We start from the raw sequence: 288,358 nt of genomic DNA on the forward strand, positions 1-288,358 counted from the left end.
TAGGTTTTTCATCTTTAAAATGATGAAAACAACATTTTTCTAAGGTGACTTGTAGGTTTAAATTCTATTAATATTATCCAGCCCTGGCTGGTTGGCTCAGCGGTAGAGCATCGGCCTGGTGTGCAGGAGTCCCGGGTTCAATTCCCGGCCAGGGCACACAGGAGAGGCGCCCATCTGCTTCTCCACCCCTCCCCCTTCTCTTCCTCTCTGTCTCTCTCTTCCCCTCCCACAGCCAAGGCTCCATTGGAGCAAAGTTGGCCCAGGCGCTGGGGATGGCTCTGTGGATGGCTCTGTGGCCTCTGCCTCGGGCGCTAGGATGGCTCTGGACGCAACAGAGCAACGCCCCAGAGGGGCAAAGCATCGCCCCCTGGTGGGCATGCCGAGTGGATCCCGGTCGGGTGCATGCGGGAGTCTGTCTGACTGCCTCCCTGTTTCCAGCTTCGGGAAAAAAAAAAAATCTATTATCCTTCCATGGACCTACTTTCTTCTTTAAGTTGATGTTGGAAGTGTTTTTAAAGGTTTAAGGATGGTAAATATTTTTCAATTTCAGGGCTTTGGTTCAGGAAAGAAAGTTACATAAAATAAAAAGTAATATAACTGTATTGGTTCAGAACTAGTCATTTTTTCTTGAGCATAAAGCTTTGATATATTCACTTTTCAGAATAACTCGGGCGTCCAACCTACTGCTGATTACACAGTTTTCATTCAGTAAAATGTATTTAAAATATGGGGAAATAGTGTTTATCCAGGAACAATGTGATATTATGAGTGAATAAATAATATCTGTTGAAATAGGATGGGCTGTTGTCTTCTGATTTTTGCAAGGCACAGTGATTGATATCTATATTTTAGTTTTATGTGCTAAGAAGTCAACAAGTCAAAGTTCTCAAAGTTCTAGGATCACCAAACTTGCTCCTAGGAGTTTTTGGGGACCAAGGATGTAGTATTTCCAGAACACATTTTACATATTTTGGATCCAAAACTTAGTTCTTTTTCTAAGGCTATCTTTCTTTCTTTTCTCTTTGGAACAAAATTCAGCTCAACTCTTGAGTACCCAAGGTCTGGCAGAGGCTTTGCGGTCTTAAGCACATGGTTCCAAATCACTGTCTTCTCCTTTACCAGTTATGGGACCATGCACCTTCTCTGAGCATCAGGATTTACTTATAAAGTTCTTGCTCGCCTGGCTGTGGAACAAAGATATCTAATATTTAATGTGTCTCTAGTATAGTATGAGGAATATGGTGAGTATGAAACAAATGTCAGAACTTTTCTCATTTCGTGATTCCATCTTTTTAAGAATCTTTGTCTATAGCTCTTTGGCTTGTAACATTTACTTTGGTACTTTATAATGTTCTCAAATGATTCATATAACTTATCTACTAAATCTCTTAGATTTAGGATCTCAGCCACAGGATATACACCTATTGAACATGCTAGAACCCTGGTTGGCAAACTGCGGCTCGCAAGCCACACGCAGCTCTTTGGCCCCTTGAGTGTGGTTCTTCCACAAAATACCACGTGCGAGCGCTACCTCGATAAGGAATGTATCTACCTATATATATAGTTTAAGTTTAAAATATTTGGCTCTCAAAAGAAATTTTAATTGTTGTACTGTAGATATTTGGCTCTGTTGACTAATGAGTTTGCCAACCACTGTGCTAGAAGGTTGGGGAAAATTCTAGTAACATCATCCATTATGAAAAACCCCAAAATAGAACTAATATTTATTGAGTGGTTCTACATAACAGGGACAGTACTGGGGACCTTGGATACATTATCTCCTTTAATCCTTACAAAAAAATCCCATGTGGTAGGTGATATTACTGCCTCTCTACTAAAGAAGAAATGAAATTCAGAAAGGCTATTTAACATGACCCAGATACACAGATAGAAATGACAGCTGCCACAGGGAAGACAGGTAGAAACTGAAGAGAGGCAGGTACAAGCCAAGAAACACAAAAGATTGATAACTACTACCAGAAACGAGGAAGAGGCAAGAAAACATTTTCCCCTACAGGTTTCAAAGGGTGTGTTGCACTGCCAACACCTTCATTTTGCATTTCTAGTCTCTAGAACTATGGGACAATAATTCTGGTGTTTTAAGTCACCCGATTTGTGAGACTTTGTTACAGCAGCCATAGGAAACTAAGACAGTGGTCAAGGTATGGATTTTTAAATAGAAAAGTTTATGTGCTATTGGAAATGACCCAGAGAATGAGGCCCCTATGAGGAAAGAGAGCTGGGGTAACAGCCAGACTGGAGTATTGGGGAGGAGACAGAGGAGGACAACCAGTGCCCTGGCAACTGGAGGGTTTCATTGGAAAAAAAAAAGAAGAAAAAAGAAAAAAAATGACAGCTGAGTTCTGAAACTCACACCCATTTGAATATAAATTCTTCTTAAAAAATGATTTCACTATCAACAACCAACATTTGTCGAGTTGCTACTGAGTACTGAGGGCCCATTATTCAGTGCCAGATTTGTAGATGAAGTGACTTTTTGACTAATGACTGATAAAAACTGGCTCTGAAGCAGTGTTCTAGATCTGATATCACTAATGAGCTCAAATTTCTGCTCCACCAGCGGCAGGGCTAGACAGAAAGGAAAGGAGGGATTGTTGGCTCTTTAACAAAGGTGTTCTCTATGAACCTGCCTAGAAGAAAAGCAAATACCTCCAAGCTTCATCTCCATTCAGACTTTTCTCTAATGATATAATTGTTATTTCCTTTAATTGACTCTCACAAAATTTGATTCTGCTCAAAGATAGATAGATCTCTTTTAAATGTATTGGTTCGAAATGACAAAATTAATTGCTTTGGGAAAGAAACTCAATGACTCATATTGAGTTTTAAAGCTATTTAATAGACATTGGGGTTGTGGGTAGGTGTGGGTAGCATACTTTCATTGGTTTCCAGGAACTCCACCAGGTTCTCATGGTGAAGAGCTAAGGAAAAACCTTAGTACAATAGTAACAATTTTGAAATACTCCCAGTGCATTCAAAAGTGTACTCTACAGGGGAAAGATTTTACCAAACATTATTGACCTGGGAAGAAGAGCAATTACCCAACTCTAACCCATCTATTCTTTCCACCTCACCTAAAGAGGAAAAAATAAAAAAACAAAAACAAAATAAAACAAATTTGTGAATATCACAGCTAAGGGACAAAGGCCCATGAAAAGACTAATATTTAATCATGAGATTACAGACTGCCTTCCTTCCCCAGTATTTACCACCACAACAACGGGGCTCTAATATTATATCAGTGGATTGAGGTCGCAGAAGCTGCAGGATAGTCGACTTAAGAAGGTATTCTTTATAAATTTTGGTTCCCACTTTTAGGAATATACCCCAAGGACACCATAGAACGGCTCGAAAAGGAGAAATGCACCCCCATGTTTGTGGCAGCATTGTTCACAATAGCGAAGATCTGGAAACAGCCCAAGTGTCCGTCAGAGGACGAGTGGATTAAAAAGCTTTGGTACATATATACTATGGAATACTACTCAGCCATAAGAAATGATGACATCAGATCATTTACAATAACATGAATGGACCTTGATAACATTATACGGAGTGAAATAAGTAAATCAGAAAAAAAACTAAGAACTATATGAATCCATACATAGAAGGGACATAAAAATAAGACTCAGAGACATGAACAAGATTGTGATGGCAACAGGGGTGGGGGGTGGGGGGGATGGGGTGAAGAAGAAGAGAGGGGTTGGGGGAGGGGAGGGGCACAAAGAAAACCAGATAGAAGGTGACAGAAGACAATTTACCTTTGGGGGAGTGGTATACAGCACAATCAAATGTCAAAATAATCTAGAGATGTTTTCTCTCAACATATGTACCCTGATTTATCAATGTCACTGCATTAAATTTAATATAAAAAAAAGGTATTCTTAGGGAAACCTAAAGACTACAGATCAAACGAAAACAAGGAGACTAAAGGAAAGTGAAGCTACAGGGACCCACAGCTCCAACAAACAATAAACACAAATTAACTCCCCCACAGAAATATAAACTCTTACACTGAAATGCCTATTTACCTGTTACTATTATCTACTACACCATGTCTAGCTTTCAATAAAAAATTATAAGGTCTATTAAAAGGCAAGAAAAGGTGGTCTGAAGAAACAAAATAAACATTTAGAATCAGACTCAGATACAACACAGATTCTAGAATGATGACACAGGGAATTTATAAAAGCTATGGTTAATATTTAAGGACTCTAATGGAAAAAGTAGAAACATTTAAGAACAGACGGGTAATGTAAGCAGGAAGATGGGGAAAAAAATCAAAAGGAAATTTTAGAAACTGAAATCTTTTAACAGGAATGAAGGAAGCTTCTGATGGGTTCATCAGTAGAATAGATACAGCCAAAGAAAGAATCTGAGCATTATGATATGTACATAGAAACTTCTCACACTGAAATGCAAGTAGAAAAAATAACAAAGAAAACTCCCCAGAATAGACTACCCAAGAACTGTGAGATAGATTTAAAAAGTGTAGCTTCTGAGTAATTGGAATACCAGGAGGAGAAGAAAGAATGGAACAAACAAAATATTTGAAACAAAATGGATGAGGTTTTCTAAAATGAATTATGAAATCCAAAGAACAGGTCTAGGAAACTGAGAAAACACCAAGAAGGATAAATACCAAAATATTTACATGTAAGCATATCACAATCAAACAGAAAATCATCTCAGCTAAATGAAAACCAATCTAATGCCAGAACACAATGACCTTGAAGATGTGTGCCAATATCAGATTATACCATACCCCATATACCATAAATTATTGCTTTAATATCATAAGATCATTTGGTACTCACTTTTTGCTTTGTCTTTTAAACACCTTTACCAAAAATAGTACTTTAACCTAAGTTCTGGGGGAAATGTTTATTACTTGTTGAAGTGTGTGTAAAAGAAAGTTAGATTCTAAAGAAATGATCTTCTAGCATTATCTTTGTAAAGCCAAGTGACAAAACTGTTGATTTTTAAATTCATAGTTAACTAATGATTTTTAAACTGATTTATTGCCAGTCTGTTGTGTAGGGTTTTTCTTTGAATATGTTCATATATTTAAACCACAAAGAGGCAAGATGGTGCCATATCACTTGCGGAAAAGATATGCATACCTAGAGCCTTATGAGAAACATGACAACTCTTAAAACAGTTTTCTGCAACTAACATGCCATCATCACACGCTACTAGCTTTGTTATTACTGGAAAAAGCTTTTCTATTTTATTTTTTAATATAAAATAGTTTTTTGACACTTTTTACACTCAAGCAGCTGTATTTAGTTATTTTGTTATGTGAATCTTTATTATAATCTGATTTTAGCACATATTTTCAAGGTCATTGAGTTCTGGCATTAGATTGGTCTTGATAATTGTGATGGTCTAATGAGTCAGACCCACTTACAAAACACATAATGGAGCCTGACCAGGTGATGGTACAGTGAATAGAGTGTTGACCTGGTGAGGACCCAGGTTCAAAACCCCAAGGTCGCCCGCTTGAGCCCTAGGTCACTGGCTCAGCTGTAGCCCCCCATCCGTCCCCAATCAAGGGACGTGAGAAAGCACTCAATGAACAACTGAAGTGCCGCAACTACAAGTTGATGATTCTCATTTCTCTTTCTCTCTTTCTCTCTCCCTTCCCCCCCCCTCTCTCTCTCAAACAGCAAAAACCCATGAAGGATCCACTAGAGGGCAGCAAAGCACAAACCAAATTTAAATCCCGCCCCCCCTCCAAAGGCTGATGTTATCACAAATAATTTTTATGTTACAAATAAAATGTCTTAAATGCAAAAAATTCAAATTAGTTCAGTGATGTAAAATAACTTATGTGAAAATGTTTCTCCCTTTATGGAACTAGTGGTCCAAGGTTGAAGAGCAAAATGAGATAGAATTGGTTGTAGCCGCAGCTCTTTTACTAATTGTGATTTTGGACAATCTACAATTTGCCTCTCTGATCCTTTTCTATGATACACAGAATTGTACAAAATAGTTCTCACTGTTCTTACAACTTTAAAATTCCATGGTTTTTTGACTTAGATTCTATTTTAGTCATTTTAAAATTATGTTGATTAGGCTTTTGACCAACCATAACAACGGTACTGGGAATGTTTGGAAATACCCACCATTATTTCATGAAATACTTAGGTCCCTGAAGTGCAGTGATTTACCTTAATAAAATGACACTTCTTCTGCCTCCAAACTAGTACTTGTATATAACCTAGTGATAATAGTGATTGCAATGTTTTCTGGAGTAAGAATTTACTATTTAAGCCATCAAAATAATTTGTTTTTATTTGGGAAGAAAAATCAGTAAAATAAAACCCTGCAATAATCCTGTATTGAGCCAAGTGGTTTTCACTCTCCATTTATTTTCCTTTTAAAGTATTATATATGTGAAGTCAGTATTAGTTACTCTACCAAAGTTCTAAAACCAAGAAGGTTAATCATTTAAAAAAAATAATTATTGGCCCTGGCTGGTTGGCTCGGTGGTAGAGCGTCGGCCTGGCGTGCGGAGGTCCCGGGTTCGATTCCCAGCCAGGGCACACAGGAGAAGCGCCCATCTGCTTCTCCACCCCTCCCCCTCTCCTTCCTCTCGGTCTCTCTCTTCCCCTCCCGCAGCCAAGGTTCCATTGGAGCAAAGATGGCCCGGGCACTGGGGATGGCTCCTTGGCCTCTGCCCCAGGCACTAGAGTGGCTCTAGTCGCAACAGAGCGACGCCCCGGATGGGCAGAGCATCGCCCCCTGGTGGGTGGGCCGGGTGGATCCCGGTCGGGTGCATGCGGGAGTCTGTCTGACTGCCTCCCCGTTTCCAGCTTCAGAAAAATACAAATAATAATAATAATAATTATAATAATAATAATTATTATTATTGCCTTGAAGGCCAAAAATTGATGACTTAGAATAGATAGAAGAGCACATGATAGATCTGAACTACTATTATGTCATCACTAATTTGGTCAACCACTTCTAGCTTCTGGATGTGGTTGATTTTGACAGTTAATGACTTCAGTTGTTCTTCACATTTATTCAATGACTGTCATTGTAAATACTTATCATAATAAGCCATTTTCAGTTTATACCTGAATTGTTACTGAAACTTACAACTCCTTTTTCTTTAGCATTTTTTCATGAGCTCCAATGGATAAAACTGTCAACATTTTAATGAAAGCAGAAATTATTTCTGAGTCAAGACTGATAATATAGTCATATTTAACACCACATCAAATATTTAAATATTCTCTCTTTCTCTCTCTCTCTTTTTTTAAGAGATGGGGGTGGTGAGTAGCGGGAAGCATCAACTTGTAGTAGTTGCTTCTCATATGTGCCTTGACCAGGCAATCCCAGGGTTTCAAACTGGCGACGTCAGCATTCCAGGTCGACACTTTACACTTTATCCACTGCGCCACCAGAGGCCAGGCAATATTTAAGTATTTTCGACCCTCACTTAGGACACATATGTGTAAGAAAGAAAGAAATATGCCTGGCTGGTAGTCAATGTGATGAAGGAAAATCATCCTTTGAAGCATAGTAAACCTGTTATTGTCATCAACAGTCAGAGGTAGAACAATGTTATAGGTAGACTCTTGCCTCTCTTCCCTGGCACATTTGCATACATAGTGCCAACATGACTGGCACCCCTTTCTCTTAGGAGGTCTGTTAGCTTTCTCTTCAGAACCTTAGTCCCAGCTCTTCTCAATGCCTGAAGTCATTAACATGAGATAAATTACTCATTTAACTGATTTGCTTTTCCACTAGAGGGTGAGGAATGTGAGGAGTCCTCAACCTCAGAGTCCTCAATTTTAGATATAAGCTGCATTCTTATAACACTAGGGAGATGAGCCCTTGGGACACGATGGTATTAATCAGAGAGAGTAATGAGTACACAACACAGATCACCTAGGTGCAAATCCTGACACCGCTCTTTATTCTGCTTCAATATCCTCATCTGTAAAATGACGTTGCAATGCCAACTTCTTTAGGGTGGGTGTAAGAATTACAATACTTGTAAAACTATTATATTAAGTTAAACTTAGAATACAAAAATGGTTTTAATTGCTTCAATGCTTTTCCAACAAGATATAGCCAAGAATATCAGCTTGGAATTCCTACTAATAATTCTCTGTTGACCTTGGACAAGTTACTTCACCTTTCTTGGCCTCATTTTTTTAAATACAGGATCTTAAACAATGCTTCCAAAGTAATAAACCTTTTCAAATGGTTTCAGTGGATGCTGTGGAATGAACAAACCACAAAACGAGGAGCCTGGAGCAAATAGATTACCAACATACTTTCAAGTTTTACTACTTCATGTAATTCATTGTCTCCCAGTATGACTGTGGGGGAACAAATGAAATGCAATTAAACGGCTATCTGCATTGGAAACCCCTACTGCAGAACATCATACCATTTGCTAAAAAGAATTTTTAAGGTATCTACACAAAACATCACATCCTTAACTGTGATAATTAATCCAGTATCATCTCTGCCAATATTGGACTGAAACAAAGGCTTCAGTAGAATAAATACGTTTATTTTGTACAAAGCGGCTGTCAGGGTTCGAGAGTCACCCTCAGGCAGAAAGCGCCCGCGGGCAGGGCCTTGCCCTGGGCCCTGGGCGCGCTCAGAGCAGCAGCAAGGAGCCCAGCAGCAGTTCGCCCTGGCCCAGCAGGCGGCCCCGCTCCAGGCCACGGCCCCTGTCCCTGTTCTCGGCCTTGACGCGCACGGCCAGGCGGCGCACCTCGTCCTCCGACAGCCCGTCGAAGCAGAAGTCCTGGTCGAAGAGGGCCTTGCGAGGGCCCCGCCGGACAACTGTGCTGCGCTGCTGGCGCGTCTTGCCGGGCGGCTGCAGGACGAGGCTGACGCGGCAGCCGATGGCGCGGGGCTCGGCTGCCCCTCCGGCCGGGCCCTCGGGGCGGAGCAGCCGGATGCGGAGGCGCCCGCTGGCCGGACTGTACTCGGCGGCCAGGCGCAGGGCGCCGCCGGCGCGACCCAGACTCACGGTGCCCTCGGCCTCCAGGCGCTCAGGCCAGGGGCCGAGGGGCAACGGAGGGGACGCGGAGAATGTCCGAGCCGGGGACCCCAAGCCACCGCCGTGCTCCTCGTTTTCGTCCCCGCTGGACACAGAGCGGGCGCGGGTGAGGCCGCGACTCCTCCGGGCCCGCAGCGCGCGGTTCAGTAGCCCTTCGGGGACACGCAGGAGACGGTGGCCGCGGGGCCGCGGGGCGAGCGTGTTCCGGAGAGGGCAGGGGCCGCCGGGGACCGCGGGAGCTAGGGCGAGGGCTCCGCCATGGGACCCGGGGGTGGCGTCTTTTCCTCCGCTGCCACCGTAGGTGTGAGCCCGCGGGCGGAGCGCGATGGCTCCGGGGTCCCCGAGGAAGAGCGACTCCTTGCGGCGGGTGTGCGGACTCTCGAGCAGCGCGCAGAAGCCGTAGGCAGTGCGCGCGCGGGGCAGGTGCGGCAGCGAGAGCGCCGCCTGCGAGCGGGGGTCCCAGTCCGTGCGCCCCGCGCCGTCGTCATTCCCTGCTTTTCTGACCGAGGAGTTACGGAGTGCAGCCAGAACCGGGCAGGGCGCTAGTCGCGGGGGTATGCAGAACTCTGGGATGCGGTCTGGGGTGAGCACGTTCAAGCACGGAGCGGGTTTGACTGCAGTAGTTCGGCGGACGCGACCCTGGAGACACCCGTTCCCGCTCCACGGGAGGCGCTCGGGACCCAAGCTGAGCCGCTCCAGGCACCACATCCGGAGGCAGGTGCCGGATCTGGGCAACGCTGTGTTAGACCTGCTCAGCCTGCAATGCACAAGCGCACACGGGTCATCAGAATGAGCCCCACAGGGCACAGCAATTCATGCCTCTTTTCTTCTACTTTTGGGGTGCTTTCTCCTGCTTCCCTTGGGACCATGCAAACTAACCCTCCCCTCACGCTGCTATTGCAAACTATGTTTCGGTGACTGAAAAACATTTGTTCTTTTGTCCTGTCTCCATTCTGTCGTCGTGTACATTTCGGGGCTTTAATCTCGATCGGCCCCAGCTGGCCTAAGGCGGAGGTTCTCAAAATGTTGGCCTCGCGCTGTACTCGATGACAGGAAGTACTTTGCTTGTGCAATCCTTTCCTGAATCCTTGGATTATTGCGCTAGTCCTCAAGGCGAAATAAATACCCCTCCAGGACATTCAGCTTACTCTCCCTTTTTAGGCGCCTCTGAGGAGTCCCGGAGGAGACGCGTACATTGGGTCCCACCTACTGTACCTGAGGTCCAGCGTCAGAGGGATCTCTCACCGTTCTGCCGGGAGCAATGGCCAGGAGGGGCGCGCAGCCTCTGGGAAATTCAAAGGGCGTGCGGCAGGGTTCCAGTACAGCAGTCCAAGGACAGCCAAGGTAGCCTTTATACCTGAGGCCTGGAACGCCCGCAGATGGGCGGGCAAGAGAGAAGCTGCTTAGTAACCTGACTCCAGGCCTCTTTCCACCCGCATTGCCTCTGCCACGTGGCCGAGTCCGCTACGCAAATTCAAAAGATCCAGTTCCCTTTCTCTTCTGCTTTGGGTAAATATGTTATCCTCAGAAACCTTGAACAAGTTTCTATTTCCTCACGTGCAAAAGAGGGTTAAATCTTTATACTGTGTCGCAAAGTCATTGTGAGAATAAAGGGACACAATAAATGTGAGTGAATAGAACTCTACACCCACCGTTAAAGAAGATAAAAGTTGGTTTGTCTTATTCTTACTTAATACCTTATTCCAAATTTGGCTTTCCCGTTCCCAGCTTTTGAAGTTTCTTAACTTGCTTTCTGGTTTGCTTGTTTTTTGTTCTGGTTTTAAGTACATTTATTTATTGTTGTTGATTGTAAAATCACTCTGGTTACAAGGAACCTTACAGAGGGTTGGAAATATTCAACATCTTGATCTGGTTGGGGTTACAGGGGTGTACCGGTATGTAAAAAAATCATCTAGCAGGCATACATTAATGATTACATATAAGATTGTATATATCTTATACCTCCATTTAAAAAACATTACAACCCATCTTTTAAGTGCTGATTTTTGATTGGGAAAATAGATTCCTGACTCCCACTGAGCTATTGGAGCCATCCTTTGGAGGCACTTGGACCACATCTGGCGTTCCTAGGCTGTGTTTACTTAAGAGACACTTTCCCTTCCTTTTGAAACTTACATGTGTTAATTCTCTAAGAAAGATGGCTTAGGTTAAAAGAGAGCTCAGGCACTTTGCACAGTGTTTGTGTGTATGCCAGCTAGTTCTGCCTGAGATACTACCTTGCAAATTAATTGTTTTTCCAAATAATTTTTAATAGATTAAATTGAATTTATGCAAAGGTGATTTCAGGATGGGACATGTACATTTTAATTACAGGGTATACACCCACAGGTACTGTGTTTGTTGATTTACATAAGTCTCTAGAACTGTCACATAAACTTGCTAATTATGATTAGTCATAGTAACTTATTCAAGTTCACAATAGTAATGGGAAACGGAGAAAATAATACACACTAACAGGCAAAAATGAGTTGTTTTGGAACATAAATGAACCTAATAATGTGAAATACTTAACACTGTGCTTGCTTTGGACATGGTAAATGCCAATACATAGAAGCAGTGATCATTATTATTAATAAAAATAGAAGGGAGGTTGTAGACTATAGTGATTAAGAAAACTGTTCTGAAATCAGATCTGGTTTGATTCTAGAATGGTGGCTCTCTATGTGACCTTGAGCAAGTTACTTAGTCTTTCTAAGCCACAGTATCAAAGTTAAAATTAGGAGGTGGAGTCTTTGGGAGGTAATGGGATTAGTGACTTTATAAGAGAGACCCATCATAATAATCATAGTATGTACCTATATCAGGGGTAGTCAACCTTTTTATACCTACTGCCCACTTTTGTATCTCTGTTAGTAGTAAAATTTTCTAACTGCCCACCCGTTCCACAGTAATGGTGATTTATAAAGTAGGGAAGTAACTTTATAAAATTTATAAAGCAGAGTTACAGCAAGTTAAAGCATATAATAATAATTACTTACTAAGTACTTTATGTCAGATTTTCACTAAATTTGGCAGAATAAATCTTTATAAAACAACTTACTATAGTTAAATCTATCTTTTTATTTATACTTTGGTTGCTCCACTACCACCCACCATGAAAGCTGGAACGCCCACTAGTGGGCGGTAGGGACCAGGTTGATTAACACTGACCTATAGAGTTTTGTGAGTATATAATAAGACAATGTATTTTTTTTTTAATTTTAGAGAGAGAGAGAGATAGGCACAGACAGACAGGAAGGGAGAGAGATAAGCATCAACTCATAGTTGTGGCACTTTAGTTGTTCATTGATTGCTTTCTCATATGCGCCTGACTGGAGGGCTTCAGCTGAGATAGTGACCCCTTGCTCAAGCCAGCGACCATGGGGTCATATCTGTGATCCCACGCTCAAGCCAGTGACTCCACGCTCAAGCTGGTGAGCCCATGCCCAAGCCGGATGAGCCCACACTTAAGCCAGCGACCTCGGGGTTTCGAACCTGGGTCCTCAGTGTCCCAGGTTGACGCTCTATTCACTGTGCCACCTAGTCAGGCTATATAAAACAATGTTTATAAAGAGTTTAGCATAGAGCCTGATATACACAGAGTCTGATATTATATTTAGTATTGTTATGGAAGAGAGCAAATTGTTTATTAATTCATCTATTCAATCAAAGCAATATTTACTGACTGCTCCCTGGGTTCCAGCCATCATGCTAGGTAGGTGGATCCATGCTATAAAAGATCATATCAGCTACGTACATCTGTAAGAAGAGGAATGAAACGATGAGGATGAAATATTTTAATTCCATATGGCAAAGACAGGAATGAGAAGAGACTATTGAACATTATTTATGTATATATTTAGTCTGGGGACAGGGCTGGCAGGTCTCTGGGTTTACCATGACCTTGGCTAGCTAGCTACTTCAGATCTTTATATCTCTCCACTCTTGGTCAAAATTCTGGAGTCAGTGCTAAATCTATGGGAGGATAATTACCAAACTATATAGTTGTGGGTCACATGCATGTATTTTGACTTAACTTTTCTCAGGAGACAGATACTGTTAGCTCTGCAAGTGAGAGCCCAGACAGCCTTGGTTAAAATGATGAGACACACAGTCTGAGAAGCTGGCTGAGATGTTGTTAAGAGCTCTATGTCATGGTGGGAGAAAGGAAAAAAGCACCAAGCCATGAGAAATAATGTAGGGGTGAAGAAAAATGTATTTTGGAGTGAATCTGTCCTAGGTTCAAATCTATTATGCAGCTTTTTAGCTCTAGGACTGTGGGCAAGAGCTACAGTCTTTGAGCCCACAATGAATAATGGAGGTAATAATGCTTATCACATAAGATTGTTGTGAGGATTAAAAATGCATGAAATGTCACTCACATAGTGAGTGCTAGCTAACAGTTCCTATTTATTATTATGAAGGTTTGCTTGGCCAGGGATTAGCTGATTCACACATAGGTTCCTTTAAAAACAATTTTCTTTTTGGCCAAACAAAACAGATTTGCTTTGTTTTTGTTAACAATGCACCTTCTTCAATAATACTTTCAGACCGTTTCCTGTATAAGATTTCTTGAAAACAGCGGAGATGTGCCCTTGCATGGCTGGTTCCCTGTGACCACATTAAACCTTATGTTTAACTTTGGAAGCATGAGCTATGTAGTACTTGGGAGGATGGTGTAACAGGATTAGACCCTGCGCCTGGAACACACAAGTCTACTCCAAGGAAGACAGTGGTCATTCTGATCTCACAGCTGTAGTCACGGGGACCTCTGGTAATGGAGATGGCAAACAATTCTGTGAAGTGAACATAAATAGATCACCAACCATGGAGGCCAAAGGTGTTCTTGGAATAGAAGGAAACAGAACAATTTAAAGCAGACTTTAATATGTAGGAGGTTGGATGCCAAGGAAAGCAAGAAGAGAGTTTACAACCAAATAATAATATACTGGTATTCTGATTTATCCATCTCATTCAACAGAACTAGAGTATGGAGTAATGGAGAGCATGCAGACCAGAAGTCAGGACACTTGGGTTTTAGCTCTGACAGTCACTAACTTGTGAGACTTTGGCAAGTCCCTTAATTCTATCTTGCACTGTTTTCCATGTGTCAAGTAAGAGTTGGATTAACAAGACGATATTTGTTTTCCCCTGGGTCTAACACTTGAAATCTATTCCCATACTTTCTCCCACTTAACCTTTTCACTTTTCTGACAGTCCATGGTATTAATGCTTATTTTCTAGCTTTCTCCCATATTTCCTTTTTTTCCCCAAATCCCTTTTGCTTTTTCTCAACAAACTCCAGGGTTAGGGAATGGGGTGTGGATTAGAGGTAGTGTGAAGCTAGAATTTCCTACTTTTCTATTTTTAAGCAAGAGCTGATATTTTTTAAAGTGTCACTAATTTTGACTTTTAATTTTATTTTTTTAATATTTAAAAAAAATTCTTATTTATTTATTTATTCATTTTAGAGAGGAGAGGGGGGGAGTGAGAGAGAGAGAAAAAGAGAGAGAGAGAAGGGGGAGGAACAGGAAGCATCAACTCCCATATGTGCCTTGACCAGGCAAGCCAGGGTTTTGAACCGGCAACCTCAGTGTTTCCAGGTTGATGCTTTATCCACTGCGCCACCACAGGTCAGGCTTGACTTTTATTTTTAACAGAAAAATATTTTGCTTGTTTGTGTTTATTGTTTAATCTCTCATTGCAGTTTCGTTTTTGCAATTGCCTTTTTTGTCCTCATTGTTCTTAGCCAGAATTAATCTGAGAACTATAATTACTAGAATGTTTCTTTTCTTTAGATAACTTCTGTATCCAAATTCCTTTGGTTACTGGGCTCTACATTAGAGTACTAGTGGTGTTTCTTGACATTATAGTTTGTTTTGGATAAGGACTGTAAATTTATTCTTTAAGAAGTATGGGAGATTTGGGGCATTAAACAATCCCTCAAAACATACTTAAAAGTTTTTAATACTATATGGTAATAGCATTATTTATACTGACAATTTTGCGCTGCATTTTCCACCCTGAGATTTTTCTCTTCTGTTATTAACCTTTCAAAGTAAGATCTCCAAGAAGTCCTACTAGCCTAGTGGTGATTGAACTGTAATTATTGAAAGAGAAAAGGATGACAGTGCTCAGGGAATGGGAGAAAATTAATATATTGCTCACAAAAGTTAGGGAATATTTCAAAATGACTATGAAGCGATAAAATATCCCCTAATTTTTATGAGCAGCATACTTGCTGTATAATTCTGGATAAATCACTTAATATTTCTGAACTTAATTTTCCTGTAAAATGGGGACAGTACTACTACCTGCATTACTTACCTCTCAGCTCTTTTGTGAGGATTACACGGAAGTGCACACCTTGGCATACAATGGCATAATAGCTCATGAGGTATAACTGAAGAAATATTAATAAAATGGAATAATGCATATAAAAGTACCCATATGCATTATTCTTTCAAAAGTATAAAGTATCATAGAAGTGTAAGGAATTATTATTAGTATTGTCTTCTTTTCCAACCAGATCCTACCTCTGTTCCATTCACTTGACCTTGCTATTCTGCCTGTGGCATCTTTTATTTCATCTTTGTTATTAATACATTGTTTCTAAACTTTTTATGATGAGCCTGATTAAGTCCCAATCATTACTTAATATTTTTGTTTTGCATTCCCCTCAGTGCATAGTTGGTGGGAGTGTATAGGAGAGAGGGACTGTTGGAAGAGGGGGTTGGATCAGGAACAGCTTGAGGACAGATTGAGGAGGGCTTTCTGAACACTGTGAAGTTACTGGATATTTTTGATCAAGTGAGTAACTTGAGCTCACCAGTGCTTTGGGAGGACAGCTCCAGTGGCAATGTGCAGATGGAGGGAGAAGGGAAAAACTGAAGGCCAGGAAGCCAATAGAAAGTGATTCCATGATCCAGGTGAGATATAAAGAGAATTTAGGAAATATGGTAAAAGCAAAATGGACAGGTTTAGCTGTTAATTGGTTGTGGATGGTGAAGGAAAGACTTGCAAAGTGCCTTGTAGGTATTTTGTCCAGGGTGACTGAGCTAGAAAACGCGAATGGTTAAGAATTCATTTTCTGTCTGACCAGGAAGTGGCACAGTGGATAGAACACTGGCCTGGGATGCGGAGGACCCAGGTTAGAAACCTCTAAGTCGCCAGCTTGAATGCAGGCTCATACAGCTTGAACATAGGATTACCAGCTTGAGCGTGGGATCATAGACATGACTGCATGGTTGCTGGCTTGAGCCTGGAGGTCACTGGTTTGAAGCCTAAGGTCACTGGCTTGAGCAAGGGGTCACTGGTTCAGCTGAAACTACGCCCCCTATCCTGTCAAGGCACCTATGAGAGAGCAATCAATGAACAACTAAGATGTGGCAATGAAGAACTGATGCTTCTCATCTTTCTCCCTTCCTGTCTGTCCCTCTCTTTCTCTCTCTCTCTAAAAAAAAAAATCCTTTTCTGTGTGTAGGAGTGAGGATAAAGGTGAGTATTGATACTACTGGTTAATATTGGTTCTTTTATTTCCATAACAGCAATTACATAAATTTAACTTTCTTGTTTCTTTTCCAGTAGATTTTGAATTTAATATATTTTTTTTCTTTTTGATCCTGTCTTAGTCCTTTCAGGCTTCTATAACAAAGTATGATAGACTGGGAGATTTAAAAACAATGCAGATTTATCTCTCCCAGTTCTGGAGGCTGGAAGGACCAAGGTCAAGGTGCCAGCCAGTTCAGTCAGGTGAGGCCCTACTTCCTGGTTCATAGATTGTGGTCTTTTTGCTATCTCTTCATATGGCAGACAGGAGAAGGACCTCTCTGGAGTCTCTTTTATTAGGGTATCTTCCCTTTACCAGGGCTCTGCCTAGTTACCCAATTTCCTCCTAATGACCCCATCTCCTAATACCATCATATTGGGGGTAAGGATTTCAACATATACATTTTGGGAGGCCACACTCAGTCTTACAGTGGTTGTTTAAGAACAATTAACATAATTTTTCAGCGGTTGTATAGCAAAGCAGTTACTAAATGCTAAGGACTACAAATAACCTATTATGTCTGATATTTACTTGTTTACTGTATCTCCACAGCCTTTTAAAATATATTTTAGAAAAAAAAGTCCAGATCTTTAAAAAGAATTGGTTTGTCAATGGGTAAGTTTCAATAACATTGACAGCCCTTGAATGAATGAAATACCAGTTTTGTTCTTTGTTTTCTTAGTGAGGTAGATAACTAAGGTTGTTGGCTTGAGCAAGAGGTCACTAGCTTAGCTGGACCCCCGCCCCAGGCATATATGAGAAGCAATCATTGAATAAAGTGCTGCAGATTTCAATTGATGCTTCTCATCTTTCGCCCTTCCTGTCTCTCAAAAAAAAAACAAAACAAAAAAAAACCAAACAAACCCCCTCCCAAAAAAACCTGAGTTAATTAAAAGCAAATCAAACAAACACAGAAGGTTGTAAAAGAATGAGTTAAGAAATGCATATTCAGTTCCCACTTTATTTGCCATTTTATGATACACCTCTCACTTTTAAATTATTAAAGAGTATTTTCAGGAAGCAAAAAAGGGGAGACCTTGCCCCTGCCGGCCTTGGTATGTAGTGGAACAAAGGTGCAGAGCCTCCTATTTCCCACCTGAAGGGGTGGTGGCTTAGGAGGTGTTCAGCATGGACACCAGGTCTGGGAAGCGCCGCGCCCGTCGGGTGGCATCAGGCCGGTCGCAGCTGCTTCTCCCCTACAGAGTTGAGCTCTCCGCAGACTCGAAGTCAATGGAAGGCGAAGGCGGCCAAGCGGGGCTGCCACATAGATGTGCCTGTGCTCAGTAACTCTTGCCCCGCCTTTAATTAATATCCTTCTCCTCCGGTGCAGCCGCCGGGGATCGCTGCCTAGGCAGACTGAAGGCCAGCTTCCCCTCCGCTCCTCCGCCCGCCCTCCGCTGGCAGGAGGTGCAACTGCACCAGGCGGTGTGAGATTGGGGCGGGGTCCACGCACCTCGGGTCCCAGCGGCGGCGGCGGCGGCGGCGGCGGCGGCGGCGCGCCTGCGCACAGTCAGGGTCACGCGCAGCGCGGGGGCGGGCCGGCGCCCGAGGGGCTGTCATTCGTCGTGCGGGTCACCGCCCTCCGCTGCGCCCTGCCGTTCCGGCTCCGCCTTCTCCCGCCGCCTGAGTCCCACCATGGTGCTGGAGTCGGTGGTCGCGGACCTGCTGAACCGCTTCCTGGGGGACTATGTGGAGAACCTGAACAAGTCCCAGCTGAAGCTGGGGATCTGGGGCGGTAAGCGAGAGGGCGCGGCCGGGGGGCTGAGGGCCCACGCTGCGGGCTCCTGGCCCCAGCTGCAGCCCCGGCCCTGCTCCCTGAGCCGCCCGAGACCCCGCCTCCCGCCAGCTTGCCGGCGGGGCTCCCCCTCCCCGGCGGCAGGTGCGCGGCGCCCGGAGGCCTGTGCCCACCTCTGCCTCCCTTAGGTCCTGGCGGACCAGCCCGGATAGGGAGATGCGCGCGGTTGCGCTCGCGCAGCCGGGTCCCTGAGGCCCAGGCCCCTGCTCTGTCCCGCCCTGCATACCCTGGGAGGCCCCTGCTCAGCCCTCGGCGCGCCCTGTTTGGTTCCACAGCTCCGGCACCTCGTGGAGTGAGGATGGTTGCGTGGTCGCACACGCTCAAATAAAGTGACATCAATGAAAAGAAGGAAAATTGCCTTTCGCAGTTAATCCCGGCATTTAATAGCGACCAGGAGCTGGTTTCGTTCCATAGGATTGCAGGCTTTGGGAAGGGATGGCCAGGGAAGAGCATTGCGAAAGGCGGGTTCAGAGGGCTTCTTACCCAATATTGTCAGATTCGGAGACAGCGATTTCTTTTTTACGTTTTTGCATTTCCCTTAACAAGAAGAGTTTCAGTTTTGTTTTGGAGCAATAGGAAGGAATTCAAGCCACGACCAGCATCCTCATTAATTAGGTGCAAGCCCAAGAATTTACACCAGCTTTTCTTTTTAGGCGTTAAGTGTATTGAAGTGGACAGAAAGGAGTATGCTTATATCCTCTTTAAAAAGCATAATTTTTGCACTAATTACGCGTCAAGCTTTGGAAACATTGACGATACTTTCTAATTCTACAAAAGACTTGGCGATTTTTGTCAGCTTTGGAGGAAAATCAAAGAATTTCTTTTAATTCAGTGAGCAAATCGACTGTGGCCTTTGAGCACTTGAAATATGTTTAGTGCGAATGGAGACATGCTATAAGTATAAAATACACAACAAGTTTTGAAAATAAGAATGTAGTATATAAGTTTTTATGTTGATTACATGTTGAAATAATAGTATTTTATTATATTGGATTAAATACGTTATATTTATTCTCCGTGTTTCTTTTTATGTTAAACTTTTTATGTTAAACTGGCTCCTAAAATTGATACAGTTGAATCTTGAATGTGTTTGAACTTTGTGGGTCCCCTTATACTCGGATTTTTTTTTTTTTTTGTGATAGAGACAGGGAAAGACAGGAAGGGAGAGAGATGAGAAGCATCAATTCTTCGTTATAGCACCATAACTTTTCATTGATTGCTTTCTCATATCTGCTTTGACCCCGGGGGGGGGGGCAGGCTACAGCAGACCGAGTGACCCCTTGTTCAAGCCAGCGACCTTCGCTTCAACCGGGTGAGCTGTGCTCAAACCAGATGAGCCAAAGCTCAATCCGTTGACTTTGGGTTTCGAGTCTGGGTTCTCTGCGTCCCAGTCCTACACTCCATCCCAGGGGTCGGGAACCTATGGCTTGCGAGCCAGATGTGGCTCTTTTGATGGCTGCATCTGGTTCGTAGACAAATCTTTAATAAAAAAATAATGTTAAAAATATAAAACATTGTCATGTAGTACAATCCATTCATTTCCTACTGTTCAAGTTCATGGTTGTGGGTGGCTGGAGCCAATCACAGCTGTCCTCTGGGATAACAACAAATTTTTATTGGATAATTCATAACGTACACGGGTCGTTGTATGGCTCTCACGGAATTACATTTTAAAATATGTGGTGTTCATGGCTCTCTCAGCCAAAAAGTTTCCTGACCCCTGCTCTATCCACTGTGCCACCACCTGGTCAGGCTATACTCGGAGTTTATAAATCCTGCCTTTTTCAAGGGTCAGCTGTAATTACATATGTGAACCATATTGGGCAATGTTGTTAATAGGATCATTTACTGAGTGCTGCCTTAAGTGTGGAGCAGCCTGCTTTTAATAGTTCCTGATCATTTGATTGGTTTGTATGGCTTGCTCAACAGTAGTGTTTGGTTCACATGTCCTAATAAGTAAAGAAGGAGACACTTAAGGAATTATACATCCAATGCCTTCTGCAGGGACAAAGTGTTTCTTAAGAATACTGTCTAATACAAATTATTCCTTCTAGTTTGTGTATGTTATTTGAAATCTGAAAAGGCACTGGGCTAGCATTTAGTAAACCTGGATTCTAGGTGGTTGTGTTGGACAAGCCATTTATATACTTTACTTGGCCTTCGTTTCTTCATCTTAAAACTTTAATAGACAAAAATCATGCCAGATAATGTAATACTCAAAATTACTTCCACAATATTGTGCCCTGTTTACCTCAGACAATATTTTTAAAGCAATAAAGTTTTTGGATACATTAGAAGATTGCTTCCCTACCAAATCTTGTTTTCCTTTTTTTTTTTTTTTTTCTTTAAAATTAGAGATTGAAATAGGTAACATCTAAGGGTCCTTCCAGAGCCAATATTCTGTAATTCTAATGTAAATGTTTTTCCTGTGGAAATTTGCCATAGGATTTTGAACTTTTTCACAATTAAAATGAAAATGCCATAATTTTATTTCATTTACTCCTTTTTGGTGAAATATAGGAAAAGCGACTTTCCTTTCATCTCATTTTCTTCTATTTAGAATACGGTATTCTGCTAGTGGCCAACATCAACTTTATAAAGGCCTGAGCCCCCCCCTTTTTTTTCTTTGAGGAATTGCATCCAGTGGAAGTCCATTCAGGGATTCCCTCAGCTTTATCAGCCCACTTCTGTAATGTTTTGTTGCTTTTTTATTTTTATGGTCGTTATAAAGGAAGCTAGAAGTCATGAGCTTTTACAGTTATTGCTCAGACTATTTTATTTATAACACTAATTCTCCCATTAAAATAGAAGGGCAGAATATGTGAGTTGGCTATTTCTGGTCTTTGAGATATTATTGAAATTTATCTTAAGCTTTTTATGGTAAATAAGGGGGAATATTAAGTCAATTTAATAAAATAGCTGATCTTTATACATCCAAACTGAAGTTTTTATATAGTTGTCCCAGTAGAGCCCAAGCTCCACGTTGGTCAGGCGTCCCTGATTCGACTTCCCAGTGCAGTGGGATACTCCTGCTTATCAGCAGGGCTGCAGCCTCTTCGAGACTACTCTTGAGGCGGCTATGAGGATGCTACTGATAGTGACAACACCAACTGCCACCGGAGGAAAAACAACTGACACACAAGTTAGTTGCAAGAATCACATGGCAATTTATTACAAATCCTTTTGGTGTGCCTGGGTACAGCTTAAGGGGGCCCATCAGCGTGTTCTGCGTGTTCCTCTCGGCTGTCTTTAGTCAGAGCTCAGAGTGGTGTGGAGACAGTTCATGTTCACGTTGGAGTCTGGGTGACTACAGCAGCAGGGGTCCCTCAGCTTTAGTACATTTTTTGGCCAACGCCTTCTAACGGGTGTCAATCTGCAGGATTATCACCTCAAACCACTTTTTTGGGAGTTCCTCTCAGGGAGCCCTTTTTATGTTAATCTACTGAAATGTTACATCAAACCACTTTTAAGATGTTCCTAGGGAAGCTTCTTATTTATGTTAATTTACAAAGTTACGACATCAAGCCACCTCTTTTTTTAATTTATTTTAATTTATTTTTATTCATTTTTAGAGAGGAGAGAAAGAGGGAGAGAGAAAGAGAGAGCAAGGAGCGAGAGATAGAGAAGGGGGGAGGAGCTGGAAGCATCAACTCCCATATGTGCCTTGACCAGGCAAGCCCAGGGTTTCGAACCGGTGACCTCAGCATTTCCAGGTCAATGCTTTATCCACTGCGCCACCACAGGTCAGGCAAGCCACTTCTTATCTATGTATACCTTCACACATGCTAACTGGGCCCTGCTTGAAAGTTAGAGTCTGTTTATCACATCTGCACACACTATGTTTATTCCTATCCAGATGGCATAACTTTGTTTAATTTCCTTAATTTTAATATTATATCTTAATTAATTTTTATATATCTTCCATATTTTTTATATTTCTATATATTTAATTACTATAACATTACTACAACAATCTTATTTGAGAACTGTTTGCTTTAGCAAATAAGGTTTATATGTCACAAAATTAGGCTTTTTCAGTTTTTTTTTAATGTTAGATTTTAACATCTTGAATAAAGGAAGAATTCAACCTGGAAAACTTCATACAGTTGATATTAATATTCTTTGGATACCAAAACTAAGTTGATACTTCTTCAGTGGAGTATTTGACTAGGAAGGCCAAGGCAGTGATTTTCAGCCAGGGATGGCTTTGCCCCAAGAATAAATTAGGCAATGTCTGAGACATTTTTGGTTGTCACAATAAGGGGCAAAAGTGTGCTACTGGTATCTAGGGGGTAGGTCCCAGGACAAAGAATTACTCAGCGGAAAATGTCCTTTGAGAAACCACAGTCTAAGGAAAATATTGAGGTTGTCTTCTGCATTTATAGAAGACCTCAGGATGCTGAACAAGTTGTAGAAAGAAGTAAAAAAGAACTTAGAGGCATTATATGTCTCATGAAATTTATAAGAAAGAAAGAAATGTCTTAAGAAATGACTGAATGATAATCATGTTTAAAAGGCATAATCTTTGCTTGGATGATACCAGAAAGTAATTTTAAGAATAAAAATGTTAACATAATTTGAAAAAGATTGTGCTGTGTCCGTGATAGCGAACCTTTTTATAAACACCACCCACTTTTGCAGTGCTGGTCAACCTGGTCCCTCCTGCCCACTAGTGGGCTTTCCAGCTTTCAAGGCGAGCCAGTCGCAGTGCTATCACTGTGCTATGTATATACAGTCATACAGGCATGTGGATAAAAAGTTGTAGAGTGAGAAGGATGGAGATAATTATTTGAATGTCTAGAATCAGGAAGTATTATACAGATGTTGCCTTTAAATTGGAGAAGCATTCTTTACATTTCAGTTTTCTTATCTGTGAAATGGAGAAATAACTTTGTGAGATAAAGAATTTGAAAATCTTTTGTATATGATTATAGTTATTAAACTGTTAATACTGATGATAAACCTAGCTGAGTGATGGAAGACAGCGTGCATTTTTTTACTTTTTTGTGTGTGTGTGACAAGTAACAGAAAGAGAGAGACGGGGACAGGTAGGGACAGACAGGAAGGGAGAAAGATGAGAAGCATCAATTCTTCATTGTGGTACCTTAGTTGTTCATTGATTGCTTTCTCATATGTTTTGACTGGGGGCCTACAGGAGACTGAGTGACCCTGTGCTCAAGCCAGCGACCTTGGGCTCAAGCTGGTGAGCCTTGCTCAAACCAGATGAGCCCACGCTCCAGCCAGCAACTTTGGGGTTTTGAACCTGGGTCCTCCGGGTCCCAGTCTGATGCTCTATCCACTGCGCCACCTCCTGGTCAGGCAGCAGTGTTTGACTTTATTTTTGTATGTTTCTTCTAGACTTCAGATTTTAGGGTTTTCATATATATTTTTTAAGACTTTATTTTATAGAGAGAGAGAGAGGGAGAGAGAGAGAGAGAGAGAGAAAAGGAGGGAGAACGGGGGGAGGAGCAAGAAGCATCAAATTCCATATGTGACTTGACTGGGCAAGCCCAGAGTCTTGACCTAGTCCTCAATGTTCCAGGTCACAGCTTTATCCACTGTGCCACCACAGGTCAGGTGGGTATTCATATTCTATAGTGTGGTAATTTTGTGTAAAGCTAACACTACATAGGTAAACATTTCTCATTTTCCAAACAAATTTCTTAAAAGAAACAAAACCTATTTGCATTTGAGTTTACACTCAGAATACTTACATTACCTGCTAGTTAGTTTGTTAGTCAGGTTTTTCAAAGGTTCAGAAAAGTACCTGGTGGGCATAGTGCTGCCTTGGCAGGTAGGAAGGTTTATCTAGGTTTTTGTTCTCCACAAAGTGCTACCAGGAAATAAATTGCATAGCCTTTGGCCATTTGAGGTGTTTCCAGGATATAACTGTTTTAAGAGTAACAACCTTTTGACAAGGTATGTTGAAATGCTAGATCTTTTGCAATTTGGTTTAAGTAGTAGTGTTTGATATGAAGAACCTTTGTTAATTTGGTTTTTCAAAGTGATTGACTGGAAAGGCAGGAAAATCCTCCATTCAGAATTCTGCTACTCTTGTTTCCATTTGCCAAGTAGAATATACTGCACTGAGAGGCTGTGATGTGTTGGATGTAAGGTGACCAGGAGTAGGAGCCAGGTGGAATACCCTCAGTTTGTAGTTCGGCAAACCAGGCTGAGCCGGTGCTGATTACTGTTACTGTCCCTTCACCTCAGCACCCCTGACACTTTTCCATCAGCTGCCAGATTTTGTTGGAGCAGAGCAGCATAAGGAGGGAGGAAACCTGGGATCTAATTCTGTCTGTGATTACTGCTTAGGTGTGTGGCTTTCGGAAAATTACTTGATAGTGACAACTTGTTTCTTACCTGTAAATGAGAGGATTATTCAGTCATCTTTTCTGGCTTTAAACTTGTGTGATTTGAACACGGCCAGAGCAGCTTGTGCTCCTTCCATAGATAAGTCGTACTGCTACTTGCTCTGCCTTTATGATAAAAATGATCCTTTTTGTTCTTCACTCAATTCTGGCGAGCAAAGGCCACAGTCATGAAATATATATGATAACATAAATGAAACCAGTCTTTTGCTGATGTTTGTGAATCCAAATCTGATTCATTACATTGTCTTAATAGGTAGTTGTAGGGATCTTGAGAATGCAAGCAAATGCAGACCTTTTTGCTTCTTTTTACCTTGACACATAAAACAGCATATCTAGGTATTTCTAAACTTGTAGAGAAATATTTTTTAATTCTTTCCTCCCAGCCAACATTTGGTGTAGTGAAAACCACATTTCATATTAGCTAGTCTAGATGTAAAATACAAAATAAAAATTTTAATATTGTAATATGTTTAGGTTTAGCTATCATTAATTAAAGCAATGCTTAAAAATTTAAATTGAAGACCTTTCTGTCCTGGCTGGTTGGCTCAGTGGTAGAGCACTGGCTTGGCATTTGGATGTCCTGGTTCAATTATCAGTCAGGGCACCCAGGAGAAGCACCCACCTGCTTCTCCACCCCTCCCTTTCCCCCTTCTCTCTCTTTTTCTCTTCTCCTCCCGCAGCTATGTCTCGATTGGTTTGAGCTTATTGCCTCAGACGCTGAGGCTGCCTCACCGGAGCCTTCTCCTCAGGTACCAAAATTAGCTAGCTTGTGATAATGGCCCCAGTTGGGCACAGCATCAACCCCAGACTAGGGTTGCGGAGTGGATCCCCATCAGGGCACATGTGGGAGTCTGCCTCTCTATCTCCTCTCCTCTTACTTGGAAAAGAAGGAAAAAAAAAAAAGAAAAAAAAAAGAAAACACCTTTCTACATCTTTAAATAGCATCAAAAATTTAAAATTAACCTCTTTTCTAGAAATAAAACTGGAAGTTGGTACTGTGGTAATCATTCTGCTAGGAAGCTCTGCCACATTACTCACTACTATGGGATCCCTGAAGTGTACTGGAAAGGGAGATAGTGGTAATATGGCAGATTTCCAGCTTTCTTTGCCAAGACTTCCTGTTTCAGTAGGGAAGTGGAAAGAGTAAGAGTTTATTGTTTCCTCTCCCTCCTGCTTTTCCCTCCCAAGACAAAGTCACTGTGAACTCATATTAAAAGGCGTCCAGATTGATTCATTTAAGTTGAGGAGCTATATTCAATTGAAATGAATCACTTTATATTTTCTTCACTATTTGCTAAAACATTAGTTATTAAAGTAACTTGATTTATGCTCAAAAAAACGACCATTCATTTACTTTAGCTCACTTCTTTGAAAATGAGTGCCTGAGTATTTTGCTATACTTTTAAATAAATGAGTGCTTACGTTATAGATACGTAAAGTAAATCTTAAATAAAGAATAAATACAAACATTTTTATTATTTTACAATATACAAAGCTTGTTTAATGGCCTGGGGCATAGCATTTTTGTTTCTTGGTTCATTTTTTTTTTTTAACCCTTTGAATTGTGAGTTTTTTTATGCTTGCTGACCCCAGGAGTGAGTTTTTTTCAAAAAACGAAATTAGTTCCAGTTAGTTTTATTAACTTAAAATAATGTTTGTTTGATAACCAGTTTATGGAAACAAGAACATATATTTGCCTTTTTTTTTTAATGTTGCCTTACACATTTTTAAAATAAATTGATCATACTCGATTTATTTTAAATGATGGTCAGGAGGCATGAGGACTTACATACTCAAAGGTTTAATCACAGCTTTGGATTAATTTCTGTGTTTTATATTAGGAACATTGCTCAGGGAATCAGGAAACATAGGTTCTGATTCTTAGAGGTGGATTTAATGGCGGGTGCAGTGGGCGAGTGCCCTGGGTCCCGACTTCTGAAGGGCCCCGCAAAACCCCAACTTTACACTTTTTTCTAATGACACCAAGTTTGGTTTTATATGTACAATTTTAACATTAATAGTACATAATATTTTTTATTTATTTAAAAATACGGTTAATGTATTTTTATTTTTCCTCTTTTTTTCTCAAAATTATTTTTAAAAATTTTAATTTATGATTTTAATTCATTGTGTTTACATAGATTCAGGTGTCCCACCGAATATATCTTTCCCCATGCCCGAGTTCCCCTTAGCCCCCCCCCCCCCTTTGTCCCCTTCTCTCTCTTAAGGGGCCCAATATTTTCTGTGCCCAGGGCCTCAACCAACCTTAATCCACCTCTGCTCTCAGCACTGCCACAAGTTAATTGTATAATTTTGGATGAGACATCTAATTTATTTCCTTCCCTCTCTCCCCTTCTCCCTCCCCCTTCCTCCCTATTCCCTCTCTCTCCCTCTTATCCCCCCTCTCTCCCCCTCCTTCTCCCTCCCTTCCTTTTTTTTCTTAAAGATTTTATTTATTGATTTTACAGAGAGGGGGGAGAGAGAGAGAGAGAGAGAGAAAGGTGGTGGATTGAAGGGGAGCATCAGCTCATAATAGTTGCTTCTTGTATGTGCTTTGACCAGGCAAGCCCAGGGTTTTGACCTGGTGACCTCATCATTTCTAGGTTAATGCTTTATCCATTTTGCCACCACAGGTATAAACACCTAATTTCTTTAGGCTTTAATTTCTTCATATATTAGTGAGGAGAGATTAGGTTTTATAGATCTTTATGGTCTTAAATAATTATAAATCATAACATGAATTTCTATCTTTTGTTTTTGGAAAAATGTAGATTTTACTTTTAATTATTTTTATTTTTCAATTTCAGTTGACATACAATATTATATTGTATCAGTTTCAGGTGTACAACCCAGTGATTAGACATTATATAACTTACTAAGTGATTATCCTGATAAGTCTTATACCAATGTATGTAGTTATTGAAATGTTATTGTTATTTTTTAAAGATTTTATTTATTGATTTTTAGAAAGAGGACATAGAGGAACTGGGGAGGAACAGGGAGCATCAACTCATAGTAGTTGCTTCTCATATGTGCCTTGACCAGGCAAGCCTGGGGTTTTGAACTGGCGACCTCAGCATTCCAGGTCAATGCTTTACCAGCTGCGCCACCACAGGTCAGGCTATTGGAATATTATTGATTATATTCCCTATGTTGTACTTTATATCCCCATGACTCTTATGTAACTACCAATTTGTACTTTTTATTTTTTTTTAAGGGAGAAAGAGACAGGAAGAGAAAGAGAGGGGGAGGAGAAGCATCAACTTGAAGTTGCTGCACTTAGTTGTTTATTGATTGCTTCTCATACATGGCTTGAGCGGAGCCAGTGACCACCTATTTAAGCCATTGACATTGGGCTTCAGCCAGAAACCTTTTGGTTTCAAGCTAGCAACCTTTTGGCTTAAAACCAGTGACTTTGGGAACATGTTGATGATCCTGTCCTCAAGTTGACGACCCTACACTATGCTGGCAAGCCCACGTTCTAGCTGGTGACCTCAGGGTTTTGAACGGGAACCCTCAGTGTCTTGAGCCAATGCTTAATCCACTGTACTGCCACTGGTCAGGCCAATTTGTATTTCTTAATCCATTCACCTTGTTCACCTGTCTCCCCAACCAGTGGTGGGATTCAGTCAGTTTGCATTGGTTTGGCAGAACCGATACCTAATTTTTAGTTGAGTTCTGTGAACTGATTGTTAAAATAGCACTTGTAATCAGGGTTCTTTCTAAAGTGGGCAGCTGCCCAATGTGGAAATCACAAATTTACATTCCTTACTTTTTTTAATGTTCATCTGTGCAACAGCATATTCTAAGCACCCATAGTAATATTCATTCCATCCATAGGAGAAAATGTTTGATGGAACTATGCTTGTAATAATTTGTTTATTCATTTCATAAAACTCATTATACCTTTGAACCTAGTCAAACCAGTCTTATTTATAGGGGTTTAATTACCTATGCCTTAACATTTACATGAGTTAACACATTAGGATCCTAAAAAGATTTTATAAAGCAATATGGAAATATCTTAAATAACAGTTTTATTGTTCTTTGTCAGGTTTTGTTAACTATTTTTTATTGAAATTTTAAAGCTCATATACTCTAGTTTTGTGTACCTCTTTTATTCTTATTTAAGTATTAAATGCATGAAATAATAAACTACCTTTTAGTATATCTTTTTTTTTATACTTAAAACGGTCATTATGGCAGAGAACCAGTTTTTAAATTATTTGAATCCCACCACTGCCCCCAACCCCGCTCCCATCTGGTGACCCTCAAAAGGGACAACACCAAATTTTTATTGGATAATGTGTAACGTACACGGGTTGTTGTATGGCTCTCATCGAATTACATTTTAAAATATGTGGCATTCATGGCTCTCTCAGCCAAAAAGGTTCCCGACCCCTGGTATAGATAGTGTTATTTTCTGAACACAGCATTGAGAAACAGAAGATTTGAGCCCTTGCTCTACCACTTACTAGGTTGACATAGCATCTTAGATCAGTTGCTTAACCTTCCTAAGCCTCAGTTTCTTTTGCTTTGTGTACATGTCCTTGCCTCCTTCACCAAGAGGCTGTGAGGATCAAGTAATATAATGGATCTGAAGTGTTTCATAAAATATAAAGGTTTTTATTTTTTATAGTTGTTTCTATCCCAGTATAATATGCATTCTAAATCAATTAAGTCAGTATTTATTGAGCATGTAGTATGAGGAGAATTGGGAGTTTATAAATTGAGAATTACAGGTTGAGAATTTATATAAATATATATATATATATAGTTTTGTGTTCAGTGCCATGAGAAAGGTGTAGCTAAAACTCTGAAAGTGCAGAAAGATTATTTCTGAATGAACATATTTAACATCAACACAAATTTATTTTAGCGATTTTCAATCTTTTTCATCTCATGGCACACATAAACTAATTACTAAAATTCTGCGGCACACCAAAAAATTTATTTTTTGCCTACTGACAAATAGGTATAACTTGAATTCATTCTCACTGGACAGCTCTTGTTGTGTTGTCTGTTGTCATTTTTTAATTTGATAATCTAAGGGAAAAGAGGTTAGTGCCCCTGACTAAATAGTCAGGTATTTAAAAATTCTTGTAACATACCAGTTGAAAACCACTGATTTATTTTTTAGACTATTAAGTGTTTTTTGTTTTTTTGTTTTCTTAGCGAGAGAGAGACAAAGAGTGGGACGCACAGGGACAGACAGACAGGAAGGAGAGATGAGAAGCTTCAGTTCTTCATTGAAGCACTTTTGTTGTTCATTGATTGCTTTCTCTTATGTACCTTGACCTGGAGGGCTCCAGCCAAGCCAGCGGCCCCACGCTCAAGCTGGTAAGCCTGCACTCCAGCTGGTGACCTCGGGGTTTCGAACCTGGGTCCTTTGCATCCTAGGTCGACACTCTATCCACTGCGCCACCGCCTGGTCAAGCTTGACTGTTAAATGTTTTAAAAGCCATTCTTGGACCTAGGTAGGCTTGTTCCATATTATTCCAGTACCATTTGATTTTTATTCATAAGTAAACTAACTTGGTTGTTTTCTATAATTTAGGAAACATTTCTTTTTCTATTTTTTGAGATGACTCCAACTCTGTTTACCTTGGTGTTATTAGCTAATTTAATGGATTTACATTTATTTCCATCTTTTGGTTCTTTAGTAAAGATTGTTAGATAAATTTTGATCTAGTATTTACCCTTCTGAGGTACATAAAATATTCTTCAAGAATAGTTTTGAATCTTGATGTTTGACTCTCTAGCCATGGGTGCTCATCCAAAAATGTTTCTAGTTTACTACTGAGAATCATCTAGGGTCAAATTCGGAAGTCTTCTCTTCTGAAACACAGACTACACTTAATTGTTAACTCTCATCCTTTAGGCCTTTTCAGCCCCTCACAGAAGGAAATTACTTCGTGGAACTTTGTTGTTACCTTGGTCTCTTATGAACATTATGTGATTAGACACACTTGACTGTTTGGTTTTAAGTACCTTCCTTACTGGCAGAATTAAGTTTATCCATCTCTAATTAGTAGTCATTCTCCCCTACCCCTCATTTTTTTTTTAAAGATTAGATACAAATATTTACCCTTTCTCCAGGTTTTCAGGAACTTCCCAGGGCCTTTGTATGTTTTTAGGTAATCTGACTATAGCAGTAAAGTTAGTTGCGTGTATATGAAATTATTGTGTATATGAAATTATTATGTTCTCTTGATATAGAAATGGAAAACTAAATCTTTACCTTTCCCTCAGTATTCAGTTAGATGTAAAATGGTGATATTTAGGAAGGATATTTAATTTTAGGCTTATAAATTATTTTTATTTTAACTGATATTCATAGGATAAGTAGTGAGATTTCTACAAATGTATCTGCAGAAAAAGCATGTATTTTAGTGGAAGAATACTTGTTAGTGCAGTGCCTCACCTAGATAAGGCACACATCTAATGGTTTAATGAATGAATGCACTTTTACCCTGCTGTTAATCTGAAGAAACATGCTGCTATTCCTCCCCTTTTCTTTGTATTAGGACTAGTGGCTCCTCCTTCAGTGCAAATAAGTTTTCAAACTTATCGTTCTTATTTCATTGTTATATTTACTGTGTGTTAGATAACATTCACATTTGTCAGAGGGGAAGTATACATTTGTTTGCTAGATGCTAAGTAGGAGAAATAGATGTTTTTAAATATGTCTGTTGATAAGGTAAATATTAGATATAGAAGCAATTTATATAAAACATATTGAGGTCATATTGATATTAGAATTTACCTTTGTTTTGTTTTCCCATTATAATTTGTATAATAATTTTAACATAAATATAATATCTGATTATTATAAAAACTAGAAAATACTGAAAAACATTAAAAAATTCTTAAATCCTACCTTCTAGCAATATTATCATTTTGATTGTCTTTCTAAATATACTTGTTTAACTGTTAGACACATTGGTAGTTTTCAGTATTCCACATCTTAAATGCCATATAGTCATTAAAGAATCAAAGTGCTACCTTAGTAGAAACAGCCCACTTCATTTGTATTTTTATACAAATTATGTTAGTGCCCTAACAGTTGTTAAATGAAATACTTCATATGTGATGCAGATTGGAAACCTCCGTGCACTCGCAGTGACATCTGACCCCCTGGTTGAATATCACTGGGGAGCGAAGTCAAAATTTATGAGCAAGTTTGCAAGTCTCTATATGGGTAGAAGATCTTGTTAAACTACTATAGTTTGGATTGCTTCAAATATGTACTAACATCTGTGTAGAACCCTTCTTTTGATTTGAATAGAGTTCCTAATTGTAATTTTTTATAATTGATTGGTTGAGAGAATTAAATCCAGAAATATTTTTCTACTCTATATAGTTTTTGTACATAGGATACTTCTTAAAGATTATTTTCCCCAATTCCCAAACACATGTTCGTTTTCCATGACTACTTTATTATCCCTGCATTTGATCAGTGATTACATCTTAGTCAGTTCTTCCAAAAAAACATTTTACTTGACTCTACCTTTTCGACGTGAAGTTAATGCCTATTCAGGTTTTAATTTCTCTTCAGTGTGTTATAGTAGCTACCTGACTGCCTGTATTCTTTTCCTTTCCTCTTATTATAATGCTGTAGTATTTTCGTATTCTCTCCTTTTATTGCAGTTTTCAACAATTTATTTTAGAAAAATTTAAATATGTATACACAGAAAACAAACCTTATTGTATGGAAATAAACACTGTGATTATTATGTTGTATAGTCTTGCAGTTGTTTGTTTTCTGTGTATGTGTACACGTATGATTTTTAAAGTGGATTTATGTGGGCATTCTTTAACCTTTTTAAAAAAAGTGTTTTGTGAATGTTTTTCCATGTCTTGTCTATTTTTTTTCTCTTATAGATTTATTATAATTTAAACCTTCCTACACATTTAGTTCTTTAGGCCCTCCCTTCCTCCCTTCCTTCCTGCTATTTTTTTTTTTTTTTTTTTTTTTTTTTGTATTTTTCTGAAGCTGGAAACGGGGATAGACAGTCAGACAGACTTCCGCATGCACCCGACCGGGATCCACCCGGCACGCCCACCAGGGGGCGATGCTCTGCCCACCAGGGGGCGATGCTCTGCCCCTCCGGGGCATCGCTATGTCGCGACCAGAGCCACTTTAGCGCCTGGGGCAGAGGCCAAGGAGCCATCCCCAGTGCCCGGGCCATCTTTGCTCCAGTGGAGCCTCGCTGCTGCGGGAGGGGAAGAGAGAGACAGAGAGGAAGGAGAGGGGGAGGGGTGGAGAAGCAGATGGGCGCTTCTCCTGTGTGCCCTGGCCGGCACTCTACCACTGAGCAAACCGGCCAGGGCCCCTGCTATTATAATCAATATTGCAATATCCTGGTAGCTAAATTATTTGGACAGTTTATGCTTATTTCTGAGGATACTAGAGCAATGGTTCTAAAACAGTTCTGATTTTGTCATCTCAGTTTTACATGTTTCATCTTTCTGTTGTGACCAGTCTGAACTTTTCATCCTAAAAACTGTTCGTCTGTTCTCTGCTAGCCTTTCTGACTTTATCTCTTATTTTTTTCTTCTATCCTCCAGCTATATCAAACCACTTGTGATTTCTAAAATGTGTCTTACTCATGGATGTCTGTTTGCCCTCTTTTCTTATCCACCTGGTAAATATTTCTTTAGCTTTCTAGTCTAAACTTTTGTGTGAAGTTTTTAATCTCACTAGGCAGAGCACAGTGGTTCCTCCTTTGCATCCTGTAAACTCTTCTTTTGTAATGTCAATAGAATATTTACAGGATTTTAGAAAATAAGTCTCTTTTGCTAGGCTTTGAGCTCCTCAATAGAAGGGATGTTGTTCTAGTCATTACTCTCTAGCACCTAACTCAGTAGGTGCTTAATAAATGTTTGTTTGAATAAACCTGTAGTCTGGCAAAAAACAAATTTTTAACAATGCAATAAATAAAATTAAATACCCTTTTAATTCACTATAAAATATGAGGAAAAAATTACTTAATTGAAAAATATTTATGTGAAAACTTTAAGTAGTGGCATGTTATGAACTATTTTGGTTGTTTCTGTCTTTCCCTAATTAAAAGTGTGCTTCAGTAAACATTCTGCATAAAAAATATTTTTGGAGAACATAGGAAGAATACTATTTTTTCAAAAATGTGTCATGAGTGAGTGAGAAAATGTATAACTGAAGAATTTATGATTGCATTTAATGTTGAAACTATAGTTTTATTAATCTTTAGAGATTTAAGCGAAATGAAAACTTTATTTTGCTTAAGTTTTTATAAAAGCAAGAATATTTAAGTATCAATATCAACAAATAGAGGTGCAGTGTTTAAAGTTTGAGTCATGTGACAGTATCGCTATCGCTTTAATTTTTATTACTTAACACCTGAATAGATAACAAGAAAAGTTGGGTTCAAGAATGTTAGAACCATAAACACTAATCACTGGGAAGGTAAGATATTTGGAGTTTTAAAAGATTAAAATCATACTCCTATAGAAAATATTCATTGGCAACATAATAGAGGAAAGAACCCTAAATTACAGGGTAATTGATCTGTTCTAGTCGTCTCTTTATGTCCTTGTTTTGAGATTTTGACTTAACCATTCCAAATTTTCTAAAAGTTCTTTAGTCTAAAAGTCTCCAAGTTCTTTCTCATTGTATATTTAAAGGTTAGGCAGTTTAAATATTTTGTAATTTCTTCTGCATTGGGCTAATCTAAAGTATGCTACAACCAGTAATTCTTGTTCATATATAGCAAATCTTTTGTGCCAAAAGCTTTTTTATTTTTTAATGGGAAACAGAGACATAGAGAGGGACAGATAAGGACAGACAGGAAGGGAGAGGGATGAGAAGCATCAATTCTTTTTTGTGGCACCTTGGTTGTTCATTGATTGCTTTCTCATATATGCCTTGATGGAGGGGTGGGGTGGCGTCTCCAGCCGTGCCAGTGACCCCATGCTTAAGCCGGTGACTTGATGGTTTCCAGCTTGGGTCCTCTGCGTCCCAGGCTGATCCTCTTATCTACTGCACCACCGCCTGGTCAGGCTATGCCACTAGCTTTTCAGGTTCTTGATATTTGCTTTGCTCACTGATGCCTTCTTAGCACTTAGCATAGTGTTCAGTGTTGTAATATGACAGGTTTTACTTACTGGTATATTAAATTTATATTTTTCTTTTTTTTTTTTAAAGGTAATGTGGCTTTAGATAATCTGCAGATAAAAGAGAATGCTCTGGTAAGTTTTTTAAACTATGTTGATTACTCATTTAATTGGGGAAGTTCTTAGAAACCCATGGTTAGTATGTATCTGGTACTAGGTACCAGATAAAGGGTTTGAGTCACTCAAAGAAGGATTACTTGTTTAACTATTTGCTGTAAAAAAATCTGAGATTAAAGGTTTAGAATTTTTTTCCTGATGTTATCTCTTAGAAATAAAATGTTTTTCTTGACCTAATTTAACTGTATAGCCTTGCAGCAGGCATTTATCTTACTGAAAAAGTTTTCTTTAGAATTATCTTTACATATTTTTCAGATAAGGGTTGATTTTAACAATTTATCTGATGAATAATCGTATTTTTGGAACTATATTGAAAGTCCAGCCTTATAATATTATGATAATATTAAGAGGTAAAAGAGATTTTTTCTTATTCTAGTTCTAGAAAGTAGTTTGTGTCATTTACAAAACAACACTGTTCTCATTCTCTCAATCCTTCATCCCCTGTTAAGCTTTCGCCAATGTACTAGACTTAATTTGAGTTTATAACGTCACTTAAGAAAGCCCTGGGCAGATAGCTTGTTGATTGGAGAGTTGTTCCAGAGCACAGAGGTTGCTGGTTAGATTCCTCAGTCAGGGCACATATAGGAGCAGCTCCATGTTCCTGTCTCTCTCAAAAACAAAAAACAAAACAAAACATCACTTAAGAATGATTTTAGCCTGACCTGTGGTGGCACAGTGGATAAAGCGTCCACTTGGAAATGCTGAGGTTGCCGGTTCGAAACCCTGGGCTTGCCTAGTCAAGGCACATATGGGAGTTGATGCTTCCAGCTCCTCCCCTCATCTCTCTCTGTCTCTCCTCTCTCTCTCTCTGTCTCTCCCTCTCCTCTCTAAAATGAATAAATAAAAAATTAAAAAAAAAAGAATGATTTTATTCTTTAATTAATAGGATATATCTCGAATTAACCTATCGTATGTTTTAAAACCCTATCCTTGACTTCTGGTTGAATTTCTCCTTGAACTGTGTTATTAGGGAGAGCATTATATATGAAATGCTCCCATGACTGGTCTTGGAAGCCATTTTTTTTTTTTAAAGATCCTAGGAGTAGAACTTTGTCACAAGGAATGACATTTGATTTTGTTAAAAAGTAACATTTGATTTTGTTTGACGTGGTGGAAAGGGCATGGACCTTGTAGTCTGGAAGAACTGGGTTTGAGTGCTGGCTCTGCCTTTTACCAGCTGTGTGTCTTTTGGCAAGTTTCTCAGTTTTTTTGAGCACTGGTTTAATCATCTTTTAAGTGGAATTAATAATACAAGCAATATAATATCTCTCTGCCTTTGTGGCTTAGATAAGATGGAAAGTAGAGCCTGGCAAGTATTGGGCATTCAGAATATTAAATTTTCTTTCCCTCTGTTTATGTAGTTGCTTCAGCTTTTTATAATTTATCCCAAAATTTATTTTTTTTTAAATTTAATTTAATTTTATTTATTCATTTTTAGAGAAGAGAGAGAGAGGGAGAGAGAGAGAAAGAGAGGGAGAGAGAAGAGAGAGAGAGAGACAGAGAGAGAGAAGGGGAGGAGCTGGAAGCATCAACTCCCATTTGTGCCTTGACCAGGCAAGCCCAGGGTTTTGAACCGGCGACCTCAGCATTTCCAGGTCGACGCTTTATCCACTGTGCCACCACAGGTCAGGCCTATCCCAAAATTAGATTTAAGATTCTATTGCTAGAGACTGGAATAAAGCTAATTTTCTGTATTTATTTTAGAAGGAAATAAGTATAAATAGAGTTGTGACAGTATATATATCTAACATACATAGAATTTTTATGAACTCTGTTAGCCCAATTTGAATTTTGATTTTAATTAAATATAAAAAGGATTTTCTAAATTATAGCTTCCATTAATTTAAATTGTAATTAAATCAGGTTAGTGAGGTTTTCCTTTAATATGGGTTCTTTTCACTCATTTTGTGTGAGGAATTATTTCAGGAAGATCAAATATGAACTTATCCCCTCTACTCCCTGAGGGTAGAGCCGTTCTTTTATCATCAGTGAGGATTTCTTTTTTTTGGTAAAAAATAAAAAAGACTTTATTGAAAGCTATTTGTATTTTCTTCCATTCCTGTTCACCTAAAATTCTTAAGTAATCAGAGATCAGGTAAATTGATTATTTTAGTTAATTGTTATCTAAAGTACTATATTTTATTGCCAGATTTGGGTAGTGTTAATATATACATTCTGAAGCTTACCTATCAGAAAGGCTACTCTTATTGGTTCAATTTGTAATTCTAAAGACTTAAGTGATCATTGTGAATATCAGTTATTGTTTAGTACTCTGCTTAAAAAAAGTTATTTGTACGTTCTAGTGATTTGGAATCTAGAAAGTGAAAGTTTATTATTGATTGGTAATTGTCAGTAATTTAAAGTAGATGCTAATTTGGTAAATATTTTGTTGGGAATCTGCCTTTTATTATTTATTTTTATTTTTTTTATTTTTCCAAAGTGAGAAGTGGGGAAGCAGTCAGATAGACTCCTGCATGCACCCAACTGGGATCCACTGGGCATCCCCATCAGGGGGTGATGCTCTGCCCATCTGGGGCATTGCTCTGTTGCAACCGGAGCCATTCTAGCACCTGAGGTGGAGGCCATGGAGCCATCCCCAGCGCCCGGGCCATCTTCGCTCCAATGGAGCCCCAGCTGCAGGAGGGGAAGAGAGAGACAGAGAGGAAGGAGAGGGGGGTGGAGAAGCAGATGGGCGCTTCTCCTGTGTGCCCTGGCCGGGAATTGAACCCGGGACTTCCACACGCCAGGTCAATGCTCTACCGCTGAGCCAGCCAGCTAGGATGGGAACCTGCCTTTTTAAAGAATTTTTTTTTAATTGGGGTGACACTGGTTAACATAATTATATATATACTGCTCACAAAAACTAGGGGATATTTTATCACTTTATATTCACTTTGAAATATCCCCGCCCTGGCCAGTTGGCTCAGTGGTAGAGCGTCGGCCTGGCGTGCAGAAGTCCCGGGTTCGATTCCCGGCCAGGGCACACAGGAGAGGCGCCCATTTGCTTCTCCACCCCTCTCCTTCTCCTTCCTCTCTGTCTCTCTCTTCCCTTCCCGCAGCCGAGGCTCCATTGGAGCAAAAGATGGCCCGGGCGCTGGGGATGGCTCCTTGGCCTCTGCCCCAGGCGCTAGAGTGGCTCTGGTCGTGACAGAGCGACGACCCGAATGGGCAGAGCATCGCCCCCTGGTGGGAGTGCCGGGTGGATCCTGGTCGGGCGCATGCGGGAGTCTGTCTGACTGCCTCCCCATTTCCAGCTTCAGGAAAAAAAAAAAAAAAAAAGAAATATCCCCTAATTTTTGTGAGCAGTATAGATTTCAGGTGCCCAATTCTACAACACATCTATGTATACCATGTTGTGTGTTCACTCCCCCCAAGTTAAGTCTTTGTCTATCACCATTTATCACTCCTATGCATTCTTCCACCTTCTCCTCTCGCTTTTATCTCTAAACTGTTTTCTGTGTCCATGAGTTGTTTTCTTTTTGCTCTATCCTTTCACACCCCTTCTTCCCCACCCCCCACAGCTGTCAGCCTGTTCTCTAAGTATAAGTCTGTTTCTGTTATGCTTGTTAGTTCATTTTGATCATTAAATTCCACAAATGAGTGAAATCAAGTGGTACTTCTCTTTCTCTGACTGGCTTATTTCACTTGTCTATTCATATACCAGATTTGTTACTTGAGAGAGAATTGTTTAGTTATTATCTTCAGCTTATTTACCTGAAAGAACTCTTTTTTTCTCCCTTATTCTAATATTTTTAACAGTGTTCATCTATTACATTAAAAGTTTATTGAATTTTCATCTCGCCTGGTTTGGTTTATTAAAACAGCTGGTTTTACCCAATTACTTTCTTTGACTACAAACTTCTTTTCTGTTGTTTCTATATATAATTATGCTTTTCTCATGAATTCTTTTTTAAGCTCAAAGTTTAATAAGAACTCTTTGTTTCAGCCAAAAAAAATCCTTTATGACTTATTTTTTGCTTGTTTTACATAATTTCTTTTTTCTTTTTCTTTTTTTGACACAGAGAGAGAGTCAGAGAGAAGGTGGATAGGGACAGACAGACAGGAAAGGAGAGAGAAGAGAATTATCAATTTCATTGTGGCACTTTAGTTGTTCATTGATTGCTTTCTCATATGTAGCCCCCCTTGACCGTGGGGCTACAGCAGACCGAGTAACCCCTTGTTTGAGCCAGCGACCTTGGGTCCAAGCTGGTGAGCTTTGCTCAAACCAGATGAGCCTGTGCTCAAGCTGGCGACGTCAGGGTTTCAAACCTGGGTCCTCTGCATCCCAGTCCGATGCTCTATCCGCTGCGCCACCACCTGGCCAGGCTACATAATTTCTTTTTATTCAATATACTTGCCTTGTCCAGACTGTTTATCCCCAGCTAAGAAATTTAATCTTTACTACATCAATCTTCAAGTCCACCCCTTTCTATTCTTTCTATTGGCATTTCTTTTTTTTCATTTTTATTGAATTGATTGGGGTGACATTAAGTAATAAAATCACATAGGTTTCAGGTGTATAATTGTATAATATTTCATGTGTATATTGTATTGCATGTTCACCACCGGAAATCCTCTCTCTTCCCATCACCAGTACCCTCTTCTACATCCCCCCACCTCTATGAGTTATTTAATTATGGAAAATTTATTTCATATTTTTCCTTAGAGATGATTGTGTATGTAAGTTGATGATACAGGGGTGATATTTTGGAGGGAACTTAATTTAAGATGTCTTTTAAATTGTTTTCTTCCTTCTGTAGAGTGAACTGGATGTTCCTTTTAAAGTCAAGGCTGGCCAAATTGGTAAGTACTTAACTCTTCATTTGAGTTATTTTTAGTCCTTTTAGTTTTTATATTTTCTGTTATTTAATCTAAAATATCATACTAATTTGAATAAAAATGTGAGAGGCTTCTGTTGATTAGAGCTTCTGTAGTTCTGAACCTAATGTGTATTATGTATAATACAAATATACTTCAAAGTTTTTGACAATAGGCTAGAGGATTACCCTGTAAAATGGTTGAATATTTGAACTGCAATGATATTTTTCAGGTTTTGGTTCCACCACACAAATAATTTTCAAAATTGGTATCCAGATTTTGTGCTTTTTCTTTATATGTGAAAGTAGTATAATTTGCATATTGTAGTAAACAGAACTTAATTGTAGCCTGACCAGGCGGTGGTGCAATGGATAGAGTGTCGGGCTGGGGATACAGAGGACCCCAGGTTCGAGACCCAGTGGTCACCAGCTTCAGCGCGAGCTCATTTGGTTTGAGCATAAAAAAAGCTCACCAGCTTGGACCCAAGGTCGCTGACTCAAGCAAGGGGTTACCTGGTCTGCTGAAGGCCCACGGTCAAGGCACATATGAGAAAGCAATCAGTGAACAACTAAGGTGTTGCAACGAAAAACTGATTGATGCTTCTCATCTCTCTCCTTTCCTGTCTGTCTGTCCCTATCTGTCCCTCTCTCTGACTCTCTCTGTCTCTGTAAAAACAAAACAAAACAAAAAAACACCAAATTTAATTGTAGCTTATTTCCCTCATGTTTTGTTCAACCATTTCACTTGATATATTCTGCAGCAGTGTGGTATGGAGGATATGTCTTGTTAAGCAGAAAGTTTCTCTTTGCAGCTAAACTCTTATACTGAGATCATCCATAACTAAGTTAACATCTTTCTTTTAATTTAATAAATTGTATTTACATAGATTCTAGGGTTGCCCCGAATGCATCCCCCCACCCCCTTATTCCCCTCAACATCTCCCTAGCCCCCTCCCTACAGCGCCCTCCCCCCTTCCCTTCAGGTTTATCCCATCTGCTAACATCTTTGTTGAACAAAATTTTCAATTTTATGAAGTTTTCTCAACCTGTCCATATGACCTGATTTTTACTTTTTAAAAAATATAAATTACAACCCTAGATGATGTTCTCTTCAGAATTGTCACTTACGCCACGATCCTTTCTATCTTGAACATCCTGCTGCTTCACATCATTTTCCTTCATTTGTTATTTTGTATTCAAGGAAATTACTTTGAATATTTCCATTAGAGTTCATTTTATATCACTTTTCTGCTTTCATTTTAATATAAAGTAACATTTTCATGCCTTTCTCTCTTGAAACAGGAGACACTCCCTTAGACTGAAAGCATCCCTAAGGCACACATCTCTCTTTTTTAAAAATTTCTATACAGAGCCTTGTGCTATGTGAGATGGTGATGTTTAGCAGTGTTTCAGAAGTATTGTTGTGGCTCTACATACTTAATTGAAATCCTGGAGTGATTATAGGTATTCATTCATTCTTTTCCCTTAGCGATATTTATGCACACCTGCTATGTATGAGGCTATGCAAGTAGCTGTGGAAAGGCAAGGATAAATATAGCTTTGTCCTCAAGGAAGTTACAGTGATCTAAAATTAGGATTCAGTATTAAAATCCCAATTTCAGGGTATTGGATGAGTTATATTTGACTAAAGAATTTTAAAATTATTCTTTCTATATTACAATTAGATTTATATTTTGGGAGAAGTTTCCTAATGTTTTAAAATTTGTCCTTTTTGCTTTTAAAGTATTGTAAGAACTTAATGACTTTCTTCAGGGTTACTCATTGAATTATGAGAGATCCTTTGCATATAAGGATGGAAACACACTTTCTTTGTAATTTATTTTTAGTTTACATAGCATTTATATTAACTATTAAATTTCCGTTAGATTAGGATATTGCACCTAACCTTGCAGCGTCAGTGTGGCTGTAAGCTCAAGAATGTTTTGTTTTTTTAAAAAGTAGACATATTTTTGAGTATTCCTGGATTATCCTCTTAAAAATTAAAAAAATTTCCTGATTTAGAAAAGGGAAGTTGTAATATAACTAGCTGAATTCCAGTGGAATTCAGGATAATGAAGGATGGGAGGATGGTGGATTCAGATAAATGGAGTGAAGAATGGGGAACAGATAATCTCTTTTTAGTTAAAGGGGCATTTTTAATTTTTTCAGTCTCATGCTCAGCTAGAAGGTAATCAAACCAATTTTTCGGAGTTCATGAGATAAAAATGATCAGACTTAGAAATGATTCATAAATACGTATGTGGATCATAGAGATAACTGGCATTACCTGTAGACTCCTTGACCTGGGAGCCAGTTAAGGTACTCAGCAGGTTTATAAGCTGAAGAAAAATGAAATTTAAATGGAGAAGTAATTTGAGATTTTAACCCTGAGTATAGATTCCCAGGTAAAACTGGCTTGCCTACATAGCCATTCAGGTGAATCAAAATATTCTCCCTTACAGGGCATTGTTTCCCCTTCAGCTTTTTATACTGTTTAACAGTTCTTTGAACTTTGAGCATCTTTTTTTTTTTTTTTTTTTTTTTTTTGAAGTTGGAAACGGGAAGGCAGTCAGACAGACTCCCACACGCGCCCGACCGGGATCCACCTGGCATGCCCACCAGGGGGCAATGCTCTGCCCATCTGGGGCGTCGCTCTGTCGCAACCAGAGCCATTCTAGTGCCTGAGGCAAAGGCCACAGAGCCATCCTCAGCGCCCGGGCAAACTTTGCTCCAATGGAGCCTTGGCTGCGGGAGGGGAAGAGAGAGACAGAGAGGAAGGAGAGGGGGAAGGGTGGAGAAGCAGACGGGCGCTTCTCCTGTGTGCCCTGGCCGGGCGTTGAACCCGGGACTCCCGCACGCCAGGCCGACGCTCTACTACTGAGCCAACCGTCCAGGGCCTGAGCATCTTATTTATAAGTGCCAGTGATTCTGGTGGTGTAAGTGCTTAGTCATTCTCATACTAGCCTGATTTAGTTGAATCAGATTCCTATCTCTGAAGAGTCTTGATCAGCGACACTAAGCGAATTATATTCTTTAGGCTTTTTTTAGAAATTGTGATTAGAATAGGTAATTTGTTTTGGAACATGGAAAACTTTGGGGATTAGAAAAGGTTTGGATCGAATTGTTCTAGTATTGTCGAGGGGACATAGGCTGCCTGGAGACCTAGAGAGAGGGTATACTAGAGATTGGGAAAAGAATAAAGAAAGAAATATGGAAAGAAACCCAAGATAGATTCTGCTCATTTTAAAATTGAGGTGAGAGTATGCCCTTGTATTCTCTCTTCTGCTCTGCAAAACCTTTTCCCATAAAACCCCAAACTTGGCTTACTGTCCAATTAGGGCCATAGTTCATTTATGAGTGAAAAAATTTTTTCAAACTAGTCTCTGAAGGACCTGATAATAATACCATTGGTTCCAAGAAGGAAAGTGTGTTCTTTCTAGTGCTTTGTAAGTAGAAATTTGGAATATAAATTGTCTGAGCTGCCTGTAACTCATAATACTAATCATCAAACAGCACACCTTGCCTTTAGAGCTGGCCTCCTTCAATTGTAGCCATGGGCATCCTTTCAAAGTTTTTTTCCTTTGGTACTCTTCTTCTCTTTGTTGCTGCTTCAGTTTCTGGGATCATGTACAGATATTACTTTATAATTGAGCTGTAGAGATGTACATAGTTGTTAGTGTGTATCGACCAGCATGTATAACATTCAGACCGTCAGCTAACTGTTGAATGAGGAAGAATACCCATTTCTGGTTCCAGCATCCTCACTGATGATTTGGGTGGTCTTAGGCAATTAATTTAACCTCTCTGTGACTGAGCTTCCTTTTTTAAGAATTGAAGCAATAGCTGCCTTATTCTTCTTACAAGTTGGGACTATTGAATAAAATAATAGTTATCAAAAAGATTGAAAAGTGTAAAGCACAATGTGAATAGTCACTTCTAATAATATAATATGGAAAAGATCTTTGTAAATGTTAGTGTTGAATTTTAAAAAACTTTTTCTGGGCCTGACCTGTGGTGGCGCAGTGGATAAAGCATCGACCTGGAACACTGAGGTCACCGGTTCAAAACCCTGGGCTTGCCTGGTCAAGGCACACATGGGAGTTGATGCTTCCTGCTCCTCCCTCCCCCTTCTCTCTCTCTCTCTCTCTCTCTCATTCTCTCTCCTCTCTAAAAAAACAAAAAAACAACAAAACTTTTTCTGAGCTGTATACTTACTACATGCATGAACAATTTTGTTATACTTTTTTCTCTCCATAGAAAGAGGGAAATACATGTTTTTGAGCAACCAACTAAGAATTTAATGTTGAAATTATGTTTCTTCAGATAAATTAACTTTGAAGATTCCTTGGAAGAACCTTTATGGAGAAGCAGTTGTTGCAACCCTAGAGGGATTATACCTGCTTGTTGTTCCCGGAGCAAGTATGTTATTTTAATCTGCAACCATTCAGTAACATCACAGTGAAATTGAATGTTACATGGGTTAACAATATGTTTAGTAAAATAAAATATACTTTTAATTAGTTATATACATATATGTATGCATATATCTGCATACATTTTACATATATACTCATATACATATCACTACGTTTGTATATCAAATATTTTTATGTTGGAAAAAATTAATTTTAGCCATTTGTTAAATTTATTCTGTATGAATAATTTTACAATTAAGGCTTCCTATTAGGCAGATTTATTTTAGGGGAATGGAATAAAGTAAGGCTTAAAAAATTTACTGATGTGTTAATTTATAGATTTTAAAATTGGAAACTTTCTCTCCAGTTTGGTGCTTCTGATTTTATGTCAATATTCTCTCAAAGATATATGTAAAATAAGTAATTTTAAAATTATGAATTATAATATTTTAACTTTTAGTCAGTGTTTTAAAGTAGTGATGTTTATTTAAGGAATACCTTTTATTACTAATGTTTTTTCAGTTATAAGAACAATATAATGTTAAGGGAAGTTTGGATGTTTTAGGGAAAATTACTGTATTTTTTTGGTCATAAACAGAATTTTTCTTTTTCTTTTTTGCTTTCTAGTCTTTACCATGTACTTAACTTAATTTGATACAGCATTTATCACAAATATACAACATGGATCTGCCTTTTTTTACTTTATATATTTTGATATGTTTCCGTTTCATGGTGATATGGCAATTTTGAAAGGCTATATATGATATCCCATTTTAGGATGCCTATTGTTTTTGTTGTAACAGTAAATATTGTAACTGCCTCCTTCTTATATATAGATATCTTTTTTATTCTTTGGTGTTATTTCTTAGGATATATTATCAGAAATGAAATTACTAGATAAAAAGAATATGATTGTTTGAACATATTCTTTTTTTTTTTTTTTTTTTTTTTTTTTTTTTGCATTTTTCTGAAGCTGGAAACGGGGAGAGACAGTCAGACAGACTCCCGCATGCGCCCGACCGGGATCCACCCGGCACGCCCACCAGGGGCCACGCTCTGCCCACCAGGGGGCGATGCTCTGCCCATCCTGGGCGTCGCCATGTTGCGACCAGAGCCACTCTAGCGCCTGAGGCAGAGGCCACAGAGCCATGCCCAGCGCCCGGGCCATCTTTGCTCCAATGGAGCCTTGGCTGCGGGAGGGGAAGAGAGAGACAGAGAGGAAGGCGCGATGGAGGGGTGGAGAAGCAAATGGGCGCTTCTCCTTTGTGCCCTGGCCGGGAATCGAACCGGGGTCCTCCGCACGCTAGGCCGACGCTCTACCGCTGAGCCAACCGGCCAGGGCTTGTTTGAACATATTCTTAAATTACTTTCTAAAAGTCTTTTTGTCAATCTGTACTGATATTAGCTGATACTGGATGTTACATGTTTTTTGTGGTTACTCAAAATTTTACCACTCAGATATAATAACTGGACATGTTCTGGTGTATTATTTGCCCTCCCTCTATTTTTCCCTTTTTCTTTTCTACCCACCTTTTTCCTTACTTACTCTTTTTCATACTGTTTTTTTAGCCTTTTAATTACTTTCCCCCTTCTTTCCTTTTTGATATAAGCTTTGCAAATAAATGGAAATCAGTTATGCTTAAACTTTTTTGTAAAATCTAGTCTAAAGAATGCAGCTGTTTTTTGACTGACAAAAAAAATGACACATCACACACAATCATGAGGCTAAACTTTTCCTACTTACTAATGCATTTCTTTATTTGTGATTTAACTGTATATTTTAGGTATTAAGTATGATGCTGAAAAAGAAGAAAAGTCGTTGCAAGATATTAAACAGAAAGAGCTGTCTCGAATTGAAGAAGCCCTTCAAAAAGCAGCAGAGAAAGGTACAATAAATTTATGTTTAGGTAAACTTATAAATAGATATACAGTACCTACATTTAGGAATCATTGCCTTTTCCCGTGATTGTTTTATCTCACTGCAAAGACATTTCTCTTTGGTCTCTTTTAAGAGGGCTGACAACTGTTGACTTATAAATGGCAGAAATACTTAGATATAATATGATTTCTTTTTCTAACTTAAGCTGCTGACATGTAATTGAATCAATAAGGAATCTGTTTAAAATAGCTTTCTCATTAAAATTTTTTATCAATGATTCTAATTCTTTTTGCCTCAAGGATTTTCTCTTATATAGAATTACTGATTCTTTTACACAAGATTACTAAAATACTTAAAATATTTAGAGGCAGTTTTTTGTTTTTTATTTTTGTTTTTGTTTTTTTAGAGAGAGAGAGAGAGAACAGATAGGCTGGAATGGAAAGACATGAGAAGCATCATTCCTCTTTGCAGCATCTTAGTAGTTCATTGATTGCTTTCATGTGTGCCCTGACTGGGAGGCTCCAGCAGAGCAAGTGAGCCCTTTCTCAAGCCAGTGATCATGATCAAGCCGGCAACTGTGCATTCAAGCCAGTGAGCCCGTGCTTAAGCTGGTGGCCCTGCGTTCAAGCTGGTGACCTTGGGGTTTGAACCTGGGTCCTCAGCATCCCAAGCTAACAACCTACCCACTGCACCACCAGCTGGTCAGGCTAGAGGCAGTCTTAATGTAAGAAGTAAAAAAGCATAATTTTTTTCCCTTCTTTTTTATACTTAAGCATAGTTTGTATTTCTGCTAAGCTTATAACCTATATTGTTATAAAAAATTTTCTTTATTCTATATAGCAGATAAAGCAAGGTGGGAATGGTTTTGTTTTATGATAGTTCAGTGTGATTTTAATTCACTTTTAGTTAATTAGTGCATATGGAAATAATACTATAAAGATGAGAAAGACTTGAAGAACACTAGATTTTCATTTTTTTTTTCTTGATACAGTTCAGATTAAATACATTTTCTGGATGCATATGTACTTCAATAGGTACATTGACATATACTCAGATATACTGATATAACACAATTTATAATATATTTTTAGTTAAATTATCTCCTTTGAGAAACAAAACCCAACATTCTCTTTCTCTCTCTCTCTTATTTTTTGAAAGGAAATCAGAGATTGCTTAGAAGATATTTAGTGTTTCCAATGATCTGCAAGAAAAAGCATGGGATAGTAGTATCTTCCGTTTTAGTAGTTGATGGCTTAATTGACAATGTATACCTGCTATATCTTTTGTATTGAGTGTCTATGAGATTTTTACTCCTGGGTCTTCAGTGCTTAGGAAATGTATATGTGTGGGTTTGGAAAAGAGACTGTTAAAGATGATTTGATATTACTATAGGGAATGAACATCTTTAGTATTAAGTTTGTGTAAATAGGTCTCTGAGGCTTATGTAATATAAAATAATTACATTGTAGCTTCTTAGATGATAAAATTTAGGTTTTGTTGGGATAGAACTAAAATTCAGAAAGTGAAACTCAGTTTTAACATTATTAGATTTTTCAAAAAAATATTTTCAGATAAAAGAGATGAATTTAGAATTGGGGAAATGTATTGATAGAGATTATTTTTCCTTCATTGTCAAGAAATATATTATCTTGACTGCATGTAAATATTTTTCTAGTTTGTATGAATATGGGTCACCTCTTTATATAATATTCAAGTGAATAATAAAAGACAACCTTGGCCCTTGAGGTGCTTTGCATTTCACCATTATTAGTTAATAGTAATAGTTATATGTAATTACCATACTTTATTTTTTAGACTTATTACATCTTGATTTTAAAAGCGCAAAAGCAGCATCATGTATATTTAGAGACTCAGGTGAGAAGAGGAAGTGATTCAGTTCTGAACAGCAAATGATAAAAATGAAAAAATGCTCATGCTGATCCGCTCTAAAAATATATTTTTACTTAATTTTTTTCCTGTGGCGAAATAGAATGCTGCCTACTATCATGTGGGCAAAAGGAAAATTAAAATGTAACTATGAATTTATTTCTAGAATATTTGTAAAATTGTAAAAATAAACTTCTTGACACTTTTATTTTAGTGAGTTTATTTTCTCTGAAAGGCTATTACAAAGTAAAGGAAAAGATTAAATTCTTAATGAGGCCAAAAGATTCTCAAATATTATAGATTCTGTAAACTGTTAAATTTATCAAAGAATATATATATACTTTATAACCAAATAGTTTTGTCAGAAAGACTTCTGATGAAAAATGTCAATTCTCTGTTTCATCCTTCTCTAGACACTCTTCTTAGAAGTGACTATTATTTTAGAAAGGTTAACATCCTATCATAATCTGGTTTATTTCTATTAAGTCAGTGGTTCTCAAAGTGTGCGCCAGGGTGCACTGATGCACTGATGCACCCTAGAAGATTTCCAGGTGCGCTCTATAGTATTCTAGAGAAATATGTGCCTGTTGGGGACCAAAAAGCCAACAGGGTTTTTGGAATTTTGGTTTTTTGGGGAACAGAGGTGTGGGGAATTGGCTGTAAGCTGAGAGTCTGCCCAACCCCCCACCTCACTTGCCTGATTAGGTTGCAAAAGGCTGTTAAGCTGTGGTGCTGGATTGTTTACACTACCCCCCATGTATGTTACCTGGAAAAGCTGGAGGCAAGTTTCTTCTATCCTTTGTTTGGTCTAAAGTTAAGGTGATATGTATGGTTGGGGTTTTCTGCACTCAACACAATTAAGGGTAAAAAGGAGAGGAGTTCTTCAATGTATTGATGAGGAAATGAGAGTTTGCCTTTCAGATATATGCCCAAACATTGAAGAAATGGCTAGGGCACATCAGGCTCATGTTTCTCATAAACACAAGAATGAAAAAACTTAACACATTTGTGCTGGGACCTGCCGACTTTACTAAATCTTACTAAGAATGTATCTATATATATAAAAAGATAACTTTTAGATTTTTTATTTTTTAACTCCTCTTTTTTACGAATTCTAAAAAGCATAACAAAAAATGTGACAAAATGTTTTTTAATGTCAGAATAAATTTAATTTTGTTGTATTTATTTTGTTTAATTACCATAAAAGCACCCTTGAACTTTATATATTTTTCTTTAATATTTGACTTAATTATTATAACATATTTCTCAGAAATTTGTATATAGTACCCCTACAATTATTTGTAGGGTTTTAAATGCACCCCGACTTCAAAAAGTTTGAGAACCACTGCTCTAAGGAATTACCTAGAATTTCCTGTTATGGTAGTCAAAGAGTTTAGCTCTCTTGCCATCTCCTTTTGCCCTAAATTTCTCTCCCTAATTCTTTGTAATAAGGTTATATCATAATTTTTGGCTAATTACTAGTAGAAATTTACATTACGATGACATTGTAATTATTGTTCATTGCATAGGTCAAATGATGTACTGTGATTACCTTTCTTATGCATCCTTTTGTTTTTTCTTGAATTTGTAAGTACTCCTTTTTTTATTTGCTTAGTCTTCTATTGAAACTTAAGCTTAATTCTTTTTACATGCTGTTTGAAATCTGTTTTATGACTATGGTTATTTCCAATTGCCCAAGGCCATCTATTGGTTCCCTCCCCTGCTCCCATTTTTCTCATGGAGATCTTCAGTTGAACTGGTTGTTTCTTTAGTTCTGCTACACACTTGTCATCCTAGGACTGGTCTTCATTGCTCTTTTGAGTTTAATCCATTATTTCCTGGTGTCTTGCCTTTTGTTCTTTTGTATTTGTGTTTCTTTGTTTTGTTGGAACATATCTAAAACAGCTTTTAAGAAAGGATGCACTGGATGTAATTTTTAAAATCCTTTCAAGTCTGAAAGTCTTTCTTTTTTACTTCCACACTTGTTTGATTTGGCTGGAGATAGAATGCTAAGTTTAAAATTGGAATTTTAAAAGTGGTATTTTTTTAGATTTTCATAACATTTTTTAAAAATTAATTGAGAGGCAGGGAGGCGGACAGACAGGCTCCCATATGTGCCCTGACCAGGATCCACTCTGCAAGCCCCCTACAGGGTGATACTCTGCCCATCTGGGGCCACTGCTCTCTTGCTCGGGCAACCAAGCTATTTTAACACCTGGCCATGGAACCATCCTCAGCACCCTGGCCAACTTGCTCAAACCATTTGAGCCATGGCTCTGGGAGGGGAAGGGGGTGGTGGAAGAAGGGGTGGGAGAAAGGGAGGGGTGGTGAAGTAGATGGTCACTTCTCCTGTGTGTCCTGACCAGGAATTGAACCCAGGACTTCCATACTCTGGGCTGACTTTCTACCAAGGCCTGAAAGTAGTATTTTTTTTTAGTTTACAGGTACTTTTGAGAAGGCTGATATTAATCTGCTTGACACATTGTTAGAAACACAAAAATTAGAAAATCCCTGGATCCTACTATTCATAACATTACATTTTAGCTGGGAAAATAAGACCTGTGCATAATAATAAACAGGAGAAAGTGTTGAGTTCCATCAAAGAAATACGAATGGGATGTTATGGACATACACATATTTAGCCAAAGAGATCAGGACAGGCACTGAAGGTACGTATTTCAGCTGTGTCTAAAGGATGAGTGTGCTGAGAGAGGACATTGTAAGTAGAGTGGACAGTGATGGTGGTAAGAATTGGGGGGTTTGATAGAGTGTAGTTAGAGGTAAGTTAGAAAGCTGTGTTTAGGTAAATTTTAAGGTACTTGAATGCTATGATGATGATAATGACAATAAATACTGTTTGCCAATCTTTAAAGTGCTTTATAGGAATTGACTCAATAGTCATAATTCTATGATATAAAGGCTGTTATTATTCCCATTTAATATTTGAAAAAGCTGAAAGTTAAATAACTTGTCCTATGGCACACAGCTAGAAAATGATAGAGCTAGAATTTGAATCCAGTCTGGCTCTAACTCCTCTATGTTTAACTATGAATAACGGATGCTCATCTAGCCAGTGAGTGAGTCAGTAACTCTTTTTTCATTTTCTTTCTTAAAAATCTAGGGAATGATGTTATCAGAGCTGTGTTAGGAAGGTTAAACTTGCTGTGTCTAGGCTGGATTTGGGGAGAGAAATGGAAGATGGTACTATTTAGCTATCATTAAACAGAATGTATAGAAAGGATTCAGGCAGTATATCTAAAGGGAACGGATCAGACTAAATAAGGTGAGTTCATTTCAGCTGACTCTAAAATTAGTATAAATATGAAGGTAATATTTCATTCTGAAAATGGACAAAGTGGTAGTCAAAAATGGAATCGAAATAGCAGAATTGCTCTGTTTGAAAATGTATCAAAGCCCTTGCTGGTTGACTCAGTGGTAGAGCATTGGGATGTCCTGGGTTCAATTCCCAGTCAGGGCACACAGGAGAAGCGCCCTTCTGCTTCTCTTCTCTACCTCCCCCCATCGCTTCTCTCTCTCTTTCTCTCTCTTCCCTTCCTGCAGCCATGGCGCTCTCAATTGGAGTGAGTTGGCCCTGGGTGCTGAGAATGGCTTCATGAACTTGGTTGCTGAGCAATGGAGCAACACCCCAGATGGGCAGAGAATTGCCCCTCAGTGGGCTTCCTGGGTGAATCCCAGTTGCAGTGTATGCGGGAGTCTGTCTCTGCCTCCCCTCTTGTCACTGAGTAAAAAAAAAAAAATCAAATAATTTAATGAGGCATTAGCTGTAATTGATATTTCTCTGCTGTGCTTAATTTGAAATTATTGTTATAAATTTAATTATTAAGAACTTTTGTTTTACTATTATAAACTAGTTTGTATGTTGAAATAATGAAAGTGATGTCATTTAATGTTAACTTAGAATAATGGTTTTGGTGTCACTGAATTTTACTTGTTCTATGATTTCTAATTCTTTGAATTAAGGTTAGACATATTTTACATGTGAAATTAAAGGTATCTTTTAAATCTTTGTGTTTGGTTTCTGCTGCCATGTGGATGCAGGCGCACACTCAGGGGAGTTCATTTATGGCTTGGAAAATTTTGTTTACAAGGACATCAAGCCTGGTGGGTATGCGTGGTTAATTATATTCAGCTCCATATGCATGGTTAATTATATTCAGTTCAATAAAAATTATATTCTTATCCATGCTTGTGCTTTTAATGGAGTCCATTTGATGACAGGCCACCCTTTTAGAAAATATGGAAATGTAATTCATGTTTTTCCCATTTACCATCATTTTCTTTTCCCTACCTTCTGTAGTCTTCATTTATTCATTCACTATATATTTAGTGTGTTCTTGTGACAAGCACTATGATGGATGCTGGATGTTCATGGGGTAAAATAAACACAATTCACTGCTCTTGAGAAGCTTGCAATTTGATCTATAGATAACTTTCTTTTTAAAAAAATTTGACTTATTGAAGTATAATTGACATACAACATTCTGTTAATTTCAGGTATATAACATAATGGTTAGACATTTGTGTACACTGCAAAGTTATCACCATAAGAAATTCAGCCACCATCTGTTGCCATATGAAGTCACAAAACTTGTATTTTCCTTGTGAAGAGAAATTTTAAGATTTGCTTTTTTAACAAGTTTTAGTTTGCTTATATAGCATTATTGACTGTAGTCACCATGCCATACATGTCATCCTCATCACTTATTTCATATCTGGAAGTTTGTACCCTTGATTCATTCACCCATTTCATCCCCCAAATCCCCTTCCTTGTGGCAACCACCAGTGTGTTCTCTTTATCTGTGAGAGGTTTGTTCTCTTTTTGAGATTCCACATATAAGCGAAATCATATTGTATTTGTCTTTCTTTGTCTGAATTCTTTCATATAGCAGAATACCGTCAAGGTCCATCCCTATTATTGCAAATGACAAGATTTTATTCTTTTTTTTGGTTGAGTAGTATCCCATTGTGTAAATATACCATATCTTTTCTATATTTACCCTTGATGGACATTGTTCCCATATCTTGGCTATTGTAAATAATGCTGCAGTGAACATAGGAGTGCACTTTTTTCTTAAATTAGTGTTTTTGGGTTTTTTTAAGATAAATACCCAGAAGTAGAATTGCTGAGTCTTATGGTAGTTCTATTTCCTTTCTCAAGTAACCTTTATACTGTTCTCCGCAGTGCCTGCCCAGTGTACATTCCCAGCGATTGTGCACCAGGTTTCCCTCTTTCCCACACCTTTGCCAACACTTGTTATTTCTTGTCCTTTTCATAATAGCTATTCTGACATGTATGAGATGACACCTCATTGGGTGTTTTTTTATTTAGAAATTAAATTTAATGGGATGACATTGGTCCATAGGAACACGTAGGCTTCAGTTATATATCCCCATTAGCATGTGAACTGTTCATTGCATTGTGTGTCCATCACCCAAATCAAAACACTTTCGTTCACTGTATATTTGGCCCCTTCTCCCAACCCCCTCCTTTTGGTAACCACTTCACTTTTGTCTATGTCCACTGTGGTTTTGCTTTGCATTTTTCTGTTGATTAGTGATGAACATTTTTGCATATGTGTATTGGCCATCTATATGTCTTTTTTGGAAAAATGTCTATTCAGATTCTCTCTCCATTTTTAAATTGAATTTAAATTGGATTTTTTTTTTGTTATTGAGCTTCCTTATATATTTTGGATATTAGCCCCTTATCAACTTTTTGATTTGCCAATGCCTTTTTTCTTTTAATAGGTTGCCTTTTTATTTTGTTAATATGTTCTTTAACCCTGTAGAAGCTTTGAAATTTGATATACTTCCATTTGTTTAATTTTACTTTGTTGCCATTGCATTTGGAGTCAGATCCAAAAGACATTACCAAGAACTATATCAAGGAACTAACCACCTACATTTTCTTCTGTTTTTTGGTGTCTGTCTTACATTTCAGTCATTAATTCATTTTGAGATAATGTTTGTATACAGTGTAAGGTAGTCATGTAGTTTCATTTTTTTTTTTTTTGTACTTTTCTGAAGCTGGAAACGGGGAGAGACAGTCAGACAGACTCCCGCATGCGCCCGACCGGGATTCACCCGGCACGCCCACCAGGGGCGACGCTCTGTCCACCAGGGGGCGATGCTCTGCCCCTCCGGGGCGTTGCTCTGCCGCGACCAGAGCCACTCTAGCGCCTGGGGCAGAGGCCAAGGAGCCATCCCCAGCGCCCGGGCCATCTTTGCTCCAATGGAGCCTTGGCTGCGGGAGGGGAAGAGAGAGACAGAGAGGAAGAAGGGGGTGGGGGTGGAGAAGCAAATGGGCGCTTCTCATATGTGCCCTGGCCGGGAATCGAACCCGGGTCCCCCGCACGCCAAGCTGACGCTCTACCGCTGAGCCGACCGGCCAGGGCCTGTAGTTTCATTTTTATGTCTGTGACTGTCCAGTTTTTCCAGCAACATTTATTGAAGAGACTGTTCTTCCCATTATATATTCTTACCTTCTTTGTCATAAATTGATTGATCATATATGTGTGGGTTATTTTTGAGTTCTCTCTTCTGTTCCATTTATCTGTGTATCTGTTTTTATGTCAGTACCATATTTTTTTTTTATTATTATAGCTTTGTGATATGTTTAGATTTGAATTGAGATTAAGGAGCATGATATCTTCAGCGTTGTTTTCCTTTCTCAAGGTTGTTTTGACTGGGATTCTCTTGGTTTTATACAAATTTTATTATTTGTTTTATTTCTGTGAAAAATGACATTGAGTTTTGATAGGGATTACATGGAATATATAGATTGTTTTGAGTAATATGGCAGTTTTATAATACTGATTTTTCCAATCCATGATCACGGAATAGTGTCCATTATTTGTGTCTTCAGTTTCTTTCATCAGTTTCTTACAGTTTTCAGTGCACAAGTCTTTCACCTCTTGGATTAAATTTTATTTCTAAGTATTATATTCTTTTTGATGTAATTGTAAATGAGATTATTTTCTTAATTTTTGTTTCTGGTAGTTCATTGTTAGTGTATAAAAATATAATGGATTTTTGCATGTCGATTTTGTATTCTGTAACTTTACTGAATTTATTAGCTCTAACAGTTTTTGGTGGGGTCTTTACATGTTTTTTATATATAAAAACATGTTATCAGCAATTACTCAGCAATTACTGAGTTTTACTTTTCTTTTTATAAAATTTAATTTAAAGTAATTTAATTTTTTATTGACTTTATTGGGTTGCCATTGGTTAATAAAGTTGGATAAATTTCAGGTATTCAGTTTGTAATACATCAACTATATATTGTATTGTATATTTATCACTCTAAGTCAAGTCTCCTTCTATCACCATTTATCTCTTCTAAGCTCTCTTCTACCTCCCTCCATACTTCCTTCCCCTCTAGTAATTACCATGTTGTTCTCTATGTCTTTGAGGTTATTTTTCTTCTTCTTTTTCTTTTTTGCTTAGACCCTTCACTGTTTTCATCCAGCCCTGCAGTTCCCTCCCTTCTGACAGCTGATTTGTGAATGTTGAACCTAAATTGTATGCTTGTATAAATCCCACTCAGTAATGGTATATCTTTTTAATGTATTACTGAATTTGGTTTGTTAATGTTCTATTGAAGATTTTTGTATCTGTGTTCATCAGGGATATTGGTCTGTAATTTTCTTTTTGTGGTGTCTTTGGTTTTGGTATCTGGGTAATGCTGGCTTTGTAAAATTAGTTTGGGAGCATATTGTTCTTTTACATTTTTAAAAATTCAAAACAATTTATTTATTTATTCATTTTTAAATTATGAGAGAGAGAGAGAGAGAGAGAGAAGAGGGGAGGAGAAGGAAGCATCAACTCCCATATGTGCCTTGGCTAGGCAAGCTTGGGATTTTAAACTGGTGACCTTACATTTTTTTTTCTTTTTATTCAGACAATTAAATTTAATGGGAATATTGGTCAACTAGAGTACATAGATTTTGGGCAAACATCTCTACATCATGTGGACAGTTGGTTATGTTGTATACCCATCACCCAAAGAAATCATCCTCCATCACCTTATATTTGTCCCTCTTTGTGTCCCTCCCCCCCTCCCCCTTTCCCTTAGTAACCATAGTAAACTCCTATTTATGTCTAGAGTCTCAGTTTTGTGTCCCACCTATGTATGGAATCATACAGTTCTTAACTTTTTAAAATTTACTTATTTCACTCAGTATAATGTTATCAAGGTCCATCCATGTTGTCGTAAATGACACTATGCCATCGTTTTTTATGGCTGAGTAGTATTCCATAGTATATATGTACCACATCTTTTTTTTTTTTTTTTTGTATTTTTCTGAAGCTGGAAATGGGGAGGCAGTCAGACAGACTCCTACATGCGCCCAACCGGGATCCACCCGGCACGCCCACCAGGAGGGGATGCTCTGCCCATCTGGGGGTCGCTCTGTTGTGACCAGAACCACTCTAGCGCCTGGGGCAGAGGCCAAGGAGCCATCCCCAGTGCCCAGGCCATCTTTTGCTCCAATGGAACCTCGGTTGCAGGAGGGGAAGAGAGAGACAGAGAGGAAGGAGCGGGGGAGGGGTGGAGAAGCAGATGGGTGCCTCTCCTGTGTGCCCTGGCTGGGAATCGAACCGGGGACTTCCACACGCCAGGCCGACGCTCTACCACTGAGCCAACCGGCCAGGTCCCTGTACCACATCTTCTTTATCCAATCATCTATTGAAGGGCACTTTGGTTGTTTCCATGTCTTGGCCATTGTGAATAATGCTGCGATGAACATGGGGTGAATATGTCTTTATGTACCAATGTTTTCAAGTTTGGGGGTATAACCCAGTAGAGGGATTGCTGGGTCATATAGTAATTCTATTCTTAATTTTTTTAGGAACTACCATACTTTCTTCCATAGTGGTTGTACTAATTTGCATTCCCACCAACAGTGAATGAGGGTTCCTTTTTATCCACAGCCTCTCTAATACTTATTACATGTCTTCTTGATAATAGCTATGGTATCTCATTGTAGTTTTGATTTGCATTTCTCTAATAGCTAATGAAGATGAGCATCTTTTCATATATCTATTGGCCATTTGTATTTCTTCTTGGGAAAGGTGTCTGTTCATGTCCTCTCACCGTTTTTTTTATTGGATTGTTTGCTTTTTGTTGCTGATTTTTCTGAGTTCTTTATATGTATATTTGTATATTAACCCCTTATCTGAGCTGTTATTTGCAAATATCTCCCATTTAGTTGGCTGTCTGTTTTGTTGTTGGTTTCTTTTGCTGTGCAGAAGCTTCTTAGTTTGATGTAGTCCCATTCATTTATCTTTGCCTTTACTTCCCTTGCCTTTGGGGTCAAATTCATAAAATGTTCTCTATGGCCAAGGTCCATGAGTTTAATACTTATGTTCTCTTCTATGTAATTTATTGCTTCAGGTCTTATGTTTAGGTCTTTGATCCATTTTGAATTAATTTTTGTGCAAAAGGACAAACTGTAGTCAAGTTTCACTCTTTTGCGTGTGACTTTACAATTTTCCTAGCACCATTTATTGAAGAGGCTTTCTTTTTTCCATTGTGTGTTTTTGGCTCCTTTACCAAAGGTGATTTGCCCATATATATGTGGTTTTATTTCTGGGCTCTCCATTCTGTTCCATTGTTCTATGTGTCTGTTTTTCTGCCAATACTATGCTGTTTTGATTATCGTGGCTCTATAGTAGGGGTCCCCAAACTTTTTACACAGAGGGCCAGTTCACTGTCCCTCAGACCATTGGAGGGCCAGACTATAAAAAAAAACTATGAACAAATCCCTATGCACTTTGCACATATCTTATTTTAAAGAAGAAAAACAAAATGAGAACAAATACAATATTCAAAATAAAGAACAAGTAAATTTAAATCAACAAACTGACCAGTATTTCAATGGGAACCATGGGCCTGCTCTTGGCTAATGAGATGGTCAATGTCCGGTTTTATATTTGTCACTGCTAGCTGTAACGTGATATGATGTGCTTCCGGAGCCCTGATGCATGTGTACCATGTTATCGGAAGTAGTACTGAACGTGAGCGATGCTGCACTTTGCAGCCCCGACACATTCAGTACTCCTCTCACTGACCACCAATGAAAGAGGTGCCCCTTCCGGAAGTGTGGCGGGGGCCAGATAAATGGCCTCGTGGCCGCATGCGGCCTGCAGGCCGTAGTTTGGGGACCCCTGCTTTATAGTATAATTTGAAGTCAGGTATTGTAATGCCTCAAGCTTTGTTTTTTTCCCCTTCAGGATTACTTTGGTTATTTGGAGTTTTTGATGGTTCCATATAAACCTTATGATTTTTTGTTTTATTTCTTTAAAAAATGACATTGGAATTTTGATGGAAATTGCATTAAATTTGTATATTGTTTTCAGTAATATGGACACTTTAACTATATTTATTCTTCCTATCCAAGAGCATGTGATATTTTCCATTTCATTGTGTCTTTTTAGATTTCTTTTAATAATGCTTTGTAGTTTTCAGTATATAGATCCTTTATATCCTTTGTTATGTTTATTACTAGGTATTTCATTTTTTTTGTTGCAACTGTAAAAGAGATTATTTTTTTTAGTTCATTTTTTCAAATTTTGTTGGCATATAAGAAAGCAATAGATTTTTGTATATTAATTTTGTATCCTGAGACCTTACTGTATTGGTTTATTGTTTCTAATAGTCTTTCTGTGGAGCCTTTGGGATTTTCTATATACAGGATCATGTCATCTGCAAAACCTAAAACCTTTATTTCTTCTTTCCCAATATGAATGCCTTTTATTTCTTTCTCTTGTCTGATTATCTGGCTAGAACTTTCAGCACCATGTTGAATAGGAGTGGAGAGAGTGGGAAGTCTTGTCCTGTTCCTGATTTTAGAGGAAAAGTTTTCAGTTTTTTATCATTTAGTATAATGTTAGCTGATGATTTGTTATATATGGCCTTTATTACATTGAGGTATTTTCCTTCTATACCCATTTTATTGAGTGTTTAAAATAAACATAAAAGGATGTTGTATTTTATTGAATGCTTTTTCTGCACCTATTGATAGGACCATATGATTTTGTTCTTTGTTTTGTTGATATGGTGTATTACATTAATCATTTTATGTATGTTGAACCATCCGTTGAACCATCCTTGTGCTTCTGGGATGAATCCCACTTGATGGTGATGTATTATTTGAATGTGTTGTTCTTATATTTTTAAAAAATTTGAGCAAGATAGGTATTAAATCTTTGAATATTTGGCAGGCTTCACCAGTGAAGCTGTCTGTTCATGGACTTTTGTTTGTTGGAAGTTTTTGATTACTGATTCATTTTCTTTACTATCAATAGTTTTATTCAGATTTTCTATTTCTTCATGATTTAGTCTTAGAAGATTTTATGTTTTAGCATGGAGATACTTATGCCTTATTGTCCAATTTTGTTGGATATTATTGAACGTTTCTTTCTGTAGTCTGCCATGGGCAGTGTTATCTAATCCTACTATGATAACCTACCTTTAAGATACAACTGAATTCCCATGGTCCATTTAAATATATAACAAAATCATTGGATAGCATTGTTAAGAAAACAGACAAAGCCGGCCAGGGCACACAGGAGAAGCGCCCATTTGCTTCTCCACCCCTCCGCCGCACCTTCCTCTCTGTCTCTCTCTTCCCCTCCCGCAGCCAAGGCTCCATTGGAGCAAAGATGGCCCGGGCGCTGGGGATGGCTCCTTGGCCTCTGCCTCAGGCGCTAGAGTGGCTCTGGTTGCAACATGGAACGCCCAGGATGGGCAGAGCATCGCCCCCTGGTGGGCAGAGCGTCGCCCCATGGTGGGCGTGCCGGGTGAATCCCGGTCGGGCGCATGCGGGAGTCTGTCTGACTGTCTCTCCCTGTTTCCAGCTTCAGAAAAATGCAAAAAAAAAAAAAAAAAAAAGAAAACAGACAAAGGTTGCTATAAGGGAAAATCTAATTTTCAGAATTTCCTGTTTTTCGAGAAATGTACATTTGCCTGGGTAAAAAAAATGAGACCTGGAATATTGATGATTCTGAAATGACAGTTGTGGATGATCTCTTCACTCAGTTGTCTAGAATTTAATGTGTACTTTATGATCCTTTCATCTTTTTACTTTATGTATTTGTTCTTATTTGATGTCATTTTTAAAATTCTAGAACCATGGTTCTCAAAATGTCAAAACTATTTTCATAATAATAAGGCATCATTTCATTTTTTTTCAAATATACTGTGTTGACTTGGGCGCTGATGATGCAAAGGGAATGTTAGTAAAATTGCTGGCTGCCTTACCATGAATCAGGGCAGTGGCTCCAAACAGTACTGGTGGCCATGGTATTGTTGACTCCCATGCACTCACAAATAAAAACAAAATAAAACTAAACAATAACAAAAACTAATTTTACTTACGAATAACCTTGAAGAAGTAGGAAAATTTTTATAAACTTCAGCTCTTGAGGACGTATGTCTTTAATATTTCATGTCACAAAAGAGGAAGTATGCATAAAGTACTTACACACACTGAAGTACCATAATTGTCTCAAGGAAGAATTGTACTGCCAGCTGAAGTGTACAGTAGGTGCTTTTTTCATTGAAAACCATTTTATTTGGAATGACTGACATACTATTCAGATTTGAGTGTTTGGTAGATGCTTTAGTAAAACAAATGTAAGGAAAACAACTGACAATATTTGTTGTCGTATTAAGATTTGAATTTTTAAGCAAAGATTAGAACTTGCCGCCTTAAGCTTGGCAGCTTCCTAGTACTTAAAGACTTTTCTGATGAGATTGTTAGTGATGTTAACAATTGTGATTTTCTGATGAAATGACTCAACATTTGGACAATCTGCATCGTTTAATGAAGTAATATTTCCATATTACCAATGCATGATGAAGAATTAGGCATGTGTAAAAGTCAATTAAAAGTACAAAATAGACCAATTTATTTTCATTTGGATGAAATATTTATTGATAGAGTTTCATGTTCTAAGATGAAATTAACCTTTAAGAAGCTACCATATGTTGAGTTTGGGTGGCTATGACAAGATGTTTCTCCCTGTCTTACGTATCTGTCATTAGATCAGATTTTCTTCATATGCTTCAATCTAAACAGCTTATCTCAGCAGATCAAAGGCAGAAGCATATATACAAATCCAGTTGTTTTCTACTAAGCCAGATAGTAAAGAGATCTGGAAGACTGTTAAAACTTGTCATTTTCCTGACTACAACTTTTTGTTTGAAAAATATAGTTACTTTTCATAAAAATATGTTACCTATACTTTCATGTGATGGTTTTTAAAAATAAATTAATAAATATTAAAAAAATTTCTCAGTTTTTATTTCCAATATGGAAATATCAATATTTGTAATCCATACCAATTAAAATATCTTTAAGGTTCTCAAATTTTATGTGTGTTAAGGGGGCCCTGAGACCAAAATATTTGAGATCTCCTTTAGAGAGTGATTGAGAATCATAAATTTGCCTGACCTGTGATGGCACAGTGGGTAAGTTGTCGACCTGAAACTCTGAGGTTGCCAGTTTGAAACCCCAGGCTTGGCCGGTCAAGGCACATTTGGAAGTTGATGCTTCCTGCTTGCTTCCCCCTTCTCTCTCTCTCTTCCTCTCCCCTCTCTAGAACGAAGAAATAAAATCTTAAAAAAAAAATCATAAGTTTAATATTTATCATATTAAATAGAATCTTTAAAGAACTATGTAGCACTCAGATTAAGTTTTGAAACTATTTGGAGAAATTTAAACGTGGTGCATTTAACATTGAGATTAAAGGCGGAAGATGATGCTAGAACAAATGTGAAGTCAGAAGTATACTAGGGAGGTCAGGTGAGAAGAAGGAGTTACGAGAGAATTTAAACCCAGGCGGAGGAACCTCTCTCTCTGAGAGCAGTGCTAGCCACGAGGCATGATTTTCAGGCTACTCCGGCTTTCCTTCTTCTTTCTTTTCAAATGGCAGTATTTCTTTGAGAACTCAGTCTTTTTCTAAATGCTTTATTTATGAATGAAGAAGATTTAGGGAAGAAGAAATACTGGTAATAGCGAAGTCCAGATTCTGTTCTATATTTATTAAATGTTTCTTCTGGAAACTAAGGGTTTTATTCTGTAATACAGAATTTGGTTCTTAGTTTTTGTATTGGAAGGACAATTTGCTTTCAAATGTCGAGGAAGAACAAATTTAAAATTTCAAACTAAATATTATGTACATTCTCTCAACTCTATATATAACATTATGTGGGCTTATATATTTTATAGTAATGTTCAGATGTGCTTTTTTTGATTCATTTAATTTTTATTTTATTTTTTATTTTATTTCTATTTTTTGTATTTTTCTGAAGCTGGAAACGGGGAGGCAGTCAGACAGACTCCCGCATGCGCCTGACCGGGAGAGGGGGAGGGGTGGAGAAGCAGATGGGCGCTTCTCCTGTGTGCTCTGGCTGGGAATCGAACCCAGGACTCCTGCACACCAGGCCGATGCTCTACCACTGAGCCAACAGGCCAGGGCCATTTAAACAGTTATATGTTCTGTGCCCAGATATTAGGATAATTTCTGTCCTAATGAAGTCTGATGGCAAGACAGTTGTGCAGACACTTCAAATATGATGTGATCTAGTGTTGGAAGTCTGGTGTAGGGGTAGGTGGCCTGGAGATGCTTAGAAGTGTTAAAGAAAGCTGCACTTAGGCAGTAGTACTGGATCTGAGATCTGGAAGCCTCCTGAGAGTTTGCCTAGTGAAGATCATCAGGGAAGGCACAGGGAATAACACATGTAGAGGCATTAGGCATTGAAAACTTTTGTCTTGGCAGTGGCCAGGTAGCTCAGTTGGTTAGAGCATTGTCCCAAAATAGCAATGTTGGGGTTTCAATCCCTGGTCAAGAAACAATCAAGGAATGCATAAATAAGTAGAACAACAAGTCAGTGTTTTCTTCTCACTCTCTTTTTCTCTCTTCTCTCTAACATCAGTAGATGAAGTAAAAAACGTTTTGCCTTGTCTTGGAAAGTATGAATAGTATTTCTGAAGTATCCAGTGCAAGGATGAGTGGCAGGAGATAGAACAGGACAGGGAGATGGATGGGGTCAGGTCATGACAGGACTTTTGTGTCATTCAAACACTTGATTTTATTTGGAAGGCTGCAGAGAGCCTTTAAAAGAATTTTGAGCAGGGTATTTGCAAGCTGTGAATAGTGTTTTAGAAGGTAACAGTTTGGTAGTAGTATAGAACAATGTTTAGTAGAAGTGCAGGGAAAACTGGAGGTTGGGGAGACCATACCGAGTCTGCCTCTAGAGGACAGAGGAGAGTTGATGTCTAGTTGAATGTAGAGATTTATAATTCAGATAAGAAATCTCATAATGGGTAATGCCGTAAAGTGAAGTAGTGCCAAATAAAAGAAGATTAAGTTTTAAAGAAATTAACCCAGTTTCAGTGTACAATTCAGTGTAAATTTTTTGCCCTTTTTGTATTTATATCATTGTCATTAAAGGATTTTTCTTTTGAAGTATATAGCATTTGGAAAAAGTCATCATCGACAACCTACCCATTCATTACATTTGTATCTCTTTGTTCCCATCACGTTTTTCAAAACTTTTATCTGAAAGTTTTCTATCCTGCCATTGTTACATTTCCGATATTTTGGTAACATTGAAATTAAACTTAAACTTGAGGTTGTCAAGATACATAAATATTATAAAGTGTATTGTGTATGGATATTTTATCCAATTTTCCTATAATTGTACCTGCCAAGTAGTTTTCTAGATTAAAGAAGGTTATTCTAGACTAAAGGTTTGTAAATCTGAAATAATAGGTCAGCTTAGAATAAAATAAGTTGAATTGTACCAAAAATTGCTGTTAGGAAGAATTCTCTTGTTTTCTGTCCTCTAGTCTGCTAACTTGAATTTTATCCTTTTCTCACTAAAATGCTTCCACTGAGAAGGACGTAAGCGTAAAAAGCACAAAAAACATTTTAAGAAACCTTTTAAAGGTCTTGATCGCTCAAAAGGTAGGTAAAAATAGTTTTTATGCCATGTGTTATTTATACACATTGCCACTTAATTTCTGTCTTCGAAGGTAAAATGAATGTTAGATTACAGTATAACTTCAAAAATAAATTTTATGTTGAAAATGCACATTAAAATCTAAAATAAATCTGTAATAAAACAAGGACTCTAGAAAAGGCTGTGATTGTCCTTGAGTAGTACCTTAGCTATTCTTTGGCACTTGAGTATGAGGTTTAAGAGAATTTCAACCCTTGAGCTTGTATTTTTCTATTTTTTTGTAGATAAACCAAAAGAAGCCAAAAAGGATACATTTTTGGAGAAATTGGCAACTCAAGTAATTAAAAATGTACAAGTAAAAATCACAGACATTCACATTAAATATGAAGATGATGTAAGTAATTTTAGGTTCCTTGGGTTAAGTTAGTAACTAAATGTATTTTATGTTAATTTTGACATGTCCTATCCAGTTTTATTTTTTTATTTATTTGTACCGTTTTAAATCTAAGATTGATTTTTTTTTTCTGATGAGTACACTACCATTTATCCTTTCCTGTGTTATTTTTCATGGGACATTTATGAATATAAACATATAATAAAACCACAATATGTTCCTTTTTAAAGCCAATATAAGAGATTTTCACATTGTCTTCTGTATTTTTTTTGAATTTGTTTAATGCCTTAACACTTATACTACTGTAACTTTATGGAACTAATTTTTTTATACTGACAAGAATATTATTCCAAGATGTAATGACATATCAATTATAATTGTAATTAGTAGAGAGAGGACTAAAACTGAGGTCACTTGCTTGCTAGTTTAGTTCCATCCTCTTTATGTTCCATGAAGTTGGAATGAACAGCCACAGCTAACCAAACGTTTAATACAGATTAAGAATTGTTTTACTGACTTTATTAATTGATTTATTGGTTTTATTAATTTTAGTTAAAGTATAACATATTTCTTTGTTTTAAAGTTTGAAACATATGTAAGAAACCTTGAATTTTTTTATTTACCTAGGAAACTTGAAATGTTTATTTTCTCTAAAATTGAGTTTGCATTCTTTTTTCTGTTTTTAATTTGGATTGAATTAAAGCAATACTGACATATATAGAATTTATTTTCCTTTTCTGATAAATTTATTATGTAACTTAATGTTCAGTAAGACACACTTGGAATTTTTCAAGCTATACTATCTTGAACTTATATTGACTATCTTTTGGCTTTAGTGTAGTAATTAAACTGAATTTTGTTTTCAAATAAATGTTTTTTAAAAACTCTAACTACTCATCAGTGCCCTTGCTTAAAAGAAATTTAGGAAAATAAAATCTAGTCAACACATGGAAGTGAGAGAATTCTTTTTTTTTTTTTTTTGTATTTTTGCATTTTTCTGAAGCTGGAAACGGGGAGAGACAGTCAGACTCCCGCATGCGCCTGACCGGGATCCACCTGGCACGCCCACCAGGGGCGACGCTCTGGTGGGGTGATGCTCTGCTCCTCCGGGGCGTTGCTCTGCCGCGACCAGAGCCACTCGAGCGCCTGGGGCAGAGGCCAAGGAGCCATCCCCAGCGCCCGGGCCATCTTTGCTCCAATGGAGCCTTGGCTGAGGGAGGGGAAGAGAGAGACAGAGAGGAAGGAGTGGGGGGTGGAGAAGCAAATGGGCGCTTCTCCTATGTGTCCTGGCCGGGAATCGAACCGGGTTCCCCGCACGCCAGGCCGACGCTCTACCGCTGAGCCAACGGGCCAGGGCGGAAGTGAGAGAATTCTTAAAATTAATGGCATATTGATGATTTAGAACTTCAGTTTGAACTCAAACTAAGCTTTTTTACTGAGCAAGTACAATTGGAAAAGTATATTTTGCTCTCTTTGATGAAAAGAAATCAAAGATGCATAAGAGTGGGATAAATAACATGTTTAAATTGATGTCAGTGACAAAATATATTAAAATAATATAAAAGGAAAATAATTAAAAAATACAAAGGAATTTTCATTGTAGCATTTGTCTTTTAATGTGGTTACCTTAATTGTATCTAGAAAGATAATGAAAAATATAAGAAGTGTGGGAGGGAAAGTATAATTTATCATAAAGATGCTCACTAGATGATAATAATTTATGGGTTGTACATTGGCAGCTGAGGAGTTGTGTTTTTTTTAAGGTCTTTCTGATTAGTTGCAAGTTATTTTGAGGTAGTTATGGGTGTAAAGATGAGTGTGGGAGTAGAGGAAAATATGTTGTCACAATCACAATATCTCTGATATTAAAAAACAAAGCTCTAAAAGGTATTTGTGCTTTTCAGCTATACCAGATCCTGCATATTTCCTATTTGAGAAGGGTTTATTTGTCTAAAGTCATTGTTGGATGATTTAGAACATAATGTTTTTTCTCCTCTCTAGTTCCCCTAGTTTCTGTCACAACCAAAAACTATGACTTCTGGACATCTTTAAGATGTCTAAAACATGACATTGTACATATTGTGGTACAGTTTAAACACATTGCATTCTTTCTTCTTATTTTAATTTGCTTTAAGTTTGGATTGAATGCTACAGTGAAAATTCCTTTGTATTTTAAAATTATTTTCCTTTTATATTATTTTAAAACATTTTGTCACTGGCATCAATTTAAACATATACATGTTATTTATCCCACTCTTATGCATCTTTGATTTCTTTTCATTAAAGAGAGCGAAATACTATTCTTTTTCAATTGTACTTGCTCAGTAAAAAGGCTTAGTTTAAGTTCAAACTGAAGTTCTCATTCATTAATATGCCGTTAATTTTAAGAATAATTCTCTCATTTCCATGATGTGTTGACTAGATTTTATTTTCTTAAATTTCTTTTAAACAAGGGCACTGATGAGTAGTTAGATTTTTTTTTTTTTTTTTGTATTTTTCTGAAGCTGGAAACGGGGAGAGACAGACAGACAGACTCCTGCATGCGCCCGACCGGGATCCACCCGTACGCCCACCAGGGGCAACGCTCTGCCCACCAGGGGGTGATGCTCTGCCCCTCCGGGGTGTCGCTCTGCCGCGACCAGAGCCACTCTAGCGCCTGGGGCAGAGGCCAAGGAGCCATCCCCAGCGCCCGGGCCATCTTTGCTCCAATGGAGCCTTGGCTGTGGGAAGGGAAGAGAGAGACAGAGAGGAAGGAGGGGGGGCGGGGGTGGAGAAGCAAATGGGCGCCTCTCCTATGTGCCCTGGCCGGGAATCGAACCCGGGTCCCCTGCACGCCAGGCCGATGCTCTACTGCTGAGCCAACCGGCCAGGGCCAGATTTTTTAAAAAACATTTATTTGAAAACAACATTCAGTTTAATTACTGCTAATTATCAGGAAAGGAAAATTTAATTTAGGCAGATTTGGGATTAAGAGCCAAGGGAAATTGAATATTAAGAATCTTGGGCATTTCCTTACAAAGGACAGTTTTGAAGTATGAAGGAAATTAAAGCTTAAAGACACAGTTCACATTTCTAAGTGTGAAAATCTTAAATATTTCAAAAATATTTAGTGGTGGTGTTTTTATCTGTGAAACTTTGTTTTACTTATCTATGCAGAACATCTTTCATGTTATACACAAAGAGACTCCCTTTTTAACTGTCTAGACAGGAATTATTTTAGTTGTGGTATGGAGTCTTCTCACTTCCATTAAGAAAAGAGTTTCATTGGGAAGAAAGTATATTAGGGTCATGCCTACAAAATATGGATAATCCTAGCCATATTATTACCTTTCTCTTCTTTTTTTCCCCACAAATCTACTTGGTTTGTGAGACTTATTTATAAACTAATTGCCCTGTGTTGCCTATTGTAAAGAGTTGAGCATAGATTCACCCTTACTGTCAGTGTATTTTAATGCCACCTTTTCTTCTTTGATAGGTTACTGATCCAAAGCGGCCTCTTTCGTTTGGTGTCACACTGGGAGAACTTAGTCTTTTGGTAATGTTGGACATACTTTAAAAATATGGACATGTAAAATAATATCCCAAGGCAGGGTGTGAATTGCCAAGATCAGCTGTTGCTACAAATAGCTATTTATTTTTATGTATAATTTTTCAACAATTTTTGTAGAAGTTCAAAATTTTTTTTTTTTTTACAGAGGCAGAGATAGACAGGGACAGACAGACAGGAACAGAGAGAGATGAGAAGCATCAATCATTAGTTTCTCGTTGTGCGTTGCGACTTCTTAGTTGTTCATTGATTGCTTTCTCACATGTGCCTTGACCGTGGGCCTTCAGCAGACCGAGTAACCCCTTGCTGGAGCCAGCGACCTTGGGTCCAAGCTGGCGAGCTCTTTGCTCAAGCCAGATGAGCCCGCGCGGGACCTCGGAGTCTCGAACCTGGGTACTTCCGCATCCCAGTCCGATGCTCTATCCACTGCGCCACCGCCTGGTCAGGCAGAAGTTCAAAATTTTTAATGATATTATATTCTCTATTTTGATTTGTCTTTGAATTCAACAAATAATTCAAATATCAATATGAAACATTCTGCAAGAATTAAAAGCTGTCTCTTAAACATGTGGGAAAGTAGGGGAAGATAAATTTCTATAGAGTCATGTTCTCATTCTTGGTTAGGTAAATGGAATTTCCAAATTATATGTGTGCATATGTTTATATGTACATGTATATGTATTATACTGAGATGTATATAAGTAATTTATTTTGGTTAAATATTTTAAAATGCAGTTTGGTTTTTCTCTTAAAGGTCTTTAAGGATAGAGAGTGTATATATCCAGGTTAGACATTTTTTCCCCCTGTAATGGACATCTAAGTGGTAGGAAACATTTTAAAGTTAAGGACAGTGAACAGTAAATCATACTGGGTACATGTTTGCCTGATGATTAGTTATATCATAGGACCTTAGTAGAGAAAGAAGAGGAAAAAAATGAAAGAGAAGTGGATTGCCAGAGAAACAGAAAAAGGACATGTTTATATGGAGGCCTTAGGAGGGACACATTCATTACAGAGAAGTAGAGATATATACTGAGTTGAAGACCAAAGCAGAAACATAAAAGAAAAAGAACTAGAGAAATGACAAAGGAGTCAGGAAGCTAGTGTTTAATGATACTTTGTCCTCTGCATGTTCCCAAAATGAATTTGAAGTAGCTTTTGATAAAGAATAATACTTTTAAAGAGACTAGAATCTGGATTCTGAAAGATAGATGTTTGTCCCAGAAATTTTAGACCAACATTAGTCATAAGTGAGCATAGTATTAAACATTGAGCTTCTAGCAGACAAAACAAAAAATACAAAATAGCCAAATACCTGCTATTGACTGACTACAGACATACTGCTGCATAAGAATGATGCCTAATTTTCTTTGTGTGTGCTGTTGTTGGATTCTCTGTATCTTTGCTCAGACTCTTTATACTGTTCTTGTTGTCTGTATGATGCTCTTCTCTTTGCCTGGCAATTCTATTCAGGTTTCAATACTAGTATGAGATACTACCTTGTCTTCTTTTTCATCCCTTTTTTACTTTCCTGTTAGAATTTATCATTCCTTCTTTTATGCTCCTTGTTATGCTTTATCAAAGCACCTATAACATTACTGTACTGGTTACCATGTTGGTATTCTGTTATAACATTCATTCATTCACTGATGCAATATAAAATACAGCACTACTAGAATATATTATAGTATCTACATTTTAGAGTTTTTTGTGATGATTAAATGAGATCGTTTGTGTAAAACACTTTGCCATGTTCAGTTGTTTCCTGTTTCAACTACTACAGTGACTGTTGTAACAGCAGCAAACTTATCCCCTTTCGTATCCATACCATTCCTTTCTATTGTCTTTTCAATTATAATTGAACTCTCTAAGGTAATCTTCCCACCTTTGATCTAGATCCTTTTTTCCCCCTGTGTCCTCTGGAGCCTCTCCCATCCCCCTTCCTTCCTTCTTTCCATCAATTTCTTCTCTTTCCTAAATCTTCAACTCCCCACTCCGTCCTTCCACCCAGCCCCTTTTTGTAAGCCTTTAAATACATTCAAATCTCTCCTTTACAACAAAATTAAAAAACCTGTTCTTAACCGTCTCCCACTCTACCTAGGCCCCATCTAAACTACCTGTGTTCCCTTACTCCTCTTTCTAAGGAAACTTTTAGAGGTAATTATCTGCCTTTGCTGCCTTTCTTTCCTTGCTTTCCACTGTACATACTCTGCCTCTTCTACTCCCCTAAAACTGTTCTTAATAAATTCATCAATAACACCCTGACTGCTAAATAAGTTTAATTAATTAATTAAAAATATTTTCCAAGGTTTATCCATGTTGTTTCTTTTAAGTTTTAATTATTTATTCATTTTAGAGAGAGGAGAAAGAGAGAAACAGAGAGAGAAGGGGGAAGAATAGGAAGCATCAACTCCCATTCGTGCCTTGACCGGGCAAGCCCAGGGTTTCAAACCGGTGACCTCATCATTCCAGGTCGACTCTATCCAGTGCACCACCACAGATCAAATAAATTTAATTTAGTTTATTTTATGGCAACATTTGGCATTGTTGACCATGCTGACTTTCTGAAAACATGGTCATGCTATGATTTCCATATTCACCTGCTTTTCTTCCTACTTTGCCATAATTAATTTTTTAAAAATGTGGACCTTTTTTAGTAGCTTCTAGGCAAGCTCTGTTTTATTCATACCCAATTCAGTCTATACTTCAAACACATAGTAGCTCAATAAATATTTTCTGGGTGAAGTAACTCATTTAATTTAGTACCTCCTCAATTTTATTTTCACTATTATTCCTTTGGTTTTTGTTATAAAGATCTGTAAGGAAACAGATTACTAACAGTAATGAACATTTCTTCCTAAGTTTACAATGTTACAGTTTACAAATAGAGTACTATTTTGAGATCTATATACTTCATTTCACATTTAATTCTCTTTTTCTTTTAGACTGCAAATGAACACTGGACTCCATGCATATTAAATGAAGCAGAAAAAATTATATACAAGGTATTAGACTAGGTTAAATTTTTTTGATTTTTCTAGGTACAAACACTTATTTTCTTAAAGAAACCTGATGGAACAGAATGTAGCATTGCAGCATGAGTTAAATGTGTAGGATCCGGTTTTGGCAATGTTATTTATTATGAAAATACCTATTTTGAGCTGTAGGTTCTTCACCTAGCATACCAAAAACCTGGATGAAATGAACCTAGCCCTGATTTTATTTTCTGCAGCATTAGATAATTGAGATCTTACTAGATTTGTAGAAAAATATTCGCTGGTCAAGTGAAACTACTGAATAAAGTATTAAGCTGTACATAGTTGAGCAGGTGTGTTTCATTTTGTTTTAAACTATAGAACTTCACAATACTTTAAATATGATAATAAACATTGTGATTATTTAAGAGGGTTATTTAGCATGTAGCTTTCCTCACCTTGTTGATTATAGAATCCTTTTCCCTCACTCCTTTTTCAAAACAGCCATTTGTATCCAACTGGAGGAATCATATCTTTTTTGTTCAGCAGAACCCATGCAGGATCTGTGTATTGAATACTAAATTCTCAAAACATATTTTATAATTGAATAAATGAATTCACTGAGAAATAGTGTTTCCAAAAGCACAATTTAGCTTCTGTTAGAAGCTAGATTGATAATAAAGACTATGAATAACATGCATATATTCCCCCCCATTTTTATTTATTTATTTATATTTCTCTGAAGTTGGAAACGGGGAGGCAGTCAGACAGACTCCCGCATGCGCCTGACCGGGATCCACCCGGCACGCCCACCAGGGGGCAATGCTCTGCCCATCTGGGGTGTTGCTCTGTTGCAACCAGAGCCATTCTAGCACCTGAGGCAGAGGCCATGGAACCATCCTCAGCGCCCGGGCCAACTTTGCTCCAGTGGAGCCTTGGCTGCAGGAGGGGAAGAGAGAGACAGAGAGGAAGGAGATGGGGAGGGTTGGAGAAGCAGATGGGTGCCTCTCCTGTGTGCCTTGTCTGGGAATCGAACCCAGGACTCCACGCCAGGCCGAGGCTCTACCACTGAGCCAACCAGCCCCCCCCCCATTTTTACACTTGATCTTAGCCAAATGGCTGAGAAGCAATTATTTTCCCCATTTTTGCATTATTTCTCTTCCTTTATAAGTTCAAAATGGCAATTGGATAATTTTGGAATTCTGAACATGAGAATATTCTTTTAATAATTGATTATAATTTCAGTGTGTCAATTGCTTGATCTCTTTCAATATTTCTCTTATAGCTTATCCGACTTGCTAGCCTCAGTGCCTACTGGAATGTAAACTGCAGCATGTCTTACCAGGGGTCCAGGGAACAGATCTTGGTAATTTCTGTTTTCTTGGATGAGCTAACTGCACTCACTAAATTTAACATCAGGGATTCTTAATGAGGACAGCGTATCAGTCTTTTGCTAAAGTTGTATATAATTAAATCAAAAGTTGTGAAACACAAGTTTTGGTTTCCAGTCTGTCTTTTTAAAAAACACTTTTGTGTTTGAAGATCTTTGTGAAATCCTTCACTAGATAGTGTTATGAGAACCTATACTGTTAAATGAAAACTGCACTTCTGGTTTTTTACACTCTCATTTTGATGCCGTCCGGTTACATTGTGGGGTTTCATAAGAGAATGATTATTTGAGTATTGTAAAGAAAGATACCTTTCAGATCTAGAGAGTATATTCATAGCAGTGTTTTATGCATTTGTGATAATAATTTCCTAAATAGTGAAAGAGTAATTTAACGTCAGCGTGCCAAATCAGTCTTAGTCATGTTTATTTATTTTGGGAAGAAAAGAATAGTTGAATTTTGAAGCTGAATTAATTATAAGATTTTATCTCTATTTCTTAGATACTATAATAGAAATAATTTGATTTTGTCTAGAAATTGTTTGAGATCTGAGTTCCTGGAGGATTAGATAGATAATATGTTTTTGAAGTCATAGTGTTACGTTTTTGAAGTCACAGTGTTACAGTGTTTCTATATACTTAGAATTAAAATTTTTTTTGTTTTAAAGAAATGTATCTATAAATAATATTTAGTGTTTAAGTGGGTTACTAATGGGAACACAATGTTATAATGCTTCTAGATATTTAGAAATTTAAAAATTATCTACTTCTATATTTTATTCTAAAGAAATATACCAGTAAATAATGTTCAGTTTTTTAAAATGGAATTCTAGTTAAAAAGAGGGAAATAAAGGTAGTGATATAAGAGGACCAAGTTTTATTTTGTTTTATTTTTTGGTATGTGTGTCTGAATATTATTTAAGATTTTTATGTAATTCAAGTATTTTGTTTAGGATAATCTGAAAAGTGAAATTCTTACAAGTAATGATATGCCCCCAAACCATCAATACAGTAAGTAATGGTAAAAGTTTATTTCATGTTGTAGGAAGCCTGCAATTAAATATTTTAATACGCTTTTTCTGATAAACTTACTTTGACACAGAGGAAGTGTTAATTTTATAACTTAATTTTATGATATAGCATTTTGGATTATAACTAATTAGGAATAGGATATAACACATACACTGCTAGAGAGTAAGAGAGAGGACAATGTGGCTATAGCGCACTCCCAAACAACTAACCCCCCTTGACCTCCATATTTCCTTCTTACCTGGTTATCATCTTCTTTGTTTTAAGAATTAGGTTTCCTTTGCTTTGCTTAATAACGAATTCTCTGAGATCTTGGTATTCAGGTCACCCCTAGCATATTGCTTTTGCAGTATTAAGTCAAATCAACCATGTTAGAGATTTTTTTTTTAATTCAGTGAGATGAGGGGAGGCAGAAAAAACTCCCACATGTGCCTGTACCGGGATCCACCTGACAAGTTCAATAGGGGGCGAAGCCCTGCTCATCTGGAGTGTTGCTCTGTTGCTTAGCGTCTGAGCTTTTCTTAGTGCCTGAGGTGGCGACCATAGAGCCATCCTAAATGCCTGGGCCAACTTGCTTCAATCGGGCCATGGCTGCAGGAGGGTGAGAAGGAGAAAGAGAAGTGGAGAGGGGGAGGGCTGGAGAAGCAGATGGGAGCTTCTCCTTTGTGCCCTGACTGGGAATCGAACCCAGAACATCTACATGCCGGGTTGATGCTCTACCACTGAGCCAACCAGCTAGGGCCATGTTAGAGATTTTTTCATTTTAGAGAAGAGAGGGAAAGACAGAAAGAGAGAAGGAGGGGAGGAGCTGGAAGCATCAACTCCCATATGTGCCTTGACCAGGCAAGCCCAGGGTTTCGAACCATGTTAGAGATTTTTTTTAAGTGAGCTTTTCTAGGCAGCCTTGCCTCTTTTTATTTTTAACTAGACCTCTAACAAATCTGTCTGCTTTTTTGTCTCATCTGTTTTCTCCTTTCTGTTTATTCTAAAGAAACTGTTGTTTTGCTTATATTTAGTATACCCCTTTATGTTCATTCTCAAATTTTATACCCATGTTCTTTTGTATTCCATATTACTCTGTTTCATTATTTTTTCTTCATACTCTTTTATAGCTGATGGCCATTATGTGAGAGTTGGCACTTTTTCCTACCTTAAGTTTATTGTCGTTTCTATTTAATGACAGATTTCACATGCTGCTAGTTTGGGAGAGCATTTTTACTTTTGAATGAACTAGTTCAGAATATTCTACAACTTTATTCTTAGACATCTTTCACTTATAAATAGCCCTGAAATTAGTTAGTTTTATGCTAGCATACAGACTGTAAATGCCATAGAAGGTATCACAATTTACATAATTTTAATACTATTTAAGTTAAAATTGATCACTTTACTTTATCTTCCCTCATACACCTTTCATACTATGTCTCAACTCCAAGTATATTATTTTTTAGTTTAAGTATATATACAATGATCGTTTTGAAAATTGTAAAGTAGCAAACAATTTTTTTTCTGGATAATATGAATTTTATTCTTCCTAAATTCTGCTGGTGATTAAATAAGACAGAAATTAGTCAAATTTTGTTTCCTGCTTTTTATTAGTATTTTAAATAAATAGTAAAATTATTATGTGTCTTGTAGCAAGGAAGAGAAGCCTAATTTTACACAGTGTGAATTACCAAAAGTAGGTTGTATTTTGTACATTTCTTAGAAGCATGGGACCCCATTTCCTTTTTGGGGATTCTACTTTAATCATTGAGCTTGACATCTGGTATTACACAGATAAATAGATACTTAAAATTTTTTTGGTAGTAATTTATTTTTTATTTTATTTTATTTTTTATTTTTTTGAAGTGAGAAGCAGGGAGGCAGACAGATTCCCACATGCGCCCAACCAGGATCCACCTGGCATGCCCACTAGGGGGTGATGCTCTGCCCATCTGGGGTGTTGCTTCTTTGCAACCAGAGCCATTCTAGCACCTGAGGCAGAGGCCATGGAGCTGTCCTCAGCGCCTGGGCCAACTTTGCTCCAGTAGAGCCTTGCTGAGGGAGGGGAAGAGAGAGATAGAAAGGAGAGGGGAAGGGTGGAGAAGCAGTTGGGTGCTTCTTCTATGTGCCCTGACCGGGAATCAAACCTAGGACTTCCACACGGCTGGTTGACGCTCTACCACTGAGCCAGCTGACCAGGGCCTGGTAGTTATTTTTTTAAACATATTTTTGATTATTTTTTTTAAGAGTAACAGTGTTCTTATAATTATTTACAGTTGTTCATATGTAAGAGCATATAAAGGTGTCTTACTTTTAATGTGTTACCAGTTTTCCAGCCAATATCAGCCTCTGCAAAACTCTACATGAATCCATATGCAGAAACAGAACTCAAGACTCCCAAACTTGATTGGAACATAGAAGTACAAAATATTGCTATTCAACTGACCAAACCTCAGGTATGACTCAGTTGGATATTTCTAACTTTGATTAGCCTTGAATCTTGACTGCTTTTGTTCTTTGTGATTATTCCTTCTCCAATGTTCTGATGGTTCTTTTGGTTTGTTATGTTGAGATTTTGCTCCTTATAAAGATATACTATACAGATTTTTAAAAAGAATGTATGTATCAAATTTTATCAATAGTATTATTTTATCAAATATTTTCCTTATTGGCAGAGAACTTACCAAAATTATAATGATTGACATTATTTCCATTTAATTTCCAATTGCAGATTGAGATTTTATGTTCTTCCTCAGATTTTTAGTAGGCACTCTTATGTTAAATATTATCTACTTAGTTTTTAGAACAGCTATGTTGGCAGCATTTTTTTCCCCATTTGTTTCTCAGGTTTGGTTCTATGTCTGGGGAGTTTGGATAACAGACCTCGGGAGCTAGAAGTGAAAGGAGGACAGGGATTTAACTAGTTGTGCTTGTAGCCCAGTACAATGAAAATATAAGTTATATATATGTAACTTTAAATTTTCTGGCATCTACATTAGCAAATTAAAAAGAAATGGTGAAATTAATTAATAATAATAAAATCATTAGCAATTTACTTGTCTAGAACAGGGGTTCCCAAACTACGGCCACGGCGGCCATTTATCCGGCCCCTGCCACACTTCCGGAAGGGGCACCTCTTTCATTGGTGGTCAGTGAGAGGAGCACAGGATGCAACCTGTGCAGTACTACTTCCGGTGACACGGGACATACACCTCACAGCTCCAGAAGTGCGTCATCACTTGTTACGGCTAGCAGTGACAAATATGGAATCAGACATTGACCATCTCATTAGCCAAAACAGACCCATAGTTCCCATTGAAATACTGGTCAGTTTGGTGATTTAAATTTACTTGTTCTTTATTTTAAATATTGTATTTGTTCCCGTTTTGTTTTTTTTACTTTAAAATAAGATATGTGCAGTGTGCATAGGGATTTGTTCATAGTTTTTTTTATAGTCCGGCCCTCCAATGGTCTGAGGGACAGTGAACTGGCCCCCTGTGTAAAAAGTTTGGGGACCCCTGGTCTAGAATATTACCATTTTAACATGTAATTAATATAAAAATTAAGATATTTTATATCCTTTCTTTTACTTGTCTTTGAAATCTGAGGTATATCTTACATGTAGAATACATTTAAGTTCAGACTATTCACATGTTAAGTGCTGAATAGTCATATGGTAACAACCCTTAGGTAGAAATGCATTATAAAAAAATAGAAGCTAGACTTCCTCTTTCTTTATCTTACAGTCATGTTACGTGTGTGTGTTTTCCTTTATTTGAGGTATTTACTAGGTATTTACCGACTTGTCGTATTGGTGGTTGGATGTGAGCTTCAGTAGCTTTATATTGCTTTAATATTTATGTGTGCAATTTCTTTTTGTTTTAATAGTACTTAAGTATGATTGACCTTTTGGAGTCAGTGGATTACATGGTTAGAAATGTCCCTTACAGGAAATATAAACCTTATTTACCACTTCATACCAATGGTCGACAATGGTAAGTTAGAATTTTTTTTTTTAATAAGAAACATATAATCATAGAGTTAGAAACTCTCAGATTCAAGTTACTTTAAAGCCTTATAATGAAGCCACTTTTTTCTTTTTCATAAACATGAGAGTGGTATCTTTTATATTCTCTCCTTGTTACTATTTTTCATAAACATTTATTTATACTTCTGCTCCCAGATTATTTCTAAATTCTTAGTATTCAAGACTTTTTAAGTTTTTGGTCTTACATTTGTCATCCATGTGGTCTCAATGTTATAACCATATTGGATATTACTAATTTTGCACAGCATGTCATTTAGTGTCTTTATGATTTTGCTTTGATCAACACTCTTCCTGCAGTGATTTGTTCATTTCATAATCTATTTAAGTCAGAGAATTGTACTGTGGAATTGAAATCTTATTGCTGTGCTCTAATAGGAAGGCACCTAACAAAAAGTATTACAGGGTAGGTCTAACAAATCAAAGCTATTTTCTGCCTCTTCTTAAACCTTTATGTTCAGATGAGCATTAAAAAATTTGATTTGCAGGTGGAAATATGCAATTGATTCTGTTCTTGAAGTTCATATAAGAAGGTACACACAGATGTGGTCATGGAGTAACATAAAAAAGCACAGGCAGTTGCTCAAGAGTTATAAAAGTGCCTACAAAAACAAGTTAACCCAGGCTAAAGTCCCAGAAGAAATACAGAAACAAATTCAGGTATATCTTGCATATATCAGTAAAAGGTATTATTTGTTAAATTATCTTTTAATGTTTATTCTTTTACATTTAATTTAAATTAAAATATAATTTTAGAAAGAATAGGGCTGATCTCTTTTTGAGAGAATTTTATGGGAAAATGCACAGTATTTTTTCCAATTTTTTTTCTCCTTTAAAAGAAACCTTTTCCCACCTATCCTAATACCAGATAAAATGAGGTTACTATAAACTATTTGGAGAAATATGTTTGGTATTTTTAATAATGTTTAGAAAATCATTATCAGAGCTATTATTAGCCAGATATATATTTAAGGTTTGTTAGTGGCTTTTAAAAAAGAGTTCAAAGTATCATTTATAAAAAACAGCTCTTATTCTCAAGATAAGAGAAGTCCTATTTACCCCCTTTTGAAATACAGAAAAACACCACACTGAATATGTAATTTGCTTGATATTATCTGATCCTGATTATATAACTTTCTGCCACAAATTCATAATGCAGATAATTGAATTCCTGATATAATGAAGTATATGACAGTCACTAGTATTATATATTAGAAAAGGCATCAAGTTTCTTACAGCTCAGGTCTCATGTTCTCTTGTATAAAATGGAAACAGTATCTGTTTTACAGAGTTGTGAGATATGTGTGAGAGAAAACAGAGCACCTGACATGCAGGTCACTAGAATATGTTAGAGTCCTCTTACATACTTTCATGTAGATCCCCCAAATCAATTTCTACTTTAGATTACTTGCAATTTGCAGAGTATTACATTTTAAAATTTGATGATTTATAATGGTGCCTTTAGTACAATATATCAATACAATGGAGTCAGAAGTAAGAACCACAGGATAATACTTAAAACAAGCTCCTCTTCGAAATATTCTTATTTTCATTTGCATAAATGGTTATCTGTATATTGTAATGGTCTCATTACATTTTTTTGTTTTTCCAGAAGTTAGAAGCAGGGAAGCAGAGAGACAAACTCCTGCATGTGCCTGACCGTGATCCACCCGGCATGCCCACCAGGGAGTGATACTCTACCCATCTGGGGCATTGCTCCATTCCACCTGGAGCCATTCTAGTGCCTGAGGCATAGGCCATGGAGCTGCCATGGAGCCATTCTCAGCGCCTGGGCCAACTTTGCTCCAATGGAGCCTTGGCTGTGGAAGGGGAAGAGAAAGACAGAGAGGAAGGAGAGGGAGAAGGGTGGAGAAGCAGATGGGCACTTCTCCTTTGTGCCCTGGCTGGGAATCAAACCTGGGACTTCCACACGCCGGGCTAACACTCTACCATTGAACCAACCGGCCAGGGCCTGGTGTCATTAAATTTTTATTTCCATATTCATTAAGGAAAATTAGTTTCTTGAAAATTGACTTCTTGCCCTGGTCAGTTTTCTCAGTGGTAGAGCATTGGCCTGGCATGTGGAAGTCCCAGTTTTGATTCCTGGTCAGGGCACACAGGAGAAGTACCTATCTGCTTCTCCACTCCACCCCTTCTTGCTTCTCTTTTGTTTTCTTACAGCCATGGCCCAATTGGAGCAAGTTGGCCCAGGCTCTGAGAATGGCTCGATAGCCTCCACCTCAGATGTTAAGAAGAGCTTGGTTGCTGAACAATGTAGCAACACTTTGCCCCCTAGTGCACTTATTGGGTGGATCCCAGTTGGGGCGCATGCAGCAGTTTATCCTTCTTTCACTAAAATTAAAACAAAAAAGAAAGGAAGCTAATTTCTTACATTGCAAAAGTTAAAAAGGTAAAAGCCAAGTGCTTGTTCAAATTTATACTTATACTTTCATTCGATCACAAACCCTATTTGTTCATGGACTAGTTTAGTTATCAGCCTAGATATCATAGAAGAAAAAAATATTCTATCTAATAATCGTGTTTCTTGTTTACAAGTGTCTCTTTATTTTATAGGATTTAGAAAAGTCTCTAGATGTTTTTAACATAGTTTTAGCAAGGCAACAAGCTCAAGTTGAGGTAAGTATTTTTATTAACTGATTTTTTTTAAACATGTTAATATTATTCCTTTAAACCTGGATTAAGAAATCTTAAGTTTCATGAGATGATGTTGAGATTTGCTTAATTGAGAATAAAGGTTGAGTTTTCACAGCTTAATTTTGTCTTAGGAAAAAATTAAAATATTGAAGCAAAAAAGGTGATATTAAGGGGAAGGATTTTAAATTCTATTAAAAAATTTTAACTCACCTCCTAAAAGAAAGTCACCCATAATTTTAGCAACACAGAATGCTAACCTGTTAACTTTTGACATACAGACTCTTAGTGTTTTTCCATGTGTGTGTACCTACTTATGCTTCTTACCCTCCATTTTTTCCACTTCATTGCTTTCTTTTATCTTCTCTGTTTCTTCCTTCCCTTCACTGATCTATTTTCTGTCCTTGCTCCATTTTCCCCCCTCCCTTTCTTTCTCTTCTCTTTCTTCCTTTTTCCTTCTTTTTTTTCAAAATTGGAATCAATCTGTTTATAATGTTTTGTAATTGCTAATTTATCCCACTTGGCACCTTCTCTCCATTGTTCCATGTTTTCTCTGTTATTCTGTAACATGTTTTTTTGTATTTAAAATATAAATTAGAAGTTCAATACAGTTCATTATAGAAAAGTTATAAAATATAGAGCCACACACACACAAAAAGAAACACCCATTATATCACACACCAATAACTGTTGTTAATACATTTCTGTATATTCTTTTATTCTTTTTTACATTGATAGATCTCCATACACATGCTTATGTTTTTTAATGGGATTAAAAGCAAATATACTTGTTCATTCCTTTACTAGCAAATATTCATTGAGAGGTTGTTGTACTAGCACAGCGATTTTCAACCTTTTTCATCTCATGGCACCCAGAAACCAATTACTAAAATTCTGAGACAAAAAAATAGGTATAATTTTGGTTTATTCACACTGGATGGTGGTTGTTGTATTAGCTGTTATCATTTTTTACTTGACAGTCTAAGGGTAAAGAGGTCAGTGCCCTTGACTAAATAGTTATTACATGTTTTTTAAATTCTTTTGCAACACTGGTTGAAAAATTGCTGTCTTGGCATTATGGTTAGGAGTGTGGACTTGGGATTCAGATGGTCTGGATTATAATCCCAGTTTTGCCAGCTAATACTTGTGTAACCTTGGGCTGGCTGTTTAACATCTCTGTCTCTCATTTTTCTCATTTATAAAATAGGATTAATTCATAGTACCTGCATCATAGAGCTGTTATGAGGAGTAGGTGATAATTGATATAAACCACTCTATTATGTGCCTGGCATATAGTAATCACCAAAGAAGTGACCTTTTTTCTTTATCATCATTATGATTTGCATTAGCATTCAGAACTGAACCAGACAAAAATCCCTTAAGTTATAATGGGAAGAATGATAAAAACAAATGAAAATAAAGTAGAAAGTGATTAAAATAGTGCTGAGGCTGGGCAGTGATGATAATGGGGTTGCAGTTTTAAATAAGGTGGTCAGGGAAAGCTTCACTGAGGATGCATTTGAGCAAAGAGCTGAAGAAGGTGGGGGAGCTGATCAGAAAGATACCTGAGGAAAAGTGTACCAGTCAGGAAGAACATAGCAAGTTGAAAGGTTTTGGGGTGAGTTTAACTGGCTCACTGAAGGAACTAAGCAGAGTGATGAGAGAGGAGACTGGTGATTAATGCAGTCAGAGAAGGAAGGCAGGAGAAGTGAGGGGGTGTTGGAGTTGGGGAGGATGCTAGATTGTGTAGAGTCTTAAAAGCAATTGTGTGGATTTTGGCCTTTACACTGAATTAGGGAACCTTTTTACAAACATAATTTTATAATCTAACTTAAGTTTTGAAAATTCCTCTAACTGCTATTTTGAAGACAAGTGTAGGAGGGAGCACAATACTGAAAACACAGAGATTAGTTAGAATGCTGTTGAAGTACTTGAGAAATAACAGTAGCATGGTTGGGAATGATTGTACTGGAGTGATGCCTAAGAGTCAAATTCTGGATATGTTTTGAAGATAGAGTCACTATTTCCCAACTGATGAGAGAGAGAAATGGAGCAGTTGGGAAGACAGAGTTGCCTTGAAATGAGATGGTGAAGACTAGATGGAACAAGTTTGGATGAGATGGGAGAAGATGAGTTCAGCTTGTGACCTATTAAGTTTTAGCTGTCTTTTAGACATTAATGTGGATAGTATATGAAGTATGCAATTGAATATATGAATGTGAAGTTAGAAGAGGAGCCTGTGTTGGAGATAGAAATTTAGTGGGAGTCAGCACACAGATAGCATTTCAAGCTATGACATTGGATGAAATCACCTAAGGAGTTAGAGTAGCTAGAGAAGGGGTGGTCTTGAAAGACCCACAGCATTCTATTGTTTATAGGTCAGAGGACAAAGGTGACCACAGAGGAGTTGCTAGAGATGTAGGAGGGAAGTCCTATGACTATAATTTCCTCAAAGTCAAGTGAAGAAAGAATATCAAGGAAGAGGGAGTGATCAACTGTGACAGATGCATCTAAGCTGAGGACTGAGAATTGACCATTATCTTTCTCAAATATGAGATGTTTTAGATCTTATATCTTAAAATGACTTTATGAACATACTCATACATATGTACACATATACATATGTATATATGACCCTTTGATAGTATATCACAAGTTCCTGAGGCTTTGTTCATTTTTTTACTAATTTTTTTTCTCTCTGGTCTTTAGATTGGAAAATTTCTATAGCTCTGTCTTCAAGTTTACTCTTTCCTCTTGTTTCTGTTTTACTATAGAGCCCATACTCAGAGTTTTCTACTTCAGATATTGTGTTTCTCAGGTCTTAAAATTCCTATTGTTTCTATAAAGTGTTCATTTCTCTTGTCAAAAATTTTCGTCATTTTAATACCTTTAAGTGTATTTTCCTTTATCTCATGTAATATAGGTTACAGAGTCTCTGATAGTTTCAACATCTAGGTTTTCTGATTATTGGCATCTGTTGTTTGTTTTTTTTCCCTTTAGAGCTGGTCATATTTTCTTGGGTTTTTGTTTGTTTTGTTTTCATATGTCAAGTAATTTTGTATTGTATCCTGGACATCGTGAATATTGTGTAGTCCCTGAGTCCTGTTATCCTCTGGAAACAATTGACATTTTTGTCTTAGTACACTATCTGCTTAGGGTTTGATCTTTGTTTGTCTTCTGTGGATAATGTTTCAAATCTCAATTCAGTTTTTCAATCCTTTGTATTTTGGTTTATGTCTTTTGCACATGAACACTATAGAAATTTGAGACTTGTGCATATTGTTCATATCTCAGTTCAGGTCTTTGAACCTGTGCTGTTTCCATTTTAGTCAGTTTCATACATAGGAAGTTTAATTAGACTGAAATTTGTGCATATTTATAAGGTCTACCAGAAAGTTCTGTTCATTTTTATCACAACAAGTTTCGACACGTAAGCACATGTTTATTTGGCGCATGTGTGCCTCTCTATTTTTATCACTTAATGTATATATACTGACGTAGCAAATTAATTAAAAGTTTAGAAAAGAGGCAGGCGATGTTCAATAGGAAGAACATCATACTGCATCATGATAATGCCAGGCCACATGCTGCTTTGGGGACTCGTCAAAAAATTGCAGAACTAGGCTGGGAAATTTTGTTGTATCCACCATATTCCCCGGACTTAGCACCCTCCGACTATCACTTGTTTTTGTCTTTACAAAATTTTTTGAAGGGCAAAAATTCAAAAGTGAAGAAGATATCAAACAAGCACTGGTTCTATTTTTCGCATCAAAAGATAAAACATTTTTGAAAAATGGGATATACAAACTGCCCTCACACTGGGAAGAAATCATTAATAATAATGGCAATTATATTATTATTATTATTATTATTATTATTTTCTTTTTTTTGTATTTTTCTGAAGCTGGAAACGGGGAGAGACAGACAGACTCCCACATGCACCGGACCGGGATCCACCCAGCATGCCCACCAGGGGGCGATGCTCTGCCCCTCCGGGGCGTCTCTCTGTTGCGACCAGAGCCACTCCAGCGCCTGGGGCAGAGGCCAAGGAGCCATCCCCAGTGCCCGGGCCATCTTTGCTCCAATGGAGCCTCGCTGCGGGAGGGGAAGAGAGAGACAGAGAGGAAGGAGAGGGGGAGGGGTGGAGTAGCAAATGGGCGCTTCTCCTGTGTGCCCTGGCCGGGAATCGAACCCGGGACTTCTGCATGCCAGGCTGACGCTCTACCACTGAGCCAACTGGCCAGGGCCGCAATGATATTATTTAATAAAGTTTATTGACGGCAAGAAAAATTTGTATTTTGTTCCGGTAGACCTTAGATATACAGATATTGTGTTCTCTGATTCTTCCCCCTCCCAAGAGTTTTCTCTGTACACTCGGGCTTTCATGGATTCCATTTGCTCGTTCTGTGACCAGACTATGGTGTTTCAGGGCTTTAAAAACTGTCTTTACCTCTGTGTTGCTCCATGATTGAGGTGTTCCCTCAGGGCAGAGTGATGTGAAGTAGTTTTCTATGGCTGCATACCAAACTTTGTGGCTTAGCACACATTTGTTATTTCAGAGCTTTTGTGGGTCAGGATTCTAGGTGTGGCTTACCTGAGTCCTTTGCTTAAGGTAAGGGCTCAAAATATTGCAATCAAGATGTTGTCTGGGACTTCTGTTTATCTGAGGCATAACTGATTAAGGACCTGCTTTTGTTGGCAGAATTTAGCTTCTTGTGACTGTGTAATGGAGGACTTCAGTTCTTGCCAGATACTGGTTAGAGGCTGCCCTCAGCTCATAAATATCACTTCAGTTCCTTACAAAATGGGCCTCCCAACATAGACAGCCTGCAACATGACAGCTTGTTTCTTCAAAGGGCGAAACTGCAGCAAGACAGTTGCTGTAATTTTATATACATAATCAGTGCATCTTGTCACTTTTGTCATATTATATTGGTTAGAAGCAAGAGGAGGACCCAAGGACAAAAATCCAGAATGGAGAAATTATGGGGTAGGGCATAATATATGGGGAAAAATGGAAACTCACTCTTTTCAACGTACTCCTCAAAGTTTTGACTCTCCTACACTGTCTGCTACTTTGCGTTTTCAGTCTGTGGTAGATGTATTTTATGTCTCATTCAGATTTTTTAGTTATAATTAGCATGAAGGATGGGTTGTGGAGGGTTTATGCCACTATGGATCTGAAAATTGATCATTGAATGACAAAAAAGAAGTCAAAGAGCAATTTTTGTAGAATAGTGTGGGTTGAAATTTGATAGGCATGAGAGAGAAGAAGACTAGGAATTGGGGCAGTAAGTATAGACAGTATGAGTCTTTACCGTAAGGGGGAGTAAAGAGATAAATGTGAGTGGTAATGGGTAGGGAACATGGAGTCAAGAAAAGATTTTATAACTTTTCTTTCTTTAAAAAAATTATTATAGTGTTCCATAGGATTATTTAACCCAACATCATTTTGAATAGCTGAATAGTATTTCATTCTCTATACCAGAATTTGCTTCATTATTTTCTATACTTCATTATTATATTTAATTATAAGTGACACTATAATGCATAGCCTTGTCTATATATTTTCTTAAATATCTCTTATTTACTAAGGACAAATTCTCCAAGGTACAATTGTTGGGTCAGAGAGTATGATTTTCTTAAAAGGTATTTGTTGCTGCTGTGGATTAGTCCTATAAATTAGCCAGCAGTGTATATTAATTCGGAAATAGGATTGTTTTAAACAATGTGGAAACGTTATTCTTTCTGTCTCAGTGGCTCTTTACTTAAAAATTTGGAAGATGGTATTGCTTAGAAATATGTGGTCCTAGCTGCTCCGTAACTTAAATATTTGGAAGACTGAGTGTTCAGAAAAATTTCACTTGAACTCTTGACTATATTCCTAACAAAATGCTGTTAGTAGGTATGTAAAGTAAATTAATAGACTACATTAACTGCATATTGAACATGATTTTGGAGAGAACTGTCTTCATTGACTTTTTAACCTAATATAGTGTTTAAAACAATTAATCATTGTTCTTACCTGGCTACACCTGAAAATGAAGAGGACATTTACTCTTTAATTACATATTGTTATTTTTTTTAGGTGATTAGATCTGGACAAAAATTAAGGAAAAAGTCTACTGACACAGGCGAGAAACGTGGAGGCTGGTTTAGTGGGTTTTGGGGTAAGAAGGAATCTAAGAAAAAAGATGAAGAATCTTTGATTCCTGAAAGTAAGTTTTAGGTCAAGTAATTTACTGTATACTGATAAGACAGAACTATATATTATATTTTAGCCAGTTAGTTGAATTTTATTTCATAATACTTTTGAAATAAAAGTAGTTCAATGCAATAAACATAAAAGCAAATACATCAGACTGGCAATTTCTATACTTATTAAATTTAAACAAAACTTTGATTTTTTTGAAAAAAATTATTTGTGTGAAATTTAAAAAGTTGAAATTAGAAATAAAGACATTTAACTTTTCTAATTACTTTTAATATGGATATTTATTTATAATTAGAAGTTTCACTTAACTTTTAAAATACTTAAGGAATTCTAAAATCCTTATAGGAGACCTGAATTCCCTAAATGACATATCTTTGCTTTTTCTTTTTCTAAAAATAGCAAAGACATGATTTATTTTTTTAACTAGTCAAAGTCATATATTAGAGGAAATTACCTGGCTCCTTTTGCTTTAGGTTTTTCTATTGACTTTAAGGCACTTGTGTTTTTTTGTACTTATGAAACTGAAGCAATTGATTTCTTAAAATAATTATCTTTTCTTTTAGCTATTGATGACCTTATGACTCCAGATGAAAAAGATAAGCTCTTTACGGCTATTGGTTATAGTGAGAGCACCCACAACCTAACTTTACCTAAGCAGGTAATTATTTAGGTGATCTAAGAGGTTTTTTGTTTCATTTCACTGTATTACCTTGTATAAATTACTTGTATTATCAAATTAATTTTTGTGAGTGGTGTAAGGTAGGGTTTCAGTTTAATATCCAGTTTTTCTGCAGCCATTTATTAAAGATACTGTCTTTTCTCCATGAGTGTTCTTGGCTCCTTTGTGAAATATTGGTTGACTGTATATGCATGTTGTTTATTTCCGGATTCCTGATTCTGTTTCATTGGTCTGTGTTAGTGATTTTCAACCTTTTTCATCTCGTGGCACACATAAATTCTGCAGCACACCAAAAAATATATTTTGCCAGTCTGAAAAAAAATACAGATATAATTTTGATTCATTCATACCAGATTGCTAATGTTGTGTTAGCTATTGTCATTTTTTTTATTTGACATCTAAGGGAAAAGAGGTTAGTGCCCCTGACTGAATAGTCAGTTAGTGTATGTTTTAAATATTCACGTGGCACACCTGTTGAAAATTGATGGTCTGTGTGTCTGTTTTTACGCCAGGACTATACTCTTTAAATTATTATAATATAGCTTTGTAATGTAGTTAGAAATCAGGAAGTGTGATGCTTTGTTCTTCTCACTTAAAATTGCTTTGGCAATTGGGGTCTTTTGTGGTTCCATATAAATTTTAGGATTTTTTTTCATAAAAAATACCATTGGAGTTTTGATAGGAACTGCACTGAATCTATAGATTACTTTTGGTTGTATTGACATTTTAGCAATATTAATTCTTCCAATTCATAGCTTTACATTTATTTGTCTTCAACTTTTTTCATGAGGTTTTTGTGTGTGTGTGTGTGTGTGACAGAGACAGAGAGACAGAGAGAGGGACAGATAGAGACAGACAGGAAGGGAGAGAGATGAGAAGCATCAATTCATTGGGGCACATCTTAGTTGTTTGTTAATTGCTTTCTGATATGTGCCTGGACCAGGGGGCTACAGCAGAGCGAGTGACTTTTTGCTCAAGCCAGTGACCTTGGCTCAAGCTGGCAACCCTGCACTCAAGCTGGTGACCCCACGCTCAAACTGGCGACCTTGTGGTTTCGAACCTGGGTCCTCTGCGTACCAGTTCGATGCTCTATCCACTGTGCCTTTGCCTTGCCAGGCCTCATGAGTGTTTAATAATTTTTAGTGTACAGATCTTTTACCTCCTTGGTTAATTTATTTTTAAGTATTTTATTATTTTTGATACTACTGTAAATGGATTATTTTCTTCATTTTCCTGATAATTCATTTTTAGTGTATAGAAGCAATTTTTGTATATTGATTTTGTATTCTGTAACTTTACTGAATTTGTTCATTATTCCTAACATTTTTTTGGTGGAGTCTCTTATTTTCTACACATAAGGTTGTATTGTCTGCAAGCAGAGGAATTTTTACATTCTTTTTTTTTGAATGCCTTATTGCTCTGGTTAGAACTTCTTATACTATATTGAATAGAAGTGTTGAGAGTGGGCACCCTGGTCTCATTCCTGATCTTAGAGGCAGAGATTTCAGCCTTTTGCCATTGAGTTTAAGATGATATCTGTGGGCTTGTTAGATATGGCAGTTATTATCTGAGGTAGATTCCTTCTATACTCAATTTACTGAGAGAGTTTTTATCATGAATGGATATTGTATATATTTAGTCAAATGTTTTTTTTCAGCATCTATTGAGATGATCATGTGAATTTTATCTTTTATTCTGTTCATGTGATGTATCACATTTATTGATTTGCATACATTGAACTATCCTTGCATCCCAGAGATGAATCCCACTTAATTATGGTGTATGACCCTTTTAATGTGCTGCTAAATTCAGTTTGCTAGTATTTTGCTGAGAGATTTTACATCTGTATTCATCAGTGATACTGGTTTTTGTTTCTGCTACTATTCTTTTCTGGTTTTAGTGTCAGGGTGATGCTGGCCTTGTAAAATGAGTTTAGGAGTGTTCCCTTCAATTACATTTTTTAGAAGAGTGTGACAAGAATTAGAATAAATTCTTGAAATGTATGGTAGAATTCACCAGTGAATGCATCTGGTGGTGGGCTTTCCTTTGTTGGGAGGTTTTTGATTATTTGAATCTCCTTATTTATTAGTCTGTTCAGAATTTCTATTTCTTCATGATTCAGTCTTGGTAGAATATATGTTGCTAGGATTTATGTCTTTCTAAGTTTTCAAATTTGTTGGTGGATAGCTGTTCATAGTATTCTCTTGTAGTATCAGTTCTAATGTCTCCTCTTTCATTTTTAAGTTTTTTTTTTTCATTTTTCCGAAGCTGGAAATGGGGAGGCAGTCAGATAGACTCCCGCATGCGCCCGACCAGGATCCACTCGGCATGCCCACCAGGGGGCGATGCTCTGCCTCTCTGGGGCGTCGCTCTGTTGCATCCAGAGCCATTCTAGCACCTGAGGCAGAGGCCACAGAGCCATCCTCAGTGCCCGGGCCATCTTTGCTCCAATGGAGCCTTGGCTGTGGGAGGGGAAGAGAGAGAGAGGAAGGAGAGGGGGAGGGGTGGAGAAGCAGATGGGTGCTTCTCCTGTGTGCCCTGGCCGGGAATCGAACCTGGGACTCCTGCATGCCATGCTGACGCTCTACCGCTGAGCCAACCGGTTAGGGCCACATTTTTAAGTTTTATTTATATGTGTTTTCTCTTTTTATCTTAGTGTAGTCTCAATTTTGTTTACCTTTTCAAAGAACTAACTCTTGGTTTTGTTAATTTTTTTCTATTGTTTTCCTATTTTCTATTTCATTTATATCTTCTCTAATCTTTTTTATTACCTTTTTTCTTCTAACTGTAGTCTAAGTTTATTCTTTTACTAGTTTCCTGAGGTGTAAATTTAGGTTGTTTGTTTAAGATTTTTTTTTTCTTTTCTTTTTTTTTTTTTTTTTTCTTTTTTTTTTTATTCATTTTAAAGAGTGGGGAGAGAGAGAGAGAGAGAGAGAGAGAGAGAGAGAGAGAAGGGGGAGGAGCAGGAAGTATCAACTCCCATATGTGCCTTGACCAGGCAAGCCAGGGTTTTGAACCGGCAACCTCAGTGTTTCCAGGTTGACGCTTTATCCACTGCGCCACCACAGGTCAGGCAAGATTTTTTTTTTTCTTGATGTAGGTGTTTATTCCTATAAACCTCCCTGTTAGTACTGCTTTTGCTGTATCCCTTAAATTTTTGGTATGTTGTGTTTTCATTTTTGTTTGTCTTATATATTTTTTTTCTTTCTTGGTTTCTTTGATCCATTGGTTATTTGGGAGAGGATTGTTTAATTTCCATGTACTTGTGAACTTTGTAGCTTTCCTTCTGTTAGGATTTCTAGTTTCATTTTGTTGTAACTGGAGATAGATACTCAATGTAATTTATATTTTCTTGAATTTTCTGAGACTTGTTTCATGGCCTAATATGTGATATATTCTAGGAAATGTTCTGTGTGAGCTTGAGAAGAATGTTTATTCTGTTGATGTTGCATGGAATGTCCTGTGTATGTCTGTTAGGTACCTTTGGCCTACTATGCCATTGTTCAAATCTGCTGTTTCCTTATTGCTTCTCTGTCTGAATGATCTACTGGTTGTTTAGAGTGGGCTATGGAAGTCCCCAACTAATATTGTATTGCTATTTGTTTCTCCTTTTATTTTTTTGATTCTTACTTAAAATTTTTAAAATTTATTAGGGTGACATTGGTTAATAAAATCATGTAGGTTTCAGGTGTACAATTCTATGATACATCATCTGTAAATTGTATTGTGTGTTTACCACCTGAAATCAAGTCTCCTTCTGTCACCATTTATCCCCCATTTTCCCTCTTCTATCTGCCCCACCCCCCTTTCCCTCTGTTAATCACCTGTTAATCACCATACTGTTGTCTATGTCTATGATTTTTTTTGCTCAATTTCTTTTTCATCTAGCTTCCCAACCTCCTGCCCCGCCAACAGCTGTTAGTCTGTTCTCTGTATCTATGAGTCTGTTTCTATTTTGTTAGTTCATTTTGATCAGTAGATTCCACATAGAAGTGAAATCATATGGTATTTGTCTTTCTCTGACTAGCTTATTTTACTTAACTCTGCAGGTCCATTCATGCCGTCAAAATGTAAGATTTTCTTTTTGATGGCTGAGTAGTATTCCATTGTGTAAATGTACCACTGATTATTTTATCCACTCTTCTGCTAATATATACTTGTGCTGCTTCCAAATCCTAGCTGTTGTAAATAATGCTGGAATTAACATGGGGGTGCCTATATTCTTTCAAATCAGTGTTTCAGGTTTCTTTGGATATATTCCCAGAAGCTGGGTCATAGGCAGTTCCATTTTTAATTTTTTGAGGAAACACCATGCTGTTTTCCACAGTGGCTACGTCAGTCTGCATTTCCACTAATGGTGCATGAAGTTTCCCTTTTCTCCAAATCCTCACCAGTACTTGTTTTGTGATTTATTGATGATAGCCATTCAGACAGGTGTGAAGTGATATCATTGTGGTTTTAATTTGCTTCGCTGATGATTAGAGATGTTGAGCATCTTTTTATATGTCCAGTGACTATCTGTATTTCCTCTTTGGAGAGATGTCTGGTCCTTTGCCCACATTTGTTCTTTTGGTGTTGAGTTGAATAAATTCCTTATAAATTTTGAATATTAACTCCTTATCAGTTGTGTCATTGGCAAATATGTTCTCCCATTCAATGATGGTTTCCTTTGCTGTGCAAACACGTTTTAGTTTGATGTAGTCTGATTTATTTTTTCTCATTTCCATTGTCTGACGACGTATAGCAGAAAAAATATTGCTATGGAAAATTTCTGAGATTTTCCAGCCAATGTTTTCTTATAAGATTTTTATAGTTTTGAGTTTTACACTGAAGCCTTTAATTCATTTTAAGTTTATTCCTGTGTACTGCTTAGTTTTGTTAGTACCGGGGTCAGGAACCTATGGCTTGCGAGGCAGATGTGGCTCTTTTGATGGCTGCATCTGGCTCGCAGACAAATCTTTAATAAAAAAAATAATGTTAAAAATATAAAACATTCTCATGTATTACAATCCATTCATTTCCTACCACTCATGTTCATGGTTGTGAGTGGCTGGAGCAAATCACAGCTGTCCTCTGAGACAACACCAAATTTTTATTGGATAATGCATAACGTACACAGGTCGTTGTGAGGTCAGAAAGTAAACTTCCCTCCTTTTAATCAAGTAGTCAGCTAGCTAATTGCAGAAACCCTTTTGATGAAGAAGATGGCTAAAAGAAAAAAGGATGAGGAGTATTACACTTTTCAGCAGGAATGGACAGAGGAATTCGCCTTTGTGGAGAGAGCCGGTTCTGCAGTGTGTCTAATATGCAATGATAAAATTGCATCAATGAAACGGTCAAATATAAAGCCGCACTTCGACACACTCCATACTACATTTGCATAGAAATATCCAGCGGGGGACAGCAGGAAGAAAGCAGGTCAAGAGCTACTGTGCAGAGTGCAAGCTAGTCAGCAGCAACTCCGTGTATTGACCCAACAAGGTGACTGGAATTCGGCTAGCTTTGCAGGTGCTTTAGCAATTGTGAGAAACAGAAAGCCATTCACAGATGGGGAGTATGCCAAAACATTCATGCTTGATGTTGCCAATGAACTTTTTGATGGCTTTTCGGATAAAGACAAGATAATCAAACGAATAAAAGACATGCCTCTGTCAGCAAGAACTGTTCACGATAGTACCATCATGATGGCAAATCAAATTGAGGTAACACAAGTGAAGGACATAAATGCAGCACCATTCTTTTCTCTCGCTTTGGATAAGTCAACAGACGAAAGCCATTTATCCCAGTTCAGCGTGATTGCAAGGTATGCTGTCGGTGACACACTACGTGAAAGTCTTGCTGTTTTGCCTACGAAAGAGACAACAAGAGGGGAGGATTTATTCAAGTCTTTCACTGAGTTCGCTAAAGAAAAAAATCTACCTATGAATAAACTTATTTCAGTGTGTACTGATGTTGCTCCGTGCATGATGGGGAAAAACAAGAGTATTCGCAGAGCTTCTTCGTGAACATGAAAAGAGACCCATCCTAAGTTTTCACTGCACCCTACATCAGGAGGCGCTTTGCGCTCAGATGTGTGGCGAGCAGCTTGGTGAGGTGATGTTGCTAGTCATTTGGGTGGTCAACTTTATTGTTGCCCGAGCTTTAAATGATCACCAGTTTAAAACACTGTTGGATGAAGTTGGAAATAATTATCGTGGTCTGCTTCTGCACAGCAATGTGCATTGCTTGTCAAGCGGAAAGGTGCTCAGCCGTTTCACGGCTTGTCTGAGTGAAATATGGACTTTTCTTGAAATGAAAAACATCAAGGTTCCGTAGTTAGCTAACTCTGAGTGGCTCCTGAAGTTCTAATATCTCGTGGACATGACTGAACATCTGAACCAGCTCAATGTGAAAAGGCAAGGCGTTGGAAATACAGTCTTATCCCTTTAACAAGCAGTGTTTGCATTTGAAAACAAGCTGGAACTCTTCATTGCAGACATTGAAACAGGTTGTTTACCACACTTTGAAAAACTGGGAGAGTTTAAAGATGCATGCACAGCAAGTGACCCTGCTCAACATCTTGATCTCCAGCAGCTAGTGGGCTTCACATCTAATCTCCTGCAGTCATTTAAAGCGCTCTTTGGAGAATTTTGTGAGCGCTCGTCTTTTTAAGTTCATCACCCATCCACACGAGTGTGCAGTGTGCAGCGCTGACCTGAGTTACATCCCCAGTGTTTTTGTCAGAGATTTTGAGCTACAAGCTGCTTACCTGAAGGCCTCAGACATGTGGGTGAATAAGTTCAAGTCACTGAATGAAGATTTGGAAAGACTTGCACGACAGCAAGCAGAGTTGGAGAGTAAACACAAGTGGGGAGAAATGAAAAAACTTCAACCCGCGGACCAGCTGATTGTCAAAACTTAGAACACACTTCCTGTCACATACCACACACTGCAGCGTGTGAGTATTGCTGTACTGACAATGTTTGGCTCTATGTATGCATGTGAGCAGTCTTTCTCACATCTAAAGAATGTTAAGACCAACCTGCGATCACGTTTAATGGATGGAAGTCTCAATGCTTGCATGAAGCTTAGCCTCACCACGTATCAACCAGACTACAAAGCCATCAGCAAAACCATGCAGCACCAGAAGGCGCATTAATGTTAGTAAGAAGTACTTTATTCATCATTGGTTAGCAACAGCATAACAACATTATTAAAAAGAATTCAGAGACTTATTGTACTTTAAAAGTGTTTGTCTTACATAAAATGCACACATTTACTTGTATTTAGTGTTAAACATATTGTATGGCTCTCACGGAATTACATTTTAAAATATGTGGCATTCAAGGCTCTCTCAGCCAAAAAGGTTCCCGACCCTTGTGTTAGTATATATTTATGTACTCTAGGGTGCATCAAGTATTACAATTATTGTACCTTCTTGATGTACAGACCCCTTTATTATTATATAATGACTTTCTTTATGTCTTTGGACCATTTTTAACTTAAAGTCTGTTGTTTCTAAGTATAACTACCCCTGTTTTTATTGTTGTTGTTAGTGTTTGAAATACATTTTCCATCCCTCTTTCATACATAGTCTATGTGTTGCTCTAAAGCTAAAGTGAGTCTCTTATAGACAGCATATTGTAGGATTTTAATTTTTTAAAATCCATTCTTCTATTCTAGATGTTTTTGTTTGGAGAATTTATTCCTTTTACATTTATAATAATAATTTTTGATATATTTTGTTATATTATATATTGATAGGTAGGGACTTACTACTGCCATTTAGTTAATTGTTTTCTCACTATTTTGTAGATCTTTTGTTCTTTGCTTTCTCTCTTGCTGTCTTCCTGTGTGGTTTGATGAGAATCATCTCCCTGGTTCTCTGTCCTATTTTTGGTCTTGATTCCAATTTTTACATCAGGATTTTTTTCCCCCTCAATGTCTTATTAACTCTCTGAAGCAAGTGTTCTTTATAGTTTGTCTGGTTTTTGAGCCCAAGGATTGGTCTGAATTAGTTTGCTTTACTAAAAGCTGCTTAATTCTTTATGCCACAAAATATTAAGTTTTATTTTTATTACCTTTAAGAGAAATTAAATTTGGATTTTGTAAATGCCCTATTTACATAAGCAATTTGTATTGAATTTTCCAATATTCTTTTTTTACAGAAGGCATATTGATACAGAAACCTATCATGTCATTTTATAGATCACTATAAATCACATTTAAATGAGTAAATTTTTAAATAATGTAATAATTACATAAACGTCAATAATTTTCATTCATTCTTTTGTTTAGTATGTTGCTCATATAATGACACTGAAATTAGTAAGCACCTCTGTTACAATAAGAGAAAATAAAAATATTCCAGAAATACTAAAAATTCAGGTAATTGGCCTGGGCACCGAAGTATCTCAGCGACCAGGAGCACAAGCACTTAAGTAAGTTTAAAAAAATTTATTTTAATTTTTAATTATTGTTTGACCTTTGCCCTCCCCAAATATAATGTTATTTAATATTAAAAATAGATTAATAGTCCTCTAATTGGTGTGTATGTGTGTGTGTGAAGATAGTCATTTTATATTTGAATTTGTTTCGTTATAGAGTTATATAAGGAGCTCATCATTTATACTTGTCTTTATAAATGTTTCTGTATACTATTTTATTTATGGATCTGATACTGTGAAGGCTATAGGAACAGTAAAATTTTTTTTTCAAAAGTTTATGCTTGTCATTGATAAGAGGATATTCAAAAAGTAAATTTAAGATCTGTAAAGCATATTAGGGAGCTCACAGGTGAGAAGATACTGTGAAATTAAACTTGGCCTAGGAGGTGGACTGAGGCTGAAGCTAGCTGAATGGGAGGGCTAGAAGAAGCAGGGGTGGGGTAGGAGAATGTTCAGGGCGGCACGAAAGAGGGATGGGAGTCCTGTAAGTTACGTATCGCTTGTATTCATACCACAGTGATTGGAATTGCTCCAGTGTTCTGGAGTTGGCTAAAGTTAGATTTTTATGTAGATGACAAGGATAAAAACCAAACCAAAAGAAGAAAAAAAAGGAAAAGCCCACCTCAGACTATCAGGTTATTGAATGCTAGGCTAAAAAGTTTAAACTTTAACTCTGAGTAATGAGAATGGTACTCTCTTAGTAGAGTTTTTTTTTTTGAAGAGAAACGTGTATTTTAAACCATTATATTACAAAGGATTTTGATTATATCACTTCTTTTTTCCTCATTGGATTGTAGGGTGGTAGTAAAATTAGAACACTGGTATATAACAGGTCTGAGACAGCAGGATACTGTACCATCACTTGTGGCTTCAATCGGTGATACTGCATCATCCTTGCTTAAAATTGAATTTGAAACCAACCCAGAAAACAGTGCTGCTGACCAGAGTCTGGTTGTGCAGTCTCAGCCTGTGGAGGTCATCTATGATGCTGTAAGTGTAAAGAGAAAGTGGATCTTTATTAAACCCACCTTATACATTTGACATACGGCTTTCTTAATTTTCTTTCATATTTAACATTTATTTACTTAGCAGCTATGTGTACTAACACTTTTTTCTAATTTTAAAAGCAGCCAGTAATGTTTATTAGTTAATTTTTATTTTTTTATGTGCTACAGATTTTTCTATAGTGTATTTATCCATGCAATGTCAAATAAAAAAAAATCTAATCCACTATTTAAAAAGTCTATGTTTTTTGTGTCAACTACTCCCAAGCATTGCTTACTGACTTCTTACTCCAGTTTATTTTTGCTTATTCTCCTTTTACCCTCAATGTTGGGAACCAAATCAAAGAGTTTTAGAAGTAAATGAAAGAATTTTATATATTGTTCACATGGGAATAAAACATTGCCATTTTGATGCCGTTGAAAGTGCTGGCTCACATTCTGTATCTACAGCTTCATTTTTTATTCCGATGCTCAAACTCATCTCAAGCTAGTCAACAGGATGGGCTTGGTTCCCTACTCATCGTATCACTTGCGGGCTGGCCCCAATCTCGAAGGAGATACAGTAGGGCAGAATATCTTTGGATGTACCTTTTCAGTCCCTAGCCCAGCTGTTTAGAATTAAGACAAAACTTTAAAATTTATAATGTAAAAAGTACTGTTTTAAATTGTTTTACAGAAAACCATTAATGCAGTCGTTGAATTCTTTCAATCAAATAAGGGATTAGATCTTGAGCAAATAACATCAGCTACATTGATGAAGCTGGAAGAAATTAAAGAGAGAACAGCGACAGGTAAAGAATTTGCCTGTCTGCATAAGCATCAACCTAACCCTCAAATTTTGAGTAATCTGGCATAAGGATGCATGGGTTTGATTCCTGGTCAGGGTACACGAAAGAAGCGACCATCTGCTTCTCTCCTCCTCCCTTTCCCTCTTCTCTCCCTCTTTCCCTCCTGCAGCCTGTGGCTTGATTGGCTTGAGCGTGTCCCTGGGTGTTAAGGATAGCTTCTTTGGTGTGAGGGTGTCAGCCTCAGGGGCTAAAAGTAGCTTGATTGATTGAATCGTTGGCCCCAGATGGGGGTTGCCTGCTGGGTTCCTGTTGTCACATGTGGGAGTCTTATCTCCCATCCTCTCACTTAAAGAAATGAAAAATAAAAAAGTAAAAATATAAAGAAAGTAGTATGGATTGCTATTTTTCCCTCATTTTAAATTCAGGCTGTATTTTACAGTGGAATTGCATTGTGTGTGCATGGCTTACCCAAAGTCAAATATATGAGCTAGACTGGGTGAGAAAGGGAATAATGGGGCACAGATGATTCTGTCTTCCATTACCTTTAAGAACCTGCACCTTAGAGTGAGCTTGAGGTGGAAGACATCCCTCTGCCTCAGTTCTTAAGAAACTGTGTGATATATAAGATACATACTTTTGGCCTCTGATCTGAAGCTAACTACTTATCTGTTTGCTTAACTAAAGAAATAATGAATTATTCTATCTCCAGATAAAGTACTCTGTTGGGTTTACTGTACTGTGCGAAGATATGATTGTTTCCCATTAACTGTATACAAGTTCATTTTACATGCTGAATTGAAAATGTAGTATATGAGAATACTTTTCACAGAATATCATCCTTCATAATATTTTTCAAGTGATTTTCATTGTTAATTAATATGATTACCTATTTCAGCTGACTCTGATCTTTCATTCTTTTTCATTTTTTAGGACTTACACATATTATTGAAACTCGAAAAGTCCTTGATTTAAAGATAAATCTGAAGCCTTCTTATCTAATAGTCCCACAGACAGGCTTCTACCATAAAAAGTCAAATCTTCTTATTTTAGATTTTGGTACATTTCAGGTAGGTATATATGCATTTCTGTCTGCCTATTTTTGTTCAGCTTGGTACATGCCTATGTGATAGTTTGCTTTTTTTCCCCTCAGAATTTACTTAACCCTAGACTTATTTCTTCTTAATGTTTTGCCAAGCCAAGCTTAGATGGACTATTTTTATATACTTTATGGCTATTAAAAAAACAAAAACCCTAACATTTTTTGTAGTGGTAGATGATTTGACCTTGAGGACTGGATTACTGTTGTCCTTTTCTAATTGGAGAGAAGCACTCATAATTTTAAGCCTTCCTAGGTTTCCAGAGTTTAATTTCACAGTGTTACATGTTAATTTTATATTTTGACAGTGGAAATGATACACATGAATATTTGTTTGTTAAACCACTATCAGCAACTAGATAGTGTACGAGAACTTAAGTTTTTGTTTGGGTATTAGACTTCTTAGAAATCCCATTCTTTGAGAAAAAATGAAGATTAAAAAGTATATTTTGCTTATTTGGAAGATGGAAAAGGAAGTAGAGATTAGAGCTGAATTTCAATGGACTATTTATTCTAGGTATGTAGTGGGGAGAAGAAGGAATAAACTCTGCTATTGTGAAGAATTTAGTAGAGTTAGTAGGGGATCTGAGCCATAAGTGGTGATTACTCCTGAGAGCCAGGAAGAGTGGCATGTGTAGACAGGTTATTTGGAATAGATGGCTAGTTAGTGCAGAAATGCTGAATGATATATTACTCGAACATAATAGCGATATATGCTGAAGTATTATATTTTTAATAAAATATTTACAAATAATTATCAGAAAACTAAGGAAAATGTGAATTTATTAAGGGTTATGTTTTTGTTTTAGTTAGGTTTGAAGAAAAAACTGAAGTATGTTGATTTATGTCTTTTTCTGTTAAAAAATGAATTTTTTCCCTCCATTTTAGCTTAACAGTAAAGATCAAGGTTTGCAGAAGACTGGTAATTCATCTCTGGAGGAAATAATGGATAAGGCATATGACAAGTTTGATGTTGAAATAAAAAGTGTACAGTTACTCTTTGCAAGAGCAGGTAATATGTTGCTCAGTTTTTAGGATCTTGAAATTAAGTTGAGTAAGTTTGGTAAATATATGTATATGTGAGCATATATATCAACTCTAGTGACATTCTGAACACATAGCCTGTTGGTCGCTTAAGAAAACCAAACAGGAGTTCATCAGTGCAAATCCTTGTCACAGTTACAAATGGAGATAAAAAATTTGGCTATTCATTTTAGGGTACAGTATTTCGAACCATTTTAATCTGTTTTATGGTATAGTACTTTGTACCATTTTAATCTAAGTGTAGTCATTGACTTTATTTATTTATTTATTTATTTATTTATTTATTTATTTATTTATTTTTTTTGTAGTATGACTGTAAAACTGCCTAGAATACAAAATAGAAGTTGCTGTTGGCTCAGTTCCTCTGTACCAGTGTTTTGGGATGTCTCAATGTTGTTTTCCCTTGCTGCCTTTATTTTAAAATATTTTACTATTTTAATCTAGTCTCTATTTCAGTAGTATTAAGTCTTTTACATCTGTAGATATCTGAGAAGTATGGATATAGTCTTAAAACATAAAGGTAATTGACTTATTTTCTGAAAGCTGTGGTGTTTTCTTCTGCTTAAGTAAAGATTGTTAGTTCTCGCCCTCACCAGGTAGCTTAGTTGGCATGTTGTCCTGATATGCCAAGGTTGCGAGTTTGATCCACAGCCAGGGCATGTACGAGAATCAACCAATGAATGCATACATAAGTGGAACAACAATTTGGTGTTTCTTTCTTTCCTTTCCTTGCTTTCTCTCTTAAAAAAGACAGTCAATAAAAAAAGATTTCTGGTTCTCTATACTTTAGTTTCTAGAAGCAGTAAGTATTTGCTAAATATTCTTGAATATATCATTTTGTAGTAAGTCATTGAAGATAAGGACAACCTTTGTGTGTAGAACATATGCTTATAACATAATGTGATTTATTAAAATGTAAATATATACTGCTCTACTTGGTTTTTATGCTTTAGGAGCCTATTAATTCCTTAAAGGGAAGTACCTACATAGACAATTAAAATTGCCTTTTCTGTTGTATGTACTTAGTAGTGATTGCTTGAATTATAAGTGGTAAAAGATGTTCAGTAACTGCCATCAGTTAAGATACAGGTAGGATTCTGTTACTTATTGGAAAGTCTGTTTTAAGAAAAGTAATTATTAGACTATTTTGTGATGAAAACTTGGTAAAACATAGTTTTGCTTTAGAATTGAGCGCTAAATTAGTGTAATTGCACTTAGGAGTCACAGAAGCAACAGCGACTCTGATGTCTACTTTTGTAATCAAGCCAGTAAACTTCTGAGCTTTTCCTGTTGGCCTTAAAATGAAAGATGTTATATAAACATTCTCCAAATAAATAGTGTGAATTATTTTTATATCACAATCTTTAACTCCTGTCAATATGTATTCTAAAAGAAGTAAAAGTTAGTATACATTAAACATGTTTATTAACTACTTTTTAATAACTTAGATTATTTTTCTACAGAATATCTGATGATCTAAAATAGTTACTTAACAAAAAGTAGTCATTTAATTTTTAAAATTATTTTTTAAAGAGGAAAACTGGAAAAAGTGTCGGTTTCAGCATCCATCAACAATGCATATTTTACAACCCATGGATATTCATGTTGAGTTGGCCAAGGCAATGGTAGAAAAAGACATTAGAATGGCCAGGTAATGTATGAGTTTCCTTTATATTATACAATCAACAAGATGAAATATATCTGTATCAGTGTCTGGATTTTAACAAAGAAAAGCTAGATTTCTAGAGAACAGAAAAAAATGATTATAGCAGAAATACATTTTAAAGAAATTGTTTATTTGATTTATGTCACCTCTCTTTATATTCTGTAAAAGTTGGTTTTCCCTATTTTTGAATGGATTGAATCCAAGGTCCAATATCAGTGAAATAAAATCTTCAAAAAGTACTGGTTCTTTTGATTATGAACCCATATAAAATTTTGGGGATAATCTAAGAGGATGAAAAGTAGGAACTAAATTTCAAATTTAAGTAGATAATTATGAAATATATATGCTATTTTCTTAAAAACAGCCTTACTGCGTGCTGGGTGGATCCCGGTCAGGCGCATGCGAGAGTCTGTCTGACTGCCTCCCCGTTTCCAGCTTCAGAAAAATACAGCCACACACACAAAAAAACAGCCTTATTGAAGTGCATTGTTGACATTTAGTAAGCTGCATTTATTTAAAGTGTTCCATTTAGTAGTTTTTGCATTATTAGTATATCTATGAAACCATCACCACAATTATGATAATGAGCACATCCATCATCCCCCAAAGTCCTTGTGCTCCTTTGTATTTCCTTCTTCTCACCATACCTGCTCACTCCTCTCCTCTCCAGTCCTGGACAACTTGACCTGCTTTCTGAAACTACAGATTTGTTTACATTGTCTAGAATTTTATGTAGATAGAATCATTGTTTTTTGTTTTTTTTTCATTTAGCATGCTTAAATTGAGATTCACTCATGTTGTGTGTATCAATAGTTTGTTATCAGATGGATTTTAAACCAATTTGCATTACTGGATAAACCTCATTTGGTAATGATGTATTAACTCTTAAAATATTATTGAATTTGGTTTGTTGAAATTTTTTTATGATGTTTTATATCTTATTAGGGATATTGTTCTGTGCTTTTATTTACTTGTTTTGGTATCACAGTATCAGGATAATATTGGCCTCATGGAAAGAGTTTTCTGGAAGAAGGTGTGTAGAATTGGTATTTCTTTCAGTGAAGCCATCTGGACCTGGAATATTCTTTTTTTTGGGGGGTTAGCTAAAAATTCAACTTCAATTTCTTTAATAGATAATAGAGCTATTTAGAAGATTTTTGTGTGTGTGTGATTTTTGGTAGCTTGTTCTTTAAGGAAGGATTTTATTGTCATAAAAGTGTTCATAATATTTCCCTATTACCATTTTAATACATTTAGAATGTGTAGTGATGCTCTCTCTCCTGATACTAGTAATGTTTACCTTTTTTTTTTTTTTCCTGAAGCTGGAAACAGGGAGACAGTCAGACAGACTCCCACATGCACCCGACTGGGATCCACCTGGCACGCCCACCAGGGGGTGATGCTCTGCCCATCCGGGGCGTCGCTCTGTTGCAACCAGAGCCACTCTAGCGCCTGAGGCAGAGGCCATGGAGCCATCCCCAGCGCCCGGGCCATCTTTGCTCCAATGGAGCCTTGGCTGTGGGAGGGGAAGAGAGACAGAGAGGAAGGAGAGGGGGAGGGGTGGAGAAGCAGATGGGCGCTTCTCCTGTGTGCCCTGGCCGGGAATCAAACCCGGGACTTCTGCACGCCTGGCCAACGCTCTACCACTGAGCCAACTGGCCAGGGCTACCTTTTCTATTTTTTCCTGCTTAGTCTAGCTCAGTGGTTCTCAAACTTTTTGAAGTTGAGACACATTTAAAATCCTACAAATAATTGTAGGTGCACTATATACAAATTTCTGAGAAATATGTTACAATAATTAAGTCAAATATTAAAGAAAAAAATATAAAATCCAAGTGTGCTTTTATGGTAATTAAACAAAATAAATACAACAAAATTAAATTTATTCTGACATTAAAAAACATTTTGTTACATTTTTTGTTATGCTTTTTAGAATTTGTAAAAAAGAGGGGTTAAAAAATAAAAAAATGACAAAAATGTTATCTTTTTATATATATAGGTACATTCTTGGTAATATTTAGTAAAGTCGGCAGGGCCCGGCACAAATGTGTTAAGTTTTTTCATTCTTGTGTTTATGAGAAACATGAGCCTGATGTGTCCTAGCCATTTCTTCAATGTTTGGGCATATATCTGAAAGGCAAACTCTCATTTCCTCATCAATACATTGAAGAACTCCTCTCCTTTTTACTCTTAATTGTGTTGAGAGCACAAAACCTCCACCATACATATCATCTTAACTTTACACCAAACAAAGGATAGAAGAAACTTGCCTCCAGTTTTTCCGGGGAACATGGGGGGTAGTGTAAATAATCCAGCACCACAGCTTAACAGCCTTTTGCAACCTAATCAGGCAAGTGAGGTGGGGGGTTGAGCAGACTGTCAGCTTACAGCCAATTCCCTACACCTCTGTCCCCCAAAAATCTAAACTCCAAAAACCCTGTTGGTTTTTTGGTCCCTAACAGGCACATATTTCTCTGGAATACCATAGGGCACACCTGGAAATCTTCTAGGGTGCACCAGTGCACCAGTGCACACTTTGAGAACCACTGGTCTAGCTAGAGGTTTATCAGTTTTGTACATCTTCTGAAGGAATTGGCTTTTTAGTTTCAATTGTCTTCTCTATTGTGTTTTTGCTTTTTGTTTTATTGATTTCTATTCTCATGTTTCTTACTGCTTTTCTTTTTCCCTTCTTTTGGGTTTTATGGCTTTACTATCTTAGTTTCTTAAGGTAGACACTGAGACCATTGATTTGAGACCTTTTTTTCTTTCTTTTTTAAAAATATTTTAATTTTATTTTTTAAATTTAACATGGTTTCAAGTGTACTACTTAGTATAACATCCTCAACGCCCCACATTGTGCCCACATGCCGCATGCAAAGCCTCCATTTGTACTGAGACCTTCTTTTCTAATATAGGCATTTAGTGCAGTGCATAGTCTTTGAAATACTGTCTTGCTGAACTCGACAAATTTTTGAATCTCTTCAATGAGTAAGCTGAGGAATTTGTAGGACTTTCTCCATTTGTTTCCCATCTTTCAATTGTCCTTTGTTGACTGATGTTCATTCTCTTTGAAATCATTGTTTGATATATTTTTCACAGTGTTTTAGTTATTTTAGGTAAGAAAGTTGATCAACTCCCTCTGTTTGTGATACTTTTAGTTTTATGTAATATTTCAAAGATAATGAAGAAGCTTCTTATATTTTTATGCTGCCTTTCAATTTACAGAGTACTTTTGCAGAAAGTTCAGTCTTTTGAGGTAGGAACAGCCAATTTGACTCTGAGCATTAGTAGATTTGTGCATTGTACAGAAAAATCATTCTTTATTTAGTGGTTAGGTATCTGTCAGCTCAGGCTGTTTGCAGCTTAGTTGGGAAGTCAATGATAAACAACAACCTGAAAGGGCATTATGAACAGCAAACAGCTGCCACAATGGTTTTGAGACAGACAAACCTAGGCAGTTAGGTCGAGGGGAAGCAATAGTAACTGCCGAAAGTAAGCAACTGATGAAAAAGCACAATAGTGATTCTGTAGTGAGTAAAGCAGATATCTACGTGGAGCTTAAATTCTAATCAGAGGAGAAATAAAAGAAACAAGTATACACATTACATGGCAGATGCTGATAAGTGCTAGAAGGAGAAGCAAAGCAAGGCAAGGGAATAAAGAGTGATGGGCTAATAGTCTTTGATGCTTATAATGAGAAATCTTTGATATCAGAAATGCTGAAGTATATATAGTGTTTCAGATTTTAAAAAGTAGACAATTGTGTTTGAAAGTATTTTCATAAAGATTAGTTAAGAAGGGTTGGTTACTTAAGAAGTATGCATTTAAATTATCTGGAACTTGCCTTACACAGAACTTCCCATTCCTTGCCAGTATTGACTAAATGAGGTATTCATGTTATTAGATTAAAACATGTCCAGAGTAACTTTGACCTCAGAGTGCAGTTTCTTACCCAATTTCTTCTCCTCTCCCTAATATAGAGAAGCTGGACCCTAAAACCTTATTGTTGAATTGTATTTTTAGATTTAAAATATCAGGAGGTCTTCCTTTGATGCATGTGAGAATTTCTGACCAGAAGATGAAAAATGTGCTGTGTTTGATTAACAGTGTACCCTTGCCACAGAAATCATCTGCACAGTCTCCTGGGAGACAGGTAAACGGATATAATAAAAATGCTAAAAGCTCTTTACATTTATGATGAATACTTTTTTAGCTTTCTGTATGCTATTTATTTTTCAGTATTTCTTAGTGTCAGTTTCATTTATTTGGTGCACTTTTGAGGTTTAATATTATTGATCTGATACAAAACTGCATATGGCCTTGAATAAATGATGATTGGTATCCTATTTCCACTACTCTTTTAGAGTGGTGGGAGAAAGTCAGTTTTAGGGGACAAAAATACATAAATGAAAGGAAAAATGTCTTTCAAGTTTATGATGTGTTTTCAATAAAACTAGATATAGAAATCTTTATAATGTTGCAAAATAAAGTGATTGATACAAAATTTACATATATGTTAGACTTAAAATTTCTGGATCACTAATTGGAATTGATATTTACAACCTAAAATAAATGTTGGGATTTTCAGTTATTTTGAAATGAAATTTCAAAGAGCTAACTGATGCTTATACCATTTTCTAGGAATCTAGTAAAGATGCAGTTAGTATTGTAATAGATAGCAACTAAATGACACACAGTGATAGACTCATCTATTAGAGTTATACATTGTTCTGCTCTTATAACTGCATGTAGTAGTCTTAATTAGTAAATATTAACCAACCATTATTTAGTTGATTACATAATGTTCTTTGATGGAAGAGTTGTGTCTTATGTATATATCTGTCTTTCTATCCCTCCGTATCCTCTATTACTTTTTCAGTATTTGTCTAATTTATGTACATCTAATCCTGCTAAATTAGTATGTTAAAACATTTTGTATTATTTGCTAGGTATCCTCAATTCCTGTTATTTCAGATAGGACAAAAGACTTACTTGGTACATCACTGTTGCTTGATGGAGTGGAATCAGGTAAGGAAAGTAATATGTTCTTAGCAAACCAAGCCTATATTAGTATGTAGAGATAACTAAAGGAATTTTGAAAGTGTTATAGTAATTTACTGGTTTTAGTTCTTGTTGTGCTGTTAACCAACAGTGTTTGAGTCACTTTCCTTTTTTTATTATTATTATTGTTTTTAGTGAGAGACAGACAGATAGGGACAGACAGACAAGAAGGAAGATAGATGTGAAGCATCAGCTCGTGGTTGCTGCAGCACTTGAATTGTTCATTGATTGCTTTTTTTTTTATAATTTTATTTTTTTTAATGGGGTGACATCAATAAATCAGGATACATATATTCAAAGATAACAAGTCCAGGTTATCTTGTCGTTCAATTATGTTGCATACCCACCACCCAAAGTCAGATTGTCCTCTGTCACCTTCTATCTTGTTTTCTTTGTGCCCCTCCCCACCCCCTTTCCCTCTCCCATTCCCCCCTCCCCCCTGTAACCACCACACTCTTATCAATGTCTCTTAGTTTCACTATTACGTCCCACCTACGTATGGAATAATACAGTTCCTGGTTTTTTCTGATTTACTTATTTCGCTTCGTATCATGTTATCAAGATCCCACCATTTTGCTGTAAATGTTCCAATGTCATCATTTCTTATGGCTGAGTAGTATTCCATAGTGTATATGTGCCACATCTTCTTTATCCAGTCATCTATTGATGGGCTTTTTGGTTGTTTCCATGTCCTGGCCACTGTGAACAATGCTGCAATAAACATGGGGCTGCATGTGTCTTTACGTATCAATGTTTCTGAGTTTTGGGGATATATACCCAGTAGAGGGATTGCTGGGTCATAAGGTAGTTCTATTTGCAGTTTTTTGAGGAACTACCATACTTTCTTCCATAATGGTTGTACTACTTTACATTCCCACCAACAGTGTATGAGGGTTCCTTTTTCTCCACAGCCTCTCCAACATTTGCTATTACCTGTCTTGCTAATAACAGCTAATCGAACAGGTGTGAGGTGGTATCTCATTGCCGTTTTGATTTGCATTTCTCTAATAGCTAAAGAAGATGAGCATCTTTTCATATATCTGTTGGCCATTTGTATTTCTTCCTGGGAGAAGTGTCTGTTCATATCCTCTTCCCATTTTTTATTGGATTGTTTGTTTGTTTGTTGTTGAGTTTTATGAGTTCTTTGTATATTTTGGATATTAGGCCCTTATCTGAGCTGTTGTTTGAAAATATCATTTCCCATTTAGTTGGCTTTCTGTTTATTTTGTTATCAGTTTCTCTTGCTGAGCAAAAACTTCTTAGTCTGATGTAGTCCCATTCATTAATTTTTGCCTTCACTTCTCTTGCCTGTGGAGTCAAATTCATAAAATGCTCTTTAAAACCCAGGTCCATGAGTTGAGTACCTATGTCTTCTTCTATGTACTTAATTGTTTCAGGTCTTATGTTTAGATCTTTGATCCATTTTGATTTAATTTTTGTACAGGGGGAGAGACTGTAGTCCAGTTTCATTCTTTTGCATGTGGCTTTCCAGTTTTCCCAGCACCATTTATTGAAGAGGCTTTCTTTTCTCCATTGTGTGTTGTTGGCCCCTTTATCAAAAATTATTTGACTATATATATGTGGTTTTATTTCTGGGTTTTCTATTCTGTTCCATTGGTCTGAGTGTCTATTTTTCTGCCAATACCATGCTGTTTTGATTGTCGTGGCCCTATAATAGAGTTTGAAGTCAGGTATTGTAATGCCCCCAGCTTCATTCTTTTTCTTTAGGATTGCTTTGGCTATTCGGGGTTTTTTATAGTTCCATATAAATCTGATGATTTTTTGCTCTATTTCTTTAAAAAACGTCATTGGAAGTTTGATGGGAATTGCATTAAATTTGTATATTGCTTTGGGTAATATAGCCATCTTGATTATATTTATTCTTCCTAGCCAAGAACAAGGTATATTCTTCCATTTCATTATATCTTTTTCGATTTCCCTTAACAATGGTTTATAGTTTTCATTATAGAAGTCCTTTACATTCTTTGTTATGTTTATTCCTAAGTATTTTATTTTTTTTGTTGCAATCGTGAAGGGGATTATTCTTTTTGAGTTCATTCTCAGTTGTTTCATTGTTGGCATTTAGAAAGGCTCTTGACTTCTGTATGTTAATTTTGTATCCTGCGACCTTACTGTATTGGCTTATTGTTTCTAGTAGTCTTTTTGTGGATTCTTTGGGGTTTTTGATGTATAGGATCATATCATCTGCAAAAAGTGATACCTTTACTTCTTCTTTTCCGATATGGATGCCTTTTATTTCTTTGTCTTGTCTGATTGCTCTGGCTAGAACCTCTAGTACCACATTAAATAAGAGTGGAGAGAGTGGACAACCCTGTCTTGTTCCTGATTTAAGGGGGAAAGCCTTCAGTTTAGTGCCATTTAATATGATGTTAGCTGATGGTTTATCATATATGGCCTTTATCATGTTGAGATATTTTCCTTCTATACCCATTTTGTTGAGAGTCTTAAACATAAAATTGTGTTGTATTTTATCGAAAGCCTTTTCTGCGTCTATTGATAAGATCATGTGGTTTTTGTTCTTTGTTTTGTTGATATGGTGTATTATGTTAACCGTTTTACGTATGTTGAACCATCCTTGAGATTCTGGGATGAATCCCACTTGATCATGATGTATTATTTTTTTAATATGTTGTTGTTTTCGATTTGCTAGTATTTTGTTTAGTATTTTAGCATCTGTATTCATTAGAGATATTGGTCTGTAGTTTTCTTTTTTTGTGCCATCCTTGCCTGGTTTTGGTATGAGGGTTATGTTGGCCTCATAAAATGTGTTTGGAAGTATTGCTTCTTCTTCAATTTTTTGGAAGACTTTGTGTAGAATAGGAACCAAGTCTTCTTTGAATGTTTGATAAAATTCGCTGGTATAGCCGTCAGGGCCTGGACTTTTATTTTTGGGGAGGTTTTTAATGGTTTTTTCTATTTCTTCTCTACTGATAGGTCTGTTTAGGCTTTCTGCTTCTTCTTGACTCAGTCTAGGAAGGTTGTATTTTTCTAGGAATTTATCCATTTCTTCTAGGTTGTTGAATTTAGTGGCATAAAGTTTTTCATAGTATTCTACAATAATTCTTTGTATATCTACGGTGTCCATGGTGATTTCTCCGCTTTCATTTTGGATTTTGTTCATATGAGTTCTTTCTCTTTTTTCCTTGGTCTTGCCAAGGGTTTGTCAATTTTGTTGATCTTTTCAAAGAACCAGCTCCTTGTTCTATTAATTTTTTCTATAGTTTTTCTGTTCTCTAATTCATTTATTTCTGCTCTGATTTTTATTATCTCCTTTCTTCGGCTGGTTTTGGGTTGTCTTTGTTCTTCTTTTTCTAGTTCCTTAAGGTGGGAAGTTAAGTGGTTCACTTGGGCTCTCTCTTGTTTGTTTATATATGCCTGAAGTGATATGAACTTCCCTCTTATCACTGCTTTTGCTGCATCCCATAGATTCTGATATATGTCGTATTGTCATTTTCATTAGTCTGTATATATCTTTTGATCTCTGCACTTATTTCTTCTTTGACCCATTCATTTTTTAAAAGTATGTTGTTTAGTTTCCACATTTTTGTGGGATTTTTTTCCTCTTTTTTGCAGTTGAATTCTAGTTTCAAGGCTTTATGATCAGAAAATATGCTTGGTACAACTTCAGTTTTTCTGAATTTGCTGATGTTGTTTTTGTGGCCCAACATATGGTCAATTCTTGAGAATGATCCATGTACACTGGAGAAAAATGTATACTCAGTCACTTTGGGATGAAATGTCCTGTAGATGTCTATCATATCCAGGTGCTCTAGTGTTTTGTTTAAGGCCACTATGTCTTTATTGATTCTCTCTTTGGATGACCAATCTAGAGCCGTCAGCGGTGTATTGAGGTCTCCAAGTATGATTGTGTTTTTGTCAGTTTTTGTTTTAAGATCAATAAGTAGCTGTCTTATATATTTTGGTGCTCCTTGGTTTGGTGCATATATATTAAGAATTGTTATGTCTTCTTGATTCAGTGTCCCCTTAGCCATTATGAAATGGCCATTTTTGTCTCTGAGTACTTTTCCTGTCTTGTAGTCAGCATTATCCGATATGAGTATTGCTACACCTGCTTTTTTTTGGATGTTATTTGCTTGGAGTATTGTTTTCCAGCCTTTCACTTTGAATTTGTTTTTATCCTTGTTACTTAGATGAGTTTCCTGTAGGCAGCATACAGTTGGATTTTCTTTTTTAATCCATTCTGCTACTCTGTGCCTTTTTATTGGTGAGTTTAATCCGTTTACATTTAGTGTAATTATTGATACTTGTGAGTTCCCTATTGCCATTTTATATCTTGCTTTCTGTTAGTTTTGTGTCTTGTTTGATCCTTCTCTTTCGTTTTTCTATCTTTTGTTTTTATTTGGTTGTATTCCATACATCTTTCCTCTGTTGCTATCTTTTTTATCTCATGTGCTTCTGTGGTGGTTTTTTCAATGGTGGTTACCTTTGAGTAATGAAAAGGGTCCCTACCCTGTTCATTGTAGCGAACTATTTTGTGAGTACTTTTGCACTCCATCGTCCTTTGCTACTGTTAATCTCCATCTTCTCCCCCTCTTTCTTTTTGTTGTTGTCACAGTTTAAATTTGGTTTTATAGTCTTCTTCTTGGAGCTTTTATTTGTGGCTCTGTTTTTTTTTTGTTCTTTGTATCTGATTGGAGAACCCCCTTTAGTAATTCCTGGAGTGGGGGTTTTCTGATGATAAATTCCCTCATTTTTTCTGTATCTGTGAATGTTTTTATTTCTCCTTCATATTTGAAGGATAGCTTTGATGGGTATAGTATTTGTGGCTGAAAGTTCCTCTCTTTCAGGACTTTAAATATTGGGGTCCACTCTCTTCTAGCTTGTAGAGTTTCTGCTGAGAAATCTGATGATAATCTAATGGGCCTTCCTTTATATGTTGTATTCTTCTTTTCTCTAGCTGCCTTGAAAATTTTTTCTTTGCTGTTGGTTTGTGTCAATTTCATTATGATATGCCTTGGAGTAGGTTTGTTGGGGTTAAGAAAACTCGGAGTTCTATTTGCTTCTTGAACTTGAGGCTTTAGTTCTTTCCACAGGCTTGGGAAGTTCTCATCTATTTTTTGTTTGAGTATGTTCTCCATTCCATTTTCTCTCTCTTCTCCCTCTGATATACCTATTATTCTTATGTTATTCTTTTTGATGGAGTCAGATAATTCTTGTAGGGCTATCTCATTTTTTTTTAATTTTTGAGTCTCTTTCTTCTTCTCTCTGTTGTGCCTCAAGTTGCTTGTCTTCTATTTCACTAATCCTCTCTTCTATCTGACCTGTTCTATTAGCTAAGCTTGTTACTTCGTTTTTCAGCTCGTGAATTGAGTTTTTCATCTCTGTTTGATTTGTTTTTATAGTTTTAATTTTCTTGGACATATATTCTTTGTGTTCATTGAGTTGTTTTCTGAGCTCCCTAAATTGCCTTTCTGTGTTTTCTTGTATATCTCGGAGGATTTTTAGGATTTCTATCTTGAATTCTCTGTCATTTAGCTCCAAGGTTTCCAATATATTAAATTTTTTCTCCATAGATTTTTCCTCATCTAGCTGTGTTACCTCTCTTTCTTTTGTATCCATGATATTCGATTTTCTCTTCCTTAATGGCATCTGAGGGTGGTTTTGTTGATAGTATTAATGAGATTTAATAAAGAATAAAAAGTTAAAAAAAATAAAAAAATAATAAAAAAAAATTGAAGTTGTTTTTTTAAAAAAAATTAATAATGAAATAAAGAAAAATAAAATAAAATAAAAATTTTAAAAAAAGGAAATTATTCCCCCCCTCCTTTTTTCCTCTCCTCTCCTCTCCCCTCTTTCTTGAGAAAGTCTTGTGGTGAGCTGTGAATTATAACAAACAATGCCTGTGATGGAGGGCCTGAATTGGGGAAAAGTAATAAAGGGGCAAAAAAAAAAAAAGAAAAAAAAAGAAAAAAGAAAAAAAGAAAAAAAAGAGCGTATGGACCCACAAAAAGCAAATAATGAAAAAATTTGGGTCAAGAATAAAATGATTTGCTTTTAGGTGTTGGTTTTCTAAGAGTTATGATGAGAGGAATAAGAGGAAAATGGAAAAATGGGGGGACAAATTAACAAATTACTATTGTATTTAGTGGAACAAGAACTAGATAATATGGAGAGCCAGGGATAGGAGCACTGCTAGTGAGTTAAAAAGGTGAAGTAAAAAACCCCCAAAATGCCACAAACATAAGTTTGAGTCCCAGATAAGATAATTTGTTTGTTATTGAGGTTTGAATGAGAGGAGATGTAAAGGAGAAAGGAAGAAACTAATATAGAGGGAGAAAAGAAAGAGAGAGAGAGAAAAAAAGAGGGAACCACTAAAAGAAGAAAAAAGAAAGGAGAGAGAGAGAGAGAGAGAGTTAAGGATTTTGGAGTGCAACCCTCATAGAGAGAAAGGAAGAGAAGAGAAAAGATAATGGGAGATATAACACTTATGGGTAGTGTAGTTCAAGAAGAGGAGAGAGTAAGACCGGCAGAGAGTTAATCGGCCAAATTGGAGGAGGAAAAAAAGTATCAAGAATGAAGATAAGAGAAACAGACGAACAAATATAATAAAATGGGATAGGTTATAAAGTCTGCAGATTATTCTTGATTTTGAGAGGTTATCTTCTTGCTTTTTCTTTTCTCTCCCTCTTCCTGGTCGGTGACTCTGTACCCCGGGTTCTGCCCCTTTGGCACGCTCAGGTAGAGGTTTGCAGTTGATAAGTCTCTATGGCCATGTCATGTATTGTGCTTTAGTCTCGTTGGCAGTCGAGGCTCATTAGCATTTATAGGCTCCGACAGTGAGAGAGTCCGTGTTCCTGGAGGCTTTCTCCTAGTCTTTCCTTCCTCAATTAGTAGCCTGATAATCCAGCTATGGGGTTGCTGCTGCCTCTGCCTGGATAGTAAGAGGCTCAAAGAGCTGGCAACTCCCCACTCTATTCCTACTCAGCACAGGGCTCTGGGTAAGGCTCAGTCATTCAGAGCTGCTAGCATAATCAGGCGGGCTTTCCACCCACTCAAAGACCTCTGGCTCTGCCACTCTGTCCGGTAACACAGGCGGGCGCCCACTTCCGGGGCGCTTGGAGGAAACTCTCACTCACTGTCTGCGACCAGGATATCCGGCCAGCAGTCTCACGCTCTGAGTGAAACCCCCAACCGCAGGGAAAAGTTGCAGCGTTGGAATTGAGTCTCGCTCCGTCCCCGTGCGCGGCTTTTGCAAGGCGCTGGGGCGGCCCGAGATTCCGCTTTGGCACACACAAAGGCCCCTGACTCTGCCCCTCTGTGCTATAACACGGGCGCACACTGCCGAGGCACTCGGAGGAATCTCTCATTCACTATCTGCGCGCGCAGACCAGGATATGAGGCCGGCCGCGTTTCCCTCTGAGTGAAACCCCCACCAGCACGGAAAATTTCCACCTTTGGAATTAGTTCTCACTCCCTCCCGTGCGTGGCTTTCCCAGGGCGCTGGGGCTGCCCAGAGACTCTGCCCTCGGCCCACAGAAAGGCTTCTGACCCTGCCTCTCCGTGGGGCAACACGGGCACCCACTCCTGGGGCTTAGGAAGAAATCTCTGCCCACTAACTGCGCGCACGCCGACCAGGAGTCCAGGTAAAATGGCTGCTCCGCTTGTCTTTCTTAGTTTGGGTTTGGCGCGAGTGTTAGCTTGTATTGCCCGGGTTGCCACAGGATCAGATTTTCCTCGGCTTGGATCTCCGTGCCACAGCCTGGTTCGGCCATTTGTGCCGCGGCCTGGATCTATTCACCCCCTTTGCCCGCCTCAGTTTCTATATTCACAGTTACCAGAGAAAGCCGCCCTGTTTAGGTTAGTGAGGAAGGCGGAGCATTTCTTACTCCCTATTTCCTTTGGGGTTTGGTTATATATTTAGCCAATTTTTCACTCAACCATACCTTTGGGCGTATTGCAAAGCATCTGGAGGCTCCAAGTATAGGTTTTTCTGTTTCTGGTTGAAGATCTTGTTGAGTTTTGGGGGAGATTTATCGGTATCGCTTCCTACCCCGCCATTACTCTGACGTCATCTCTGATTGTTTCTTATATGTGCTTTGACTGGAGGACTCCAGCTGAGCCATTGGCCCCTTGCTCAAATGCAATCTTGGGTTCAAGCCAGCAACTTTGAGCTCAAGCCAAGCCAGTAACTATGGAATCATGTCTATGATCTCAGGCTCAAGCCGGTGTCCTCGGGGTTTTGAATCTGGGTCTTCAGTGTCCCAGGTCAATGCTCTGTCCACTGTGCCACCAACTTGTCAAGCTAGTCACTTTTCTTTTTTAAGCCTAAATTTCTTTTGATTAAAGGAATTTTTGTGAATGACAATGCTTAAGATTTTAAATATGCTGCCTTTTTTTTTTTTTTTAGCCCCAATTCCTTACCTGATTCATTTTTCTAGCTCTGGCCTAACTGATCTCTTTTAATTTACAAGTAGAATATAAGCTTCAAGAGGACAAGGATCGTGTCTGTGCTTGTCACTGCTGTCTTTAGTGGAACAGACTGATACATGATAGGTGATGTCCAGTAAATATTTTATTGACTATTGAATGAAGGAACTAAAGTGAAAAACATAGCATGGTTTGATGTTATTTATGTTTCTCACTTGCCAGGGTCAGTCACTTTGTGAGACTTAGAAATACATTGAAACTAGATTCTGATTTTGAATATGAAGATTGTATCTAATAAATGAATCTTATTTTTGAGAGATTTAAGTTTGAGTGTTTTATGCAGTTTTCAGCGGACATTCTCTCAAGTCAAATGAATGTCTTTTTCCTTTAGAGTCTGATGATGAGTATTTTGATGCTGATGACGGAGACACACAGACTGGTAAAAGTATGAAAGCATCAGAAAGAAAAAAAGTTGCAGAGGCCCCAAATGAGGAGTTCATTAATCTTCAACTAAAATTTGAAATTAAAGAGGTATGCATATTTATCTTGTTGATAAATATATTCTTGTTATCACTAGTCTTGTAAACTATGTCATGCTAGACCCAAACTTTAAGTATATATAGAATGCAATACTTTCATCTTCCTTAGTGTCCCCACTCCCCTGACACACACACATGCAGTTCCAAGAAAATGAAATGTTGTTTTGTAAAATCTGATATAAAAGTGACTTATAGTATATCTAATCTATTCTGGAAAAGCTCAAGACTCTTAATTAGGGTTTTCTTTTCTTTAGAAAAATTTCTGACATATTTACTACTATTTATTTTTTATTTATTTATTTATTTATTTTGTATTTTGTATTTTTCTGAAGCTGGAAACGGGGAGAGACAGTCAGACAGACTCCTGCATGCGCCCGATCGGGATCCACCCGGCACGCCCACCAGGGGCGACGCTCTGCCTACCAGAGGGCGATGCTCTGCCCCTCCGGGGCGTCGCTCTGCCTCGACCAGAGCCACTCTAGCGCCTGGGGCAGAGGTCAAGGAGCCATCCCCAGCGCCCGGACCATCTTTGCTCCAATGGAGCCCTGGCTGCGGGAGGGGAAGAGAGAGACAGAGAGGAAGGAGGGGGGGTGTGGAGAAGCAATTGGGCGCTTCTCCTATGTGCCCTGGCTGGGAATCGAACTCAGGTCTCCCGCACGCCAGGCCGACGCTCTACCGCTGAGCCAACCGGCCAGGGCCTATTTATTTTTTATTTTTAAGCTAAATAATATTTATTGTCATGTTTATAATTTGGAAAAATGTAAACAACCTAAATGTCTTTCTAGGCATTAAAAGTCATGTAATAAAAGGAAAAATTGACATGGAAAGATTTTCATAATATATCTTTACTTGTGGAAAAAATAGATTATAATACCAAAGACATTATTCCATTTAGGAATTACACACATACATTTTTCTTTGATAAGGGACAGGGTTCATCTCTCTGTAGTGGGAGTATAGTTTTTCATTTTTACCTGTTTGCTTTCCCATATATTCTAGTTTTTTAAATAATGAATATGCATTGCTTTGATAATAAAACAAAAGATCTAAAAAGATGTTTCTTATTGACTGCTTTATATTCCAATGTAAGATCATGTCCTAGAATATAGTGTCAGAAATACCATTTTAATTGTATATACAAATCTAGGTATATTATTAGTATTCTTTTAAAGAAAGATACGTTCTATACTTTTAGTCTTCTTTGACTTCTCTTTTTCTCTCATTTCCATCTAAAGTATCAGAAGATTTCTTGACTCTAACCTCAAAATACATTCAAATGACTGTTCTTCTCTTCCACTGCTACTGTACCGTCCAAGTCATCATCTGTTGCTTGGACTTTTTCAATAGCTTCTTAACTCTGTGTCCATCAGGTACTCTGTTTTCCACATAGCAACCAGAGTAATCCCTTTAAAGTCAGATTATGTCATTGCTTGGCTCACAGCCCTCCACTGGCTTCCCATCTCACTTAGAGCAAAGGGCCATGTCCTCTCAGTGGCCTACAAGGCCTTTCATGTGGCTTCCTTGACTTCAGTTCTTTTATGCCATGCTCAGTCTACTCCAGCTATATTTCATTGATTCCTTCAGTATTTCTCAAGTGCCATGATGTACCAGGCATTGTTTGAAATACTGGAGCTGCAGCAGTGAGCAAAGTTCTTGTCTTGTATTGCTTATACTTGCCTTTGTTTTCTCTTAAATATACCAAGCACATGCTTTGTGCTTGCTATTTCCTTTGCCTGGAATACTCTTCCTGCATGACTTGATCTTTACTTCCTTTAGACATTTACTCAGACACCATCATATTGGGAAGGACTGACCACTCAACACAAGATAGCGACCTTCATTTTTCTTCATTCTCTCTAGAATATAAGCTTTATGAAGACAAAGACCTTGTCTGTTTGGTCACTTTAATGTCTCTAGTGACTGACACAGCCTCATACTTGGTATATGAAGCTCAATAAATATTTTATTGACTATTGAATGACTGAACTAAAGTGATAATCAGAATCCTTTAAGAAAAAAATAGGAATACTGTTTGAAATATTTTCCCAAATTGACTTTCATGCCTGTTCTAAATGTTTTGTAGTGAAATTCATCAAATTTTGTCTTTATATCCTAGTTTAGTGTATGTTTAGAAAAGTATTCTCCATTGCAAAAATATTTACCTATGATTTCCTGTATTATTTTATTCAGTGCTTTTATTTAAATTATTGATATATTTCAAATTTATTTTTGTATACCAGTTCTGTATTGAATGTCTTACTGCACTATAATTTCTATTTTTCAGTTGACATTCCTCCTGGTTTTTCTTAAGTATATAATTTTATCACCACTGCTAATACTAATTTTTGCTTTCTTTTTGCATTTGTATTGTTATGGTTACTATTGCTGCCTTACAGTTTACCCTAAAATGTAGTAGCTCAAACAAATGACAGTAGTAGTGATTTCTAGAGTAAATTTCAATAGTGGTATAGTGGTAAACATCCTTGTTACTTTTTGCTTTAATGGGATTATTTCTAATATTACCAAACATGATTTGTGTTTTGAGATATATGTTTAAGGAAATCATAGTAAGAAAGAAACCGTCATTTTATTTTTACTAAATTTAAAAATATAAGTCAATAATGGATATAAAATTTCATTATGATTTTTATTTATCAATAGATATAGCTATCTCAATGATAGACTTGAAGACGATATTTTTTTTTTTTTTTTTTTTTTTTTTTAGCAAGAGAGAGAGAGAGAGACAGGGACAGAAAGATAGAAAGGGAGAGAGATGAGAAGCATCAATATTTTGTTGCGACAACTTAGTTGTTCATTGATTGCTTACTTATATGCGCCTTGACTGGGGAAGCCAGTGATCCCTTGCTCAAGCCAGTGACTTTGTACTTCAAGCTGGTGACCTTTGGGCTCAAGCCAGCAATTGTGGGGTCATGTCTATGATCCCACGCTCAAGCTGGCCACCTTGTACTCAAGCTGGTGAACCTGTGCTCAAGGTGGCAACCTTGGGGTTTGGAACCTGGGTCCTCAGCATCCCAGGCTGATGCCCTGTCCCCTGTGCCACCATCTGGTCAGATGAAGACGATAATTTCTAATCATAGTAAATAACTTAATGGTAGCAGACAAGTGTGAACAAAATTTCTACTAGTCTCATAATATGTATGAAGAAGGATTTTGTTTTTTTATTTTTCGGTATGATTGAAACCTATTTAACCTTTCATTGGCTATCTTGATTCTTCTAGGTGATTTTGGAATTTACCAAACAACAGAAAGAAGAAGATACAATTCTAGTATTTAATGTTACTCAGTTAGGAACAGAGGCAACAGTGAGAACATTTGATTTAATTGCAGTATCTTACCTAAAGAAAATCAGCTTGGATTACCATGAAATTCAAGGTAATACTTGTAAAAATGGACACAATAGCTAATAATAAATATAAAACCACTTTTGATGTCTGAAATACTTTCATTCATATAATGGTGTTTATAATAAATAATATCTAGCACTGTTCTAAGCATTTTTCAAATAATAACCCCTTTAATCTTTATAACAATGTGATGAGAAAGGCGGTGTTAATATCTCCAGATTGCGTATGAGGAGACTAAGGAAAAAATTGTTTATATAATTCATCCAAGGTCATTCAGCCTAGTTTAGGGGTCGGGAACCTATGGCTCGCGAGCCAGATGTGGCTCTTTTGATGGCTGCATCTGGCTCGCAGACAAATCTTTAATAAAAAAATAATAACATTAAAAATATAAAACATTCTTATGTATTACAATCCATTCATTTCCTACCGCTCATGTTCATGGTTGCGGGTGGCTGGAGCTAATCACAGCTGTCCTCCGGGACAACACCAAATTTTTATTGGATAATGCGTAATGTACATGGGTTGTTGTATGGCTCTCACGGAATTACATTTTAAAGTATGTGGCGTTCATGGCTCTCTCAGCCAAAAAGGTTCCCGACCCCTGGCCTAGTTAGTGACTGAACTGTTGAAATATGGCACTAGGGTCTGTATTAACTATTATGGTCTGTTATCTCAGAATGTCTATATAAATCTTCTTTATATGGGCAGAGTTATTTTCATTTTACAAATAAAGGTTAAATGAAGAGATTAAGTGGGTTACTCAAGATCATGTAACTTTCGAATAGGCAAATCTATAATTTATCTCCTTGTTCTTTCTGTTGAATAGGGTTCATATTTAAGAAGCAGTACCATGGTGGGACATAAAATTCATTCCTTCAGAAATGTTTATAGTTTAGTTATTTTAGTATTCATCTTGTGTGCCTGTGAGATATATAAAGAATAAAAGAATGGATGTATCCATAGTAATGAAATTACCTAATATTTCCTTAATATTTTAGCCAAATTAAAGACCTACTTATTTATTTTTTCAAAAATTGTAGGCCCTGGCCGGTTGGCTCAGTGGTAGAGCGTCGGCCTAGCGTGCGGAGGACCCGGGTTTGATTCCCGGCCAGGGCACATAGGAGAAGTGCCCATTTGCTTCTCCACCCCTCCACTGCGCCTTCCTCTCTGTCTCTCTCTTCCCCTCCCGCAGCCAAGGCTCCATTGGAGCAAAGATGGCCCGGGTGCTGGGGATGGCTCTGTGGCCTCTGCCTCAGGTGCTGGAGTGGCTGTGGTCGCAACATGGCGATGCCCAGGATGGGCAGAGCATCGCCCCCTGGTGGGCAGAGCGTTGCCCCTGGTGGGTGTGCTGGGTGGATCCCGGTCGGGCGCATGCGGGAGTCTGTCTGACTGTCTCTCCCTGTTTCCAACTTCAGAAAAAAAAAAAAAAATTGTTGAAACTGGCCTGACCTGTGGTGGCGCAGTGGGGTAATGCGTCGATCTGGAACACTGAGGTCGCCTGTTCGAAACCCTGGGCTTGCCTGGTCAAGGCACATATGGGAGTTGATGCTTCCTGCTCCTCGTTCTCTCTCTCTCTCTTTCCCCTCTCTGAAAAATTGAATAAATAAAGTCTTTAAAAAAATTGTTGAAACTGAACTAAACATCAGTTTATGAGAAAAATGTGTTATGTGTTAGTAAGTTTATATAAGTATTGTGTTAAGATGAGTTTATTATTATTATTTTAAAGGAAACAAATACTAATTATAAATTTTCTGGCTATCTTTTCCTTTAGGGAAAGTTATTTCAAGAGAAAATTCTGAGATGTCTTAGAAACAGGGCTTATAGAACTATAAATAATAAAAGATGAACTAAATGGTGGATAGATCATTCTCCCTCCACAGTTTCTTGGGGCAAGTCCTTGGTACATACACATCAGGGTATAGAAGATATCTGGTTGTACCTGTTGTTTTTAAATTCAAAGAGATTTACAATTTCATTCCCCTAAAAAATATATTTTTCTATGTAAGTCTTCTCTTAGTCTAAACAATATAAAATTATTTACACTTTTTAATATGAGTGAAATATTTGTTCAAAGAATTTTAGAGTTCAACAGGGTAGTGGAAATATTTCTAGTTCAACCTCCTTATTATATAGTGGAGAAAACTGATGTTAAATAGCTTTTGATAAAGGAGATGAACTAAAATTCACATTTCTTGATTTTTATACCTGTGGTCTTGCTACTACCTTACAAATACACATGAGGTCTGACAATATCTAGAGAAGTTTTTATTATTATTTTTTAACACAGGTATAAAAGTAAAGAAATATGCATGTTTTTAAGTTTGTTGGGTGACAAAGGTAGGATAAGGATTTGCATTGGTTTATTTCTTCACCACTGATGACTTTAGCATTTAATAGCCTTGAAAATATGTGCAGATAGTCTTTTAAAGCTTAATAAAGATTTTTAAAAAGAAAATAATATCTAGAAAATTCTAAACTTAAAAAAGCAATTTATTTGAAATGTTTTTTTTTTTCTTTCTGTAATGTAGGATCCAAAAAAAAGCCTCTTCACTTGATTAGCTCTTCTGACAAACCTGGATTAGATCTTTTAAAAGTGGAGTATATTAAGGTATGGGCTATAGAATGTTTATGTATTGTATAATTCAAATTGTTTTCTGAAAGGGAAAAGATAACAATAGATTACGAAAGGCTCTGGATGTGTCTCATAGGTTTCAATCACAGGGATATCTACTCTTTGTCTTTTCATTCCTGCACCTTCTTTCTGTTTCACTTAAGTATAAGACTAGACTAGGATTTTTACAAAGCTAGCAAACATCTTGTCCCCAAAGATGGAAGCCTGGGTTGAAGTAGATCCTAACTTCTAAGGCATATTCACCTATTTACACACTCATTGTATATGTAGGTTATGTTTGCTGAGTATCTTACAGCAAAAGGGATAAAACTGGCTTGGGTTCAGTAGAGAACTGTTAGAATTGTGAAGGGGCTCAAAAATTTATCATGTGAGGAATGCTGAAGGAACTGATGGTATTTAGCTTTATTTAAGATTTGTTTAGTCATTCAGCACAATTTATTGAATGTGTTTATGTGTCAGGTTCTGTAAGGTACCTCGGATACAGAGATGAAGGGAGGCAGATAAGTAAACAACAAATAAAATATAATGTGATGATTTCCTAATAAAGAACAATACAAAGCATTGTGAGAGCAGGGAGGCAGAGAAGCTGGCTTAACCAGTGACTTCTCACATAAGGTAAAACTGAATTTACTATGTGTGTCCCCAAGGGGTGGAACTTGAACTAATGAGTAATAATGACTGGGAGATAGATTTTTGATTCAGTGTGAAGACCTCACTAAGTCAAAGTTTTCTAAAGATTGAATTTGTAAGAAAATGAGGTTTTCTCTCACTGGAGATATAATAAAATAGACTTGCAAAAGACTTCTTAAAGGGATTCAAGCATTAGGTGAAAGATGTGCTCTTCACAGTGGTTTTCAACAGCTGGTGCCAGTTTGCCAGAATTTGTGCCGGTACACAGAGAGTTACCCTCCCTGCTGTTGTATGAGGACATTTCTGACAGACTGGCATGCTCCATGCACCCACGGTTGAAAACCAGTGCTCTTGATGACCTTGAAACCTTCCAAACATCGGAATTCATTTTTCTGATCCCTAGCTGCGTGTTCGAGAAGTGAATGTTGTCATGTTCTCATTTGTTTGAAGAGGAGAACAAATTTGCACTATTGTAATAAATTATTTGGATGTAACTTTAAAATAATGACAATAGTATTAAATATATAATGTATATAAAATACGGTTGTAAAAATATAAGTAAATTAACTAGAGATTATAAATAAGTGATTTATTTATTTTGGTTTTAATTCCTTTTTCAGAATTTTTGTTTCTCTTTTAGGCTGATAAGAATGGACCTAGCTTTCAAACTACTTTTGAAAAAACTGAACAAACAATTAAGGTAAGAAATTCTATTAAAGGAATATTTCCTGTTTGAAAATAACCTGCTCTGTAAGTCTCCGGTGTCCTTGAAGGAATATTGATAGTAATTTGATGAAATATCAAAAACCAAATAAAAGGTATAATAAACTAATAGATACATACCATGCTCTGTGTTTATGATTTAGCATAGTGAAGAGACTTTATTGTGACTTATTGTATTACATCCTAATTATTTCTAGGAAGGGACTGCTGTAGATGAGGGAACTTTGCTATTCAAGATTTTTTTTCCATTTAATAGAGAGTAAGGGAGGGGAAAAAGAAGAGAGAGAGAGAAAGAGAGAAAGAAAAGCATCACTTAGTTGTGCGCTCATTGGCTGCTTTTTTTTTTTTTTTTACAGGGAGAGAGAGTCAGATAGGGACAGACAGGAACAGAGAGAGATGAGAAGCATCAATCATTAGTTTTTTGTTGCAACACCTTAGGTGTTCATTGATTGCTTTCTCATATGTGCCTTGACCGTGGGCCTTCAGCAGACCGAGTAACCCCTTGCTTGAACCAGCAACCTATGTCCAGCTGGTGAGCTTTGCTCAAACCAGATGAGCCCGCACCCAAGCTGGGGACCTCTCGAACCTGGGTCCTCCGCATCCCAGTCCAACACTCTATCCACTGCACCACCGCCTGGTCAGGCCATTGGCTGCTTTCTTATATGTGCCCTCACCAAGGATCAAACCCACGACCTCAGCATGCTGGGACAACACTCTATCTACTGAGCAACCTAGCCAGGGCCTAGATGAGGAAACTTGATTTACAAAGAGTAGAGTTTTAAATGTAGCAAACTAGATAACTGTTATTTAATGCAAGGATGAGAAAGTATGTGAAATAGAAGTAGAGATGCTATTTCTGGAGCCATACTAAGGTAGCTATATAGAGGTAGAAGAGGCAGAATGCAATTGTGAGTTACATTATAAAGAAAGTGAAAGAAATGTTTTAGATTACACTTTTGAGAGATATGAGACTCTGTTGATTATTAAACTTTTCATGATTTTTCATAAGTGTTTTTAAGTAATGAAAATAAATTATTTTGTATAAACGAAGATTTAAAATAAATTTTAATTTTGTTGTTAGAAAATCACATATTCTTGAAGGCAGTTTGTGTTGCCATCCTAGCTTTCTGGAGTAATTGTTTTAAAAAATCTAATATTTTTTTCCTATAAGTTATATATTCTTTGTTTCTTTATAATCCTTTGAGTAGTGAGTTTTTTTCATGCTTGCTGACCCCCGAGAGTATTTTTTCAAAAAATGAAATTAGTTCCAGTTACAGTTTTATTCACTTAAAATGATGTTTGATAACCAATTTATGGAAACAAGAAGAACATATATTTGCCTTTTTTTAATGTTGCCTTACACATTTTAAAATAAAAATTTTTGTACGATCGTACTCAGTATGATCAAGAGGCATGAGGACATACCTGAATGTTCATACTACTCAAAGAATTAAATGATAGGCCCATTATTGTTGTTTTAGAAGATCTTTTAGTGTCCAAGAACTCGCTTATAATTATACCTTTTATTTTTAATCTCATGATGTCACATTTGAAATAATTTCTTGCTTTTTGCAGTTTCATATTCTAACTTACCTGTTTTATATAGTCATAGTAAATATTCAGTTGCAGTTCCAAAAATCCATATATATGTTGAATATTGAGATGGCCATGATAGGCATATTATAGGCTCAATGATAATTATGCTAGGGCAGTGGTTGGCAAACTGCGGCTTGCGAGCCACATGTGGCTCTTTGGCCCCTTGAGTGTGGCTCTTCCACAAAATACCACCTGCGGGCACTACCTCGATAAGGAATGTACCTACCTATATAGTTTAAGTTTAAAAAATTTGGCTCTTAAAAAGAAATTCAATCATTGTACTGTTGATATTTGGCTCTGTTGACTAATGAGTTTGCCGACCACTGTGCTAGGGAAATGGAGTAATTAGGTTATTTTCATACTCAAATGAACCTCTGGAGTATGTCTGTGTAATTTCCTCTCCATACATCCCTGTTTAGTGTGTTGTGACTCCTATCTCTTCCTTTCAAGTTGTGGAAGACAGTGATGCAGTCCTAGCTAGAAGCCTTTCTGGTCAGTGTTGGGAGAATACTGGTGTAATTGGCCTGGGAAACTAATTTTCTCTTTTAAACATTTCTAGGTGGCTTTTTCATCTTTAAATCTGTTGCTGCAAACACAAGCTCTTCTCTCTTCTATTAATTACCTGACAGCCATTATTCCATCAGAGGACCAAAAGATGGGTGATAACAAGGACGTACAAATTTCAACTGAAAAGCAACAAAAAAATTTAACTCTTCAGAAAGGTATGATAAAAGTTTTTTTTTTCTTGTTAGTAAGGGTTTTAGAATTCCAGAGGTAAATGAGGACTCTTATGAAATCATCTAGTTCAGTTATTTACTGGCCATTTTACTTGGTTTTATTTTTCAAACTAAGTTATTCATGGGTCCCTAATATGTTAACCAAATATAATTAATACTTTTGTTTTTTAAAATGTTCATTTTTATTATTTTGGTGGTGATGGGTGATGATTTTAGGTGCGTAATAGAAGAAAAAGACTTGTATTTATATTGAGCTTTACAAACCCTCCAAGTGTCTTCTGAAGGGCTCTATACTGGGTTAGCCTTCCCTTCTGTTTTACAGATACTGAAATCAAGATCCAGAGACATGAAGGCAGGTGTATAGATATAGCACGTGATTGGTCAAGAGCCCAGAGCATGGATCAGAGAGAACTCAGTTCAAATCCTGACAGTTCTGTAAACTGTGTGATCACAAGCAGATTTTTGAACTTCTCTAAGTTTCAGTGTCCTTATCTGATTTAAACAATTTTCTTGCTGTTATTTATTTTTATTTATTAATTTTTTAAGTGAGAGGAGGGGAGATGGAGAAACTCCTGCATATACCCCATCTGGGGCTGATGCTTGGACCAACTGAGCTATCTCAGTGCCTGGGTCTTATGCTTGAACCAATCTAGCCACTGGCTGTGAGAGGGAAAAAGAGAGGGAAGGAGAATAGAAGCAGATGGTCACTTCTCTTGTGTGCCCTGACCAGAGATTGAATTTGAGTCGTCTGCTCACTGGGCTGATGCTCTATCCACGGAACAAACTGGCCAGTGTCTTTTTCTTGCTTTTAAATTATTGAAGTAACACATCTCACTATTAAAAATGAAAACTACAGAATATATAAAGCAAAAATATATTTGAAATCTTTAAGAATTTTTATCTTTTACTTTTAAAGTGATTGGGGTGGCATTGGTTAATAAGATTTTATAGCTTTCAAGTGTACAATTCTATGATACATCGTCTGTATATTGCATTGTATACCCACCACCCAAAGTCAAATTTTCTTTTCTCACAATGCATTTGACCCCCTTTACCCTTTTCTGTACCCCCTTTCCCTCTGGAAACCACCATAACTGTTGTCTGTGTCTGTGAGTTTTTGTTTGTTTATTTGTTGCCTCCAGGTTTATATCCCATATATGAGTGAAATCATATTATGGTTCTTAACTTTTGGTGACTTATTTTGCTTTTTAAAACAGACTTATGGTTTACTTAATACAGGAAAGTGACAGTAACAGAGTTTAAATTACTAGGATTTCACTATGATAGAATGCTTTGTTCTATTTGTAGTGACTGTATCCTCTAAAGATAGTGACAGTATCGACTTCAGGCTGTTTGCCAAGTTGAATGCTTTCTGTGTCAACGTTTGTGAAGAGAAGAACAGTATTGCTGAAATTAAGATTCAAGGTAAATTTCTCACAATATTAACATTTATTCAAAAGATAAGTTTTTCTTTTTAATGCTAAAGAATATACAAATGGAGGGCTCTGAACTGTGAAAACTGGGTTATTTTATTTTACAACATAATTGGACTGCATGCCTCCTTAATTCTTTAGAATGTGGGTGTTGATCAGACTTTGACCATCAAACTGAACCACATATATTGATGTTTTGCACCTTTCTGAGAGTTGTCTCGGAGGTGGAAAGGTTTATTAGTGTCAATATAGAGATGCTACTGATGATCTGAGATAAGTGTCAATCCAGAATGCTGATAAAGGCTATGAATATGCTTAATCTTGGTACAAATGAAAATCAGCCTTAAGAAGAATAAAACCTGTAAGCCCATTTTGTTTTTTAGGCAAAAGCTGCTAAAAGTAAACTAGTCTTTTCTCTGACTTTTATCTTTACCAGCTCAAAGTGATCTGCTAAAGGTAAAAAATAATGAGATGCTTGAAGAAGTTAAAAACCAGAAAACTAGGGTTTTTGTCCTTGTTCTTTTCAAACTGAAAGTTCACCTACTAGTCTTAATTTAATTTATGAAACTTTTTTACCTTCCATGTAAATTACTTGATATAAAGTGTAAATGATTTAATAAAATTCAAGGTACACTATTTGCCCATTGATGTAGCTTTTTCTTAAGAAGGCTGAAAATTTAGTAATTATTTTTTAATGAGTTTACAGGTTCCATTGTTTATAAAACTGAAAATAATATTGCAGTTTATCAATTGGGAGTTCAAACATTGCTAAATTTATAAATATCTCAGCCCCAAAATAAAGTTTTCAATGGGAAGAAACATCTTAAGATCTTACTTTGTTACATCTACAGAAATTATAATCATCAAATTTTTTTCAGGACTTGATGCCTCTCTTTTTCTTCAGTCAAGAAAACAGTCTCTGTTTGCTAGACTGGAAAATATCATTGTCACTGATGTTGATTCTAAGACAATTCATAAAAAAGTAGGTGATAGTAAATAGTTAATATTTTTTGATGACTGAATATGAGATGTTATTTACAAATATATTTTATTTTTTAAATATTAAATGCATTTTGATAGAATAAATGCTTCTATAATTATTATAAATACAAATCCTTTTTAAGTGAGATTTTTGTTGTTATACTCTGGGATAAGTACATTCAAATCTCTGCTTTTCAGGTGGTGTCAATAATGGGAAATGAAGTTTTTCGTTTTAATTTGGATTTGTATCCAGATGCTACTGAGGGAGATTTCTATACTGACATGTCCAAAGTAGATGGTGTGGTGTCACTGAATGTTGGCTGCATTCAGATTGTCTATCTTCATAAATTCCTCATGTCAATCCTGGTAAAAATCACTATGTATTGACTATTCAACTTAGAAATATTTAAGTCTGATAATTATGATTGTATCTTATAAACTCTGGATTTTAGGGTATGCATTATTTTGATTATCGATGTTATGCATTAATGTAGAGATGAAAAAAACTTTAAAAGTTGAAATATGAATTATTTAATGATTTTTAACTAGAATTTGAATTATTTTTGCTGAAATATAATGAAACCAAATTCTCAAGTACAAAGACTATTCAGAATATTTTTATCTTTATTTTTCTTAGTCATATAATTATAGTTATAATTAGCCCTTCTCAGGTAGCTCATAAGTATGGGTGGGTAATTAGTAATTCTTCTCTAATGCAAAAAAATAGCACTCAACTGCAAAAATGGAAAAAAATGAGCACATATATAAAATGAAGGTAGTGTTATTAATGATATGCTTGTCCTCTGAATTTCTTCTTTTATGCTTGTGTCCACAGAACTTCCTAAACAATTTCCAGACAGCCAAAGCGGCTCTGAGTGCTGCCACTGCCCAGGCTGCAGAAAAGGCTGCCACAAGTGTGAAAGATCTTGCCCAGAGGAGTTTTCGTGTATCTATCAATATTGATTTGAAAGCACCAGTTATTGTCATCCCACAGTCTTCCATTTCTACCAATGCAGTAGTGGTAGATCTTGGGTTAATCAGAGTTCAAAATCAGTTCAGTCTGGTGTCTGGGGAAGACTACTTACATCCTCCGGTAATTGATAGAATGGATGTGCAGCTAACAAAACTTAAGCTTTTGAGGTATATTTTTTCAGTAATTACAGATTTAATATCATTTACTGTTTTCTATGATGTTTTATGATCATTGAAGTTCATACCCAACATATCTCTACTGCACAGAACAATTTTTTTTTTGAGTGAGAGGAAGGGGTATACAGAGACAGACTCCCACATGCACCCCGACTGTGATCTACCTGGCAGCACCCATCTGGAATCGATACTCTGCCCATCTGGGGCCATGCTTGCACCTTAGCTCTTTTTAGCACCCGAGGCAGAATCTCCACTGAGCCATTCAGAAGCACCAGGGACCCATGTGCTGGAACCAGTCGAGCCATGGCTGCTGGAGGGAAAGAGAGAGAAGTGTGGGGGAGAAACAGATGGTCGCTTCTCCTGTGTGCCCTGACCTGGAATTGAACCTGAGACTTCCGCACACTGGGTTGACGCTTTACCACTGAGCCAGCTGGCCAGGGCAGAACAGTTTTTTTAAATCAACTTTTTATTTTGAAAAATCTCAAACCTGTAGAAATTAGAAAAATAGAACCATGAATGTACTCACGATCTTTCACTTAGAATCACCATTTTTTATACTTGCTTTAATTCTATGTATATACATATTATCATTTATAACATTTAAAAAAAATTTATTTTTTGAATATAATACACATATAACGTTTCAGGTATACAACATAATGATTCAGTACTTACTTTTATAGCAAATTGATCACAGTAAGTCTAGTTAACATCCATCACCATGAATAGTTACAAAATTGTTTTTCTTATGATGAGAACTTTAAAGATCTACTTTCTTAGAAACTTTTAAATATACAATACAGTGTTATTAACTATAGTCGCCATACTGTACTTTATGTCCCCAGAACTTATTTTATACTTGAAAGTTGAAATATTGTTTGCTAAACCATTTGAGAATAGAAATCTTAAATACATTAGCATGTGTTTCCTAAGAACAAGACTTATACTCGTATATAACTGTAATACAAATTTCACATAAATTCTGGAAATTTAACATTGATTTAATACTGTTATCTAATGTGCAGTCAGTATTCAAATTTTACTAGTTCCAAGAATGTTCATTATAATAATTTTTCCTTCAATCTAGGATTATATCTGGCATTTAATTGTATCCAATACTACTAAGGGGAATTGTGTATGATAAGACACTTATTCTAGAATAGCTAGCTAGCTCTTCAGCCTTTCTTTGTTTTTCATGACGATGACAGCTCTGAAGAACATAGTCGAAGTGTTTTATGAAACGACTCTCAATTTTATTTTGTTAGGTTATTTTTATGATTTAATTGACCTTACATATTTTGGCAGGAATACTGTGTAAGTAATGATGGTATATTGGTAGAGCTCATACCAGAGGAAACTTGAAAGTTTGTACATAATTCTCTTTCAAATAATTTTCTACCCTATCCAAGGAGATTTAATTATCCTGAATAAAAACAAACAAACAAAAAAAATGAGTGATTACACAGCAAGTCCAGAAAATAATCCTGGTAAAAGAGGTTTATGAAGATCCTTAGGAAATGCTGACTGTTCACTTGCCATTTTTTTCTCTAATCTGTACCAATGCACATATCACTTTTTGAATAACAGTATTTAGTAATTTCCCCCTCGTAACTTCAATGGTATGTATTTCTTTTTAGAATTTATTGTCACATATCTTATTTTTAAAGAAAAAAGTTTTCTTAATGGCTGATTATATTTCACATATTTTAATCTGTCCTTGCTAGTGTATTATAGATTAAATTAATGGTAAACATTTTGAAAACACTTGAATGGTAAGGTTTCAAGACAGTGTTAGAGTAGCAACTTTTGACTTTGTGTATTTTTAATGATATGTTGCGTTTCTTCCCTGTGTTTCTGCATATGTATCAATTTATTTTTCATTAGGACAGTGATCCAGCCTGGCATTTCCCATCCCGATATTCAGCTGCTGCACCCAATTAACTTGGAGTTTTCTGTAAATCGGAATTTAGCTGCATCTTGGTACCACAAGGTGCCTGTTGTGGAAATTAAAGGACATCTTGAATCAATGAATGTAAGTATGAGACAATAGAAAATCTTGGTTACTTAAATTTTAGACTCTGAAAACTTTCTTAGTATAAATCTAAATATGGAATTTTTTACTGATTGATGTAAGAAAAATTTAAGTATGATGTTCAACAAGATCTTTATTAATTTTAGTAGAATTTAATCTTCAGTTAAGGGTCATTTAACTTTTAAATTTGTTATATGTATACATTAGTAGGGTCTGTGTGTAAATTACCAGTCTATTATATTATATGTGATTATATATATTTTATATACACACTTTTATTTTAGGGATATCTAAGTACCAATAAGGCAATGCCTATTTTTAATATTTTATACCACATTTTTATTTCATTTAGACCAGTGGTTCTCAACCTTTCTAATGCCGTGACCCCGCAATACAGTTCCTCATGTTGCAGTGACCCCAAACCAAAAAATTATTTTGGTGGCTACTTCATAACTGTAATTTTGCTACAGTTATGATTTGGAATGTAAATACCTGATGTGCATTATGTATTTTCCAATGGCTTTAGGCAACCCCGCCGGGGTCGTGACCCACAGGTTGAGAACCGCAGATTTAGACTGTCATTGTTTAAAAGTGGAATTTGTGTATTATTTTAATTTGCCACTTTTTAAAAAATGATCTGATTGATTAGTCATTATTCACTTTCACTAAAAGTCATATAAGTAGGTGAAACTGATGTTGACTCATAAATCACATTGTTTTTCTCCAAATACTTTATCTTTCAAAATAAAAATTTTAATATAAAATAAGTAGTGAAATACTTGAGTGGATAATGAAGGTACAGTTTTTTAGTCATTGGTAAGATTACTGTGACCTTAACTTTTTGTTATGTTCTGTATTAAAATTGTTTCATTTTGAAGTTAAATATTTTTATCTTTTCACTAAATATTTTACAGGTTAATCTAAATCAAGAAGATCTTAATCTCTTATTTAGAATACTAGGAGAAAATCTTGGTGAGGCTACTGAAGACTTGAGTAAAGTGAATCCAAGAATACAAGAGATAGGTAAGAGGCCGTGAGTAGGTGGTATAATACATTTCTCTATTTATTTTACAGTTTAGTAGCGGAGATGCAGGAAAAATAAACATATCATATATATGTGTGTATGTGTATTTGTATATGTATCTTAGGATTTGTGTTTGTGTATTTCTGCACTTTGCTTCTAAAAAAATTGACAGTGCATCTTAGTGTTCATTTTATATCTATATCTGTTTATATATCTACACATTATTTATAGAGGATCTGCCTCATTTTTTTAATGGCTGCCTGGTATTAAATTCTGTTGAAGTATTATAATTTATTTATAAAGTCCCTATTGATGGATAGCTCAGGTTGTTTTCGATCTTTCACATTGAATATCATTACATACACTTTTATAAGTCGTATATGTATAGGAGAAATACTAGGACTGCTGAATCAAAGGTATTACATTTTAATTTAAATTAACAATTTAATATATTTAATAAAAGTAATTAAAATTTGACAGATCTTGCCAATTGCCCCACATGGAACTTGTACTAATTTTGTACACTCACCTGGTTTTTTTGTATATAACTTTTATAACACAGTGCATTACTATTATCAGATATTTTTCATTTTTGCCAGTTTTCCAGGTAAAAATAGTATCATTATTTTTTTTTATTTATAAAAGACTTTTTAACCTGAAACTATTATAAAGTTATATGTAAATTATATCTCAAAACAGAACCCTAAAACTAGGTAAAAATACCATTTTTACTTAACTATGTATATTAATACATATAGTAAAGTACACAACTCTTTTTTTTTTGACAGAGACAGAGGGACAGATAGGGACAGACAGGCAGGAGGGGAGAAAGATGAGAAGAATCAATTCTTTGTTGCGACTCCTTAGTTTCCTTAGTTGTTCATTGATTGCTTTTTCATATGTGCCTTGACGGGAGGGGGGAGCTACAGAAGAATGAGTTGACTCCTTGCTCAAGCCATTGATGTTGCTCTAAAGCCAGCAACCTTGGGCTTCAAGCCAGCGACCATGGGGTCATGTCTATAACCCCACGTTCAAGCCAGCGACCCTGCACTCAAGCTGGATGAGCCTATGCTCAAGCTGGCGACCTCAGGGTTTCGAAATTGGGTCCTTCATGTTCGAGTCTGATACTCTATCTACTGCACCATCACTTGGTCAGGCTAAAGTATACAACTCTTAAGTGTACAGTTTCATGATTTTTGCACATGAGCACATGACTAACCAGTATAATCACCATGATTAAGGTATACAACGTTTCCAGTGTAGCACCCTAGAAGGCTTTGCTATGCCCCCTTCCCAGTCAATACCAGATGCCCACCCTGCCTCCATATCCACCTAGAATTCACTGCCATTCTAATTTGTAATGCCATAGATAGATTAGTTTTGCCTCTTTTTGAAATTAATATAAATAGAATCAGATAGAATTTACACTGGTGTTTTAGTTCCTTCATGCATCATTTTGTTTGTGAGATGCATCCATGATGTATATAGCAGTAGTCTGTTGTTTTTATTCCTGTACCGTATTCATTATATGAATTATCAAGATTTTATTTTATCTCAAAGGATGATTATAAAAATTCAATGAGATAATGCATGTGTAGCTTGTAGTGCAGTGTCTAGCACAGAAGTAAGCACTTAGCAAGAGATAGCTGTATTGTGTATTACAGTTTAGAGAGCAATTTTATTATATTTCAGGGTATGTATATTTCAGGACATTGTATTCGTGTAGTTTTACTTTTGCTTCTTTTCCAGACTTTTGTTATGCTCTTCATGATTTAACCATATAAAACTTCATTTGGTTTCCAAGACCTATCAGTATGTTATCTCTGTAGGTTTCCCACAGCCTCTTATTCCCGGATGGTCTCCTCTGTGTGAGGAGGTCCACTTGAATGATAACTCCGCTATTAAACTTTACTTGACCTCCCATAATAGTGTCATTCCTAGTTCAGTGCTTCTGTGCATTTTTATATTAACATTTTCTTACTTAATGTGATGAGGTGGAACCTGCTTATTTTGTTTGTTTGTATGTTATAGAATATGTCTTTTCTACTAAGCTATTAGCTTTTAAGGGTTGGAGCTGTGTACTACTAATCTGTGGGTTTTCAGTGCCTGCATCAGGTCAGTGAATATTTGTGGAAGAAATATATGAATAGAAGTGAATGAATATCTTTTAAATACTTGCAGGTGAAATTAAAGAGCAACTTGAAATCTCTACATCACAACAAAATATACATATTTCACAAGGTACTTTAACTGGAGTAGAAGAAATTAAATCTGTAGACATCATTAATATGCTGCTGAATTTTGAAATCAAAGAGGTATATAATTTTCATCTGTTTTTATAAAGGAAGGTGAATAAATAATGTACATTTAGAATTACCTCTACTAAAATAAACTTGTAGATTATTGATATGAATGAAAAAATTCTTACCAGAGGCTATTTATAAGTTGTATGAAGCAGTAATGTTTTAAAATGTAAGAGTTTGTTAAAGATGAATTATATTTGAGGGATATAGTATTACATAGAGAAAACGGTACCATGCCCTGTAAATCTGCTCTTCAGGTGATTTTGGGATAGTTGGAATGTGGCTTGTTTTGGATTTCATATAGGAAAGGCAGGAAAAGGAAAGGTGATAGAAAAATTATATGCAAATCTTAGAAATCTTTAATAGAATAAAGCGTAATATGTCTATATTTTAAAATGTTTTATTACCAACTATCTGTTTTTCATCAGCAGATTCTTGAGGGAAGATAAAAAGTATTTTCCTCTTCTGTATTAACACATTTAAGAAATATTCATTGTGTCATGGCTGGTTGGCTCAGTGGTAGAGCATCAGCCTGGTGTGTGGAAGTCCCAGGTTCAGTTCCTGGCCAGGGCACACAGGAAAGTGCCCATCTGCTTCTCTACCCTTCCCCCTCTCCTTTCTCTCTCTCTTTTTCTCTTTCTCTTCCTCTCTCTCTCTCTCTCTCTCTTCCGCTCCCACAGCCAAGACTCCACTGGAGCAAAGTTGGCCCAGGCACTGAGGATGGCTCCATGGCCTCTGCCTCAGGTGCTAGAATGGCTCCATCTGCAACGGATCAATGGCCTAGATGGGGGCAGAGCATCGCCCCCTAGTGGGCATGCCGGGTGGATCCCAGTCAGGTGCATGCAGGAGTCTGTCTGTCTGCCTCCCTGTTCTCACTTCAGAAACACACACACACACACACACACACACACACACACACACACACAGAAATATTCATTGTATGTGCTTAGTGCTAAGGATGCAGAAGTAAAAGGCATAGACTGAATTCAAACAGGAAAGCACAAAATTTTTTTAGTGCTCTCATTAAAATGTGCCTAGTAGTGCTTGTGGCAGTGCTTGTAGGGAGAGAACATCTAAGCAGTCTGAGAGGGTCAGGGGATATTTCCTGGAAGGAGTAAGTAACATTTGAGCTGAATTTAAAAGGAGAGTAAAATCTAGTCTGATAAAAAGGATATGGAAAGGGGCAGGACAGGGTAGATAGCTGTGAATATGTCAGAAAGCGTAGACACTTGCAAGAAACTTCATCCAGAATCCCTTCATCATTCAATAGTTGTATAAAGCTTATATTCTTTCTCTGAGTTAAAAATAATAAACTTTTAAACAAACAACTTTTACTTTTTTTATCTGAAATATATGTGTTGGAACTAATTTTCTTCATTAAACCTGTTTTTCTGGTTAATATTTAAGAATTTTAAGCTTTGGTAATGTATCATTCTATTTGTTAATGGGCTTCATTAACATACCTACATAGAAAATCTCTAAGTCCTTTTCAATATCGTTTGTAATCATATTATTGCAGTTGCCATTCCTTAGGACAGTGATTGGGGTAGGGGAAAGCAATTTGTACTGTCTTTCTCAGGCTGATAGTTGGGATTGTCTGAAGACATTTTGGTTGCCACTCTCTGGGAAGATAGAGCTATATAGGCCACCAGTGGGTAGAGAGACCAGTGATGCCACTAAACATTCTACAGTGCACAGGACTGTTTCCCACTGTAAAGAATTATCCAGCCCAAAATGTCAATGGTGCCAAATTTGAAAAACTTTGCCTTAGGTGTAGTGTAAAAATTGACCATTCATCTCAGACTTTTAGATGAAAGGCCATCCATCAGACTAGGACTTCTGGGAATTAGGGAAAAATGTATTTTTTAACTTTACCTTGAAAACCATTATAGTGGCTGTGCTTTAAAAGTCTGAGCAAGCAAATGTGCCTTCCAAAGTAAATAACACTAGCTAATTTCCAGGCACAAATAGAAGTAAACATCTTCACATTGTGTGATATTTTAGCTTATATCACTATGGATAGTTATTTATTTGTTGACTTATTTTTATTTTATATTAATGAAATAGTTTGTGGTAATACCAGTACTTTTTTCTAGGTTGTGATTACTCTAATGAAAAAAGCAGAGAAGAAAGAAAGGCCTTTACACGAACTAAATGTCCTCCAGCTTGGAGTGGAAGCTAGAGTTAAAACCTATGACATAACAGCTAAAGCTTATCTAAAAAAAATTAGTATGCAGTGCTTTGAGTTTACTGGTAAGTGTGAAGTAATGTCTGTGTAAATTATTCATGTAATAGGTAGACAGTCCCTACCTTTTCATCAACATTAAGCATATATATATATATTTTTTGAATTTTTCTGAAGTTGGAAATGGGGAGGCAGTCAGACAGACTCCTGCATGCGCCCGACCGGGATCCACCCGGCATGCCCACCAGGGGCGATGCTTTGCCCATCTGGGACGTTGCTCTGTTGTGACCAGAGCCACTCTAGCACCTGAGGCAGAGGCCATGGAGCCATCCTCAATGCCCGGGCCACCTTTGCTCCAGTGGAGCCTTGGCTGTGGGAGGGGAAGAGAGAGACAGAGGAAGGAGAGGGGGAGGGGTGGAGAAGCAAATGGGTGCTTCTCCTGTGTGCCCTGGCCGGGAATCGAACCTGGGACTCCTGCATGCCAGGCCGAGGCTCTACCACTGAGCTAATTGGCCAGGGCCAGCATATTTTTTAGTGCCACCATAACTAGTTTAAATTTATTACATTGCTACAAAGGAATTTGATATTTAAAGATTTATTATCAATGTAGTTATCATAAATAAGATTATATCTAAATATATGTATATTTAGAATTAAGTAAACTATATTTAAAAGAAAAATGAAATATTTGTCTTCAAGGTCTATACATAATAACACTTTAGTACTTGCAAAAGGTAACATTTCATTATAATTATGCTATCAGAACTGATATATTAGGAAAACAGAAACCAAGTACAATACCCAGGTACAAAGCCCAGGGATCCTTTTTGAAAAGGTGAGTTAATTTGCTAGGAAATAATTCTTATTTGTTTTTTATTTATTTTTAAATTATATCAGTGTTTTTTTTTTTTTGTTTTTTTTTGAGAGGGAGACAGAGAGAGGGACAGATACGGACAGGCAGACAGGAAGGGAGAGAGATGAGAAGCATCACGTCTTCATTGTAGCACCTTAGTAGTTCATTGATTGCTTTCTTATATGTGCCTTGACCAGAGGGCTACAGCAGAGCAAGTGACCCCTTGCATAAGCCAGTGTCCTCTGAGCTCAGGGTAGTGACCATGGGGTCATGTCTATGCTCCTGCGCTCAAGCCAGCGACCCCATGCTCAAGATTGTGAGCCCACGCTCAAGCTGCTGAAGCCATGCTCAAGCCTGATGAGCCCATGCTTAAGCCAGTGACCTCAGGGTTTCAAACCTGGGTCCTCTGTGTCCCAGGCCAGTGCTCTATCCATTGTGCCATTGCTAAATTATATAGCATTTTAAATTTGGTTTTAATTACATTAACATACAGGAGTGGGTTTTCATATGGAAATAGACATACAGGTATGATTATTACAATAATTTTATTGAATAACTGTTTTGCATATTCACAACTATAAACCTACCTTTGCCCATCCCCGAAGATGTGTAAAAATGAGAAATAATACAGAAATACATGGAAGAAAAACTTAGTATCACTGTGTAGTCTCACTCCCTTACCCCCAAATAAATATTCTTTAGTGAGTGTCCTCAAACTTTCAAATTCATGTTCTAAATTGGATGAAGCCAACCTTTTTTTTTTTTTTTTTTTTTACTGAAGCTGGAAACGGGGAGAGACAGACAGACTCCCGCATGCGCCCGACCGGGATCCACCCGGCACGCCCGCAGGGGCAACACTCTGCCCACCAGGGGGCGATGCTCTGCCCCTCCGGGGATCGCTCCGCCGCGACCAGAGCCACTCTAGCACCTCTCTAGCGCCTGGGGCAGCGGCCAAGGAGCCATCCCCAGCGCCTGGGCCATCTTTGCTCCAATGGAGCCTTGGCTGCGGGAGGGGAAGAGAGAGACAGAGAGGAAGGAGGGGGGAGGTGGAGAAGCAAATGGGCACTTCACCTATGTGCCCTGGCCGGGAATCGAACCCGGGTCCCCCGCACACCAGGCCAATGCTCTACCGCTGAGCCAACCAGCCAGGGCCTGAAGCCAACTTTTAAAGTTGATATGGGTATTTAAAGTTTATAGGAACTCTACGAAGTAAATTGAAGTAAAGCAAATTTATACTGAGAATAATCTCTAGTTTATATATTTTATAGCTTTGTTCTGTTTTTGAAATTTTTAAATTGAATGTATTAGGATGAGACTAGTTAACATAATTATAATGTTTCAGGTACAATACAGTGTACAGAGATGTGTTGTAGAATTGGACATCTGAAACCTGTGTAACTGTTCTTTAATATATTTGGATTTGTTCAAATGAGTAACACCAGTAGAAGCAAATGTTACGACAGTTCTAATTGGCTGGTGCTGGTTTTTTGTTTTCTATGGAATTTCTTTATATTAAGCCAGTTTTATTGTTGTATGATTTATATACAGTAAAATATACCCTTTTAATGTACAGCTCTGTGAGTTTTGGCAAATGTACATTTGTGTAACTGTCCTGTCTGTTGTAACATGTTTGAAAATTTTAAAGACCTCCTGGATTTATCCCCTCTTTTTCTCTTTTAGGCTCTAAAGGAGAGCCTCTTCACATTATTAACTCTTCTAATATCACTGATGAACCCCTTCTGAAAATGTTGTGGACAAAGGTACCTAGTTTCACTTCTGGTATTCTTTACTATATAAAGTTACATAGTTTGCATATTTAATATTTCAATTTTCTTCCTTAAATTTTTTTATTCTAGAACTGGTTGACTATAGTGAATTATACAAGCATCTGACCATCCTGGATAATCTTAATAATCTTCTGAGTTAACCCTATGTTTTTGAATAAGTGAGGGTGTATAAAATTCCATTGTCATTTGAAGCAAAGTTTGTTGTAATTTGGATATACTGGTATTATCCCCTACTCGTACCATTTGAAGTTTTGCTTCTGTAGAATGTGAGAAATGCTTATGAGATCCACTGAAATATGTTTATAGTATTTTCATAGCATACTCTGAAAAGTAAAGAGTATTTATGATTTTTAGTGTTTGCAACCTAGTGATTTAATCTTTCACCATTTGTAGGCAGATAGCGATGGACCGGAATTTAAAACTATTCATGACAATACCAAACAGCAGCTGAAGGTAAATCTTTTCTAATTCACTATAAAGTAGAGTTATATTAATGAGTAAATCTAGCTTCATAGCCATCTTTAGTTGTGAGGTTGTAAATTCTAAAATTAAAATTAGGGTGGCAATAATAATAGCTCTAGTAGATAAGAGAAGTGCATGTAGAATTGAAATAAAACTCTTTAATAAAGAGTTGATTTGGTTTTCTACAAGATTGTTTGCTAGGTATGAATTAATGATGTTTTGTTGAGTACACAGAGAATACACTTTTTTAAGGGAATTTTATTCACTGTAGTTTTTTGGCATAGTATTGATGGAAGTGTGAAACATTTGAATTATATATTAGTTTTAGGATTAGAATAAATTTAAGGACAAGGCTAACAGTATGGCTCAATATAGATGTTGTTTGCAGTCCATTTAGAAGCGATTGTCTGTCTTGGAACCCATATGTAATATGATTGACCTGGTAGTACTGCCTATATCTTTACTTAAATTCCATCAAGTTCTGTTGAGGTTAGAATCATGGTAAGGATTGACATTATAATAGTGAGTTATTTTTTAAAGCCCTTAATTGAATGATTATTGTGCTACCTGTGTATGTAGGAGCACAACATAAAAATGTTATCATATCTGAAATCTACTCTCTAATTGTTTATTACCTTAGGTTTCGTTTTCATCCTTAGACTTAGTACTTCATTTGGAAGCTTTATTGTCCCTCATGGGATTTTTATCATCTGCTATTCCGTCCTCTGAACCTTCTGGGAAGGAATCTGAGCTGAAACCACTTGTGGGGGAGTCCAAAAGCATCATTGCTAAAGCTGGTATTAACTTCTGAGTGATGGTCTAATACTTGCTGTCTGCACTTTAATTATTATATAATTACTTGTATTTTCAAGCTAAGATAAATATTTAGCACTGTAATGTTAATATTGTGTATATATTTGCATTGATGTCTCTGCATCCTTCACACTAGGAAAGTGAGAAAGGAAGATGTTAATATGAGTCAGTCATGCATAGTAGCAAGGGCCCATTCAGTCAGTCTGTACTCCTACCCAGAGTTCACAATTTTAGATGCTTTTGCAGGGCACAGAAGAAAGAATATCATGGAAGAAAAAGAGACTCTGGTTTCTAATACCATTTTAATTATTTTTCTTTCATATCATATGATGTGAACATCTAGTTATTTAATTTTCAGACTATGTTTGAGTTATATCTATCTTACTAACATCTTTCATGTGTAAAGGATCAGTTTTTTTGTTTTTTAAGCAAGAGAGAGAGATACAGATAGGGACGGACAAACAGGAAGGGGGAGAGAGAAAGATGAGAAGCATCAACTGGTAGTTGCGGCACTTGAGTTGTTTATTGATTGCTTTCTCATATGTGCTTTGACTAGGGGGCCACAGCCAGTGACCCCTGCTCAAGCCAGCAACCTTGGGCTTAAGCCAGTCACTGTGGGGTCTTGTCTGTGATCCCGCACTCAAGCTGGTGACCTCAGGGTTTTGAACCTTGGTCCTCAGCATCCCAGGTCAATATTCTATCCACTGCACCACCACCTGGTCAGGTTAGGGATCAGATATATATATAATTATATATATATTATTTTAACTGGGGAGCAGAGTAATACTTTTGCTAAAAACTAGCATAAAAGAATTTTACTTTCTTTGTAATGCACTTATTACATTAATATTTATGGAAGACTTATATAAGTTAGATCTACACATACACCGTTGAAGTGAAAAAGCAGTGTTTAAGTTCACAATAAACTACAAAAAATTAATCCAAAGAAATATACTGTATAGTTGGTTTTTAAGATTTGATTATGCCACTTTAAATCTTTTTTTTTTTTTTTTTTTTTAACAGAGGCAGAGATAGACAGGGACAGACAGACAGGAACAGAGAGAGATGAGAAGCATCAATCATCAGTTTCTCGTTGCGCGTTGCGACTTCTTAGTTGTTCATTGATTGCTTTCTCACATGTGCCTCGACCGTGGGCCTTCAGCAGACCGAGTAACCCCTTGCTGGAGCCAGCGACCCTGGGTCCAAGCTGGCGAGCTCTTTGCTCAAGCCAGATGAGCCCGCGCGCGACCTCGGAGTCTCGAACCTGGGTACTTCCACATCCCAGTCCGACGCTCTATCCACTGCGCCACCGCCTAGTCAGGCTATGCCACTTTAAATCTTAAGGAAAAAAAATCCACTGTCATTTGGGTGGTTAAGGACTGATGTTCCCATACCTTTACATTTTATAGGAAAAGGTCTATTTTTCTCAAGCAAGACAGAACTCTAGGAAGATATATCCTGAATTTATCACTCAGGACCTGGACTAAAGTGGTCAAGGGACTTCATTTGATTGGGATTCTTATATACACATAAACACATACATATTATAAAACAATTTTTTTGTATTTTTAAAAAATTCGAGCCCTTTATGTTTATCTCCCATAGATTTACTTTAGGATTTTTCATGGAGAAACAAGATAAGTCTAGAGAAATTGTTTTATAGTTAATAACATGTATATATAATTAAAAGTATTTTATTAAGTATTAGTATTTCAGCTTTTCATGAAATATTATTTTTTGAGCTAATATATTATATCAAAAGGAATTCATAATTAATATTTAGCTTCAATAGTGTTCTACAATTTTAACATAGAGGGTTTTTTTGCCCAGAAGAAAAATTGTAGTAAAGTTTTCATCTAGCAAATTGTATGTTTAAGGTCCTATTAAAGGCTTTCTTTATTTTTAGTTTGGATAGGAACATGCTAGTTTTTGTCTGATGAGCATTTAGAAATTGATTTGATATTCGTATGATACGTAATCTTACCCTTTTGGTTCTTTACAGTTTATAATATACTTTTATTTTAGTTAACTAAAGATTATTTTGCATCTTATACTATGGTACTTGCTAATCACAAGGTTTCTATTAATTTTTAGTGTCCAGCAACACTTCTCAAGATGATGTGTTTGATTTAAAGATCATGGCTGAATTAAATTCATTTAATGTCTTGGTCTGTGATCAGAAGTGTAACATTGCAGATATTAGAATACTTGGTAAGTTAAAATTCCTTATTGTATGTATTTGTTTCCTTACATAGACCTTCAGGAAGAATGAACTTATGCATGGTAGATTTCTCATGAGTCAAATTTGTTTGACTTATATTGAAGACTCATGCAAACTTTTCAGAGTTGTACTTTGAAATAGTAAAAGCAAATTTGTTATGATTCATGGTTGACACGAGGCATTCCTATTTTAAAATTTTTAGAATAAGTCTAGGCTCAACCTATTATGTTCTGTTTGTGTTTTCAGAGTACTATAACTTAAACTGTGAAATGTGTGTCATAACATCTCACTGAGTAAAGAAAATGTCATTATCCTTATTGTTGTATTTTGTGCTTTTGCAGCATCAAAAAAAGACGTTTTTGAAAGAAATTTTGTAACCTTTACCCACTATCAGCTTGATAGAAGGGAGAGTTCATATGATTCCATGGGTTCTGGAACCAGCTTGCCAAGGTTCAGTTTTGGCTCTAATACTTACTGGCTGACCTTGAACAAATTAATTAACCTTTCTGTGCCTGAGTTCCCTTTACTGTAAAATGGAGATAGTTATGATAATTATTCATGGGGTGGTTGTGAGGATTAAGTTTACACATTTACGTATGTTTAGAAAAGTGTCTGGTATATAGTAAGCAGTTAAACAAGGTTAAAAATCAGTTTTATTAAACAAATATTACATTATCTGTTTTATGGTTGGTATGGTAATGGTTTGGGCTGAGTTATGAGTCTTAGCTTCAGGCATTCTCTCTGTACTGAAGAACTGTTTTAGAAATCATTTGGATTTAGAAATTATTAGGACAATTTTCTGGGGGGAGAAATCTGAGAATTGTATTTTAGATACTGTTTATTAAAGAAAGATTAGTTCTTATCAAATGATATTTATGCTTAGTTATTAAAGCAGCAGTTTTCATAATGCAGTGTTTATGAAATGGCTGTTTAATAATCATTATATATCTTCCTAAATGATCACTTCTGATCATGCCAGTGCCTGGAATATTTGTGTTTGGAGATTTGTAGTTAATTTCCCTTGAAATTTGCCTTTTTTTGTTTTAAAATTTCCACAACTTTTATTTATGAGATACCAGTAGCACTTAAATATATTAAAACCTTTCTTAAGTATCTCATATATAAAAATCTATACGTTAAAAATATCTAATAATCAGCATTTTTATTCATTTTATATCTGGTTAGAATATAATTTAACTTAAATACCACTGAAATGGTTCACTTGGATTGGGTAAAAAGTTTGTGAATTTTATTTTTCCCACAGGAATGGATGCCTCTGTTTCTGTGAAGCCAAAGCAGACTGACATGTTTGCCAGACTTCAGGATATAATAGTTACGAATGTTGATTTGCTGTCCATTCACAAAAAGGTAATTTTTAAAAAGTCTTCTACATTGAAATTTATTTTTGTCGTTAGGGTTTGAGATGCCTTGATCCATTTGTTCAGTATGTATTTATTGTCTGTCATGTGTTAGGTCCTTTGTTAGGGGTTGGATATGAATATGGTCATAGTTGTTTTCACATTGTACGTAGACTTAGGCGATTTGTACAAGTTATTTCTGACCAATTAGGTGCTTGATCTCTACATTGATGACAAAACTTTTATAAATATGGGAAAACTTATTGTCAAATGTAATGTCTTAAATGATTTGTTGTAATTGGTTTTAAGTGGCGCTTAATATATCATGGATTCTGTAATAGGCAAACCTAATTATCAATATTAATATAATACAGCGATACAGCTATTTTGATGTAATAACCAGTTAATTTAATACTTCTAGGCTGTCTCTATTTTGGGAGATGAAGTCTTTAGGTTCCAAATGACTCTTTATCCAGAGGCCACAGAAGGAAAGGCTTATGCTGATATGTCTAAAGTGGATGGCAAACTGAGTCTCAAAGTGGGTTGTATTCAAATTGTTTATGTTCATAAATTCTTCATGTCTCTTTTGGTAAGTTTATTTTTATATATTTATTTCTCATTGAGGCCCAAATATCTTTGCCTATGTATCTGAACATAGTCAAAAGTTTTACTAGTAGAGCTGTGTGTAAACACCCAAATGCTGAACAGAATATTATAGCTAAGGAAATCTTTAGGCAATAGATAACAAAATGAATTTTTTTATCATTGGTTTGAACATATAAACTATTATGCTTTAACATTTTCAAAGTTTAATATTTTAAAAATACTTAAAAAAAGATTTAGGGATTTTCAGTGTTATTTTATGAAACACCCTTAAAGATATTGAGCTAAAAGAATTAAAAAACTTTTTTTTATCGTATTTTAATCTGAGGAGGGGATACAGAGAGACAGACTCTCACATGCGTTCTGACCAGGATTCACCTGCCAAGCCCACTAGGGGGCGATGCTCTGATCTCCTTTGGCTGTTTTGTCTTTGCTTAGCAACTGAGCTGTTTTTTAGTGCCTGAGGATGAGGCCATGGAGCCATCCTCAGTGCCAACTTGCTTGAACCAGTTGAGCTATGGCTGCAGGACAGGAAGAGAGAAAGGGAGAGAAGGGGGAGTGGGAGGGGTGGAGAAGCAGATGGTCACTTCTCCTGTGTGCTGACTGGGAATCAAACCCAGGACATCCACATGCTGGGCTGACGCTCTTACCACTAAACCAACCAGCCAGAGCCCTAAAAAAGTTTTTTTAAGAAACATCAGGCATTTGAAAGACTAATATTAGAACTTAACAGTTTTTGTTTATGAATGTGATCAGCAAGGCCATAAAATTCATTTTTTAAATTTATTTCTATGTAAGTATTGTGGACTAAATTTGCCTGTGCCTTTTATTTATTTATTTAAATTATTTTTATTTATTCATTTTAGTGAATAGAGACACAGAGAGAGAGATAGAGAGAGAGAAAGGGGGGGGATGAGCAGGAAGCATCAACTCCCATGTGTGCCTTGACCAGGCAAGCCTAGGGTTTTGAACTGGTGACCTCAGCATTCCAGGTTGATGTTTGATACACTGCACCACCACAGGTCAGGCTGCCTCCAGGGCTAAAATTCAAAGCTTACAAGTCATAGATTTCTAACTAAATCATCATGTTTTATTTCTCAGGAAAGTAATTTGTTTGTAGTGAGGGGAATTTTAAGTTGCTTTGTATTGTTAGTGGATGAGCATTGCTCCTGAAAATGCTCTTTTCTTCATTGAAAAAAACCTTTGTTTTTAGTTGAAATTGAGTTGAAATGCATCTTACTCTAAATAAAGAAGTTTTGACCCTTATTAATGATAGCAAGATTGTAAACATTTAAGCATCTTCTACCTATTCTTTAAAAATATCTTCAGAAGTGGGCAAAACTGTAGTTTCTAAGAATAACACTATTCCTGTGACTTAAATGTATAGATTTGAACTTAATTTTGGAGAAGTAAAATGCTCTCCTCCGACTCTTTATTTAAATTTGAACTTAAAATAACCAACATTCATGAGTAAAATAAGATATTTAAAAAATTGTTACAAAAATTTGTCATAACCAGATAATTCTGAAATACAATAAATGAAAGTTAAGGTTACTCTTCTATCCTAGAAGCAATTATTGATAATATCTCCAGAGTATATCTTTCTAGATTTTACTCTTTCTATAAACAGAATTGTAAGTAAAATCTTTTATATTACCTTTAATTTTTCTCTTTAATGTAAATATTATTTAAAGATTTTCCAGTTTAAAATAAATCCTGTTTTTTTGAGAACTCTGAATACCAGTCTCTTCCAACAGAACTTCCTCAACAATTTCCAAACTGCTAAAGAAGCTTTGAGCGCAGCCACGGTACAGGCTGCAGAAAGAGCTGCTTCCAGCATGAAAGACTTGGCCCAAAGGAGTTTCCGCCTTTTGATGGATATCAACTTGAAAGCACCAGTTATCATCATTCCTCAGTCTTCAGTATCACCTAATGCTGTTACAGCAGATCTAGGTTTAATCAGAGTTGAAAACAAGTTTAGCTTAGTTTCTCTGGAACATTCTTCTCTTCCCCCAGTCATTGACAAAATGAACATCCAGCTCACTCAGTTGAAACTCTCCAGGTATAAATATTTATATATAATTCAATTGTGTGTTAGTATAAATAGAATTTTCATAGGCTCCAGGGATAAAATACCCTAGTGATTTGTGGTTCTCATTCCTTATTTTTTTCTAATTATGAAAACTTGACTGTTGGTGTTTAGTCAGTGGTTAGTAGCAGTGTACCTCATAGTATCTGCATTTTGTCTTACTAAATTTATTTATTTATTTATTTATTTTCTGAAGCTGGAAACAGGGAGAGACAGTCAGACAGACTCCCGCATGCGCCCGACCGGGATCCACCCGGCATGCCCACCAGGGGCGACGCTCTGCCCACCAGGGGGCGATGCTCTGCCCATCCTGGGCGTCGCCATGTTGCGACCAGAGCCACTCTAGCGCCTGAGGCAGAGGCCACAGAGCCATTCCCAGCGCCCGGGCCATCTTTGCTCCAATGGAGCCTTGGCTGCGGGAGGGGAAGAGAGAGACAGAGAAGAAGGTGCGGCGGAGGGGTGGAGATGCAAATGGGCGCTTCTCCTGTGTGCCCTGGCCAGGAATCGAACCCAGGTCCTCCGCACGCTAGGCCAACGCTCTACCACTGAGCCAACCGGCCAGGGCCTGTGTTACTAAATTTATAATGTGATTTTTTTCCATTTCATAAAATTTCCTATTATAAAATTAGTTTACTCAGTACTTTATTTTTTTACTTTGCACATATCTGTTCTCTATAAATGGGAGAAAACTTCTTAAAATGTAATAAAATTTTATTTCTCATTTCTACACCTTGTCACATTTGGGAATTCTCAATGAAGAATATAAAATATATACAAATAGGAAAGTGTTGGCTTTGTTAAATGACAGGAGTAATTGAAATGACTGTTCCCATATGTTTGCTTAACTTCTGGGTTTGGTGAATTTTTGCCTTAAGTTTGGAGAAATATCAATAACAAAACTAAGGGCTAGTTAGACTACCTCTTTCTTTGTCCTCCATTTTTTAGGAAGATGTAACATTTATTTTTATGACATTGCACTATTTGCTATTAATAAGTAGTCCTTGTGAAGGATAGTTAATAGTGCAATAATCATACTTGGTGAAATTTGTGTCTTTGAAGTCAGCATAGGCTTTGTTTTTGATAGCTCTGCATGCAAACTTGATTTTTTTTTCTAATTTGATTGGTTTGTAAAAAGAAGCATGTTCTAAAAGAATTCTGATAGCAGCCTTTGGTGTTTAGGAAAATGCTATGTGGAAAATGCTAAAATATTTCATTTTTATTTAGACTGGTAATCAGGCGGTTTCTCTGGCAATAGGGGCCTATCTTGGAGGACAAAGATACTCCTGTTCAAAGGAGAAAGTGCTGTGAATGCATGCATGCTTGTGTGAATTTGTTCAAAGTACTGTATTTCCCCATGTATAAGACGCAGTTTCATTTTGGGGCCTGAAATTTGAAAAAAAATGTATTAATAAAGTTATAGGAAATCAAGTTTGTTTGTTTTTTTGTATTTTCCAAGTGAGAAGTGGGGGGGGGGGAAGTGGGTGGTTTGAGGGGTAGACAGACAGACTCCTGCATGTACCTAACCGGGATCCACCCAGCATGTCCATCAGGGGGTGATGCTCCACCCCTCTTGGGCATTGTTCTGCTGCAATTGGAGCCATTCTAGTGCCTGAGATAGAGGCCATGGAGCCATCCTCAGCACCTGGGCCAACTTTGCTCCATTGGAGACTTGGCTGCAGGAGGGAAAGAGAGGAAGGAAGAGGGAATGGTGGAGAAGCAGATGGGCGCTTCTGTGTGCCCTGGCTGGGAATCAAACCTAGGATTTCCACACACTGGGCTGATGCTCTACTGCTGAGCCAACCGGCCAGGGCTGAAATCAAGTTTTATTCATTATAAAGTTTATACAACTCCTGAAGCAGGAAATGCAAGTAAAAAAACCTACAACCACTGTTTAAAACACACCCTGGTTTTAGACCCCAAATTTTTTGAAAAGGGTGCATCTTACACATGGGGAAATATGGTATTTGAAACTGGCCATTTGAATCAGTTTGTGTAAGGCAAATGTACAAAAGATAGAGCGATTAAAAAGTTTAATAGATCTTAATGGAATTTTGATGGAAATTTAAATAATATGAGTTTTAATATGTAAAATTTAAAAATAGAACATAAATTTTTATTTGTCTTTCAGAACTATCTTGCAGAATGACTCGCCACAATATGACACTGAAATTTTAAAGCCAGTCAACATGCTTTTGTCTATACAGCGAAATTTAGCAGCAACATGGTATGTGCAAATTCCAGGGATGGAGATAAAAGGAAAACTAAAACCTATGCAGGTAAGTATAGGTATAAAATATATGAAACTTGCTAGATAGGGTTTTATCATTGATCATAGTGAAGTTCTAATGTAGATCATAAGTGATGATATATTAAAAGGGAATACTTAAATTGCAAATGAAATCATCCTACTTTTCTACACATTCTTTCATTTTAGTCAGATATTTGCTAAAGTGAGCAAGAAATCTGAAATAAAACCTGTTCCAGTCTACTGAAAATATTAATAATTTTGGAAAATTCTTTTTTTGTTGTTATTGAGAGGTGGGAAGCAGAGACAGACTCCCACATGCACCCCCTGCCGGGATCCACCTGGCAAGCCCCCTATGGAGTGATACTCTGCCCATCTGGGGCTGCTGCTCTGTGGCTTAGCAACAGAGTCATTTTAGCACCTGAGGTGAAGCCATGGAGCCATGCTCAGCACCCGGGGCCAACTTGCTCAAACTGTTTGAGCCATGGCTTCTGGAGGATAAGAGAGAGACAGAGAAAGAAGAGGAAGGGATGGAGGAGCAAATGGCCGCTTCTCTGTGTTCCCTGACTGGAATTGAACCCGGGACTTCCACATGCCAGGTTGCCACTCTACCACTAAGCCAAATAGCCAAGGCTGGAAAATTCTAATAAAATTTTCAAGCAATAAAATTTAAAAATTTTAAATTATACGAGTTTTAAGTGATAGATTCTATATTCAAAGCACAATAAGTAGTGTCTTTTTTTTTTTTTTTAGATGAAAGGAAGGTAGATAGTGAGGCAGTCTCCTGCATGTGCCCTGACCAGGATTTACCTGGCAACCTCATCTTGGGCCGATGTTTGAGCACTGGGCTATATTTAGTGCCTGAGGCTAATATGTTCAGACCAACCTATCCTCAGTACCCAGACCCATGCTCGATCCAGTTGAGCCATGTGTGCAGAAAGGGGCGGGGGAGAGAGAGAGCGAGAGAAAAGTGAGAGGGAGAGGGTTGGAAAAGCAGATGGGTGCTTCTCCTGTGTGCCCTGACTGGAATTGAACCTGGGACATCTATCTATACACTGGGCCAACATTATACCACTGAGCCTACCGGCCAGGGTCTGTTTCAGATCTTATATTTAGGTCTTTGATCCATTTTGAATTAATTTTTATGCATGGGGACAAACTGTAATCTAGTTTCATTATTTTGGATGTGGCTTTCCAATATTCCCAGTACCATTTATTGAAGAGACTTTCTTTTCTCCATTGTATATTTTTTACTTTTTTTGTCAAAAATTGTTTGCCTGTATACATGTGGTTTTATTCCGGGTCTTTTGTGATTCCATACAAATTTGATGATTTTTTTTTCTTTAAAAAATGTTACTGGGATTTTGATGGGAATTACATTAAATCTGTATATTACTTTGGGTAATATGACCATTTTAATTTAATTGATTCTTCCAATTTATAAATATAGAATATCCATTCCATTGTTTCTTTTTCAATCTTTTAATAATACTTTGTAGGTTTCAGTACATAGGCTCTGTATCCTTTGTTAAGTTTCTTCATAGGTATTTTACTTTTTTGTTGCAATTGCAGAAGGAATTTTTTTTTCTTTTTTTGAAATTTTATTGTTAATATATAGGAATGCAGTGTTGATTTTGAGTCCTGCAACTTTTCTGTATTTGTTTATTGTTTCTAATAGTTTTTTGGTTGAGTCTGTCTTTAGGGTTTCCTATGTAAAAAATCATGTTCTCTGCAAAAATTGTTAATTTTACTTCTTCATTCCCAATTTGGATGCCTTTTATTTCTTTCTCTTGCCTGATTTCTTTGGATAGGATTTCCAGTACTATGTTGAATAAGAGTGGAGAGAATGGATATCCTTGTCTTTTTCCTGATCTTGGAGAAGCTTTCAGTTTTTCACCATCAAGGATGATATTAGTTGAGGGTCATACATGGCCTTTATTATGTTGAGATACTTTAAATGTAAATTGACTCAATTTGCCAGTAGTAGGCACAGAAGTAGCAGATTGGGTCAGAAAACAAAACCCAACCATGTGCTGTCTTTAGGAGATATATCTAAGCTGCAAAGGCAAATATAGACTCAAAGTAAAAGGTTGGAAAATGATTTTCCAAGTAAATGGCATCTGTAGCAAAGCAGGTGTAGCCATATTAATATCTAAAAAATATATTTCAAGATAAAAAAGGTAATGAGAGACAAAGATGGATATTTTATAATAATAAAAAGAGTACAATACATCAAGAAGACACAACACTTGTCAAGATATATGTACCTATTCAGGTCCACTGATACAGAACTAAAGGAAGAAACTGACAAAAACACAGTCATGATAGGAGATCTAAATACCCAATTGACAGCTATAGATATATAGGTTATGTAAGTAGCAAATCAATAAAGAAACAGCCTTAAATGACACATTAAACCAAATGGACATTAGTGATATTTACAGAGCCTTTCGTCGTGAACACCAGATTATACGTTCTTCTCTAGTGCACATGGAACATTCTCAAGGATAGACTATATGTTAGAACATTCTCAAGGATAGACTGTATGTTACAAAACTGGCCTCAGTAAATTTAAGAAGATTGAAATTATACCAAGCATAATCTTCAACTACTGTGCTTTAAAATTAGAAATCAACTGCAAAAAGGAAGCAAAAACTCACAAGTATGTGGAGAATAAACTCCCATTTCTTAAGTTAGATGAACAGTCAGTTAATTTGAGGAACCATCATTTAAGACATAAAGATGATATTATGCATTTTTTATTTATATTAACAATAACTTGTTGGTTTCTAGGTTGCTCTCAGTGAAGATGATTTAACAGTTTTAATGAAAATTTTGCTGGAAAATCTTGGAGAAGCTTCTTCACAGCCAAGCCCTACACAGTCTACCCAGGAAGCTGTAAGAGTGCGAAAAGATGTTTCAAATGCACCTGACCACCTCAAAGGTATAAACTATTAAACATTTTTGCTGTGATTATGGAGAAAAATTAGCATTAAGGCCGTATTTATATTTGGTGTTTTATTAGTTGTCCAGCGTAATGTGGTATGCGCTGACTCGGTATTCTTTTGCTTACTGTGGCAAAGCTCCCTGGGGAAGGGGGTTGGCTTGGAGTCTGCTGTAAGGGACTGGGCCATCTGTTGGGGCCCGCATGATGCGTGCTTGCCCTTTACTTCTGAAAGCTGAATGTGCTGAACTCTTTAAAAGGGGCACTGAGGCGGGATACCTTGAGAGAAAAAGCAAACTAGGTGTGCAGCATAGTAAGGTCTCTAATAGTTGAAGAGAAATGGGCCACTTAGATGATTGGCTCATGAGAAAGAAAGATACTCTGTATAGTAACAGCTTTACTTACCTGGATTTTATTGGAGAATGATATAGTCAGATACATAAGGGAATTTTCCAGGTTATTAAAATCAAGTCTTAAAAGAGCACTGAACCTTTTTAAATTCAGCCAGATTTAAAGGATAATATTTCAAAGATACAAGGTTCCTTCATGCTTTATTAGTTATATAAAATATAATTTCACTCTTTTCATCATCTTAAGTCATTGATGTGAATATTGTTTTATTAGACTGTGAATGGATTAATATTTCCATGGCTAAAAAGAGATGAGCTCCTTGTTTTTATAATAAATGTCCCTAGCCTGACCAGGCGGTGGTGCAGTGGATAGAGCATCGGACTGGGACGCAGAGGACCCAGGTTCGAAACCCTGAGGTTGTCAGCTTGAGTGCGGGCTCACCAGCTTGAGCGTGAGGTCACTGGCTTGAGCGTGGGATCATAGACATGACCCTATGGTTGCTGGCTTGAGTCCAAGGTTGCTGGTTTGAGCAAGGGGTCACTCTCTGCTGTAGCCTCTGGGTCAAGGCACATATGAGAAAGCAATCAATGAACAAGCAATCAACAAACAATTAAGATGCTGCAGTGAAGAATTGATGCTTCTTTCTCCCTTCCTACCTGTCTGTTCCTATTTGTCCCTCTCTCTGACTCTTGTCAATAAATAAATAAATGCCCCTAAAAGCTATGCTCTATGATGCTTTATCAGCTATTAATACCATACCAACACTGCTTCTGCTATAGTTAGGACCAGTTGTTTTGAGAGAACAAAACAAAATAAAGGATTAGAGCAGTATGCAAAATAAGGTGTTTGGTTCAGGTGGATAATTGTGAGTGCTGTATGAGCTTGATGAGGCCAACATCTTCTCCCCAGGTTGTGTTCATGCCGTCATATAGACAAATGCTAGATAAGTATGCTGTTGCTGTGATTAGACAAGAGCTATGTGCAGATGAATAAACTGGAGCAGGCAAGCTTTATGTGATTTATGGTCTCATTATGTTCAGCTGTTGTTGATTCATGTGTCCAGGGTTCTGGCTATTTGGTAAATGTGGTACTTTGAAAATTTGTTAGTTCAGATCAAAGCTAGAGAGATAGTGAAGATTGGAATCTAAATCAGTTTCAGAGAATTAAAGAAAAAACTCCTAGCATTTTTCAACTTGGAGAAGCCTTTATGTAGTTAAAGTTATGCAGTGTTTGCTGTCGCACTAACTTTAAGAACAGACCTTCCAATAAATGACCAAAGGATAGAATCAGTTCCCAAAAGAGGTTATGGAATTGCTTTGTAAGAGTAATTGAAAGCAATATCTATTCTTACCTGTCTAAAAAAATTTCTGCCTAAAAATGAGGGAAAAGACTAAATTACCTCTAAAAGTCTCTTTCTTCTCATAATTCCAAAGATTCCCTGCCCCATATTATATTTGAGCTTTGTTTGACTCTGATACTAAGTTATATTCTGTTCTTCTTGTGAAGGTAATGGGTTGAGTGATAGCCAAGGATCTGTAGTAACAGATCTGCTTAGCTGTCTAAGACAAAGTGTTTTACCTTTCAATGCATCTCATTTCTTGAAAACAGCTTCTAACCATGAAATGCTTTGGTAATTGTAAGTTACTCTGTAAGTAGTCTTCCTCTGGAGGGGCTCTTAAAAATTATTTTTTTGATACTCTTTTCAAGACCCCTTCTTTTTTTTTTTTAAATGCGGATAATCTGCCTCTCTTATTTCGCCCTGTAATAAATATGGAATAAATCTTGGCATTTTTGTTGTCTCATATGATTTTTAAAATTCTAGGCCCTGGCTAGTTAGTTCAGTCCGTTAAGAGCGTCATCCTGAAACAGTCAGGTTGTGGGTTTGATCCCTGGATAGGGCACAAACGGGAAGCAACCAAAAATGCCCGACTGAGTGGAATAACAATTGCTCCCCTTCTCCCTCTCCCCTTCTTTCTTTGTCTCTCTCTCTCTCAAAAAAAAAAAGAATATATATATATATAAATTTTATATATATATATATATATAAATATATTGATATCAATAAAGGTTAAGCCCTGGCTGGATGGCTCTGGAGCGTCATCCCGAGGCACAGAGCTTGCCAGTGTGATTCCCCGGTCAGGGCACTTACAGCAGCAGTGTGGTGTTCCTGTCTCTCCCTTACTTTCTCAGAAAAAAAAATTTTTTTTTTTTTTAGAAAGTATGATATAAACTTAAAATAATAAATTATCTCAACTTTTAAAATATAAATTATAGTTACATAAAAGTTTTTTTAATTTTTATATTTGTGTTTAAACTATCAGAACAAGATTTGGCAGACTCAAAGCTTTCTATGGACCAGAATGTCACTCTTCAGTTTGACTTTCACTTTGAATCTCTTTCCATTGTCCTTTATAACAATGATGTCAACCAGGTATGTACTAAATTTCTGTATTTAGAAATAAATGATCATCTCTGTATTGAATTTTAGAACATTGGCATTTTTTGATGTGTCTATTCATTAGAAAAATTAATATGTTTGAAATTCTATTTGGACAACAGAATATACAGTGGTCTTGCTTTCTGACTTCACTTTGTTAGTGTTTTTAATATTAGTAGGCCAAGGAAAATTTTTTATTTTGTTTTAAAACACTCAGATCCATCACTAGTGGAAGAATCTTATATGAGTAATTAATTATAGGCATAATTTTATTATATAGCTGAATATATTTGCTTCTTTAATTATATAAGGAGAATAATTTGGTAGTGGCATTGGAACCTTAGAGGATTATTTTCAAATTTATGATTATTCATGATATATAAGCATTATGTTTCAATTAAGTTAATTTTATGTGTAGTAGGTATGTTCAGGATACTCATTAATGAATCGAAGAACCAAGGTTTAGTACCATAATGATTTGAACTAATTAATATATCTGTAGTATTTTAGAAAGATTTTTTTTATTAAGTATATAGTGTCTTTTTTTTTTTTAATTCAGTCAGTGAGAGGAGGGGAGACAGGCAGATTTCTGCATGTGCCCCGACTGAGATCCACCTGGCAAGCCCACTAGGGGCTGATGCTCTGCCCATCTGGGGCATTGCTCTTTTGCTCAGCAACCGAGCTCTTCTTAGCACCTGAGACAGAGGCCATGGAGCCATCCTCAGTGCCCAGGGCCAACTTGCTCCAGTGGAGCCATGGCTTCAGGAGAAGAAGACAGAGAGAGAAGTGAGAAGGGGAGGGGTGGAGAAGCAGATGGGCGCTTCTCCCCTGTGCCCTGACCGGGAATCAAACCTGGGACATCCACACGCCGGGCTGATGCTCTATCACTGAGCCAACTGATCAGGGCCAAATAGTGTCTTTTAGTAAATATTTTTGGTTACATCAATTAATTGTGTTGTATAATACTTATAAATACACGCACCATATGATAATAACCATAATTTATATTAACAACCATAATATATTTTGAGTATGGGTATTATATCTGTTGTTAATGTCCATTTATATGTTATCTTACATTTCATATTGTTTTCTAAAAATTACACAGTATTCATGCAATGTTAACTGTTGAGCCTTGGCTAGTATCTATCATTTGTACAACGAACTTCCTTAATTTCTAGTGTTTAAATGTTAATTAAAAGATTAGAAAATTATCTTCTGGAAAATGAACAGTTAAATATATTCTTTATTTCACTTACAGTACCATCATTCTACTGGTTGCCAGCTTTATAATTTCAGTGTCATCTCTTCCTACTTTGTTGACCTGTATTCATTTACACTCGGATTACTATCTGTTTCTTTCTTTGAGTAAACATTTTGTTCTTTCCTGGCAGTTCTCTCTACTGATTTACTTGAAACTTCTTAGCTCATACTTACATTACTGCAGTGGCTTCCTTGTTTGTAGCTGTTTTTCCCTTCATCCATCCTAGACATTCGCACAAGTTCAGTTTCATAAATGATTTTCATGTTGTCATTTACAACTTCCCATTCTATTTAAAAAGCATTGTATTATGTAATTTTTCCTTCTTAAAAAAGTCAGTTTCTTCAGATTGTCTATATCAGTGTTTGTACCACAAACATGAGTATGTTGTGATCAGTAGGTATGTCACAGGTCATTTTTAAAATTTTATTTAGACAATTTTTAACGGGGTGACATTGATCAATTAGAGTATTTAGATTCAGAGAAAACATCTCCAGATCATTTTGACATTTGATTATGTTGCATACCCATCACCCAAAGTCAAACTGTCTTCTGTCACCTTCTATCTGGTTTTCTTTGTGCCCTTCCTCTCCCCCACCCCAGATCATTTCTATTAATAAAAGTCAGAAGTTTGTGAATTATTTACAATTTTATAAAGTAATTTTATTTTTGCCAGTAATACTGTCATTCTGACCCACTTTGATGCAGGGCCCTCTCTTTGAGAGATGTGGAGTCGTAGTGTGTGCCAAGGGTTGCACATCATCAGTACTCTCATCCGAATGCCATGGTCTGCAGTGAGCTGTTAGGACTAATATTCTTTAATTAACTGAAGACTTTTTTGCTTTTTGATTCTTTGGTTGGGTTTTGTTCTTTTAAAGCCTGGGCATACCTACAGAATTTGGAGCTATGTTCTTGGTGACAAAGATTGAGGTTCTTTATCCTATAAATAAAATTTTAAATCTTGAGGATTTGGATTAGGCCTTTGTATTTCTCTCCTGCCCTCAGTCCGTACCATTCTTTAATTGGATTATTCAGGCCTAAGTAGCCGGTACCTTGTGCCTTCAGAGCATCTTGAGTTGTTTGTTCATGTTTTATCCCTATCTAGAATGTCTTCTGCACTCTTTTAGCCTATTTAATCCCATTCAGTCTCTGAGGCGCAATTAAGTTCTCACCTTCCTCATGAATTTTTTCTAACCCACAGTGGTCTGTTTGACCCTCTGAGCTTTTGCTATTTGCATTCTTTGCTAATCAATTAATATCCTTTGTGGAATATGGGAGGATATAAATATGAATAAATAAATGACTACATGTCATTTTTAAATCATTTACAACTTATAGCATCTCTTTGTGATGTACCTTGTAATGTATTTCTATTTTTTTTTTCAGTTAGGGTAAAAGCTCACTTAGCTTATATACCATGCCTTATCCTTTCTCAAAAACCCTGTAGTTCCTATCATGGTCTGTTTTTACAGAAAAGTTTATTAAATATTTATTAGAATGATTGATTGACAAAAATTATTTTTATTTCCATTGAACTGGTATATATATATATATATTTGGAGAGACTGAGAGAGGCAGGAATAGATAGGAAGGGAGAGAGATGAGAAGCATCAATTATTTGTAGTTGTGGCACTTTAGTTGTTCATTGATTGCTTTCTCATATGTGCCTTGACCGGGGTGGGGGGGTGACTCCAGTTGAGCCATGACCTTGAGCTCAAGCCAACAACCATGGTGTCATGTCTATGATCCCATGCTCAAGCCAGTGACCTTGTGCTCAAGCTGGTGAGCACACACTCAAACTGGATGAGCCTGCGCTTAAGCCGGGGACTTTGGGGTTTTGAACCTGGGTCCTCAGCATCCCAAGTTGACACTCTATCCACTGCACTATTACTTGGTCAGGCGATTTATATATATTAACTGTTGTTGAGGATCAGCACACATCTATATACATATGTTCAGTTGTATGTACATACACATTCATCATACTCATAAACATGAATATTTTCTCTGTTCTGTTTTTTGTGTTTTAACACCATTCTTTTAAAATGTATGATATTGATTTGCCTTTAATTTCTTAATTAATAAATGTTTAAAAGTAATTTCATAATATTTAAAGATAATTGATTCTTTTGTTTGAAAAATATACCACAGGAATCCAAACTTTCATTTCATAATGACAGTTTCCGTCTTGGTGAACTCAGACTACATCTTATGGCCTCCTCAGGGAAGATGTTTAAGGATGGCTCCATGAATTTTGGCATTAAACTTAAGACATGCACCCTTGATGATCTCAGAGAAGGCATTGAGAGAGCAACATCAAGGTCTGTCACCTCTGAATTTGCTGTACATTATTTAAGGTTGACATTACATGTGGCTTTGCTACCAGGCATTCATTGCTAGGCTTGGGATTATAAAAAGAGGTCTTTGGTCATACTGTAATTTGAAGAGTATCAAAAAGTAGTGCTGATGTCATTTTTAGTTGCTTTAAAGTGTGAATTAAAGGGGAATTTATAATCTTAAAAACAGGGACTAAGAGAATGTAAAAATTTTAATAGTTAAACCCATGCGGGGTGATCCTATATTGTTTCCAGTCTTCAGAATCCTTTTAAAAAGCCTTAAAATTTTGCATAATTTTATAAATTTATAAATTACATAAAATTACCATATTCTTCCATGTATAAGACACACCTTTTTTAGAAAAAATTGGGGTCTAAAAACTGAGTGCGTCTTATATATACATTGGTTGTAGATTTTTTTACTTGCATTTCTCGCTTTTTCCTGTGGATGAGGACTCATGAGTTTTATGATGAATAAAACTTGAGTTCAGTAACTTGATGTAATGCATTAATTTTCAAACTTCGGGCCCCCAAATTAAGGTGCATCTTGTACATGGAAGCATCTTATACATGGAGAAATATGGTGTATATACTTATAAATTAAATATGCATTTTTGTCTTATTTATTTTGTCTATAAACAGTTCTGTGAAGTTTCTATAAAAGTTTTAATAGAAATGGAATCCCTAGCATTTTCAAATTATCAATCCATTTTTGAAAGATTAACTTATATCAGCCAGCTATAAAGTGAGAAATGTATAACTTTAATAGCCTAATTATATTTTCATTTCTCTCCCAAATAATGAGACACAATATTTTTGTCCTTGATTTTTTTTGTAAAAAAAGGTATGCTGCTACCTAACCTTAGACTCCATTGACTACATACTGGATATTACTCAGCCTTCTGTTTTTCTAAGAGATGAGTAAATGAGAAAATAATGCTATCATGCATGCAGCTTTCCTGGTTTTCACATTTCATGTTTGAGGTAGCTATCCACAGCTGTCTAGGTCAGGCGTTCCCAAACTACGGCCTGCGGGCCGCAATGCGGCCCCCTGAGGCCATTTATCCAGCCCCCACTGCACTTCTGGAAGGGGCACCTCTTTCATTGGTGATCAGTGAGAGGACCACTGTATTTGGCAGCCCTCCAATGGTCTGAGGGACAGTGAACTGGCCCCCTGTGTAAAAAGTTTGGAGACCCCCTGGTCTAGGTAACGATGAAAAAAGACCATCATGTTTTTGGTAGTCTGCTCTTTCCAGCACATGTGAGGATGTGTGGGAACTATCCTTGCAGTCACTTGATAAACACTGGCTGATATGAATTGAATTGCATTGAATACTTTAGGATGCAAATTATATAGTATGATCTTTGGAGATAAATACCTTGAAGGAGGTATTTATTATTTATTATTTTGTAAAATGATCTGAAGAGTTATCTTTTAAATTTTGTGGGATCATGTTAATATGTTTAGTTATTTGCTGAAATTTCTTCCAACACTCATTAATTTGTTTTTCTAGTATTGCATTATAATTATAAATTATCCTGTAATTGCTCAAAAATCTGAATCGTGCTGTAGAGTTCAGGAGACTGTATCTTGAATGCTAATTAGCTAATTAGACTCTAGTTAACAGTGGCCGGTTTTCTGTTCAGATTAGAAACAGAAAGGTGAAGAAAGATTTTTAAGGTATATGTTGGAAATTTTTCATCTTTTTAGTTATTATAGCAGGATTAAAATAATGAATGTATATTTTTTTCAGAATGATTGATAAAAAGAATGACCAAGATAACAGTTCTATGATTGATGTAAGTTATAAACAAGGCAAAGATGGAAGAAGTCATCTTGATGCTATTCTTGACAAGCTGTATGTATGTGCCAGTGTGGAATTTCTGATGACTGTGGCAGATTTCTTTATCAAAGCTATGCCTCAAAGTCCAGAAAACATGGCAAAAGAAGTACAGATTCCACTACGACAGACTTCTACAGCAAAAGTCAAGATAGAAAAAGGTTAGCAAAGTTTATCTGTCATAGATGACAACTTGTATATTTTAACAAAAATTACAAATAGGCAAAAAGAGAAATAGAAAATTTTAGAATGTAGAATTACTCATTCAAATTTAAACATTTTATTTTAAAATATTTTTATTTTTAATTTATTGTGTTGAAATGGTTTCAAGTGTCTCACTTAATATAACACCCTGTACACACTGCATCGTGCACCCTCCATGCTCCATGTGAAATCTCTTTCTACCCTCATTTCCCCTGCTTTGTCTCCTTCCTCCTGTCTTCACCTCCTCTTTCCCTCTGGCTATTGCTATTCTGTTGTTTGTGTGTATGTGTTAAGTATGTATAATATGATTTTGGCTAATCCCTTCACCTTCTTTGATACTGTCCCCTCTTCCCCCTTCCCTCTATATGTCCTCTTTGAAAAAGTGTCTATTCAAGCCCTTAGTCTGTTTTTAAATTGGATTATTTACCTTCCTTATCAGATGTGTTGGTGAATATGTTCTCCCATAGAGTGGATTTTTTTATTTTTCTTTTTTTTTTTAAAGAGACAGAATTAGAGAGAGGGATAGATAGGGACAGACAGGAAGGGAGAGAGATGAGAAGCATCAATTCTTCATTGCAGCACCTTAGTTGTTCACGGATTGCTTTCTCATATGTGCCTTGACCGTGGGCCTTCAGCAGACTGAGTAACCCCTTGCTCAAGCCATGACCTTGGGCCCAAGCTGGTGAGCTTTGCTCAAACCAGATGAACCCATGCTCAAGCTGGCGACCTCGGGGTCTCAGACCTGGGTCCTCTGCATCACAGTCCGACACTCTGTCCACTGCGCCACCACCTGGTCAGGCTGTTATTTTATTTTCTTAATGGTGTCTCTTGCTGTGCAAAACTTTTTTAGTTTGATACAGTACCATCTGTTTATTTTGTCCTTTAATTGTACTCGCCTGAGGAGATATATTGGCAAAAATACTGCTACAAGAGATGTCTGAGAGTCTATTGCCTATGTTTTCTTCTAGGTACCATCTGTTTATTTTGTCCTTTAATTGTACTCGCCTGAGGAGATATATTGGCAAAAATACTGCTACAAGAGATGTCTGAGAGTCTATTGCCTATGTTTTCTTCTAGGATTTTATGGTTTTGTGACTTACATTTAAGTCTTTAATCAATTTTATATTTATTTTTGTGAATGGTATAAGTTGCAGATACCTGTCAATTTTCCCAAGACTATTTATTAAAGAGGCTGTCTTTAGACTCCATTGTATGCTCTTGCCTCCTTTGTCAAATATTAATTGACCATTAAGGCATGGGTTTATTTCTGGGTTCTCTGTTCTGTTCCATTGAGCTGTGTGCCTGTTCTTATGCTAGTAGCAGGCTGTTTTGATTATAATGGCCTTGTACTGTAGCTTGATATCATAAAGGATGATACTTCCCACTTTATGTCCAAATCAATGTAAACATATAATAATGGTCTGTCTACTTTATCATGATCTCATATCTTCTTCCTGATATTCCCCTCTCCTGTTTTCCCCTCTTTGCCCCTGCAACATAACCTAATAATATACACTTACGTGTATATATGTTTACACACCTTAATTCTGACAAATACTTCTAAACAAGAATAATACTGCTAGGTCAGTGGTCGGCAAACTCATTAGTCAACAGAGCCAAGTAGCAACAGTACAATGATTGAAATTTCTTTTGAGAGCCAAATTTTTTAAACGTAAACTATATAGGTAGGTATATTTCTTACTGAGGTAGCGCCCAACACATGGTATTTTGTGGAAGAGCCACACTCAAGGGGCCAAAGAGCCGCATGTGGCTCGTGAGCTGCAGTTTGCTGACCAGGGAACTAGGTCAAAGTGGGCATGATTTTCTGATGCCAGAGATCAGCTTGCCATTGTCATGCACAATTACCATTTGTTAATAATCTTTATTATTAGTATGATCAGTCGATTCTTAACTTTGTTAACGTTACCATATTCGTTAAAGCAGGATATTAGAAACAATTTAGTGACAGAAGATAGCATGTACTCAAGTGACAAGATTTACTGTAATACAGCTTTTTTTTTGGTTCCTTTTTTGTTTCTTCAGATGACTCTGTAAGACCAAATATGACTTTGAAGGCCAGGATCACAGATCCAGAAGTGGTGTTTGTTGCCAACCTAACAAAGGCTGATGCTCCTGCTCTGATAGCCTCATTCCAGTGTGACCTCTCTCTGTCAACATCCAAACTCCAGCAGATTATGGAAACTTCTGTGCGAGATCTTAAAGTGCTTGCTTGCCCTTTTCTCAGAGAAAAGAGAGGAAAAAACATTACCACAGTAAGAATTACCTTAGATTTTAAGCTTAGATTGAAGAATGGCAGAAATGGTTGATTCATACAATGCTAGAATGTGAGAATTCTCTAGGACTTCAGAGATTATTTACTACAAACTTGAGGTTTTACAGATAAGGATATTACATTCCAAAAATGTTAAATGATTTAGTCACACCTGCTAGTGACTGAACTGAGACTACCTCTAGTCTGGTTTTCTTTTCATTATACCTTCTTCTTTTGAACCATATTTGAATTTTAGTATAAATCAGTCTTTCTTTTCAACTCTTTCTTTTGTTCACCAAAGTATATACAATGAATGAATGAATATTAAAATCTTGAAGCTTATAATGAAAAAATTCAATTGGAGTTATATAACCAAAAGAGATTGGGTTTTGCTGTACTAAGTTATCTTCAATTATATTTTTACATTGTTGAAAAATACTATTTTAGTTACTTTAATTATCACTGATTATTTTTAATGTTAAGTGATAATTTTATGTTAAAGAGAATCACTATGTTATTCAACCCATTTGCAATGTTGTTGTTTTTTTGACAGAGTGTCAGAGTCAGAGAGAGGGACAAATAGGGACAGACAGACAGGAAGGGAGAGAGATAAGAAGCATCAATTCTTCATTGCAGCTCCTTAGTTGTTCATTGATTGCTTTCTCATATGTGCCTTGTTCTGGAAGCTACAGCAGAGCGAGTGGCCCATTGGCCAAGTCAGCTTCCTTGTCCTTCAAGCCAGTGACCTTTGGGCTCAAGCCAGTAACCTTGGGTTCATGTCTATGATCCCACACTCAAGCCAGTGACCCCATGCTCAAGCCGGATGAACCCGTGCTTAAGCTGGTAACCTCAGGGTTTTGAACCTGGGGCCTTCGTGTCCCAATCTGACGCTCTGTCCACTGCACCACCACCTGGTCAGTTGCAGTGTTGTTTTAAACTAGAAATATCTATGGGTTAAGTGACTTGCATAAATACAGGGCTAGGCTTTATCATGAAACATTCTTTAGCATGATCATCTTCTTTTGACATGTCACAGACAGTTCTTTTAATCACTATTAAAAGCTCATCCTGTATTTTTAAAATTAAAATTTATGTAGTACTAATTCTTTCATTTAATTGACGTACAAGATGCTGATGATTTTGCTTTTTATGACTCAGTGAGAGGAGAGGAATTAAGAGAAAGACTCCCACATGTGCCCTGACTGGGATCCACCCGGCAAGCCTACCAAGAGGCGATGATCTACCCATCTGGGGTGTTGCTCCATTGCTCAGCAACCGAGCTCTTTTTGCACCTGAGGGTAGAGGCCATGGAACCATTCTGAGCACTTGGGGCCAAGTTACTCTAACTGAGGGGAAGAGAGAGACAGAAAGAGAAAGAAGCGAGAGGAGGAGGGGTGGAGAAGCAGATGGGCGCTTTTTCTGTGTGCCCTGCCTGGGAATTGAACCTGGGACATCCACACACCATGCATTATAATGCTCTACCAACAAGCTAACTGGCCAGGGCTAAGATTATTTTATTTTGTTAATTATATATATAATATGGGCTTCATAGTTTTAATAAATCAAGTTTGAAGATTTGAAATTTATTCTAATGAAGACCTTAATATATTCAAGTTTGACTTTTTATTAAGCAAATGGAAACTGTTTATTTACTTACCTTACCATATAGTCTTTCTTTTTCTTTCTTTTTTTGAGGTGTTAACAGAACTGTTCACTACAAATAACAATTTCAAGTGATTTAGCAATCATAAAAATTGTAATGACATAACAATTTTATTTCCTCATGTACCTCTTTGCAAATGTAAGATCTTACCATAGTCTTTAGCTTATTTTTATAGCTATCTTAAAAGTAGATTTACAATGGGCATCATTTGAAAAATATTTTAAGAAAAGGAAACATTTTAATTTGTAATAGTAAACGTGCATAATGAATTTGACATAAAGGAATTGATCAGAACTGTTTAAAGTTCTTTAACAGTATTCATAGACTTGCATTAGTTTAGAAGAGCTCTCACAAGAGATTCTCAGCTAATTTACCTTAAAAATCTTAATTTAAGTAACCCATGTTCTTGTGTGTGTAGCATATATAACAGTTCTGTTACTAAGGAAATGTGAATTTCATTTATTTGTTGTTTCTAGGTCTTACAGCCATGTTCTTTATTTATGGAAAAGTGTTCATGGGCTTCAGGAAAACAAAATATAAATATTGTAGTTGGAGAATTTATAATTAAGGTTAGTATTACTTGAGTGAAAATTATTTTTCTAACAATATCTTTTGATGTCTCATATCTAGACCATTATGCTAGTCACCTATTTGGTAATCAATAAATATCTCTAACATTAAAGCACATTTTTCTTTAATGCAGATATTTGTTTTTATTTTCTTTAAGAGTACTTTCAAATATGTACAAATTATCAGAATAGTTTTTATCAATTATATCTGATGTGTGTTTTGGGGAGATTGAGTTTAGGGGGATAGTAGAGATGGGGTGGGAAGAGAAAGAAAGGAAGACTGGAAAAATTAGGTTTTTATTATTTTATTTGTAATGTTATTTTTAGGCTTTTAGGTATAATTTGATTGAATAATAATTATGTGATTGTTTTATTTGGCTTATAAAATATTTATAAAGACAGATGTGTGCTGGAAATAAATATTTAGGATTTATTTTTATTATAAATATCTAACATTTAAAGTATTGGAAAAGTAATCTTTTTGCTCTATTAGAAGTTATATTCTTTCCTGACCAGGCGGTGGTGCAGAGGATAGAGTGTTGGACTGGGATGCGGAGAATTATATTCTTTAAGGATGACTTCATGACCTGTTATAAAGGGGAGATATAGAATAATTTCCAAAATCTATTTCTCTCTCTGTCCAAAGGACACAAGTTGAGGTGGCTAATATCAATTCTGCTAGTTAACTTTACTGTATAGGTAAATAACCAATAGCAATTAAACCAAGGCTTAAACTAATGTCATTTGAATCACCATGTATATTATAATGCAGTTTTCTCAAGATTTTAAAATAGTTTAGATTGTATTTTGTCAACAGATTTACTTTTTTAAATACTTAAGTAGTAAGTGAGGGGAAAACTGAATTTGCATGCACTTTGTCTAAGACACTGGGAGGGGGACTGTCTTTCCATTTGTATGTATATCAATTTATTTAGTCAACAAACATTTTTTGAGCTCTTGCTATATTAGAAATTTCTCCTGTGCAGGGCATTGTGACTGCATAGTCTCTGCTTTCAATGAACTAAGTGAGATATGAAAGAGAAAGAAGTAAATCAGTGACTCCAGCTCTTAGTGCTAGAGGCATGCACAAGGCGCTGTTGGAAGCCCAGGCAAGGGCCCTCTAACTCAATCCAGGACATTTGGGAAAACTTTCTGGAATTGGTGCTACTTGAACTGAGTTTTGAGAATCTGAGGAAAGTGACATAGAGAGGGACGAGGTTATCCATTCAGAACTGACAATATACACTAATGCAGAAGTATAAAAAATCCTTTAAGGACTTAGAGGGGTGTGCCCATATAACTAGAGAGAATGGTGTGATGGAATTGTATGATTGAAAGCACTAATTATAGGTGACATTAATAAGGTAATGAAAGAAATTCTAAGTTTGGGAAATAGTGCACACTAGATCTTTCTTTTGGCAATATATCCATATCTCTTTAAGATATTAAATCAGTAAGGGTTCTGAGAATGAACAATAGAAGAATCCACTTAGTCAACCCAGTATTGTTCAAATTTTGAGAAATCTAGGCTAGCTAATTGATTAGATATCAGATCACAAAGAGCTTTGTGTCCTATACTAAAGAGAGTTTGAATTTTATTCTGGAAGTTATGGGAAGTTGTTGAGGATCTTAAGCATAGGAATGACATGCCCAGATTTGGGCTTTAGAAAAAGCATTCTGGCGTAGGTGTGGTGGGTGAGCTGACATGATGCTGACTGGATAGAGACAGAATTATTAGTGTAAACTAATGCACAGTGATAGGGATGGACAGGTGAGCAAAGGTATTATCGAGAAATAATAAGAGGTAGAATTTGAAAATCTTGGATTAGGTGAAAGGGGATCATAGAGATCCTCTGGCTTCCTGTTTTAGTAAGTAATGAAAACTGTGTGGAACTCTTGATGAGGATCACACACTTTGGTTGATGTAGCTGGTTGAAAATGAAAACTTTAATTACATTTCTGCATTTTTCTGGTTACATAACACTTTAGGTTTTTACAATTGACATATAACACTAGTTAATTAATTCCACAGTAACTTGAGCAGAAATCATTGTTATGCGTTTAGTTGATTTGACTAATGATTTTGTGTTCTCTCATGTTTTCCTTAGTTAAGGATTTTGTGTTTTTAAAATTTTAATTAGTTACTTTTAAACGTCTGTATTTTTGTATTATTCTCATCTGGGGAGGAGTTTATTCTAAAATTTTTTCTTCCTTTTTTAAAGATTTCACCCATAATTCTTAATACTGTGATGACAATCATGGCTGCTATGTCTCCAAAGACAAAAGAAGATGAAGTCAAAGATACATCTAAGGAACCAGAAAATCTTTGGGGTGTCAAATCTGTTAGTGATTACAACTCTTGGTTTCTTGGTGTTGACATGGCAACAGAAATAACAGAAAATTTCAAAGACATTAAAAATCCATTGATAGAGGAAAATTGTGCTGTTGTTGTAGAGTCAGTTCAGGTTACCTTAGAATGTGGACTTGGACATCAAACTGTACCTTTATTATTGACGGAGTCAAAATTTTCAGGAAAAATTAAAAACTGGACTTCCCTCATGGCTGCTTCTGCTGACATGACACTAGAGGTATGACCACATCATTTAGAACCTCCAAAACCAACTCTTCAAAAATACAGTTACAGAACTAAGATGGGAGCTTTTTTGTTTGTGCATGGCTACAGCAAGTATATATATGAATAGATTCTAACATTTAATCTGTTGCTGTGTAGTATTTATTTGGTCTTTATTGTTTAAAATATTTTTTATTTAGAAATTAAATTTATTGGGGTGACATTGGCCCATAGGAACACAAAGGTTTCAGGTATACATCTTTATAGCATGTGAACTATTCATTGTGTTGTATACCCATTTGCTAAATAATTTGTTTTTGTTAATAAAGTAAGAGAGTAAAGGAAAATGCACCCTTGTATATATTTTTTGTGTCTTCAGGTATGGTGTTAAAATGGCCATTGACATATAACATTAATTACTTAATATTTTTTCCTTCTGATTATAGAAGTACGAAGTTAAAGTTGAAAGCTTCTCTGACTGCAATTCTGTGCCTTTTCAGGTTCACTATTATAATGAAATCCATGCTGTTTGGGAGCCACTGATTGAGAGAGTGGAGGGGAAGAGACAATGGAATTTAAGGCTTGATGTAAGGAAAACATAGAATATCTTCATGTAAAATGACACTGTGTACATTTCTTTATATTTTTTAGTACAGTGATTCTGAAGATATGGTCTAGGATCTTTGAGGCCTTTCTGGGAGTCTGCAGAGTCAAAATGCTTTTCAAAATAATCAGATGTTACATACCATTGTCATTGTCATTCTCATGAGCATACAGTAGAATTTCCCAGAGACTAAGTGATGCAATAGAATAAAAGTAGAAGCAGAAATGAGAATCTACCTGTCTTCTCTTAAAGCAGGCACTAAAAATATTTGTTAGTGTCCCTCTTTTCACTATATAGTTTTAATAGTTATTTTCTATCAAAATATTATTTATGCTAACTTGTAATTGTTCTTTTTTAAATGAATGTTTAAAATTTTCTCAGTTTTAGTTTCAACTTTTAGCCAAAAGGGCAAGAGTGGTAAGCTTTAGTTTATTTATAGAATACATATTGATAGGTGCAGTCTACATAAAATAAAGTTCTTTGAAGAATGCTATGCTAGTTCATGAATTCTTTTTTGTTATCTATGGTGCTTCCTGAAAACACTTCAGAAGCCTAGATACTGCAGTACCTTTTTTAGATTAACAGGATTGTGAATTATATACCCTTATATGTCAAAACACACCTTTGTAGCAGCCTGACTGATGGGAGGCACTGAAATGGACTCAACAGATTTTTATTTTAAAGATGAGAAGTCACTTAACTCTCATCCCAATCCTGTCAATAAAGTAGAAATAATATTTATGACCTACCTCTCTCTGACCTGGTCATGCTAACAAAGACTGTTTTAAGAGCTTTTGAAATGCTGTTAGAATAAAAACTATGGAATCTGCTGGCCAGTTGAAAGGTTATCATATTACTTACTTATAGGTGTTACTGGTAAAAAATAGAAGGAATTCCAGATATTAACTCCAATAAGAAGGTCAGTTGTAGACTTCAGGGTCATCTTAGATTGTTCATCAACAACCAGGCAACACTGAGTGTTATCTTGCTCTGGGGAATGCACCAGAGATGAATATTATAGCTGACTCTGAGTGCTCTCATGGCCCATTGTAAACATTTCTCCATGCACTTGACTGCACACTGCAAGATACAAGGCTGATCTGCATGAAATTCAAGTGAAGCCTTGAATATTTTTGAAAATGAGACTTGAGGAACCTTAATATAAAGTGACTAATTTAGGAGAATTTAACTCTTCAGAATATTTTAATGTTATTATTAATTGGCTCTTAACTTAAGTTTGTTATTTATCCTCACAGGTAAAGAAGAATCCAGTCCAGGATAAAAGTTTAATACCAGGAGATGATATTACTTTTATTCCTGAGCCACAAACAGCAGTTCATATTTCTTCAGGAGATACCATGAACATAACGATATCCAAAAGTTGTCTTAATGTTTTCAATAATTTAGCAAAAGTATGTTTGGTTCTTGCTTGGAATATTTCAAAGAAATTTTAAATTGAAACGTAATATTTTTTTGCTTCTAATAAAAATTGATTTCTATAAACTGTAGTCACATTGTAATTTTTAAAATAATTTGCATCTTGCAGTAATCTTGTGACGTTGTGTTCCTTTTCAGGGTTTTTCAGAAGGCACTGCTTCCACTTTTGACTACTTCTTAAAAGACAAGGCTCCTTTTACAGTAAAAAATGCTCTAGGTGTTCCCATTAAGGTGCAGCCTAATCATCATCTCAGAGTTATGGGCTCCCCTGAGAAAAGTGATATTTATGATGTTGATGCTGGTCAGAATTTGGAATTGGAATATGCCAGCAGGGAACCTTCATGTCAAGGGAAACTGTCTATACTGAGCCGTCAAGAAAGCTCCTTGTTCACTCTGACCTTTGGTATGCTATATTTGTTTTATAGTAAGGGCATATTTGGAATTGCTGATGTGGGCTTGCTTATTCTTGACAAAAGCTGGAAAAATATGTATTGTTGAAGGTACCTTGGGAGACTGTATTTTAAAGGCTTGAAACAAATATTTGATAAACTCTTGTCTTTTGTTTTCTTCCTCCTTTAAATTGAGAAAATTAAACTTGATTAATTTAAGAACTATATTAAAGACTGGATTATGTCTATATTTTTAAACAATACAGTATGTGTTATGTTTCAAAAAGCGTGGGAGTTCAATAAGAAAAGAAAAGTAACAATAAGGAAAGAAAGGTAAATATTCAGAAGTCTTAAAATATTGACAGTAATTCACTAGAATCTATGTAAACAATAAATTAAAATCAATTAAAAAAAAAGAAAAATATTGACAGTAATTACCACCATTACAAAGAAAAGGCGACATAGGTCCTATAAACTTGGGATAGGAACAAGTAGGTTTCTGTTGGTTTGTTTTAATATATTCAAAACCCCAAGAGAAATTATTTTGGGTCCAAAATATTTATAATAATAACTTATTTTCTTTCTTTGTTAGTTCCTGTATCTTACACAAGCATATTGAGTAGTCGTTGCTAGGCTTGGGGGAGAATACTCTTGCTGTTATTTTGAGGCACTGATGATTATTTCAAGAGAAATATAGTTAAATTAATATATGGGATGCTTCTCACGTATGCTCTGCCTTAGTACCTCATGGATATACAGAAGTTGCAAAAATCCCTGTGGCCAGACCTGGTCGGCAGTTGTATAATGTACGGAATCCCAATGCCAGTCATTCTGACTCAGTCTTGGTACAAATTGATGCAACTGAAGGGAATAAAGTAATCACCCTTCGGTCTCCTCTTCAGGTAATGCATGAAAGTAAATTGTTTTCCTTTAAGTATATTGATTAATATTAAATAATTTAGGTGAAAATAGGAATAGAGTAAAACTTCATTAGGTCAATGCTGATGATTTAGAAATAACAGATTGAACTGATATTTCCTATCCAACTTGCTTTTGTAATAAGTCTTTATTTTAAATGTCTGATAAAACAATCTTGTTAATTTAAAGCCTATTTTTCCTGCGTCCTAGGTTTAAAATTAATGAAGCTTTTTGTCTATTTCAAGATTCAGAACTGAGCAATTTTATATAATTTGGTTGTCAAAACAGGATAACATTCCATTCTGTTTGTGTATCAGTCAGGATTGAATCGTTCAACTATGCATGAAGGAATATTGGAATGATCTACACATGCCCTCAAATTTTACATCTTATTCTGTATAATAAGAGTGTTTTCTTCTATACCTTTATGGCTTTATTTATTCTTTTCTGTGCATTATCGTAGATTTCAATATAGGGTCAGCAAAACAAGTTTCTTCCTACTAAAAACAACAGGTGAAAATAAAATTATGTCAAATTTTGTCTATTGTTAGTTCTTAGTTTGCTACTAGCGCCAGCCAACATCATTGTAGTCATGAAAAGAGAGTTGTACTACTTTTTCTCATAATTTCTGTGCTATCCTTTTCTGTCTAATCACATAGTGCATTGAGAAAAGGTTATAATGGAGAAACTATTGTGGCTGAAATCTTCAGATTAATACATTTTTCAAATATAACATTTTACACTAAAATATGCATCATCATGTAATATATAGAGCACGTGAAAATCCTAATAATTTTCAACTGCCACTTAAACATCAAGTTTTATATATAGAATATAGCACTTAAATGTTCTAAAACTTTTCAACTGCCAGTAAAAATGTGTTCCAATATTGGGCTTGAAGCACTTTAAATCTAAATGTAACTGTGTTCAGTTCACATTTTTCTTTGAACTTCTACATATTTTTAAACAGTCCATGTTCTTTTGTCCAACAGATTAAAAATCATTTCTCTATTGCATTCATCATCTATAAATCTGTGAAGAATGTTAAGCTATTAGAGCGCATTGGAGTAGCGAGACCTGCGGAGGAGTTTCATGTTCCTTTAGACTCATATAGGTAAGTGCCTCCTTGAATATATTAAGTTTTAAGAGGTCTATAATATATATTTTTAATTCTGTGAATTAATGATATATATTTTAGAAAAGATAGCCTTATTTTTTTTGTTATCTAAAGATCTGTAAAAGTCAGCTTTAGGAGATACTGAGTTATAGAGAAGTACATTTATATTATCATTGAATTTACCAAATGAAAATTTCTTGTTGTATATTTGATGTTTTAGAATTTTCTGAGATCTATTTTTATAAGAGTGTCTTTGAGTTTGAAATGACTTTTTAAAAAATTGTCATTGTGTACAGAGTGTTTTTTGTTTTCAGAAATTTCCTCCATTTGTTAGCATTGTGACTTGGCAGGTCTCTAAACCTTTCTTAGCCTTGGTTTTTTCATCTGTAAAAACAAGGATAATACTGCTTACCTTGTGGAGTTATCAAGAAGATTTAATGAGATTTCTTTCTCTTAAGTTCTCAATAAAAACTTTTTTTCATCCTGTTTTTTTTTCCTGTAGATGTCAATTATTTATTCAGCCAGCTGGTATCATGGAGACCCAATACAGAGAATCCACCACTTATATTTCTTGGAAAGAAGAACTTCACAGGAGCAGGGAGGTCAGATGCATACTGCAGTGTCCATCAGCAGAAGTCAGCTTCTTGCCTCTCATAGTCAACACAGTTGCTCTGCCCGATGAACTAAGCTATATATGTACGCATGGGGAAGACTGGGATCCAGCTTACATTATTCACCTTTATCCTGCCCTCACTCTGCGGAATCTTCTCCCATATTCCCTAAGATATTTACTTGAGGTATGTCTCTTGTCTTTTCTTTGAACTTTATTATTGCATGGAGTGATTCTGTTTTTTATGTAGTATTTTTAGTTGAGGTCAGTGTTTTACATAGCATACTTATAATGCACTAATTAGTGTATACTTATAATGCACTAATCATAATAACAACCAAAATTAGTATAGCATCTATTCTGTGCTAGCCACTATACTGTGTGTTGTAGATGTATTAATACATTTCATCCTCTTTACAGTAATCTTCTGAAAGATAGGTACTCTTATTTGACTCACTTTTCAGGTGAGGAAATTGAGTCACAGTAGGGTGAAGTGACAGGCCTTAGATTCCACAGCAATTTAAAGCTGGAATTTGAACATAGGCATTTGGGCTCCTTGTTTCCTACCACTTAACTCTGCTCTGTCTGCCATAATGTAAGAACCATAATAATCTATATTTTTATAATTAAAAAGGATTTTAAATTACAGTTGACATATAATTTTATATTAATTTTAGGTGTACAACATAGTAATTAGATATTTAATGAAGTGATCACCCTAATAAAGCTAATTCCTATCTGGCACCATACATAGTTATTACTCTTTTATTGACTATAGTTAAGTAAAAATACATTAGCTAAAGGAAGAAAAAAGCCAGTGAGAAAATTTTTCATCTTAATTCTAAAGTTAATTTTAAAGTGGATATAATAATTTGTTCCAAGTTTCTATTGAACTTAAAAATAATTATTGTTCGTTTTAAGAAATAATAGGAGTCATTTTCTTTCTTCTTTTTTTAGGTGAGAGGAGGGGAGATAGTGAGGTAGATTCCTGCATGAGCCCCAACCAGGATCTACCTGGCAACCTCATCTGGGGCTAATGCTCGAGTACCTAGTTATTTTTAGCACCTAAGGCTGATGCGCTCCTGTGGAGCTATCCTCAGTGTCCAGGGTCACATTTGAACCAATCAAGCCACTGGCTGCAGGAGGGCAAGAGGAGAAGAAAGGGGAGAGGGAGGCAGTGGAGAAGCAGATGGTTGCCCCAACTGGGAATCAAACTTGAGACATCCACACACCTGACCGACACTCTATCCACTGAGCTACCGGCCAAGGCCAGGAATCATGTTCTAGCAATGAAGTATGATAAATATTGTTAAATTTCTACATGTCACACATTTTAATATACAAAAGTCTGGAAAGTATTTGGAACCTAAATTATTTATTTTCTTTATCTGATAATAAACCAAACTTGATTTGTGGAGACTAAAATTAATTAAATGAACTAAATAGTATTTATACCAGGGAAGTGTTCAGTAAAAAAGCCTAATTTATTATGTTATTATTTATTTAAAAAATAATTCTACCTTTATTAGCTAGCTTGTCAGAATAGTTTGATATCACTTTTCTTGGTCTATTTATGAGGGAACCATTGGGCATAATATGTGAATGGAGGATGAAGCTGAAGCCCAGGCAGGTAAATAAATGGCTTATTTAGTGACATAGCTTTTAATGGACAACATCCAGGGTTCCTAATCCAGCCTTTGACTTTTTCTCATAATTTATGGCCATTGGTTTACTGTTTCTGCCTTTGGCTGTGAGATAATATTTTCTTTTCAGTCTTTAGTGATTGTTGAACATTCATAATATGTTAACATGTTACTTTATTAAAGACCTGTCAGTTAATCTTGAGTCTGGTAGATTAGTTAGCATTTGTATAAAATATGATATTGCTCTTGTTTGTTTTTAGGGAACAGCAGAAACTCATGAGCTGGCAGAAGGAAGTGCTGCTGATGTTCTGCATTCAAGAATCAGTGGAGAAATAATGGAATTAGTTCTGGTGAAATATCAGGGCAAAAACTGGAGTGGACATTTCCGTATATGTGATACACTTCCCGAATTCTTTCTTGTGTGCTTTTCTTCTGACTCTGCAGAAGTGATGACAGTCGACCTGTCAATCCATGTCAGACGAATCGGCAGTCGGATGGTGCTGTCTGTCTTTAGTCCCTATTGGCTAATCAACAAGACTTCTCGGGTTCTTCAGTATCGTTCAGAAGATATTCATGTGAAACATCCAGCTGATTTTAGAGATATTATTTTATTCTCTTTTAAGAAGAAGAACATTTTTAGTAAAAATAAGGTGTGTTTTTGTTGCTATAACAAGTTAAAATAAATTCCTAATTTGGAAACTAGGGAGTCATTAGCTTTCCCTAAACCATGCTTACCCTGTTTGCTAAGTGCTGTTGGTATGATTAGGTACAAGGAGACTTTTAGGGAATGCATAATCTAGTGGGATGTTAGGAACTAAAGAAGCAGTCTCCAAGGCTGTGTTTCCCTTTTCTCTAGTGCCCTTAGAGTTACCTCTGTTCTTGAATAAATGTTGGGTAGGAAGTTTGATGTTATGTAGTTTATCAGTGGTGAAATGGAATTTCAAAAGACAAACAGTTGAATTTGGCATATATCACTTGATCCCTTCTATGTATAGAGGACTAAGACAGGCCTTTGAGAGAGAAACTAATGTCTAAGTCTGGTCCTTTATGCTCTGGTCCCTTCTTTCTTTTTCAGACTCATATCTTGGTACTGTTTACCATTTACTTCCCAAGTACTTAGCTCTAGGCCTTTGCCTTTGCACTCTCTGCCTGGACTGCCTTTTCTCCTTTGCTTTCCCTGTCTGCCGCTTCTTTTCTGGTTATCTGCTCTTCACCCTTTGACATTCTGCTTAGGTCTGACATATGTGAAGGGTTTTCTGACCATCTAAAGTGGGGCTGATTATCCTGTCCATGTTCTCTTAGAACAGCTGATCTCAAATTTCAGTGTGCATTAGAATCACTCCTAGAGGGCTTTTAAAATATATTGCTGGGTCATGCTCTCATAGTTTGATTCAGGAGGTCTGGGTAGGGTCTGGTATTTGCATCTCTAATAGATTCCTGGTGATGCTGGTGGTGATGGTCCAGGCAGCACATTTTGAGAAGAACTATTGTAGAATGTTGGTTAATATTAATACATGGTATATTGAAATAACTGTTTATATGTCTGACTTCTAGTTGGCTTCAGGTTTCTTATAATATAGTTGGATGGATGGAGCTTGAAACAGGAACACAGTTAGGTTTCTTCTATAAAAGTTTTATCTAATTTCCATACCTAGTAGTAAACTTTTTACCCTCTCACCGTGATAACATTTTATATCTTTTATATGGCTCTTACCACATTGAATCTTACAACATAATTATTAGGCTGTATTTCCTGTCTTTCTCTGTGTAGTTGGAAGCTCATAGAAGACAGGTACTCTCTGCTTATCATAATGCTTTTCATTTAGCATTTGCTGAATAATGTTAAAGGTATACACTCTATGCTAAAACTTTATTTCTTAGCTCTATATCCTAAGTCTTATGCTGGAAAATGTTTTATATTATACTTCTTTTAAAACAACACAATTGGTATAAATCTTTAAATTCACTCTGCTCATTGCATAGACGAATGAGAAGGTGAGAACATTGCTTTGTTGTATTGACCCTCTGAGTTTCTGTTACCCATTTATAATATGTCTTTGATTATATTCTTCTGTGTACCATGATAATAAATAAATTCCTAGTAGTATAGAAACTTTCCATAAAATAAAGTGAATATAGTCTTTTATGTTTCTTATATAATGGTATATGTTCTTTTGTATAGGTGCAATTAAAAATTTCAACTAGTGCCTGGTCCAGTGGTTTTTCTTTGGATACAGTAGGAAGTTACGGGTGTGTGAAGTGTCCTGCGAACAACATGGAATACCTGGTAAGGTTCTGTTTACTTATTTAGCTTTGACTTTTTTCCCATTTTCTTCAGTATACCAGCTGGATCCTACAAGGTACAGACATTTTAATTCATAGTATTATGTGAAAGACTGTTGTCTCTACAGATTTCTATGGCTACTAGTAGCATAGCAAAACCAGAATTTGTCAACCTTTAAGACAGTGAGTTGAAACTGTTCAAGTAAACAACTTGGTAAATATTCAGCATATGTTAGAATTCTCCTTCCATTTTATTCTCTGTGAAACATTTTTTAAATCTTAAATTTGACTGAAAATGTGGGTAATCTGATGCCAGTTAACCTGTTTAACTTGCACTTTGAAATTTTTATTTTATTTTATTACCAACAGAGATAATAAATGCAGCCAAACTTCAGCCTCTACACTAATTATAAAATAACTTATGTTTGGAATGTTTAAAAAGTAAAGCATACAAATTAAATCTGTTATTTCAAGTCATCATTAGTTAAATTGCCAACTGATACTTCTTGAACTGATTTCTGATGGAGCCAAACTAAGAAACCAAAATTTTTCTTATTAGTGAGAAAAATAATCATTAATGGAATATGGCTTATACAGTAGTTTCTTGAAAAAATCATATTATAGAATGTTTTAAGACATCTCTGTATGAATGGTATGTGTGTGTTTTAAAGAAGCTGGTGAAGTTTCGGGAAAATGATAAGTTTGTTTTTGTTTTTTTCTTTCCACAGGTTGGTGTTAGCATCAAAATGAGCAGTTTTAATCTTACACGAATAGTTACTCTGACTCCCTTTTGTACCATTGCAAATAAGTCATCATTAGAACTAGAAGTCGGTGAAATTGCACCTGATGGTTCAATGCCAACTAATAAGTGGAACTATATTGCTTCTTCAGAGGTAAAATTTTTCTTGAATTATTTATAACTGGCTTCTAATATGTACAAATAAATATAGACATATAAGTAAGAATTACATATACCTCTTTGTTATCATATTTGTTAAAATATGAAAGTCAACTTTGAAAGATTTTTCTTACACACTGTAAGCATATATATATATATATATATATATATATATATTTTTTTTTTTTTTTTTTTTTTTGGTATTTTTCTGAAACTGGAAACGGGGAGAGACAGTCAGACAGACTCCTGCATGCGCCCGACCGGGATGGTGGGCGATGCTCTGCCCCTCCGGGGTGTCGCTCTATCCGACCAGAGCCACTCTAGCGCCTGGGGCAGAGGCCAAGGAGCCATCCCCAATGCCCGGGCCATCTTTGCTCCAATGGAGCCTTGGCTGCGGGAGGGGAAGAGAGAGAGAGAAGAAGGAGAGGGGGAGGGGTGGAGAAGCAGATAGGTGCTTCTCCTCTGTGCCCTGGCCGGAAATCGAACCCGGGACTTCTGCACGCCAGGCCGACGCTCTACCACTGAGCCAACCGGCCAGGGCTCTGTAAGCATATATTTTAAAAAGGAAATTGTTAATGATATTTACTACTAACCCAGTCTATCTTGTTAACACTAAATCTGTAGTTCTTCCTGTATGTATAGAATGGAGATACAAACTTTTGCTGAAGTTTTGCTGCAGATATTGTCTCAATGTATTCTGTATTCAAGAAGCTTGTAATCTTGTTGGCAGGCTTAAGACTCATAAATTAATACATGAGAAGAAAGATAGTATATACCAAGTTATAGGTGGTTGTAAATTTCTGAAGAGCTGAGCTGGAAGTCTCCTTGAAAATTTCCTAAAATTCAACCCCGTTACTTAACAGAGAAGGAAATTTAATCTCATACTTTTTTAAGGTTAATAAGGTCATTGGAAGTTGAGGTCATTGTGGTCCAGATCAAAGGGGAAAGTTGAATAGGAGAGGTGGAATTTGAACTAAACTTTGCAGGCTGAGTAAGATTTGAGGAGGTGAAGAGAGTGAAGGAAGGAGTAGGGGAGAGCACAAGTGCAAAGACAAGCATTCGTACTTGAATTTGCCTGTTTTCAATTAAATTAGCTGACCTTAAGGATAGAGCCATTCTTCTGTACATCTCGGAAAAAAACCCCTAAAATCATTAAAATATACTTAGCAAAGAGCATAAGAGAAAGGATTCCAATTATAATACAAACTACTCTCAAGCTCTAAGAGGCATACACTTTCCAAGGCACTTCAAATAACCTCCCCAGACTTGGCAACAAATGCATTCTCATTACCATTTTATCTTTGATAAGGGTTTGATAATAGTAGTATTTTTATTCAGAAATAGAAGTTATGCGTTATTCTATAACAGAAAGACATTTTGTATTAGGAGCTAAAATCCCAGTTTTACAGTTAAGAAAATTGAAGCTCAAAAAGGGTATGACTTGATTAAGGTCAAACAGCTGAGAAGATAGTACTTCCAGCAAGGTCTTTGGTGTTCTCTCCTCTGCTTTTAGTTATCTTTCTGGTTTATTTTGGATAAGATACTCTGAAAGAGTTTATAGTGCTTTAAGAAATTGAAGTAAGATGTGCATAAACAGTGTTATTAAGAGTATAGTGTTTAAATATTTGGGGCATTCTTAATCAGGAAGCTCTTCAGTTTCTCATATTGTAATTATTTTATAAGGACATATGGACTAATATCTATATTCTTCTGATGGAGTTTCTTTCATAAATAGTCATTATATTATCAATCAATATGAGATGTGGAGGAATATTTTCCATTTTCTTTCCTTTTTTTTTTAGTTAGGTGGGGAGATAGATGCCTGCATGCACCCCAACCGGGACCCACCTGGCAACCCCGTCTGGGGCTGATGCTCAAATCAACTGATCTATTTTTAGTGCCTGAGGCTACCACTTTGGCCACTGAGCTATCCTCAGTGCCTGGGGCAATGCTCAAACCAATTGAGCCACTGACTGTGAGAGGGGAGGAAAGAGTGGAGGTGGAGGGAGGAGAAGAGAAGCAGATGGTTGCTTCTTATATGTGCCCTGACTGGGGATCTAACCTGGGATGTTTTCATGCTGGGCTGACACTATTTACTGAGCCATCCAACCAGGGCCTGGAGGGAATATTTTAAGAGACTTAGAAATAATTGAAACAGGATAATATTTAGAAGTAAAAAATTAATTAGCCACTGTCTTATTTATGCCACAGAATTGTTTTGAGACTGATACTAACTTTTCTTTTCAGTGTCTTCCATTTTGGCCTGAAAATTTGTCAGGCAAACTGTGTGTGAGAGTAGTAGGCTGTGAAGGTTCCTCCAAACCATTCTTTTATAACAGACAGGATAATGGCACCTTACTGAGCTTAGAAGATCTGGTAAGTTTTCATGTTTTAAAATAAAGTATCTCTGATTTTTAATATTTGCTTTAAAATGTTTTATTAAAACAAGTCACAAATTCTGCCTGTAATTATTTGAAGATACCACTGTATCAATATGTAATGCCATAAAAGTATTTTAAGAGATCAGAACTTGTGTGCTTTTCAGTAAGAATTTAAGAAAACAAACTTTGTGTCTCCATAGCTGATTGAAAATCCAAATGTAAGTGCAAGTTAAAGCAATAACTCAATGTACTTTTTATCCCCTTCCTATAATAGAATTGTGGTATCTTGGTGGATGTAAACACCGCTGAACATTCAACTGTCATAACCTTCTCTGATTACCATGAGGGATCTGCACCTGCCCTAATAATAAACCACACACCATGGGACGCCCTCACATATAAACAGAGGTATGAAAAAAAAAGTTTATGAAAAATCTGATTTGCTTTTACTAGTCTAAAATTCCTTCTGGGAAGCACTTGAGATTGAATATGTGTCACATTCCAAATGTTTTCAGAGTTTAGAAAGATACATTAGCCTTACCAGGTGGTAGCTCAGTGAATAGAGCATCAGACTGGGATGCCAAGGACCCAGGTTTGAAATCCCGAGTTTGCTGGCTTGAATGTGGGCTCATCCAGCTTGAGTGTGGGCTTACCAGCTTGAGCACTGGGTTGCTAGCTTAAGCATGGGATCATAGACATGACCCCATGGTCACTGGCGTGAAGCCCAAGGTGGCTGGCTTAAGCAAGGGGTCACTCACTCTGCTGTAGCCTCTGGTTCAAGGCACATATGAGAAAGGAATCAATGAACAACTAAGTTTTCCACAGTGAGGAATTGATGCTTCTCATCTGCTCCCTTCCTGTCTTTCTGTCCCTATCTATTCCTTTCTCTGACTCTCTGTCAAAAAAAAAAAAATACTATGGAACATATTCTGTTTATTGCTAACACGCTGAGCAGGTTTTGAGACAGTACTCTATAACCAAATACAATATTTCTGCAGCAAAACTTAGGAATATTTATACCAATCGGGATTAATAAAAAGCTAGTAATAGTCTCATATAATTTCAGATCAGGTTTTGGTGCCAAATGACTATTGATACCAATTTTATAGAAAAATCATTTGACTTCTGGAGTTTTTAAGTTTCAGAATTGCATATAAGGAGTTGCAAACCTGTTAAACATTATTATTCTTTTGTTACCTGATAATACTTAGTAAACCTCTCCCTATAAATTCATATCTAGTTTTTTTTTGTAGGGGTAGTAAAAGATTAAATAGGAAGACATTGAGTAGTCATGTTGACTATATATATAGTAGAGACTGACAGGAATTTTGCTGGTCTTGCCTGTGCTGTTATTTTGCTTGGATGGTATCATTATATAATGATAATTTTAACCCTTACAATATATAATACTATATATTTGCAAAGAATTATTATAAATCTGAAAGGCATTGTTTTATTATAAAACAATTCTACATAAATAATTATATGTAAGTATAAAATAATGCCTGCCTGGTCTGTCTATTCTTAACTCTCATGGCTTGAATCCATTGAAAGATTTAAAAGTGCAGATTGAAATTGAAATCTAACTGGATTACTTTTTTCTTTTTCTTTTTTTAGTTCTTTGGAAAGTTTTTTATATTATATGGACCATACATCTTTAATATCAATTTCAGGATCGTCTAAAAATCTTGTTAAAATGCAGATTCTGGTTTAGTAGGTTTTTGACGGGGTCTAGGATCCTGCATTTCCAGCAAGCCCTAGGTTTGTGGATGCTGCTCATCCACAGACCACACAGAGTGGCAACATTGTGGACCCAATTATTTCTTTTTCTGCAACTCATGTTTCTTATGGATTGCATTTTATTAAAAAGCTTACATTTAAACACGGCTACTATTCACAGCATTTTCCACATGTGTGATCTGACATATCAGTCTGTTTACCTAAATAAATTCCATTGGTGTGTGTTTACCTGCATCAAATCAGAGCATACCGCAACTTCAGAAAGAACAATGAGGCCTTGGCCGGTTGGCTCAGCGGTAGAGCGCCGGCCTAGCGTGCGGAGGACCCGGGTTCGATTCCCGGCCAGGGCACAGAGGAGAAGCGTCCATTTGCTTCTCCACCCCGCCGCCGCGCTTTCCTCTCTGTCTCTCTCTTCCCCTCCCGCAGCCAAGGCTCCATTGGAGCAAGGATGGCCCGGGCGCTGGGGATGGCTCTGTGGCCTCTGCCTCAGGCGCTACAGTGGCTCTGGTCGCAAGATGGCGACGCCCAGGATGGGCAGAGCAACGCCCCCCTGGTGGGCAGAGCATCGCCCCTGGTGGGCGTGCCGGGTGGATCCCGGTCGGGCGCATGCGGGAGTCTGTCTGACTGTCTCTCCCTGTTTCCAGCTTCAGAAAAAAAAAAAAAAAAAAAAAAAAAGAACAATGATCTGTCACCTCGAGCTTATTTTTTAAGCAGAATTGTGTTTTATTTACAAAGGCTATTTTATAAGATTTTGTGCTAGCCCTTACCTCAATAAAACATAGGCCTGGGTTTCTCAAGGCCAAGCTGTTTTAATGTTGCATCGGTTGTGTTTCAGTGGGTCACGGGAAGAAGTGCGGTTGCTGCCCAGGCAGGCTCGGCTCTTTGCCTGGGCTGACCCCACCGGCACCAGACAGCTCACGTGGAGATATGCGGCAAACACTGGGCAGCACGGTCTCCTGAAGGTACTGTGTGACGTGACTGATGGCAAAGGCAGTAAACAAGCTGGCTACACGCAGTGTTTGAACTAAAAGTGAATTGGAAATATTTCAAAATAAGTTACTTTTGGATTTTAGATTGCAAATTGTTCATACCAATATTTTATCTTAGACGTGCCAAAATAATTCACTTACAATATAGAAAATAGGGCTTCTTTATTCAGCAAAGTACTTTTTTTATTTATATGATTTTAAAAGGAAAGAATTTTAAGGCTAAATGAAAAAACAACTTTATTTTGAACATATACCACTCTTGGCTGTCAGATTTTTATGCATGCTTTCCCAAGGAAAGCCATCTTTTATTAATTAAAAGTCTTACAGTATGCAAATTACCCCATATAAATTTAATGAAGTATTTATTGAAACAATATTTAGGTAGCAAAATTAATCAAATGTGTTATTTCTTAGACTCTTAGGCTTTGAGAAGGGCTTAATTATTTTTCTACCAATATTTTCTCTAATACAGAAATTATTCTTGTATAACGATAAATCATCTAGTTTCTACAGGAATAGATTTTATCATGAAAAGTTCTTACAGTGTCATATTCCATTGTCTGATAAAGCCACTTTCAGACTTTTGTTTTAAAACAGTAATTGGCCAACAATGACTGAATTATCCTTTCCTGTATTCCCTCTGAAATATTCATAAGAATCAGGCTGATGCAGGATTCTTGCAAATATTTTCACCATGACAGTTTGATGAGCTCTGTTGGCTTACTTGTGCTTTACTTTTTATAACAGAAACTCTCAAGGTATTTAAGTTATAGAGAGAGGCTTAAATTCTGTTACTCTTAGCTACATGGCTCAAAGGCATAGGACTTCTACCAGGAGCCCCTGTATTATGTGGTATTATTTTCCTTCTCCTCACATTTAATGCTACTCAGCAACCATGAATCCCAGAAGATAGTACACAGACTACTGGAGAAACAGTGGGGAATAACATGCTGGGGAAGGATAGCGCCTTCCCCAGAGGGAAGGTATGTGCAGAGGGTTGGAGTTTTTACTGTTTCTCTTCTGTGAAGAGAGTGAGGCAGTAGGAGAAGTAGCTAATTATACCTCAGTCAGGAGATAATCTGCCAGATTATGGAAATTGAGTTAGAAGCAAAGCAGTTTTTCCATTTTCTTGTCCATTTAATTGCTTTGAGAAAGGAGTTATTCTCAGGCCCTGGTGAATGTGACAGGGGTGTTCAAAGAAAATCCGAATATTACTGGCAAACAGTAGATCTGAACAGGTCTTCATATGAATAAAGAAAAAAATATGACACGAGATTTATGACAAAAATACTTGAGAAAAATATAACATCATCCTGTAGATTCAGAGGGTGATTGTACCTCTGGAAAACTTTTACTACAGGGTGACCCAAAGAAAATTTTCAAAATGTATCCCTAGCCTCCTCAACTGAGTTATAAAGAAAAGACAACTATGAAATGGGAGAAAGCTTGGTGAAACAAAAGACAAAGACAACAAAGTAAAGGGAAAGAGGGTTGAGAAACAATATATTCTGTGCTTTATATGTATAATTATATATACTTTAATACATATAATTTAATCCCAAATTTTAATTTGAGAAATATAGATAAAAGATTATGGCTTTGCAAAAAAAAAAAATCAATTCATAGAACTAAGATCATGAATAAATTAATTTTAAAACAATCAAGAATATGAAAACAAAGAATTTTGCCCTTAAAGTAAAAAGACAACTAAGGGAGTATATAAGTGGGAAATAACCTTTCAATAGGTGTGTCTCGTGTGTTTATGTGTTTCACATGCTATCTCTAATTCCTATGATCAGAATCTAGAACGGCTGGTGAGAATTCAAAACCAGGTCTGTCTGGCTTCATAGTCATGGACTTTTTCCACTAAACCAAACCATGCTTCCTATTATGTCAGTAAGTGAAAGTGGTTTAAATTCTTGTAGTAAATAACAAAACACACTCAGATGAAGTTTAAAAAATAGCTTTTTGGAAGCGATCTACCTTAAACTAACACAAAAAATTATATATAAACAAGAGATAGTAGAGATTTAACAGGCAAACAGATTTAAAAGGAAAGCAAAGTTACTGATTTTAATTTCTGAACCACTCTTAATTCAAAGCAAAAACCATGAAATAGAATATGGTCATATCACAAAGAAGGCATGATAGCTAAAAACCTTCATGTACTGAATAACATTGCATCAAAATATAAAATTTTAAATGCTGGTAGTCAACTGAAACACTATTACCTGAGGATATTTTAATAAACCTCATTGAATTTTTAACAGATCAAACAAATTAAAAAAAATAGAATTAGAGAATACTTAAATGACTAACATTGACCAAACATACATATCAAATGTTGTAATTTACAAAACGAGAATTTACCTTCTTAATAGGGATCTCTGAAAAACACAATTTGATAGCATATTAGAATTAAAAAATTTGATGGGCTATTTTGACATACATTAAAAGCAACAGGTAAATATTAAACAAAAACAAAACAACTATTTCTATACTCTTGGTAACATCCTTTGTTTGTTTGTTTGTTTGTTTTCCAAGAAACCTGAGATGAAAAGCACCTAGCAGTACTTACATTGCCTGTTGAAATGAATTGTGCTTATATTTATGTTAAGCCCAAAATGAAGAGGAATCATTATTTTAATCTCTGAAAAGAGTAACTAAATCATAAAGCTCATATTTTTCAGAGCTGTATGAGATGTTTAGCCACAATGGCTATTGGTGAAAGTTAGTTCAAACTGATCACCATATTTTGACTGTTTAACAATGTGATTTATATAAATGTTTGCACTGTTACAAAGTATTAAAGCAAAAATAAACTAGGTTAGTTTTACCTGAGGTCTAATAAACTTCGGAACCATTCTGTTGTCCATCTTGGGGACAGGTAAGCATCTTATGGCATTGGTGCCATTGAAGGCTGTTCTTGTTCCTCCTGGGTGCCTTTTGAGCACCAATTAGGTAACTCAAAGTAAAATATAAAAAAAGTAAGTACTGTAAATATTACTGTTTGAAAAAATTGTTGAGATGTTTTGAAATGGATTGTAACTTTAGGTCATTTTGATGGATAGAGTTTTCTAATTTTTAGTCATGCTTTTAAACTTTTCTAAAAACTTTCTCAGTTGCTATAGTTCATCTTTATGTAATAAAAACTGTGGCTGTGACTGTGTTTAATATAAAGTCTCTCTTTCCCCAGGATGAATGTGGACAGTTTCCATATGATGCAAATATCCAGATACACTGGGTGTCATTTCTAGATGGGCGCCAGAGAATTTTACTTTTCACTGATGATGTTGCCTTGGTTTCGAAAGCACTGCAGGCAGAAGAAATGGAGCAGGCTGATTATGAAATAACCTTTTCTCTTCACAGTCTTGGGCTATCACTAGTTAACAATGAAAAGAAGCAAGAAGTTTCATATATTGGGATAACCAGGTATGGAAGAAGGAAAATAAGGAATTAGAAATCTTTAAAAGACAATGAGTTCATAGTATCAAATTTGCTGAGAGTAAACGTTTACTTGTTCTGAATTTGATATACAGTACTGACATTCTTTCAGGACAACTTTACTGAAAGTAATTTTTACTGCTAGTTGATTGAAAAACTTGTAAGATAGAAGGATGACTAAGATAATGTTTTTATTCTTAAATACTCATCCTCGGTGGGAAAGAAAGAGGGTTGCTTCTTTCTTTGTTCTTTATATGTATTTTTCTAAGTGAATTTAAAAAAACACAGAGAAATGCATTTGTACAACACCTGACAGATTAAGCTTTCTATAAATGCTATTACAATAATATTAACGTAATATTAGTACACTTATGTATACATGAGTAATATGTTCTTTTGGTTATACATTCCAATGTTGTGTAGTTTTTAAACTATATATGAAAATCATTTAATATTATATAAATCCAATTTTCCCTCATTCTTTGACATATTTTTTTACTTTAATATTATTTATGCTATTATAGTATTTTGTCAAATTGGCCTTTATTTATGTAAAACTTCATCTAAAAGAACTTAACTGCCTTTTTCTGACTCAGTAAAGATGTGTACTGAGGAAAAATCAGTTGGTTATATAGTATTTAAAAATAGACTTAATTCTTTGAGCAGTTTTAGGTATATAAAAAACCTGAGTATAGAGATGCCATCTACCCCCAAGTTTCCCCTATTTTTAACTCTTTGAATTGGGGAATACATTTTTACTATTGATGAACTAACAAGTCTTGTTTTAATATTGTTTATTTTAGAGATCCTCCTTGTGTTGTAAATTGTATGGGTTTTGACAAATGTATAACATGTACCCACCGTTACAGTGTCATAGAATTGTTTCTCTACCCTAGAAACACTTGTGCCCCACCTGTACATCCCTCCTTCTCTTCCTCCAAACAACTGATCTTTTTACTGTCTCTAAAATTTTTCCTTTTTCAGAATGTTGTATCATTGGAATTATACAATTTGTAGTTTTTTCAAATAGACTTCTTTTACCCAACAATATCTTTCAAGGTTCCTCATTGTCTTATGGCTTGATAACTCTTTATTTCTTATCACTGAATAATATTCAATGTCTGGATGTTTGTTTTTCCATTCACTGACTGAAAAGCAATGTTGGTTGCTTCTAAGTTTTAGCAGTCATGATTAAAATTACTATAAACATACACAGGTAGGTTTTTGTGTAGACATAAGTTTTCGACTCATTTGGATAAATATCAAAGAGCGTGATTGATTGATCATATAGTAGGAGTATGTTTAGTTTTATAAGAAACTGCCAAGTTGTCTTCTAAAGTGGCTGCCCTAATTTTGTATTCCCACTGGAAATGAATGAGATTTCCTGAGGTTTTGCATTTTTGCCAGCATTTGATATTTTTAGTGTTCAAGATCTTGGCTATTTTGATAGGTGTGTACTGGTGTCTCATTATTTGATTTGAAATTCCTTAATTACATGTGATGTTGAGCATCTTTTCATATACTTAATTGCCATCTGACCACTTTTTGGTGAAGTTTAGATTTTTTGCCCCTTTTTAATTTTGCATTTTCTGTTGAAAACTTGTTGAGTTTTAAGAATTCTTTGTATATTTTGTGTGCCAGACTTTTATCAGATGTGTTTTGCTAATGTTTTCTCTCTGTCTTTGGCTTGTTTTTCCATTCTTTTAATAGTGTGTTTTGCAATGCAGTGTAGAAGACTTTAATTTTAATTTTAATGAAGTTCTTTTTTTTTAATTTTAAAATTTTATTTAGAAAATTAACAGCATGACATTGATCAATAAGAGTACATAGGTTTCTGGTGAACATATCTATAGCATTCGAACTGTTGATTATGTTCTATACACATCACCCAAAGTCAAATCATTTTCTCTCACCTTATATTTGTCCCTCCTTACACCTTTCCCCTACCCCTGCCCACTCTTCTTCCCCCATCCCTCTCCACCACGTCCCTTTCCCCCTGGTAACCACTTCATTTTTATCTATGTCTGTGAGTCTCAGTTTTATATCCTACCTATGTGTGAAATTATACCATTCTTAGTTTTTTCTGATTTATTTATTTTACTCAGTATAATGTTTTCAAAGTCCATCCATGTTGTCATAAATGTCATTATATCATCATTTCTTATGGCGGAGTAGTATTCCATAGTATATATGTACCACATCTTCTTTATCCAGTCTTCTATTGAGGGACACTTGGTTGTTTCCATGTCTTGGCCACTGTGAATAATGCTGTGATAAACATGGGGGTGCATGTGTCCTTATGTACTGATATTTTTGAGTTTTGGGGGTAGATACCCAGTAGAGGGATTGCTGGGTCATATGGTAGTTATAATCTTAACTTTTTTTTTTTTATATATAAATAAATTTTTATTTTAATAGGGTGACATCAATAAATCAGGGTACATACATTCAAAGAAAACATTTCCAGGTTATCTTGTCATTTAGTTATGTTGCATACCCATCACCCAAAGAGAGATCGTCCTCTGCCACCCTCCATCCAGTTCTCTCTGTACCCCTCCCCCTCCCCTCCCGCTCTCCCTCCTTCCCTCCCCCCACCCCCCATAGCCACCACACTCCTGTTCATGCCTCTCAGTCTCGCTTTTATGTCCCACTAATGTATGGAATCCTGCAGTTCCTGTTTTTTTCTGATTTGCTTATTTCACTCCGCACAATGCTACCAAGACTCCACCATTCCGCTATAAGTGATCCAATGTCACCATTTCTCCTAGCTGAATAATATACCATGGTGTATATGTGCCCCATCTTCTTCATCTAGTCCTCTATTTTTTTTTACAGTGATTAAAAGCCTTTAAGCAAACTCTTGGCCAATACAGCAAGAATCCATAAATAAGTAGTGTCCTTAACATGTTCCCCAAGTCCAAGGTGGCCCCCTCACCATGCCAAATCCCTGAAAAATGCAACCCAACCACAGTTCAGTCTGTTAGGAGCTGTCACAGGGAGCAGGAGTCCAGGAAAGTTCCCCACAGGAAAAGTCCGTATGGCACTGGAATTGTTGTCACCATTCTATACTTTGCAGCTCATGTCCAAGTCCCAATGACCGCTGCTTCTAGCTGGTAATGATTCAGGTAGACTGGAAAAAGCCATTTGCAGCATGCGTGGATATGGAGCTTCTGTTCTCCTCTGCCTGGAGAGTTGAGACCAGGTTGCTTTTCCCTGGAGCTCTGTGACTGTGGCCTGGTAAAGAGAACCTTGGATACACTAAGCCGGGTGGCAAAGGTAAATTCATAATACAAGTTGGCAAAAGGAGGAAAGAGAGCTCTAAATTAAGAGTAGGTCCAAGCCTGAAATATGAGTGGGGCATTGAGGTAGGAGGAATAAAGGAAACACTATATATTAAGCAAAGCAGCAGAAAATAGGACTATCAACACCCACAACAGAGATCTTTGAGGGAAGAATAAAGAACCTGACTATTCAGGCAAAACATAGTTAAGTGGCCCTTGTGCAAATGAGATCAGTTTACCTGCTTCTTGGAAGAAATACCCTAGGCTCGTCCACAGTGTCGTAGATGGGGTCGATGGCCCTGGGCACCTTCAGCCTTCAGTGGCAAACCCCAGCATTCTGGGCAAGGTTAGGTCATAGGTGGCTGGAGCAGGCCTGGAAGAGACTGAACCCTCCCTTAGAGGAGCGAGGGGGAAGCCCACCTTCCAGTGTCCCTGTTTCCTCACAGCAGAGGCGTGTAAGCCTGGCAGGCTTTAGCTCAATGACCTTCTTTCCACTATTGAAGCAGGACCCAGATGGCATCCTATGAGACCCCTTTGGGGTGCTGGAGCCTTTAAGGGTGTATCCTAAAAGCTAGTAGTTCCCCCTGATCTCTATTGGGCTTTTTCTGCCTCTAGGTATCTTAAAAGCCATTCTCAGAAGATCTTGCTGAGGGGTTTGAGGATCCCCATCCGCCTATATAAATCTTTTCCATATATCTGGAGCTATTTGGAAAAAAGACAGAACAGTGTTATTAGCTAGATCTAATAAAGAAGGTAGATTTGGTGTCTCCTGTTCATCAGCTTTCAAAAGAAATGTAAATTTTTTTTTTTTTTTAAGTAAAAAGCATGATATGGTAGACCCGTCGGAGTCATTGGCCTGGTGTGCAGGATTCCCGGGTTCGATTCCCGGCCAGAGCACACAGGAGAAGCGCCCATCTACCTCTCCACCCCTCCCCCTCTCCCCCCTCCCGGTCCCTCTCCTCCCGCCCACAGCCAAGGCTCCACTGGAGCAAATCCACCCTGGGCACTAAGGATGGCCCCATGGCCTCCGCCCCAGTTGTTAGAATGACTCCGGTTGCAACAGAGCAACATCCCAGATGGGCAGAGCATTCCCCCCGGTAGGCATGCCAGGTGGATCCCAGTCAGGCGCATGCAGGAGTCTGTCTGCTTGCCTCCCCATCCCCATCCTCAGAAATATACAAAAAATAAATAAATAAAAGAAAAAATACAAAAAAAAATACAAAAAAAAAAAAAAAAGGGGGGGGGGGTGAGGCATTCCCTTGTGCTAAAGCACCAGGAAGCCTGGAGTGAGCTTGAGTATGTCCTATGAAACATGGAGCTCTATGTTTACATATAAGTCTTTGAAGAAGGAGGAACTGCTGAAATAGTTTGTCAGCATTTGTCCCTAAGACAGCAGTCTTTATAGTGGGAACACCATACGTAAATATTTGCTGTCTGTCTATAGATTAAGGGGGGAATATGGCCAATGCTGAAAAGCCATGATCTTTGTGCCCCTCCCCTCCCCCAACCCCCTCCCTCTCCTCCCCCCACCCTGTAACCCCAACACTGTTGTTCATGTCTCTGAGTCTCATCTTTATGTCCCACCTATGTGTGGAAACATATAGTTCTTAGTTTTTTCTGATTTACTTCTTTCACTCAGTATAATGTTATCAAGGCCCATCCATGTTGTTGTAAAAGATCCTATGTCATCATTTCTTATGGCTGAGTAGTATTCCATAGTATATATATACCAAAGCTTTTTAATCCACTCATCCTCTGATGGACACTTGGGCTGTTTCCAAATCTTTGCTATTGTGAAAAATGCTGCCATAAAAAGGGGGTGCATTTCTTCTTTTCAAACAGTGCTATGGTGTTCTTGGGGTATATTCCTAACAGTGGTATAGCTGGGTCAAAAGGCAGTTCGATTTTTAATTTCTTGAGGTATCTCCATACTGTTTTCCACAGTGGCTGCACCAGTCTGCATTCCCACCAGCAGTGCAGGAGGGTTCCCTTTTTTCCACATCCTCGCCAGCACTTATTCTGTGTTGTTTTATTGATGAGCGCCATTCTGACTGGTGTGAGGTGATAATCACATTGTGGTTTTAATTTGCATTTCTCTAATCATTAATGATGTTGAACATTTTTTCATATGCCTATTGGCCATCTGTGTGTCCTCTTTGGAGAAATGTCTATTCATTTCTTTTGCCCATTTTTGGATTGGATTGTTTGTCTTCCTGGTATTAAGTTTTACAAGTTCTTTATAAATTTTGGTTATTAACCCCTTATCAGACGCTATGTCAAATATATTCTCCCATTGTGTAGTTTGTCTTTTTATTCTGTTCTTATTGTCTTTAGCTGTGCAGAAGCTTTTTAGTTTGATAAAGTCCCATTTGTTTATCCTGTCTTTTATTTCACTTGCCTGTGGAGACAAATCAGCAAATATATTGCTGTGAGAGATGTCAGAGAGCTTACTGCCTATGTTTTCTTCTAAAATGCTTATGGTTTCATGGCTTACATTCAAGTCTTTTATCCATTTTGAGTTTATTTTTGTGAGTGGTGTAAGTTGGTGGTCTAGTTTCATTTTTTTGCAGGTAGCTGTCCAGTTTTCCCAACACCATTTGTTGAAGAGGCTGTCTTTACTCCATTGTATTGTCTTACCTCCTTTGTCAAATATCAGTTGTCCATAGAGCTGTGGGTTTATTTCTGAGTTCTCTGTTCTGTTCCATTGATCTATGTGCCTGTTCTTATACCAGTACCATGCTGTTTTGAGTACAATGGCCTTATAATATAACTTGATATCTGGAAGTGTGATACCTCCCGCTTATTTCTTCCTTTTCAGGATTGCTGAGGCTATTCGTGTTCTCTTTTGGTTCCATATAAATTTTTGGAATATGTGTTCTATGTCTTTGAAGTAAGTCATTGGTATTTTCATTGGTATTGCATTGAATTTATAAATTGCTTTGGGTAATATAGACATTTTAGTGATGTTTATTCTTCCTAACCATGAGCACGGTATATGCCTCCACTTATTCGTATCTTCCCTGATTTCTTTTATCAATGTTTTATAATTTTCTGAGTACAAGTCTTTAATCTCCTTGGTTAGATTTATTCCTAGGTACTTTATTTTTTTGGTTGCAATGGTAATGGGGATTGATTCCCTGATTTCTCTTTCTGACAGTTCATTATTAGTGTATAAAAATGCCTCTGATTTCTGAGTATTGATTTTATATCCTGCCACCTTGCCAAATTCTTTTATCAGGTCTAGTAGTTTTTTGACTGAAACTTTAGGGTTTTCTAAATACAATATCATGTCATCTGCAAATAATGATAGTTTTACTTCTTCTTTTCCAATTTGGATGCCTTTTATTTCTTTTTCTTGTCTGATTGCTGTGGCGAGGACTTCCAGAACTATGTTGAATAAGAGTGGTGAAAGGGGGCACCCCTGCCTTGTTCCTGATCTTAAGGGGATAGCTTTTAATTTTTGCCCATTGAGTATTATGTTGGCTGTGGGTTTGTCATAGATGGCCTTTATCATGTTGAGGTATGTTCCCTGTATTCCCACTTTGCTGAGAGTTTTGATCATGAATGGGTGCTGGACTTTATCAAATGCTTTTTCTGCATCTATTGAAATTATCATGTGGTTTTTCTCCTTTCTTTTGTTTATGTGATGAATCACATTGATTGATTTGCGAATATTGTACCAGCCTTGCCTCCCAAGAATAAATCCTACTTGATCATGGTGTATGATTTTTTCCATATATTGCTGGATCCGGTTTGCTAATATTTTATTGAGGATTTTTGCATCTAAGTTCATCAGGGATATTGGCCTATAATTTTCTTTCTTTGTGTTGTCTTTGCCTGGTTTTGGAATCAGAATTATGCTCGCCTCATAAAAGGAGTTTGGAAGTCTTCCTTCCTCTTGAATTTTTTGAAATAGCTTGAGAAGGATAGGAGTTAGTTCTTCTTTGAATATTTGGTAGAATTCACTTGTGAAGCCATCAGGCCCAGGACTTTTCTTTTTTGGGAGTTTTTTGATAGCTGTTTCAATCTCATTTGTTGTAATTGGTCTGTTTAGGTTTTCTGATTCTTCCAGATTGATTTTTGGAAGATTATATGATTCAAGGAATTTGTCCATTTCATCTAGGTTGTCTAGTTTTTTGGCGTACAGTTCTTCATAGTATTTTCTTATAATATTTTGTATTTCTGTTGTGTCAGTTGTTATTTCTCCACTCTCGTTTCTAATTTTATTTATTTGAGTCCTCTCTCTTTTTTTCTTGGTGAGTCTTGTTAAAGGTTCATCGATCTTGTTTACCTTTTCAAAGAACCAGCTCCTGGTTTCATTGATCCTCTGTATTGTTTCTTTAGCCTCTATGTCACTTATTTCTGCTCTGATCTTTATTATTTCCTTCCTTCTACTAGCTCTGGGCTTTACTTGCTGTTCTTTTTCTAGTTCTTTTAGATGCAGGGTTAAGTTGTTAATTTGAGCTTTTTCTAGCTTCTTGAGGTATGCCTGTAATGCTATAAACTTCCCTCTCAGGACTGCTTTTGCTGTGTCCCATAAATTTTGAGTTGATGTATGCTCATTATCGTTTGTTTCTAGGAATTTTTAAATTTCTTCTTTGATCTCAATGTTAACCTATTCATTGTTTAATAACGTGCTATTTAGTTTCCAAGTGTTTGAATGTTTTTCAATTTTTCTATTGTGGTTGATTTCTAGTTTAATGCCATTGTGATCAGAGAAAGTGTTCGATATGATTTCAATCTTCTTAAATTTGTTGAGCCCGCTTTTGTGCCCTAACATGTGGTCTATTCTAGAGAATGTCCCATGAGCGCTTGAAAAGAATGTATATTCTGCTCTTTTAGGGTGAAAGGTTCTGAAGATATCTATTAAATCGAGTTCATCTAATATGTCCTTTAAGTCTGCTGTTTCTTTGTTAATTTTCTTTCTTGAGGACCTATCTAATGATGTCAATGGGGTATTGAAATCTCCTACTATTATAGTATTGCTGTTGATCTCGCCCTTTAAGTCTATCAAAGTCTGCTTTATATATTTAGGTGCTCCTATATTAGGTGCGTAGATATTTATAATGGTTATATCTTCCTTTTGTATTGCTCCCTTTATCATTATGTAGTGACCTTCTTTATCTCTAACTATGGTCTTTGTTCTAAAGTCCATTTTTGTCTGATATAAGTATTGCTACCCCAGCTTTTTTTTCATTTCCATTTGCATGAAATATTTTTTTTCCATCCTTTTATCTTCAGTCTGTGTGCATCTTTTGATTTAAGGTGTGTCTCTTGTAGACAGCATATGTATGGGTCCTGTTTTCTTATCCACGCAGCTACCCTATGTCTCTTGATCGGATCATTTAATCCATTAACATTTAAGGTTATTACTGATATGTAATTGTTTATTGCCATTTTTTTTCTTTAAAACTGTTTTTCTCTTTTGCTATATTCTTTTTTTTCCTTTGATCTGTTTACAACAGGTCCCTTAGCATTTCTTGCAGCCTTGGTTTGGTTGTAGTGAAATCCTTTAGTTTTTTTTTGTCTGTAAAGCTTTTTATTTCTCCTTCAATTTTAAATGATAGCCTTGCTGGATAAAGTAGTCTTGGTTGTAGGTTCTTGTTCTGCATTACTTTGAATATTTCTTGCCATTCCCTTCTGGCCTCAAGTGTTTCTGTTGAGAAGTCAGAAGTCATCCTTATGGGGGCTCCTTTGTAGGTGATTGTCTTTTTTTCTCTAGCAGCTTTTAATATTTTCTCTTTATCTTTTAGCTTTGGTAATTTAATTATGATGTGTCTTGGTGTTGGTTTCTTTGGATTTCTCCTTAATGGAGTTCTCTGTGCTTCCTGAACATGGTAAATATTTTCCTGCCTTAATTGGGGGAAGTTTTCCGCTATAATATGTTTGAACAAAGTCTCTATCCCTTGTTCTTTCTCTTCTTCTTCAGGAACCCCTATGATGCGGATGTTATTTCTCTTCATGTTGTCACAGAGCTCTCTTAGAGTTTCCTCAGACTTTTTGAGTCTCTTTTCTTTTTTCTTCTCTGCTTCCATGCCTTTTTTTATTGTGTCCTCTAACTCACTGATTTGATTCTCTGCTTCATCCATCCTGCTTTTAATTCCTTCCATTGTATTCTTTATTTCAGATATTGTATTTGTCATTTCTGTCTGATTCTTTTTTATTATTTCAATGTCCTTTTTTATATTTGTTATCTCTTTATTTAGGTTTTCGTAATGGCCATCTATGGTGGTTCTAATATCTTTGAACATCCTAACAATTGTTATTTTAAACTGTGCATCTGGTAATTTGGTTATATCTGATTCACTTAGGTCCTTTTCTGGGGATTTCTCTTGGTTTATTTGTGTTGTATTTCTCTGCCTCCGCATTTTCTCTTCACGAGAGTGGCTGTGATCACGTGCTCGGGTGCACAAGGGTTGGTGGCCTTGGCCTTTGCCCCGCCCCCGTGTGTGATGTTATGCTTGGTCCTGAGGGCACTGGCGAGCACCTTTGCTCAGCTGTGGGTCTCCGCCTGTTTCCGAGCTTTCGCCCTGCCTTTGCAGGATGATCCCACTCAAGGAACAGCTGCTAGCCTTGGCTCTACCACCAGGAAAGGCTGCGTGCCCAAGCTCAGCTTCGTAGCGGAACTCTGCCTCTTCTGGGCTTTTGGCTCCACCCCCGCGGGAGGAGCCTGCTACCAAGTCAGACCGCAAGCCTGGGTTGCACAGGCGGGGCAGGGATGTGCTCCTCTGCCCTTGCTCCGGGGCTGGTTTCTACCCTTTCTGGGTTTCCCGCCCTTCTCCCGGAGGCTGGATTACAGGCTGCCGGCAGCTAAGCTTAGCCACTTTTGCACGACCCCTTCTCCCTAGCCGGGCAAGATTGAGCTCACACCTGAGCCCACTGGTGGCCAGCCGGCTTCCGCCCCTGCCAGCAGAACCGCGCTTTTGTCTCCCGCTGCCGCCTGCTCTCCGGTGTGCCCTCAGCCGTGTGGGTGGGGGCGTTGCAGCTCGGACCCTAAGACTCACTACCGTAGACCCGAAAGCTCCCTCCTTCTATGCGACTCTGCTCTGAGTGCCGCGGGGGAGCTTGTTTGGCTGCTCTCCTGCTTCCCTTTGCTGGTATTGCTGTTTCCGGGGGAAATATTCACTTCAGCTTTGGGGAGTGACTCGTCTCAGGGGTTAGAGTGGCTATCTCCCAAAAATGTTTCTCCCTATGCCTCCTAGATTGCACTCTCTTCCTGTTACTGTGGTTCTCTCCCCTCTCCCTCCGTCTCCAGGAGCCCCGGGTGAGTGTGAGAGAGATGTTCTGCGTGGTCCCTTTAAGAAGGATCCTGGGTCTGAGAAATCAGACTCTCTCACAAACAGTATCCTGACTTGTTTCCAGCTAAATACTGTCCTTATGCTTCTTCTGGGCTCTGGGGCTGCAGGCTGGGGCTTTGTTCCTGGGGCTCAGGGCCCTTTCCCCTCTGCTAAACTCACTTCCCGCCACGCGAGTCTCTCCCTGCTGCCGTTCGCTCCGAGAAGCTGGGCAGCCCTCTCCGCGTTTCCGCTTTTCCTACCAGTCTCTGGGTGGCTTCTTCAGCATTCCTGGGTTGAAGAGTCCTTTTAGTTTAGTCCAAAGTTGGTTTTTCCAGTTGATAGTTCATAAAATTTGTTTGTAATCCACATTGGTTCTGGGAGGTAGATGCTGGTACGTTCGCCTACTCCAGCGCCATCTTGTCTCCTATAATCTTAACTTTTTGAAGAACCACCATACTGTCTTCCATATGGTTATACTAATTTGCATTCCCACCAGCGGTGAATGAAGATTCCTTTTTCTCCACAGCCTCTCCAACACTTGTTATTACCTGTCTTGTTGATAATAGCTAATCTAACAGGTGTGAGATAGTATCTCATTGTAGTTTTGATTTGCATTTCTCAAATAACTAGTGAAGATGAGCATCTTTTCATATGTCTGTTTGCCATTTGTATGTTTTCTTGGGAGAAGTGTCTGTTCAGGTCCTCCCCCCATTTTTAAATTAGATCGTTTGCATATTTTTGGCTGAGTTTTGTGAGTTCTTTATATATTTTGGATATTAACCTCTTATCAGAGCTATTGTTTGCAAATGTCATCTCTCATTTGGTTGGCTGCCTATTTGTTTTGTTATTAGTTTCTTTTGCTGTGAAGAAGCTTTTTAGTTTGATGTAGTCCCATTCATTTATTTTTGCCTTTACTTCCCTTGTTTTTGGCATGAAATTTATAAATTGTTCTTTACAGCCAAGGTCCATGAGCTTAGAGCCTATGTTTTCTTCTATGTAATTTATTGTTTTGGATCTTACATTTAGGTCTTTGTTTCATTTTGAATTAATTTTTGTGCAGAGGAACAACTGTAGTCAAGTTTCATTCTTTTGCATCTGGCCTTCCAATTTTCTCAGCACCATTTATTGAAGAGGCTTTCCTTTTACAATTGTGTGTTTTTGACTCCTTTGTCGAAGATAATGTGTCTATACAGGTACATATGATTTTATTTCTTAGGCTCTCAATTCCTGTTTTATTGGTCTGTATGTCTGTTTTTCTCCCAATACTATGCTATTTTGATTATGATGGCTCTGTAGTATAATTTGAAGTCAGGTAGTGTGATACCTTTGTCTTCATTCTTTTTCCTCAGGATTACTTTGGCTATTTGACGTTTTTTATGGTTCCATGCAACCGGTAATTTTTTGTTCTATTTCTTTAAAAAATGGCATTGGGATTTTGATGGGGATTGCATTAATTTGTATATTGGTTTGGGTAATATGACCATTTTAACTATGTTGATTCTTCCAGTTCATGAATATGGAATATTTTTCCATTTCATTGTTCTTTTTCAATTTCTTTTAATATTTTGTAGTTTTCAATTTATAGGTCCTTTCCGGCTTTACAGCTCTATCTATGCTGATCTCAGGCTTCTGGGCGCTCCTTCCCACTTCTCAGCACACCTGGAGACTGGACATGGAACACCTCTGTTCTTCAGGGGAGAGAATTTCTCTGGAGTGCTAGTTGTGGGGTTTGTCTCTGCCACTCTTGGCACTGTGAGGTGAGAGAGGCAGGATCTGGGAGGCTGGAGGGGGCCTCACTTTAGTTTTCTCTGTCTCTGTTGAGTATGGGCTGCTGGCAGACCACGGGAACACTGACTGTGACCCCATGCTCTGGCCAGTTTGTTTTATCCCCCTCTGTTCCTCTATCTGACCACTTCTCCTGGCAGGAGACTCAGTCATGCCGTGTTTCCCTCTCCATACCCTCAGACAAAATTCAGAGAGCTCGAGTTTTCCTTCTCCCTGTAGTCCAGTAAGAGAAAAATATCCCAGTAGTTTCTGGTTTGTCTCCTCTCTTCTCCAAAGCCCACTGCGAATGTTTTATCTTCTGCCTCCCTTTTTACCCCATCCCACCTCAGTCCATTTGGTGTGTGGATCTTTCAGGTGTGCCTGTGAGCCCAGCTGGGGTTTCTTAGTTGTTCAATTTGTTGAAATTTCAAGGGGAGAGATCAGGAGTCTCTCTCATAATGCCATTACTCTGATTTCATTTCTGAAGTTCAGTATCAGTATTTTTCTTCTATGGATGGTGGTTCTGGTATTATATCTTAAAAGTTATTGCCACAGTCAGAGTCACTTAGATTTTCTTCTATGTGATCTTCTAGGAATTTTATAGTTTTGTGTTTGATATTTAGACCTATAATCCATTTTTGAGTTAACTTTTGTGAAATGTGGAAGCTTTATCTAGATTATTTTATTTTTGGCAGTGAATGTTCACTTGTTCCTTCACCATTTATTGAAAAGATTGTCCTTTGTTCATTGAATTTCCTTTGATCCCTTTCAAAGATCAGTTGGCTCTATTTTTTTGTGTCCATTTCTGGACTGTCTGTTCTTTTCTCTTGATCTGTGTGTCTTCTTCCACCAGTACCACATTTTCCTATTTCTTTAGTGTCATAGTTATCGTGAAGTCAGGAAGTGTCAGTGTTCCAACTCTTTTCATATCCTTCTATATTGTATTGGCTATTGTGAGTCTTTTGCCTTTTCATATAAATTTTAGGATCAGTGTGTTGATATCCACAAAATAATTGCCTGAGATTTTGATTGTTATTACATCATACTCATATATATCAACTTGGAAAGAACTAATATCTTGACAATATTATGTCTTTATATCCATGTATGTGAATATTTCTATTTATTTAGATCTTTGATTTTCTTCAGCAGACTTTTACAGTTTTCCTCATGTGGATCTTATACAAATTTGTTAAATTTTGTTTATACCTAAGTATTTCATTGCTTTGGTGCTATTGTAAATGTTGTTATGTTTTAAATTTAAATTCCATTTGTTCATTGCTGGTATATAAGAAAGCAATTGACTTTTGAACATAACTTTGTATCTTGAAACTTCTTAGTTATAGGAGTATTTGGGTGATTCTTTGGGATTTTTTTATATAGACATTCAGGCTATCTGAACAAAAGGGCTATATTTCTTCCCTCCCCATCTGTGTACTTTTTATTTTATTTCTTTGCATTATATAGAATTTCCTGCACAATGTTGAATAGGAGTTGAGAGAGTGGATATCTTTGTTCTTAGCAAGAAAGCATTTAGTTTCTCACTGTTGAGTATGATATTTTTTATAGATCTTCTATATTAACTTGAAGAAGTTCCCCCCGTTTCCTAGTTTGCTGCATAGTTTTTGCTATGAATTGGTGTTGGATTTATGTATAATTTATAATAGATATTTTATTTATTACTTTCATTGACTCTTGTCCCTAAACACATTATATAGTGACAACATTGCTAACATTGTTCCTAATTAATACTAACCACCTACATAGATTAAAATACTATGCAGTTATATTTCATCTTTATGCAAATGGTATCAGGAATTAGCAAAGTATGGCCCATTAACCAATCTAAGCTGCTGCCTGTTTTCATGTAGCCTTGATTTCAGAAAGATTTTTAAAGTATTTTTAAATGGTTGATTAATAGCAAAAGAAAAATAATATTTTGTAACATGCAAAAATTATGTGAAATTCAAAATTTCTTGCCCCAAGTGAATCTTATTTAGAGTACAGCCTTGCGTACTCTTTTAAATGTCAGTGTCTGTTTTTGTACTGCGGCTTGCTGCACCAGAGATGTCAGTGGTGTAGTTGTAACATGAGAGTGTTTGTGTACCAGACATACAGTTAAGTAGTAGTTAATCCCATATCTGCAGTTCAGCTTTCCATGGTTTCAGCCACCAGTGGCTAACTGTGGTCCAGAAATATTAAGTGGAGAGTTCTAGAAAAAACAATTCAAAAGTTTTATAAACTCTTTCACTGTTCTGCTCCATCTTATTTGGACATAAATCATTCTTTTGTCCAAAATATCTGCACTGTACCTGCCACCCACAAGCTAGTCACTTGGCCATCTTGGTTACCAGATAAGATGTCCTGGTATCACAGTGCTTGTGTTCCAGTAACCCTTATTTTACTTCATAATGGCCCAAAGCACAAGAGTAGTGATGTTGGCAATTTGGATATGCCAAAGAGAAGCCATAAAGTTCTTCCATTAAGTGAAAAGGTAAAGTTCTTGTCTAAATAAGGAAAGAAAAATACTGTTATGCTGAGGTTGCTAAGATCCACGGTAAGAATGAATCTTCTATTCATGAAACTCTGAAGAAGAAAAAGAAATCATGCTAATTTTTGCCATTGCACCTCAAACTGGAGAGGTTACAGCCACAGTGCACAGTGAGTGCTTAGTTAAGATGGAAATGGCATTAGCGTGCTAGTGGAAGACATGAACAGAAAACGTGTTCTGTTGACATTTTTGATTGACCACGAGGTTTTGCTCCGGAAAGCATTGAGCCTCTATGAAGACTTCAGCAAGGGATCCCCTGAAAGGAATGACACCAAGCCATTGAATACAAGTAAGAGATGGTTACAGAGATATAGGAATTGGTTTGGATTGAAAAATATATAATTCCTAGAGAGGCTATGCCTGCTGATAACAAAGCTGCTGTCTCGTTTCCAGTTGAGTTCAAGTTGAGTAGGGTTCGGTACTATCTGTAGTGTCAGGCATCCACTAGAGGGTCTTGGAATATTTTTCTCTGCGGATAAGGGGGGAACTGCTGTATTGCAACTTTTATTTAGTTTTTATAACTAATGCAGTCATCATTTCAAAGCAAGAAGAGAAAACTGAACTTTGAATATCTCTGTTGTAAGGCGTAGTTATGAAATAAAATGTTAAAATTACTTTATATGATGACACTATACCTGTGCTAAAAGTATACAATATATATTAACATTTCCAAACTCAGCATGTGTCACTGTATATCTAACTCCCAGGAAAGCAATGGCCAGAAAAATTAAATCAAAATATCTAATTACAGCAAATTTTCTTTAGGAAAAAAAAATGAGGCTGCAACCAAAGTTAGTTTCTGAATGACTCATTTGTTAGTCAAGCAAGGAAAGCCTTTTACCATGGTGAGTCAATTGAATAATGTGAGATTGTAACAGCTAAAGAAATGTGTCCAGAGAAAATAAACTTAGGACCATTTGCCTTTTGGGAAGAATTGTTGTTTGAATTGAGGACTGTAAAGCCAGTAGCCATGGCCACCATCATAGCCACCTGGCTTGTGCAGGTTCATATTTGATTCGGATAGATTGTAGAGAAGCAACGGAGCCAAGAACTGGTGGGCCATTACCTTTATTCCTAGCTCGCACTCAGCAGGTAAACACAAACACACTGGTCTCCAAAACCTATTCATTCAACTCTCACAAAGCTACTGACATCCAAGTTTTCCTAGAATCAAAGGCCCCACTAGCCTCACTCAGTTCCCTTTGCATGCCTCCATCTTGGCTGCTGCTTCTCCTGCAACCATGTGACCTCTCTCCCCTGTAACAATGTGGTCTCAAAATGACCTCCTATCTCCTCCTTTTAAAACTTTTAGGCAGGACAATGCCTCCCCCACACACATTAGCATAACCAAGCCCCTTCCCAAGCACGAAGGTAATTAGCTGTATCACCTGGGCAATGGCCATTCGTGTGGGCAGTGCCATTTTTAACAATAAAAGTGAGCAAAACCAGAAAATACAGATTTTACAAACTTATTTGCCCAACAAGGACATTCAGAGCAACATCAGTAGTCAGTTGAAAAACAAGGCCAGTGATTTTTTGAGTGGGTTTTCTTTTCTCTTGAGTCAACAGATGTTACCAATACTGCTCAGGTGTGTACATATTTGAGAAGCAATACTGAGTTTTAAGTGACTGAAGAATTAGCCTCTATGAATAGGTGGTATAGAACAAACAGGTTAGAAATTTTTCAAACAAGTTGAAGAAATACTATTCATTATAACCTGAAGTGGAATTTTCAAAGGTATATTAGAAATAATGACAGAAACGTGTAGAACAGAGAAAGACTTTGTTGGACAAATTCATAAGGCTTGTGAAAATGTAGTTTAAAACCTATGCTTATTCATTTTATTGTTGATCACCAGGTACTTTGTGTAAAATACTTGAATCTACCATGTGTTATCATACTATAAGTGTCAGTGAACTTCATCCACTCTTGTGGACTTAACCATCATTAGTTCTGTGAATTTTTGTCAGAGATACAAACTTAATGTCCTGACTTGTCTTACCACACAGCAGTTTGATGCCTTAGCAGTGATGCTCTTTATTGAATTCTTTTTGAGTTCTGGGACAAAATTAAACTTTTTCTGAATGTCAAGAGAACCACCCTCAATCACTATTACTGAAGACTGAATGGGTTTGAAAATGCACTTTTCCTGCTGAATTGATAATGAATTCAGCCTAAAAGTAGAAGACAATACATTGTTTATATGCAAAACTTACACTTAAGTCATTTTGATGACAACCATTATTTGAATCACAGGTAATGTCAGCCTGGTTTTATATACTTCCTGTGCTGCTCAAAGTAGAAACAAGTGAGATCTTCATCCTCACACAAGAGTGGGGTGGATATATTTTATGAGCTGCAACTACAGTATAGCAGCATTTTTTCTAAATTAAATGCAAGTGCAAAGGAAGTTTCCATATTTTATAATCCACTTAGTTGTGTAACAGAAGAGCTTTTGCCTAACCCTCAGTTGGAAGTGATTGACGTGTAATGTACTAATGTGCTTAAAGGCAGCTATCAAAAGAAGAGTTATAGCCTGACCGGGCGGTGGCGCAATGGATAGAGCGTCCAACTGGGATGTGGAAGGACCCAGGTTTGAGACCCCAAGGTCGCCAGCTTGAGCGCGGGCTCATCTGGTTTGAGCAAAAGCTCACCAGCTTGGACCCAAGGTCGCTGGCTCCAGCAAGGGCTTACTCGGTATGCTGAAGGCCCGCGGTCAAGGCACACAGGAGAAAGCAATCAATGAACAACTAAGGTGTCGCAATGAAAAACTGATGATTGATGCTTCTCATCTCTCTCTGTTCCTGTCTGTCTATCCCTCTCTCTCTCTGTCTCTGTAAAAAAAAAAAAAAAAAAGAAGAGTTATAATAGAGTAGGAAATGCAATTTTAGATTTAGAACTTTCTAATAGAAAATAGAATTTTATAAATACATTTCATGCAGTACATATACTAAGTTAAAATAACATTCTTACAGATCATTATCAGTATTTTGGCAGTACCAATCTATGTGAAAAGACAGTTTAAAAGATACTCATTACAGCCTGACCAGGCAGTGGCACAGTGGATAGAGTGTCAGATTGGGTCGCGGAGGACCCAGGTGTGAAACCCCAAGGTCACCGTCTTGAGCACTGGCTCACCAGTTTGAATGCTGGATTGCTGGCTTTAGCATGGGATCATAGACGTGACCCTATGGTCACTGGCTTGAGCCCAGAGGTAGCTGGCTTGAAGCCCAAGGTTGCTGGCTTGAGCAAGAGGTCACTTACTCTGCTGTATCCCCCCCCCCCCAAGGCACATATGTGAAAGCAGTCAATGAATAACTAAGTTGCTGCAACAAAGAATTGATGCTTCTCATCTCTCTCTTCCTGTCTGTCCCTATTGTCCCTCTCTCTGTCTCTATGTCTCACACACACACACACACTCTCTCTCTCTCTCTCTCTCTCCCCCCCCCTCTGCTCATTACAGATCAACATGAACCAGATGAACATTTGCAATAGATGTTGGTAACAGGAAACACTAACTTGGAACCCTAATAAAGTGAAATGTTGTCACCCTCATAAAAAAGTAAAAAAAATTTTTTTGAACTATGTATGGTGACAGATGTTAACTAGACTTACTGTGGTTATCATTTCACAGTATATACAAATATCGAATCATTACATTGTATACATGAAACTGTTATATTTTATGTCAATTATACTTCATGAAAAAATTAAGAAATAACTTGTATTTTTCTCATTATTAATACTTGTGTTTTTTAAAGTTGTACTTGATTGTTATTTTTATATTTTGAACTTCATCAGTAAAATATTTGTGGGAGATTTTTTCCTTTCTCTTGTTTAAGTTACCTACATAATAACTTCAATTTTGTTTCGGCCCACAGAGCCTGAAAATTACCTAAATGGCCTTGCAAAAAGTTTGCCAGGTTTTTAATTGATGTCAAATTGTGATAGAAAAACAATTTCCCCTTTCCCTTTTTCTTGTGTTCTTTTATAACACAGATATATTTTGGTGTTTAAAACAATTTCTTGTATAAATGTAATTTTTATAGGAGATTGATAGTTGCAATAATTTTGAGTTGAATGACAATTTCACAAACTGAAATATATATTCCTAATTTAATTTTCTTTATGAATTATTTTAGTTCTGGTGTTGTTTGGGAGATGAAACCAAAACAGAGATGGAAGCCTTTTAGTCAAAAGCAGATCATGTTTCTGGAACAATCCTATAAGAAGTATCAAGTATCAAAAGAACGTGGCTGGATTAAACTAGACAATAATTTTGAGGTATATAAAAATTTTTTGTTTTGGGTTTTATATATGTGTTTTGTTGTTGGTGGTGGTAAGTAAAAGTTACTGTCCAAGTAAAAATGTGTGTGTAGAAGCTAATTTATTAGTAAATAAACTCATATATTAGTAGGATTGGCATTAGCATTACTAATATTAGTACATTTTTAATTTATTTTATTTTATTTTTTGTGAGAGGAGGGGAAGCAGAGACAGACTCCCAAATGCACCTTAACTGGGATCCACCTGGCAAGCCCACTAGGGCGCAATGCTTTGCCTGCCCATCTGGGGTCCTTGCTCCATTTCAACAGAGCCATTCCAGCGCCTGAGGCAGAGGCCATGGAGCCATCCTCAGCACCCAGGGCCAACTTGCTCTAATCAAGCCATGGCTTCAGGAGAGGAGGAGAAGAGAGAGAGAGAAGCGAGAGGGGGAGAGATATAGAAGCAGATGGACACTTCACCTGAGTACCCTGACTAGGAATTGATCCTGGGACTTCTACATGCTGGGTCGATCTTCTACCACTGAGCGAACTGGTCAAGGCAATATTTAGTATATTTTTAATCAAAATATATTGTTATTAAGTCATCTAGTATAGCATAGTTTTATAGTTTCTTCTATTTACAAGACAGTCTCATGGAATTTGTTTTGTTTTCAGTAAGATTATGGAGAAATTAAGATTGCTTGAAACATTTTTTTTCATATTTTGAATAATACCAATATATATTGCCTAATAAAGACTGTGCAGAATTACATATTTTAGTGATAGAATCTTCCTCAATTAAATTTATTAAATGTGAATGGTAGCCAGGCATGAGTAGATGTCCACAATTAGTACTCGTAAGTAGACACTTGGAGTGTTAACTCTGAAAGTTACTTTTCCTCCAAGAAAACCCCAAATCTTGACTGCAGTTTCTACCTTGTCCTGGTTCAGTCATACAGTTTTGATTACTCTTTGTCTTTAATATCTGATGGTTGTGTTTGCTTTGGTCACCATATATTCTCCCCACCTCTATACCCTCTCTCGAGAAAAGTCAGCCATGCCACAGTTAGTGTCAGGCATAAATAAGGTATCAGCTATTCATTGTTTAACTTTGTTTAAACAAAGTTTTAAAATTATCTAGGATTATCCATTATATCCAGATATTTTAAAAATATATAAAGCTTGGCTTATTTTAAGTATAGTTTATGTAATGGAAAAGTTCTCTAGTGGTCTTCTTGTTTTCCTTATAACTTTTGTAGAAAAGTGATATTTCTACTTCAAACATCTCAACTGTAGATGACCTTAAGGTAGATATAATATCTTGGTGAGACAGAGATTTAAGATACACTATTTTGCCCTTTCAATTTGTGAGTAAATGAATATTTAAAATGGGCTACAGTGCTGATTCCTGCTCTTCACAAACACACGTGTTTTTTTTTTCCATCCAGGTCAATTTTGACAAAACTCCAATGCAAATGCGCCTTCCTATTCAGTGTCCTATAAAGCGAGACTTTTTATCAGGAATTCAGGTTGAATTTAAGCAGTCTCCTCACCAGAGAAGTTTGAGGGCCAGGTTGTACTGGCTTCAGGTAACATTGTCATCCTCAATTCAGTACATACACAGACAGTTCCTGACTTTAGATGGTTTGAATGACAATTTCTTGACTTTATAAAGCTGTGAAAGCAATCAACATTCAGTAGAAACTGTACTTTGCATTTTGAATTCTATTATTTTCCCACATTAGCGATATGCTGGGCAGAGGCAGCGAGCCACAGCTCCCAATCAGGTGCACAGTCAGGAGGGTAATAACTGTGCTCCACAATGTAGTATTAAATGCGTGTTTGACTTACAATATTTACTTGGATATAATCCTATAAACCCATTGTTAACTGAAGGAGCATCTGTGTCTAATTACTTTGGGAATCTTGGAGATGAAATTTTTTTACAAGGTTATAGCATACATTGTAATTGGTGTCTTTCTTTTTGTATGTTTATTCTCCTCTCATATAGGCTGTGAATTCGGTATACTTACCGTCAAAGTCCAAAGACCTTGTCACTGTTGAGAATATTTAATTTGACCAGTTAGCTTGCAAGAATGTTTCCTTTCACTGCAATTGTTATTTTTAAATACTTTGAATTTGTCATGGGATCCCCCAAATAAGACTTTCGTTGTTGTTGTCATTCTACATGGGAATGAGCAGGGCTTTATTTATTGGAGGTTGTTTTGGATGCTTATTAGCTTGTTCCCTTCTTCTTTCCTTCCCTCTCTTCCTTTTAACTACTAAATATTATTTAGGACATACTTATTCTATTTCCTTCTTTCTAACTATCCTTTGATTTCATATCCAGTCTTCATTTACATTTCACTTAAATTATAGATACTTAAAATCTCACATGATCCGTGGGTAAAAGTATTTTTCTTAATGGTGTACATGTGTGCAATGTTAATGCAATGATGAGGAAAGCTATAGTCTCCTTTATATCAAAAGCTTGCCCTTGCTCAGGTATATAAGAATTTTATTCATTTATTTTATTGACTTTAGTGGGGTGACATTGCTTAATAAAATTATATAGGTTTCAGGGGTACAGTTCTATAATATATGATCTGTATTATTTTGTGTTCACCAACCAGTCAAGTGTCCGTCCATCACCATTTATTCCCCTTGCACCCTTTCCTGCCTCCCACCCCTTTCCCTCTAGTAATCACCACACTGTTTCCTGTCTATGAGGGTTTTTTCCCTTAATTCCTTCACTTTTTTCACCAGCCTTCTTCCCCCTCCCCTGACAGCTATCAGTTTGTTCTCTGTATTTATGAGTCTGTTTCTATTTTGTTTGTTTATTTTGTTCATTAGATCCCACATATAAGTGAAATCATATGGTACTTGTCTTTTTTGACTGGCTTATTTCACTTAGCGTAATATTCTAAAGAGAAACTTATAATAGTACCACACATAAATACAGATGCTCAATTATGATGAAATTAGTGACATTCTATAATGTCTCTGAAACTAAAAGTCTAGATTTAAATCCTGCCGAGTTAACTTTTCTTTTTTCTCTAGGTTGACAATCAGCTACCTGGTACAATGTTCCCTATTGTCTTTCATCCTGTGGCCCCTCCAAAATCTATTGCTTTGGATTCAGGTAAAAATAATTAAAAAATAAGTTAAGACATACTATATTTATAAAAAGTAAATGTTATTTTTACCTAATAAAAGCTTGATTACCTTTTTCTTGTTTACTTTCTTCTTTTTAGAACCCAAACCTTTCATTGATGTGAGTGTCATCACAAGATTTAATGAGTACAGTAAAGTCTTACAATTCAAGTAAGTAAATATTCCTTATTTTTCTAAAGGAATTTAAAATGAGAATCTACTTTGAAAATAAATGTTATTCTCTTGGAAAGTTACTTCTATATAAAAATTATTTTTTCCTAAGCATATCAATCTACTTTTGGTCAAGTAATTTTCTGTGTTGAATCTTATTTTAATAATGGCCTTAATATATTTTAAAGTACAAAATTTCTTCAACTGCTTTCTCCACTTTGTAACTCCAATTAGTATATAAATAGTGAAATATAAATGATATGTGTTTTGAGGGGTATTCTTTAAAGCAATTGTTGTGGACTTTAAAAATTGGATAGTACTTGCTCTATTGTCTAGTTGTAATTGTTTCTTCTGTAACATGATAAATGTGGGATTTTGGTCTTTAAATGCTAAATATTACCTTTAGTGGAATTTTTAATGAAAAAGTCTCATCTAAGTAGACTTTGATCTTTTTAACACAACCCTTTTTAAGAGAGATGAAGGAACAAGATCGTACTATGGCTTTTGCCGAAATCAAAGTTCAAATATTGAAAATTACTGGGTTTGATAGAAACCCTTTTCCATTTTTTTCCCGTAGGTATTTTATGGTCCTCATTCAGGAAATGGCTTTAAAAGTTGATCAAGGGTTTCTGGGAGCTTTAATTTCACTGTTTACCCCAACAACTGACCCTGAGGCTGAAAGAAAACGGGTAACAATTTTTTTATTTATTGGAAAAATTATGAAATTTGAAAATTTAAATCAACCATTCTTTGAAATAACTGCATTAGAAAAAAAATTAAAATATGAATTCTTGATTTGATTTTTTTCAGACGAAGTTAATCCAGCAAGATATTGATGCTTTAAACACAGAATTAATGGAGACTTCAATGACTGATATGTCAGTTCTGAGTTTCTTTGAACATTTCCATATTTCTCCTGTAAAGGTCAGTTGTAATTATTATTTTGAAAATTTGTCAGAATTGCTATAGAACTTTTAAAGGGTCTGTGTATAATTGTGGTTTTTAATTTGTTGCATCACATATTTGGTGAGAATATTGTTTGATAAATTGAAATACGTAATTAAGACAGTTCTTGGTAACATATGTACAATTGTAATTCCCACCGAGAAACCACCAGAGTATGTTCTCTAGTCCTGAATTAATAACCCCTTTATTCAAGGAAGCAGCTGACAAAGGCATTTCTTAATTAAGCAAAGAAATGCTCACCAACATTTAATGTTTTGGTCACACTTTGTAACTACTCCCACTATCTAAACAGAAGGCTATAATGGGTGCCCTCACCAGAATGTGAAAACGCTGAAGTAGGTGTTATACTGTTGATATGGTGTTTTTCACCCTCCCAACATTGGATTGTAACTAAAGGAGTAGAAAATTCGATACTTTTCACTTGGCTGGTTTTGTACTTTATGAACCCATTTCCTTTTCTTCTTTTGTTGTTCTTTTTAGGTTTTACAGGGAAAGGTGACTGCTCAGGAAATTCACAAATGCTATCAACCATAATGCTCTAAACTTGTGTAATGGGCCAGATTTACAATTAAGTAACTCTTTAAAATATTGATGATCCATTACATTCTCAAAAAACTGTTCATAGCACATAATTTTCCAATTGCTTTTACCAATCCATTTAGCTGAGTGAGGTATTTATAAAATGGAATTATTTTAAATTGATGTATTAGTTTGGTGGTGTCAGACATATCCAGTGTTAGGTTTAAAACTGATGTTTGTTTTTTTTAAATTTATTTAATGATTTCAACAAGAGAAGAATGGAGGGGGGTGGAACAGGAACATAGATCTGTTTCTGTATGTGCTCTGACCAGGGATTGAACCAGCATCCTCTGCACTTCGGGATGATGTTCTAATCAACTGAGCTATCCGGCCAGGGCTAAAATTAATATTGTTTTATGTGGTAGTTTATATACAACTTCTTTTTCATTCAGTGAAAATAAATTATGAGATTGAACAATACATTCAACATATATTTTTTTAATATCTAATATCACAGTTGCTAATAGAAGGTATAAAGTGACTTCATGGAGTTTATAACCTAGGGGTATTGAAGGTTAATAATTCATGTTTTTAGGCACACTAGGAATTGTGCCATGAAGTTGAACAATTAAGATCATGAACCATAGTTATTTTGTTACTCTGTAGCCATTCAGCCCTAGAGAAAGGGTAGATCTCTGTTCACCTAAACTTGCCTTTCCTGGATCCCATCACTCTCTTTAACTCTGCAGATAGGCAGAAGTTCACATCAGAGAACATACAACCAGCCTTTCCTGCCTTACCCACGTCCGCTCTGTTGAGCTCTTTGTTGGTTAGGTGAAATACTTAGGGAGGGGCAGAATGAGAGATGGGGCATTTGCTATATTTACACAGGTGGAAATTTCACCTGTAGAATAGACTACACGGGAATATGGAAGTCTCGTGTTCAAGTACTGAGTTGAGGGGTTTGTGGAAGCTGAAAACATTATTAATACTCTTGAAATTTATTTAGCAACTTGCTAATTGTTGCCATAATTGTCACTTATTGTTACTTGTAATTATAACACTTGTTATCATTAGTTGCTGCCATAAGTTATTTACCTTAATTGAATGAAAATAAATAATTATCTATTATTTTGACTGGTGGACTACTTATGTGCCATTGGACATGTCTTTCCTCTTAAAATGATTATGCTAAGTATTTTTGGCCCCTCCATATAAACACAATAGCATTACACACTTTGAATAAGAATATTGCTCTAAATTAGGGACAGAATATTTTGTATTTTATCAAAAAATATGAGAATTAGGTAGGAACGAGCTATTCTGTGATAATTATGTACAGAGTAACAAATAATAGCTTTCTTTAGGACTCTAATGAAAGATACAACATTTGCTTGTATCTGAAAGATCTAGTTGCTGTGTATATAATTTTTTTGGTTTTGTTTTTAGCTTTTATTTATTGAACATTATTTTTCTTTTAGTTGCATTTGAGTCTCTCTTTGGGTTCTGGAACTGAAGAGTCAGACAAAGAAAAACAAGAATTGATTGCAATTCATTCCATCAATCTGCTACTGAAAAGCATAGGTGCTACTCTGACAGACGTGGATGACCTTATTTTCAAGTAAGATTTATATTAAAGTACATTGGCAGGCTTTTGTGCCAAGGTTATTTTTCTGCATATTCATTTTCTCCATTTGTGCTAGAATGTTAGCTTAGAAAAAGGATAATTCTTACTTAAAGAGTTTGGTTCCTTTTTTTTTTTTTTTTTTTTAGAAACATTTTATTTAAAGTCAGGCAATAGAAAGGTGTCACAGAAAAAAAATTACAGAAACTTGCAACAACAGAACATAACCTGGGAAAAGTTATTAGTAAAGGAGAAGAAAGAATAGATTTTCCTGATGTTACCATGTGATTTGTTCCTCCTTAAGCAGAATAATTTATCAATTCAGCAAAATAGACCCATTGCTGGTATTTTTTGAACAGAGAGAAGATTAAAAATTTAATCTAATAAATTGGTATTTACTAAAACCTGCCAAAGAGAAACAATCAGGGTGACATTTCCCCAACATATGACACACAACTCAGGGAACTGAAATAACAACACGAGGAAATTTTTAAAAATCCAACTTCATTCTGACTAGGTTTAACTTGGATTTCAGCCCATAATGGTGCTTGTAGATCTGACAGAAAACAGGCCATCATAAGTCTGGACACAGCTCCCGCCTACACACACACACACACACACACACACACACACACACACACACTGCATCTGGGGACACAAGTGCCACCAGTACCCTTGTCACATGCAGGCATAGAAACCCTAGACCTAAAACAAAGTGACCTGGGCCCTGGCACCATGGCTTGATGCTGAGCCCTTTCTAATCATGGTGGGGAGCAGTGGGTTTAGGGCAAGGAGTGAAGGTATTTTAAAACTTTGGCAAGTTAAGTATACAAACAACTATTTCTTGATTGTCAATTTTATAAGGAAGTAGCATTCTACCTCTTGAAAAGATATTCTCCTATCTTATTTGACTTCCCTCTCAAACATCTAGAGGACAAACTCCTGTAACACAGAGGGACTAAAACCTCACCTGTAATAATGGCTAGGTTATTATTTCTCTATTTAAAAAGCATATACAATGTACAGCCTATCACTGACAACTAACCCTCAGCTATCGCTTGTAATGGAGGCTTGGGAACAGCATGACTAATCTTTTTAAAAAGTTGGGTCTTTATTTATTTAATTCCTTTATAATAAACGATGTATCAGAGCCCTGACAAAATACTGGCTGATACACTCAGTCATCAATTCCAATGGAGACTAGCCAAGAAATCAAGAGAAGGCTGAGACTAGGAAGGGCAGCAATGGAAGAAAGGAAAGCTCAGCAAGAACCAAGATGTGTCATTAGAGACCAAGGCTGAGACCATCCACTCCCTTGTATTCCCAATCATGTACAGATACCAAAGCTGGACAGGGGAGAAGGATGATAGAAAACAATTGATTCATCTGAACCACAGTGTTGGAGAACTGCTTCACAGATATCCGACCCCCAGAAAGATTGGTTCCTTTTTAATGTTTCTCTTCTGGTATTCTTATTTTACTCATAAAGATGAGATAAAGAATCTTTTGTTTTCTTAGTTATGAATATCTTGATAGTACATTAATATAGAATAGAAATTGAATTATTTAGTAGTATTTATTGACCAAGTTTTAAACCAATTATATTTAGAAATATGTAGTTACAGGATGAGATTTCATATAATCATGGGGCAAAGTATAGATACCATTTTTCCCATGTATAAAATGCACCCTTTTTCGAAAAATAGGGATCTAAAAACTGGGTGCCTCTTATACAGCGGTTGTAGACTTTTTACTTGCATTTCCCACTTTTTTGCACAGATGCGAAGTTGTATTAATTTTATGATAAATAAAACTTGAGTTCAATAACTTTATGTAATTTTTTTTTCTCAAATTTTGGGCCCCAAAATTAAGGTAAGTCTTATACCTGGTAGCATCTTATACATGGGGAAATACAGTAATAACTCCTTGCTGCATCTAATATTATAGTATTTAATGTGTGCCAGAGACATATATAATCAATGATTGTTTATTGAATTGAATATTCATAATTACTAGAACAACTTAGTTACCTTGTAGAAAAAAACATAATTTATATCATTTCCACCTCACTTGTACACTATCAAATTTCATAGGACTCAAGGAATTAAATATAAAATTCAAGTTGAAAAGACTAAGAGAAAAATAGAAGTTAATTGCTATCAAATCTCAATAAAGGAAGTCTAACTTTAAAAGCAATTAAAACTGTATAACAAAATCAATGAAAACAATGTAAAAATCCAAAGAATTTGGAAAATATAATGACTAAAAGGAGTAAAATCTTAATACTTAACATTGATGAAAGAAAGCTAAAGATTCCAATGCCATGTTGCCAGAGGACAATAAGAGTTAATTCAAAAAAGGAAAGATACAGTGGCTGATGGAGATTTGATATGTTCCATTTTATTATTTAGCAAAGAATATATTAAAATGTAAAGCAAAGATTTCAAAATATGAATAATCCTTGTACTAGAAGGAGGTGAGTCTGAGAGATGGGTACTCTAAAGAAAAAATCTATGTGTATAAGTTGAAAGGGATATATATCAAGAATCGTAAACATTTTTAGTTTTTTACTCAGTAGTTCTTTTGGGGGAATTCTACCAAAAAAATATATAAATTTAACCCAAAGAGGTATAGTCAAGGTATACATGGCAGCATTAATTATTATGCCAAAATTTGGAAATGTTTGACAATGGAAGAATTGTTTGACACCTTCCACTAAAAGGTTATGTTAGACTTTTGAATAACAAAGAGAAATTTTTATTTAGTGTTGTATAAAAGCACATACGAAATTTAAGCATTTTAAAATTGAACAGAAAAGAAAAGAAAGGATTCAAAGTGATAATCACGAGAAGAAAATACTTAAAAATCTGTGTCGTGGGATTATGGGTGACATTTTATTTTTATTTTTATTTTATTTTTTTACAGGGGCAGGGAGAGTCAGAGAGAGGGATAGATAAGGACAGACAGACAGGAATGGAGAGAGATGAGAAGCATCAATTATCAGTTTTTCTTTGCGACATCTTAGTTGTTCATTGATTGCTTTCTCATATGTGCTTTGACCGTGGGCCTTCAGCAGACCGAGTGACCCCTTGCTTGAGCTAGAGACCTTAGGTCCAAGCTGGTGAGCTTTTTGCTCAAGCCAGATGAGCCTGCGCTTAAGCTGGCGACCTCTGGGTCTTGAACCTGGGTCCTTCCACATCCCAGTCCTTCACTCTATCCACTGCACCACTGCCTGGTCAGGCTGTGAGTAACATTTTAAACCTTTATACTCTTTATGTATTAGTGAAAGACTTGTTTGAAAATGTACTGTTTAAAAAATTTTGTTACTTTAATATTAAGATCTCAAACATAAATTATATGTGACAGATGTACAGATCTAATTGTGAAAGAATTAGCAATGATTAAGTTATTGAAATTTTAATTCTCTTTTTTTCAGAATATAATCTTAATACCTTTAAATCTTTCTTTCTTCTCCCAGACTTGCTTATTATGAAATTCGATATCAGTTTTACAAGAGAGATCAGCTCATGTGGAGTGTTGTTAGACATTACAGTGAACAGGTAATTTCCTATTATAATAACTCAAAAAGAATACACTTCATAAAATATCAACACAAAACATTTGGATGTGATTGTGCTGTGTGTGGTAATGTTTACCTAACTTACCTCAATTTGCAGTCTCAGTACTTAGTAGTTTTCTTAAATGAATAATATCTATTTCTTTTAGTTCTTTCTCCCTTTATATACCTTTAAAATTTTTTCTTCCAGTGCTCTTTTCCCTTGCAGTTATTTATATGCTCCCTTTGGGAAAGAATAGTGATTTAGGAGTCAGTACACTTGCCCTGGCCGGTTGGCTCAGTGGTAGAGCGTCAGCCTGGCATGCGGAAGTCCCGGGTTCGATTCCTGGCCAGGGCACACAGGAGAGGCGCCCATCTGCTTCTCCACCCCTCCCCCTCTCCTTCCTCTCTGTTTTTCTCTTCCTCTCCCGCAGCCGAGGCTCCATTGGAGCAAAAGATGGCCCGGGTGCTGGGGATGGCTCCTTGGCCTCTGCCTCAGGCGCTAGAGTGGCTCTGGTCACGACAGAGCAACGCCCCGGATGGGCAGAGCATCGCCCCCTGGTGGGCGTGCTGGGTGGATCCCGGTTGGGCACATGCAGCAGTCTGTCTGACTGCCTCCCTGTTTCCAGTTTCAGAAAAATACAAAAAAAAAAAAAAATTAGGAGTCAGTACACTTTATTTCTTCAGTGACCACAGTTTCTAAGCATAGTCTAGTAGAATTGCAAGAGGAAGTCTAAGCCAGGTTCCTCCTGATAACTCCCTTGCTCTGGTTCCATTTATATGCAGAGAGCCATAGTAGTTGCTTCAGGGCACGAGGACACCTTTGCTACACCATGGTGCTCCCGATGACATTCCCTTTCCTTCCTCTGCTTTACAGTCCTTTCTCCCAGAGTGTGCATAGACATTATGGTTAGTAAGTGTTCAAATAAGTTGTTTCCTGTTTTGATTATTATTCCCTGTGTAGTTTCTTAGTAATAGTGATGATAACAATATTAAAATTAAGTAACAATTTCTGAATTATATATTCATTTAATATGTGTAGTCATTAATGGTCAGTACACCTCCCGTTTTACAGGTGAGAAGACTGAGGTCTCTGGAGACTCGGTGCTTTGTCCAAAGTTATACAACTGCTAAATGGTAGACTGTGCCTCAAGCCTAGTTCTTCTAATTGAAAAGCCCACGTAAAATACTAGCGTAATGTCTGGTACATTGTGAAAGATCAGTTAATGAAGATGGTTGTGGTTATCACGTAGCTCTCCTTTAACAACCTAATTTAATCAGTACTTCCCCTTTTTCCTAGTGCATCATAATGTTGTTTGTTCCAACAGTTGTGAAGAGCTTAAAATTTGTGTTTCTTTTTTTTTAGTTCTTGAAACAAATGTATGTCCTTGTATTGGGCTTGGATGTGCTTGGAAACCCATTTGGATTACTTAGAGGTCTGTCTGAAGGAGTTGAAGCTTTGTTCTATGAACCCTTCCAGGTATTAATCTCTTATTTATTTTAAGTATAGTTATAAAAAAATGGGTGTTTTGTTTCTTTAATGACAAATTGTATTTTAACTGTATTTGGGAACTGCATAATATTCAGATAACAGAAATAAAACAGTAACAAACAAACAAAACAAAACCCCAAAACTCATATATATAATATTGTGGTTATCAGAGGGCAAACACAGTAGAGGCGGGAGGAGAGAGTAAAGGGGGTCAAATATATGGTGACAGGAGGAAACTGAACTTTGTGTGGTGAACACACAGTAATGCAATACACAGTTGACATATTACAGAATTGTACACTTGAAACCTATATAATTTTATTAACTTATATCTCAGTTAATTTAATAAAAATTTTAAAATATCAATTTTATATTTTTATTTAAAACTTTTTGAGATGACATTAAACAGTTGTTTTAGAATTAATTGAGCACTTCTTGTGTCTGGGCAATAAAACATGCCCACATTGTGCAGGATTTAATTGTACTTGTCAGGAAGAGTGCTTCATAGATTAAGACCATTTCAAGGTTCTTTCAGCGCTATGGAAGGAACTAATGGGGCATTAAAAGCTGAGTTTGTTTCATACTCAAACTTTATTCTGACTGGTTCTTCTCCATTTAAAGGATCCAGGAGCCCAAAGTAGTGAGGGTTTTAAAGGACAAAGCAGAGCGAGCAGATGGGAGAAAAAGGGAGCCAGTACTAACTATGTGAGCATGGACTCCTAGTCTTGTAACCAGTGTGGCTTACTTTAGCATTGTGGTGAAACTTAAGTGCTTAGAGGCCAACTTCAGATAGTAGCAGAGGCCAGTGATTTATTCCTATCCTATTTTTGTCATCTTAAAGTGTATATATTGAGATCACATGGTTTGAAAGTGTCTTCAAAAATAGTAGGTGTTCCATCAATATTTGGGTTTGAAGGAAAAAACTGTCGTCCCATGTTATGGTTCTTCACAGACTCTGTATCTTCATGGAAACTGAAATAATAGATTAAAAGCTTTAAAATTGTTTAGATTATAAATGACATTTTTTATTTTTTTGGCCAGGGTGCTGTACAAGGCCCTGAAGAATTTGCTGAGGGGTTAGTGATTGGGGTGAGGAGTCTCTTTGGACACACAGTAGGTATGTATCACATTTTTAGGCATATGTGAATTTTATTATACTTATTATAAAATGCATTATTTATGAAAAACATATTTTATTAAGAGATATCGCTTTTCTAATAATCCTTTTTAAAAGATTGTAGTCTCTTGTTCTTAAATGGAAAATAACATTGACTTGCTGGGTTTTTTATGTCTTTGTAGTTTTGAATCCTTGTACTTTAAATAGTTTCTATTCCTCTTCTTGATAAATGGGAAATGAGAAAAATAAATTTTTGCATTTTTGTGTGTGAGACAGAATTTTATTTTATTATTATTTTTTCAATTATTACATTTATTATTATTTTTTTTATAAATTTTTATTAATGTTAATGGGGTGACATCAATAAATCAGGGTACATATATTCAAAGAAAACATGTCCAGATTATCTTGTCATTCACTTATGTTGCATACCCATCACCCAAAGTCAGATTGTCCTCCATCACCTTTTATCTAGTTTTCTTTGTGCCCCTTCCCCTCCCCCTCTCCTCCTTCCCTCCCGTGCCCCCCCTCCCCCCCACCCCTGGTAACCACCACACTCTTATCCATGTCTCTTAGTCTCGTTTTTTATGTCCCACCAATGTATGGAATCATGTAGTTCTTGGTTTTTTCTGATTTACTAATTTCACTCCGTATAATGTTATCAAGATCCCACCATTTTGTTGTAAATGATCCGATGTCATCATTTCTTATGGCTGAGTAGTATTCCATAGTGTATATGTGCCACATCTTCTTTATCCAGTCTTCTATTGAAGGGCTTTTTGGTTGTTTCCATGTTTTGGCCACTGTGAACAATGCTGCAATGAACATGGGGCTACATGTGTCTTTACGTATCAATGTTTCTGAGTTTTTGGGGTATATACCCAGTAGAGGGATTGCTGGGTCATAAGGTAGTTCTATTTTCAGTTTTTTGAGGAACCACCATACTTTCTTCCATAATGGTTGCACTACTTTACAGTCCCACCAACAGTGAATGAGGGTTCCTTTTTTTCCACAGCCTGTCCATCATTTGCTATTACCTGTCTTGTTAATAATAGCTAATCTAACAGGTGTGAGGTGGTATCTCATTGTAGTTTTGATTTGCATTTCTCTAATAGCTAAAGAAGATGAGCATCTTGAGACAGAATTTTAAGCACCTGTTAGTTTAAAGCAATGGTGTGTTACTATAATTGTGATACTGTTTAAAGAAACAATGTGACTTAGTTCTCTGGGCCTTTTGATAGGTGGTGCGGCAGGAGTTGTATCTCGAATCACTGGTTCTGTTGGAAAAGGTTTGGCAGCAATTACATTGGACAAAGAATATCAGCAAAAAAGAAGAGAAGAGATGGGTCGACAACCTAAAGATTTTGGAGACAGTTTGGCCAGAGGAGGAAAGGGCTTTCTGCGTGTAAGTCAAGTCTACTGCTGAATCTTCAAGAGGCCCTCAACTTTTATATACGCTATAGAATACGTACCCTTGGAATACTGTTTGTTAGTCAAGGTCTGTTAGAGTAGCAGTAGTAGTAAATTGTGTGCTTCTCTGTTTTCCGTTTGCTTCCCCATTGTTATTATTAGATCGATCCCCTAAATCGTAGACTTAGTTTGGCACTTGAGTTGGAATGAAAATTCTATAATGATGAAGGTTAGCACTAGTATGGAAGGAAATAAAGCAGAAAACTGTGGTAAATGATGATGACTAGGTGGTGGAGGACTTCTTTAGGACATCATCAATGGACCATTCTATGAAAGGGAGGTGTAGAAGTTGTATTATAAACTGGGAACTGCCAATCATTGCTTTTTAGTACTTTAAAAATTTTACAGATAATATATGAGTATGGTTTAATCATAGGTAATATGGACTTATTTTTTCTTTTAATAAGTAATGAAATCATCATAGGTAAATCTATAAGTACTCTTTGATCACCCCTTACCTCTTCACAGTATCTAATCTTTTCAATAGAGTGAATATCTTTTGGTTCTTTTTCTTTGTGTTTATACAATATACAGGTAGTTTTAGTTACTACCATTATTTGACAGTTATTGAGAATGTATAAACATATTAGTTTGTTGGGCAAACAAGTGTGTTAGGCTTGCTCGCTTGTACTTTGCCTGACTGATGCATGAGCACAGGGCGGCACCACGTGTGTATAGTCTATGTAAGGCTGCAGGTGCTTGCCCTCAGGGCGGCAGATTATAGTTTGTGGATTGCCTGCCGCCATTGGGAGGGGCCGTTTTTTGCCAGAGAAGGGTTTTTCCTCTTGGCCTGTGTGCTTGTCAGCCCTAGAGAGAGAGAAGTGGTTTTCCCTGCCTGCTTGCTCGTCTGCCATTGCGAGACTCTAATAAACAGAATGGCCCACTATTTTTTGGCTCCACAGTTCCTTTACAGTCTGCCCGAATCCAGTTTGAACCTGCGTGGCCACAGTCACCAGCCTTACATTATTTTATGTTTGGAAATTTCAGGAAGTGGTAACTACTTGTGTTAGACAGTGATTTGTTGTTGTATGTTGTCTCTTCAAAAGTGCCTTATTTCTCAGTTTATTTGCTATCTTTCAGAGGTCCCTTTATTATCAATTTTTCATACTTTTACTAAGTTATAAAGAACTTTACTTACAATTTTATAAATAGTGGTCATGGCCAGCTGGCCCAGTGGATAAAGCGTTGTCTGGCACGCCAAGGTTGCAGGTTTGATACCTGTCCAGAGGACGATCAAGAAGCAGTCAATGAGTGCACAAATGAAACAACTAAAAGGAACAAGTTGATGCTTCTCTTTCTCTTTCTCCCTCCCTCCTCCCTTCTTCTACCTTTCTCTCTCAATGGAAAAAAATTAAAAAATTATTTATGAGTAGATACTACAGATTATTTGGCTCAACACATTTCTTTTATTGATATGGACTATAACCAAGATTGAGCACCTGAAACTAATTCAAAAGTGAATGTAAACTATAATTGAAAAATAAAAATTTAAAAAGTATAAAACAAAATATACTGTATGAAATAACAAAAAAGAATCCACCTGCTTTACGGTGTTTTTTTTTATTATAAAATTTTACTTTTACAAGGTGCTTTCATTTAACAGTTGCTGTGATATATTTTAAAAATCAGTGTTCAGCTTTATGTACACATTCACATGATCAAATTAGTCATTTTTTAAAAAGTTTTTCTACTCAGCGGTAGAGCGTCGGCCTAGCGTGCGGAGGACCCGGGTTCGATTCCCGGCCAGGGCACATAGGAGAAGCGCCCATTTGCTTCTCCACCCCTCCGCCGCGCTTTCCTCTCTGTCTCTCTCTTCCCCTCCCGCAGCCAAGGCTCCATTGGAGCAAAGATGGCCCGGGCGCTGGGCATGGCTCTGTGGCCTCTGCCTCAGGCGCTAGAGTGGCTCTGGTCGCAATATGGCAACGCCCAGGATGAGCAGAGCATCGCCCCCTGGTGGGCAGAGCACCGCCCCTGGTGGGCGTGCCGGGTGGATCCCGGTCGGGCGCATGCGGGAGTCTGTCTGACTGTCTCTCCCTGTTTCCAGCTTCAGAAAAATGAAAAAAAAAAAAAAGTTTTTCTAGCATGTCTTTAGAGACCTCTAGTGGTCAATGTAAAATTAAGCACCTTCCATTAAGGTTTGATGCTATGATTAACTTCTCTTTCAGGGAGTTGTTGGTGGAGTGACTGGAATAATTACAAAACCTGTGGAAGGTAGGTTGAGAATCTTTCTTTGTACAGGTCTGAAGAGCTGGTACATGGTAACTGTAGTCAATTTTATTGCTCCTAGGTATTTGATTAGGAGAATTTCTGGCTAATTTTATGTTCATAGTCCTAAATTGTTGTTTAATGAATGCACTTTCCTCAGAAAGTAGAGTGGTTAAGTAGTAGACTGTAAGTCAGACTTTGAATGCTTTTTTCTGCAGGTTCAGAAACTAGATTCTTTTGGGCCTTCAGTAGCTGTTGGCTTATCTTTTTACCATGTTTTTAAAAAGCATGTTACTTCATTTAATGCACTATCAAAATCCCAATTGGCTTTGTAGAAATTGAAAAGCTGATTTTCTAAAATTTATACAGGAGTTCATAGAATCTCAAATAGCCAAAACAATCTTGAAAAAATAGAACAAAGTTGAGGACTTGAACTGTCCAATTAAAAAATTTACTATAAGATTACATTAAGACAGTGTGGTACTAGTATATGGATAGACGTATAGGTAGATCAGTGGAATAGAATTGAAATTCTAGAAATAAATCCTTACATTTGTGGTCAATTTATATTTGAGAAGGCAGCCAACATAATTCCATAAAGAAAGAATAGCCTTTTCAACAAATGATACTGGAAGAACTTGAAGTATTGAATGAATATATATATATATATATATATGTGTGTGAGTGTGCGTGTGTGTGTGTGTATATAAATATATGTGTGTGTGTGTGTGTGTATATATATATATATATATATATGACCCAGCAATTCCACTCCTAGTTAGAGGCCCTAGAGAGTAAAAACATGTGTTTGCTCAAAAACTTGTACATAGTGATAGAAACATTATTCATAATTGCCAGAATGTAATAGGAACCCAAATGTTCATCAACTAATGCATGGATAAATGAAATGTGGTATATTTATATAATGAGACATTATCTAGCTATAAAAATAATCAAGTACAGATACTCCTCAACTTATGACGGGTTATGTCCTGATAAACCCATTCAAGTTTAAAATATTAGAAGTTACTCTTTGTACCCCCATACCCTCATCCAGACTTTACTTGGGTGTTCAAAGATGTGTTGTATAATTGTGTACCTGAAACCTGTATAATTTTGTTAACCAGTATCACCAAAGTAAATTTAATTAAAAAATGAAAGAAAAAAATGTAAGTCAAAAATGCATTTAATACTACACTATAAAGTATTTGTTGTTTACCCACATGATCACATGGCTGCCTGGGAACTATGATTTAACTGATGCTGCCTAGCCTCATGAGACAGTACCAGACTGCATATTGCTAGCCCAGGAAGAGATCAAAGTTCAATATTTGAAGTACAGTTTCTACTGAATGGGTATTGCTTTTGTACCATTGTAAAGTCAGAAACCATTGTAAATTGGGGAATATACAAATACAAGTACTATAGAAGATGGGTGAACCTCTAAGCTAATTAAACACAACACATAATATGAGTCCATTTGTAGGAAATGTCCACAATAGGCAGATCCATAGAGTTAGAAAAATTAGTGACTACCTAAGTCTACCTGGTGGGAGGAAGGAGATAAATTATATAGGATTGGGTGTAGGGAAGGGCTAGGGGGAAATGGGGAATGATTGCTAATGGGTATAAGATTTCTTTTCTTTATAAAAAAGTTTATTGATTTTAGAGAGTAAATGATTAAGAGAGGTAGAGAAGGGGGGAAAGAGAGAGAGAGAAACCACCAATTTGTTGTTCCACTTATATATGTGTTCATTGGTTGATTTTTGTGTGTGCCCTGACCAGGGATCGAACCTACAACCTTGTATTGGGACGATGTTCCAGCCATCATGAGCTTCCTGGTCAGGGTCACGCATAGGGTTTCTTTTTGAGATGATACAAATTTTGTAAAATTGATTGTGGTGATGGTTCCACAATTCTGAATATACTAAAAACTACTTAATTTGTATACTTTAATAGGTAGATTGTATGGTATGTGAATTCTGTTTTAGTGTAAAGTTCTTACATTTAAAAAAATAGTACACTGCTTGGGAAATGTCCTGATGGTTGGCATAAAAAAGATAAATATATTTTTGGTCAGTTCGTAGAACTTCTAGTTACAAGTACTGACTTAACTTCCTGAATCAGTAGTTATACAACTAGTGGATGCCTCAGGATTATCTGGAGGGCTTATTAAAACACAGATTGCTTGGCTCTCCTCCCAGAATTTCCAAGTCAGTAAGTAGGTCCCCATTAAGGATGGGGCCTAGTAATTTGCATTTATAACACTTGGAGAACGACTGTTTATCATGTTATCATTAAATTTAACTTTTTTAGAAAACCAATTTTTAGAAGCTTTCTGGGTAAAATAGTTCAGCATTTGGCTTAGGCTTCTGTTGTGTTCAAACTTAATTATTTTAATATTTATTATACATTCATTGTGTTTGGTTTTATGAAGGTGCCATAAAGGAAGGAGCTGCTGGGTTTTTCAAAGGAATTGGAAAGGGGCTCGTGGGTGCAGTGGCTGCCCCGACCGGAGGAATCATAGATATGGCCAGCAGTACCTTCCAAGGAATTCAGAGGTAATTCAGTATGTAGTATGTGCAAGGTATGTGTCTGTGTGCTAGGAATATGGAAATAGGGAACTATTTTGCCTGCTCTAGGCTTGGTTCACAAGACAGAGTGGCCCCAGAAGGAGGAAGAGCAGATTACTTCTATGGCTCAGTTTCTCTTTTATTTAACAAATGTTTATGGATACCAGCTATATGCTGGACACAAAGAGTGGACAGCATAGTCTCTGCCTGTATATCTATTTATTTACTTTTTAGTGTTTATTTTCTTTGAAAAACAGTTGGGGGAGCTTGGAGTCAGACAGATTTGGTTTTAATCCTTTTTTCATTATTTTGGGCAGGTTATTTAAAATTATCGTTTTGATCAGATATTGATACAAAATAGAACATAGTACAGTGTTTAATCAACATATCTATTTGTGTTATTTTGAAAGATTCTCACGTATTTTCTTATATTTATTCTGATGCCTTATACAGGGCTGCAGAATCAACTGAGGAAGTGTCCAGACTCCGTCCCCCTCGCCTCATCCATGAAGATGGTGTCATTCGTCCATATGACAGACAGGAATCTGAGGGCTATGACTTATTTGAGGTATAAATTCTGTTCTTCATGGTCATGAGTAAAATTTAAAGATTTCTAGGATCAGAATTTCATGAGTGGTTTTTAAAGTTCCTGATTCATGAGTGGTTCTTAAAGTTCCTGATTCATGAGCTTCTTTAGGGATTACACAGGGAACATGGTTTGTAGGGTAGATTTGATTGTTTGTTTTATTTTACTGTACTGTGTTAAATGGGTATAACTGGTCATTTTTATTTTTTTATTCATTTTTGCACAGGAGCAAAGTATTTTTTGTACAGAAAGGATAATGTGTTAAAAGAAGTCATAGGTTTTATTACTGTTGTGTGGTAGCTCATTTAGTTAACGTTGTTAACTTTGGTTTCCTGCTTTGTAGCTAATTATTGGAATTTTACTGCTTCCTTTTCTCCCAACCAAATTAATTTATTTGGACTACTCTGTAAATCTAGATTTATTCAGGTAAACAGAAACTGGAGGAGAGAAAAAAAGATTATGTTTAATTATAATATTTTCAACCTTAAAAAATTTGACAGTTTTTTCTTGGCTTTTATTTTAGTTTTAACTTTACAGTATTTAAATAATATATACCTGTATAAATATACTCCAATGACTAGCTTTCCACCAAAATTTATTAATATTTTTCTACTTTGGCTTTAAAATAAATGACTCTTCATTGTTATTAGCCTATGGTTTTTATTATATGTGATTACATTTTCTTTTTCTGCATGCTTCTAACTTTATTTTCTTTCTTTTTCTGCCTACACAGCAAGAACTGGAAAAACAGGAGTAAATGTTTCCTATACTACTACTTGATTTCATCCTTAAAAATCAGAACAAACTGTGGTATTAATTGACTGTCTTTGATTTATTTAGATCAAGAGTTCATTTTAATGAAGTTTTCTTCACAACACTCACCTCTGTCTAAGCTGTATGATGTTGTGGCTTGACTGCAGATAAAAATGGTGGTGTTCGTGGTAGTAGTGTACCTCAAGTAAGAGGAAGAGATTAAGTGATGCAGGAAATCAACTCTCTTCTTTATTTAGTGGGTGAAAGACTGTATTGAGCTCAGGAACACACACTTATCATTTTGAAAATTTTATCTTATGATATTCATGTGTATTTAGGTAACGTTGGGGAAAGAAAAGGGAAATTATGTCCAATCTATATATTTTGTGTTCTCGTATTTGTGAGTTCTGATGATGGAATTACATAACTTTGTCTCACAAATCATCCTAAATTTAATCAGGTTATGGGATTATTAACTGGGGCATATGTTTTAATAACTGAAGTATCAGTTGTTCTGGGTCTGTCCTTACACCTCAAATAAAATTGGTACATGAATTTTGAGGATGTGTTCCCTTAATTTTATTTTTCTTTCTAATTTCTTGGTACTCTTGCTAGATAAATAGCAATCATTTTGTAATTATGTTACTTATATCCTCAGCCTTTGGCGTTTATACTTTCCAAAAGTTGAATCTCCTTGTTGTTATGACCACTTCCCAATTATATTAGTTTTAATTAATAGAAGTTGAACATGTAATTAGGCAAATTCCTTATGTGACACTTGAATGTATAGACATCTTTATTTTTAAAATTCAACCGTTTTTGCTTTTAAGTTCTTAGGATTCATTAACTTTTTTTTTTTAGAGAGAGAGAGAGACAGACAGGGACAGACAGACAGGAAGGGAGAGAGATGAGAAGCATCAACTCATAGTTGCGGCACCTTAGTTCATTGATTACTTTCTCATACATTTTTTGACTGTTGGGCTCCAACTGAGGCAGAGACACCTTGCTCACGCCAGCGACCATGGGGATCATGTCTATGATTTCCTGCTCACGCTGGCAATCTCACACTCAAGCTGGTGAGCACGTGCTCAAGCAAGTGACCTCAGGTTTCCATCCTGGGTCCTTAGCGTCCCCGGCTGACACTCTATCCAGGTCAGGCAGGTTTCATTATCTTAATGAGAGCAGAAAGAATATAAATGATCATTTTGAAATTAATGCCCCCATAGTTAATTTTCAGAATAAGTTATGTTTTGATTTTTTTTAGAAATGACAGAAAATTGTAATTTGATTTAACAGCTCTTATTAAGCAACTTTTATTCTTCCCCCTAAAACTGAAAACAAGGTACAAACTTAGATTTAACATGTTGTACATTTGAAGAGAATGAAACTGTTAGCATATAGTTGATCAGTTGGATTATTAAATATATATCTTAAACTATAGTTATCAAAAGAATAAATTAAATGCTTTATATTTAAAACAAGCACTTTAAAGAAAAAAGAATGACATCCAAAGACCAGCCTAAAACTGTCACTGACAAACTACTTGTGCCTGGATAATTGAGGGCTGGCGAGAATCACACGGCATATGCAGCTTCCATAAGAGTCAGGCTTAATAACTGTGTAACTCAAGCTGCTGTCTTAAGTCATCCCTAACAATTACCCTTACTTCTTAGGTAAATGTGACGATTTTTAATTTCCCTGCATATACTGCAATTTTACTGAGACTTGACTTTGGGAAATTGTATAACTTTTAAAAAATTCTTTATAATAAGTTTACTTTTTGTTTAACTCTCTTTATGTTATTAATCTTTTCTTTATGATAACCCTTTTTACAACTTTTTATCAGTAAGCACAAAACTTCAGGAAGCTTTTTATTATTTTGGCTAAATATAGTTATCTTGCCTGATTTATTAGATGTTAGACAACCTTTTAAACTTCAAAGTGTTATATTTACTGGAAGAAATAGAATGATTATTGTACATTAATTAGAGGACTTGATAATTTTTCCAATGAGTGACAAGGGTAGGCATGGAGAATTAAGAAATTGAGGCTGTTTGATCCCTTGCCCATCTTGCTATAATGATGTATTTATTGATTAGACTGTGTTGGCTATACAAAAGAAATAAGACTTCTGTCCTTAAGAGAACAAGTATATCATAATGTGTAAATATTAAAGAGCAGTAGAGTATAAAATTATTTCCCTCTAGTCCTTGTTGTTATATGGCTACATTCTAAATAATTTATTTGGGAATCTTTTGATTTTCTCCATTTTCTTTTTCTGCTGAGTATTGTTCTGTATTCTTTAATGCTCAGCTTTGAAAGTTACTAAACCATATACTCTGTTTTTATAGGACAGATTCTTCTGCTTATCCTCTATTATCCTAGAATAATTACTGTTTACATATGTATAAATACATATGTTTATATATGTGTATATAAGGTATATATATATATTTACCTTATTTTTTATTTAATATTTATCTTGGTTCACATACATATGATAATATAATATTTAAAATAGTGTTTCTTGCTTTTTCATTTTAATTTTTTCATGTTCATAGAAATGCTTCCTTCTTTAATTCTTGCATAACCATCTATTGAGGTAACTGTGTATTGTGTGTTTAACCTCCCAGTTCCTGACATTAAAGTTGTTTCTGTTATTTTAATAACAGTAATAATGCTGTTATAAACATCATTATAGACATTGCTTTCTCATATCTTGTATTATTTTCTTAGAATTTACTTGAAAAAATTGAATGTTTTTGCTAAATGTTGTAAATTCCTCAAATTGCATTTTGGGAAAGAAGAGTGAATATTTCATTAACTAATCTTATGTCCTGCTGCCATCGATGACTTAATGTCTTAATCTGAATCTCAGAGTGTAGTGGATTTTAGTAGTGCTGGAAGCAAGGTTTCTATATTGTATGATGGTGATAAATTATACTTTAAAAGTTTTCAATGGTTTAAAGATAGCAATAGATTGATAACTAGTGAAAATGTATAAAAGATGTAAAGTTGCTGATATTTCTGTGCAATGAATATCATATCTAAATATTTTAACATTTAAATTTTAATGCTGAAAATAAATCTAAATTATTATACTTATTTCCCATTTTCTCTTTATTAAAGAAATTAGGTCATAAATGTTAAAAGATTTTAGCTAATTCACATAGGCATGATGTAAAACAAGTGACTATTAAACTCCACTTCTCTGAGACTCATTGTGAAGATGAGACACCAGTTCTTTGGGGATTCATCTTTGTTCATGGCTTTTTCTAATTGTCAAAGAATGACTGGGAACCAAGGGCCTTTAAAAAATGTATATTTAAGCATTGAAATAATAAGTCTGCTTTCTCTGCTTGTGATTATTATTGAATACGTTATCCTTTTAATAATAGTGCTATTGTATTTTTGGTTATGAAATGTTAAGGTCTTATTTATATATTAGATTTGGTTATGTTTTGTGTTTTCATATATATCATCTCATCTTTAATCATGCATTACAGATAATATCAATAATATTTAATTAGCATTATAAAAATAACGTTGATTTTTAATGTGTTGAATTCAAGTCTCAATAATTTTGAGATAGTTGAAACAGTAAAATGTATTTTCATGTGCTACTATTTATACTTGAATTCTTTTTTGTTTGTAATTGTCTTTAGCAATAAATAGTAAGAGCTATTTGAAATTCTGTTTGTATTAGAAATTAAAATTTCTTTGTATGCATATTTAATCTATAAGACTAAATACTTTAAAACATTAAATATCAGTTATCTTGCAGTTTTATTATGTGTATGTCTACATTAATGTAAAATCAATGGTTTCTTAACCTTTGAGAAGGATCAGACATTTAAAAAATATTGATGAAACATATGAACCATTCTCTGAAAGAAGTTACAGAACCACACTTTCAAAATTATTTATATATATTCTATTTTAGGTATTTTATAGCCCTCCTAGTGTGTTTCCATGGACCTCAGGTTGAGAACCCCAGTAATGTTAATGCCCCAAGTGTTAATATTAGCATATGTTTCACATTCTCATAAATAAAAATGTGTGATTATTTCTGGTAGATATTCTAAAATTTCTAAATTATCACAGAATCAAATGTTAATTTACCAGAACACTTAGTAAGCATTTAATACATATTTGTCTTTTAAGGAACAGTGTAAGTTAATTTATAAACATATAATATCTTTCTAGCTTCACATGTGAATATGTAAAATTGTGCTTTTTTCCTAATAACATTTTTCCTAACTAGCATTTTTATTATAATCATCTAATATACAGTGTTAGAAATACTATTTGGATGTATGTATGACTCAAATCTTGAGTCTTATTTTTCTTCCCCCAGAATCATATCAAAAAGATGGAAGGAGAGACTTACAGATACCACTGTGCTGTTTCTGGATGCAAGAGGACGACCCTTATGATTACAAACAGGTATCATCTTCAAGTGACGTTTTCCCAATTGCAAATTATGTAGATCTTAAGAATTCTGAGGACTAAAATGTTGATTTGGAGGACTGGACGCCATCTGCCAAATGTTCATTATCATAGCTCTGGTCGGTTAGCGCAGTTGTTCAGAGCATTGTCCTGAAGGATGGAGCTTGCCAGTTCAGTCCTCAGGGCATGTATAGGAACAGCTCACCCTTCCTCTCTCACTAAAATGAATGAATGAAAAACACACAAAAAAGTTCATTATCATAGAATCACAAAAATGTGAATGTGAATGGGCCCTTTAAGATGATCTGTTCCGAGCCTCTCATTTTGGAGGTGCAGACACTGACTCAGCATGGATTAGGGTTTATCCAAGTTGCACAACAGCTGAGAGATGGGGTCTAGAATAGACTTCTAGAAGTGCAGTAGTGATATGGTTGTATGAATTATAAATCTAGTTATGGAGGGTGAATTCATGAATCACTATTCTCACTAGGTTTTATTTGGGGTGATTAACATACCTTTTTTATTTTTTAATTTTTTTTGTATTTTTCTGAAGCTGGAAACGGAGAGACAGTCAGACAGACTCCCGCATGCGCCCGACCGGGATCCACCCGGCACGCCCACCAGGAGGCGATGCTCTGCCCACCAGGGGGCGATGCTCTGCCCGTCCGGGGCATCGCTCTGTTGTGACCAGAGCCACTCTAGCGCCTGGGGCAGAGGCCAAGGAGCCATCCCCAGCGCCCAGGCCATCTTTGCTCCAATGGAGCCTCGGCTGCGGGAGGGGAAGAGAGAGACAGAGAGGAAGGAGAGGGGGAGGGGTGGAGAAGCAGATGGGCACTTCTCCTGTGTGCCCTGGCCGGGAATCGAACCCGCGACTTCTGCACGCCAGGCCGACGCTCTACCACTGAGCCAACCGGCCAGGGCCTTAACATACCTTTTTTAAAGGATGGTATTATTTCTGTGTATTTTTTCCAGTTATTTTTCTCAATAATTTGGGAGTTGTAGATTTTTCCAAATAAAAGAACTTTGAGTATTTCCTGAGATTTTTCCCTACATCACTTACTCCAAAATGACAATTATAGATGAATAATTTTCAAAACTTTCCAAGTTATGGCCTGACCGCATAGTTGAGTTGGTTAAAGTGTTGTCCTGATACAGCAAGGTTGTGGGTTTGATCCCTGGTCAAGGCACAGATAGGGATCAACCAGTGAATGCATAGATGGGTGGAACAAAAAAAATTGATGTTTTTCTTTCTATAATCAGTAAATACAAAGTCTTAAAAATAATTTTTAAGTTATGTATTTTTGTACGACTGAGGCAGAGTACTTACAGTAGGCAAAATCTGTATTAGGTTCCTTACTAATGCATTTAAATATGTTTGGTTGGAAAGGAGAGATAGTATTCAGACTTAAATCTATTAAGCATTTTATTGAAAGAATTAGCCAGTCATCTGATTTGCCCATTAATTAAGAAATGAAAATATTCACAAAACAATCTAGGAAGTAGTTTTTGCAGACTTGACAAGTAATAAATTTATTTTTATACCTATAATTTTGTGTTATATCCAATAGATCAAAAGCAGTGTTTATTTGTATTGTGTGGTGTACTTAGCTGCAATAACAATGTCGTAATTCACTTTAAAATTGTTTACCAACACTGGGCAATGGAAATTATTAATTTTCTTTGTTTTTTTGTTTGGTAATCTTTATACTTATTTGATTAGGCATCTTGTGGTAATATTACTATATACATTTATACGTTATACATTTTGGTTTTCTTCAAGTGAATTGAAAAATCATGGTATTTTAAAATCTAGTCACTAATAGAGCTTTTCAGTAGGTAATTAGAAAAATAATATTCCTGACCAGTACAATGACTCAGTTCTCCTTGTAGTAGACTCTTAACTGGAATTTATTTCATTAAGATAATTATCATGATGCTGATCTGTTCAATCTTTAATGATTACATAAAAATAGCATTTCTTCCAAAAGCAGCATTTTAAACAATAACTCTTAAATTTTATTGCTTAAGTTATGCTTATTTGAAACCAGGGTCTGCAACCTGAGGTCTGGCACTGATGAAGTCGTGGTCTGAAAGCAGGTGCAGCAGAACTGCTGACTGCCTACCAAATGCCACTTTTATTTCTCAGATCAAGGAAACTCCAGTTTAACTGCCAGTTCACTACGCCAAAATACATTTCCCAGTCTTCCTTTCGGCTACATGTGGTCTTTGACTGCGTTCTAGCTGAGGAGGTACAGTGATGTATTAGACTCCTTGCCTCCTCTACCTGCTTTTTGGAAGGTGGATATGGTGGCTAGAATTCCAAAATTCCTTTCGGACTTTGAGAATGTGGCCAGACGCAAGGAATGGTGAAGTGTTCCTTTGAAAGGAGCTTGGGCCTCTGAAATCTGTGAAAGGCCAAATAAACCCTGAATAGCTTACTTCTAAACTTATTTTATGTAATGCAAAAATAAAACCTGCATGTTAGAATCTAAATAAATAAAATTGTGCTCATTTATTGTAGATAATATAGGTCAGGATTTTAAAAAGTTTTTTTTTTAAGTGCCAGATACTAAAAATGTAGGCTTAAGAACCATCATCTTGTCCTTCCCATCTATACTCAGCTCTACCCTTGTTAGTGGGAAAGCAGCTGTGACAAATGTAAATGAATGGGGTGGCTGTGTTCCAGTAAAATTGTATTTGCTAAGACAGGCTATGGCTGGATTTGGCTCATATAGGCTATTGTTTGTCCACTCCTGCTATAGATAATAATTATGAAAATGAAAACAACCAAAGCTGTGGTTTGCCTTGGACAGAGCTGGTTTGTACTTTTTTTGTCCAATGTAACTATTAGTGGCTATCCCTTTCATTCTTAAAAATGCCTTGGATTGAATGATGTTCTATGATAACCACTAAAAATAGCCTTTACCAGCAATTCCTTCATCCAGAGATACTATCTGGTATATCAGACTCTTGCAGTATATGTATTTTATAAAAACTATGTAAAACAATGTGCCATGTACATTTAACTAACCTAGGTTGTTCACCTAAAAGTACATATTGTGACCGTCTTCCCAAACCATTAAATATACTTTGACAGTGTGATATTTAATAAATATATACTGTATTTATTGATTTACTATAACATTCAAATGCTATTAGACATTCAGTTTTCTTTTTCCCAAGAATGTATTATTATTAAACACATCTTCACAGCTAAGTATTATTTTTTATAATTATTTCCTTCAGATAAATTCCTGTCAGTGGGATAGTTGATTTAAAAGTGAAGATTTTTTGAGGCCCTATCTATTTATTGTCAAGTTGTTTTATCAGAAAGGCTGTATCAGTCTTTCTACATACAACTAATAGTATGTAGGAGTGTCCTCTCTCCTATGTTTTGCTAAGACTAGATGTTATTTAAACATTTTTAAATTTTTTATTTGTTAATTAGAGAAAAATATTGATCTGGTTGGTTGATTCTTGTATGTGCCCTGACCAGGGATTGAACTTGCAACTTTGGTTTATCAGGAAGATGAACCAAATGAGCTACCAACCAGGGCCTATTTAAACTATTGTGTTTTTGCTAATTCAGTGAGTAGAAAATAATTTATTTGTTTTAATTAACATTTATTTGTTTGCTATTGAGTCAGAACATTTCAATACATTCATCATTCATTGATATTTTCTAGTGAATTGCTTGTTCATATCTTTTACTCATTTTTCATTATGTTGGCCTTTTTCTTACTGAATAAGGAACATTATATAAATTAATATTAACCCTTTTTACCCAATGTATTATTAACATTTTAATGATTATTTATTGAGGTTTTTGATACTTAGGGCTTTTAATTTTTCCATATTGAAATTCACCCAAAATTTGGTCTCAGTATTTCTTTCTTGTCAGTCATTAGAAACAACATATGAGTTGTTAGGACCTAAATTTAATAGGCCGTAGCTCTACTAGTTTGTCCTAACTCCTACATAATATTTTAGTAATCTTCATTAGGAAACTGTTCTCTGATCAGACTTCTTTTTTTTTTTTTTTTTTTTTTCTGAAGCTGGAAACAGGGAGAGATAGACAGACTCCCGCATGCGCCCGACCGGGATCCACCCAGCACGCCCACCAGGGGGCGACGCTCTGCCCACCAGGGGGCAATGCTCTGCCCCTCCGGGGCGTCGCTCTGTCGCGACCAGAGCCACTCTAGCGCCTGGGGCAGAGGCCAAGGAGCCATCCCCAGCGCCCGGGCCATCTTTGCTCCAATGGAGCCTCGCTGCGGGAGGGGAAGAGTGAGAGAGGAAGGAGAGGGGGAGGGGTGGAGAAGCAGATGGGCGCTTCTCCTGAGTGCCCTGGCCGGAAATCGAACCCGGGACTTCTACACGCCAGGCCGATGCTCTACTACTGAGCCAACCGGCCAGGGCTTCTTTTTTTTTTTAACTGTCTTAGTCTGTTTGGGCTGCTATTCCCAAAATAATGTAGACAGGTGGCTTAAACAACAAGTTATTATCTGTCACAGTTCTGGAGGCTGAAAGTCCAGATCAAGATGCTCGTAGGCTGTGTGTCTGGTGAAGGGCTCACTCCCTGATTCACAGATGGCTATTCTCATTGCGTGCTCTCATGGCAGAAGGCATAAGGGAATTTCCTGGGCCTCATTTATAAAGGCACTAATCCCATTCATGAGGGCTTTACCTGCGTGACATAATCACCTCCCAAAGGTCCTACCTCCACATATCACATTGGGGGGTAGGATTCACCATATGATTTTGGGGGTGGTTATAAACATTTGGGCCATTGCACCATTGGTGTATAACAAATATAGGGACACAGAGATGAAAGTTTCCTCCCCATCTATAGGGGACAAATTATCAATGGCATCACAGTGCGATAGTCGCTAAGATCAAGTGATGTTAAGAGACTGAAGACTCTTGGTCCAGCAAGGTAGGAACCAAGATATCACAGGGGAAGTGTTAGGAGCTTTCTCAGCTTTCAGCTGAGTCTCGTAGAGTCTGAAGCTGATACACAGGGAAACAAGAGGCAAGCAGAGACATAAAACATGGCATTTGGAACAGGAAGATCAGTTTGGAGTGGCTGGGTAGTAGGATGTTTATAGGAAGTGCTGGGAGATGAAGCAGGAGTCATTGGTGTTAGCTCATACGAGCAAAGGGTTGAGACTTCTTCATTAAAGTGTTCAGAGATCACTGATTTTTTTAAGTAAGAACTTATTATTCAGTATTGGCAACTTTTCACATAGATATATTGAATAGGATACAGATAAATCTCTTGTTCTTTCCCACTGAAGACTTGTAAACAAGGAGTAATATGAAGGTTGCAGTTTAGAAAGATCTCTGGCAGCAGTTTGGATGCTGGTTGCAAGAGGATTGGAATGGAGGCAAGGAGACTAGTTAGAGACTCTATTAGTGTTCTGTTGCTTCACAACAAATAACCATAAATTGGGAGCTGGAAACAGCACATTTATTATCTCACAGGTTCTTTGGGTCTGGAGTTGGGGGCAGTGTGGCTGGATTCTCTGCCCAGGTCTCATAAGACTGAAATCAAGGCATCAGCTTCCTTTCTGAAAACCCATAGGAAGAATCCCCTTCCAAGCTTATATTGTTAGCAGAATTCAGTTCCTTGTAGTTGAAGGACCATGATTCCTGTTTCCTCCTGTCATCAGCATCTAGAGCCTGCCTGCATTCCTTGTTATATGGTTCTCCATTTTCAAACCAGAAACAGCACTCAGATCTCTGAGACTTCTCTAACTCAGATTTTAAGGCTCAGTCCTACCCAGATAAACGTTTTCTTAAAGCCACCTGTGCCTTAAAACAAAACCTAATCATGGGGGTGAAATCCATCGTTTTCATAGTCCTGAGGATTATGCAGAGCTCTGTACCAGGAAATGGGGAAGCTCGGGGACCATCTTAGAATTCTGTCTACCACAGAGATTGTGGCTGTTATCCTGCTAGGAAGTGGTGAGGGCCAGGACCAAAACAGTGAGGATGGAAGGAGGCAGTCTTAACAGGCCAGGGCTTGGTGGTATGAGGGTGGAAGAGAAGATAATACAAGATAACTTTCTGGTTCTGAGCTTGAGTAGCAAGAGTGTTGGTATGATCTTTTACAATAATTTGAGGGAAAATATGACTTTTTTGTTTTGTTGTTGAATTGACTGACTCTGACATAGCTTTGAGATATCAAAAAAGCATAGATGCCTCAGTAGCACTGACACAGATATAGACCATTGATGTTTGGATTAAGATTTGAAGGTGAGATCTTGGACCCTGAGTGTTTTGAATAGAAGATGACCAAGATTTGAGCTCTGGTAAACCCAGAGAAAGACAATGAGGGAGATTTAAAGTGGTGGAAGAACAGTATTGTTGGTGTGGTCAAGAAAAGAGAGAGTTTTGAGACAATGATAATGGTGAATTGCATTTGACACAGTGACAGTATTATTGGGGTGGTCAAGAAAAGAGAGTTTTGAGACAATGATAATGGTGAATTGCATTTGGCACAGTGATTTGTAATGGTTATCTTTAACTCTGAGCTCTGTCTGATTCTCTACTACGGCAGGAGTAGAGGGGAGTGGAACCCAATTCCTAGAAACTGTTCCAAATGTGTAGGTGTACTGGAGGTTGTCACAATGATTGTAGGGCACCTAGTAGGCTGGAGCCAGGAATGTTGGCCTTTTTACAGTACACAACATAATCCCAAACAAGCCCAAAATTTTAATAGCACCTTTGCTGAGAATTGTTATACCGTGAGTCTGTTTTGGTTCCCACACTCCACTGGTCACCAAGTTTATCTAAGTCTACCTATAAACATCTGGAATCTAGCTCTTTTCTCCTTCTCGTAGCCACTGGTTTGATTGAGGTTCTTTCTCACTGTTTCCTGATAATAAAATAACTTCCTACCTTCATTTTCTACCCTACTTCTCCCCCATGACCCCAGAACCATGACTTTAAGAAATTTTATGTCATTTCCTATTGCCTATAGTATAGGTTAAAGTAAAAATTTCTTACAGTGGCAAAAAAAGAGGCTCTTCAAGCACCATGCTAATTTGGTACCAAGATCAGGCACCAAGCTAATTTTCTTTGTTCTGAATATATCTGATATACCAGCTAGTTTTCACATTCCTCAGGTAGATGTTCCCTTCTTTGTACTCCTATGTATGTCAGTGCATAGTTGCCTTTGTCTGGACTTTAATTTCCCTTCCCCACTGAGAAAACTTCTTCCCTTCAAGAATCAGCTCTTACACCACCTACTTTACCAACACAATCAGTCCTCCTCTCCTGTGCTCCAAAAAGTTTTCTGTACACTCTGCTATTGATTTACCTGTGCTGTAGCGTTTATTTGCATGTTTATTTCCCCGTCTAGCCTCTGAGTACCTCTCATGCAGAGACCCTTTCTTGTCTCTCCAGTACCCTGCGTATCTGTAGAACCAACAGTTCTACTTTTCAGTTTTACTTTCTGTTAGAGAAACTCTAGAGTCAGGTATAGTTATATCAGAAGTTAATCTGAATCACATTCTGGGAAATCAATGTGCATATCCTTTAAAGATTGTTATTTTTTTATTGCTATTCAGTAAAATGGGATACTTACTCTGTGAAAAAGTGCATTAGTGTTAAAGTGTTCAAACCTGATATTTATTAGTAGGCCTAATGTAAATCTTTGCTGACATTAGAGCTTTGTGACATTTCTGCACATCTGTCTTAACTGGAAGGCATAAATGATTGACAGTAAAGAGCAATTAATAATTTTCCAACTAAGACATTTTCAGGAGCTCTGCCTTTATTGCTTCCCAGACGAGCCTGTTTCTCTGTGTTTAAAAGATTATTTCAGTTTTTTGTTGAATTTCAAAAATGGTTGTTCTGTAAATTTTGGAAGATTGGCAGATGCAGAATTTTTAAAAGTTTCTTTGTTAGTTGGTCAATGCTATATATGCTTTTCTGTGTGTATGTGTGTGTGTGTGGCAGAGACAGAGTCAGAGAGAGGGACAAATAGGGACAGACAGACAGGAAGGGAGAGAGATGAGAAACATCAATTCTTTTTTGCAGCTCCTTAGTTGTTCATTGATTGATTTCTCATATGTGCCTTGACCGAGGGGCTACAGCACCTTGCTCGAGCCAGTGACCTTTGCCTCAAGTTGGTGAGCCTTGCTCAAACCAGATGAGTCCACGCTCAAGCTGGTGACCTCGGGGTCTCGAACCTGGGTCCTCCACATCCTAGTCCGACGCTCTATCCACTGCACCACTGCCTGGTCAGGCAATATATGCTTTTTATTTGACAGTTATCTTGAATTTTTTTTTTATGTGAAGCTTACTTTTTTTAATGCTAGGTTGTATTGTTTACTGAATGTTTCCCGTGCCATCCAGCAGAGTAAAATATTAGAGATCATCATTAACAGTTTTTATCACTACCTGTCTGTTTTTGTTTCCTTTTGCAAAACAGGCGAGTGTTATGTATAAAGGAAGTTGAAATCCTTGGCCTCATGTCCACAGATTGGCAGTATCCATTTGAAGATTTTGTATTTCCTCCTAGTGTCAGTGGAAATCTGCTAAACATTTCAGTTAAGGTAAGAGAACTTGGACCACCTTTTTAAAGCCAAGAATTTGTTAAATGAGTAGAAACCAGTGCTTTTTGACTCTTTTTTTTATAGTTAACTATACAAAAATATTTGAGGGATTATTATTTTTTGCTGCAATGTAAGAGAAGATGTAATAGACTTGCTTGTGAGCTGTACTTAATTTCCTGACAGTCTGTGATTGTGTCGAGTGAAAGATCCAGTCTGTCTGCTGAATTAGGATGCTGATACTTCCTTTTTGGGAAAATAAAACATAAGTAAATAAAAGGTCATTTTAATTTCATATGGATACCTATTTTGCTCTAATCTTAGATATTTCTGGAAAGATTCCCTTTTTTAGGTGATTATTATAAATATTATGTCTAAAACACTAATGTTTTATAATATTTGGCACTTGTAGAATGATAAAACAATTGAAGTATATAATAATACTTTCAAGTCTTTCTTCACCATCATTTTCTAAGGAAGAACTTTTTAATACATAGCAGGTAATTACCAACAATGACAATCCATCTTTTGCTTTGTTCTCAGACTTACTTTACTTTACTTTGAAATACATAAATTTTTTATTATATAAGGGATAAATTTATTTTCACCTCTTTAAAGGAAACTAAAAATTGTCATTCTAACAATGGTAATTTTTATAGTATATATTTTCTTAACAATAATAATGTTATTTCTGTTTACTGAAACTACGTAAAAAACATCTATCATAAAATTTAATGGATGCAAGTACTATTATTTTTTAATTTTGTTTTCTTGCATAGAGGTTTATAAATAAAAGAAAATACCATGAAACTGTATCATTTTATATTTCATTCTTCCCTCATTGTAGAGTGTTGAAACTTAGAGTGCCTTAGTAAAGGAAACATAGTTTTCAAGCTAGGAAAGACTGTGTCACTATGCATGTATATTACAGTTTCCTCAGTGATCAGTTCTCTTTCACATCAGTGATAAGAATTGACTCAATGTATTATACATTATATTAGAATTTTATCTATCAGCCAAGGAAATGAAGGAAGGGTTTTTTGATTTGTCAAATGTGACGAGTTATCAAGTCGTGTTTCTGTAGGCTATTTATCATAGCCACAAAAAGCCATTATTTTATACGGATAGACATACACTCATCCAATTTCATAAATTCTAACAACTTATATATAGAACCACTGTTCTTGTACCAAAATGATTTATTTCTTATTCTATCTGAATATGTGTGTTTTGTACGGTTATAAAATAGAGTTGACATCTAAGCATCCAATTAAAGGTTATGATTTTTTTTTCTTTCCCAGAATAATTTCTGTCATATTCTCTTTTGAAATAGGAGCAGGGTCTGTTCCACAAAAAAGACAGTGCCAATCAAGCCTATCTTCGGAAAATTTGCCTGCAGGATACCACCATAGCAGAGGTAAACAATTTATTTAGAAGAATATGCCATCAGTTTTTTAGCTGAAAGGTATTTTTTATAATTAACAATACCCATTATTTCTCTCAAGAGATCTTCCAGTCATAGTTGGATGGATAGATGAGCTAAAAACAATATGCTGGGGGCTTAGGAGGTCTGGAGAGTCTTACTTTGCATTGCACGTATGGACCATGTGTTCTTGTCTTTAAAGCTCTCGGACCTGTGTGGAAAGCTCCAGCTCTTGCTTTGTACCCTTCTCCTCTACCAGATTAGCCTGTACTTCTCTTTAGCATTGATAGTAAATATTTCATTTTGCAGAGAGCGTGTCATGCCATTGAGGACGCACAGTCAGTGAGGCACCAGCAGAAACTGAGGAAGCAGTCATCGCTGCAGCTTCTCAGGCCCCAAGTACCGTTTTAACCATGGATCCCAGGGGCTGCTACTGGAGGAAACCCAATCATCAATTTTGTCTATAAATCACAGTTATTTAGCTTCCTGAAGACAATTTTTAAGCATCCTTTAGTTTTAAAGTTTTTTTTCTAGAATGGCTAGGTGTTGGGTTTTCCATGTTGACTCAAATTTTGTCCATGTGTGTGTTCGTCGTCCACTACTACAGTGCCACCTGAATGGTCAGACCTTTAGAGAAATACCAGTTTCCATCAATGTTACAAATGTGAAGGCAAGGAAAATAGACTTGTTTTTAATTAAAGTTCTTACTCAAGAATAAGATAGGAGCTTAGAATGAGTGATGTTCTTTGAGAGGTTCTGGACAAACCTTTGGACAGTATTGGAAACTTTGTTCAATAACTGAACTGAGAGAATATTTTTGGTATTTGAATGAAGAGCAGCCACTAAAGGCAGAGATGATGTTTCCTATTTTCTTTTCATGAAAACATTGTTCTCCTAATAAAAATATTTTACTTTGGTGCTTATTTTTCCTTCTTGCACTATAATGTAAAGATACACCAAATCTAAACTTAAAATATCAATACTCTGTTCTCTGTAATGTGCCATTTATAAAATTTTGGAAATTATTTATATGCTCTTTCAAGATGAATTTATATGACACAGTTATAATTTGCTGATACATAAGAAAATATTGCACTTTAAGTTTTTAAGACTTAGAAATATAAAAATTTTCATATATCTCCAGAAATTGTTTTTTATAAATGGAAAGATTTTTAAGGGCATTATAAATTAACAATTATAATGCATACCTAGAAATGTATTTTAAATACTTATTAGGAAGAGTGAAAACTCTCTAGTTGCTTTATATATGAATAAAAGAAGGCGTCTGTAACAGCGCAATGGAGAATAATTGGCAGATGTGTTTTGGCGGGAGCAGGCCTGTGAGAATCAGCTCAGACAAGATTATGCCTCATTTATGCTGATCAGATATACTGCCTACGAAAGCTCTTTTAAAAATTCTCAAAAGTACTTAATTTCCTTGGAGGAATCTTTAAATTTGCTCGTGGTCTTTAGCATGGCATTTATTTCAGATCAGAATTAATGATGAAATGAAGATGTGGACACACTTGGTTTGCTCTGTTTTTGTTGACATGTGATAATGTTTCTATTCTCTTTATTCATGTTTTTTAAGACTGGCCTTAAAAATGTTAAAAATAATTTTTTTCTAGTTATTATTTCCTGCTGACTCCAAAAAAGAGAATGAAAGAATAATTAATTCCAAAAATATTTGATCTGTGATACAGGATGGTAGTCTTTGCCTTTTCAACATTATTATTTCTTTTTCCTGTGAAGGAAGTGTCATATATAAAACCTAAAGGACTAAACAAAATTTGTCAGTGGGTAATTGCAGTTTATGAAAAGGAGCATTACAAACAGAGTTTCATAGCAAAGTGTGCTAGTATTTTGTGTTTTAAAATGACTTAATTAGGAACCGGAGGCATCTAATTATTTTTCATATGAATCACAGCTGTTGACAAAGTCCTAACTATTTAAGAAATATCACTGTACTGATGGCATGTACAAAACATTGAACTACTAAGAAAAATTCATAGACACCTATGAATTCCTCATCTCAAGTTGGCTTAAAAATAAATGTTCAAATGTTGGTAACATTTTAATCTGATTTAATCCCCTGAGAAAAAACCAATTTATTGGTAAAGTGTAATAATGTCTTTTGTGTTTTAAAAATGCTCTGAGAGTCAATTATATGCATATGAACTACTGAGAGAAATAAAACATTTGGTACATTGTTTACAGGTATGAAAACATTGTGGGTTTGTGTTAAATTTTCAGATAACAGTTGTTTTTACTTTTTGTGTCTTTCCCCTCTCCTCTTCCAGTCTTATGATAGTGCGAGATTAGATTAATTGTTACGAGGTTAGATTAATTGTTACGGAGGGCCCTGACAGCCATCAGCTGTTTTTTGTATCTATAAATCTGTTTCTGTTTTGTTTGTTCATTTTGTTTGTTAGATTCCACATATAAGTGAAGTCATATGGTATTTGTATTTCTCTGACTGAGGAGGGGAGAGGGTTGGGAAGCTGGGTGAAAAAGATGAAGGGATTAAGAAAAAAAATACAGACAACAGTATGGTGATTATAGAGGGAAAGAGGGTGGGGGGTAGGAGAGGTTAAAGGGGGATAAATAGTGATGGAAAAAGACTTGACTCTGGATGGTGAACACAATGCAATATACAGATGACACAGTCGTCCCTCACCATATCTAAGTTCAGTTTTCTCCGTCTCACTGTATCTCATGGATTTTTAAATTGTATATATCTAATTTTGTATCGCGGATTTTTTGCTATATTGCGGGATTTTGTGGTATATAGGTATTTTTATATATTATTTTAATTATTTTTGTGGTAAAATAAGCATTTTCTAGCCTAAAAAATTGAAAACAATATAAAGATATACAAAATATTAATTAAAACATATTAAAAGAGTATTAAATTGAAATAAAGCCTTAAGATATATATAAATAATAAAATAAATATAAGGTCGCCACTTCATGGATTTTCACCTATCGCAGCGGGTTCTGAAACCTATCCCCCGCCATAGACGAGGGACTACTTGTGTTATAGAATTGTACACTTGAAACCTATATAACTTTATTAACCTGTGTCACCCCAACACATGCAATAAAAAAAAGAAAAAAGTCGTTATAGAGGGCTTTATAAGATGCTCACCAGTGAAAGTTTCCTGAGGGTACTGAGCCCCTTGACCACGTTGGATATATGTGGCCAGATCTTCACGACAGGAAGGATACGGAGCATGTATTTGACCACGGGCCCAGCTGCCACTCCGAAATCATAGCTGGATTTGCACTGTTGCCATGCCTTTTATGGTGTCTGTCAGACAGGGACTGGGAATGACAAGGATATTGGTGCAGGCCCATTCCTTCGAGACATGGAGCTTGTCTGACAGCTGACTTGGGTTTGAAGACTCTTCAGTAGCTTTGTAGGATCTTTCTTAGCCTGGCAGAACTGGAGGCTTCTACCCAATTTGTCTTTCTGTCTCTGTCTTTTTTTGTCTCATCCCCTGCCTCCAGTGGGAGATGAGTGGATAGTATTGCTTACATGTGCTTTGTTATACAGTATTGTGTCTGTTTTGAATCATGTCTGAGGGAGGACACTACCATCTCTTTGGTGCTTTGGGCATCTGAAGTAAGATCAGGTGCTGCCTGCATCTGTATTGTGTCTGTATTTTTAATAGGGCTCACATGAGTTTCTAAGGTACAGCCAGGACTAAAAATTAATGTTAAAATAATCAAACTCTTGAAGAGCTACAAATACCAATGCCAGTTAAAATGGCGAGTTGCTGTCACTGCCAGAGCTAGAAGAACCATCTTTTTATTGGGGAGAAAATCAAAGATTCTTAAAGGGTAGGAGTTTGCTCGAATCAGAATCATCTGTCCTCAAGGGACGAGCCCTCTCGGTTGAGACTGACTACCAGACTGCTCGCTAATACTGATGAATGAGCACGGGTCCTGTGCCGAGCGCTGGCTTTGAAAAGAAACCGAGAGTCCCTTAAGCAAAGGAAGCACATTTCTCTTGGTAATTGTGCCTAGAGTCTAAGAATTTAGACTTACTGTCCTTGAATTCCTGCTTGAAAGTTTCTTCAGCTACCAGGCTGAATCATTCGGATACTCAGCATTGTGGGTCTCTGGATTCTAAAAAGCCTCCAGAAAGGCTTTTGTTGGTATTGAATGTAGTACAGACCCACAGCCCCTCACCAAAATTCAAACAGCTCTCCAAACCAAAAGGTTTTTCATAAGTTTGAAGCGAAATACATTTGATAGCAAAATTCCGAACTGAACTGACATGAGACTGATTGTGGTCTTTATTCTTCTTGGTGTAAATGAGTTTGGCTGTAGCAAAATTAATATATTTGATTATGGGGTGCTGCCGCAGGCTGCACTGGAGGTGTCTGAGCTGTGTGGCATGTGAGGTGTGCTGCTTCTACAGTTTGAAAGGGTTTGTGTTCTGAAACACATCTGGCCCCAAGAGTTTCAGGTAAGAGATTGTATATCTGTATATCCTCAAAAATTTCAATTTAAGTTGCTTCCCAAATTTTATAAGAATCGTAGAGGAGAATTTTCCTCCCTCTTCAGACCATGCTAATGTTTCCTTTTACTGTATGCTGGCCAATTATTTTGATAAAGTGTTCAAAGTAATTGATGTTGACATATAGGAGACTGAAATGTTGTCATATAATAAATAGTTCGTCAGAAAGATTTATGTGAACTCTGGAGAAAACAAAACAGAAGAATGTAGTCATGATTTCTATCCCTCTTGTATATTAATTAATTAACTACCTGGTAGATTAAAGGTTTTTAGAATTGACCTCTAGTGTAAAGGTAATTAGAATAGTAATGAAATAAGCCATATGATCCTGTAGGTTGATAGCATCCACTAAAATAATGGTGGACACTTGACAAAGATTTAGTTCTATTTTTAACTTGAACAGCCAAGTGTCTTCCCCAGAGATTGACTATAAAGCTGAAATTTTCCCAGTTGCGATTTAAATTCAGTGATAAATAATTTTCATCAAAAATAAATTTCAAATATTAGTCTGGGTTTTATTGTTTTTTGTAGAAGTTTTTTTCTTTTAATTTTATTTAAGAAATTAAATTTAACAGAGTGACATTGATCAGTAAGAGTACATAGGTTTCAGGTAGTTGTTTCTATAGCATTTGAACTGTTGATTATGTTGTATACCCATCACCCAAAGTCAAATCATTTTCCCTCACCTTATATTTGTCCTTCTTTACACCTTTCCCTGCACCCACTCCCCCACATCTCCACCTCCCCCCTCTTCCAGTAACCACTTTACATTTATCTACATCCATGAGTCTCAGTTAAAGCTCAGCAACAAATAAGCAATCTAATAAAAAAGTGGCAAGAGGACCTGAACTTCTCCCAAGAGGACATGCAAATGGCCAACAGATATATGAAAAGATGCTCATCTTCACTAGCCATTAGAGATATGCAAATCAGAACTACAATGAGCTACCACCTCACACCTGTTAGATTGGCTATTAGCAAGTGGAGAGGCTGCAGAGAAAATGGAACCCTCATTCACTGCTGGTGGGAATGCAAATTAGTACAACCATTATGGAAGAAAATTTTTATAATACCTTTTTTTCTCTTCCACAAACTAGTTTCCTCTTATGTCATCTTCCTTTAAGCCTCCTTTATACATAATTTTCTCTATTATTTTTGTGGTACCACTCTAAATATTATTAAATTATATCAAATAGATACTGTGCCAACAATTGGCAAATTACAGCCCATTGTAAATAATGTTTTAATGACTCATAGCCACACCCATCATTTGCATCCATCATGGCTATTCCCGCACTACAATGGCAGAGTTGAGTATTTGTGACAGAGATAATATGGCCAGCAGAACCTAAAATATTTACTACCTGATCCTTGACAGAGAAAGTCTGTAATATTATATGGACAGAAACAAGACACTAACTGGTTTACCCAAGATCCTATAGTGAGATAACTGAAATTATGATCCAGCACCTACCAACTCCCTCTGTTATCTCTTCTTTCTTCCTAGAAGCAGGAATGCTTGTGTCAAATGCAAATGAATATGGCCAATGTTCATTAGATTTTTATTGAATGTATGCCCATATCCTGGAGTTATCTATATTTTTTTTCTCATCTATTTTAAGCATTTCTTATAGTAACACTCAATCCAAACTGGCCCTTTGTCTAAATATTTTTAAGAGAATTCTTACAAATGGTTTAATATTATTGTGGCAGTTTACTAGGAAACATGGATTTTTAAGTATAAAAATTAGGAAATAAAGACTTTGAAGATAGGACATAAAACTTGCCTCTATTTCTAATGCACAGCCAGAACAGAAGACTCAAATGCATGGTGTTCTATCCTGCTCAAACCATTAGAGAGTTAACAACTAGCTTGGGCTCACCAGGAGGAAATCCATATTTTTAAGCACAGTACATCATATTCCGAGTAATAATGTAACAAATGAGCAGGTGTTCAAAGACTGCAATTTGAATGGAAGCCATAACATTTTAGCTTCACTAGAGGCTGCTGCTGCAAATCAGCTCAGCAAGCACCTATTGGTGGTTTAAATGAGAAGCCACACTTGAACAGGGCATAGTTCTCCCTCTGGAGTGCTGTTAGAGATTCTTAACCTACTTTGACACTTCAGATCGAATCTTCCCTACCTCTTTCAGTTCAGGGTGATTTACAATTTCAAAAATAGTGAAAATAAAGGTAGGGATTTGAATTAGCAGATTAACAGAGTACTTAGCTTTTTTCAAAAAAAGCTTTCCTGAACTCTGCAGTCATTCAAATATCAGTAACGGGGTTACGGAAGGAATAGATTTGAAGTCATGGTAATGGAGTCATACTCCTGCGAGATTCTGGCGTAGTTGTAAGGTCTATATGACAGTTTAATACAATGTGTCCATAAAGTCATGGTGCACTTTTGACCGGTCACAGGAAAGCAACAAAAGACAGTAGAAATGTGAAATCTGCACCAAATAAAAGGAAAACCCTCCCAGGTTCTGTAGGATGATGTGGCAGAATGTGCAGATGATGATGTAATACCGTGTATACAGCGGAGCAGCCCACGGCCATGCCAGTCGAGATGTGAACGGTACAGAGGAGAAAGTTCAGTGTGTTCTGTGGCTTGCTAAATTTGAATCTGTGACCAAAGTGCAATGTGAATATCGGCGCGTTTATAACGAAGTGCCACCACATAGGAATAATATTACTCGGTGGGATAAGCAGTTGAAGGAAACCCGCAGTTTGGTGGAGAAACCCCATTCTGGTAGGCCATCAGTCAGTGACGAGTCTGTAGAGGCTATATGGGATAGCTACCTAAGGAGCCCTAAAAAATCTGTGTGTGAGCCCACATTGAACTGCACTGAGTAGGTATGAAACTGGGAGTTTTCTTTTTATTTGGTGCAGATTTCACATTTCTATCGTCTTTGGTTGCTTTCCTGTGATCGGTCAAAAGTGCACCATGACTTTATGGACACACTGTCTGTCTGGGATTACTGACCACAAGTACATTGAAAGAAACAGTTGTTAGTTTAGAGTCCTAGGAAATTCTTATTTTGAGTTGACCCCCCCAAAAAGAGAGGAAATATTGCATGACTTATTACAATCCAGATGGTGAATGGATACTATTGAAAGCATTTCTTTTATAAGAGCCATAAAGACTTTATAACCCATAACTCAAACTGGTGAATACAAATGTATTGCCCATTCTTCCTAAAATTAATGACTCAATCAATTAATGTTGAATTATATTGCAGCTCTTTTAGAAGCACCAACACACTTATTTTTATAAGTGGATTATCACTTATTTTGGAGGGAATATAATTTACTGGGGGGCCTTTGTTTTAGTTGTATTTAAATTCATAGAGTTATAATAGTCCATGGTTTGAAGGTGCTTATTTTTAACATAAATCTGTTTTCCTGTGGCTTCTGTCTGTTGAGCTCAGCCCTACGTTCTTGGGGCCATCAGAATAAGAGTGGCTCTTTTCCTGTCTGTGAAACCTGTAGGTAGAGTGCTGTGTAGCAGAAATGAAGGCTGGCCTCCTGTCGTACCATTTATCAGTAAAGCGTGTAAGTCCAAAATTTCATCTTTTTCTACCTAAATCATCCCCGTGTCGACATAAGTTTAGATCCTCTCACAATCTCGATGTCTGTCTGAATACCTGAGTTGATCTGTGTCTCTCAGACACGGTGCGCTGATCTGAAGGAGTGCCAGAGGAGCCAACCAAGGCAGGATGGGACTAGGAAGAGTTCCACATTTCCCACCAATGTTCTAATCGTATTAGGTTCCCAACTTATTGAGTTACTTATATAAAATAAATTTTCCCATTTTATAATATTTTTCTTCATTATTGCAATCTCTAATTTGGTAACTTTTACTTCCACAAAAATAATGACTTATCCCTTTTATCTTTTATACTAAAATTAAGAGTGAATATGTATAATACTGTACATTTAAAAATCAGGAGACCCTGAAAAAAAAATTCCTTTACTTCTCAGTCTAACTTTTTCCATTTGAAAATAAAGACCTTTGGACCAGATCTGCCTTCTTGTGATTCCTATAAATATTACAGATGTTGACAAAATGATGAATTTTCTAATCATTACTTTGAAGTATGAGATGTGTTAACTTGTTTTTATTCCCTCGTTCCCCACTGTCCCCATAGACATTAAATACATATTTTAAATAATCAGTGATTTTTTTAAAAAAACCACAAATGCTTAAACAGAAAAACAAGGAAATGTGAGATACTGTTGCTAGTCTTTCCTCGTGAGAATGGTCTGCCTGTGGAGATGGCAGGTAAGCAAGTGCCAGCAGAGAGCCCTGTGTGACTGTGGAAAGAGATGGTTAAGCCTGGAGTCTGGCTGTTGCTGTGAAAATGAAATCCTGCTCTTTGCAGGAGGTATAGCCTCGGCAGTGCCCTTGGTTGTCTGAGGTTCCGTGCTGTGTGGGGCAGTCATAGCTCATGCCAGGTCAGCTTAGCTCTCCACAAGTCATCACTACAATGGGCTGTTTATGTTCCCCTCAAATTCACATGTTGAAATTGTGACCCCCAAATGGATGGTATTAGGAAACAGCCTTTGGGGAATGATTCGGTTATAAGGAGGGGCTCCTCATGGATGAGATTAGCGCCCTTATAAAAGAGACCCCCAATATCACATTTTCTGTGATTCTTTTTATGTTAAATATTCCTTTTCTCCTTCCACCACGTGAGGACACAGTGAGAAGGCAACATCCAGTCTCTGAAGAAGTGGGCTCTCACCAGACACCAAAACTGTTGGCACCTTGATCTGGGACTTCCCAGACTCCGAAACTGAGAAATAAATGCATGTTGCTTATAGGCCGCCCAGTTATGGTATTTTTGTTACAGCTTTCCAAATGGACTAAGACAATCATACTCTGTCAGAAAACTCCCCTGCTAGACAGCCCTGCCATCTGAAATTGGGTAAAAGATTGCAAAATGCTAGCCATGTGGATTAATTAACATGGATTAATTTACCAAATCAGAAAAAGGGTAGGTCACTGCCAGGATTAGCTTGCTAAAAAGTTAGGAAAAGAAATATCAAATAAAAAATATTAAACAGGGCCTGACCTGTGGTGGTGCAGTGGGTAAAAGCATCAACCTGGAACGCTGAGGTCGCTGGTTCAAAACCCCAGGCTTGCCTGGTCAAGGCACATATGGGAGTTGATGCTTCCTGCTCCTCCCTCTGTTCTATCTCTTTCCTCTCTCTGTCTCTTTCTCTGTGTCTCCTCTCTCTAAAAAAATGAATATATAAAAAAATGTAAAAATAAATTTAAAAAATTTTTTAAAAAATTAAAAAGGATTAAATGCAAGATACTGTAAAAGAAAAAAAGGAAAGAAAGGCAAATTAAAATAAGAACCATGTCTTATAGAAATGAAAAATATTGAAGTAGAAAGTCAGTAGACAGCCACAACAGTAAATTAAACATAGCTGAAATAAGAACTAGTGAACTGACTCAATACATTTCCTGGAATATGGCAGAGGTAGAGAGATGGGAAATATGAAAGAAGTTAAGCAACATAGAGAATGGAATGAGAATATCTAGTATACTTCTAATCCAAGTCCCACAAGGAAAGAATAGAGAAAAGGTTGGTATGTCAGAATTCATGAAAGGTATGACTTGATAAAAGCAGGAAACCAAGGGATCCCAGAACAGGATAAATAAAAATATTCCAAATCTGACATACATTGATTAAATCTATAGCAGTCGCAAACATAAAAGAAACATCAGAAAAATAACCAGAAAAATAAAACATTACAACGGATCATCAGACTGACAGAATTCTCCACAATGGTAACACTGTAGAGGCAATAAGGTATCTACAAATTGTCAAGAGAAAATAAACTGACTAGTCTTAAATCAGAGTTTTTCTTAAGAATTAACTTGATAAAGGAAGTTGAACTCAGAAAGGACTAACATATAAGAAGCAATGGGAACAAAGAAATTGGTAAACTTTAACATACCACTTTAAAAAGCAACAAATGAGTATATGAAGTTTACCAAAACTTTGCAGGACATTTATGGAGAAAATTATAAAATCCTATTGAAACAAAGTTTAAATTTTCTTAAATAGAAAGTTATACAATGCTCATAATTGGTATGACTCATTAAAGAGTAATCATTCAAACTTACCTATAAAGCCAATACAATTTTTTTTTTTTAGTATGAGAGAGAAAAAGAGGAACAGACAGGCTGGAAGGGAGAGAGATGAGAAGCATCTTCATTGTGGCACCTTAGTTGTTCATTGATTGTTTTCTCATATGTGCCTTGACTGAGGGGTTCCAGTAGAGCAAGTGACCCCTTGCTCAAGCCAGTGACCTTGTACTCAAGCCAGTGACCTTTGGGCTCAAGCCAGCAATCATAGAGTCATGTCTACAATCTCCCACTCAAGCTGGCGACCCGTGCTCAAGTGAATGATCCTGTACTCAAGCCGGTGATCTTGGGATTTCGAACCTGAGTCCTCTGCGTCCCAGTCTGACGTTCTATCCACTGTGCTACGGCCTGGTCAGACCCAATGCAATTCTAATCCACATTTCATTATACTGTATGTATATATTTTTGTGAAACTTGAAAGGCTGTTTCAAAAATTCACATGGAAGAAAGGCCAAGAATGTTCATATATTTGAAAAAGACATGTTTTGTTCTTTCAGATTGTAAAAGCTCACTAAAAAAACTGAAGTAGTTAAAACAATGTTATATTTTCAGCCTGACCAGGCGGTGGTGCAGTGGATCGAGCATAGGACTGAGACACAGAGGACCCAGGTTCAAAACCCTGAAATCTCCAGCTGGGCTCATCTGGCTTGAGTGTGGGCTCACCAGCTTGAGTGCAGAGTTGCAGGCTTGAGTGTGGGATCATAGACATGACCCCATGGTTGCTGACTTGAGCCCAAAGGTTGCTAGCTTGAAGCCCAAGGTCTCTGGCTTGAGCCCAAAGTCGCTGGCTTGAGCAATGTCAAGGCACAGATGAGAAAGCAATCAATGAAAAACTAAGGAACCACAAGGAAGAACTGATGCTTCTCATCTCTCTCCCTTCCTGTCTGTCCCTATCTGTCCTCCCCCTCTGTCCCTGTCACACACACAAAAAAACCACATTATGTTTTCAGAGAAACAGATAAATGAAGCAAATTAGACTAACAACAGACTCATGTATATATGGAAATATGTAATAAAATAATGAGAATAATAAGAATAGTAAAGACATAGGATTTTTACTATGTAAGTTCCAAGTGCCATTGTAAGGAATTTACACATTCTGATTCATTTATCCTCAAAGGTGACATTAAATTTCAGTCAAGCAATAGCCAAAGGTTGAAACAACCCACATGCCTAACAAAGGATAAATGGATAAATTGTGGTATATACATACACTGGAATATTATTCAGCCATGAAAAGTAATGAAGAACTGATACATGTTATAAGAGGGATGTAATGCTCAAAAGCATTACAGTAAGTGAAAGAAGCCAGACACTGAAGGTCACAATTTTTTATTCCTTTTATATTAAATATCCAAAATAAGTAAATCTACAGAAACAGAAACAGATTAGTGATTGCCAGGGTCTGGGGGAGGCAGAAATGGGGAGCGATTACTTAAAGGGTATGGTCTGTTCTGGTGTGATACCAAACTTGTGAAACTAGAGAGAAATTGTTATACAACATCATTAATGCACTAAATACCATAAAACTGTACAGTTTAAGGTGGTTAATTGTTAATATGAATTTCACTGTAATAAATGTTCAGGAGCTTCCCTGGCCAAATGGTTCAGTGGTAGAGCATCAACCCTGCGTGTGGATGTCCTAGGTTTGATTCCTGGTCAGGGCACACAGGAGAAGTGCCCATCTGCTTCTTCACCCTTCCCCCTCTCACCTTTCTGTCTGTCAGTCTTTCTTTCTCTCTCTCTCCCCCTCCTGCAGCCGTGGCTTAACTGGAGCAAGTTGGCCCAGATGCTGAGGATGGCTCCATGGCCTCTGCCTTAGGTGCTAAGAAGAGCTTGGTTGCTGAGCAAAAGAGCAACACCCCAGATGGGCAGAGCATTGCCCCCTAGTGGGCTTGCTGGGTGGAACCTGGTCGGGGCACATGTGGGAGTCTGTCTGCCTCCCTGCCTCCTCTCACTGAATAAAATAATGATGATGATAATGATAATAATAATTTCAGGAGCTAAAGAATGCCAATGACCCAGATGAGCAGAGACACAGATTCTCACGTAGAGCTTTCGGAGCTAAAGGCAGGGCACCTAGATTTTAGCCCATGTTGGAAATCAGACTCCAGAAAGATTATGAGAACTGTTTTCCCATGCTTGCACAATCTACCCGCCTTTACCTGTAAATGACATGGGGAGAACCACATGTCCTACAACTGACACCCGGTATCCTTTGGCAGGACAGGTCCCACGCTGCCTGGGAACTGAACGTCCTTGCCCACCAGGCGACAAGATACCACCCGGCTCAGGACAGACGAGATGAGGGAGAAAGGAGAGTTCACACCTAATATATCTTTATTTCACTGAATAAAGCAATCTGGACTTTATAAATTAGCAAGAATTTAGTTTCAAGCTTGGATAATTATCCAAAGTCACATCTTTTCTTTTTAGTAGCAGTTTGAAAACTGGAAATAATATTTCAAATCTTTTCTTCCTGATGGATTTCTCAGGAGCTAAATTGTTCTGCCCTTTCCATGCATAGAGACTTTTTTCTTTAAATATAGCTTTGTTCTATTTCTCCACACTGGCTGATTTTAAATTCCCCAAACATTTTCACATTTATATGGAATACAAGCCATTAACCATCTTCTCACACTAAAAATTAGCCTTGAAAATAAGTTATAGATGTTACAAGTAAAAAATTCAAAATGCACACAAACACCAATTTTAGTCAGCAAGAATAAACTTTTCAATAAATATTGGTTGGGAAATTAATTCATATGGAAAAATATAACATCAAATTTCTTCATAATACTAAAGTAAATACCAGGACTGTTAGAAACGAAACACAAAGCAGCACTTAAAGAAATAATAAAACAACAGGAGAATATCTTTATGGTCTGGGAAGCTAGAATTTTCTGTGAGAGAAAAAACCGTTAAAAAGTTAAATAACAATCTGCAGACCAGGAAGGAATATTTACAAATCCCCCTGTGTAACTGACAAAAGGTTAATATAAAAAATCTATGACAAATGACGTCAGTGAAGTAAGAAAAAGAAAAGCCAATAGAAAAATGGGCAAAAGTGGTGAACAGACAAGTCACAGAAAAGAAAATGTGAAAAGTAGTCAGGAATGTGTAGAATGAAACCATGAGATTATCCTTTTACATCTGTCAGGTTGGCAGAAACAGGTAAGTTTGAGAGCAGTTGGTTTCCGGGATGTGGTGACATGTGCCCAGTGAGACAGTGCTGGGGGGTGTCAGGTCCCCTGGGAGGGCCACCTGGCCACACCCACCACAGATGAACACACAGGACAGCCTTTCCACTCCAGTAGCCAATCTAAGGAAACTCTCAAGCAGAGACAAAATTACTAAGTATGCAAGGATGTTCACTGCAACACTTTAAAAACAAAAATATGGAAACAACTGTATCAGTAATAGATTTTAAAAAACATACACGAGGAGACTAAATTAGCAGCTATAAGAAATGAACTCTTTCTTCCCACACACACAATCTAAAAAAACCCACAATGTTGAGTGAAAGTGAGTTTCAAGAAATTTAAGGCATATGGAAATTATACATGCCAACTTTAGGACAGTATTTTTGGGAAGGGCAAGAGAAAAGGGACAGAAGGATGGGCTGTAGGTATATCGGCAACGATGTGTTCATTCAAAATAAAAGTGATTGTTAGCAAAAATGCAAAATGTGGACGTCTGTTAAATACAGGTGGTAAATATATGAGTGTTTATGAGATTATATTTTTATACTTTGTGTACTCAAACTATTTCATATTTTAAAGGAAGTGAGAGTAAGGGAGGGAGGGAGGGAAGAAGGAAGGAAGGAAGGAAGGAAGGAAGGAAGGAAGGAAGGAAGGAAGGAAGGAAGGAGAAGAGAAAAGGAAAAGAAAAGAAAAGAAAAAAGAGAAAGAAAAGTATGTCCTCGTCATGATAATATCCAAACAGAAGGGGAGTTGTATACCACACCCCACCCCACCTTGAACTGAGCCCAGAACTAGACAAGGGCTGTTTCAGACCAGAGCCCTACAACACCCACCAGAAATGACCTGGTGAGAGTGGAGGCTGTGGGAGGAAGAGAATGAGTGTTGCAGTAGCTCTGGGTCTTGGCAAAAGGCAAGGAGGATCAACGGGAGACGAGGGAGGATCCAGTACATGATGGGTCCACCCTGGGGATGTCTGCTTAAACCCAGAAAGATGGAATCCCTGCCCTTCCCTGCTCTTCCCTGCTCTCTCCCCATATCCCACCCAGACGACTGCAAAGGAGCAAAAAAGGTTTGGCCCTACAGGGGAGGGCAGCAGATGGGAGAGGTCGAGGAATTGATTATAATCAACTTAAACAAACTGGATGGAGCAGACCCATCGAGGTCTGTTTGGGAGGTGGGGGTTGGGCGATGCCGAAGCAGAGAGAAGTCATCATGCTGAGGACCCCTGGGAAGCCTTATGAAGTCAAGACGGCTGTGTTTCAGGCGCACTGACAACACAGGGTTTATGGAAAGTCTTAAATGAGCCATTAGATCCCCACCTCTGCCCTGTCCGGGAGCTAGCCAGTATCCCCTCACTGGACACGGAAGGGCGGGCAGGGGTGTGGCCGGTGGGGTCGGTGCACCCTGGAGCTCCTGACTGGGAGAGGTTCTGCACCCTGGGGTTAGGCCAGTGGCCAGCAGTGTGAGGTGTTCCTCTGAAAATGGAGAGCAGGTAAAAAATGAACATATTTTGATTAAGCAGAACCCCCTAGCCTCTGCTTCCCTCCCGGCCCCTAAACCCTGGTGGTGAGGCTCAGAACCCCCGAGATGAAACGAATAATTTATTTTCCCTCTGAAGAAACTGTTCACCCAAGATTTTTGACAATTTGAGATTCTTACATTAGGGGTTTTTGACATTAAGGGTCTCCCAGTAAAGCGACTGGATTTGGTTCTGACGTGTGAGCGCTGCAGCAACAATGGGGAACCATGAACTTGAGAGAAACGCCCTGATTTTGCAGAGCGGCGAGCTGGGTCCCAGGGAAGGGGGTGTGTGTCCAGGAGAACACTGAGGGGAAGTCAGACTTCACGGGACTGCATGTAAGGCAGGCGGTTTGTTTCCTTGAAGAGTGAAATACTATGAAGTCCATAGTAAAAATATACAAAATCAGACTATGGGGAAGGCAATTCCCAGAGAAAGTCAATTTTGTTTCTTTCGGGTACAAGCGGTTCAGTAACTTACACTAGGTTATGGAAGTACGGTCTGGCCAAGGCTCTGGGGGACCCACTTCAATGAAGTCAAGTTGATTCATAACTCATATACCAAATAAATGTCAATTGCTGCTTCTAAGGTAATTGAGAAGACTTGAAAGGTAATTTTAAGTGGTACTTAACACAATTAATTAGCTCTACCTAACTTTTTAATTTCATTGACAGAGTAGAAACCTGGCTTGAATTACTTTGGCAATCCAAGGCGATGAGGTTTCCTGGGTTAAAAAAAAAAAAATGTTTCTGGATCTTGTAGGGCCGGATGGGATCCGGTTTGGTGTCGGAAAGCTTTGCACCTTCTGCCGGCTTTCCTGTAACATTTCCATGTGGCAGCCCAGCCCATGGGCACAGCTGGTTTAACCGCAAATTAAACATTTCCGTTGGAAATCTCCCTCTTTCTAAAGCAGAAACCCCGCATTTGACACAAACATGCTTTAAGGCTGATCCGATTAATTAAGAAACCAGGGCTTTGGGCAGTTTGCTTGTTGCTTTTAGAAACATTTGCTTTTGATTCAACATCTTTGTCAAAACAAAGATAAACAGAGAGATCGTGGCCTGCGAGAGGAAGGGAATCTCCCACTCATTCGCTCTGAGAGCAAGCCTGCCTTGTCTTTTATCCTTCCTGGGACATAAGTACACGGAGTGCCTCTGCATAAGGAAAGAGTGTACCCGTATTTTCAGAATGGCTCGTCTTTCGGGGCTGATAATGGAAGTGGAGAGCCGGCACAACGCTAGGCCAGACTGGGGGTGAAACTCAGGCAAATCTGCATTTGATTCCACATTTGATTTTCCTTTCTGTTCCCCACCACCACCACCACTACCCTGATCCCTCTTTTATTTGCCCTCTTTCCTAGTTCCCAGCTGCTGAGGGAACAGACTCGGGGCTCACCCACCTTGGCATCAAGCAAGGTCCTGCTTGCTTGTTCTGTTTGTCTGGACTGCCCCCCTCTGAGGCTGTGGCATCTGGTGAGCTGTCATGGACAGAGAAGATGGGCCGTTATTTGTCTTGAAGACACTGCTCTTTGGTGATGTGGGCACCCCCTAGGGCCCAGCACGCGGGCATGAGAGAGGAGCACCAGTGTGTGGTGGGGAGCTCTAGAGCAGGGTCTGCGGCTGCCCTCACCTCTCTGAGCCTGTTCCTTGCAGGGAACGGAGCAGGTGGGTTCTGAAAGCCCTTCTAGCCCTTTAATGGGTTGAGCAGTTTGAACCTTAAGTAAAAAGCCCTGGTTGCAATGAGCTTGGGTTGGAGTTCTTTAAAAAATTGGCAGGTATCTCTGTCCTTGGTGAAATTTAGAAATTTCTAGGGATCAGCACTGCATCCCAGAAGTTGTTAGCACTAAAGAAATATATATTTAGTGAGCACCTGCCATATGCCAAACACTGTGCTAGCTGAAGACGTGGAAATAACCTGCTTCCTGGCCTGGGGAGGCACCAAGGTAAAGAAGACACAATCAGGTCTAATGAAACTTGGTAATTTTCATTGCTCTTGAAATATTGAGAATAAAGTTTTCTTATTTTTATTCTCTCGCAATAAACATATTAATATGTGCATAATTATTATTAATCTAAACACACTTGAATTGTATACTTCAGAACTGAATTATGAGGCACAGTCTTATTAATGCAAAAACAATATGGATGGGCATGCGGATGAATTTAGTTACCTTTTATAAACGCTGAATTGGCTTCTTGAATTAAAATAATCATATGTGTCTCTTGAAAAGATATTTACCCTGACAGTTTATAAATGCTAACTAAATTCCTTCCAGATCAGGCAGCCGGGCCCTTAGACTGGAGCCATTTAGTTTTTAGAAAGGTGAAGTTTAGGATTAATTAATCATATTAAGTTATTTTTTACGTTAATTATAATGTTTTTGAAAATGCTCTAAAGGAAAACTTAAGTCTTTTGTGTGTGTGTATTTTTCCGAAGTGAGAAAGGGGTGGGAGTGCGGGGGGGGGGCAGTCAGACAGACTTCTGCATGTGCCTGACCGGGATCCACCTGGCATACCCACCAGGGGGCGGTGCTCTGCCCATCTGGGGCTTTGCTCTGTTGCAGCCAGAGCCACTCTAGAGCCTGAGGCAGAGGCCATGGAGCCATCCTCAGTGCCCAGGCCAACTTTGCTCCAATGGAGCCTTGGCTGTGGGAGGGGAAGAGAGAGATAGAGAGAAAGGAGAAGGGGAAGGGTGGAGAAGCAGATGGGCACTTCTCCTGTGTGCCCTGGTCGGGAATCGAACCTGGGACTTCCACACACCGGGCTGATATTCTACCACTGAGCCAACTGGCCAGGGCCTGGAAAACTTAAGTCTTTTTGCAGGGAGCATCTACATGTGTTTTCAAATCAGTTATTCAAAAGCTATGCTTTTTGGTATAATTGGATATTGTGTCTCCTGGGAGTACTTAACCCTGTTTTGTGCACAGTTTGAGTTTGGTCTTCAAACTCAAACTGTGTATATTTGTGTGATTTGGATTGGACCACGTTTCCTTTATAAAGACATCTTTGTATGAAAATCTTCTGTTGCATGTCTATACTAGATCATTTTCCTTTTAAAAATCAAAATGTAGTTAATATACAATATTATATTGATACCCATCTGACACTATACGAGGTTATTATGCTATTATTGACTATATTCTCTATGCCATAAATTACATCCCCTTGGCTTATTTATAACTAGAAATTTGTATCTCCTGTTCCCCTTCAGTGTTCTCACCCTTCCCCCAACGCCCCTTAGTTGTTCTCTATGAGTTTCTGTTTTGCTTTGTTTGTTCATTTGTTTTTTATTTTTTTTAGATTCCCCATATAAGTGAGATTATATGGCATTTGTCTTCTCTTATGACTTATTTCTCAGCACAATACCCTCTAGATCCTTCCCTATTGTCATAAACAACAAGATTCCGTTCTTTTTTATGGCTGAGTAGTATTCCACTGTATATATGTACCGCATCTTCTTTTTCCACTCATCTGCTGATGAACACCTAGGTAGCTTCCATACCTGGGCTATTGTAAATAATGCTGCTATGAACATACATCCTTTTCCTTTTAAGCGTTTACTTCAATTTGACCTTTGTGATTAGAAATTCTATTTGTCTTGAAAGATTTTTCATTCAATCAGCATTTTCTTGTTTAGGGCACTTTAGAAGTGAGTGATTCCTGCCAGTAAGTACAGCATTCATACAGGAGGCGGTACGGCAGAGGGAAGGGACCCTGGGCTTTCCCACGGACGGGCGGGAGTCTTTGCACATGTGGTCAGTGGCTCGGCTCAGTTTCCTTCACGGTAAAATGGAGATAATAGCTGCTTCATGGGAGTGTGGAGCATGGGTGTGAAGTGTCTGGCATTGTGCTCAGTGCTCAAATGGACCGAGTAAAAAGATAGCTACTATTATATTCAAGTGGTCTTCGATTTTATACTTTTTACTCAATATTTCTGTTAAATATCCCTATTCAAATACAATATTACATTTAATAGGATATATCAGCATCTAAAACCATGCCAAAATTAACTGCAAAAGCCGATCATAAACAAATATGAATAACCCTTCCATAATGCTTAAATAATTTCATTTGAATGACAAATTTTAATCTACATGAAAATGTAGGGCCACCTCCGTGCATGCCCACAAAATAAGACAGCATGCATCTGCTTGAACCATTACTGGAACCTAGTTCATAGGGAGGGGTGTGTGCTGCAGGATGGATTTTATACTTTAAGGGGCCTAATGAAAATACCAAAATGCTCTGCAAATGAAGTGATGCGTTTAAAAAAGAACAGTCACTATTTGTCTCGGTTTTCAGGCCTCCTATTTGAAAGGGCTGCGCCTGGATTTGATGCCCAGACTTGAAAGTTCTCTGAACCAGGAGAACCATGTGCGAAACACATCAAGGGAGTCGCCTTCCCAAAAACCCAACTTCTTTGTTTTACTTGGAGGTGGAGAGAGCTGCTGTTCAGAAAAATCTCCAAGGTTTCTGTGATTTGTTATGAATTGAAGGTCATTCCCTGAACTGGATCCTAGGAGTCACCGCAGCCCCCCTGCCGGTCAACGTGGAAGCAGATGTGTGTTGGCAATTCGGTAGCAGAGGAAGAGAAGCTAGGAGAAAAACCTCACTTGGCTTGCAGGTTTAGCTTTCATTTTGCATTTCTCCAGTCTGTCTTTTTCCGATCTTCCACTAGAGGGCGCCCAGCTACCACCTGAACCCATCCTCCAAGTAGGGTTTTTTTTCTGATCCTCCTCCCAGGAGACAGTGGGGGCCAGCTACAGACTCGGGAGATTTCTGGGTCCACCTTGGAGTTCAGGGCTCCCTCAAGAGGTGACCCTCAGATTCCCTGAATAGGGTGGGACTGAGAAAGCCCTACACTTCAGGACTGGAATTTCAGAAACCCCATGAAAGTTTTTCATTTTTAGTCTTCTCTTTGTTTCAAAAGGACACAGCAGAGATGAATTATGATGGATCCCAGGGCTTTGGGGACTATATCTCCAGAACCCTGATTGTCAGACCCTTCCAAGCACATATGTTCTTATAGAAGGAATAGACTGGAATATTAAAACCAGAACTTCGGGAAATTCCAGAACAGATGTTTTCCCTGGTCAGGGTGAGACCTCTGTCACAGAGCGGCTGCTGGCCCCCTGCCTCCTGCCAGCACTGCTCCTGCATTGGCATTTTATGAGCGAGGGGGATTACGTTTGTCTTAAAATTTTAATCAGCAGGTCAGCAGTTCCTGTCCTGTGTGGGGGCCTCCTCTCAGCATGCTCCGTAAGCAGGGGATGGTGAATGTCCTCCAGTTCTGTCTTACCCGCTTCATTCTTTCTTTCTCCTGGCTCTGTGTTTGAGGACTTAATTCTGAGAAACCTGCCCCAGTATGAGTTATTCCTGCCACTCTGAAACATTTGATAAGAATAAATCAGGAGCCACATTTCCAGTGCACCTGATGCCTTATGATGTACTTCAGCAAACAGGATGTCATCTGATGCTTCTACAGCCATGGGCTACATTTCTCATCCTTCCCACTTCACAGATGAGAAAAACAAGGCTCGGGGCAAGTCAGTGCGGACACTAGGACTTGAATTCACCTGGTTTGATTCGGAAGGGATTGTCTATATTTTTTCAGGTCTTCGCAGCAGTAGGAATTTGGTGAGAAAACCTTCTGACTTTCTGACCTTCCGCTGTGTGCTTGTTATCAGGAGGCTGACATTCCCTCCAGATACTCTTCAGAAAATGGCACTGATGTAGTTTTCCTGTGAAGTTTGAAGGGCAACCTTTCTTGAGGCAGGAGGATGAGCTGGACAAACCCTGCAGGTGGCTTCTAACTATACCGTTCTGTAGAACAAAGCACCCAGAAATAGACAAACTGCTCCCTTTTAACAGACGATTGTTTGTGGATAATTGTACGAAAACAAGAAAATTTTAATCCAATTAACTACCATGAAGCCCTTTTGGAAGTGGTTATTTCTATTACAGATAAACATTTTTATTTGTCTTGAGACCTCATTGTTGGAAGCGTTGCTTCTGTCCTGTGTGGAGTGCAGCTCTTTCTCTGGCCACAGGGTGGCGGAGTGACCTCAGGTTCTTGGTTTTTCAGTTTTAGGACGAGCTCAAACTCGAAAGTGGGAAAAATGGAGCAACTGAGAGTTGGCTCGGAGAGACAGTAACTTCACATTTATGAACCTCTTAAAAAGGGAGATGAAAGAACTCAGTTTCCAGAATACCAGTGTCTGGAGGTAATAAGGGGAGGGATGCTCAATTCAAAAGTAAAGGGGAAGCCCTGGCCGGTTGGCTCAGCGGTAGAGCGTCGGCCTGGCGTGCGGGGGACCTGGGTTCGATTCCTGGCCAGGGCACATAGGAGAAGCGCCCATTTGCTTCTCCACACCCCCCCTTCCTCTCTGTCTCTCTCTTCCCCTCCCGCAGCCAAGGCTCCATTGGAGCAAAGATGGCCCGGGCGCTGGGGATGGCTCCTTGGCCTCTGCCCCAGGCGCTAGAGTGGCTCTGGTGGCGGCAGAGCGATGCCCCGGAGGGGCAGAGCATCGCCCCCTGGTGGGCAGAGCTCGCCCCTGGTGGGCGTGCCGGGTGGATCCCGGTCGGGCGCATGCGGGAGTCTGTCTGACTGTCTCTCCCCGTTTCCAGCTTCAGGAAAAAAAAAAAAAAAAAGTAAAGGGGATTCTTGGCAGGAGTGCTGAGTAGCTAAGTCAAATCTACTCCAATGGCCTTCTGTCCTGTCAGCTGGCACAGGCTGTCCTGAGGAGGCTCGCCTTTAGGAGTTCCAAAACGATTGCTTTTGCCCCTTTCACTAGGAACTTTCTGTCCTGAGCTCCACTTTTATAGATTGTTTGTCAGTGTGTGTGTTTGTGTGTGTGTGTGTGTGTGTGTGTGTGTGTGTGTCTTAGGGGAAGGTTTAAGTGTTGTATACATTTCTGGGGAAAATAATACATAGTCCAGTGGGGCAACAATCTATTTCCGAACCCTATATTTAGCATGAGTCTCTAACTGTGTGTGGCTGCATTTAGGGGAATGGTGAGAGACTATTTAAATTTGGGACTAATTTGGACCTCTGGGATGTGTAGGCAACACACACACACACACACACACACACACGCGCGCGCGAGGACCATAAATGCACCTAGGTTTATGCATGCTTGCTACATGCATCACAATGCAGGTGTGAGCCGTGGTCTGCACGCTGTGGATCTTCCTGGGTTCCCACAGGTAGGGGCCAGGGCAGGAGCCTGCTGAGTCCCGCTGCTGCCTGCGTGGCAGCTCTAGGCTTCCGCCTCCTGCAGTTCTGCCCAGCACTGATGTCCTCCTGTAAAGTCGGCGGAGGTTTAGCGCCATTAGCTCTAGTCATCCTAGCAAGATTAGCAGAGTCAATGTTGAGTTTCAACATGGGAAGTTTTCAAGCACGTCTTAAAGAATGGTGGAGCCGCTAACATTTTTTTTTGTAGAAGTGATTAATATTCAATTTCTCAATTTTGAGATCACAAACACACACAAACACCACACACACCATGAAATGGGGAGGTATTGCTGCTAGTGTTTTAGAACAGAGGCCATATATATTTAACTTGATCCTTCTTTAATACTTACTTTTGTGGCAACATTGGTCATTCATTTATTAACCTTTTATAAATATTTGTAGAACACTTACTGTGTGCCAGAAAAATTAACATGAAACTCAGTGATGCTAGGCCTGTGGTGGCGCAGTGGAAAAAGCATCACCTGGAACGCTGAGGTCGCCAGTTCGAAACCCTGGGCTTGCCTGGTCAAGGCACATATGGGAGTTGATGTTTCCTGCTCCTCCCCCTTCTCTCTCTCTCTCTCTCTCTCTCTAAAATAAATAAATAAAATCTTTAAAAAGATAAAAGAACACCAACTGAGTCATGCTTATTTCTTCTGACAGGGAGACCCCAGGGAAGCCATCCTTTGCTTTGTAGGAGTCAAGCAGTCCACACAGTGTGGCTGGGAGAGTGGGCTTGGGAGAGGCTGCCTGAGGAGGCCCAGCCCGGGCCCTTCCATCTCCGTGTCACTGGCTGAGTCTCTTCTTTTTTTAAATTTTTTTTTTTTAATTTTTTTTTTTTCATTTTTCTGAAGCTGGAAACAGGGAGAGACAGTCAGACAGACTCCCGCATGCGCTCGACCGGGATCCACCCGGCACGCCCACCAGGGGCGGTGCTCTGCCCCCCAGGGGGCGATGCTCTGCCCATCCTGGGCGTCGCCATATTGCGATCAGAGCCACTCTAGCGCCTGAGGCAGAGGCCACAGAGCCATGCCCAGCGCCCGGGCCATCTTTGCTCCAATGGAGCCTTGGCTGCGGGAGGGGAAGAGAGAGACAGAGAGGAAAGCGCGGCGGAGGGGTGGAGAAGCAAACGGGCGCTTCTCCTATGTGCCCTGGCCGGGAATCGAACCCGGGTCCTCCGCACGCTAGGCCGACGCTCTACCGCTGAGCCAACCGGCCAGGGCCCTTTTTTTAATTTTTAAATTTTATTTAGAAAATTAACTTGAACAGGTGACATTGATCAGTGAGAGTACATAGGTTTCAGATAAACATTTCTATAGCATTTGAACTGTTGATTATGTTGTGTACCCATCACCCAAAGTCAAATCATTTTCCATAACCGTATATTTGTCCCTCTTTACACCCCTCCCTCACCCCCTCACATTCTTCCCCCGTCCCCCACATCCTCTCCCCTTGGTAACCACTTCACTTTAATCTATGTCCATGAGTCTCAGTTTTATATCTCATCTATGTGTGAAATCCAGTTCTTAGTTTTTTCTGATTTACTTATCTCACTCAGTATAATGTTCTCAAGTTCCATGTTGTCGTAACTATCACTATGTCATCATTTCTTATGGCTGAGTAGTATTCCATTGTATGTATGTACCACTTCTTCTTTATCCAGTCCTCAATCGAGGGACACTTTGGTTGTTTCCATGTCTTGGCCACTGTGAATAATGCTGTGATGAACATGGGGCTGCATGTGTCTTTATGTACCAATGTTTTCCGGTTTTGGAGATAGATACCCAGTAGAGGGATTGCTGGGTCGTATGGTAGTTCTAGTCTTAATTTTTTGAGGAACCATGGTACTTTCTTCCATAATGGCTGTGCTAATTTGTATTCCCACCAGCAGTGAATGAGGGTTTCTTTTTCACCACAGCCTCTCCAACACTTGTTATTACCTGTCTTTTTGATAACGGCCAATCTAGCAGGTGTGAGGTGGTGTCTCATTGTAGTTTTGATTTGCATTTCTCTAATAGCTACTGAAGATGAGCATCTTTTCATATATCTGTTGGCCATGTGTATGTCCTCTTGTGAGAAATGTCTGTTCAGGTCCTCTCCCAATTTTTTAATTGGATTGTTTGCTTGTTTGTTGCTGACCTTAGTGAGTTCTTTATATATTTTGGATATTAACCTGTTAACGAAGCTGTTGTTTGCAAATATCATCTCCCATTTACGGTAGTTGGCTGCCTATTTGTTTGGTTGTCAGTTTCTTTTGCTGTGCAGAAGCTTTTTAGTTTGATATATTTCCCTTCATTTATATTTGCCTTAACTTCCCTTGCCTTTGGGGTCAAATTCATAAATTGTTCTCTACAGCCAAGGTCCACAAGCTTAGTACCTATGTTTTCTTCTATGTAATTTATTGTTTTGGATCTTACATTTAGGTCTTTGTTCCATTTTGAATTAATATTTGTGCAGGGGTGTGGACAAGGTCCGCTGGGGGTGAGGATGACGGAGACGCAGAGACCTGACTCCGGAGACCAGGTTCAGTGACGCAGATCCGATTTATTCAGGAAGTAAGCTAGCTTACATATACAGGTTCAACCTATAGGGTGTTACAGCGGGTCCTTCACAGCCAATGGCTAAAAAGGTCAGGGAGTTGCCTAGTTGGCACTGAGTCACTTCCTTATAGCGGGCGAGCTTCCCCCTGGGTGTGCCTAGGAGGGTTTCAGTGCTGGAATGTTCTCACAGCATTGCATCAGCCACAGCTGTTAGGAATGTGCTCTGTGCTCTACCTACACAGGGGGACAAACTGTAGTCCAGTTTTAGTCTTTTGCACATGGCTTTCCAGTTTTCCATTTCTTGAAGATGATTTCTTCATTGTGTGTTTTTGGCTCCTTTGTTGAAGATTATTTGTTTTTATATATGTGATTTTATTTTTGGGCTCTTGATTCTATTCCATTGGTCTGTATGTCTGTTTTTCTGTCAGTATCATGCTGTTTTGATTATTGTGGCTCTATAGTATAATTTGAAGTCAGATAGTGTGATACCTCTGTCTCCATTCTTTTTCCTCAGGATTGCTTTGGCTATTTGGGGTTCTTTAAAGTTCCATAGAAACTTGGTAATGTTTTGTTCTATTTTTTTTTTAAATGGTGTTGAGATTTTTGATGGGGATTGCATTAGATTTGTATATTGCTTTGGGTAATGTGGCCATTTTAACTATGTTGATTCCTCCGATCCATGAACATGGAATATTTTTCCATTTCATTGTGTCTTTTTCAATTTCTTTCAATAATGTTTTGTAGTTTTCAGTATATAGGTTCTTCACATTCTTTGTTAAGTTTATTTCTAGGTATTTTTTTGGTTACAATTATAAAAGAAATTATTTTTTTAGTTCATTTTCCAATGTTTCATCATTGGTGTATAGGAAGGCAGTGGACTTTTGTATATTGATTTTGTATCCTGTGACTTTACTGTATTGGTTGTTTCTAATATTTTTTTGGTAGAGTCTTTGGAGTTTTCTGTATTCTTCAGAATCATGTCATCTGCAAAAAGGGATACCTTTGCTTCTTCTTTCCCAGTATGGATGCCTTTTATTTCTTTCTCTTGCCTGATGGCTCTGGCTTAAACTTCCAGAACTATGTTGAATAAGAGTGGAGAGAGTGGACAGCCATGTCTTGTTCCTGATTTTAGAGGAAAAGCCTTCATTTTTTCACCATTTAGTATGATATCAGCTGATGGTCTTTATTATGTTGAGGTACTTTCCTTCTATTCTGATTTTATTGAGTATTTTAAATATAAAGAGATGTTGTATCTTATCGAATGCCTTTTCAGCATGTATGGATAGGATCATATGATTTTTGTTCTTTGTTTTGTTGATGTGGTGTATTACGTTGAAAGATTTCTGTATGTTGAACCATCCCTGTGCTCCTGGAATGAATCCCACTTGTTTGTGATGTATTATTTTTTTAATGTGTTGTTGTATTCAATTTGCTAGTATACTGCTTTCAAAAATTAGGGGATATTTTATTGCTTCATATTTATTTTAAAATATTTCCTAATTTTTGTTAGCAGTATATTTTGTTTACGGTTTTTGCATCTATATTCATTAGAGATATTGGTCTCTAGTTTTCTTTTTTTGTGTTGTCTTTGCTAGGTTTTGGTATAAGGGTTATGTTGGCCTCATAAAATGTACTGGGGAGTATTGCTTCTTCTATTTTTGGAAGACTTTGAGAAGGATAGGTACCAAATTTTCTTTGAATGTTTGGTAGCTTCACTAGTATAGCCATCTGGTCCTGGACTTTTGTTTTTGGAAAGGTTTTGATAGTTGTTTCTGTTTCCTCCCTGCTTCTTGGTCTATTTAGATTTTCCACTTCGTGACTCAGTCTAGAAAGACTGTATAGTTCTAGGAATTTATCCATTTGCTCTAGGTTGTTGAATTTGGTGGCATATAATCTTTCATAGTATTCTACTAGGATCCTTTGTATATCTGCTATGTCTGTGGTAATTTCTCCTCTTTCATTTCGGATTTTGTTTATATGAGTCCTTCCTCTTTTTTTCTTAGTGAATCTACCAGCGATTTGTCGATTTTTTGATCTTTTCAAAGAAACTGCTCTTTGTTATATTAATTTTTTCTGTAGTTTTTTTTGTCTCTATTTCATTTAGTTCTGCTCTAATTTTTATTTCCTTTCTTCTGTTTATTTTGGGTTGCCTTTGTTCTTCTTTTTCTGGTTCCTTAAGGTGTGATGTCAGGTTGTTTACTTGGGATTTCTCTTGTTTCTTGTTATAAGCCTGTGATGGTATAAATTTCTTCTTATTACTGCTTTTGCTGCATTCCAGAAATTTTGATATATCGTGTTGTCATTTTCACATGTCTCTATATGTCTTTTGATCTGTTTTTATTTTTTCTTTAACCCAGTCATTTTTAGAAGTATGTTGTTTAATTTCCACATTTTTGTGGGGTTTTTTTACTTTCTTTTTACAGTTGAATTCTAGTTTTAAACACTTATGATCAGAAAATATGCTTGGTATAATTTCAATTCTTCTTGAATTTGTTGATGTTAGTTTTGTGGCTCAACATATGGTCTATCCTTGAGAATGTTCCATGAACACTGGAGAAGAATGTATAATCTGATGTTTTGGGATGAAATGTTTATAAATGTCTGTTATATCCATTTGGTTCAGAGTGTCGTTTTCAGGCTGTTATTTCCTTATTGATTTTCTGTTTGGATGATCTATCTAAAACCATCAATGATGTGTTGAAATTTCCATACATGATCATATTTCAGTCTACTACTATTTTTAGATCAGTTAGTAGAGGTCATATATATTGGTGCTTCCTGGTTCGGTGTATATATATTAAGAAGTGTTATATCTTCTTGATACAGTGTCTTCCTTATCATTATGAAATGTCCGTCTTTGTCTCTGGTCACTTTTGTTGTCTTGATGTCAGCATTGTTAAATATAAGTATGGCTATCCCTGCTTTTCTTTGGATATTATTTCCTTGGAGAATTGTTTTCATTGTGAATCTACTTTTGTCCTTGCAACTTAGATGTGTCTCTTGAAGGCAGCTTATGGTTGGGTTTTGCTTTTTGATCCAATCTGCTACTCTGTGCCTCTTTATTGGTGAGTTCAGTCCATTTACATTTAGGGTAATTATTGATGCTGAGGATTTCCTACAGCTATTCTGTGTTTTGTTTTCTGTTAGCTCTGTGTCTTGTTTGGTTCTTTTTTTTTTCTGTTTCTGTCAGTTGTTTTTGTTTGGTGGTATTCCATACTTCTTTCCCCTGTTTCTTCTTTATTTAAGCTGTGTGTTCAGCGGTGGCTTTTTCATGGGTGGTTACCATTAAGTTATTAAGAGAAAAATGTTCATATGTGCAAGAGTCCTTTGTCTTATGAGTATTCTGTATTCCATCCTCCTTTGCTACTGCAGATCTTTATCCTCTCCCCTTTTATGTTATTGTCACAGACGATCCTTGTGTTTATTGTGATCTTGTTGGAGCTTTTACTTGTAGTTTTTATTTTTTTTGTTCTTTGCATCTGGTCAAATAACCCCATTGAGTATTTCCTGCATTGGGGGTTTTCTGGTGATAAATTCCCTCAGCTTCTGTATGTGTATAAAAGTTTTTATTTCTCCTTCATATTTGAAGGATAACTTTGGTGGATATAGTATTCTTGGCTGGTAATTTCTCTCTTTCAGTATTTTTAATGATTGGTTCCACTCTCTTCTGGATTGTAGAGTTTCTGTTGAGAAGTCTGATGATAACTTAATGGGGTTTCCTTTATATGTCCTGTTCTTCTTTTCCCTAGCTGCCTTGAGGATTCTTTCTTTGTCATTGATTTTTGACAATTTTATTATGATGTGCCTTGGAGTAGGTCTGTTTGGGTTGTGGTAACTCGGTGTTCTGTTTGCTTCTTGGAAATGAGGATCTATCTCTTTCCACAGGTTGGGAAGTTCTCATAAATTATTTGTTTGAATAGGCTCTCCATTCCATTCTTCCTTTCTTCTTCTTCTGATATACCTATTATTCTTATTTTGCTCTTTCTGATGGGGTCACACAATACTTGTAGTGCTCTTTCAGTTTTTATAATTTGTTAATCTTTATCCTTTTCTCTCTGTAGCATCTCTAGTTACCTGTCATTGATGTCACTGATTCTTTTCTCTATCTGTCTTATTATAATAGATAAACTTGCTACCTCAGTCTTCAATTCATATATTGAGTTCTTCATCTCTGTTTTTAAAGTTTCATTCTCCTTGTTGAGGTTTGTTTTGTTCATTAATTTGTTTTCTGAGCTCATTAAATTGCCTATTGGTGTCTTCTTGCATCTTGTTGAGTGTTTTCAGAACTTCAGTTTTGAATTTTATATCATTTAATTCCAAGGTTTCCATGTGATTGAGACTTTTTTATTTTATTTATTTTATAAATTTTTATTAATGTTAATGGGGTGACATTAATAAATCAGGGTACATATATTCAAAGAAAACATGTCCAGGTTATCTTATCATTCAATTATGTTGCATACCCATCGCCCAAAATCATATTGTCCTCCGTCACCCTCTATCTAGTTTTCTTTGTGCGCCTCCCCCTCTCTCTTCCCCTCTCCCTCCTTCCCTCCTGTGACCTCCCTCCCCCCACCCCTGGTAACCACCACACTCTTGTCCATGTCTCTTAGTCTCGTTTTTATGTTCCACCAATGTATGGAATCATGTAGTTCTTGGTTTTTTCTGATTTATTTATTTCACTCCATATAATGTTATCAAGATCCCATCATTTTGTTGTAAATGATCCGATGTCATCATTTCTTATGGCTGAGTAGTAGTAGATTGAGATTTTTTTCCGGAAATTTTTCATTTTCTCTCTGAATTATATCTCTGTCTTGTGTAGCCATGGCATTTAATTTCTTCTTTCTTGATGGCATTTGAGAATGGTATTGTTAAGAACTCTAACCAAAAACATAATAACTAAACAAATTAAAAATTAAAATAAAATGGAAAAATACAATAAAAATATAAAAATTAAAAAAATTATGACAAGTAAGGAGGAAAAAACACAGAAAGACTGATCAAAAGCAAATAAAACAATAAATAAAAACACCCATGAACAATAAGAATAAATAATGTAAAAATTAAAGAAAATGAAAATTCAAAAGAGTAAGAGGAAAAAGAAGAAAGAAAGGAGAAAAGGGGAAATAAATAAAAAAAATAAATTTTGGTTTTGAGAGGTTTCTTCCAGTAGGTGTCGCTGTATTATAATTTTTAGGTCTGTGAAGTAAGTTCCTGGGCTGTCCTCTGCTGAGATGTTGCTGTTGCAATGATGTAGGTGGGGCTGTATTCGCATTGTTTGGTGGGGCATGTTGTGAGGACTTTATGGCTTTGGCCTTATGGCTTCAGCTTTCCAGCTTATGGCTCTATCAGTGGCGATCTCAGGCTTCTGGGTGCTTCTTCCTACATCTCAACAGACCTGGGGACTGGATGTGGAGCGCCTCTGTTCTTCAGGTGAGAGAGTGACTCTAGAGAGCTAGCTGTGTGGTTTGTCTTTGCCACTCTCAGTACTACAAGGTGAGGGAGGTGGGATCTGGGAGGCTGGGGGGCTGCACTTTAGCGTTCTCTGTCTCTGCTGAGTGTGGGCTGCAGGCAGACTGTGAGAACACTGGCCATGACCCTGCACCCTGGCTGCTTTAGTTTATCTCCTCCTCTGCCCCTCTATCTCCCTGCCCCTCCCTGCAGAAGGAGACCCAGTCACTCTGTGTTTCCCTCTCTATACCCCTCAGGCTAAATCCAGAGAGCCTGAGCGAGAGAAAAAAAAAAGACCCAGTCATTCCAGGTTTGCCTCCTCTCCTCTCCAAAGCCCACTGTGAATGCATTTTATCTTCCATCCCCATTTTCACGCCATCACACCTTTAGTCCATTTGGTGCCTGGGTCTTTCAGGGGCACCTGCAAGCCCAGCTGGGGTTGCTTCACTGCATTATAGTTGTTCATTTTTTTTTTTGAAATTTCAAGTGGAGAGATCAGGAATATCCCTCATACTGCCATTACTCTAATGTCACCTCAGTCTCTTCATTCCAACAGGTGGATAGGAGTAGTCCCCAATCTATACCTTGTTGTCAAGACCAAAGCAGTGACAATCTAGGGCTTTTCACCATGCACATAGAGGGAACTTAGTAAATATATAGCCATTACAATTGCTCCTTTTTCTTGTTAACTAAAGCTTCCCAAGATCCCTTTAACAAATGCTTCTTATGTGCTTGTGGACAGCTAACATGGTGACTAAGGTGAACTGGACATAGATATTTCTGTTACAGAGTTCAGGAGCTATTTCCTCATAGCCACCATGAATGGGGAGGTGGTGCCAGAATGAGCTCAGAGATGAACCCGTTGTCAGGCCAACTTGGTGTGGGGTGAAGATGATGGACACCTGTGTGACCCCTGACCCGGACAGGTTGCCTAGTTGTGAGCTGCTGTCACCTGAAGCATTGCTTTTGTGTCTCTTCAGAAACAGCAGTCCCTCAAGGAGAGTATGACCTTCAGAAACACAGAGGGGCATTTCTTCTGGTGAGAGGATTCCAGCGTGGGGGGTCATCTTTAGGGCCCTCTATGCTCCATTTCTGGTACAGCCTGGGCCACAGAGCCCCTTCCAGGGCCCAGTAATCAGGACACAGCTCCAAACTGGTGCCTGTGGGCAAAGGCACCCTGAAAAGTTATTGTATGCTCCTTTTAGCTGGGGCTCCCTGGAGCTATTTGCCTCACGTAGATCCTAACAGCTTTATTGCTGAACGTGTGTGGGGAGGAGCCCTGGGCCTGGAGCTCCCTGGGCTGAGAAGCAGTGAGCCACACTCTGTGTGGAGGGTAGACTAGTGCCCATCAAGAGCTGCTCCTAATGCTTGAGATCTGAACTCCACCCCGGACTTCATGCTACCCTAAACCCAGGCCCATGGCTGTGGCCAGGAAGGGACAGGTGGGTGACCTTGTGGGCAGCTCAGTGCCTCCACAGGGGGTGCTCTATAAGTGTCTGCTGGGAGAGAGATGGAGAGAGGGCAACAATGAACGTTCTTGTCCCAGGCCACAGCCCCAGGGCCAACAAGATACCATGGGTGGGGTGGGACTAGGGATCCCAGGCTTGAGTTCTTGGGCCCTCTGGGTTAGTCAGGTGACCTTGTGCAGATATTTCACTCTGTGGAGCCACAGTTTTCAAATGTGTAAGGCAGGGAGAAGAACTGTAGCTTTTTCCTGGGCTTGGCAAATGTCAGTGAGTCCTGACTAGGCCACTGTAATGCTTGAAGAGCTGCAGTGCCATGTCTGGGACCGACGTGTCTGCAGTGCCATCCAGGTGCTCTCCAGGTGCCCCTTGCCTGCCTCCAGCTCTGAGTCTCTCCCGAGGTGAGGAGTGCTGGGCGCTGTCCACTGTTGTCCGTCCTCGCCACTTGGCCAAGACATGCCCCTTCAGGAGCCACATCCAGGACAGTTTGTCAACCAGGATCCTTCTTCTCCCCTCCTCAGTCCCCCACCAGCGTCTCCTGCCTCCATGGGGCACAGGGGTTCCTTCATACTGGGGTCGCTGTGGGGGGGAGCTTACCTTTCCTGACAACCCTCCCTTCCCCCAAACCCATGGGCTCCTCAGTTTCCACGAGCTATTCGACTGGCTGATCGGACAGCATAGGCTTCAAGGGCAGAGTCACCAGATCAGACACTGTCCTCACGGGCTGTCAACCCAAAGCACATCTTCCACAGTGGCTTACACTCCAGATTTGCATAAAGGGGCATGTTTGGGTGTCATGAGGGCCATCGTGCCCTCAGGGAGCCTTTGCCCTGGCACTGGCTCTGCTGCCTGTGGTTCTCTCTCAGCCACCACTACTGGAGCCCGCAGTGAGGGCCCTCACGGGTCCCCTCTCCCTTCCCTTCTCCACCTGCTGCCCTTTCCCTCAGCACAGACCTTTTTCCTGCAGGTCTAGCTGCCAGATGCCCCCTGTTCCCAGGTCCTGGCTGGATTCAGGGGATGCAGGGTGTCTGAGAGGTGTCACTGTCTCCTTGGCACTGGATTTGGGGGAGAGAGGAGAGCTTCAGCTCTACCTTCATTCTTGTGTCGATAATGTAGGTTTCTCCGGACCCGTCAGTTGAGCCACACCAGCCATCCTGGGTGTGCTCAGGTCTGCGGATGCCGATCGTTGTCATCCCTGTTGACAAGTATTTACTGAGTGCTTCCTATGCCCGGTGCTGGCTGGGGCTGGGGAACTGGCAGTGGACAGGCCATTTTCTGCATGTAGCTTCCCGTCTAGGAGAAAAGCAGAGGAAACCTAACGTGACATAAATGATTACACACATCACAGCAGTATATAATTGCATAACTGCGCCGCTGTCGTCCTTGCTCCTGTCCCACCGCATGCGAGGGAGCGGCGGCTTCCTGGGAAGATCTGGGTCTGACCTCCGTGCACGAGTCCTGTTTGCTTATTTGGATGTTCTCACGCGGCCTTTCCCCACCCGGGTTCCTCCCAGGAACCACAGAACCACAGAGATGATCCAAGTGACAGTTTCCTCAGCTCTGCCGAAGGTTTTTCACAACACGGGCCGTTCTGACGCAGAGGAGAGACGTGAATTCTTACAGGCAGTGGACGCCTCGGGGCACGGCCCCCCACCCTGCTTCTCCGCTTCTTTGTGGCATGTTCTTCCATTTTCCATCCTCTGAACTGCCTTCTTTCACTTCCTGCCTCTTCCAAACCCTTTCCTTTTAAATTTCCTCTCTTGGCTGATTTCTTCTAGCCTTTATGCTCCTGAGCACAGAGAGAGAAGCAGAAACACAGGGTGGGGGTGGGTGCTCTCATTAGTGGCGGCTGATGATTGCGCTTGATCTGAAAGTCCACACGCGGAAGGGGTGGGATCTCAGACGAAACACACGTTTGCTGCCTGTAGTCCAAGCAGGATAGTTTTTCAGGTTAACCATGAAGAAGAGAATAAAATCCAGCAGATCCCTGCACTCACGCCTCTTTCCTCCCAAGGCTGGCTTTGCTAACAGAACACGGTTCTCTGTCCTCTGCCCCTTCAAGGCAGCTTCCTCATTCTGCCTGTGAGGTGCTGTCAGTTCAGCGTTTTGGGTAGATACTGCGGCGCACATGAGCCAGGCCTCCACAAGAGACACGGGGGAGTGCTGGGAAGAGGGCTTCCTCCCTCCTGGCTTCCCAAGCCACCTCGCCTCCCTCCCCAAGGAATCACCACCGCTGACTTCGTCCAGTCTTTCTTGATTCAGTTCTCCAGGCAACCATGGTTAATGGATCAGAGTTGACAGGTGAGATAAAACCTTCTGGCCGCGCTGGATGGTGGGGCAGTGGGGGTAGAATGGCGGCCGGGCAGAAAGAGGCGTTCTGCCTGATTTGGGTGGGCGTCGTGGGCTGACTGTGGAACAGAGAGGCTCTGCTCATGGGGGATGGCCCTGGGGCCATTGCTGTGCCTCCTTCTCCTGCCTCCCTGGGTGCCCACCTGCTTCTGCCAAGTGTGGGCTGAGGCTGCAGCCCACCGGCGCTGGGGGCCCAGGAGCTCTCTGCCCCTGGGTGGGGTGCTGGGAAGACGAGGAGATAAGCAGGATTTCCTTCCAAAAACGCTTGGCCAACCCCCTGCTCTGATGTTGAAAGGGGGCTCTGCAGGTTGAAGACAACGATTTGTTATTGTTATTGTTTAATATTCATCAGGTGCCTGTAATATGTTGGACGACATTGAAAAAGATTCATGGATAAAATTAAATTTGTGGAAAAATTAAACTGAGCTCAGAACTGGCCTGGTGCCTCCAGGTCTCTGGCAGGCCAAGTTCCGGTTTCTTCTCTTTGTCCACAACAATGACCTCACAAACCAGGAATGAGACCTCCCCCCGTCCCCCCAACATAGGCCTGCTGATAATTCTCCTTAGAAACATTGATTCTCCTCATTTTCCTCACCTTGGGTAAAAGAGAGGACAGTCATTCTGTTACACTGAAGAATGAAAGAGCCAAAGAGGGAAGGTGACCCGAGAAGCTGGCCCGAAAGGTGACAAAGCAAATCAATGCAAATGACATCCTTGAGCCAAACTTATGACATCAGCAAAGCTGAACTTGATTCTTCTCCTCCCCTTTTCCCTGGTTGGGATGCTCTCTCCCTAAGACACGAAGTCCTTAGTCCTCCTCCCCTTTCAAGACCACCTGCCATTCATTCATACTAAAGAGTAAGTGACTTGAGTGCTTATCACGTATCACAGCGCTAGGTACTTTCACCTCCGTGATATGTTTTATTTAATACTTCCAGCCACCCTTTGTGACAACTGCTGTCGTTAGCCACATCATACAGATGAGGAGCACAATATTCAAAGTCATCTAGTCAATAGATAGGAGAAGTCAAGGTGTTTAACATCTACTCCAGAGCATTATATCACCACACTTGGGATATTCTACCTTTTAACAAAGCAGAACCGCTTCGGGCCAGTGGCTCAGTGCTGGCCAAGCATTAGAGTCACTCAGGAGGCTTTTAAACCATATCAATGCCTGGGCCCCTCCCCTGAGATTTGGATTTAATTGGTCTGATGGGGGTGGGGGGAGCAGCGCTGGTGTATTTAAAACCCTCTCCCTGTGACTTCAGGGTTAAAGCACCCAGGATTGAGAAACTCTGCTGATGAGAAAGGTCAGAGGGAGGGTGAACAGAGAGAGAGAGAGAGAGAGAGAGAGAGAGGAAGCTTGCATTTGGGAAGATCGCTCCTAGGCTGGGATAGTGGCCACTAGGACCACGCTTACTGAATAAACGTGGTCTGAACCCTGGAAGGTGGCATGGATGAATTAACTGTTCTTCCAGGGAGAGGGCAGGGTGTGGCTGCCCCAGCTGAAATGCTGGAGCTCAGGGCCACTTTATTAAGCAGCATCCTCAAAGGAATCTATTTCAGGGAAAGACCATGAAATTTGGGAGTATTGAAGTGGGCCCCAGGGTGTGACCCTAGTTTTCCCCCTGTCCAACCCCCTTCCCACTCAACTACCCCCAGGCAGTGCTGGCTTGATGGGAGGAAGCACTGGGATGGGTCCTGAGGTGCTGTGGGAGGAGGCCTGGGGGCTAACAGGAGGAGGGAGGGGAAGCGGGGAGCAAGAACACGGCCCAGGAGAGACCAGAGAAAGAGAATGTGAACCTTTAGAATTGCGCCACCAGCAGGACACTGCACAGCGTGGAGAACATCGGTCTAGTGGTCGGAGCCAGAGCTAGTCTCTGTACTTCCCTCCCAGTGCCCTGGGTAGGAACAGGGTAACAATGGCGCCGCCGACTGCTGGGACTTCACCTCTCTCCTAGCCCCCTAGACAAGTCCCGTCCCAGGGTTGGTTCTCAGCAGTCTGTCCTCACTTGCAGCGTAAAGGGACCTGGCGGTTTGAGTGTGTCTTATTCATATAGTACCCACCCCACAATGCTTAGCACGGAGCACAGTCGGTGTCCCCCCAAAATGACCAGTTATCCTGGTATGCATTGGACTAAAGGGGTGCCAGGTGGTGGAACTTTGAGTGCTCAAATGGGTAAAGTCTTGAGTAAATTGAAACTTGTGGGTCCTCTTACTGTCCAATGAAGCCTCCAAAGCAAGAGGCTGAAGTGGTGGATAATTGGCAGCTCTGAGGCCCTAAAGCTGCCTGGATCGTGTTGACAGAGTCTGTCTGGAGGCGGGCTGGGAAGATATGAGCCCACCAGTTGTTTCCCATTTCTTCTGCTACATGAGAGACAGATGACAACAGCTCAGTGGGGCGGGAGAGAGAGTGGGGAGCAAAGCCCTAAGTCAGACACTGAGCGTTCCCAGGATAGATAGGAAGTTCAGCTCTGCTTCTACCTGAGACTAGTGTTTGGAAACACCGCTGGCTGCATGAAGGGCACAGAAGAATGAAGTAGTGGGCCCAGCACATCGTGATGACGAAAATCACGCTGCTCTCTTTTGAACACTTGGTTTGTGCCAGGTGCTCTGGCAGGAAGATTTTCTATCACGTTTACTTGAAAAACACAGAAGGAAAAACAAAAAACTTGACCTGTCCTCTAAGCGCCCTGGTATTCTGAGGTGGTGGGTATGATTGCACGAAGTTAGGTAGGCCATTCCCCTGCCTTCAGCGGGGCGTCTGGTCTCACTTTCCAGAGGGACCACAGGCAGCAGTTTGGGGTGTGCCTTTAGGAAGGACTTCCTCCCCCGTGATGCAGATGTGTCTATGTCTGTACAGATACGTCTTTACTTGTGGACTCAACCAGTATCTTTGGTCTCCAACTATTTTTATTTTGTTTTGCTCTGTTTGTGTATCTAGACATCTTCTTTTCAGAATATTGATTGTTAATCTTTTTTGTCCTTTTAACTTCTGCATAGTAAGTAGTTCAGCATATAAATGCAACATAATTTTTCTATCTCTCTCTTATTATTGATTTACTTGTTTCAGGTATTACAATCATGTGGCTATTACGATGCCTCAATTAAACATTTTTCACATATCTTTCCATACGTGTACAAATCTTTCTGTTGAATACATTCTTAAAAGTGAGGGTATCTGGCCCAGCATTCATCGACATTTTCAGTTTTGTAAGCACTGCAAAATTAACATCCAAAAGGATAGTACCCATTTCTATTTTTAATTTCATTTCTTTATAACCATGCCATTATTAGATGCTATCACTGAAAAATTATTTTTGCCGGATCTGTAGGAGAAGTGCTATTTTGTTGACTATGCATTCCACTGGCCCTCTTTTGTACATGAAATTGAGCATCTTCTTGTTTGTTTCTTGGCCATTTTAATTTCCTTTTCTCTTTCTATCTTCTATCTATTTTTTTCTAAAACGTGCTTGTATTTTTTTATAATTTTTTTAAAATTTATTGATTTTAGAGACAGGAAGGGAGGAAGAGAAAGAGAGAGAGAGAGATCAATTTGTTGTTCTATTTATCATGCATTCATTGGTTGACTCTGTATGTGCCTTGACCAGGAATTAAACCCTCAACCTTGGAGTATCAGAATGATGCTCTAACCAATTGAACTACCCAGCCAGGGCCTTTTCTTATAAAGTTATTACAGACCTTTTTGCATAATACATAGAAACACTTTGAGCATTATACCCTATCTATGTTACTATATATTTTTTACATTATAAAATAAGGTTTTAATATTGATTTGGTAAAATATGTTAATTCATTTCCGTTTTCTCTCTCTTCTTTCGATTTTATGTAATGGTGTCATCATTGCTAGATTTTTTGTACTTATTCTTACATTTCAGTTAATGCAGCAGAAGGCCATAAAAAATGTGCAGGACCTCAGAGATACCTGTAAATAGGGATTGAATGACAAAATGAAAAACAACAACAACAACGTAATGCTGGAAGAATATAAATTTTATAGGTCTTAGCAGGTGGAAGGCCCGAATTTCTTATGGGGGAAATTGATACAGAAGCTCTCCATTCTTTTCTTATCTTCTCTGTTCGGCTTTGAAAAGACTAATTATGGAAAACGTGGCTTGACACTCCCAGCTGTGAGCAGCGTGCCTGCCCTCCTTTGGGCTTCCTCGTCTAGTGACATAAAGTTGTAAACAGGCCATGTAGGGTGGCAGAAGGTGAGTGTCTGGTCACTGAAGATGATCAAACTTCTTGATGAGGTTTTTATAGAGAAGATAGGGTCCCAGGGTCTGACGATCTGTAAGCCTTCTTCGAACCCTGAGAAGTGTCTGACTCTGGGACTCAGCATGGAATATGTTAATGGGAAGGAATATCATATAATGTACTTGACAGTAAAAGGACCGGAAGTCATAGGCGGGGCAGGGGAGCGTAGCAAGTGTTCACGGCTGTGAAGACCCCAACTGGAAGGGCTGCTGGTGAAGGGGGTGACAGGAGCCCTATTTTGGAAGCATGTGGATAGTGCTTTTTAAAGGCCCTGCACAAAGCTGGCGTGGAGGCAGGTTCCAGGAGCGAAGGAAGACACAGCCATCTGGGTATCAGCCGGAGGCTCAGGCGGCTAAAAACAGATAATGTCTTGTCTTGCTGACAATTTCATCTCCAAAGGGAGAGAAAGCAAGGAGGAACACTGGTAATTGGAACCAGAAGGAATCTATTTGGGGTAGGAGAAGACAAGAACTCCAGGGGACGGTGGTGTCTGTCTAGGTGGGAAGAGAAGCTGAGTAGGACCCAGAAGGTGAGCAGGACCCAGTCCGGATGGCCTGGGAGAAGAGGGGTGGTTCTTATCCTAAGGCTTAGGAGATGATGCTGGTTATAAGAACTGGAGGCTCTCTAATGCCATTCTGCCTATGTGATCATAAGTGACCTCCCCCCAAAACCAGGATAGCCGTGCAACAGAGGACAGGGGACTGCATTAGTCAAGGTTCTCCAAAGAAACAGAACCAAGCACACACACACACAATTCTTTTAAGGGTTGGCTCCCATTACTTGGGGGGGGGGGGGCTGGAAAGTCTGAAGTCCATAGAGCAAGCCGGCAGACTGAAAATGCAGGTGGAGTTGATTTTACAGTCTTGAGTCCACATTCTGCAGGACAACACGTTGGAAACTCAAACAGGGTTTCTATGTTGCAGTATTGAGGAGAATTCCTTCTACTTTGGAGAACGTTAGACGTTGCCCTTGCAGCATTCAACTGATTAGATGAGGCCCACGTGCATTTTGGAAGGCAATCTGCTTTACACGATGCTTACTGATTTAAATGTTAATCACATCTAAAAACACCTTCCTAGCAACACCGAGACTGGTGTTTGACCAAACAATAGATCACCATAGTTTATCCAAGTTGACCTGTAAGTAACCGCCACCAGGAGCACATGGCCAAGGGCAGATTCAAGAACACTCCCACGCTATAAGATGAATGCTGGGAAGGCGAAGGTGGGAAATGGCTACACAGTTACCTAGAGACCACGGTGGGAACACTGAAAATCAGTGTGCAGCAGGAGGATGGGGCACAGAATATAGCAGGGTACAGGTTACTTGTTGTCTGTCTTTGTTGGGAGGAAGTCTCTCTAACCTGAAGTAGATAAAACAAGTGTGTAAGAGAGATTTGAGGCTGAGACCTGGTGCAGCTCAGAGTGCTGGAACTGCCCAGAGATGTGGTCGGTGAGCCATCGGGTTTTAGAGAAGCACAGAGAGCCCAAGGGGCTGGGGGGAGTGCGGGCTAGAATTTCAATTTTCATGGAGGGGACGCACCAGATATAAACTGCTGGCCTGTTTCTAAAATAAATGGCAAGGCAGTGGTCTGAGCCTGTTGCAGAGTGAGAGCCAGCCTGGGGACACAGGGTGGAGCTGGGCACAGTGCGGATGCGCACTCCTCGCCGCCACCCTGGGCACAGTGCGGGTGCGCACTCCTCGCCGCCACCCTGGGCACAGTGCGGATGCGCACTCCTCGCCGCCACCCTGGGCACAGTGCGGGTGCGCACTCCTCGCCGCCACCCTGGGCACAGTGCGGGCTGCCTTCGTTCAGTCCCTGCAAGTATCCCTGCTGCGACCTGAGCCCAGCCAGTGGGCTTGTCCTGGGGTCCACAGCTGGAAACATGGGGCTCAGGGCATCACAGACCTGGTGTTCTTTCTATAACTCTACAGCTGGGTAGGTAGACTGTAGCCATGGACTGAATCAGTCTCCCTGCTGTTTTGTGTGTTCTGTGAGCTAAGAATGAATTTTTCAAAAAAAAATATTAGAGGAAGAAAACACAAGAATCATATCTTGCAACATGTGAAAATGTTATTAAATTCAAATTTCAATGCCCATAAAGAAAGTTTTATTGGGACACAGGCATGGCTTTGCTTATGTCCTGTCTGTCTAGGGTTGCTTTTGTGTCAGCACAGAACCTGCCCGGCCTGCGAAGCCTACAACATTTGCTCACTAGACCTTTACAGACACAGTGTGTGGACTCCTGCTCTTCAGCCTCTTGGTCAGTGTTCCTGAGGCTCCTATGTTAACAGTGACTGTCCTGCCAGAGAAAGCTTATAGAAACATATCAGGACCTGGGAACTGAAAAGATGAGGCACGCCATTGATAGCGGCCCGGCTTGGCTGAGGGGTGCCTCGGAGCACAGGGGTGGAGGGAAACGATGAAAGGTTCTGGATGTACTTTAATTCCATTCTGTCTCTCAGACCCCACGCCTGGCTCTCAGTAGAGCCTTTGCAAGGTCTCTCATGATACCCTGTGGATCTAATAGAAAATGTGGATTTGATGATAACAATTAGAAATCTCTGCTGTGGGCTGACCAGCTGTACCCGTGGGACTTAATTGATGAATTGCTGCTAATGTAAGGTCGTCAGGAATACACGCAGGGCCATGTCTTTGAGCCTGTCCTGTCTAATATCTATAGCAAATGTTTGAGTAAAGGCTCAGAGAGCATGCTTGTCCAGTCCAAAGTGAAATAAAGCTGGACACATGAGCCATTCAAGTCAGAAGACTGGGAGTGTCACATAAACTAAGAGTGTGACACGACAAAGCAAATGCAGTCTTAAGACTAAGAAGAGGAGTGTGTGCCCTGACCAAGAGAAGCCGAAGGGCTTGCAGGGTGTTGGGGAGGTATCCTGGGAGCACCACGCTCTGTCCTGGGTCTGCACTGTAGGAGAGACCTTTGTGAGCATAACGACCAAGGACGGCCTTGGCCAGGGTCATTCTAGGTCTGGGAACAATGTCACAGGAGGAATGGGAGGAGGCACCAGGAATATTTGGCTTGGGAAAGAGAACTTAAATAGGGTAATGTCCTAGTTGGGTTCACCAGGGACAGACCCTAAGACAAGGGTGGGCACGCGTTTTATTTGGGAAGTACAGAAAACACTGGAGGGAGTGGGGAAGGGGACGGGGGAGGGTGTGCTACCCAGCTGGCTCCCACCGACAGTGGCTGGGCTCCGTGCTGCAAAGAAACTATGGTGAATAGTGTGGAATAGACCGTTTGGTGATCCCATCCAAAGGGTGAGGGGTCTGGGGCCCTTGTACGCCAATTCCCCTCTGCCACTGACTGAGGACTGTGCCCAGGGGTCTACCTGAGGCTTCAGAGAGAGCCCCCAGACTCAGAGATGCAACATTGGTCCTGAGAAGGCTTTATGGGCATGACACCACACATGTGTTCAGCTTCAGAACTGTCCTCAGATATTTGAAGAGCTGTGATGAGGGTGACAAATACAGAAAGCAAATTTCTCCCCCATGCTCCCTGGGCTAGGCCAGGACTTGGTATAAGGGGGAAGGGAACTGCAAGCTGATTCTAGTCCACGGCTTTGTTTCCCAGCATCAATGTTGGTGAGCAAAGTTGAAGGGCGCTTAAAATAAAGCCTGAGTTCAAAATCAGCCCCTCGAGCAAAAACATTAATGCAAGAGTCAGCGGGGATCCCGCAAGCCCACCGGTCTGTTGGCCCCTCAGCCTCCTTTCAGAGCCGTGGGGGCCCCAGGGCTCCGCGCCCCTCCGTGCCTTCTCCCCCAGGCCCTCTGAGCTGGAGCTCAGCCGCTCATGACAGAGGCAGCTCATTATTTTGCTGCAGTTGACTTGAAATCTGAAATCAATCGGGTATCAAATATGCAGTCCTCAGTTTGATACCGTTTTTCAAAGGTGCAATAATGTTCAGAAATGACACTGCATTTCCTAATTATGAAACCCTGTCATTGCCGCTCAGTCTAGGATGACTTGGCTGCAGGGTTTTCTTCCTTTTTTTTTTTTTTTTTTCCAAGGTTTAGCATACGCTATAATTATTTTAAAATTGCTTCAGAAGAATGTATTTCATCAGCGAACTAGGAGCGTGCTTATTATTGAGGTTTGGAGGCAATTTGAGAGGAAGGATAAGTTATCACAGACCCTGGGGTCTCGGGATGCGAGCGCTCCCTTGTCCCCATTGCTTCCTTCTTAGCACAGCTGGTCAGCCTCGGACTTCCAGGGCTGCCAGACCGCTGCCCGCCTCTGTCCGGGCACTGGTCAAGCTCATGCTCTATTCGGGGATTGGAAGAAGCTGCCATGAAACCTCTGCTCAATGTGAGAACTGTGGAACTGCCAAGAGGAAGGCTAGAAAGGAGGGAGAAGTTAATCCAAGGGCTTCCTGAAAGCCACGTCCCTTGGCCACCATGAGCTCCATGGCCGGAGCAGGGCTGCTGAGGGTCCTGGGGCTCCTGAACCCAGGTTGCATCTGCACAGGAAGGTGATGCCTCTGTGGGAGGTGGGACTGGGGGGTGAGCTTCCAACATTTAAAAAGTCAGGAGTATTCGTGGCTGGTTGGTTCAGTGGTAGATGAACCAACGTGTGGAAGTCTCAAGTTAGATTCCTGGCCAGGGCACACAGGAGAAGCATCTGCTTCTCCACCCTTCCCCCTCTCCTTTCTTTCTGTCTCTCTCTTCCCTTCCCACAGCCAAGGTTCCACAGGAGCAAAGATGGCCCGGGCACTGAGGATGGCTCCATGGCCTCTACCTCAGGTGCTAGAATGGCTCTGGTTGCAACAGAGCAACGCCCCAGCTGGGCAGAGCATCGCCCCCTGGTGGGCATGCCGAGTGGATCCCAGTTGGGCACATGCGGGAGTCTGTCTCTCTGCCTCCCTGCTTCTCACTTCAGAAAAATACAAAAAAAAAAAAAAAAAAAGGCAGGAGCAAATCAGTGACACAAAGGCGCTGTGGGTCTTACAAACCTTATGTTGAACAAAAGAAGGCAAACACATGCTGCATGATTCCATTGATATCCCTGTTCTGGCAATGGATACAGAAGTGCCTCTGGAGAGGCTAACAGGAAGGGGCAGGAGGGGATATTCTGGGGTGATGAAAACGTTCTCTCTCTTGATGAGGGTGTTGTCACGTGTGGGTATAGGGTTGTCAATATTCAGGGGACTGTACACTTAAAAATATGTTATGCTGACTTAATACTACTTAGATGAACGTAGGTAGAGGCTGACAGCCCACTGTAGCCCACCCCAGGAGCCCACTGGCTACTCAGCTCTCTCTGGACAACACCACTGTGTAGGTTTAGACTTTCTGTTCAGAAACAGAGTCACAGCGGCTCCCCATTCCTGCTTAGGGATCTGCCCTGTTAGCCTAGCCGTGAGCCAAATACCCGAGTACTGTTCTACTCTCCTGGGAAGCAGCCTGGCTTGCTGGGTAATATATTCAACCCAGAGCCCACCCATCCCTATCTGGCAAGGAAGTGACTGGCAGTGTTAGCACAAAGTCAAATGCAAGAGGACAGACAGATGCTGATAACACCCCTGCGCCCCCTAGGGGCAGGGTGAAGGGAACCACCTCATTCATATGACAGGATACTTCCCAAGGAACTTTCCTTTCTTGCTCTTTTTTTTTTTTTTTTGGTAACAAAGACCTCTTCACATTGATGAATTATGAATATGCAGAAAAGATGGTGTGAGACCACTTCTTGTCTCTGAACTGAGGCCAGTGTAATTCCTAGGACTCCAAATCACTGGTACTTTTCCTGCATTTTCAGCAGCACCTGAAATAGATCTCACTTCATATGAAATGCAAAAGACTGCTGAGTAGAAAGCTCACCCTCGTCTCTGATCCAGGCAACTGTTTCTCAAGCCTGATGTTCTTATTTTATTTTATTCCCTCCCTTTCTTCAAAATACAGCTTGCTAAACCCGCAGATGGGGATCATAGGGTAAGTAGATGCATAATATACATATTACCCTAAATATTCCACCAGGCATCCTTTTTCACAGGTCAGGAGGACTTGCAAATGGAGGCTTCTAGGTCACCACATTCCCATCCGAGAGAAATTCTCCCTCATAATTAAGATTATGTCAGCATATCCCTTATAGAACCTGGTGGTAAAACCCACTTTGAAGTGGAGCTTGGTTTTAAAGCTGTTGGTTGTGGTGAAAACTCTGTCTGACAAGGTTGTGCAGCCCACTGCCCATGGAAGCTACAGAGAAAAATGCACAGTAAGTCAGGAGCGGGGGAGGCTACGCTGTTGGTTAAGGGGTTGGTTGGGTAGAGGAAGTCCGTCTGGGCCTTCACGGTGTCCTGTATGGTGGCAAATGCAGCAGGAAGAGTCTAAGCTCAAGTTAGTGTTTCCCAGACTGTCCTCTGCTGGGCCCTTTGTCAGAATCACCGGGATGGCGCCTGCTCTAAGTGCGGAGCCTGGCCTTCTTAGGCACAGTCTCCCAGCCCCACCTGTCCCACCCAATCAGGAGTCTGGGGTCGGGTCTGGGGATCCATCTGGTAACTAATTTTCCCAGATGGTTCCTTTACTCAGGAAAGATGAAATCTCCTCATCTAGGCTTTTTGCTATTTGGTTGCTGATGACCTTGACCAAATAGCTTCATCTCATTATGACTGGTATCCTCATTTATAAAATAACAGCTAACATTTATTATTGAGTGTTTATCATACATCAAGTATGTCCTGAGAGAATCCCATAACTAGCTCTTGTAAATCCTTACAGCAGGCCTATAAGGTTGGTGCTATGATTACCTCCATTTTTAGGAAGACTAGGAGTCACAGAGAGGTTCAATAAATTTCCCAAATCACACAGCTCGTCAGTTGGCAGAGCTGGGCTCTGAACCCAGGGCGTCTGGTCGTGCCATGTTGTTCTGGTAGTTATAACTCTCAGCATCCTGGCTGTGAGGGGCTTATGTCGAAGAGAATGACAAACTGCCGTGGCCTGTGTGATTACTTTTATGGAATTTGACCTCAGATGCTCTGAACCCTGGATCCATACCTCTTCCCAATTCTCCTGCCCCCTGTCTGGGATTATCCTGGCTCTTCCCAGTCTCCTGTCAGCCTCCCTCTCCTTTCCCGGAGCCATTCTAATCTTTGATTTGTGAGCAGCTAATCTCACCAGCTAATTTACACTAGAGTGTTAATAAATGATGATAGCCTAATAAGTTTGCTTTTCTTAGATAACACACTTTCATTTTAGCTGAAGTTTTAACTCGGAATTTCCTAATCTGCTGACACTAGGGATGTCCTCACTATCTTCTCCTCACTGACCGGTGCTCTGTGAGGAGTTTCTGAAAGAAGGTAACTTCGTTAATTAATTAGGAATCAGTTCCACATACACATCTTTGTATTTTATAAAACAGAAGAGAACTCATGGACATTTTTTCTGTGGCTTATTTGAAATTCGGGAACTTCAGAAGAAATCTTCCTCGCTGGTTTCTTAACAGGTCACCAAGTGTCTGAAGACACCTGGTAGGAACCATTCATTGTCTTTTCCCAAGGGCCAGGCCACATGGCAGAATGGAATTTGTCGGGGAGGGGGCACAAGTTAGTGACAGGCAGTGTCCAGCTCTGCGTCTGGGTTGGGCTGCCCTGCTGCTCAGCGCTTTCCCCCTAAGAACCAGTGAGAGCATGGCCAGCAGTCTCATCGCAGGGGCAGCAGCTGGCGTGTGGAGTGTGTGTGTGTGTGTGTGTGTGTGGGGGGGTGTCGCTGCACTACTGCCCAGGGGGGAGGGGGATGGGATAGGCAGGGGACCAGGCTGGAAGTTGCTGTGAAAGGATGAATGTTTGCCTGAGAGGCATTGTAGCCCCTCACCACTCTGTGACACTTGCCTTTCTTCCCCGTTGACCAATGGCTATATGCCCTGCGCTCGGTATACGTACCAGACACACATCAGGCGTGAATGGCGGGGTGACTTGTGGAGACGTCTGTGTGCCTCCTCCTCTCCCCCCACTCAGCTCCTCCAGCCACACGGCCCCTCGAGCACAGCAGCCAAGCTCTGGCCTGGGGCCTTCCGCTGATTTCTCTCTCGTGGTCTTTCTACCACTGCCTTGGGTTTAGTACTAGTTCTAGTCCTGAAAGACTTATATCCTGGGAAACCCCACGGTGCTGGGCAGACTGAGACAGTGGATCACCTTCCATTTCTCTGGAACATCCTTCTCCAAGATACCAACCTGGCAACCCCTTCACTCCCATCAGGCCTTTGCTCACATCTTGCTCTCTCAATGAGACTCGCCACTTCCCAGCCTCACCGCCCCAACACCCCTTACCTAACTTTACTATTTTTGTATAGCATTTATTACCTTCTTGCATACTACGAGCTTTATATACTTGTTATTTATTTATTGTTTATTGTTCTTCTGTTGTCACTAGGATTGAGTGCCATGAGGGCAGAAAATTTTGTTTCCTAACTGAGCCCCAATGCCTAGAACAGCACCTGGCTTATAAATGCAGAGATTCCATAAATGTTGAATGAATGAATGAATGCTCACATTTTCTGTACAGACTGTACTAGATACTATGGGAGATCAAAATAGCATAGACTGCAATCCCTGCTTTCAAAGAATTTATAATCTAGTAGGAGAAAGACAGCAGATAGTCAAGACTTTCTCATCTGAAAAAGATACATCCTTTATTCTGAAGACCACTCTTGATATAAACTAATTTCTTCTACCTCTGGTCATATAAACGCCATGGAGGGATGAGTTCTTTCTAACACACCCATTTCTTCACTGCTCATCTAATTCTGTATATCTGACTTTTACTTCTTGTGCTCCGTTGGAAACCCACTCCTGAAAACCATCAATGACCCCCTTAGTGAATAGCTGTTGGTCCTCACCTTGTGACCCCCCAGCCACGTCTGCCTGCACAGGATGCTTCTTTCTTTATCAAGGGCCCCTCTCCTTGATTTCCTTTATTCCCCCCGGTGGAAGTTCTATTTCTTTTGCCGGTTTGTAGCCCATGGTGCACTTCCTAAATGCCTTTTTCCTGAGAGCTCTGTCCTAGGCCTGTCCTGTGTCCCCTCTATACTCTCCCTATGTGACCTCACTCACCCTTAGGGTTTCAACAGTTTTATATTCTTGGTCCTCATACCTCTGTCTCTAGTTCAAGTCTCACCTGAAAGTTTTAGCCTCATTTCCATGGCCCACTCAGCATCTGCCTTTGGATGTCATCCAGGTCGCTCATGCTAACCACATCCCAATGGAACGAACCACCAGCACGCTCCGCTTTGGGTTCCTTTAGTTTTGTTGATGGCACCACCGCTTAGCTAGTTGGTTGAGCTGGAAAACTGGGAGTCATCCTTCACTTTTCTTTTCCTCTTAACTCCCATATCCAGTAAATCATCAAGTCCTGTTAATTTTACTTCTAAAAGATTTCTCAGATATGTCACTTTCACTCTATACCAAAACCAATCCCTCCTTCTCTACCAACAGCCTCCTAACAGGTACCTGGCCTCAGGCCTTATCCTCTAAAGCCCATCTTGTATGTAGCTGGCATTCTTCCACTACTGAACACCTATCCTGTACCAAGCACGGTGCTATGGGGATACAGCAGCGAAAAGGATAGACAAGGACTCTATTCTTGTCAGTCAGTGGGATCCACATAAATAATAAATCTTAGTGATCTCTCATTTACAACCTTCTAAGATGTTTCAACTCTTATCCCAGTGCATGTTTGGAGTCATGAGTCCCTTTTAGAATCTGATAAAAGCTGGGTTCATGCACAAAAATTTGCTTACAACTTCAAGGCAGAGGGCCCTGGACCCTGAAAGCCAGACTTTAAAAATCCTTGACCTGCATAATCAAGTTGTAGCATTTTTGAACACTACACATGGCTGCCTCTTGGGCAGATAAAATATATTATGTTCACTTTGTTAAAGATGGTGCTGCCCACGTGGAAGCCGTCGCAGTTGATATTAATGTGTGTTGGGGGCGGGCTGTGGGCAGAGCAGGCTGGATCCTTGTAGCCTGGGGCTTGGTTTTAGGACTAAGCCTTTCCCACCCTTTTTGATGTGGGGTGGTACAATCCCATCATGCCTCAGATAAGTGACTTTGTATTAGAGACTTCCCTATTTTGTATATTGGATTAAAGGTTTTGATTTCTACACTATAAAATGGGGGCAGAACAGGAGCTTGCTCTCTTGGTTCCTGAGATTATCATTAGAGGAGAGAGCAGAGAAAGGCCACGTGGAGGAGGCCAGGAGAAGCAGCCAAGATGGCGGAGTGTTGAGTGAGAAGTCAGTTTGTGCAGAGTTCGTGCAGGGAGAAGGAAGGAGATGGGGAACAGAGGTGAATAAGTCTGGTGAGCTAGAAACCTTTGATTCTAGGAAACTCGGATAAAGTCAGTAGCTTTGTGAGCACTAAATGAGTGGGTTTTGGAGCCCAGTGTATGTTTTTTACTTGCTCGCCGGGTGCAAGCTAGGATTAAAGATGATGGCCCACCAGTTTTTGGCTCTGTTGTTTCTTTACCGACTGTCCGAATCCAATGAGAACCAGCATGGCCCAGGCGGCTGTGATGGTGGCCATGGCTACTGGCTTTATACTGCCCAAGGCCTGATCTTTGACTCCTTTCCTGGCCTTGCCTCTAATCACGTCCACCTGGCTCACTCTGGTGTCACAGCAATATAGGACTTTTGGAGGTCCCTCACATACATCATCCATTCATCTGGTGACCATTTACTAAGAACTTGTTTCTTTAGTTCTGAGTCACCAGAAATACAGAGTTGAAAAAGAAGGTGATGTGGGCTTTCCACCCTAACTGTGCTGAG

General features: G+C 37.8%; 2 protein-coding genes across 5 annotated transcripts; one reads left to right on the top strand and one right to left on the bottom strand.

The window, feature by feature from the left end:
* Window positions 1-7,931: 7,931 nt before the first annotated feature.
* On the bottom strand, window positions 7,932-9,760 carry LOC136335778 (C2 calcium-dependent domain-containing protein 4A-like). The gene has a single exon (XM_066276893.1). The coding sequence runs from the start codon at window positions 9,758-9,760 to the stop codon at window positions 8,645-8,647; it is 1,116 nt and encodes a 371-aa protein (XP_066132990.1). The 3' UTR covers window positions 7,932-8,644.
* An 8,298-nt stretch (window positions 9,761-18,058) lies between these two features.
* VPS13C (vacuolar protein sorting 13 homolog C) lies at window positions 18,059-241,064 on the top strand. 4 transcript variants are annotated; one of them, XM_066274748.1, is made up of 85 exons: window positions 18,059-18,336; window positions 34,957-35,000; window positions 39,803-39,845; window positions 44,183-44,278; window positions 46,059-46,160; window positions 52,100-52,162; window positions 63,974-64,039; window positions 64,319-64,428; window positions 67,904-67,963; window positions 70,921-70,980; window positions 72,236-72,316; window positions 73,291-73,348; window positions 75,680-75,807; window positions 77,240-77,346; window positions 77,885-78,056; window positions 79,971-80,033; window positions 86,137-86,266; window positions 86,826-86,920; window positions 95,219-95,361; window positions 96,165-96,357; window positions 97,048-97,162; window positions 98,090-98,226; window positions 99,144-99,267; window positions 100,833-100,950; window positions 104,989-105,118; window positions 105,915-105,993; window positions 114,827-114,966; window positions 118,214-118,367; window positions 120,868-120,947; window positions 122,242-122,301; window positions 124,480-124,642; window positions 125,966-126,082; window positions 126,969-127,072; window positions 127,270-127,437; window positions 127,907-128,211; window positions 130,105-130,252; window positions 131,167-131,275; window positions 133,458-133,591; window positions 135,676-135,832; window positions 138,298-138,377; window positions 138,798-138,857; window positions 139,507-139,663; window positions 141,774-141,890; window positions 143,165-143,268; window positions 143,680-143,847; window positions 145,619-145,923; window positions 148,079-148,226; window positions 150,989-151,139; window positions 153,812-153,921; window positions 157,340-157,509; window positions 159,279-159,526; window positions 161,613-161,842; window positions 163,981-164,073; window positions 166,296-166,661; window positions 167,146-167,232; window positions 168,506-168,661; window positions 168,825-169,089; window positions 169,817-169,977; window positions 170,986-171,107; window positions 171,613-171,907; window positions 173,624-174,013; window positions 175,546-175,650; window positions 176,375-176,539; window positions 178,792-178,920; window positions 179,200-179,333; window positions 181,501-181,627; window positions 184,851-185,086; window positions 204,115-204,256; window positions 205,686-205,826; window positions 207,298-207,379; window positions 207,492-207,561; window positions 208,139-208,250; window positions 208,372-208,485; window positions 210,528-210,667; window positions 214,149-214,230; window positions 215,593-215,706; window positions 216,760-216,835; window positions 218,077-218,240; window positions 220,471-220,516; window positions 222,948-223,071; window positions 223,537-223,651; window positions 228,780-228,868; window positions 237,309-237,432; window positions 238,763-238,846; window positions 239,162-241,064. In XM_066274748.1, the coding sequence occupies exons 1-85, from the start codon at window positions 18,237-18,239 to the stop codon at window positions 239,261-239,263; spliced, it is 11,256 nt and encodes a 3,751-aa protein (XP_066130845.1). In that variant the 5' UTR covers window positions 18,059-18,236; the 3' UTR covers window positions 239,264-241,064. The 4 variants fall into 4 exon arrangements, with proteins under 4 accessions (XP_066130845.1, XP_066130846.1, XP_066130847.1 ...); XM_066274749.1 differs by lacking the exon at window positions 63,974-64,039; XM_066274750.1 differs by lacking the exons at window positions 52,100-52,162; window positions 63,974-64,039.
* The last annotated feature ends 47,294 nt before the right edge of the window (window positions 241,065-288,358 follow it).

The sequence above is a fragment of the Saccopteryx bilineata genome, chromosome 4 (assembly GCF_036850765.1).
Source record: "Saccopteryx bilineata isolate mSacBil1 chromosome 4, mSacBil1_pri_phased_curated, whole genome shotgun sequence".
NCBI lineage: Eukaryota > Metazoa > Chordata > Mammalia > Chiroptera > Emballonuridae > Saccopteryx > Saccopteryx bilineata.

Coding starts and splice junctions, on each gene's coding strand:
- LOC136335778 (XM_066276893.1), bottom strand. CDS start 9,760: ATGTGGTGCCTGGAGCGGCTCAGCTTGGGTCCCGAGCGCCTCCCGTGG.
- VPS13C (XM_066274748.1), top strand. CDS start 18,237: ATGGTGCTGGAGTCGGTGGTCGCGGACCTGCTGAACCGCTTCCTGGGG. Junction 174,014..175,545: donor ACATTTTTAGTAAAAATAAG/GTGTGTTTTTGT, acceptor TCTTTTGTATAG/GTGCAATTAAAAATTTCAAC. Junction 223,652..228,779: donor AGGGCTATGACTTATTTGAG/GTATAAATTCTG, acceptor TTCTTCCCCCAG/AATCATATCAAAAAGATGGA.